The 222,245-nt window shown below is 48.4% G+C and overlaps 10 protein-coding genes and 2 pseudogenes across 54 annotated transcripts; 4 read left to right on the forward strand and 8 right to left on the reverse strand.

Moving 5' to 3' along the window:
- Positions 1-18,282: 18,282 nt before the first annotated feature.
- Positions 18,283-33,685, reverse strand: LOC103888721 (zinc finger protein 417). The gene is made up of 3 exons (XM_009233242.3): positions 32,046-33,685; positions 27,762-27,888; positions 18,283-25,768 (listed from the first exon to the last, which is right to left on the reverse strand). The coding sequence occupies exons 1-3, from the start codon at positions 32,076-32,078 to the stop codon at positions 24,198-24,200; spliced, it is 1,731 nt and encodes a 576-aa protein (XP_009231517.3). The 5' UTR covers positions 32,079-33,685; the 3' UTR covers positions 18,283-24,197.
- ZNF418 (zinc finger protein 418) lies at positions 27,801-63,933 on the reverse strand. Of its 12 annotated transcripts, none has more exons than XM_054541274.2 (7): positions 55,072-60,210; positions 53,712-53,797; positions 52,322-52,534; positions 50,319-50,448; positions 45,527-47,870; positions 38,106-38,270; positions 27,801-27,888 (listed from the first exon to the last, which is right to left on the reverse strand). In XM_054541274.2, the coding sequence occupies exons 3-5, from the start codon at positions 52,385-52,387 to the stop codon at positions 46,057-46,059; spliced, it is 2,010 nt and encodes a 669-aa protein (XP_054397249.2). In that variant the 5' UTR covers positions 52,388-52,534; positions 53,712-53,797; positions 55,072-60,210; the 3' UTR covers positions 27,801-27,888; positions 38,106-38,270; positions 45,527-46,056. The 12 variants fall into 12 exon arrangements, with proteins under 12 accessions (XP_054397249.2, XP_054397244.2, XP_054397245.2 ...); XM_054541269.2 differs by lacking the exons at positions 27,801-27,888; positions 55,072-60,210 and adding exons at positions 62,510-62,577; positions 63,863-63,933 and having other exon boundaries at positions 36,124-38,270; XM_054541270.2 differs by lacking the exons at positions 27,801-27,888; positions 55,072-60,210 and adding exons at positions 54,991-55,046; positions 62,510-62,580 and having other exon boundaries at positions 36,124-38,270.
- On the reverse strand, positions 60,763-67,501 carry ZNF256 (zinc finger protein 256). The gene is made up of 3 exons (XM_009233244.3): positions 67,371-67,501; positions 63,863-63,989; positions 60,763-62,577 (listed from the first exon to the last, which is right to left on the reverse strand). The coding sequence occupies exons 1-3, from the start codon at positions 67,401-67,403 to the stop codon at positions 60,854-60,856; spliced, it is 1,884 nt and encodes a 627-aa protein (XP_009231519.3). The 5' UTR covers positions 67,404-67,501; the 3' UTR covers positions 60,763-60,853.
- A 4,819-nt stretch (positions 67,502-72,320) lies between these two features.
- Positions 72,321-73,901, reverse strand: LOC112130218 (large ribosomal subunit protein eL19-like; annotated as a pseudogene).
- Positions 73,902-78,333: 4,432 nt separating this feature from the next.
- C20H19orf18 (chromosome 20 C19orf18 homolog) lies at positions 78,334-94,866 on the reverse strand. 2 transcript variants are annotated; one of them, XM_054541308.2, is made up of 6 exons: positions 94,199-94,866; positions 93,986-94,090; positions 92,390-92,431; positions 86,572-86,674; positions 81,551-81,651; positions 78,334-78,617 (listed from the first exon to the last, which is right to left on the reverse strand). In XM_054541308.2, exons 1-6 carry the CDS (start codon positions 94,317-94,319, stop codon positions 78,499-78,501), a joined length of 591 nt encoding a protein of 196 aa, XP_054397283.1. In that variant the 5' UTR covers positions 94,320-94,866; the 3' UTR covers positions 78,334-78,498. The 2 variants fall into 2 exon arrangements, with proteins under 2 accessions (XP_054397283.1, XP_002829939.1); XM_002829893.4 differs by having other exon boundaries at positions 81,491-81,651; positions 94,199-94,846.
- Positions 94,867-96,918: 2,052 nt separating this feature from the next.
- Positions 96,919-131,472, reverse strand: ZNF606 (zinc finger protein 606). Of its 3 annotated transcripts, none has more exons than XM_054541280.2 (7): positions 129,618-131,472; positions 121,408-121,489; positions 120,802-120,858; positions 119,918-120,006; positions 108,576-108,702; positions 108,188-108,283; positions 96,919-100,154 (listed from the first exon to the last, which is right to left on the reverse strand). In XM_054541280.2, the coding sequence occupies exons 1-7, from the start codon at positions 129,690-129,692 to the stop codon at positions 98,176-98,178; spliced, it is 2,505 nt and encodes an 834-aa protein (XP_054397255.2). In that variant the 5' UTR covers positions 129,693-131,472; the 3' UTR covers positions 96,919-98,175. The 3 variants fall into 3 exon arrangements, with proteins under 3 accessions (XP_054397255.2, XP_009231522.3, XP_009231524.3); XM_009233247.4 differs by lacking the exon at positions 129,618-131,472 and adding an exon at positions 122,517-122,644; XM_009233249.3 differs by lacking the exon at positions 129,618-131,472 and adding an exon at positions 122,436-122,545.
- LOC112130066 (uncharacterized) lies at positions 122,113-124,371 on the forward strand. Its single transcript, XM_063720356.1, has one exon. It carries the CDS (start codon positions 122,232-122,234, stop codon positions 123,423-123,425), a length of 1,194 nt encoding a protein of 397 aa, XP_063576426.1. The 5' UTR covers positions 122,113-122,231; the 3' UTR covers positions 123,426-124,371.
- A 193-nt stretch (positions 131,473-131,665) lies between the features above and the next one.
- Positions 131,666-148,696, reverse strand: LOC103888735 (vomeronasal type-2 receptor 116). The gene is given in 10 exon segments (XM_054539273.2): positions 131,666-132,808; positions 132,811-133,278; positions 133,281-133,369; positions 133,371-133,587; positions 137,320-137,530; positions 139,690-140,528; positions 143,292-143,371; positions 143,620-143,758; positions 143,846-143,971; positions 148,618-148,696. Coding segments are annotated over 10 exon segments (2,367 nt in total). The 3' UTR covers positions 131,666-132,689.
- A 74-nt stretch (positions 148,697-148,770) lies between these two features.
- Positions 148,771-179,278, forward strand: ZSCAN1 (zinc finger and SCAN domain containing 1). The gene is made up of 6 exons (XM_024238182.3): positions 148,771-149,053; positions 150,806-151,329; positions 152,554-153,032; positions 155,274-155,368; positions 173,030-173,168; positions 173,964-179,278. The coding sequence occupies exons 2-6, from the start codon at positions 151,319-151,321 to the stop codon at positions 174,584-174,586; spliced, it is 1,347 nt and encodes a 448-aa protein (XP_024093950.3). The 5' UTR covers positions 148,771-149,053; positions 150,806-151,318; the 3' UTR covers positions 174,587-179,278.
- Positions 163,253-168,716, forward strand: LOC103888732 (mitochondrial proton/calcium exchanger protein-like; annotated as a pseudogene).
- A 127-nt stretch (positions 179,279-179,405) lies between the features above and the next one.
- Positions 179,406-205,107, forward strand: ZNF135 (zinc finger protein 135). 28 transcript variants are annotated; one of them, XR_008516758.2, is made up of 7 exons: positions 179,887-180,769; positions 181,952-182,078; positions 183,423-183,497; positions 183,817-183,912; positions 199,909-200,053; positions 204,400-204,626; positions 204,812-205,107. XR_008516758.2 is itself a non-coding variant. In XM_054541292.2 (6 exons), the coding sequence occupies exons 4-6, from the start codon at positions 182,045-182,047 to the stop codon at positions 188,842-188,844; spliced, it is 1,851 nt and encodes a 616-aa protein (XP_054397267.1). In that variant the 5' UTR covers positions 179,608-179,683; positions 180,365-180,426; positions 180,535-180,769; positions 181,952-182,044; the 3' UTR covers positions 188,845-189,781. The 28 variants fall into 28 exon arrangements, 26 of the variants coding, with proteins under 26 accessions (XP_054397279.1, XP_024092340.1, XP_024092342.1 ...); XM_054541292.2 differs by lacking the exons at positions 183,423-183,497; positions 199,909-200,053; positions 204,400-204,626; positions 204,812-205,107 and adding exons at positions 179,608-179,683; positions 187,124-189,781 and having other exon boundaries at positions 180,365-180,426; positions 180,535-180,769; XM_054541300.2 differs by lacking the exons at positions 183,423-183,497; positions 199,909-200,053; positions 204,400-204,626; positions 204,812-205,107 and adding exons at positions 179,624-179,683; positions 187,124-189,781 and having other exon boundaries at positions 180,365-180,426; positions 180,663-180,769.
- A 1,404-nt stretch (positions 205,108-206,511) lies between these two features.
- On the reverse strand, positions 206,512-219,230 carry ZSCAN18 (zinc finger and SCAN domain containing 18). 4 transcript variants are annotated; one of them, XM_063720355.1, is made up of 7 exons: positions 219,109-219,230; positions 212,206-212,727; positions 211,360-211,509; positions 209,998-210,086; positions 209,586-209,688; positions 208,852-208,944; positions 206,512-208,054 (listed from the first exon to the last, which is right to left on the reverse strand). In XM_063720355.1, exons 2-7 carry the CDS (start codon positions 212,606-212,608, stop codon positions 207,363-207,365), a joined length of 1,530 nt encoding a protein of 509 aa, XP_063576425.1. In that variant the 5' UTR covers positions 212,609-212,727; positions 219,109-219,230; the 3' UTR covers positions 206,512-207,362. The 4 variants fall into 4 exon arrangements, with proteins under 4 accessions (XP_063576425.1, XP_009231525.2, XP_009231526.2 ...); XM_009233250.3 differs by having other exon boundaries at positions 206,512-208,057; XM_009233251.3 differs by having other exon boundaries at positions 206,512-208,057; positions 219,050-219,189.
- Between the last annotated feature and the right edge of the window lie 3,015 nt (positions 219,231-222,245).

Consider the following 222,245-nt stretch of genomic DNA (forward strand, 5'->3'; position numbering starts at 1 on the left):
CACAGCAAGACTCCATGTTGGAAAAAAAAATAAAAATAAAAATAAATAAATAAATAAAAGATTGCAGATCTTTCTACTAGGCAGAGGATCATCCTGCCTCTCCTTAGAACTCACATTGAGATTCCTTGGGATTATTGGCTGTAACTGATTACCCTAGTGTATGGAAAAATATTATTTCAGAGTTAGTGTAGATGTTCCCAAAGGCTACAGATCCAAATTCACCTATCATTTCAGATGGTCCTTCAGATGCAAAATTCTTCCACTGGAAGCAAAGATTAATGCAAAGATTAATAACCATTATTGTATTGTTAAAATGAATGTGTCAACACCCAGAGGGTTCATTTTTCCCACTGCCCAGATAAAGCCAATTTATCAGGACAGGGGAATTACAAAAGAAAAAGAGCTTTATTCACACAGAGTTGGATGAACAGCACACTGGAGTCTTATTAGCATTACTCAAATCAGTCTCCCTGAAAATTGGGAGACTGGGGTTTTTTGTTGTTGTTATTTGTTTGTTTGTTTGTTTTTTGAGATGGAATTTTGCTCCTGTTGCCCAGGCTGGAGTGCAGTGTCACGATCTCAGCTCACTGCAACCTCTGCCTGAGACCAGGGTTTTTTAAGGATAATTTGGTAGATAGGGGGCCATGAATTGGGGAGTGCTGATTGGTTGGGTTGGAGATGAAATCATAGGGAGTCAAAGTTGTTCTCTTATGCTGAGTGGGTTCTGGGGGAGAGGGAGGCACAAGACCAGTTGAGCCAGTTTATCCATCTGAGTGTGCCATCAGATCCATCAAGTTCAGGGTCTGAAAAATATCTCCAGCACCAATCTTAGCTTTTGCAATAGTGATACCATCCCTAGGAACAACTGGGGATGTTTATAGTCTTGTGGCCCCTAGCTGCATGACTCCTAAATTATAATTTCTAATGTATGGGGCCCTAATAAATCAGTAAGTTAACAGGAATTGGGAAGGAGCCAGCCTGGCAGAACAAGAACCTAACCCCATCTGCAACCTCTTTGTGGGAAGAAACCACAGCTGTCAGAAGTGTTTAACAGAGCAACTCCATCTTGAATAGGGGTTGGATAAAATCAGGCTGAGGTCTACTGGGCTGCATTCCCAGACAGTGAAGGCATTCTAAGTCACAAGATGAGATAGGAGGTCAGCACAAGATACAGGCCATAAAGACATTGCTGATAAAACAGTTTGCAGTAAAGAAGCCAGCTAAAACCCACCAAAACCAAGATGGCCATGACAGTGACCTCTGGTCATCACCACTGCAACACTCCCACGAGTGCCATGACAGTTTACAAATGCCATGGCAACATCAGGAAGTTACCCTATATGGTCTAAAAAACAGAGGCATGAATAATCCACCCTTTGTTTAGTATATAATCAAGAAATAGGGGCCAGGCATGGTGGCTCACGCCTGTAATCCCAGCACTTTGGGAGGCCGAGGTGGGTGGATCACGAGGTCAGGAGATCGAGACCATCCTGGCTAACACGGGGAAATCCTGTCTCTACTAAAAATACAAAAAATTAGCTGGGCGTGGTGGTGGGCACCTGTAGTCCCAGCTACTTGGGAGGCTGAGGCAGGGGAATGGCATGAGCCCAGGAGGTGGAGCTTGCAGTGAGCCGAGATCGCGCCACTGCACTCCAGCCTGGGCGACAGAGCCAGACTCCGCCTCAAAAAAAAAAAAAAATCAAGAAATAGCCATAAAAAATGGGCAACCATGCCAGGCGTGGTGGCTCACCCCTGTAATCCCAGCACTTTGGGAGGCTGAGGTGGGAGGATCACAAGATCAGGAGATGGAGACCATCCTGGCTAACAGGGTGAAACCCAATCTCTACTAAAAATACACAAAAATTAGCCGGGTGGCTCTGTCTATGGAGGACCCACTCTATTATTCCTTTACTTTCTTTTCTTTTTTTGAGCAGAAGTTTTGCTGTCACCCAGGCTGGATTGCAGTGGCATGATCTCGGCTCACTGCAACCTCCACATCCTGGGTTTGAGCAATTCTCCTGCCTCAGCATCCTGAGTACCTGGGACTATAGGTGTGCACCACCATGCCCGGCTAATTTTTGTATTTTTAGTATAAACACGGTTTCACCATGTTGGCCAGGCTGGTTTCAAGCTCTCAACCTTGTGATCTGCCCACCTCGGCCTCCCAAAGTGTTGGGATTACAGGCATCAGCCACTGTACCCGGCCCAAACCAATGTACTTCTTTAATGTATTTGATTGATGTCTCATGCCTCCTTAAAATGTATAAAACCAAGCTGTGCCATGACCACCTTGAGCACATGTTCTCAGGACCTCTTGAGGGCTGTGTCACAGACCATGGTCACTCATATTTGGCACAGAATAAATCTCTTCACATAGTCTACAGAGTTTGACTCTTTTCATTGACACTGAAGAAACCCCCAACCCAGAGGAAAATCATCCATGTGCACCACTTGGCTCACTTTGAGTGAGTGAGGTGCATATACCCAGACAAAGAATGAGATTGATTTAGAGGTCCAACTTAGTGGAGTTAGAGTCTCTCCTGGTTAAAGGCTCCTCTCAATAAAAGGCAAGGACACTTGACCAAACTTTGGTTCGATGCCCAACTTAGGAAGGTTAGATTACTTCCTAAGAGTTAGGGGGTTAGAGGCCCCTCTCAGTAAAGTCCCTTATGGCTAGGAACGGGTTTGGCACAGTGGGCTGTTAACTGCTGTTCTCTTTGGAATAATCTGCCTTGCTGATGGCTATGGGTGACAGGACTAGGAATGTACAGGATCATGGGACATGGGGAGTTTTTCCTCCCCAAAAGGGGAAACTTGTGAGCTGATGGGACTGCTGGAAAAGTTCCCCTTGCTACTGACAAGTGGCCACCTGAACTTTTCAGTGTCACTGCAATGGGAGGGTATTCTCTGGCCTCTCTAAGCTCCTGGCCTTCCCCACCCTGCCACAAGCAATGTTTTTCTCTGTCTCCTTTCCCTTTCTTATCTTTTCTGTTATTCAGGGTGACCATCCTGCCCAGAGACCAAGTTGAAACTCGTGGTCGGAGGTTGGATTAAAGATGATGGGGCCCAACCGGGGCAAGTTTGAGCCTTGCCTGTTAGATATTCCAGGCAGAGCAGAGTGGCTAATGTGTATGTTTTGTCACATGTATTTTGCTCTGGCCAGAATGGAAAAAGATAATTTAGCTTTGTATTGCAGATTGGCCCCCAGGGCTGTGGTGCAGCCAGCTGGGTCACTAGAGGCTCTCAGGGAAAGGGAAACCAGAAGCCTGGAATGCTGGAATGCCAGCAAAAGGGTAAGAATTTCTTTTTTGTTGTTATAGATTTTTTTTTTTTTTGAGACAGAGTCTCGCACTGTCACCCAGGCTGGAGTGCAGTGGTGTGATTTCGGCTCACTGCAACCTCAGCCTCCCAGGTTCAAACAATTCTCTTGCCTCAGCCTCCTGAGTAGCTGGGATTACAGGCATGCACCACCATGCCTAGTTAATTTTTGTATTTTTAGTACAGATGAGGTTTCACCATGTTGGCCAGGCTGGTCTCCAACTCTTGACTTCAGGTGATCTGCCTGCCTGGGCCCCCCAAAGTGCTGGAATTACAGGCATGAGCCACTGCACCCAGCAAGAATTTCTTACCAGTCAGTTGGCTGGGTGTGGTGGCTCATGCCTGTAATCCCAGCACTTTGGGAGGCAGAGGCAGGTGGATCACCTGAGGTCAGGAGTTCGACAACAGCCTGGCCAACCTGGTGAAACAACATCTCTACTAAAAATACAAAAAATTAGTCATGGCCGGGTGCGGGGGCTCATGCCTGTAATCCCAGCACTTTGGGAGGCCGAGGTGGGCAGATCACTTGAGGCCAGGAGTTCGAGACCAGCCTGGCCAACATGGTAAAACCCCGTCTCTACTAAAAATTGAAAAAATAAGCGGGGTGTGGTGGTGATGCATGTAATCCCAGCTACTCGGGAGGCTGAGGCAGGAGAATCACTTAAACCTGGGAGGTGGAGATTGTAGTGAGCTGAGATTTCACCATTGCACTCCAGCGTGGGCAGCAGAGCGAGACCCCATCTCAAAAAAAAAAAAAAAAAAAAATTAGTCATGCATATTGGTGTGTACCTGTAATCCCAGCTTCTCAGAAGGTTGAGGCAGGAAATCACTTGAACCCAGGAGGTGGAGGTTACAGTGAGCTGAGATGGTGCCACTGCACTCCAGCCTGGGTGACAGAGCGAGACTCTGTCTCAAAAAAAAAAAAAAAAAGTCCAGGCTCAGTGGCTCATGCCTGTAACCCCAGCACTTTGGGCTGAGGTGAGGGGATCACGAGGTTAAGATCTCAAGATTATCCTGGCCAGCATGGTGAAACCCCGTCTCTACTAAAAATACAAAAATTAGCTGGACATGGTGGCTGTAGTCCCAGCTGCTCAGGAGGCTGAGGCTGGAGAATTGCTTGAACCCAGGACGTGGGGGTTGCAGGGAGCTGAGACCATGCCACTGCACTCTGGCCTGGCAATAGAGTGAGACTCCATCTCAAAAAAAAGACAAAAACAAAAACAAAAAAAAAACAAAGAAGCCGATTTGCCCAAATCCAAGAAAGAAAAGAAGTGGGTTTTCTTGTTTTGTTTTGTTTTGTTTTTAGTGTGTAAATGAAACAAAACAGCAAGGAGAAAAGTCCCCTGATTTGTATCCTAGTGCTTCTTGATCACACCTAGTTGGCATAGCTGCAAAAAGCATATCCAGCTGGGTGCCGTGGCTCACGCCTGTAATCCCAACACTTTGGGAGGCTGAGACGGGCAGATCACGAGGTCAGGAAATCGAGACCATGCTGGCTAACATGGTGAAACCCTATCTCTACTAAAAATACAAAAAAAAAAAAAAAAATTAGCCAGACGTGGTGGCAGGCGCCTGTAGTCCCAGCTACTTGGGAGGCTGAGGCAGGAGAATGGCATGAACCCAGGAGGCGGAGCTTGCAGTGAGCCGAGATTGCGCCACTGCACTCTAGCCTGGGCAACAGAGTGAGACTCTGTCTCAAAAAAAAAAAAAAAAATCATAGCCACATCTATCTAATCTCATTGCTCATAGCTGTTAAATACCAAACCTGAATCCACAGTTTTAGAAATGGAGCCTTCAATGCTTTTTGTTCCCAATGTTTCACAAGCAAGTGGATGGAAATCAGAAAGCACACAGGGGAAGAGTATAATAAAAGCCCTAAGACGAGTTAAATGAAGTCCCCTGAAAATGACAGTGAAGCAGAGCAACCAAGAGATTGATTCATACAGCAAAGAGGACAAGACAGATTAATACAAAGTTAACATCCTGTGGTGCCAAACCAGTTCTTAGCCAAGAGGGACTTTACTGAGAGGGGCCTCTAACTCTTAGGAAGGACTAAATCTTAGGAAGGACTCTAACCTTCCTAAATTGGGCCTCAAACCCAGGGTCAGTCAAGTCTCCTTGCCTTTTCTTTTCTTTTCTTTCTTTCTTTCTTTTTTTTTTTTTTTTTTTGAGATGAAGTCTCACTCTGTTGCCCAGGCTGGAGTGCAGTGGTGCAATCTTGGCTCACTGCAACCTCTGCCTCCTGGGTTGAAGCAATTCTCTTGCCTCAGCCTCCCTAGTAGCTGGGATTACAGGTGTGTGCCATCACACTTGGCTGATTTGTGTATTTTTAGTAGAGATGGGGTTTCACCATATTGGCCAGGCTGGTCTCGAACTCTTGGTCTCAGGCAGTCCGCCCACCTAGGCCTCCCAAAATGCTGGAATTACAGGTGTGAGTCACCACACCTGGCCACATCCTTGCCTTTTATTGAGAGGAAACTTTAACCCTCTCTGTCTTAGGAGAGACTCTAACTCCCTAAGCTGGGCCTCTAACCCAATCTTTTACCCAGGTACAAATCCTTTACCCAGGCACCCCACCACTTACCCAAAGTTGGCCAATTAGTGCTGCAGCCTATTTCCTTTGGGCCGGGGGGTTTCTTCAGTATCATCCCTTCAAGGTTCACCAGAAAGATGTTACCAGAAAGGGCATCCCAATTCAGACCCCAAGAGAGGGTTATTGGATCTCGCACAAGAAAGAATTCAGGGTGAGTCCACAGTGCAAAGAAAAGTAAATTTGTGAAGAAAGTAAAGTGATGAAAGAACAGTCACTCCATAGACAGAGTAGGCTCTTCCCGAAAGTCAGAGGAGGAATACCTCCACCCTAGGTACTTGTTTATATATAGTGTTAGGAATAACGCTCAAAATTTTAAGGAAATTGAACTCTCGAACAAAGGATTTTTAGCAAAGAAATTTTACTTTTGCACAGAGGGGTGCCTCTTTGGCCAGTCGCCAGGAGAACGCACCTGAACAAAGGGGCATGAGAGCCTTTATTTTTGATGCAAGTCTTGTCTTTGTACTCTTTTTTTTTTTTTTTTTTTTGAAACAGAGTCTTGCTCTGTCCCCCAGGCTGGAGTGCAATGGTGCAATCTTGGCTCACTGCAACCTCTGCCTCCTGGGTTCAAGCAATTCTCTTGCCTCAGCCTCCTGAGTAGCTGAGATTACAGGCAACCGCCACCATGCCTGGTTAATTTTAGTATTTTTAGTAGAGAGGGGGTTTCACCATATTGGTCAGGCTGCTCTCGAACTCCTGACCTCAGCTGATCCACCCACCTCGGCCTCCCAAAGTGCTGGGATTACAGGTATGAGCCACTGCACCCCGCTGTACTTTGTTTTTTATTGGCTGGCGTTGGGTTGTACAATCTAAACTAGTCTCGGTTAGCTAAACATTTGATTTTTTTAGATAAGGTAGGCATGTAAAAGAAAGCAGACAGGAAAGGGGAAGGGGTGTCTGTAATGAGCTAGAAAGTTAGTTTTTTAACAAATAAGAAAAGGAATGTGGGCTGGTATTGATAACACCTGGTATTGTGGTGTACCTGGGTGTTTAACAAAGGCAAAAAGGAAAAAAAGGAGAAAAAGGGAAAAGGGGGGTTCTATGAATTAAAGAATAAAAAATTGATTGAGTTATTTGAAAAGAATCCCCATCATATCCCACAAAAGGATGAAAAAAGATCATGGGGAGATGTGCTAGAAGGATTTGTGATGAAGAATTAATTTTCTTAATTACTATATTTTGCAAGAGTATTATCTTTAAAACAAAATTAGGAATGCTTCTGTTTGCAAGATATCTGGATATCAGGACACTCCTAAGTCTGGGCCTGTTTAGTAACATTTTCTTTTCTTTCTTTCTTTTTTTTTTTTTTCTGAGACAGAGTCTCAATCTGTTGCCCAGGCTGGAGTGCAATGGTGCAATCGCGAGAGGCTCACTGCAACCTCCGCTTCCCAGATTCAAGCAATTATCTGCCTCAGCCTCCTGAGTAGCTGGGATTACAGGTGCCTGCCACTACACCTGTCTAATTTTTGTATTTTTAGTAGAGACAGGGTTTCACGATCTTGGCCAGGCTGGTCTTGAACTCCTGACCTTGAGATCCACCTGCCTCAGCTTCCCAAAGTGTTGGGATTATAGGCGTGAGCCACCATGCCCGGCCAACATTTTCAATCTGTTTCCTTAACCAGAAACATCTAGAGTCTAGGAATACCTAACTTTTTGGGAATGCAGACCAGGAAATCCCAGCTTCATTTTTCCTAACCCTCACTCAAGGTGGAGTTGCTCTGGTTCGAACACCCCTGACATTATCATCTTTGTTTCAAAGTTCAACGATAAACTAAGTTTCTACCAAAGTTAATTCACTCTACTCCCAGGAATGAACAATGATTTTCTCACTGTTATAATTTTTGCAAAGGCAGTTTCAATCACACTGTGAAGGATTAGAGTCGGTTTTCTCAGTCCATGTTTCTCAGGGATGATGGAGAACTACTCAGATAGGGCCATAACAAGGAAGTGTGACAAAGAAATAAAATCTTGGGACCCTCAAACTCACCATGCCAAAGAGAAAGTTAAGCTTGTGAACTGAGCCAGGAGAAAAACAAAACAAAACAAAACAAAAAAACCCAACAACCTGCCTTCCTCTTTGTTTCCACACAAATGGCTGAAATTATAGAAGGCCACATATCGACCAGGTGCGGTGGCTCACCCAGCACTTTGGGAGGCCTAGGCGGGTGGATCACGAGGGCAGGAGATTGAGACCATGCTGGCTAACACGGTGAAACCCCGTCTCTACTAAAAATACAAAAAATTAGCTGGGCATGGTGGCAGGTGCCTGTGGTCCCAGCTACTTGGGAGGCTGAGGCAGGAGAATGGTGTGAACCCGGGAGGTGGAGCTGGCAGTGAGCCAAGATTGTGCCACTGCACTCTAGCCTGGGAAAAAAAAAAAAGAAGGCCATATATCTCCCCAGGTGGCCTCCCTCACAAATTGCTCACAAGGTCCCAAAATATTTCAAGATAGGTAGTCCCCTATAAACTAACTGTAAAGTGGTTCTGTTGAACCTCCCCTGACAATGTAAATTAACAGCTTATCTTCTTCAAATGTACTAGACAAAGACAAGATTAGAAATTATCCTTCAGCCCACCCCAAGGCATATTTAACTTCTTCCTCTATACTACCTTTGCTTTATCTTATGTAAAATGTAGATTTACTGATGCCAAAGGGAAAGCATAATTAACTATTCTTCTACCTCCTCCTTTAACCTGTAAAAGGTGGATTCAGTGAGCACTAATCAAAGACTCACAAGAATGTAACCACTCACCTCATTTTCTATCCTTCCCCCTCCTTTTTTTTCCCCTTTTGCCTGCTTCTCACTGTTTCCTCTTTGAATATTGAAGTCCTCAAAACTGTCTTTGGAAAAAGTACAGGCCACAAATCTTACTGTAACTTGTGTCTCTTTTTCCCCTGTAACATCTTCAACCCTGGCAAAATAACCTCTAAACAGATTGAGACCTGTCTCAGATTCCTTTTGGCTTACAGAAGATAGAGGAGAGATGCTGTGCCCCATAAAGCAGAATTAGAAAACTCCATCTCTCTGGTTCCTACAGAAAACAACTCTCCTGCATGTACCATTGATTCTTGTGCCCAATTCCTTGAGTAACACTTTTATCCACTTGGCATTGGTTACTTCATATTCTAACTTATATTCAGTCCCTTTTAGGAATTATACATCAGCCTCACAAAAAGAACAATTAAATAACTTGGTATTAATAATGGTGGTAGTATTCAAAGGTAGAGCTCTCCCCCTGAAGACACTGGAGTATGTTAAATTCTTTTTTTTTTAAGATGGGATTTCACTAGCCGGGCACAGTCACTCACACCTGTAATCCCAGCACTTTGGGAGGCCGAGGTGCGCGGATCACGAGGTCAGGAGTTTGAGACCGGCCTGGCCAACATGGTGAAACCCCATTTCTAAAAATACAAAAATTAGCCAGGCATGGTGGCATGCACCTCTTAATCCCAGCTACTGAGGAGGCTGAGGTGGGAGAATCGCTTGAATCTGGGAGGCAGAGGTTACAGTGGGCTGAGATGGTGCCACTGCACTCCAGCCTGGGTGACAGAGCAAGGCTCTGTCTCAAGAAAAAAAAAATGCCGAGGGTCTAGCCAGGGCCGTGGAACCGCCGCCAGGTCGCTGTTGGTCCACACCACGCATTGAGCTGCCCGCCCACTCAGCATCCGCCCACCCAGCATCCATGGGAGTGCAGGTGGAAACCATCTCCCCAGGAGAGGAGCGCACCTTCCTGAGGCAGGGCCAGACCTGCATGGTGCACTACACCCGGATGCTTGAATATGGAAAGAAATTTGATTCCTCCCGGGACAGAAACAACCCCTTTAATTTTATGCTAGGAAAGCAGGAGGTGATCCGAGGCTGGGAAGAAAGGGTTGCTTAGATGAGTGTGGGTCAGAGAGCCAAACTGACTATATCTCCAGATTCTGCCTATGGTGCCACTGGGCACCCAGGCATCATCCCACCCCATGCCACTCTCGTCTTCATTGTGGAGCTTCTAAAACTGGAATGAAGGGAATGGCCTCCTCCCTCAGCTCCCTGTTCTTGGATCTGCCATGGAGGGATCTGGTGCCTCCAGACGTGTGTACATGAATCCATATGAAGCTTTTCCTAACCTTCCACTACACTCTGTATAGACATCTGCCCTGACTGAATGTGTTCTGTCACTCAGCTTTGCTTCCGACACCTTCCATTTCCTCTTCCCCCTTCTCCTTGTGTGTGTGTTTACCTAAACTATATGCCATAAACCTCAAGTTACTCATTTTATTTTGTTTTCATTTTGGGGTAAAGATTCAGTTTCAGTCTTTTGGATCTAGGTTTCCAATTAAGTTCATGGTCAAGTATCAACAGCACAAGTGATAGATTCACTTTAGAATAGGAATTGGTATTGGAGGAGTTGCAAGAATGTTTTAATCTTTTGGATGAAATTTTTATCTATTACATATCAAATATTCTTTCTGCTGCGCTGCAAAGCCATAGCAGATTTGAGGTGCTGTTGAGGGATGAATTGTTGTCCAAGTTGAGAGATGTCCTTGGGTTAAATTAAAAGCCCTACCTAAAACCGAGGTGGGGATGGGGAGAGCCTTTATGTTGGCAGAAGAGCTGAGGCAGGGCTCACTTGTCTGACATAATGTAAAAGAGTCTTGGAACATGCCCTAGGTCCAGGGTCTAAAACCCCTTGCTGAGTATGGAACACCAAGCTCTGTGCCAAAGGGTGGGAGGCTGCCCTGCTGCACTACAATCTAAGCCCAGGGCATAAAACCCCTTGTGGCTTGGAGAGAACCCAGGGCTCAGGGCATATAACCCCTTGTAGCCTCTGGAATGTGTCCAGACTCGCTAACCCCTTGCTCCTTGCTCTCCCAAAATCATAAATTGATTGTATCTTGAATTATCAGAACCTGTTCTCCCTTATCTCAAGTAGCAGAGCATATGCTAAACTTTCACAGCTACACTTGATGCACCGCTGCTTTTCTACCCCTAGGTCCTCACCTGTCTACCCCCACATCTGCATGTCCTCACTACCTGCATCTTTGTTTGATTACCAATAAATAGTGTGGGCTCCCAGAGCTCAGGGCCTTCACAGACTCCATACTGGCATTGGCCCCCTGGGCCCACCGTATGTACTCTTAACTTCTTTTGTCTCATTCTTTTGACTTCGCCAGACTTCTTAGCCCCCATGACCTGGTTTTGGGTCTGATCACCCCAACATTTCTGGCATCCCAATGTGGGGCTACAAAGACCCTGGTGAAGGAATGCTAGAGCATGTGGAAGTGGAGGACGCATCACCAGAGGACACCCAAGGATGACTGAAAGAAGCTCGGTGGGTAAGCTGGGTGCTTGGAAAAACCAGGGTAACAATGGGACAGAATAAAAGCAAACATTCTGCTTATTTAAACTTTCTAAGGCATTTATTACAGAGAGGGGGAACAAAAGTTAGTACTCAGAAATTATTAACACTCTTTAGTACAGTAAAGCAGTTTTGCCCATGGTTCCCAGAACTAGGGACTATGGAGTTGGATGAATGGGAAAGAATTGGCAGAGATTTGGCTGGGCATGGTGGCTCATGCCTGTAATCCCAGCACTTTGGGAGGCTAAGGCAGGCGGATCACGAAGTCAGGAGATTGAGACCATCCTGGCTAACACAGTGAAACCCCATCTCTACTATAAATACAAAAAAAAAAAAAATTAGCTGGGCGTGGTGGCAGGCACCTGTAGACCCAGCTACTCGGGAGGCTGAGGCAGGAGAGTAGCGTGAACCTGGGAGGTGGAGCTTGCAGTGAGCCAAGGTCGTGCCACTGCACTTCAGCCTGGGTGGCAGAGCAAGACTCCGTCTCAAAAAAAAAAAAAAAAAAGAATTGGCAGAGATTTTAAAAAGGCATATAAAGAAGTAGCCAAAATTCCAGTTTCTGATTGGTTGGTGTGGGCATTGATAAAGGCAGCTCTTGAGCCATTTCAAACAGATGACGAGACAGATTCAGATGAGGAAGACAAGTGTGTAAAAAACTAACTTCAGATTCTGAATGCGAGGAGCAAAAACCAGAGGAAATTAAGAAAGGGAAACTGAAAAGGGTATGTTTTACTAGCCCGTCAGCTCCACCTACTGAATTAAGTGAATGGCCACCTCCTTCCCCTCCCCATAATGGGCAAGAAGATGAATTAGCTGTAAAACTTACTGCTTCTGTAGTTGCAACATTAAAATCTGGAGCAATTGGTGGTGCTATACAAAATTCTATTCAAAAGGCTAGAGCTGAGGGAGACCTTGAAGCATGGCAATTTCCTGTTACTATCACCCAGCAAGGAAGGCAAAATATAGCTAGTTGGGCCACGTTTTCTTTTAAGCTTTTAATGGAATTTAAGCAAGCCATTAGTCAATATGGGCCAAATTCTCCTTTTGTACAAACTTTACTAAAAAATGTGGCTCATGATAATAGATTGATAAAATATGACTGGGATACTTTAACAAAATCTGTTCTCACTCTATCTCAGTACTTACAGTTTAAAACCTGGTGGGCTGATGAAGCTCAAACTCAGGCAAGGGAAAAAACACAAGCACAGCCACCTGTGCCTGTTTCCTTTCAACAGTTAATGGGAGTCAGTCCTAATTGGGGTCAATTAGAAAATCAAGCAGTAATCAAGAATGTTGCCATTGTTCAGTTATGCACTGTGTGCTTATGGGCGTGTGAGAGAATAAATGTTACAGCAGAAAAATATCCTTTTTTCAGTTCTGTCTGACAAGGACCTAAAGAACCATATACTGATTTTATTGCTCAGCTCCATGAGGCTGTGAATAAGGCCATAACTGACAAAATAGCTCAAGATGTTGTAATACAGCTTCTTGCATATGAAAATGCTAATACAGAGTGTCAAAATGCTATTAGACCTATGAGAGGGAAGGCTCATTTGGCTGAATATATTAAGGCTTGTGATGGCATTGGGGGTAACTTACACAAGTCTACTCTTTTAGCTCAAGCTATGGCTGGACTAAAGGTGGAAAAAAAATGCCCCATCTTTCAGGCTTTTGCTTTAATTGTGGGCAATTTGGACACACAAAAAAGGAATGTAGAAAAGGAAATCAAAAGGCAAAAACTATTATCGTCAATCAACAGAAAAGTCCCGATGTATACCCCCGGTATAAGAAAGGCAATCACTGGACAAAAGAGTGTCATTCTAAATTTAGTAAAGATGGACAACCTCTTTTGGGAAAAGGGAAGAGGGGCCCACCTCAGGTCCCTCAACAAACCAAGGCATATCCACACAGTCAGTGCCCTTACAAACATACAATTGTCCCCCACCACAGCAGGCAGTGCTGCCGTATATCTCTGCAGCACAATTCCCATCTGCCTACTTCCTGGGGAGCCACCAAAGAAAGTCCCCATGGGTGTTAGGGGCCCTTTACCCTCAGAAAAAGTTGGTTTATTGCTTGGAAGGTCTAGCTTAAATGTAAAAGGTGTCACTGTACATAGAGGAATAATTGATTCTGATTATGCCAGAGAGATTCAACTAGTTGTTAGTTCCTCAACACTGTGGTCTGTTTCCCCAGGAGAAAGAATTGCTCAGTTGTTGCTGTTACCTTATACAAAACTGGGAAACAGCACTGTAAAAAGAACAGGAGGCTTTGGTAGTACTAACCCAGCAGGAAAAACTGTATATTGGGTTAATTGAATGTCTGATAACAGACCTATTTATACAGTAACCATCCAAGGAAAGGACTTTGAAGGGTTAGTAGATACTGGAGCTGATGTTTCTATTATTGCTTTAAATCAATGGCCCTGACACTGGCCCAAACAAAAGGCATCCATTGGTATTGTTGGAGTAGGAGCTGCTTCAGAAGTTTTTCAAAGTTCCTTAATTTTGCCATGTCTAGGGCCGGATGGCCAAGAAGGGACAATTCAACCTATTATTACACCTATTCCTGTCAATTTATGGGGAAAGGGCATATTGCAACAATGGGGTGCTGAAATATCTATTCCTATGGATCAGTATAGTAATAACAGTAAACAAATGATGAGAAAAGTGGGATATCTCCCAGGAAAAGGATTAGGAAAGAATGAAAGTGACCAACCAGAATCTTTAGAACTAAAAGGGCAAACAGATCGAGCAGCATTAGGGTATCATTTTTAGGAGTGGCTATTGCTGAGCCTCCAGCTCCCATTCCTCTTGTTTGGTTAACTGCCAAACCAGTTTGGGTGGAGCAATGGCTGCTGAAACAGGAAAAAAACTGGAGGCTTTAAAAGAATTAGTACAGGAACAATTGCAAAAGGGACACGTAGAGCCTACTTTCTCTCCTTGGAATTCTCCTGTTTGTTATTAAGAAAAAAATCAGCCTGATGCGGTGGCTCATGCCTGTAATCCCAGCACTTGGGAGGCTGAGGCGGGTGGATCACAAGGTCAGGAGATTGACCTGTTATCCTGGCTAACACAGTGAAACCCTGTCTCTACTAAAAATACAAACATTAGCCAGGTGTGGCGGCATGTGCCTGTAGTCCCAGCTGCTGGGGAGGCTGAGACAGCAGAATGGCTGACCCAGGGAGGCAGAGCTTACAGTGAGCTGAGATCATGCCACTGCACTCCAGCCTGGGTGACAGAGCGAGACTCTGTCTCAAAAAAAAGAAAATAAAAAAAGAAAAAAAGAAAAAATCAGGTAAATGGAGAATGTTAACAGATTTAAGGGCTGTTAATGCTGTAATTCAACCCATGGGTGCACTGCAACAAGGGCTGCCCTCTCCAACAATGATCCCAAAATACTGGCCTCTAATATTGCTTATTTACCATTCCTTTAGCTACCCAAGATTATGAAAAATTTGCTTTTACTGTTCCTGCTATAAATAACAAAGAACCAGCAGATACCATTGGAAAGTACTCCCACAAGGCATGTTAAGTAGTCCAACTATTTGTCAAACTTATGTTGGAAAAGCTATTAAGCCAGTTAGAGAACAATTTAAAAAATGTTATATTATCCATTGCATGGGTGATATTTTATGTGCAGCTGAAACTAGGGAGGAATTAACACTATGCTACAAACAGAAAAGTCTATAACTGCAGCAGGATTAGTCATAGCCCCCCATAAAATCCAAACTTCTACTCCCTTTCAATATTTAGGAATGAAGGTAGAACAAAGTGCTACTAAGCCTCAAAAGGTTCAAATTTGAAGAGATAATTTAAAAACTTTAAATGACTTTCAAAAATTATTAGGAGACATTAATTGGATTTGTCCAACTTTAGGCATTCCTACCTATGCTATGTCTCACCTTTTTTCTACCTTACAAGGTGATTCTAACTTAAACAGTAAATGCTCCCTGTCCAAAGAGGCATTAGAGGAACTTCAATTACTTGAAGAAAAAATTCAACAAGCACAAGTGAAATGAATTGACCCTATGCAGCCATTACAGTTTTTAGTTTTTCCTACTAAACATTCACCTACAGGAGTTATTGTTCAACAGAATGATCTGGTTGAGTGGCTTTTTCTACCTCACAATACAACCAAAACACTTACTCTGTATTCAAATCAAATTGCTGTACTAATAGGACAAGCAAGGCTGCGCACAATGAAGTTAATGGGATATGATCCAAATCAAATTACAGTTACATTAAACAAACAACAAATTCAGCAAACTTACATTAATTCCCAGGAATGGCAAGTTTATTTGGCAGGTTTTGTTGGCATTCTTGATAATCATTATCTTAAATCTAAGATATTTCCATTTCTAAAATTAACATCCTGGATATTGCCTTCTATTACTCAAAAGCCCCTAATGAAGGGGCCATTACTGTTTTACTGATGGGTCTAGTAATGGAAAAGCCTCATTTGTGGGACCTCAACAACAAGTTTTTCAAACTGACTTTGCTTCTGCTCAAAGGGCTGAACTTATTGCTGTAATTACAGTACTGAAAACTTTTAAATAGCCAGTTAATATTGTTTCTGATTCAGCTTATGTGGTGCAAACCACACAAAATATTAAATGTGCTTTAATTCACAATGTGACTGATGAACAACTTAATCTTTTATTTCATTCTTTACAACAAGCAGTACAACAAAGACATTCCCCTTTCTATATTACTCATATGAGAGCACATACTAACATCCCTAGTCCTTTTAACTTAATCAAAGGGCGGATGCACTGGTTTCTGCAGCTTTTGCCAATGCACAAACATTCCATTCCTTAATGCATCTTAATGCTGCAGGCCTCAGAAAAAGATACGGCTTATCCTGGAAGCAGGTTAAGGAGATTGTAAAACACTTCTCTGCATGTGAAGTCCTGCATCTGCCACATCAGGGAGCAGGAGTTAACCCTAGAGGTCTATCTCCAAATTCCATCTGTCAGATGGACATAACACACATTCCCACTTTTGGAAAACTGTCCTTTGTTCATGTTTCAGTAGATACTTATTCACATTTTATCTGGGCCACATACCAAACAGGGGAAGCTACAGCTCATGTTAAAAAACCTTTACCTTTTTTCTTGCTTTGCAGTTATGGGAATCCCAGAAAAAAACAAAACTGATAATGGCCCAGAGTACTGCAGCAAAGCCATGGCTGCAATTTTTTTTTTTTTTTTTTTTTGAGACAGAGTCTTGCTCTGTCACCCAGGCTGGAGTCTTGCTCTGTCACCCAGGCTGGAGTGCAGTGGCCAACCTCGGTTCACTGCAAGCTCTGCCTCCTGGGTTCATGCCATTCTCCTGCCTCAGCCTCCCAAGTAGCTGGGACTACAGGCACCCGCCGCCGTGCCCGGCTAATTTTTTTTTTGTATTTTTAGTAGAGACGGGGTTTCACAGTGGTCTCGATCTCCTGACCTTGTGATCCACCCACCTCGGCCTCCCAAAGTGCTGGGATTACAGGCATGAGCCACCGCACCCGGCAGCCATGGCTGCATTTTAGCAGCAGTGAAATATTACTCATACTACAGGTATTCCATATAATTCACAAGGACAAGAAATAGTTGAAAGAGCTCATTGGAACTTAAAAACTCAGTTACAAAAACAGAAAGAGGGAGACCAGGTATATAAAACCCTACATATACAATTACACCTCACTTTATTAACACTAAATTTTTTAAATTTACAAAAGGATCAGCCCATGACAGCAGCTGAACAACACTTAACAGGACAAAAGGAAAATAAAAATGCCAGACAAGATATATGGTGGAGGGATGCACATACAAAGAGTTGGGAAAAAGGAAAAATAATTACATGGGGAAGAGAATTTGCTTGTGTCTCTCCAAGTGACAATCAGGTACCTGTGTTGGTGCCCACCAAACATCTGAAGATCTATCATGAGCCACACCAGGAAGAGAGGACTCTGGGAAGAGCCAGAACTCCCTATACGAGTGATGGCATGAATGAACATCTCAGAGACAAAGGAAAAGATCAAGAATACTCACCAAGCAGACCCTCCAACATGGGGACAAATCAAGAAACTGACACAGATAGCAGAGGACAATCTGAGAGCACAGAACAAATCAAAAACAACTAGTAACCTAATGGTGGCTATGATGGTGGTACTTACTGTGGCAGTAAGCCTCCCTACTGTAAGAGCAACTCAAAATTTTACTTATTGGACATATGTCCCATTTCCTCCTTTAATTAGGTCTGTGAGTTGGATGGACCCTATTATTGAGGTGAACAACAATGACAGAACCTCGATGCCTGAGCCCATGGATAACAGAGGGCCAATGCATCCTAATAAGGAAGGGATGAAAATGAATATATCAATAGGATATAAATATCCTCCAATATGCCTAGGACCTGCTGCTGGATGCTTACAAATTGGCACACAAGTATGGTTGGCAGTAATCCCTAGGAAAAATAAATCACAGGCTACTTTACATATGATTTCAGGGCAAAGTTTAAAATATAACCATTCCAGCCCTAAAACTCAGCAGTTCTGTCCAGACAAACTCGAATGTAAACAAAATAGAGTTTGGTTTGAAGGTGTGGATGCTTGGCATTGGGGAAATTGTGTAGCAAGTAAGGCTGGGGTGCTACAAAATAATTCCTATGGAATCATCATTGATTGGTCCCCTAGGGGGATTTTTAAGAAAAATTGCACCGGAGGGCCTTCTTATAAAATAAGCTGATGGAATCATTGGAAAGAGAACCATATGCAGTATATTCAGATGGAAGCTGATGTCCCTATTATATGGAGCCCTGGTGGCATTGTCACCCCTATTCCAAAAATGATATCTCCTGCCATAGGACAGGAACATTCAGAATTATGGAAATTAGCTATGGCTAAAAGTTCAATCAAAATTTGGGAGGGTAAATATAATAAGTATAAAGGGGAGGGAGGTAAAGATAAATATGTTCTCTCTTTTCTTTCTAACAGGACCTTTTGGATTCAAAGTTGTGTCCGACCACCTTTTATGTTAGCAGTAGGAAATATTACTCTTTTTTTTTTTTTTTTTTTTTTTTTTTTGAGACGGAGTCTCGCTCTGTCCCTCAGGCTGGAGTGCAGTGGTGGGATCTAGGCCCACTGCACGCTCCGCCTCCCTGGTTCACTCCTTTCTCCTGCCTCAGCCTCCCGAGTAGCTGGGACTACAGGCGCCCGCCACCATGCCCGGCTAATTTTTTGTGGTTTTTTATTTTTTATTTTTTTTAGTAGAGACGGGTTTTCACCGTGTTAGCCAGGATGGTCTTGATCTTCTGACCTCGTGATCCACCCACCTCGGCCTCCCAAAGTGCTGGGATTACAGGTGTAAGCCACCGCGCCCAGCCAGAAATATTACTCGACATAAATACCCGTTTTATCACCTGCCAGGAATGTCGCTTGTTTACTTGCATTAACACAATCTTGATAAAAATCAAACTATCTTGTTAATTAGGGCCAGAGAGGGATTTTGGATCCCTGTGTCTCTAAATAGACCATGGGAGGCATCACCATCCATTCACATTATAACTGAGATCCTTAAAAAACTCTTATCCCATTCAAAAAGATTTATAGTTGCTCTTATATTTGCTATAATTGGCCTCATTGCGGTTACCACTACTGCTGCAGTAACTAGTGTGGCTTTACACTCATCTGTGCAAACTGTTGAATTTGTTGATAAATGGAAAAAGAATTCTATGAAATTATGGAGCTCTCAAGCCCAAATAGATCAAAATATAGTTAGTCAAATTAATGATCTCCCTCAGACAGTAACTTGGATGGGGGATTGCATCATAAGTTTAGAAACTAGAATTCAAATGCAATGTGACTGGAATACATCTGATTTTTGCATTACTCCTCATAGTTAGAATGAAACAGAACAATGGGAAAGAATTAATGCCATCTAGTGGGCAGAGAGGAAAATCTCACCCTTGATATTGTAAAAGTAAAAGAGCAGGTTTTTGAAGCCTCTCAGGCTCACTTAGCCCTGCTCCCTGGAACTGGTATTTTAAGCAAGGCAGCCAATGGGTTGTCTGCAATCAATCCTCTTAAATGGATTAAGACCACTGGAAACTCTACACTTGTAAATTTTGTTCTAATAATTATGTGCTTGTGCTGTCTCCTTTTAGTCTACAGATGTGGAAACCGCTTCTGGAGAGAAAGCCGCTGCCGAGAACAAGCAATGATAGCTGTGGCGGTTTTGCAGGACAAAAAAGGGAGACATGTTGGCAGAAGGGCTGAGGCAGGGCTCGTTTTTCTGACATAATGTAAAAGAGTCTTGGAACATGTCCTGGGTCCAGGGTCTAAAACCCCTCATGACCTTTGGAACACCAAACTCTGTGCCAAAGGGTGGAAGGCTACCCTGCTGCACTACAATCTAAGCCCAGGGTATAAAACCCCTTGTGGCTTGGAAAGAACCCAGCGCTCAGGGCATAAAACCCCTTGTAGCCTTTGGAATGTGTCCAGACTCACTGGCCCCTTGCACTTTTTTCTCCCAATATCATAAATTGATTGTATCTTGAATTAGAAAAACCTATTCTCCCTTATCTCAAGTAGCAGAGTATATGCTAAGCCATCACAGCTACGCTTGATGCACCGCTACCTTTCCACCCCCACGTCCTCACCTGTCTACCCCCACATCCACACATCCTCTCCGCCTGCTTCTTTGTTTGATTACCAATAAATAGTGTGGGCTCCCAGAGCTCAGGGCCTTCACAGACTCCATACTGGTGTTGGCCCCTGGGACCCACCCTATGTACTCTTGTCTTGTCTCATTCCTTTGATTCTGCCAGACTTCATAGCCCCAGTGACCTGGTGTTGGGTCTGATCACCCCAACACTTTGCCTCCACCAGTCCCACACCACCCTCGCTTTAAGCCCCTGCCTTTGAAAGCAGATCATGTTCACTTTGATGCTGGACACTGCCAGGTATCTGTCCCTGGGCCAGCAGGGACCTCTGAAGCTTCTTTGTGGCCTGGTTTATATTTTTTTCCATCTTGTGGTTTTTCTAATGGACTTTCAGGGATTTTGTAATCTCATAACTTTCCAAGCTCCATCACTTCCTAAATCTTAAGAACTTTAATTGACAGTTTAAATTGAAGGTGCTGTTTGTAGACTTAATACCCAATGAAAGCCCAGGAATCGTTGGGCATGGTGGCCCACGCCTGTAATCCCAGCACTTTGGGAGGTCAAGGCGGGCAGATCGCCTGAGGTCGGGCGTTCCTGACTAGCTTGATCAACATGGAGAAACCTCATCTCTACTAAAAATACAAAATTAGCCGGGTGTGATTGTGCATGCCTATAATCCCAGCTACTCGGGAGGCTGAGGCAGAATTACTTGAACTCGGGAGGCAGAAGTTGTGGTGAGCCAAGATTGTGCCATTGCACTCCAGCCTGGGCAACAAGAGTGAAACTCCATCTCAAAAAAAAAAAAAAAAAAAAGAAGCCCAGCCATCATGAAGAATGCTCGAATGTTCTCTGAAGAAAATGATGCTGGGGGCTGGGTGCAGTGGCTCATGCCTGTAATCCCAGCACTTTGGGAGGCCAAGGCATGTGCGTCACCTGAGGTCAGGAGTTCGAGTCCAGCCTGACCAAAAGGGTGAAATCCTGTCACTACTAAAAATATAAAAAAGTAGCCAGGTGTGGTGGTGGGTGCCTGTAATCCCAGCTACTCTGGAGGCTGAGGCAGGAGAATCGTTGGAACCTGGGAGGTGGAGGTTGCGGTGAGCCAAGATTTCACCATTGCACTCCAGCCTGGGCAATAAGAGTGAAACTGCGTCTCACACTTGATCTTAGCCAAAAGGCTGAGAAGCGCTGAACCAAAGCCACCGCGCCCGGCTGGGAAAATTCTTTACAGATTTATAGTTCTTCTTTATAGATTCTTTCTTGCTAAGTGTTGAAAAGATAACTATAATCATCTAAAGAGGATTAATTCATCACTTAGGCAAAGTAGAGGTTAGCAAGAGGAAGTTACTTCTCTTAGAGTATGTGATTCAAAGGAAAAAACTGCTACATCAAATACACACCGACTGGCTAAACATTTCTAGGTACATATCAATTTCTATGCCACTTTCAGATTCAACACAATGAGGAAGTTACTGGTGTAATAAAAATAACAAACATTAGATTGATGAAGCATGGTAAAATAATTTCAAACAGGAAAGATGTATGAATCTTTTGTACAAAAAAAATTTCAACATATAAGTTGCATACAAGCAGGAAGATTTAACTTCATAAGAGAATTAACAAAAGTTGTATTAATTCAAGACAAGAGCCTGCAGAGACTAAAATTGCTTAGTACTGAAAGTTTTGCCTATATCAACTGTAGTTTATGAAGAAAAAAGTTTTGTTTTTTTTGAGGCAGGGTCTTGCTCTGTTGCCCAGGCTAGAGTGCAGTGATACCATCTCAGCTGATTGCAACCTCCATTTCCGAGGAAGGCTCCTTAATTTCCCAATTATAAAGGTTTTGTGGGAACATAATTGGGTGTAATGAAATAAAAATTTACACCACAAGAGACAGAAACACACTCTTCAGGGTGTATGGTCATAATTTGTTTGAACAAGCCCTTTTAAACTTCTAGATATCATTGAAACTCCTATGTTGATTAAAAATCATCAAAGATCTTTCCAGTGAGAAGGATGAAAAATATTACTGAGAATGAAGTATCACTACTTCATGTATGTGCCTATCTATATGTGCTTATATAACATGCTGTAATACAAGGTGACATTTAGGGGTTGAGACTGTTAACATCTGATTGTACCTTGCTATTTGTAACTTACAATCTTTTATTCACATTTCTCAAGTGCCACGCTTTTAGGTGCCTACACATCATGCTATCATAGGATTTCTAGGTATAAGCCGAGTGCGGTGGCAGATGCCTGTAATCCCAGCACTTTAGGAGGCTGAGGGGGGTAGATCATGAGGTCAGGAGTTTGAGACCACCCTGGCTAACATAGTGAAAGCCCATCTCTACTAAAAATACAAAAATTAGCTGGGCGTGGTGGAGGGAACCTATAGGCCCAGCTACTCGGGAGGCTGAGGCAAGAGAATCACTTGAACCTGGGAGGTGGAGGTTGCAATGAGCCAAAACCATGCCATTGCACTTCAGCCTGGGTGACAGAGTGAGACGGTCTCAAAAAAAAAAAAAATTTTTTTTTAGGGATAATATCTAAGCCCATATAACCTGCTGTTATAAAACTAACATTTAGGGATTGATTTTTTTTTTTTTTTTTTTTTTTTTTTTTTTTTTTTTTTTGAGACGGAGTCTTGCTCTGTCACCAGGCTGGAGTGCAGTGGTGTGATCTCGGCTCACTGCAACCTCCACCTCCCAGGTTTAACGAATTCTCCTGCCTCAGCCTCCCAAGTAGCTGGGACTACAGGCACCCACCACTATGCTTGGGTAATATTTGTATTTTTAGTGGAGACAGGGTTTCACCATATTGGCCAGGGTGGTCTTGAACTCCTGACCTTGTAAGCCACCCACCTCAGCCTCCCAAAGTGCTAGGATTACAGGCCTGAGCCAAAACACCCAGCTGAGATTCTTCATATAGCTGATTATCTTGCCATTTCTAACTTACAAGCTTTATCCACATTTCTTAACCTTTTGTTTCACTAAATGGGACAGGAAGTTTTAACTCTTGTATCCATGAAGCACCTCAGTAAAATAACAGAGATTCCATTTGCAAATTATGCTCCCCAAAAAACAAACACATATCTAAAAAATGTTATAAAGACATTAAGTGTCCACTCAATAACTTTGATTGAAACTGTCTTCATGTTCTTCACTTCACAAAGATAAAGCTCTTACAATGGACTTTGTGAGGTTCCATGTGTTTGGTCAGCCATGAGAGGAAGAATAATTCAGAGTGAGAGGAAACAGAGAGATTCTAGGCAGCCCTCAGGGAAGCTGAGGAGGTGGTACCCTGCCTCCGTGTCCCTCAGAATGTCCCATCTCCCTGTCAGTATCGGTGTCCCAGATAATCTTCTTCTGATTGGGACATTTCCCTGGGAAAAGTGATTACTTGACAAATTCACATTTACTGACAAAACAGTGGCTGCAGTGTCGACATTCATGCAAGTGGGGAAATGGGCATGTGGCCCCTGAGAAAAAATTCTGGATTCCATAATCTCACCTTGCTGGCAAGAAACTACCGTTTCAGCAGAAAGTGCAATGACAGTGTCTGCACAGGGACTGGAGATTATCTCTAGAAAAGAGCTTGGATTGAGGAAATTAGTTAATGTGGATGAATGACGTTACCCATGGAGAATGACATAAGTAGCTAGAAGACAAAAGCCTCAGAACACATAAATCTCAACGGGTATTGAGTAGAGGACTCAGAGCTCTGAGGTAATTGGAGCTCATGGCTAACCTAGAACTTGGATAACATAAAGTTCTTGTTTCTACAAAGTGTGTATCCTTTCCATACGTGAGAACTCTGAGGAAATACAAACTTGGAACAAAAGAAGTAGTAAGGTAACCTTAGAAAGATGTTGAATAGAAAGAAAGCTACGGTGGCATCTTAACTGTTTTACTGCCTGGTAATCTATATGTATTCTCACTTGGGGACACTTATGATTCCACATGAAGTGGACAACCAGCTCATAGCTCTTGTGGTACTGAAAACCAAGTATTTGGCTGGGCATGGTGTTGTATACTCATAATCTCAGCTCCTTGGGAGGCTGAGGTAGGAGAATCACTTGAACCTGGGAGGCCCAAGTTGCAGTGAGCCAAGATTGCACAACTGCACTCCAGCCTGGGTGACAGAATGAGACTCCGTTCCAACGCAAAGTCTTTTAAGACCAAGGAGAGCAGACATTCTGATGTTTCCCACATTGACAGCACTCATAAGGCCTTTCTCCAGTATGAGCTCTCCTGTGTTTAATGAGATGGGATGTTTCAGCAAAAGATTTCCCATATTCACTGCACTCATAAGGCCTTTCTCCTGTGTGAACTCTGATGATGAAGGAGGGTAGAGCTTCGCTGAAATGTTTTTCCACATTTGGTACATTCATAAGGCCTTTCTCCAGTGTGAATTCTCCTGTGTTTAATGAGACTGGAACATTCAGAAAAGGATTTTCCACATTCACTGCACTTATAAGGCTTTTGTCCAGAATGAACTCTTTTATGAACATGAAGTGCAGAGCTGGAAAGAAATGATTTCCCACATTCACTGCATTCATACGGCCTTTCTCCAGTGTGAATCCTCTGATGTATAGTCACGCAGTTCTTATTACCAAATAATTTCCCACATATCTCACATTCATATGGCCTTTCTCCAGTGTGAACTCTCTCATGAACAAGAAGATGATACTTCCTGTTAAATAATTTCCCACATTCCCTGCAACTGTAAGGTCTTTCCCCAGTGTGAAGTCTCTGGTGTTCAGTGAGGTGGGATCTGTACCTAAATGATTTCCCACATTCCTTGCACTCATAAGGCCTTTCTCCAGTGTGACCTCGCTGATGTTGAACGAGGTTGCCCTTTTGACCAAAAGATTTCCCACATTCTCCACACTTGTAAGGCCTTTCTCCAGTGTGAACACGCTGATGGTTAATAAAGCAGAACTTCTGATGAAAAGATTTCCCACATTCCCCACAGTGATAAGCTGTCTCTCCAGTGTGACGTCGCTGATGTTGAATGAGGTTACCCTTTTGACCAAAAGATTTCCCATATTCTCTACACTCATAAGGCCCTTCTCCAGTGTGAACACGCTGATGGCTAATAAGGCTGCCCTTCTGACTAAAAGATTTCCCACATTCCTCACAGGGATAAGCTGTCTTTCCAGTGTGGACTTGTTGATGTTGAATAAGGCTGCTCTTTCGACTATAAGATTTCCCACACTCTCTGCAATCATAAGGTCCTTTTCCAGTGTGATCTCGCTGATGATTACCGAAGCTGACATATCTGCTAAAGGATTTTCCACAATCACTGCACACATAACATCCATCTCTAGTGAAAAGTTTCTGGTGTGGAATAACTGAGTGCTTGGTGCTGAAGGCTTTTGTGCATTTTCCACACCTGTAATTAGTTTTTCCCTCCTGAAAGGGTGGGCCATGCGTAGTTTCACTGTCTGTCTTCTCTACAGGGTAAGCGGCTTCTTCTTGGCACAATCCTGAACTGGGCAGAATGTCCTTCCCAAACTCGTGGAAGACAAATGGCTCCTGTGACACCCTGAGCTTACGTTTCTTTACAAACGACGTTTCTCTGACACTCTTTCTGTAGAATTTCTCTCCAATATGCTGTTTCTGGTGCTGATGAAGGTTTGCAGTGTCATCCAAGTTTTTTCCACATGCTCCACTCCTGTTCAGCTTCTGCTTGTGATGAGTTTCCTGGTGGTCAGCAAAGTGATAAACATCCTCCAAGATGAGGCCACACATTTCACAGGGGTGAGCCTTCTTAGGAGAAATAACTGTCCTAGGAGTCCTGCTCTGAGACTCTCTTTGTAGAGAAATTCTCTGCTTACATGGTGCCTCCTCATCTTTTGATCCACACCAACAACCTGAAAGCAAGAAAATGCTGGTCAAGTGCAAAGTACCTCTAATGGGAAGGCACAGCCCACCCACAAGTATGTCTCACAAATTGAGGAATTATTCTATAGAAATATTTGCAGGAACACAATGTTGGCTTCAAGTTGAAGATGGGGCTGCTGGCAGGGTGCGGTGGCTCACGCCTGTAATCCCAGCACTTTGGGAGGCTGAGGCAGGTGGATCACCTGAGGTCAGAAGTTCAAGACCAGCGTGACCAACATGGTGAAACCCCATCTCTACTAAAAATACAAAAATTAGCTGGATGTGGTGGTGGGCACCTGTAATCCCAGCTACTCAGGAGGCTGAGGCAGGAGAATCATTTGAACCCGGAAGGTGGAGGTTTGCATTGAGCCATGATCACACCACTGCACTGCAGCCTGGATAACAGAGAGACTCCATCTCAAAATAATAATAATAATAATAATAATAAAAAGAAGAATGAGCTGCCTAGCATTACTGGGCTATAAAGGTCACAGAATCCAGGAGGCCTCATAACGTAAAGAGCACAAGCATACATGCAACACAGGGAGTAGAGGCAGGGTCCACAGCTCCTTCCTCTAAACACAAGTTGTGTACGGGACCTTATCTCCTAATGACATGTAAGTGCTATGTAGAAGCATATGGACTGAGCGCAGTGGCTCATGCCTGTAATCCCAGCACTTTGCAAGGCCAAGGCAGGTGGATAACCTGAGTTCAGTAGTTGGAGACGAGCCTGGCTAACACGGTGAAACCCCGTGTCTACTAAAAACACAAAAAATTAGCCAGGTGTGGTGGCACAGGCCTGTAATCCCAGCTACTTGGGAGGCTGAGGCAGGAAAATCACTTCAACCTGGGAAGCAGAGGTTGCAGTGAGCCAAGATTGTGCCATTGCACTCCAGGTTGGGCAACAAGAGTGAAACTCCATCTCAAAAAGTAAAAATAAAAATAAAAATATATATAGAAGCATATGTCAAGACCAAGAAAACATGAGTACAACACAGCAGAGGGTGGTCATGGATGGTTTAACATAGGGCATATACTTCCTAATACGTAATCGATACACCAATATCAGAGATAACTGCAGATGAAAGCACAAGAAAAATGGGTGAGATGTGGAGTCTAGAGATGTGAGTATTAGTGCTGGGGTGGATATCACAGTAGAAGTGAAAAGGTAGAGAACTAACAAGTGTGAAACTCTCAACAATGGGGAGAAAAGGACAAATAGTGTGTGCCTTACTCATATTGCCACAAAAATACTTGGCAAATATAAATGGTTTCTGGTATGATTTGGATAAACCCCTGAAGTCATGCCTTCCCCCAGCATGGCACTCCTGAAGGACAGGTTCCCTTTGAGCCTATCGTGATGAGCCTGAATTGAACCACATCTTGTCAAACACGGAGGACTCTCCATCTCACCCCCGGTACATATGACTGGATGATATAAGTATGAAGGGAGAGACAGCAGAGATGAACAGCCAACACTAGCTCAGGACAACTAAGCACCTGACAGCCCACAGGAGAGTAAGCTAAGTATTACAAGAGAATTCCTAAGCAGGGTCTTGCAAGAAGAGTCTATGGTCTATGTAGGTAGTGACAATGTCAATGAAGGTAATTCTTGGCACAGGGAGGCACGAAGGATTGTCAGATAGAGGAAGGAAGTGTTAATAGAACCTGGGCACACAAGAGCTACCGATTTGGACAGTCACCTGATAGCCAGAGAGCAGGCAAAGTGGATACACTTAGGTGCCTATAAGACTCCTGACACTGACTCCTTCCCTGGGAGCCTGGAGCAGAGGTGTTGGAAGTGCTTAAGGAGAGGAAAAGGCAATACGCACACCTTACTCCTACCAACCACACAACTTACACAGAGAAGTGTAGAAGGAACCTGTGTCCAGGCTCCTTAAGTGAGAAAGACAGTCCTGTCAATGAAAAACAGGGGAAAAGTAACACTAGCTCAGGTCACAAAGGTGAGCATGAGCAACTTACCCAGCGAGGATATGAGAGCCAGGTTCTCTAGCATCACATCACGGTACAAACACCTCTGAGCCTCACTAAGAAGACACCACTCCTCCTGGGAAAAGTTCACAGCCACATCTTCAAAGGTCACAGTGCCCTGCCATGATAGTGACAGATGAAACCACAAACAGCCCCTCTGCTGAGGTACCACAACCCACCTCCCCCACACACCTACCGTTGCCCATCCTCCTCCCAAGGTCCCCAACGCAGAGCTGAAACCATGTCCACTGGTGCCTTTGTCTCTTCATGGGCCCACTGGTCAATTGCCATCAGCAATAAGCAGTAAGTGGACAAATAGGTATCCATGCTGAGGTCCTGACATAAAAAGGTCAATTTCCTTCTGAATAGCGATATCCAAGCTCATGTAAAGCCCAGGGCAGCTGCCTGAGCCCACTGGACAAACTCGCTCTCTAAACATACATCATTCTTTATACTGCACAGACACATGCCCATGGTCACCCCTACCTGAGTTTTCCCCACCATCAGCCTCTCTCTGGCATCCCCACAAATAGAACTTTGTTTTTTGGGGTCTTTTTTGAGGCATAGTCTAGCTCTGTCACCCAGGCTGGAATGCAGTGGCATGATCTTGGCTCTCTGCAGCCTCCGCCTCCTGGGTTCAAGTGATTCTCATGCCTCAGCCTCCCAAGTAGCCGGGATTACAGCCATGCACCACTATAGCCAGCTAATTTTTGTATTTTTTTTTTTAGTAGAGACAGGGTTTCACCATGTTGGCAAGGCTGGTCTTGAACTCCTCGTCTCAAGTGATCCACCCGCCTTGGCCTCCAAAAGTGAGATTACAGGGGTGGGCCACTGTACCCAGCCCCCACAAATAAAATTATTTCACAAGATGAAGAGGGTATAACGGCCCATGATTCCCTTGGGAATATGCAATGGTTTGTTTCCATAACTCTGGTGGTAGGGATGGAATTGAAACCCACCACAAAATATAAAAACCTGGAACCCTGCCTTATCACCTTTATAAAACCTGCTGTTAGGCTAGGATACGTTATTCAAGAGAGCAGAGTGGGAATGAGATTTGTATTCACACCTTTTAAGGTTGTCCCACTATCACAAGATGTCAAAGTGACACATCATATTGGGCCTTCAATTCTGGCCTTATACCAAAATGTGGATAAGCATCCAGACTATGCTTGACAAATACAAACAGGATCCAATATTAACACAGAATTTCCATGGTTTACAATAGCAGTGGTAATCCCAAATCATCCTGTGAATGTCTCCCGGAATGACTCCATAGCCACACAGAACCACATGTGGCTTCAGATATCCATGGCCCTATTTCACTTTTGTGCTGCACCAGCTGAGACCTCAGCTGTAGCAACCCTCCTCTGTCCATCTAATGCTGTTTAAAGCCCAGCCCCTGGATTTGTGAACCAAACCAAATCTACTATCACAGATGAGCATATTTTTCACTGCCCATATGCACCGGGCTGAACGAAACTCCCCAGGCACTCCCAAAGTCATCTCGAAACTTTTATGAGTCCAGACAGTGATAAATAGTTACAACTTGGCACCAACTCAGGCATAAGTGTCATCTTCCTTACTCCTATGCTTGTGCATGCATCTATCTCTTGTCTATTCTCTCCTCAGATGTCTATGTCCCCTTCCAAACTCTACTGTCTGATACACCTGCCATGATGGTCACTCACACCCTCTCAGGTGTTTAGGAAGCTCAATAACATCACTCAGGGACGTAAGTAAGAGATCCACTCCTCAGCCTGTAGTCACACCTTCCTGGCCCCTGAAAAGATTTACCACCAAAATCTGAAGCATGTCTTCCTAAGTGGACCCATAACTAACTTACTGTAGTTCACCTATTAGTTTTCATATATTGGATGTCTCCAGTATCAACACCCTCCCAGATACCCCATCCTGTATGTCTAGTTATCCATTTGATGCCACCATTTATTGGTCACTGACTCTTCATATGCCAAAACAACACTATTGATATCCACAGTCAATATTATGTCAATACCAACTTCATATCAGCTGATGCAGCGTCCATGGTTACAGGTGCTAAGATCAAAAACCTTGGGCTCATGCCTGATTCCTCTTTCATGCCCTTATCATCCACATTAGAAAACCTAGCTGTCTGCCAGGCGTGATGGCTCATGTCTGTAATCCCAGCACTTTGGGAGGCTGAGGCAGGCAAATCACCTGAGGTCAGGAGTTCGAGACCAGTCTGGCCAACATGATGAAACCCCGTCTCTACTAAAAATACAAAAACTAGCTGGGTGTGGTGGCAAGCTACCTTGGAGGCTGAGGCAGGAGAATCGCTTGAACCTGGGAGGCAGAAGTTCCAGTGAGCCGAGATTGCACCATTGCACTCCAGCGTGGGCGACAAGACCGAAATTCCACAAAAAAGAAAGAAAGAAAAAGGAAGGAAGGAAAGAAAACCTAGCTGTCTCTTTACAAAAAGTGAATCCTGAATCCAGACTCATGTGATTTGCCACGTATCTGATCCACTAACCCTCACCTGGATTATGGCAGGAACCTTATCTCTGACCTTTCTTTCTCTTCCCTCAACCCATAGTGTGTGCACCAAGGTCCAACCAGATGAAGCCTGTAGCCAGATAGAACTGTGGTAATATCACCTCCTGACTTTGATCTGTTTTATCTCTAAGCATTTCACAACCTGGTAGCAAATCCTGGGTTAATCTTACAAGAGTGTTTACATTGGTTGACAGAAATGGGCACACTTGCATATAACCTGCCATGGCCTTAGTATCCTGGCTTTAGAGATTCTCCAGGGTCCTTGGATCAAAGGACTGAAAAAATGGCACTTAAGAGTCCCAGGGCACCACAAGCTAGAGAACCTGTGGATGGGGTCAGGACCAATGAGGGGATTGAACACCCTCCACTTTACTGTGTGGGTTCCCTAAGTGCTTCTGTAGCCAGGAGTGCCTGAGGGGAGAGGCAGACATTACAAACATGTCACGGGATTTGATAAGCTCAGGCCTCCCTGAATCCTTTCTTGTCTCCGGAACCAGGTAACCCTACGGCTGGTTGTCTGACCTGCCCGTCTCAGTGCAAAATGTCATCTCTACCACCTATGTGAGCTACAAAAAGGATTCAACCTCCCAAGACCCCAAAGTCTTCATCCTCTCTATGATGTTCTTCCTTTGAATGTCCTTTGGGAAACCTTAAAAGCCTGGATTTGGATCATGTCCCTCCTTTCTTCAAAACTCTCCATGGCTTCTAGCATCCTCACGATGAATGCACAGCCCTCGGTCTGCTTACTCTTCCAGGGAGAGCTCCACCTCACACTTTGTTCCAGACAGATTCCATTCGCCCGGCTCCGTCCATCTCCAGGCCATTGCCTGCGCCCCTCCCTGTGCTTGTTGCTCTCCCCACCACATCCCACGGGTGTCAGAAACAGGTGAAACCGGCTTCATAAAATTATAACTGAGGAAATTATGACAGTGAAAGAAATCAGACCTAACTGACTCCATCTTGCTTCCACCTTTCAGCTGTCCTTGTTCATTCCTGGGTATAGGCTGAATTAACTTAGGGAAGGAATTCAGTTCATGGTTTCACTCTGAAACAAAATTGATAATAGCCCTTTCCTGAAAAAAACCCCTTCTTGCCTGGAGACCAGCCTGCCTTTGCAGGACTAACAAATTAGCTACAAGATTAGAAATTACCATTTAGGGGTCATGCAGCTTCTGGCTCCAAGTTGCTCCTGAAGATAAATCACTATTGTAAAACCTAAGAGCAGTGCTTGAGGTATTTTGCAGATCCTGCACTGGATGGATCAGCTGACAACACACAGACCGGTAATCTGGGTCAATCAGTTCTGCCATCCCACCCAGAACAGAAAACAGCATGAAAAACTCACTTTTAACTCCCTATGAATCCATCTCCAACCTGATGGATCAGCACTCCCCAGTTCCCAACCCTTACCGCCAAATTAATTTTGAAAACTCTGATCCCGGAATGTTAATGGAGACTAATTTGAATAATAATAAAACTCCTGTCTCCAGAATAGCCGGACGGCTCTGCGTCAATTACTATTTCTCCATCGCAATTCCCCAGTCTTCATAAATCGGCTCTGTCTAGGCAGCTTGCAAGGTGAACCCACTGGACAGTTACACAGGGACCCCTCCTGCGAGCGCCTCAGTGTCCCTACGCTGGATACCGTCTACAGACCCGTGAGCAGGAGCCGCTCCCTCGCTGGTTTAGGACCTGGGTGACGATGGGGTGACCTGAGGGCACAGAAGGCGCCACAATTACCTGAGTCGGGTGCCTCCGCGCAGCCGCTGCCATCGGACTACTTGGGGGAGCACGGCCCGGGAGCAGTGGTCGCCGTCACGGGGCTGCAGAGCCGCCTCTGGGCACCGAGGACGATTCCTCTCCACCTTCTAGGTTCAGTCACCGCGGTCCCACCCAGCACTCAGGGGCCACAAACTGGGGAAACACCCACATCACCGATACACAACCGCTACTAGAGACCCAGGAAGTCTCAGCCTCAGACGTTACGTGTACACGTGGAAATGCCTTCTTTCCGAGTGCTCATTGGCTCTGACCGGCTGTCGTTTAACGCAGAGCTTTCTGGGTAATGTAGTTCCCTACTTTCCAGGGCGCTAAAAAGGGTGATACCCAGAGTCCGCCTGCAGGAAAAGCCCGCCATCAGGTCAGCGGCTCTCCTTAAAAAGCGCACCCTTCTGGCCGGGCGCAGTGGCTCAAGCCTGTAATCTCAGCACTTTGGGAGGCGGAGGTGGGCGGATCACAAGGTCAGGAGATGGAGACCATCCTGGCTAACAGGGTGAAACCCCGTGTCTACTAAAAATTCAAAAAAAAAAAACAAAACAGTTAGCTGGGCGTGGTGGTGGGCACCTAGAGTCACAGCTACTCCGGAGGCTGAGGCTGGAGAATGGCGTGAACCTGGGAGGCGGACCTTGCAGTGAGCTGAGATCGCGCCACTGCACTCCAGCCTGGGCGACAGAGCAAGACTCTTTCTCAAACAAAAAAAAAAAACAAAACAAAACAAAAAAAAAGTCGCCTTTCTAGGGCAGAGGACGGGTCTCACCTAGCCTTAGAAGCCGTACTGAGATTCCTGGAGACTAGTGTCTGTAACTAATCACTCAAGAATTTGGAAAAATACTACTTCAGATTTCGGGGAGCTCAAGGTAAATAATAGGGAGCTCAAGCTAAAACTATTATTTAGGATTCTCCCAAAGGCTAAAAATCCAAATTACCACACCGTTTGAAACAGTCGTTCAGTCGCAAAATACCTGCACTGGAAGCAGAGGCTGATAAACGTTATTATGTTATAATGTTTCTGAAGGCCCTCAGAAGCATTAGAGTGCCTAAGGCAAATGAAGGAAGTTAGAGATGTGCTCCCCTAAAGCAGGAGTGCAAAGCTGAATCTCTGTGATTCCTACAGAAAACAATCCTCCTGCTGATAGAATCTGTGAAAGGAAAATCTTGTGGCCTCAAAATTACTAAGCTAAAGGGAAAGTCAATCTGGGAACTGCTCAGGGCAAACTTGCCTCCCATTCTATTCAAAGTCTTCCCTCTCCTCACTGAGATAGACGCCTATTCTGATTGCCTCCTTTGGAAGGACTTATCAGAAATTAAAAGAATGCAACTATTTGTCTCTCTACCTGTCTACCTGTGACCTGGAAATCCCCTCCCTGCTTTGAGTTGTTCCCGCCTTTCTGGTCGGAACCAATGTACTTCTTACATATATTCACTGATGTCTCATGTCTCCCTAAAAAGTATAAAACCAACCTGTACCCCAACCACCATGGGCATATGTCGGCAGGACTTCCTGAGGCTGTGTCACGGGCATGTGTCCTCAACCTTGGCAAAATAAACTTTTTTTTTTTTATGAGACAGAGTCTCGCTCTTTGGTCAGGCTCAAGTGCAGTGGCACGATCTCGGCTCACTGCAACCTCTGCCTCCCGGGTTCAAGTGATTCTCCTGCCTCAGCCTCCCGAGTAGCTGGGAGTACAGGCACGTGGCACCACGCCAATTTTTGTAGTTTTAGTACAGACGGGGGTTTCACTTTGTTTAGGATAGTCTCGATCTCCCTCGTGATCCGCCTGCCTCACCCTCCAATGTGTTGGGGTTACAGGCGTGAGCCACCACGCCTAGCCAGCAAAATAAACTTTTTAAATTAACTGAGACTTGTCTCAAATTTGGGGGGTTCACCAATCATTGTAGCATTCAAATTAATTGAACAACACTTTTTCCCACTTAGTATCCTTTACTTGATATTCTAACTTACATTCAACTGCTTTTAGTAATTTGACATCAGTCTTATAAAGAACAATAAGGCTGGGCATGGCGGCTCACGCCTGTAATCCTCAAACTTTGGGAGGCCAAGGCAGGCGGATCACCAGGTCAGGAGATTGAGACCATCCTGGCTAACATGGTGAAACCCCGTCTCTACTAAAAATACAAAAAAAAATTAGCCGGGTGTGGTGGCACACGCCTGTAGTCCCAGCTACTCGGGAGGCTGAGGCAGGAGAATCGCTTGAACCCAGGAGGCAGAGGTTGCTGTGAGCTGAGATCGCGCCATTGCACTGCAGCCTGGTGACACAGCGAGACTCTCTGTCAAACAAAGAAACAAAAAACAATAAAATAAATGGTATCTTGGTAGTGGTGATGGCTACAGTCTGTAAAAAGTAAAGCACAGGTTCCTCTTCAAAGACTTTCCTCCCATGTAATTAGGAATAAATAATAACTTCTCTTAGAAGCAAAATTTATTCAAAGACCTGTGCTAACATTCTTAAGTATCTGCTAGCCGTAATAAAAGAAATTTATGTACTTTATGTTCTTAGCTCCCACAATTTAGCCTAAATATTTGCCCTGGCATGTTTATACTGGTCCAAGAAAGCATTGTCATAGCCTGTTCATCTTCCTTATTTGAAGGTGTTTTTGCCTTTCTTAGCATTCCACAAGTTAATTCCTCCTTCGTTTTCCTCTTGTTTTTGCCTCTTAAAAAAGTTCTGAGTTGCTAGTCAATCAGGACAAATACAGAATGTGAATTTGTATTTAGCCAGTGGAAACCGGACAAAGGAGTCCCTGTCTCCTTTGTTCAGTGTACTCTCACAGCAAAACTGCTGGCGAGTGTACTGTTTCTGCAGAAAGTAAAAATGGCATTGCTGAGGAAATTAAATTTATGTTCAAGTGCTATTTCTTTTCTTTTTTGTTGAGACAGAGTTTCGCTCTTGTTGCCCAGGCTGGAGTGCAATGGCGTGATCTTGGCTCACCACAACCTCCGTCTCCCTGGTTCAAGTCATTCTCCTGCCTCAGCCTCCTGAGTAGCTGGGATTACAGGCATGCGCCACCATGCCCAGCTAATTTTGTATTTTTAGTACAGATGGGGTTTCTCCATGTTGGTCAGGCTGGTCTCGAACTCCCGACCTCAGGTGATCCTCCCACCTCGGCCTCCCAAAGTGCTGGGATTATAGGCGTGAGCCACCGCACCCAGCCAAGTGCTATTTCTTTATGGCACTAAGGAACAAGCATTTCAAACAGTACTTAAAGTTGGTGCTCTCCATCTCTTCATACTGGGCATTTGTAAAAGCCATGAGTTCATGTCATTGATGGGAAGTGATTATCATTGATTTAAGAGAGGAGGGAGTGCTCTGCATGAAAAATTAATATTACATGAGAGAAACAGTTGTAAATTAGAAGATACAAAAGCCTATTAATACTGACTAGGTAGGCTGGGCGTGGTGGCTCACGCCTGTAATCCCAGCACTTTGGGAGGCCAAGGTGGGCAGATCACGAGGTCAGGAGATCGAGACCATCCTGGCTAAGACAGTGAAACCCCGTCTCTACTAAAAATACAAAAAATTAGCCAGGCGTGGTAGTGGGTGCCTGTAGTCCCGCTACTTGGGAGGCTGAGGCAGGAGAAACACGTGAACCCAGGAGGCAGAGATTGGAGTGAGCAGAGATCACGCCACTGCACTCCAGCCTAGACATCTCAAAAAAAAAAAAAAAATTAGCCAGGCGTGGTGGCACGTGCCTGTAGTCCCAGCTACTTGGGAGGCTGAGACAGAAGAACTGCTTGAACCCAGGAGGCAGAGGTTGTAGTAAGCCTAGATCGTGCAATTGCACTACAGCCTGGGAGACAGAGCGAGACTCCGTCTCCCCCCGCCCCCCAAAAAATATAAAAAGCAAAAAACAAGAAAACACTGACTAGGTAATTATTAAACAGTTTTGACAGAAGTGGGTCTATGGAAACATCAGTAGATGGTGAAAAAGCTTAGGACCTCAGAGAAATGTTAGCACCAATGTCCAAGAGATTAAATTATGCTCAGCACATAATTGGAATGGTCAGTCTGATGGTTTTGGCTTCAAAATGAGATTCTTCTTCTTCTTTTTTTTTTTTTTTTTTGAGACAGAGTCTCACTCTGTCGCCCAGGCTGGAGTGCAGTGGTGCGATCTCAGCTCACTGCAAACTCCGCCTCCCGGGTTCAAGCGATTCTCCTGCTGGGTGTGGTGGCTCATGCCTGTAATTCTAGCACTTTGGGAGGCTGAGGCAGGTGGCTCGCCTGAGGTCAGGAGTTCAAGACCAGCCTGGCCAACATGGTGAAACCCTGTCTCTACTAAAAATACAAAAATTAGCCAGGTATGGTGGCACACGCCTGTAATCCCAGCTACTTGGGAGGTTGAGGCAAGAGAATCACTTGGACCCAGGAGTCAGAGGTTGCAGTGAGCGGAGGTTGCACCACTGCACTCCAGCCTCGGTGACAAGAGTGAGACTATGTCTCAAAAACATAAATAAATACATAAAAAGATGCCTCAGCCTCTAGAGTAGATGGGAATACAGACACCTACCACCATGCCCAGCTAATTTTTGGATTTTTAGAAGAGACGAGGTTTCACCATGTTGGCAAGGCTGGTATCGAACTCCTGACCTCAGGCAATCCACCTGCTTCAGCCTACCAAAATGCTGGGATTACAGGCGTGAGCCACCATGCCTGGTCAATCCCCTTTGAATTAAGTTAGTTCATACAATCCTCCATCCAACCTCATGGGCTGATAGGTAATTTTCTCACAAGGGAATACTTGTTTTCTGAAAGGAGTTTTTTATAGGTTAAGCAAAACCAATTTAAGAGCCTTCAGCAAAGTAATATGAAAAGCTTCTGTTAATTTCACCAGGTGAGAGACAGGGTCTTACTCTGCTGTCTAGGCTAGAGTGCAATGGGGCAATCATGGCCCACTGTAACCTCAAATCCCTGGGCTCAAATGATCCTCCCGCCTCAGTCTCCCACACAGCTAGGACTATAGGCATGTGCCACCATGCCCAGCTGTTTTGGTAGAGACAGGGTCATGCTCTGTTGCCCGGCTGGTCTCCATCATGCTTGATCCCTACCCTATTGACTTCAACAAGGATGGCACCATGTTCGAGAACTGAATGAGAGCCAGAGCTAGAAAATGAGACACAGGGCTAGGCGCGTGGCTCACGCCTGTAATCCCAGCACTTTGGGAGGCCAAGGCAGGCGGATCACCTGAGGTTGGGAGTTCGAGACCACCATGATCAAAATGCAGAAACCCCGTCTCTACTAAAAATACAAAATTAGCCAGGTGTAGTGGCACATGCCTGTAATCCCAGCTACTTGGGAGGCAGAGGCAGGAGAATTGCTTGAACCGGGAGGTGGAGGTTGCAGTGAGCCAAGATCACGCCATTGCACTTCAGCCTGGGCAACAGAAGCAAAACTCCATCTCAAAAAAAAAAAAAAAAGAAAAAAGAAAATGAGACATAGGGTTTATTGAGGACTTAGATACAGGGCAGTCCAGGAGCAGCAGGCTGGACAAGAAAACCACTATCATTTGTAAGAAGCATGCAGTTTATATAGTATTTTCACTTATCACTCTCCACCTAGCTCAAAACAAAGGGCCTCATTCCAAGGAACAGGCCAGGGGTTTAGAAACCTCCAGGTTGGCCACTCCTGGATTTCTTCATTTGGAACGCTGAACCAACACTCTTCTTAGACCACAGGGTCATTCTTAGGGTGCGCTTGAGTTACTGCTGTCAGATATATCTGTTATACAGTGTCGAACTCCTGGCCTCAAGGATGTTCTTGCCTTAGTCTCCCAAAACACTGGAATTAAAGGCATGAGTCCCTGTACATGACAAGATGGGTTTTTATTAATCTCTTTGTTAGTTTCATCAATCCAGAAGACAGCAGAGGGTATGCAAAATAAAAATGTTAGAAAATGGGCCACACTTTACAAATTGAGATTATGTCTCCAGTTAAATGAGTTCCCCTACTGCTGTGTAATTCACAAGAAATTCTCCAAGAGGGAGTTACCAATTCAATACATATTTACCCATGACTTCCACGGTGGCTCTTCTGTAAGGAAATGCTTGAACCCAATGAGAGAACATACAGATCACAATCAGTTCATATTTATAATCTTGGGCTGGAGGCAAATGCATACAGTTTACCAAATATGAAAAGGTGAGGTGGGCAAAGGGAAATGCCCTTGAGATCCCTGAAAAGAAAGAAAATTCAGTTATACATTTGATACTTAAATATATGGGACACCACTTTGTTAAATTTCAAGATAAAAACCAAAAGCATGCCAGGCACATTGGCTCAACCTGTAATCTTAGCATTTTGAGAGGCCAAGGTGGAAAGATCCCTTGAGCTCGGGAGTTTTGAGAGCAGCCTGGCCAACATGGTGAGACCTAATCTCTACAGAAAAATTTTACAAATTAGCTGTGCATGGTGGCACATGCCTGTCCTGGCAACTTGGGAGGCTGAGGTGAGAGGACGACCTGAGTCCAGCAGGTCAAGGCTGCAGTGAATTGTGATTGTGTCACTGTACTCCAGCCTGGGCAACAGAGTGAGACTGTCTCAAAAAAAAAAAAAAAATGAAAAAGAAAAAGGAAAAAAAAAGGGCCAGGCACTATGGCTTATGCCTGAAATCCCAGCACTTTGGGAGGCCGAGGCGGGCAGATCATCACAAGGTCAGTAGTTCGAGACCAGCTTGAACGACATGGTAAAACCCCATCTCTACTAAAAATACAAAAATTAGCCGGGTATGGTGGTGCATGCCTGTAATCCCAGCTACTCGGGAGGCTGAGGCAGGAGAATCACTTGAACCCTGGAGGCGGAGGCTGCAGTGAGCTGAGATCGTGCCACTCCAGCCTGGGCAGATAGACGGAGACTCTGTCTCAAAAAAATAAAAAAAAAATAAAGAATCAAAAGCAACTTTCTAATTCATTGCAGACGGGAGTATTTTTCTATTTAGTGACACACTTACTTAACCCATTTATGCCAAGGGAAGCAAAAAAAAAAAATATATATATATATATATACACACACACACACATACATATGTATACACATACATATGTATACACATACATATATATACACATACATATATACATATATATACACATACATATATATATACACATACATATATATACATATATATACACACATATATATATATTTTTTTGGAACCGAGTCTTGCTCTGTCGCCCAGGCTGGAGTACAGTGGTGCGATCTTGGCTCACGGCAAGCTCCACCTCCCGGGTTCATGCTATTCTCCTGCCTCAGCCTCCTGAGTAGCTGGGATTACAGGCGCCTGCCACCACGCCTGGCTAATTTTTTGTATTTTTTTTAGTAGAGACGGGGTTTCACTGTGTTAGCCAGAATGGTCTCGATCTCCTGACCTCGTGATCCGCCTGCCTGGGCCTCCCAAAGTGCTGGGATTACAGGCGTGAGCCACCGCGCCCGGCAATTTTTTTTTTTTAAGACGGAGTTTTGCTCTTGTCACCCAGCTGGCGTGCAATGGCATGATCTTGGCTTACTGCAACCTCTACCTCCTGGGTTCAAGCGATTCTCCTGCCTCAACCTCTCAAGTAGCTGGGATTACAGGTGCCCACAACCACCTCCTGCTAGTTTTTGTATTTTTAGTAGACAGGGGTTTCAGGTTGGCCAGGCTAGTCTTGAATTCCTGACCTCAGGGGATCCGCCCATCTTGGCCTCCCAAAGTGCTAGGATTACAGGCAAGAGCCACCGCGTCCGACGTAATTTTTTCTTTTTTTCAGACAAGGTCTTGCTCTGTCACCCAGGCTGGAGTACGGTGGTGTGATCATAGCTCACAGCAGCCTTGATCTCCCAGGCTCATGTGATCTTTTGGCCGCAGCCTCTTGAGTAGATAGGACTACAGGCGCACACCAGCACACTCCACCATTTTTTTTTCTTGAGTTTCGCTCTTGTTGCCCAGGCTACAGTGCAATGGCGCAATCTTGGCTCACCACAACCCTGCCTCCCAGGTTCAAGTGAGTCTCCTGCCTCAGTCTCCCCAGTAGCTGGGATTACAGGCATGCGCCACCACACCAGGCTAATTTTGCTTTTTTTTTGAGACAAAGTCCCGCTGTCGCCCAGGTTGGAGTGCAGTGGCGCGATCTCGGCTCACTGCAGGCTCCGCCCTCCGGGGTTCACGCCATTCTCCTGCCTCAGCCTCCCGAGTAGCTGGGACTACATACAGGCGCCCGCCACCTCACCCAGCTAATTTTTTGTATTTTTAGTAGAGATGGGGTTTCACCGTGTTAGCCAGGATGGTCTCGATCTCCTGACCTCATGATCCGCCCGCCTCGGCCTCCCAAAGTGCTGGGATTACAGGCGTGAGCCACCGCGCCCGGCCTAATTTTGTATTTTTAGTAGAGACAGGGTTTCTCCATGTTGGTCAGGCTAGTCTCAAACTCCTGACCTCAGGTGATCTGCCGCCTTGCCCTCCCAAAGTGCTGGGATTACAGGCGTTAAGCCACCATGTCTGGCCTATTTTCTTATTTCTTAATGTAATGGAAAATAAAATTCATTTTTGTTAAATTTTTTCACAAAAGCTCACTTTTGTGAAGCAACAGACATGAATAGACACTTTATCTAAAAAGAAATACCCATGTATTTAAAAAATGATTTTTTTTTTTTTTTTTTTTTGAGACGGAGTCTCACTCCGTCGCCCAGGATCGAGTGCAGTGGTGCGATCTTGGCTCACCGCAAGCTCCGCCTCCCGGGTTCACGCCATTCTCCTGCCTCAGCATCCTGAGTAGCTGGGACTACAGGTGCCAGCCACCACGCCTGGCTATTTTTTTTTTTGTTTTTTGTATTTTTAGTAGAGACGGGGTTTCACCATGTCAGCCACGATGGTCTCGATCTCCTGGCCTCGTGATTTGCCCACCTTGCTCTCCCAAAGTGCTGGAATTACATGCGTGAGCCACCGGGCGCCTGGCCTATTTTCTTATTTCTCAATGTAATGGAAAATAAAATTCATTTTTGTGAATTTTTTTCACAAAAGCTCATTTTTTGTGAAGCAACAGACATGAATAGACACTTTACCTAAAAAGAAATACCCATGTATTTAAAAAATGAATTTTTTTTTTTTTTTTTGAGGTGGAGTCTCGCTCTGTTGCCCAGATCTAGTGCAGTGGTGCGATCTTGGCTCACCCCAAGCTCCGCCTCGCGAGTGGCACACCCCACCACGCCCGGGTAATTTTTTGTATTTTTAGTAGAGATGGGGTTTCACTGTGTTAGCCAGGATGGTCTCAATCTCCTGACCTTGTGACCCGCCCGCCTCAGCCTCCCAAAGTGCTGGGACTACAGGCACCAGCCACCATGCCTAGCTATTTATTTATTTTATTTTATTTTTTGTATTTTTAGTAGACAGGGTTTTACCATGAGGATGGTCTTGATCTCCTGACCTCGTGATTCGCCTGCCTTGGCCTCCCAAAGTGCTGGGATTACAGGCGTGAGCCACTGCACCTGGCCTAAAAAATGAAAATTTAAAAGGCTAACCATACTCTCTCCGTAAGAATTCTCAGACACTGGTGGTAGGAATACAAAAGGAAGGAATCATTTTAATTTAGATCAGTTTGGTTTTTTTTTTTTTTTTTTTTTCAGACAGAGTTTCGCTCTTGTGGCCTGGGCTGGAGCGTAGTGGTGTGATCTCGGCTCCCTGCAACCTCCACCTCCTGGGTTCAATAAATTCTCCTGCCTCAGCCTCCTGAGTACCTGGGACTACAGGTGCATGCCACCATACTCGGCTAATTTTTTATTTTTAGTAGAGATGGGGTTTCACCATGTTGGTCAGGCTGGTCTCGAACTCCTGACCTCAGGTAATCCACCCACCTCGACCTCCCAAAGTGCTGGGATTACAGGTGTGAGCCACTGTGCCCGGCCCAGTTTGGTATTTCTTTTCTTTTTTTTTTTTTTTTGAGACGGAGTTTCACTCTTGTTGCCCAGGCTGGAGTGCAATGGTGCAATCTCGGCCCACTGCCACCTCCGCCTCCCAGTTTCAAGTGATTCTCCTGCCTCAGCCTCCAAAGTAGCTGGGATTACAGGCATACCTCAGTTGATCCGCCCACCTCGGCCTCCCAAAGCGCTGGGATTACAGGACTTAAGCCACCACGCCCAGCCTGGTATTTCTTAAAAAGTTTTACCTACCATGTGACTCAGACACTGCACATGGAGATATTAATATAAGAGAAGTGAAATATATGGATATGAAGAATTATATTCAAATATCTGTATCAGTATTATTTATAACAGACAAAAGTGAGAAGCAACTCAAATATAAAGATGGATTAATATACAAACACCGATGTTTCACAGCATGTCATACTTCTCAGGAATATAAAAGGAATGAACTAGTGATATATTATCACTAATAGCAAAATAAATGACACAGTAGAGAACCCAAAAATGGAAAGAGGAAATACTTTAAGATATCATTCATATAAAATTCCAGAAAATACAAACTAATTTGTTTTAAAGCACACTAATTCAATGGTTGTCTGGAAAGCAGAGAGAAACACCCTGTTAAAAGGCTCAGCCATGCACGATGGCTCACACCTGTAATCCCAGCACTTTGGGAGGGCGAGACAGGCGGATCACTTGAGGGCAGGAGTTCAAGACCAGCCTGACCAACACAGTAATACCATCTCTACAAAAATACAAAAAAAAATTAGCCAGGTGTGGTGGTGCACGCCTGTAATCCTAGCTAATAGGGAGGCTGAGGTGGGAGAATTTCTTGAACCTGGGAGATGGAGGTTGCAGTGAGCCTAGATGGCGACACTACATTCCAGCCTGGGTGAAAAGGCTCTAGGTAGGACAATATAGGGAGGCCTCATCTCTTTAAAAAAAATAGTAATAATGCCAGATGCAGTGGCTCACACCTGTAATCCCAGCACTTTGGGAAGCCAAGACACGCGGATCACTTGAGGTCAGGAGTTCAAGACCAGCCTGGACAACATGTTGAAACTCCGTATCTACTAAAAATACAAACATTATCCGGGTGTGCTGGTGCACGCCTGAAGTCCCAGCTACTCTGGAGGCTGAGGCAGGAGAATCACTTGAACCCAGGAGATGGAGGTTGCAGTGAGCCAAGATCACGCCACTTTACTCCAAGCTGGGTGACAGAGTTAGAGTCTGTCTCAAAAACAAAACAAAACAAAAAAAAAAGCAGGCACGGTGGCTCAAGCCTATGATTCCAGCTACTCAGGAGACTGAGGTGGGAGGATTGCCTGAGCCCAGGAATTTCAGATTACAGTGAGCTATGATGATGTCACTGCACTCCAGTCAGGTAACAGTGAGACCCCGACTGCAAAAAGGAAATAAAAAACAATAGGCTCCAGGTAAATATGAAGGCGACGGATAAGTTATACTTTCAAGGGTTTTTTGTTTGTTTTTTTTTTTGAGATGGAGTCTCACTCTGTCACCCAGGCTGGAGTGCAGTGGCGCGATCTTGGCTCACTGCAAGCTCCGCCTCCTGGGTTCACGTCATTCTCCTGCCTCAGCCTCCCGAGTAGCCGAGACTACAGGTGCCTGCCACCACCATGCCTGGCTAATTTTTTTGTATTTTTAGTAGAGACGGTGTTTCACCGTGTTAGCCAGGATGGTCTCGATCTCCTGACCTTGTGATCTGTGCACCTCAGCCTCCCAAAGTGTGGGGATTACAGGCGTGAGCCACTGTGCCCAGCCACTTTCATGGGTTTCTACGAAAGTCTAAACTTACCACATGGTATAGTTTAAATATGTATAGTTTATAGAATGTCATTTATTCCTTATTATGGCTTTAAAGAATTGGTTCAAAAGAAAAATGTGGGCTGGACATGATGGCTGAGGCCTGTAATCCCAGCACTTTGGGAGGCTGAGGGAAAAGGATTGCTTGAGGAGTCTGAGGCTGCAGTGAACTATGATCTCGCCACTGTACTCCAGCCTGGGTCACAGAGCAACACCTTGTCTTAGAAAAAAAAAAAGGAAAACATGGATTTTCTATTATTTTTGACAAAAATGCCTGATAACTATACAAAATCTCCTCATGCCCTAAGTACGGCAATGAGTCTCTGCGGCAGCAAATACTGATAAGCCAGGAAGCCCATTTTCACCTGATTAAATTGGAACACTGGTTGGTCACAAAGATCACATCACTGGACTAAGAGATCTCCCTTCTCCCTATCCTCTTCCTCCTGCCAATGCAGGAATTGCCTTGAGGTGAACAGCCAAGAAAGGGTACAGGAATCCACAAATCCTTTATATTATTTCCTTTGACAATGGCCTCAGCTACACAAGATTCATAATTATGGAGGTTCTGAGAATTTCTGTACCTGACAGTCCACCACATACATAGTAACTGAATCAACGTGGATGACATGCATTCCAACTCTGTTCTTGCAGTGTCCTCCACTGCCTATAAATGCAGAAATTCTACAAATTATGATTTCCTGTTATAATCTCATAACCTGGGACACCACCCTACGAAACTTTGGATATCAGGGCACATGGCTGCATTGCAGGACCTAGGGAACAGATTTCCCTCAGCAGTACTGAGCAGAATGCAATATCCCTTATAAAAGAGAGAAAATTTTCGTGTTGATCTCAGAAGCATCAGAGGATGTCACAAACACTGTTCCCTTCTCAGGTTGATCTATAAACCCAGAAATTACTGGAGTATCTAGTCAACAAATAAGGACCACAAAGTTCTAGAGTCTTTGGAGGCCTTGGGCAGCCATGAAAACTATGCCACAAGTGAAGAGACAGTATATTCTGTCATCATACTGTCCCCTCTGAGGCACACAAAGTCCAGTGATCCCAACAAAAGCTGTTTGCCCCTTTATGACACCAGAACCCAGTTGTTTCCAAACCACCCCAAAGAGTAAATACAACTCTTAAGATTGAAGGAAGCTTAAACAATAAGGCCTTGTTCATTGCGCGAATCAGAGCAATGGGAAGCAGAATGTTCTTTGGTTGGAACTTAAGAGCCTGAAGAATCACATGAGACCCGCTGGGCGCAGTGGCTCATGCCTGTAATCTCAGCACTTTGGGAGGCTGAGGAGGGTGGATCACAAGGTTAAGAGATCGAGACCACCCTGGCTAACATGGAGAAACCCCGTTTCTACTAAAAATACAAAAGATTAGCCAGGCATGGTGGCGGGCGCCTGTATTCCCAGCTACTCGGGAGGCTGAGGCAGGCGAATGGCATGAACCCAGGAGGCAGAGCTTGCAGTGAGCTGAGATCACGCCACTGTACTCCAGCTTGGGCGACAGACGAGACTCCGTCTCAAAAAAAAAAAAAAAAAAAAAAAAAAATCACATGAGACCCATAAGGTCCCTGAAAAAGGTAGTCCATCTTTTCAAGCTGACAGAAGACCACTCTGGACCAGTACTGAGACAGATCCATGGTCTCGCTCATCAGAAAGAAATGAGAAAGGAATGACAGCTGAGACTACTCACCAATTCCTCTGGCCAACGAAAGACAACCAAGGTTTACTTCCAGAACATCATGGGGTGAATGAATGATGCACGGTGAACACCTGCCTCGTGGTCAACATAAAATGGCTTTTGCCAGATAACTGACAGTCATAAGTCTGGCAAGGGAACCTGGCAGGGTGAAAAATGCCACACAGCTCCAACATAATTGAGTTTATGCAGATGCTGAAGGTATGTCAATTTAGGCAGATGGCTCCCTCATAAGGCATCTCCTCCAGTGTTATGTTTTACAAGAAATAATATTTCCTGTATGTGTACAGTGTTTTCCTTATGAGAACAATCTGTTATCCAACGACAGAAGGCGGAAGGCTTTCTCACATTCATCGCACTCAAGAGGCCCTTCTGCAGTGGGAGCTCTTCTGTATGTAATAAAACAATACTTCTGCATAAAGAATATCCCATGTTTGTCACACTCATAAGGTCCTGATCCAGTAAGAACCCTCTGATCAAGAAGATGCACAGAGGTTTAGCTGAAGAATTTCCCGAATTTCTTTTCACTTGTAAGGACTTCTTTCTGTGTGAACTCTCTGATGTCGAAAGAGAGAAGAGCTTCGATGAAATGATTTTCCACATTCACTGCACTCATAAGGTCTTTCTCCAGTGTGAACTCTCCTGTGTTCAGTAAGACTGAAGGTTTCAGCAAAGGATTTCCCACATTCGCTGCACTCATAAGGCTTTCCTCGAGTATGAAGTCTCTGATGTTTAAAATGTGCAGACCTTCGAGTAAATGTTTTTCCACATTCACTGCATTCATAAGGCCTTTCTCCAGTGTGAACTCTCCTGTGTTCAAGGAGACTGGAGAAGAATTTCCCACATTCTCTGCACTCATAAGGTCTTTCTGCAGTGTGAGTTTTCTGATGTCGAAGGAGGGAAGAGCTCTGATGAAATGACTTTCCACATTCTCCACATTCATAAGGCCTTTCTCCAGTATGAACTCTCTGATGTCGAAGGAGGGAACAGCTTTGAGGAAATGACTTCCCACATTCACTGCACTCAAACGGTTTTTCTCCAGTGTGAACTCTCTGATGAATACGAAACCCAGAGCTGTCTTGAAATGATTTCCCACACTCATTACATTCATATGGCCTTTCTCCAGTGTGAACTCTCTGGTGTTCAATGAGGTGGGACTTGCCCCTAAATAATTTCCTACACTCCCTGCACTCATAAGGCCTTTCTCCAGTGTGGCTTCGCTGATGCTGAATGAGGTTGCCCTTTCGACTAAAAGATTTTCCACATTCTCCACACTCGTAAGGTCTTTCTCCAGTGTGACTTCGCTGATGGTTCCTAAGGTGTCCCTTTCGACTAAAAGATTTCCCACATTCTCCACACTCATAAGGTCTTTCTCTAGTGTGAACTCGATGATGTTCAGTGAGGGTGCCCTTTTGACTAAAACATTTTCCACATTCTTCACACTCATAAGGTCTTTCACTAGTGTGACCTCGTTGATGTTGAATGAGATTGCCCTTCTGAGTAAAACATTTCCCACATTCTTCACACTCATAAGGTCTTTCTCCAGTGTGAACTCGTTGATGTTTAATGAGGGTACCATTTTGACTAAAAGATTTTCCACATTCTCCACACTCATAAGGTCTTTCTCCAGTATGAACTCGCTGATGCTGAACAAGGCTGCCCTTATGACTAAAAGATTTCCCACATTCTCCACATTCATAAGGTCTTTTCCCAGTGTGAACTCTCTGATGATTACTGACGCTATCGTATTTGCTAAAGGATTTCCCACATTCGCAGCAATAACATTCATCTCTAGGGGGAAGTCTCTGCTGTTGAACAAATATGTGTTTGGTGCTAGAATGTTTCATGCATTCTCCACAGCTGTAATGAGTATCTCCCCGCTGAAAGGAAGACTCACACTCAGGTTTGCTGTTTGACTTCTCCCCAGTGTGGGTGGCCTCCTGCTGCAGTAATCCTGAGCTGGGCAAAAAGTCCTTTCCACTCTGAATGAAGACAGATGACTCCTCTGACACATGGAACTTACACCTCTTCACAAACAATGCTTCCTCAACACTGCTTCTATAGGGTTTCTCTCCAAGGTACTGATTCTGGTGCGGATGGTTTGAACTATCATACAATTTATTCCCCCATGCCTCACACCTGTGCAGTTTCTGCTTGTGATGTGTCCCCTGATGATCTGCCAAGTGCAAAATGTCTCCCAAGATTGCGCCACACATTTCACAAGAGTGGGCCTTCTTGGGAGACACACCTGCCCCAGGAGTGCTGACCTGAGACACTCTTTGTATAGAAATGCTCTTCTTAGAAGGTGCCTCCTCATCTTCTGATCCACACCAACAACCTGAAAGCAAGAAAATGCTGATGAATTCAAGTTAACTCTGGTGGGAAGGCACAGCCCACCCACAAGCGTGTCTGACAAACCAATTACTCCACGGAAATATTGCAGGAACAGAAAGTTGGCTTCACGTGGAAGATGAGGCTATCATTACTGGGCTATAAAGGTCACAGAATGTCGGCCTCATGATATGAAGGGCATTAGCATACATGCAACACAGAGAATTGAGCCAGGGTCTACAATTTTTTTTTTTCTTCTTGAGGGACAGGATCTCACTCTGTCACCCAGCACAGAGTGCAGTGGCATAATCTCTGTCTCCTGGGCTCAGGTGATCCTCCCACCTCAGCCTCCACAGTAGCTGGGACCACAGGCACAGGCCAATACGCCCAGCTACTTTTTGTAGAGGTGGGGTTTCACCTTGTTGCCCAGGCTGGTCTCAAACTCCCAGGTTCAAGAAATCTACCCACATCGGCCTCCCAAAGTGCTGGGATTACAGGTGTAAGCCAATGCACCTGGTGTATAACTCTTTCCTTTGCAAACCACTTGTCTGCAGGAAATTACCTGATGACAGGTATATAATGCTATATATAATAATTTATATATATAAATTATTATATTTATATTATAAATATATAATGCTATCTATATTAATGCTATATAGAAGGCTATGTACAGGCCTAAGAAAATGATTTACAAGACAACAGCTCTTGGTCAGAACAGTTTAACAATTTGCACACACTTGGCCGGGTGCGGTGGCTCACGCCTGTAATCCCAGCACTTTGGGAGGCCAAGGCGGGTGGATCACAAGGTCAGGAGATCGAGACCATCCTGGCTAACACAGTGAAACCCCATCTCTACTTAAAATACAAAAAAATTAGTCGGGCATGGTGGCGGGCACCTGTAGTCTCAGCTACTCGGGAGGCTGAGCAGGAGAATGGCATAAACCCAGGAAGCGGAGCTTGCAGTGAGCCGAGATCACGCAACTGCACTCCAGCCTGGGCGACAAAGAGAGACTCAGTCTCAAAAAAAAAAAAAAAAAAAAACACACACAATTTGTACACACTTGCTAATACACAATGTTTATGCCAGTATCAGACAGCACTCTAGAAGTAAACATGAGAAAATAAATGGGTGAGATGTGGAGTCCAGAGACTGGAAGATTCATTGGGGGATGGACATCAGAGTACAAGTGACAAGGTGTACAACTGACAAATTTGATGCTCTCAAGAATGGAGAGGAAAAGACAGAAATAGTGCCTACTGGCCACAAAAATACTAGTCAAATAGAATAGGTTTCTGATACGATTTGAATAAAATCTCGAACTCATGCCCTCCCACCAGGTGCCACTCCTCAGTGACAGGCTCTCTCTGAGCACATCAGGCTGAGCCTGGATTCAATTGCCTCTTCTGCAGCACTGAGGACTCTCCATCCCACCATCACGATGATGAAGTACATGGAACCTGGATGACATAAGTACTAAGGCAAAGATAGGGCAGAACTGGGGCAACTAGCCTCTGTGGCAGCAAACAGTGATGAGCCAGGAAGGCCATTTCCACCTGATTAAATTGAAATGCTGGCTGGTCACAAAGGCCACATCACTGGACTCCCTATCCTCTTCCTCCTGCCAATATGTGCTGGGTAGTTTTCAGCAACAGTGGTTCAAAACATAACACACAGGAAAGGAAACTAATTACTAAAAACAGAATTTCTTTTTTTTTTTTTTTTTTGAGACGGAGTCTTGCTCTGTTGCTCAGGCTGCAGTGCAGTGGTGCGATCTCAGCTCACTGCAAGCTCCGCCTCCCAGGTTCACGCCATTCTCCTACCTCAGCCTCCCTAGTAGCTGGGACTACAGGCGCCCACCACCACGCCCAGCTAATTTTTTTGTATTTTTTAGTGGAGACAGGGTTTCACCTTGTTAGCCAGGATGGTCTCCATCTCCTGATCTCGTGATCCACCCGCCTCAGCCTCCCAAAGTGCTGGGATTACAGGTGTGAGCCACCGCAACTGGCCTAAAAACAGAATTTCTAAGGAGGGTCTTGCCTTTGGGTCTATGTAGGCAGTGACAACATGAGTGATGGCAATTCCTGCCACAGGCAGGCATCAAGTAATGTCAGCTAAAGGAAGGAAGTAGAACCTGGACACACAGGCGTCTCAGATCTGGACAAAGTCAAACAGCAACGCGGGGACATGCAAGGTGAAATGCATTAGATTGACTACGAGACACCTGACTCTGACTCCTTCCCTGAGAGTCTGCAGCAAAGCAGGTATTGGGGCTGCTCAAGGAGAAAAGGCAGTACACAAACCTCAGACCTACCAACCACAAAACCTACCCAGAGAAGTGGGGAAGGAAGCTGTGCTCATGGTCCTGACATGATAAAGACAGTCTTGCCAATGGGAAAAAAGGGGAGGGGCAGAGATCTATTCAGGAAATAGGGTAGGGTGTAAGGAACTTACCCAGGGAGGATATAAGTACCCAGTTCTCCAGCATCACGTCATGGTAAAGGCATCTCTGAACCTCACTAAGGAGACTCCATTCCTCCTGGGAAAAGTTCACAGCCACATCTTCAAATGCCACAGTGCCCTGCTATGATGGTGACAGATGAAACCACAAACAGCTCCTATGCTGAGGTACCACAATCCACCTCTCCCACACCCCCACCCCCTCGCCCATCCTCCTCCCAAGATCCTCAGCACAGAGGAGAAACTAGTCCACTGGTGCCTTTGTCTCTTCGTGGGCCCACTGGTCACTCAGTATAGCCATCAGCAATTAAGAAGCAGGGGAAAAGTAGGGATCTATGCTGTGCTTGTTTTTTTTTTTTTTTTTTTGAGACACAGTCTCGCTCTGTCACCCAGGCTGGAGTGCAGTGGCATGACCTCAGCTCACTGCAACCTCTGCCTTCTGGGTTCAAGCAATTCTCTGCCTCAGCCTTCCGAGTAGCTGGGATTATAGGCACCCACCACCACTTCTGGCTCATTTTTGTATTTTTAGTATAGACAGGGTTTCACCATCTTGGCCAGGCTAGTCTTGAACTCCTGACCTCATGATCCACCCGCCTCAGTCTCCCAAAGTGTTGGGATTATAGGCGTGAGCCACCGTGCCCGGCTATGCTGTGCTCTTAACATAAAAGGGTTCACCCCCTCCTGACAGCTAATGCCTGTGGTATATCCAAGCTCACATAAAGCCCAGTGCAGTTGCCTGGGTCCATTAGACATATTCCGTCTCTAAATACACATCCTTCTTTTTTTTCTGAGATGGAGTCTCACTCTTGTTGCCCAGGCTAGAGTGCAGTTTAGCTCACTGCAACCTCCACCTCCCAGGTTCAAGCAATTTTCCTGCCTCAGCCTCCCAAGTAACTGGGATTACAGGCACCCACCAACACACCTGGCTAATTTTTGTATTTTTAGTAGAAATGGGGCTTCACCATGTTGGCTAGGGTGAACTCAAACTCCTGATCTCAGGTGATCCACCCACCTCGGCCTCCCATAGTGCTGGGATTATAGGCATAAGCCATCACGCCCGGCCTTACACATCATTCTTTAGACAGCATAGGCACATGTCATGGCCACCCCAACGTGACATCCCCCAACCATCAGCTTCTTTTGAGCCTTAACACAAATTACAGTTTTGGTTTCTTTTAGTCAGGTTCTCCTTTGGTCGCCCAAGCTGGAGGGGAGTAGTGTGATCATGGCTCATGGAAACTTCAAACCCTTTACCCCCAAGGCCTCAGCCTTCTATGGAGATGGGATCTTACCCATGTGCAACATCAACCACTTTCTTTTAAGAGATGGGGTGTTGCTAAGTTGCCCAGGCTGATCTCAAACTCCTGGCCTCAAGTAATCCTCCCACCTCAGCCTCCCAAAGTGCTGGGATTACAGCATGAGCCTTCAAGCCTGGCCAACAACTTAAAGTATTTTAATCCCCTTCTTTTCCTTCTACTGCTCTGAGTGAGATTCTCCCCTTAGGGTTATAGTGTTGGGGAAACAATTGACACCTGAGACTGTACAGATGCCATCCACAGCAATTTCAAAATCAAATAACTCACAGCCTGGCAGAGAGGACCACATGGGGGTTGCACTGTGGACAACAAAGGGAAACCAGGGACAGTGTTATGCACACTTTGTAGGATGAAGAGGGTGTGATAGCCCCTGATTTCTCAGGAGGGTGCCACTGACTTCCTTAAATAATCCTGAGTAGAAATGGAATTGAAACCCAGTACAAAGTATAATAACCAGAAACTGTGCCTGATCCCTTAATGAAAAGGGTTGTTAGGCCAGGATACATTATCCAATAGAACAGAGTGGGAAGGGGATTTGTGCTCAGGCCATTTGAGGTCATACAGTATCACCACACACCAAGGTTGCACATCACATTGGGCTTTCATTTTCGGCCTTATGCCACAGTGTGGCTGACAGAATGCAGAGTATGCTTGGCAAATTCAAACAGGATCCAATATTACCACAGAATTCTCATGGCTCCCAATAGCAATGCAGTCCCAAGTCATTCTATGAAGTCCTTCTTGCATGGCTCCACACTCCCACAGAACCAGGTGGGGCTTTAGATATCCATGGCCTTATTCCACTTGTGTTGCACTTGGTGACCCCTCTACAATGACGACTTTCCTCTGTCCACCTAGTCATTTAAATCCCACTCCCTTGTTATGGAGAATGATCTAAGAAAAGTGGAAAACAAAAGAAAAAAATAAATAAAATCCCAGCCCATCAGCTGTCCACGTCAGGCCTAATGTCTGTCACAGATAACCAAATTTACCCTGAGCATATATCCACCAGGCCGAATGAAAACCCCCAAGCACCAACAAAGTTTTCTCAAAATCTTGGTGAGTCCACAGAGTGGTGAATAAGTACCAGCCTTGGCGCAAGTGTCATCTTCCTTCAATTATTTCTGTGCTTCTGCTTACATCTCTTATCTATTCTACCCTTGGAAGTCTATGCCCCCTGACAAACCATGTTGTCTGACATACCCTATCTTCATGAGCCCTTGCCTCCTTCTCCTGTGGCAATGTCAGCCAGGGCCCCAAGCAAGAAATTCAGCCCTCAGCCTGCAACCACCCCTTCCTGGCCCCCACAAAAGATTTACCATGAAAATTTGAAGTGTGTCAATGTCATAATGGAGGCTAAACTACCTCAGACTCTTAACATGGTCAAAACAACACTCTTCATATCCCCAATGAATATTATACCTACTAACTATGTGCTCATCTCAGTCAATGCAGCTTCCATCACTGCAGATGATAAGACCAAAAACCTTGTGGTCATACCTGATTCCCCTTTCATGCCCTCACAGTCCATTAGAAAATCTAGTTGCCGGCCGGGCTTGGTGGCTCACGCCTGTAATCCCAGCACTTTGGTAGGCCGAGACGGGTAGATAATGAGGTCAGGAGATCGAGACCATCTGGCTAACACGGTGAAACCCCATCTCTACCAAAAATATTAAAAATTAGCCGGGCATGGCCGGGCGCGGTGGCTCACACCTGTAATCCCAGCACTTTGGGAGGCTGAGGCGGGTGGATCACGAGGTCAGGAGATTGAGACTATCCTGGCTAACACGGTGAAACCCCGTCTCTACTAAGAAAACACAAAAATTTAGCTGGGCATGGTGGCGGGCGCCTTTAGTCCCAGCTACTCGGGAGGTTGAGGCAGGAGAATGGCATAAACCCGGGAGGCAGAGCTTGCAATGAGCCAAGATCGCGCCACTGCACTCCAGCCTGGGCGATAGAGCAAGACTCCCGCTCAAAATAAAAAAGGAAAATCTAGTTGCCACTTTACAAACTGTGAATCTTGAATCCAGCCACAGCTCCTTACTCATTAATATGGTCCAGTAACCCTCACCTGCATTATGGCAGGAGCTTAAACTCCGATCCTCCTTCCTCCTCCCTCAAACACAGTGTGTTCTCTTCTTTGCAGCCAGATGATGCCTGCAGACAAATGGGACTGTGGTAACATCATCTCCTCGCCGCCCTCTTGCCTCCCCACCGAATTTTTACCTCTAAGCATTTCATGACCTGGTACCAACTCTGTAGTTAACCTTCAAAGTATGTTTACATGGGTTGACAGAAATGGGAATACCTCCATACATCCTGTGTCATGGACTTAGGATTCTGGGTTTAGGGTTTCTCCAGTGTTCTCAGATCAAAGGACTGAAAAAATGGCATGTAAGAGTCCCAGGACATCACAAGCTAGAGAACATGTGAATGGGGAATAAGGCCAGTGAGGGAATGGAACACCCTCCAATTCCCTCTGTGGGTTCTTTTTTTTTTTTTTTTTTGAGCCAGAGTTTCGCTCTTGTTGCCCAGGCTGGAGTGCAATGGCTCACCGCAACCTCTGCCTCCCAAGTTCAAGCAATTCTCCTGCCTTAGCCTCTGAGTAGCTGGGATTACAGGCATGCGGCGCCACCACGCCTGGCTAATTTTGTATTTTTGTTAGAGACGGGGTTTCTCCATGTTGGTCAGGCTGGTCTCGAACTCCCGACCTCAGGTGATCCGCCCGCCTCGGCCTCCCAAAGTGCTGGGATTACAGGTGGGAGCCACCTTGCCCGGTCCCCTCAGTGGGTTCTTTACATGCTTTTGTAGCCAGGAGTGTCTGAGGGGAAAGCAGACGTTACAAAGCGGATCTGATAAGCTCAGGTCTCCTTGAACCTTTTCTTATCGCTGGAGCTAGGTGACCTCGGACTGGTTGTCCGACCTGCGTGTCTCAGTGCAAAATGTCATCTCTACCACCTATGTGATCTATCAATAAAGGAGTCAACCTCCCAGAACCCCAAGGTCCTCATCCCCTCTACTATGTTCTTCCTTTGGCCTTTGGGAAACCTTAAAAGCCTGGACTTGGATCGCATCCCTCCTTTCTTCGAAACTCTCCATGGCTTCTAGCGTCTTCACAGTGAATACACAGCCCCCAGCCTGCTCTTCCAGGAGAAGCTTCGCCTCACACGTTGTTCCCTACAGGCGCCTGTGGAACCCAGTTCCATCCTCCCGGGTCTGTCCTTCTCCAGGCCATAGCCCGCGCCGGTCCCTGTGCCTGTCGCTCTCCCCCCAGCATCCCACAGGTGTCAGAAACAGGGACCTCTCCCGCGAACGCCTCAGTGTCCCGACGCCGGGTCCGGGCTGCAGACCTGTGAACAGCCGCCGCTCTCTCGCTGCTTCAGGATTCGGGTTAGGATGAGGTGACCTGAGGGCAGGGAAGGCACAATTACCTGAGCCGGGAGCCTCAGCGCGGCGCCCGCCGCCATCCAAGTAAGCAGGGAAAGCACGGCCGGGAGCGACGGGCGCCGTTACGGGGCCTAAGATCTGCCTCTGTGCAGCAAGGACTCTTCACCTTCTGGGTTCACACACCGCGGTTCGGACCCATAGCTCCAGCGCCTTTCACCTCACAAACCGCAGAAATACACCCAACATTAATCAAAATGGTCGCTATCAGAGAACGCTGAGAATCCCGCCACTAGGTTATGTGGGCACACAGAAACGCCTTTATTCTGAGCCCTTACTGGTTCTGCCGCGCTGTCATTCAATGTAGAGCTTTCTGGGTAATGTAGTTCCCCCGGTTCCAAGGTAGTAAAGCTGCCGCTTCCCAAAGGCGCTTCTGCAGGGAAGTCCCAGCTCCACCTCAGGGGGTTCATTAAAGCTCGCATCCTTTTAGGGCAGAGGATGGTCTGGCCCCTCCTTAGAGGCCATATTGAGATTCCTGGGGAATCCCTGTTTGTAACTGACCACCCAAGTGTTTGCAAAAATATTAATTCACATTTTTGTAAATTCAAGCTCCCAGGCGCTAAAAATATTGTGAATGCCCCCAAAGGCTACAAATCCAAATTCGTGTATCACTTTATACAATCGTTTAGACACAAAATGCCTGCACTGGAAGCAGAGGCTGATAAACATTACTGTGTTATAATTCACATGAATGCATTCTTGTTACCGGATAGAATGTCTTGACTGTGAGTTGTCCAGTTGTTGACGCATTGAACAAAGAAGTGAACAAAACACACAAAAAAAGCAACGAAAGAACGGACCAATGAAAGCGCAGATTTATTGAAGTGAAAGTACACTCCACAGAAGTGGAATGTAGGTGTGGGAGCAGGCGACCAAGCGGCTCAAGAACCCCAATTACAATGTTTTTTAGGGTTTTATTAGGTTGGTGCAAAAGTAATTGCCGGTTTTGCCATTAATAAGCTAGAATTTTATAATACCCCAAGAGCTCTTTAAAGGCCTCCCATCCTATGAAGGGTTGGTGCACAACCAATCAGGGGCTGAAGTGGAGACTTCTGTCTTGTTACCACAGGAGTGAGGATGTGGCCTGTGTGCTGCCTCATCCTGCCTAGAACTAGCTGCACCTGCTGTTCTTTTGCTTCTGCCTTCATCCTTGGTTACCCTAATTCCCTATTCTCCTGCCTCACTCTGAGGCATTAGAGTTGGTTTTTCAGTCTGCCAGGGACAAGAGCACTAATCCAGATAGGACCATGTCAAGGAAGATAGAGGAGAGGCTAAAGCAAGAGTACAAAGGTGAATCAGTCATTCCCACGGAAAAACAACTCTCCTGCTTATATAGTCAATTATTGTGTCCAGTTCATTGAGCAAAACATTTATTCATGTAATATCCCTTACTTGGTATTCTAACTTATATTTTCAACTCATTTTAGGAACTTGAAGTCAGTCTCAGGTAAAGAATGATGAGAGAAATCTCAGCTGGGTATTGGTAATGGTGGTGATAATCTCCACCCGGAGACACTGGGCGTATGTTAAATAATCAAGCTTGTATCTTTCCTGGGAAGTGATTATCATTCATTTCTCTTGTGACAGCGGGGAGTGTTCTGCATGAGGAACTAATATGACACCAGAAAAAGAGGTGAAATGCCAGTTACAGAAACTTATTACCAACGACTATCTAATAAATGCGATGACAGAAATAGCTCTATTGAAACATGAGTGGATGGTGAAAAAAATTTACACTTCACAGAAGTTTTCTCTTTCTTTTTTTTTTTTTTTTTTTTGAGACAAAGTCTCGTTCTGTCCCAGAGTGGAGTGCAGTGGCGCCATCTCGGCTCACTGCAACCTCCACCTCCCGGGTTCAAGCGATTCTCCTGCCTTAGTCTCCCAAGTAGCTGGGATAGCAGATGCCTGCCACCACGCCCAGCTGTTTGTATTTTTAGTAGAGACAAGGTTTCACCATGTTGGCCAGACTGGTCTCGAACTCTTGACCTCTGATCTGCCTGCCTCGTTCTCCCAAAATGCTGACATTATAGGCATAAGTCACTGCTCCCAGCTGACTTTACAGGGTTTTTTTTTTTGTTTTTTGTTTTGAGAAGGAGTTTCACTCTTGTTGCCCAGGCTGGAGTACAATGGCGCAGTTTCAGCTCACTGCAACCTCCTCCTCCTGGGTCAAGCAATTCATTCTCCTGCCTCAGCCTCTCAAGTAGCTGGGATTACAGGTGCCCGCCACCACACTCAGCTAATTTTTGTATTTTTAATAGAGACAAGGTTTCACCATTTTGGCCAGGCTGGCCGCAAACTCCTCACCTCAGGTGATCCACCCGAGGTGGCCTCTCGAAGTGCTGGGACTACAGGCGTGAGCCACCTCGCCCGGCCCAGAAGTTTTAACAGTGATGTCTAAGAAGAGATGGAATTAAGGTCAGCATGTGATTATAAACGGCCCCCTTGTTGGTTTTGTCGTTAAAATGAGATTTTTTTTTCTTTATTAAAAACATTGAACAATACCAAGGTGGAGAAAAGTTGTGCCTGTTCACCTACCTACTTGGGAGGCTTAGAGGGAGGATCACTTCAGCAAAGGAGTTTGAGGCCAGCCTGGGCAGCAGAGCAAGACTCTGTCTCTAAATAAATAATTTAATGAATAAGTAAAAACAGAAGGTGAAACTTGCAGTATAGTATTATCCTTATAGAATTGTGTCTCCCTTTGCTCATTATTCTGTGTGTCAATTATGTTACAAGTTTTTCATCTTATAGGAAAAAAAAGTCATAGATTCTATACAGATCTGTACTTTTTCTCACTTAGCAATATGGTTTGAACAATGAAAAGCTTCTTTTTCACCTCCCATTTGAAATCTGCTTATTTCCACATTCTATTTTTTTCCCCTTTTTGAGACAGCGTCTCAGTCTGTTGCCAAGGCTGAAGTGCAGTGGCATGATCAAGGCTCACTGCAGTCTCAACCTCTCAGGTTCAAGTGATCCTCCCATCTCAGCCTTCAAGAGTAATTGGGACTATAGGCATGCACCACCACAACCGGCTAATTTTTGTATTTTTTGTAGAGATGTGGTTTTGCTATGTTGCCCAGGCTGGTATCAAACTCCTCAGTTCAAGCAATCCTCCCGCCTCGGCCTCCCTAAGTGCTGGCATTATAGGATTCGGCCACTACACCTGGTCTATTCTTCTTTTTCTGATGTAGAACCCACTCAGTGACAGTGTAAGGAAAATGTCAAGAATCAGAAAGAGGCCAGATGCAGTGGCCATGCCTGTAATCCCAGCACTTTGGGAGCCTAAGGTGGGCAGATCACTTGAGGTCAGGAGTTTGAGACCAGCCTAGCCAACATGGCAAAAACCCGTCTCTACTAAAAATACAAAAATTAGCTGGGTGTGGTGGCACACATCTGTAATCCCAGCTACTCGGGATGCTGAGGCAGGAGAATTGCTTGAAGCCGGGAGGCAGAGGTTGCAGTGAGCTGAAATCGTGCTACTGCACCCCAGTGTGGACAACAGAGCAACTCCGTTTCAAAAAAAAATAAAGCCAGAATACAATACACAAGCAACTGAAGTATTTCAACAGCAAAGAAACCCTCAAACAATCCAATTTAAAAATGTCAAACGACCTGAATAGGCATTTTTCAAAAGACAACATACAAACGGTCAAAAAATATATTAAAACACACTCATCACTATCTGGGAAATGCAAATCAAAATCGCAATGAGGTATCACTCTCCCCGTTTAGGATAATTATTATCAAAAAGACAAAAACAGATGCTGGCAAGGATGGAGAGAAAAGGGAACTCACGGCCAGGCGTGGTGGCTCACACCTGTAATCCCAGCACTTTGGGATGCCGAGCTGGGTGGATCACGAGCTCAGGAGTTCGAGACTGCCTGACCAACGTGGTGAAACCCTGTCTCTCCTAAAAATGCAAAAATTAGCCAGGCATGGCGGTGCGTGCCTATAATCCCAGCTACTCAGGAGACTGAGGGAGAAGAGCTTGAACCTGGGAGACGGAGGTTGCAGTGAGCCAAGATCACGCCACTGTACTCCAGCCTGGGCGACAGAGAAAGACTCCATCTCAAAAAAAAAAAAAAACCCCCAACAAAATACAAGAAAAGGGAACTCAGACACTGGTGGTGCAAATGCAAACTAGTATAGCCATTATGGAGAACAGTATTGAGGTCCCTCTAAAAACTACAAATATGCCGGGCGCGATGGCTCAGGCCTGTAATCCCAGCACTTTGGGAGGCTGAGGCAGGCGGATCACGAGGTCAGGAGTTCAAGAACAGCCTGACCAACATGGTGAAACCCCGTCTCTTCTAAAAATACAAAAATTAGCCGGGGTGGTAGCACGCACCTGTAATCCCAGCTACTCAGGAGGCTGAGGCAGGAGAATCGCTTGAACCCAGGAGGCGGAGGTTGCAGTGAGCCGAGATCACAGCACTGCACTCCAGCCTGGACAACAGAATGAGACTCTGTCTCAAAAAACAAAACAAAACAAAAAAAACTACAAACACAACTACCATATCATCCAGCAATCCCCCTACTGGGAATTTATCCAAAGGAAAGAAAATCAGCACATTGGAGACTCATCTACACCCCCGTTTACTGCAGCACTATTCACAATAGCCAAAATATGGAATCAACCTAGATGTCCAACAACAGATAAATGGATAAAGAAAATGTGGTTTATACACACAAAGGAATACTATTCAAAGAACAGAATGAAATCCTGTCACCTGAGGCAACATGGATGGAAATGGAGGACATTATTTAAGTGAAATAAGCCAGGAACATAAACATGCACATTCCCACTCATATGCGGAAGCTTTAAAAAAAAAAAAAAAAAAAGCCGGGTGCGGTGGCTCACGCCTGTAATCCCAGCACTTCGGGAGGCCAAGGCGGGTGGATCACCTGAGGTCGGGAGTTCAAGACTAGCCTGACCAACATGGAGAAACCCTGTCTCTACTAAAAATACAAAATTAGCCGGGGTGGTGGTGCATGCCTGTAATCCCAGCTACTCAGGAGGCTGAGGCAGGAGAATCTCTTGAACCCGGGAGGCAGAGGCTGCGGTGGGCCAAGATCATGCCATTGCACTCCAGCCTGGGCAAAAAGAGTGAAACTCCATCTCAAAAAAAAAAAAAAAAAAAAAAAAAGCCTGGGAGACAAAGCAAGACTGTCCCCCACCCCCACACCCCCACACACAAAAAAAGTTGATCTCTTAGAAGTAAAAAGTAGAACAGAGGATACTAGAGGCTGGGAAGGGTAGTGGGTAGGCAGGAATAGACAAAGATTGGTTAAAAGCTACAAAATTACAACTAGACAGGAGGAATAAGTTCTCGTGTTCTATACCACTACAGGAGAACTAAAGTTAATAATATATAATTTCAAGTTGTTAGGAGGAGAATGGCAATTGAGACTGACTGTTCCCAATATAAAGGAATGATGAATGTTTGAGGTGATGGATGTGCTAATTACTCTGATCACTCTAAATTATAGGTATGAAAACATCACTATGTACTCCAGGAACATGTACAATTATAATTTGTCCATTTAAAAACAAATAACTTTTTTAAAAAAGAAACCATTTGGTTTTATGTGTGGATATGAGAGACAAAGTAGTATGTACACATATAAACTTATTTGTATAAAACAAAATTCAGAGAACATATACTAAATATAAAGCATGGTTATTGAAAATACATATTTATTTATTTATGTCTATGAATTTTGCAGGGACATTTCTCAGTCCATAACAGCCCTATGTGTGTTACCTAACCTTTATCCCTTGTGAACATTCTGATGTTTTAGGAGGTTGGAGTTGAAGGTAAAAAATTTTCCACAGTCACTACACTCATAAGGCCTTTCCCCACTGTGAATTCGCTGGTGATTAGTGAGGTTAGAGCTCTGGCTAAAGGATTTTCCACATTCACTGCATTCATAAGGCCTTTCTCCGGTATGAACTCTTCGGTGTTTAACAAGGCTAGAGTGGTTACTAAAGGATTTCCAACACTCACTGCACTCATAAGGCCTTTCTCCAGTGTGACTTCTCCTATGTCTAATGAGGCTGGAACTCTGGCTAAAAAACTTCCCACATTCACTGCACTCATAAGGCCTTTCTCCAGTGTGAACTCTCTGGTGTTGAAGGAGTGTAGAGCTATGGGTAAATGATTTCCCACATTCCCCACATTCATAAGGCCTTGCTCCAGTATGAACTTTCCAGTGTGAGATGAGGTAGGATTTACAGGTAAAGGATTTTCCACATTCACTGCACTCATACGGCCTTTCTCCTGTGTGAACTCTCTCATGTACAATGAGGTCAAATTTCCTGCTAAATAATTTTCCACATTCATGACATTCATGAGATCTTACTCCAGTATGAACTCTCTGGTGTTGGAAGAAACGAGATCTATAAGTAAACAATTTCCCACATTCACTACACTCATAAGGCCCTTCTCCAATGTGAAGTCTCCGGTGTTTAACGAGGTGACAGCTCTGGCTAAAGGATTTCCCACATTCACTGCACATATAAGGCCTTGTACCAGTGTGAACTCTCTGGTGTGTAATAAGGCTAGAACTATGGATAAAAGATTTCCCACATTCATTGCACTCATAAGGCCTCATTCCAGTATGAATTCTCTGGTGTGTAATGAGGCTAGAGCTATGGCTAAAGGATTTCCCACATTCACTGCACTTGTAAGGCCTTTCTCCAGTATGAACTCTCTGATGTATAAGAAGGTCATACTTCCTGTTAAATAATTTTCCACATTCATCACATTGATGAGGTCTTACTCCAGTGTGAATTCTTCGGTGCGTAATAAGGCTAGAGCTTTGCCTATAGGATTTCCCACATTCCCCACATGTATAAGGTTTTTCTGAAGTGTGAACTCTCAAATGATCACTGAGGCTACAGCTTGTGCTAAAAGATTTCCCACATTCACTGCACATGTAAGATCTTTCCCTAATGAGGTCTCCCTGGTGCTGAACTCGTACATGTTTGTAGCTGAAAGCTTTCACACATTCTCCCCAGTTGTAATGATTTTTTACACTGTGAAAGGCCACTGCACTCTTGGTTCTGTTTGACTTCTTTCTGGTGTGGGCAGCCTGTTGCTGAAGAAATCTTGATCTCACCAGGAAATCCTTCCCAACCTCCTTACAAGTGAAGGGCTTCCCAGATACTTCAAATGTGCAGCTGCTCAAAAACATGTCTCTGCCCCCATTGCTTCTGAAGTGTTTCTGTCCAACATGCTGCTTCTGGTGCTGATGAAGGTATGCAGTAAATTGTAATTGTTTCCTACATGCCCCGTCTGTATACAGTTTCTGACCATGGTGTGTTCCCTGGTGTTCAACCAAGTGCAAAATCTCTCTCAAGACTGGGCCACATATCTCACACGGGCTGGTCTTCTGGGGAGAAGGAAGGGCCTTAGGAATCCTAACCTGTGACATCCGCTGTGGAGAAGTGCTCTGCTGATAACATGCCTCCTCATCCCCTGCTCCAGAACCACCTGAAAGAAAGAAAATGCTGGTGAGGAGCATGCTGACTTTAGTGGAGTGGAGGTAGCCCATAGACAAATGTGCATCCAATGAACCCAGGAACTGAGTCCATGGGGTTGTTTTCAGGACAAAGGTGTTGGGTTCAAGTTGAAGATAGGGCTGCCTAGCAGAACTGGGCCTCTAAAGATCACAGAACTGGGAAGGGCTCATGAGTTAAAAAACACAGCCATGGGATGAGAAACATGGAGAAGAGGCAGGATATACAACTCATTCCTCTAGAACAATTTTCAGTGAGATCTGCTCTCCTGCTAACACATGCATTGTGTACAGGCATGTGTCCAGGCCCAAGAAAATGTGACAACAAAATAGCAGCTGACATACGTGGACACCTCATAACATATTATGTAGAGGCCAACACTGGAGAGCACTGCAGATAAGGCAGTGAGAAAAATGGGTGAGACATGGAGTCCAGAGATGTGGGGATTAACCCCAGGCTGGAAGTAAGAGACGTAGTAACCAGGTGGAGAGCTGACAAGCAGGCTAAGTATCAAGAATGGGAAAGAAAAGACAGTAATGAGGTTTGGCCCCAAATGTCATTAGCACCAAAATATTAGTCAAACAGGATATGTTTCTGGTATGATGTGAACATAACCCTGATAGAATGTCCTCCTTTAGGTGTTAGTCCCTAGGGCCAGGCTCCCTCTGAGTCTATCTTGCTGTGGGGAATCACAGCCATCCTCAGAACCACAGGGCCTGTCCATCTGACCCCTATGATCAAGAACATGGAACTTGGAATATGCAAGCACCCAAGACCAGCCCAGAATGACTCTGCACATGATAGCCTACAGGAAAAAAAAATAATACAAGGAGAAATTCAGAGGAGGATTTTGTAAGAGCCACTCGTAGTCCACATAAGTGGTGACAATGTCAGTGATAATAATTGCTGGCAGAGGCAGGCATGAGGAAGTGTCCCCTAGAGGAAGGAAGTAGAACCTGGGTCTTGAGGAGCCTCAGATCTGGACAATGTCACCTGGCCAGGGAGAGGCAAACAAGGTGAGATCCATGAGGCCGACTATAAGAAGCCTGACTCTGAATCTTTCCACATGAAAGGGAAGCAGGTGTTGCTTGCTCAAGGAGAAAAGCAGGCAACATACAACCTTAGCCCTACCAACCGCAGCACCTACCCAGGAACAGGAAGCTGTGTCAATAGTCCTCTTGTGAAGACACATCTGACCCTGGGGAAAGGGTAAGAGCAAAGACTAGCTCGGGGCATAGAGGTGGGTGTGAGGACCTTACCCAGGGAGGTTGTAAGTGTCAAGTTCTCCAGCATCACATCGTGGTATAGGCATTTCTGAGCCTCATCAAGAAGACCCCATTCCTTCCAGGAGAAGTACACAGCCACGTCCTCAAAGGTCACAATGCCCTGCCAGGATGGGGACAGATGAAACCACAAATGGTTTCTCCTCTCAGGATCCATAATCCTTCCCCTCACACATTTACCCCATGCTCATCCTCTTTCCAAGCTCCCCAACTCAGAGGAGAAAGCAGTCAACTGATGCTGTTGTCTCCTAATGGGGCTCTTGGTCACCGGTTGCAGCCATCAGTAACAAGAGGCAGGTGACCAAATACATGTATCTAAGCTGTGGGTGTGGCATAAGGGCAACCACTCCTTCCTGACAAGCATTCCTCTCATATGACCAAGGTCATGTAAGTCTCAACCAGGACACTGGGGCCATCAGGCACACTCCCTCTCCAAGTGCATATCTTTCATTACACTGCACATACCTCAGGTCTCCAGATCCCACTGCCACATGACCATGACGACCACTACGTCCTATACCACAGGCAAATCCTGGCCTCCCCACATGCTACCTGTGTGAAAGAGTGGATAACCTGGGCCGGGCGCAGTGGCTCATGCCTGCAATCCCAGCACTTTGGGAGGCCAAGGTGGGCGGATCACAAGGTCAGGAGATCGAGACCATCCTGGCTAACAGGGTGAAATCCCATCTCTACTAAAAATACAAAAGATTAGCCAGGCGTGGTGGCACGCGGCTATAGTACCAGCTACTCGGGAGGCTGAGGCAGGAGAATCACTAGAACCCAGGAGGTGGAGAGGTGGAGAGGTGGAGGCTGCAATGAGCCGAGATCACGCCACTGCACTCCAGCGTGGGTGACACAGCAAGACTGCGTCTCAAAGGAAAAAAAAAAAAAAAAAAAAAAGAATGGATAACCAACAGCCAAATACAAGACACGTGACATTGGACAAATGAGATCAACAGTTTATTAATTTTTTTTTTTTTGAGACGGAGTCTTGCTTTGTTGCCCAGGCTGGAGTGCAGTGGGGCAAGCTCTACCTCCCGGGTTCATGCTATTCTCCTGCCTTAGCCTCCCAAGTAGCTGGGACTACAGGCACCCACCATCACACCTGGCTAATTTTTTATATTTTTAGTAGAGAAGGGGTTTCACCATGTTAGCCAGGATGGTCTTGATCTCCTGACCTTGTGAGCTGCCCGCCTCGGCCTCCCAAAGTGCTGGGATTACACGCATGAGCCACCACGCCTGGCTGAACAGTTTATTAATTAAAGACAAATACTCATAGCCTGTGAAAGAATACCACACTCCACACAGGGCCATACGGAGGTAGTACTCCAGAAAAGAGTAACAACCAGGTGCTGTAGAATGTAAGTTTTGTAGCATCAAGATGGAGAAGCTCCACTGGTCCCCAGAGGAGGGGACTGGCTTGTTTGAATAACTCAAAAAATTGATAGGGAACTGGAACCCACTACAAAGTAATAAGCAGGAACTGTTCTGGTTCCCTGGATAAGAAGGGTTCATTTGGCTAAGACAGCTTATTCATGGGAGCAAAGTGGGAAGGGGAATTTGTTCTCAGGCCATCTAAGGCTGTATTGTTTTCATCAGATGTCAAGGCGACATATCATACTGGGCCTTAATTTCTGGCCTTATACCACAACTTGGCAGGCAGCATCCAGAGTGTGGATATAAACAGGATCCAAAATCCCAGACTTCCCATGGCTTACACTAGTGGAAGCAGCCTCAAAAATTTCTTTGAAGACCTCCCTGCCAGGCTGTATTCCTTGCCTCAAACGTAGCCACACAGAACCACAGGTGAATCACAGATAACCATGGCCCTATTCCACTTCTGTGCTGCACTTACCATCCCCTTGGCAGTCATATATCCACCTAAAGCTCATTTAAATCCCAGCCTCACTGGTCGCTCATCTCACACACAATGACTCTCACAAATGACCACATGACACTAACTTAATCTTCCAGCCTGAATGAAACACCCAGGCCCCATCAAGTTATCACAAAATCCTGGATACCTACAAAGTGGTGAATAAGCACGAGTTTTGGCCTGAGTGTCCTATGCGTTTGCATCCATCTCATGTCCATTCTTCTCTTGGGAGCCCTGGCCACTGCCAAACTACACTGTCTTGTACATACCTTGCCTTCATGACCACTTACTCTATCATCCTCCTCCCCGTCTTGGCCCACTAACAGCTTTACAACCAAAACCTGGAGCTTGCCCCACCTGACTGTGACCCACAGCTCACTCACTTGGTGCACACAACAGCCACATCTTGAATATCTGCACCCTGAACCACTCCCTAGATTTCAAGACCTGCACGTTCATCTGCCCACTTAACGCCTCCATTTAGTAGGCTCTGAAAGATCTGACTCTTAGCATGGCATAAACAAACCTGATATCCCTAGTAAATATTACTCCTATTGCCAATATGTTCATCTTAGTTGATGAAACTTCTTTCCCTACAGCTGCTAATACCAAAAACCCTGGGGTCTTCTCTGAACCCTCTGTTTCACTCCCTCACCACCTACATTATGTAATTTAGTTGTCCCTTTTGAAACCACACATCCGGAATCTAACCACGTCTCCTAAACCACGATCCTGGGCCAGTAACCCTCACTTGGACTAGTCTACCCTGATTTTCCTTCCTCCTCCCTCAACCCCCCAGTTTGTGCCCCACTGTGCACACAGATGAAGCCTGTGAAGACCTTGGCAAATTACCTCTTTTTTTCTGATTCAAACTTGCTATTACCTCCTGAAAACACACTCAACTTCTCAGGCAGCCACTGCATCCCTGACGCCTATCCTCCTGTTCTTTGTTTCCCACCAGAAAGCAAGGAGACTTGTGGCTTCATAAATGCTCCCAGCTCCGTACTGCACCTAAGCATTTGCACATCTTGTACCTTTCTGGAAAAACTTTCCACACCTGTTCACATTGGCTGCCAGAAATTGGAACAACTCTATATACCGGCTAACATGGACATAGGACCCTGGGCTTGGGGTTCACCCAAGGTCTTCAGAACTAAGGGCTGGGGGAACGGCACTCCACAACCCAGAGAACCTGTGGGTGGGAGTTAGGGCTAGTGAGGAGACTGGGAAACCCTCCCCTTCCTGGCGTAGGTTTCATAACCCTTTACAGCCAAGGGAAACGTGGAAAGAGCCAGGCCTCAGAGAAGAGCATCTATGGCGGTATTAGATGGGCTCAAGCCACCCTGTAGCCCCATGCCTGGCCTTGGAGCCGGGTGCCATCGCACTGGCTGTGTCACCTCTGTGCCCCAGGGCTCGGTGGCGCCTCTCATCAGGGGCTCCTTGCCAGTCGCGCCCTCCCTTCCCTAGCACACCAGGTGTTGGAAACGGGAGCCCCTCCGGCGAGCCCCCATGTCCTGTCCTGGGCTGCAGGGCCGCGAGCAGGCGCCCTCGGGGGTGCTAGGACTCCCGTGGGGAGGGCGGGGAAGGCCCAGAGGACGCGGCACATACCTGGGCCGGAGCCGTCAGCTCGGCCGCCGCCATCTGACTCTGTGGGCGGAGCGGGGCCAGAGAGGATGTCCTTATTCCGGGCTGGGCCGGGCCGGGCCGGAGTACCCTGGGCGCCGCCGAGCCTCAGCCACGCCTCTGTGCAGCGGGGAAGACTCCTCTCGCAACTTCTCAGTCAGTCACGGATGATGCTGACCCAGCGCTCCGGGGCTTTCTACCAAGTAAACAGTCCAGACAAATGCCAAAACGACCGCCACAAGGAGGACAACGGAAGTCCCGCCGCGACCGCGCGTGCGCTTACGGAAACACCACCTTTCGGAGGCCTCATTGGCTGAAGGTCGCCGTCGCCCAACGCAGGCCATTCTGGGTAATGTTGTAGTTCCCACAGGCGCACGGCGGGAGAGTGAGGGTCGCCTCCACCGCCTTCCGGAAGTAAAGGCCAAATCCCTGTAGGGGGCGCTGGGAAATGGACACTCCAGGTTGGGGCGGAGGCGGGTCTTCGCTCTTTCTTAGAGGAGACGTACCCAGGTTTCTACCGATTGCTGTCTGCGAGTGTTTATTTGTTTGGAGACGTGTCATTTCATGTGTTCCCAGGGGCACATATCCAGATGCACATATTATTACATACAGTCAATCAGTCACAAAATATATCCACTGGTTGAGAAAGCAAATAAAAATGACTATGTTGCGGCCGGGCGCGGTGGCTCACGCCTGTAATCCCAGCACTTTGGGAGGCCGAGGCGGGCGGATCACGAGGTCAGGAGATCGAGACCATCCTGGCTAACTCAGCGAAACCCCGTCTCTAAAGTACAAAAAATACCAAAAAAAAAAAAAAAAAAATTAGCTGGGTGTGGTGGCGGGCGCCTGTAGTCCCCAGCTACTCCGGAGGCTGAGGCAGGAGAATGGCTTGAACCTGGGAGGCGGAGCTTGCAGTGAGCCGAGATCGCGCCACTGCACTCCAGCCTGGGGGACAGAGCGAGCCACCGTCTCAAAAAAAAAAAAAAGATTATGTTGCAATTCAAACGCATACACTCAAGCACTGGAGTCAGTTTTCTCAGTCTCTGTATGTTTGATTAGGGACAAGAAAAAAAACACACAGGTTCATGACAAAGAGGATGAAGGTGGGATGCGGAGGCACCCTGTAGCAGCAGGACATAAGTAGATCCCTGTCTCTGGGTCCCTCTCGTGCCTGTATAGTCAAACATTGTGTCCAATTCACTAAGCAACACTTGTATGTGTCTAATCTCACTTTCTCCATGCCTTTATATTCACTTCCTTTTAATAATTTGACATCAAGAGAACAACAAAAGGAATGGTATTTTGAAAAGGCACGATGGCTAGCTAGAGCATTAACAGGTGGAACAAAGGGTGTTCTGAATCCCAAATGTAGGGAGTATCTTAAATTCAAGATCTCTTCTCATCCCTGAAATGATTATCTTTGCCCCCAGGAGTGCAATGGTGCGATCTCGGCTCACCACAACCTCCGTCTCCCGTGTTCAAGCGATTCTCCTGCCTCAGCTTCCCAAGTAGCTGGAATTACAGGCGCCCGCCACCATGCACGGCTAATTTTTTTTTTTTTTTTTTTTTTTTGTATTTGTATTTCTAGTAGAGATAGAGTTTCGCCATATTGGCCAGGCTGGTCTCGAACTCCTGACCTCAGGTGATCCACCCGCCTCGGCCTCCCAAAGTGCTGGGATTACAGGCGTGAATCACTGTGCCCGGCCCTTTGCCCTATTATTATAGGGCTGTTCTGCATAAAAAATTGATACGATATCAGAAAAAGAATTGTAAAATACAAATTACAGAAAGCTACTAATAATGGGTGTCGCTTCGCCAGCCAGAAACCTCTGTGGTCGCGCCTCTGCTTGAGTTTTGCTCACACCCGCTGGGCTTGTTCCACCCACTCGGCCCAGCAGGCTGCACCTGGATCCCACACCTACCAAGGGCGAGCCAGGCGCAGAGCCGAAAGGGGTGTGTGAGCGAGCAAGTGAAGGGTCCGGCCGGTGCACACAGCCAGGCACGCTGGCTGCTGCGGCGGGGCAGGCAGCTCCAGGCGCTGGCACAGGCGCCAGCTCCTTGCAAGGCTGCGACTGGACCAGACATACTGCAGGCGGCTTCTGCTGCAGGCACCAGCATCTAGACGAGGGAAAAGTGGTGGCGCCGGAAAGCTCGGAGACACCAAGAACAGCAGAGCCCCAAAGAGGATGCTGCAGCGTGTCACAGCCCTGGCTCCGGAGTCTCGAGGTCTGGGCTCCCGGAAGAGCCACAGCTCTTCTCTCCTTCCCGTTGCTTGCAGCCTGGCAAGCAGGGAGGTGTGTTTTGGGTGGGGTGTGTTTTCAGCTTGTTTGTGATATAGCTCTTTGAGTCCCGCTGCTCTGCTCTGACCCGCTGCTGCTTCCCATCGTGGGGGGCGGCCACCCAGTGCTGGCTGAGGGCAGGAGGGCTATAGTGTTACAGCTCTGGCTCGGGGAATCCCAAAGTCTGGGCCTCCAGAAGAGTAGCCATTTTTCACGCATGCAGCCCAGGAGCATGGCTACTCAGCCAGGAATGTGTTACAGCCCCTTTCTCTCCTGCTGTTCGTTAGGTCCCAAGTTCTTGTCCCCCAAGTTCTTATCCCACGTCCAGGAAGAATGAGGTTATGCAGACAACTGGAGGGTGAGCAAGGCAGAGAAGGGTTTTATTGGACAACCCAACAGCCCTCAGTGGAGAGGAAACCTGAAGCGAGTAGCTCACACCTGCATACAGATAGTCTCCAGTGTCTGAGTCTGGCTGAGTCTACAGATTTTTTATGGGCTCAGAATGGAGAAAATGTGTGCTCATTGGTCCATGGGTGGGAGGAAGTGCATGCTGATTGGCCCATGGGCAGTCATGGGCGGGCCTGGGAAAAACACCATACCATTGGCCGAAAGGCATCAAGGAATTTCTCTCTCTGTGTCACAGACTCCACCTGGAACTGGCAGCGTGGCTTCCAGGCTTCAGGCCATCCGTGGCTTGAAGGTGGGGTTTCACAGAAAACCCACCCCTTCCCACCCAGGAACCTGTCTGCCTCTCATGGCCATCAACATGCTGTCCATGACGCCCAGGCTGTCCATGCTGAAGGTTGCCCGCAGGCCTGCCCCGAGCCACCCTCAGCCGCCCCCCTCCCTCCACCCGGCCTCCTTCCCATGCTTCTTGGTGCCCAAAGTTTCAGTCTCAGAAGCAGTTTCTGGAGGAGGTCAAGATGGTGGGGGGCTGGCATGTCATCACTGCCCCGAGTGCACACACATTTGGCTGGGTTGTGATAGCTCCCAGGTTTGGCTATCTTGACACGTCCACAACTTTGCTCTGCCGTGGAGCAGGTGCTGAGAGTGGGGAGAGGCCAGGAAGTGGGAGCAGGCACTTCTGGGCCTGTGGGAAAAGGGTGCTTCCCAGGTCCCCAAGAGTGCAGAGATGCCCTGTCTGGAGCCACGACTAGGTGGCTGCAGCTGCGCCTGGGAGCACAGGGCTCCCGTCCTGACAACTCGGTATGGCTCGAGGCTCCCACTGGGATCACCTGTTCCCAGCCCCCATGGGCTCCACGGAGCATGCAGCCCTGGCCTTGCCTCCCCATTTGCAGCCGGCATCATCACAGCGGCCCCTCCAGATCAGCCACTGCTGCCATTATAATGACTATGTAGTCATTCAAAAATGGTGGCAGAATCGTGTTTGGGAAATATCGGATGGTAAAAAAAGTGCAGGTCTCACAGAACTCCTTTGTTTTGGTTTTTGTCTGTTTTTTGAGACGGAGTTTCGCTCAAAACGGAGCTTTTGAGTCCAAGGATGTGAACTTGGACTGGGAGGTGCGCAGGAGGGGTGCTGAGTACTAGGTCTGCGTGTCTTGTTCTGGTGGCTGTCTCAAGCCATGGTCCACCTGGAGTGTGGGCTAGCTGCATCTCAATAACGGCTTGGTGGTTGACTAACTGCCTTGAAGTAATCTCTGGAATTTTGCAGATAGGTCCCTATGCCTACCAAGTCTGTTTCAAGATTATCCCCAGGAACTTCTAAGTAAGCACATAATTAGATACTAGCATACAATTAGGCAAATGTGCATGGTCTAAGGGAGTGTATGGTGAGAAGCGGTGGACATGGTGTTTCAAAGAAAGTAACTTTCATGGCTGTATTTTAAGACTAACGAGAAGAAAAGATTCTGCAGTAAGGTTCAAGGTTATATCACAAGACTAGGGAAAAATGAGAAAAAGCAAAAAAACTTTTAAAGTGCATTTTCAGGCTAGGCTGTTCAGTTACAAAACTAGTTTTAGAGTTGCAGTGTGTCCTTTCAGCAGCCATTAAATAAAACTTGTTTCAAGTTACAGCAGAGAGTTTCAGCAGCCAGGCTTCCAGAGAATTACATTTTTGGATCAGTGTTATATGCCCTGAGTGCTTTTTTTTCCACAGCTCTTTCAACTCTGTTTTAGGTGGGTATGACAAGAATGACCCAATTCATATGATTAACTTTCACACAATTAATAGGGATCCCTTCTGAATCTGCTAAATCTGCAGGATTTTTGAGTTTCGACTGGGGGAAAAAACCCACCAAATCTCAAATCAATACATGTTTATTTTCCTAATACAAAACAAAATGTTGTTTTCCATTATTTATGTACTATCATAAAGTAGGATGTGAAAAATCTTTGTCAGAGACATGGAGGAAATTTCAATGTGTATTAATAAGCAAAGAAGCCATTCTGAAAAGGCTACATAGTGTGATTCCAGCTCTATGACTTTCTTTGCTTTTCTTTTTTTTTTTTTTTTTTTTTTTTGAGACAGGGTCTCACTCTGTCACTCAGGCTGGAGTGCAGTGGTGCAGTCAAAGCTCAGTACAACCTCAACCACCCGAGCTCAAGCGATCCTTCCATCTCAGCCTCCAGAGTAGCTGGGACTACAGGTGCACACTATGCCTGGCTAAGTTTTGTATTTTTTTTGTAGAGATGGGGGTCTATGTTGCCCAGGCTGGTCTCAAACTCCTGAGTTCAAGTGATCTGCCCACCTCAGCCTCCCAAAGTGCTGGGATTACAGGTGTGAGCCACTGTGCCTGACCAAGCAGGTGTATTAGTTTTCTACTCTTGTGTAATAAGTTACCACAAAGCTATTGGTTTAAAACAATACCCACTTATTATCTCACAATTGCCTAAAGATAGCTTAGCCAAGTCTCTTGGTCTTCTGAGAGCCTGACTCTCACAAGGCTGTAATCAAGGTGTTGACCAAGCCTGCAATTTCTTCCAAGGCTCGGAGCCTTCTTTCAAACTCACATAGTTGTTGGCAAAATTCAGTGTCTTGTTGCAAGAATGAGGTTCCTGCTTTTTTTTTTTTTTTTTTTTTTGAGATGGAGTTTTGCTCTTGTTGCCCAGGCTGGAGTGCAATGGCGCGATCTCGGCTCACCGCAACCTCCGCCTCCTGGGTTCAAGACATTCTCCTGTCTCAGCCACCTGAGTAGCTGGGATTACAGGCATGCACCACCAAGCCTGGCTAATTTTTGTGTTTTTAATAGAGATGGGGTTCCTCAGTGTTGGTCAGGCTGGTCTCAAACTCCTGACCTCGTGATCCGCCCGCCTCGGCTTTCCAAAGTGCTGGGATCATAGGCATAAGACACTGTGCCCGGCCGTCTTGTTTTATTTTAATGGCTGATCTATGTAATCACGGAGGCCAGTATGTACAGACAAGAAAGGGGGAGCTTTTATTGCTTCTCTCTTCCTCCTTGGACAAAGTCTTGATATCACCTCCTTCTTGGCCTGGGTGTGCTCTTCAGCCACTTGTGTGCTTGCTTGTTCTCAGACCTGTGGGCCTCAGCCTGGGCAGCCAGGAGCTTCTTTTGGGCCTTTTCTGCCTTCAGCTCGTGGATGTGCTCCATGAGAATCTGTTTTGAACACATTTCCTTTCACCTTCAGGTACAAGCTAGGATACATTTGGTGGTCAATCTTCTTAACTTCATGGGATCTTCCGAGCAGCCCGTGCAGAATCCTCATTCTCCTCATCCAGGTTACCTTCTCTGGCATTCAGGCATTGGCCATACCCTTTAGCTTACCTATGTCCATGTACTCACCCTTCCAGCAGGCCAAGGCGTTTTTCCAGCAACAAGCCCAGGAATGGACAGTCACAGGCTTGTGGATGTTCAGCTTATCTTTGATCAGCTTCTGGATCTGCTGATGGGAGTTGGCATTGGTGATTTCATTGGTCTCCTTGGGGTGCAATTAGACCTTCTCCTTGCTACAGCAAAGGACATGAGAGGTGAGCCTCTTCTGAAGCCTGAGCATACTCATGGCTTCTGCCGCAGTGGCAGCTAAAGGAAAGAGCTCTGAGGTTCCCAGTTTCTTGTCGGCTGTTGCTGGGGGCCATCTCAGCTGCTAGGGGCCCGTGGCGTGGCCCTCTCACAGCAGGAGGATCTCCCTCCCGTGTGCTGAGGCAGTCTTATAGAACAGTGAAGTGGGGGAGTATCTTATCGCCTTTGCCTAATCACAAGAGTGACGTCTGTCAGATTCACAGCCCCCACTCAATGGAAGGAAATTAGGCAACTGAGTGCACCGAGGGGTGAGAATCTTGGGGCCATTTTATAATTCTGCCTCCCATTGCAGTTTTTGCTAATAGACATCTGCCCACAAAGATCCATGTTCTTCCCTTCCTTGTTCACTTGATACTTGCTACAAAGCAGCCCAGTCTGTTCACGCTGGAGGCTAGGTATAGCATGGCATGTTCCCAGCAGAACTAGAACTGGAGCATGAACCATGCTGGCTACCATCGCCTAGAGGACCACACACAGTCTATAGTCCCTGGTGGATTCCAGAAGCACCAAGGCATGCAGGAGCCTCCTCCCTGTTTTCCCTCTCTCTGGGCTGCTCATCCAGAACTCCTGACCTCAGGTGATCCACCCGCCTCTGCCTCCCAAAGTGCTGGGATTACAGGCATGAGCCACCGCGCCCGGCTTGGGCACCTCATCTGATTTAGGACCCTGGAATAGAATTGCTCTGAGAATTATCAATGAAGGAATAGATTTTACCCCTGCCTCTGCTGGTTCCATTGCCCCTCACCCAGCTCCCAGGAAAGCTTTGAATTGTGGGCAAAACCAGGTGGCACTGGCAGAGATATTCTTGGGGTTGGTGTCTCCCCTAAAGCACACTGTGCCTTCTAGAGAGGTTCCCTAGAAGTCGCGATCATCGCTGAGAAATATCCACACATGCTTTACCACATTGTCAATCATAGGAACATGCTGCCCAACAAATATTTGTGGCATAGTAAAATGTTTTTAAAAGCAGTTGCTATGGATTGAATGTATGTCCCCAACTCCCCGCCGTCAATTCATGTATCCAAGCTCCAACTCCTGATGTGATGGTATTTAGAAACAGGCCTTCTGGAGGTGATTAGGTCATGAGGATAGAGCCCTCATGCATGGGATTAGTGTCCTAACAAGAAGAGACAGGAAAGAGCTTCCTCTCTCTCTCCTCTCTCTCAGGAATAATGGTGCTCAGGAGAACCCAGCCATACTGGCACCCTGATCCTAGACTTCCAACTTCCAGAACTGTGGGAAATACATGTTTGTTGTTTAGGCCACACAATCTGTGGCAGACCAGCTGACTAAAACTGTAGTCTTGCAGATTAGTGTCTCCCTAGTTAGGATTTGATCTCAGGGCCTCAGGGACTGGGCATGGCTCTTGCCTCAAGGATTGAGGTTGCAGGGAGGGACATGGAGGCCTGTCCAGGCCCTGGGAGTGGTGCCTTGGTACAGCACCCTGGCCGCTCTGTCCTGTGCCCCCGAGGCTGCCCATCCCATGTGTGATTCCTCCTGGCTGCACTGTGCAGGCAGGACCAAGCTGTCAGCTTGAGAAATGCTTTGCACTGTCCCAATTTCTAATATAGACACCCACTTTTCCCTTCTCACATTGTCTGTTTTAATTTTTAAAATTTAATTTAGGAAAGATGGAAACTGAAAGGAAGGGTTAGAAGACCTGAGTCTGAGTTCAGTTCATCCTCAAGATAGACTAATTTTTTTCTTTTTTTTTTTTTTTTTGAGACGGAGTCTCACTCTGTCACCAGGCTGGAGTGCAGTGGCTCAATCTCGGCTCACTGTAACCTCTGACTCCCGGGTTCAAGCGATTCTCCTGCCTCAGCCTCCCGAGTAGCTGGGACTACAGGTGCCCGCCACCACGCCCAGCTAATTTTTTGTATTTTTAGTAGAGAGGGGGTTTCACCATGTTGGCCAGGATGGTCTCGATCTCCTGACCCCGTGATCCACCCTCCTGAGCCTCCCAAAGTGCTGGGATTACAAGTGTGAGTTACCACGCCTGGCCCAGACTATTTTTTTTTTTAACAGCTTGACTGAGATTTATTTCATATAGTGCAAAGTTCACTCTTTTAAAGTATGCAATTCAGGCCAGGAGTGGTGGCTCACATCTGTAATCCCAGCACTTTGGGAGGCTGAGGCGGGCGGATCACTTGAGGTCAGGAGTTCAAGACCAGACTGGCCAATGTGGTGAAACCCTGTCTCCACTAAAAATATAAAAATTAGCTGGGCATGGTGGCGGATGCCTGTAATCCCAGCTACTTGGGAGGCTGAGGCAGGAGAATTGCTTGAACCTGGAAGGCAGAGGGCCAGGCGTGGTGGCTCACGCCTGTAATCCCAGCACTTTAGGAGGCCAAGGTGGGAGGATCATGAGGTCAGGAGATCGAGACCATCCTGGCTAACAAGGTGAAACCCCGTCTCTATTAAAAATACAAAAGAATTAGCCAGGCATGGTGGCAGGTGCCAGTAGTCCCAGCTACTCAGGAGGCTGAAGTGGGAGAATGGTGTGAACCCAGGAGGCGGAGCTTGCAGTGAGCCAAGATCGCGCCACTGCACTCCAGCCTGGGCAACAGAGCGAGACTCCGTCACAAAAAAAAACAAAAAAACAGAATCTGGAAGGCAGAGGTTGCAGTGAGTCGAGATCGTGCCACTGCACTCCAGCCTGGGTGACAGAGTGAGGGAGACTCTGTCTCAAAAAAAATTAAAAAAAAAATATGCAATTTAGTGGTTTTTAGTATATTCACAAAGTTTACAACCATCACCACTATCAAATTTTCTAACATTTTATTTTTTCTCTTCTTTTTTTTTTTTTTTTTTTTTTTTTAAGACCGAGTCTGGCTCTGTTGCCCAGGCTGGAGGGCAGTGGCACAATCCTGGCTCACTGCAACCTCCACCTCCTGGGCTCAAGTCATCCTCTCTCACCTCAGCCTCCCAAGTAGCTGAGACTACAGGCTCATGCCACCATGCCCCACTAATTTTTGTACTTTTTGTGAGACGGGGTTTTGCCATGTTGCCCAGGCTGTTCTCAAATTCCTGAGTTCAAGTGATTCACCTGCCTCAGCCTCCTAAAGTGCTGGGATTACAGGCATGAGCCACTGTGCCTGGCCTCTAACATTTTCATTCCCCATAAAGAAACCTCGTACCCACAAGCAGTCTTCCCCCTCCCACTGCCCCAGCTCCTGGAACCACCAATCTACTTTCTCCATCTATACAGTTCCTATTCTGGCCATTTTTTAAGAACATAATCATACAATATGTGTCTGGCTTCTTGCTCTTAGCATGTTTTGCAGTTTGTTTATATTGTAGTGTGCGTAGGAACTTCACTCTTTTTTCTTTTTCTTTTCTTTTTCTTTCTTTTTTTTTTTTTTTTGAGACAGCCTCGGTCTGTAGCCCAGGCTGGAGTGCAGTGGCACGATCTCAGCTCACTGCAAACTCCGCCTCCGGGGTTCACACCATTCTCCTGCCTCAGTCTCATGAGTAGCCGGGATCACAGGCATCCGCCACCATGCCCAGCTAAATTTTTGTATTTTTAGTAGAGACGGGGTTTCACCATGTTGGCCAGGATGGCCTCGATCCCTTGACCTCATGATCCGCCCCCTTGGCCTCCCAGAGTGACTTCATTCTTTTTTGTTGCTGAAAAATATTTAATTGTACAGATAGACCACATTTTGTTCATCCATTTATTGGTTAGTGGACATTTGGGTTGTTTCCACCTTCTGGCTCTTATGAATGGTGCTGCTAAGAACATTAGTGTGCAGGTTTTTGTGTGTACATGTGTTTTCAGTTCTCTTGCATGTATACCTAGGAGTGGAATTGCTGGGTCATACAGTAACTCTATGTTTAACTTTCTGAGGAACCGTCAGATTGTTTTCCAAAGCAGCTGCACCATTTCACTCACTCTTTCCTCTTTGCATTCCCACAGCCCTTGGTGTCCACTTGCTACCTCTGGCCGTGTTTCTTAGCTCCTTGCCTGTGGGCCTGTTTTCCTTGAGAGAGCTGGAACCTGACAGCGATGAGTGTGTATTTCTTTTTTGTGTGGAGACGGGGTCTCACTATGTTGTCCAGGCTGCTCTTGAACTCCTGGACTCAAGCAATCTGCCTGCCTCATGCTCCCAAAGTGTTGGAATTACAGGCATGAGCCATCATGACTGGCCCTGGATGAGTGTGTTTTACTTATTTTATTTAATTATTTTATTTATTTATTTTATTTAATTAATTAATTTATTTATTTTTGAGACAGGATCTTGCTCTGTCAACCAGGCTGGAGTGCAGTGGTGCGATCTCGGCTCACTGCAACCTCCGCCTCCCGGGTTCAAGTGATTCTCCTGCCTCAGCCTCCTGAGTAGCTGGGATTACAGGCGCTTGTCACCATGCCTGACTAATGATGAGTGTGTTTTAATCCGGGGTCATATTAACATCCTCAGTTTCCTCATGTGTACAAAGGAAACAAGGTATGGAACCGACAGGTAATCTCACCAGGAAAGTTTTGCTTCATGAAAGCTATTCCCTGGCTAGTCTGGGAGATAGCCCCCCAAAACTGCTTGTGCAGTATTTCTGGTAAGGAGCAAGAAAAGAAAATCCTGACAAGTTCTCTTAACCCTTAACAAAGTTGGATTCTTTTCTATTTTCCAATTAAGTTATAATTATTCATGAGCTATGAGAGCCAATAAGCAAGAGTTGCTATATCATGTGGCTTTATTTTCTGGGATACAGGTCTGGCTTTTCTTTCTTTGCTGTCCTCTTCCATAAGGTTCTCTGGGAGCAAGCCACGCCCACAGGCTCAGTCTCCCAGCACCCCCATAGTTTCTCCTCTGCCTCAGCCGGCACCTCTGTCGTCTGCGTTCACAAGTCTTCCATTTTTCCATTATGTGACGCATTCTTTGTTTTGTTTTCTGTTACTGAGTTTTGCTCTTCCCTCAGTTTCTTCTTCTTAATATTTTTGCTTCTTTTTGATCTAATAACTAAAATGTAGAAACGATGTTATTGAGATAGTAATAAGTGAGGAATAAAAATGGAGACAAAAGGGGTGAGGGAAAAAGCCTGGAAAAATAGAGGTACCAACAGTGGAATTTTCAGAGGATTCATAATGAATGTTATTTGTCTGACAAGGATGGTGAAAATTAAATTTTAAAATTATTTTCCCATATTTTGTATTCAAGTTGTAGAAATGCCCAGTAAAAGAAGAAGAAGAATGTAGAAAATTTATAATCCAATGTGGTAAAGAGACATTGGGAAAATGTTTTCTACAGGTTATGACAAAGCCCTCTGCCTCAGTGAGCATCAGTGATCTCTCCTGCTCTGGCTATTCTGCCTCTTTCTGGCTATGTCTGGAGTGTTTAGAGAGTAAGTCCATGTGAGGATGGTTAGTATGGCTGAATCACATACTGCACTCTCTATAGGTTTCTCTCTAGAAATTTTTAAACAGGTACCCACGAATCTCAGAACTTCTAGGCTGGGCTCAGTGGCTCACGACTATAATCCCAGCACTTTGGGAGGCCAAGACGGGAAGATCTCTTGAGCCCAGGAGTTTGTGACCAACCTGGGCAACACGGCGAAAACCATCTCTACTAAAAATACAAAAACTAGCCCAGCGCAGTGGCTCATGCCTGTAATCCCAGGACTTTGGGGAGGCTGAGCAGGGCGGATCACTTGAAGTCAAGAGTTCGAGACCAGCCTGGCCAACATGGTGAGACCCCCATCTCTACTAAAAATACAAAAATGAGCCAGGCATGGTGGCGTGCACCTGTAATCCCAGCTACTCGGGAGGCTGAGGCATGAGAATCACTTGAACCCAGGAGGCGGAGGTTGCAGTGAACCAAGATCACACCACTGCACTCCAGCCTGGGCAACACAGCGAGACTCCATCTCAAAAAGAAACCACAAACAAAAATGAGCCGGGCATAGTGACATGCACCTGTAGTCCCAGCAACTCAGGAGGCTGAGGTGGGAGGATTAACTGAGCCCAGGAGGTTGAGGCTGCAGTGAGCTGATATCACACCACTGCACTCCAGCCTGGGTGACACAGTGAAACTCTGTCTCAAAAAAAAAAGAAAAAGAAAAAAGAAAAAAAAGGCCGGGAGTGGTGACTCATGCCTGTACTCGTAGCACTTTGGGAGGCCGAGGCGGGTGGATCACTTGAGGTCAGGAGTTCGAGACCAGCCTGGCTAACTGGTGAAACTCCGTCTCTACTAAAAATACAAAAATTAGCCAGGGGTCATGGTGCACGCCTGTAATCCCAGCTACTCGGGAGGCTGAGGCAGGAGAATTGCTTGAACCCAGGAGGCAAAGGTTGCAGTAAGCCAAGATTTCGCCACTGCACTGCAGCCTGGGTGACATAGGGAGACTCTATCTCAAAAAAAAAAAAGATAAATAAATAAATTCTACAGGCAGGGTGCATTGGCTCACGCCTGTAATCCCAGCACTTTGGGAGGCTGAGGTGGGTGGATCACGAGGTCAGGAGATTGAGACCATCCTGGCTAACACGGTGAAACCCCGTCTCTACTAAAAATACAAAAAGTTAGCTGGGCGTGGTGGCGGGTGCCTATAGTCCCAGCTACTCGGGAGGCTGAGGCAGGAGAATGGCATGAACCCAGGAGGCAGAGCTTGCAGTGAGCTGAGATCGTGCCACTGCACTCCAGCCTGGGCAACAGAGCAAGACTCCGCCTCAAAAAAAAAAAAAAAAAGAACTTCTACAAAATCAGTTTTAAATAATCAATTTCACCCTCTTCTCACAAGGACAGCAGAACATGTCTGTGGTGGGCATGGCATGCTGGGAAATTTTACCCTGGGGTAGTGACCTCTATTTTGTGGGTCTGGATCCCATTTTCACATCAGATGGAGACAGATGGTGCAGGTGAAACATCTGCACGTATGTGTTCTGAATACAGGATAACGTCACGGTAATGAGTATGTTTAATGGAAACATGTTTTGTGCTGGGAAAAGTTTGTTTCCTGACCTCTGTTAGATCTGTGGAATTGCCCTGCAAAAGGAACTCAGCAACCCCACAGCTGTTCACCCCTCTGTAAGATTTGATGAGAAAGGTTCATTTCCGTAAGTGTGGCTGTGAATATTTGTCTCTCTTACTTCAAACTCCCTTAAATCCCACTTATCTTTGCCTTTGAAAACCAAGCCACAGGCCAGGCACAGTGGCTCACGCCTGTAATCCCAGCACTTTGAGAGGCTGAGCCAGGCAGATCACGAGGTAAGGAGATCGAGACGAGACCATCCTGGCTAACACGGTGAAATCCTGTCTTTACTAAAAATACAAAAAAAAAAAAAAAAATTAGCTAGGCATGGTGGCCCACGCCTGTAGTCCCAGTTACTTGGGAGACTGAGGCAGGAGGATCACTTGAACCCAGGTGGTGGAGGTTGCAGTGAGCCGAGATCGGGCCACTGCACTGCAGCCTGGGCGACAGAGGGAGACTCTGTCTCAAAAAAAAAAAAAAAAAAAAAAAAGGCCAGGCGCGGTGGCTCACGCCTGTAATCCCAGCACTTTGGGAGGCCGAGGTGGGCAGATCACGAGGTCAGGAGATTGAGACCATCCTGGCTAACACGGTGAAACCCCGTCTCTACTAAAAATACAAAAAATTAGCCGGACGTAGTGGCGGGCGCCTATAGTCCCAGCTACTCGGGAGGCTGAGGCAGGAGAATGGCGTGAATCTGGGAGGCGGAGCTTGCAGTGAGTAGAGATCGCGCCACTGCACTCCAGCTTGGGCTACAGAGCAAGAGTCCGTCTCAAAAAAAAAAAAAAGAAAGAAAGAAACAAAGAAAAGAAACCCAAGCCGCCGCTGCCAGCTTGGCTTTCCTGCGAATAGCTCTGACAGGTCACACTACCTGAGTGGATGAACTTTTCCAGCTCCTTTTCGTTCTCTGGAAGTGGGTGCGTGGACTCACCCTCATCCTCTGAGCCCTCTTCTTCGTCTCCTAATAACGGTATCCTGAGGTTCTTATAAAGTGACTCAAGCTGTTGTCTTTCCTCAGCCTGTGCCTGTCGACTGGAGAATGATATAAATGAATTTAGAAGCACAGTTTTCATGGTGAATAATTCATTTCTCAACCATGCCACTTTTTGACTGGAAAGGAGTCACTTGTGGAGTGGGTGCAGAAATAAGACTTTGAAACCAGACTAAGCATGGTCAGATCTCAGTTGTCTACATGGTCAGGCCATTTCCTGGAGTTAGGAGTAACTCTGATCATCCCAAAGCATGGATCAAAGCCAGGACTAGATGTGAACAAGGCACTCACATTGGGTTCCAAACTTAAGGTGTTGACAAAAAATCCATAATCAAACAAATCATCTTTCTTTCTTTCCCTTTCTTTTTTTCTCTTTTTCCTTTCTTCTTTCCTCTTTCCTTCCTCCCTCCCTTCCTTTTTTCTTTCCTTTTTCTTTCCCTTTCTCTTTCTCTCCCTTTCTCTTTCCCTTTCTCTCTCTCTCTCTCTCCCTTTCTCTCTTTCTTTGGAACAGGGTCTCATTCTGTCACCCACGCTAGAAGTGAACTGATGCAAACATGGTTCACTGCAGCCGCAAACTCCTGGGTTCAGACAGTCTTCTCTGCTCAGCCTCCTAAGTAGCTGGGACCACAGGCTCGTGGCACCATGCCCAGCTAATTATTTTTGTATTTTTTTTGTAGAAATTGGGTCTTGCTGTGTTGCCCAGGATGGTCTCAAACTCCTAGGCTCAAGCCATCTTTCCTCCTTGGCCTCCCAAAACACTGGAATTACAGGTGTGAGCCACTGTGCCCGGCCATAATCACATTTCAGTGTAATATTTTACAAAACAAAAATTAATGTCAAGAAATCCGTGATGAACAAAATAGGACAGAATGGGTGTTACTGATTTTTCTACCTCACTGTAGGTCCAATCCTGGAAGTGGATCATTGAACAGCTATTTCTGTTTGATGTGGAAATGGATGACAGTGTTTTCCTAACATACTTACCTTCCCAGTACTGTGTGAATTATGTATTAAAAAAATACTTTTAGGGGCCAGGCACGGTGGCTCACGCCAGTAATCCCAGCACTTTGGTAGGCCGAGGCGGGCAGATTACCTGAGGTCAGGAGTTGGAGGCCAGCCTGACCAACATGGAGAAACCCCGTCTGTACTAAAAAAAATACAAAATTAGCAGGGCGTGGTGGCGCATGCTTGTAATCCCACCTACTTGGGAGGCTGAGGCAGGAGAATCACTTGAACCCGGGAGGCAGAGGTTGCAATGAGCTGAAATGATGCCATTGCACTCCAGCCTGGCCAACAAGAGTGAAACTCCGTCTCAAAAAAAAAAAAAAACAACTTTTAGGGTTAGCTTATTTTTTGTTTTTCTTGCTCAAAAGGCTGGGACAGGAGCAAGATTTGAGTGACAAAAGGGAGGTGCTCACCTCAGTGCGAAATGTAAGTAGGTACCCCAAACACTGAAAAATGAAGATGAGTATTTTAACTCAATTTTTTTTTTGGAGATGGAGTTTCGCTCTTTTTGCCCAGGCTGGAGTGCAATGGAGCAATCTTGGCTCACCACAACCTCCGCCTCCCAGGTTCAAGCGATTCTCCTGCCTCAGCCTCCCGAGTAGCTGGGATTAGAGGCATGTGCCACCATGCCTGGCTAATTTTTTTGTATTTTTAGTACAGATGGAGTTTCTCCATGTTGGTCAGGCTGGTCTTGAACTCCCGACCTCAGGTGACCCGCCCACCTCAGCCTCCCAAAGTGCTGGGATTACAGGCGTGAGCCACCGCGCCCGGCCCTTAACTCAATATTTTTAAAAATTGAAATGAAGCAAAAAAAAAAAATCCAGGATATACCAAATATCAAAATTGTAAACAGAGATAGGATCCAACAGTGCTGTGCTAAACCACAGGGGAGCCTGAGTCAAAAGGAAAGGTGCGAGTCCCTATACACATGTTTTAATGTATTTTTAAATGCTTATTCTTTTCCAAAACACTTAAGAAGTTCAGAATATATTTAATAATTGAAAACTGGTGTATGAAAAGTCACAACATTAAGTTTAAATATTTTATCTAGGCCAAGCGCAGTGGTTCACGCCTGTAATCCCAGCACTTTGGGAGTCCGAGGCAGGCAGATCACGAGGTCAGGAGATCGAGACCATCCTGGGTAACATGGTGAAACCCCGTCTCTACTAAAAATACAAAAAAAAATTAGCCGGGCATGGTGGCGGGTGCCTGTAGTCCCAGCTACTTGGGAGGCTGAGGCAGGAGAATGGCGTGAACCTGGGAGGCGGGGCTTGCAGTGAGCTGAGATGACGCCACTGCACTCCAGCCTGGGCAACAGAGCAAGACTCCGTCTCCAAAAAATAAAAAATAAAAATAAATATTTTATCTATACCCCAAACAAAATTAATTGTAATTTTACTTTCCTGGTTTAAATAAAAGCAAACTTACCAATAGTATTTTCAAAATCTACTTCTAGAAAAAATGAACCACTAAAAATTACATAAAACTTGTACTTTTGAACAGGTGGTTTTGTTTTTTTGTTTGTTTGTTTTCGTTTTGGTTTTGGTTTTGGCCCCAGGCTCCACTATAGCTTAGTGCTAATACAAATGTGAAAACAATAAGAATTGACTAGCTCAGCAACTCAATTCAACACTGAGTGTCCAGGAGATATGTTTTACTGAGGTGCATTACAAAACTTTATATTTATTAATAGTTTTGTTATAATGAAATATACAGAAGCTACAGTTACATAATTTTTTTTTTTTTTTTGAGACAGGGTCTCACTCTGTCACCCAGGAGGAAGTGCGATCTCTGCTCACTGCAACCTCCACCTCCAGGGCTCAAGCCATCCTCCCACCTCAGCCTCTTGAGTAGCTGGGACTACAGGTACGTGCCACCACACCTGGCTAATTTTTGTATTTTTTGTATAGATGCGGTTTCACCATGTTACCCAGGCTGGTCTCAAACACCTGAGCTTAAGGGATCCACCCGCCTCGGCCTCCCAAAGTGTTGGGCTCACAGGCGTGAGCCAATGCCCCCTGCCTATACAGTTACATAAATTAAGCGGATGTAGTGGAGATAACCCACAACCAAGCAAGCAGGTTACGCTCTCATTAGCAAAATTTTTCCCCTTTTACTTTTAATGTCACTTTGCCTTCATGTGACCTACTCCAAGGTGGTCTTAACATAGCTGCCTCAAAAAATATCCTACACGTGGCAATATATCTTGTTTTCATACTTAATTCTAATGAAGCAAGTAATTTTGTACTTCTCAAGCTGTTTCTGGTGGGATACAATGGAATCCCAGCATAGAATCGTACAGTAGGAGTCAGAGTCTGTTGGTTTGGTCAGAACTGCGTGAGATCACAGTGTGTCTCACCTTTTTCTACCGTGAATTTCAAAATGATTACATCGCTCAAAAGAGCTTGACCCCAAGCTTTATTTGTGAAGACGGTGACGTATCTTCCCCCAAAGCTGCTATCACCCCAGACTGCACTGACACATTTCTAGTGAAAGGGAGAGTGGTCGCTCTTTTCTGCTGTGCACTATTGAGATTCCTTCCCAAGTAGCAAGTTCTTTTTATTTTTATTTATTTATTTATTATTTGAGACAGAGTTTTGCTCTTGTCGCCCAGGCCAGAGTGCAATGGCGTGATCTCTGCCCACTGCAACTTCTGCCTCCCAGGTTCAAACAATTTTCCTGCCCCAGCCTCCCAAGTAGCTGGGATTACAGGCGCCCACCACCACGCCCAGCTAATTTTTGTATTTTTAGTAGAGACAGGGTTTCACTATATTGGCCAGGCTAGTCTTGAACTCCTGACCTCAGGTGACGTACCTGCCTCAGCCTCCCAGAGTGCTGGGATTACAGGCATTAGCCACCACACCCGGCCTCAAGTTTATTTTAAAATACCAAATTCTGGGGTCTGGGAATGGTGGCTCACACCTTTAATCCCAGCACTGGGAGGCCAAGGCGGGCGGATCACCTGAGGTCCGGAGTTCGAGACCAGCCTGACCAACATGGAGAAACCCCATCTCTACTAAAAATACAAAATTAGCCTGGCATGGTGGCATATGCCTGCAGTAATCCCAGCTACTTGGGAGGCTGAGGCAGGAGAATTGCTTGAACCCAGGAGGCAGAGGTTGCAGTGAACCGAGATCCGTACCATTACACTCTAGCCTGGGCAACAAGAGTGAAACTCCGTCCCCTCCCCTCCAAAAAAAGTAGAAAAAATAAAATAAAATAAAATACTGAATTGTGGGAGGATGCCAGCATCTCAAACTGTGTCTTTCATTTTTGATCATGACTCCCCATAAGAAATATATTTTTATTTCACAACCATGTGTCTCTGTGTGTGTGCATGTCTCACATGTGTCCGAAAAGTTTAAAAATCAGCCTTTTACATGAATACTTTAAGTAATATTTTCTTTTTTTTTTTTTTTTTTGAGACAGAGTCTCACTCTGTCACCCAGGCTGGAGTGCAGTGGCACGATCTCAGCTCACTGCAACCTCCGCCTCCCGGGTTCACACCATTCTCCTGCCTCAGCCTCCCGAGGAGCCAGGACTACAGGCACCTGCCACGATGCCTGGCTAATTTTTTGTATTTTTAGTAGAGACGGGGTTTTATCGTGTTAGCCAGAATGGTCTCGATCTCCTGACCTCGTGATCCACCCGCCTCGGCCTCCCAAAGTGCTGGGATTACAGGCGTGAGCCACTGCGCCCGGCGTAATATTTTCTAATATTTTCTATTCTGCTGAATTGTATTATGTCCTGTGTCTGTCTTTCTTTTTTTTTCATGTGTATCATGCCTCAACATGAGTACAATCCACATGTTGAAAAACACTAATCTGGAAATTTATAATGACCAATAATTTAGCAATTATAAGATGTATCATCATCATCCTTTGACACTAAATAATAATCAGTTGACTTGTTATGTCTCAATTAAGGACAGCAGATGTTACTTAGCAGATACTTACTATATCATATAGGAGATTGCCATCCCACATATCAGGGCAATGCTGAAGGCTACGCTCGAAATTAAAATTACTTTAACAAGAGCAGGTCTATGCCAAATTATTGCTAAAAAGAAAGAAAATAAAAGAAGTGCTCAAAAATGTTCATTTTAGCTATGTCTTTCAGTTAATATACTTGTCCTTACAGAGGGGAATAGAAGTCAAAACCAGAAACACTTTAAAAAATAGCTTTTTTTTTTTTTGGACACCGAGTCTCGCTCTATCACCCAGGCTGGAGTGCAGTGCATGATCACAGCTCACTGCAACTTCTGCCTCCTGGGTCCGAGCAATTCTCCTGCCTCAGCCTCCCAAGTAGCTGGCACCATAGGCATGTGCCACCACACCTGCCTAATTTTTTTGTGTTTTTGTAGAGATGGGATTTTGCCACGTAGCTCAGGCTAGCATTCTTAATTTTAGAAAATACTGAAGTTAGATTTTCAGTGAGCCAAGATCATGCCACTGCACTCCAGCCTGGGCAACAACAGTGTGAGACTCCGTCTCAAAAAATAAAAATAAAGAAAACTGAAAACGGACCATTAGATCGGGCATCCAAGAGGTCACTAGAGACCTAGGCAGAGGCCATATTAGCTGTGTGGTGGGGACACAATTGAAGCAGGTTCAGGAGGGAGTGAGAAGAAAGTAACTGGAGACCATGAATTTTGAAAATTATTTTGGGGAACTTTGTATAAAAGAAAGAAGAGAAATGGGCATAGCTCCTGGAGGAGTCTAAGGGATCGAGAGATGGATTTTGTTTTTTAAGATGTGAACACTGGCAGCATGTTCGTGAATGGGAATGAAAGAGTGAATCGTGATACTACGGTGCCAGTTCATTCTGGCTGCTGTAACAAAACACCACAGGCTTGGTGGCTTAGAAACAACAGACACAGCCAGGTGTGGTGGCCCACTCTTGTAATCCCAGCACTTTGGGAGGCCGAGGTGGGCAGATCACGTGAGCTCAGGAGTTCAAGACCAGCCTGGGCAACATGGTGAAACCCCGACTCTACAAAAAATACAAAAATTCGTTGGGTGTGGTGGCAGGTGCCTGTAATCCCAGCTACTCAGGAGGCTGAGGCAGGAGAATTGCTTGAGCCAGGGAGTGGGAGGTTGTAGGGAGGTGAGATTGCGCCATTACACTCCAGCCTGGGTGACAGGAATGAAACCCTGTCTTTAAAAAAAAAAAAAAAACTTTGGGAGGCCAAGGCAGGCGGATCAGGATGTCAGGAGTTCGAGACCAGCCTAACCAACATGGCGAAACCCCATCTCTAATAAAAATACAAAATAAAATTAGCTGGGCATGGTGGTGCACGCCTGTAATCCCAGCTACTCAGGGGGCTGAAGCAGGAGAATCGCTTGAACCCGGGAGGCGGAGGTTGCAGTGAGCCGAGATCGTGCCACTGCACTCCAGCCTGGGCAACACAGCGAGACTCTGTCTCAAAAAAAGAAAAAGAGAAAGAAAAAGAAAAAGAAACAAGGAAACAACAGACATTGGTTTCTCATAATTCTGGAGGCTGGGAAGTCCCAGATCAAGGCATCAGCAGCTTTGGTGGCTGGCGAGGGTTCACTTTCTGGTTCAACAGAGGGTGCCTTCTTTGTTGTGTCCTCACAGGGTGGAAGGAGTGAGATAGCTCTCTGTGACTTCTACTCTAAGGGTGCTATTCCCAATCGTGGGGGTTCCACCCTCAAGACCTCGTCACCTCCTAAAGGCCCCAACTCCTAATATCCTCACCTTTGGGGTTAGGATTTCAATACATGAATATGGGGTTGGGGGACACCAGCATTCAGACCAGAGCATGCAGGAAAGGGAGAGGGAATTGTCAGGAAAGTCCTTGAGTTGGCCTAAGAGGATGGAAGCTGGGACACAGGCCAGCCTTGGCATGGACAGTTCAATTTCCAGCAGAAGACACAGAAAGGGGGTGTGATTGCTGGTAGACAGGAGGGTGTGGATACTGTCTTTTAACTGCTTGTATTTTGTTTGTGAAGGAGGCAAACAAGGTCATTCTGGGAGAGCAAGGCTGGGGTAGAATACATTGAGATATTTACAGAGCTAGAGAAATATATGAGAAAGTCACCAAGCAGGATGGGAGAAGTAGACTAGGAAAATGAATAGCATATTTTTAATAAAATTTACTAGAAATGGAATTGCTGGGTGTATTTATTATATTTTCTTATTTTCTGTATTCCTGATGCTCTGGCATTTGGGGCCTTAATCCTGGAGACCTCCCTTCCCAGGGCTAGCTATTTCCTAGAGACAGCAGATGACTCCCCTACAAGCACACCTTTGAAATACAAACCAACCAATCCACAGCCCACACCCCAACCACCTCCTTTTCAAACTCACACAACAAGCCAATCTCTCCATGCCTGCCCTAAATCACCCCAGGCCAAATACTGGACAACTAGAAACCATCCCTATGATTTACCAAAACTATTCAAATCTATATTTGCTCAGAGTACCTGCCATGCCTCACCCATTTCTTCCCTCAGAAACCCCAGTAGAGGCGGGGGCCTCACTCACCCTCACTCCCTGTGCTTCCTGAGGTTACTGGTGTGCCCCTGTGTGGTGGGCCATGTCTCCTGTTTCCAGGAATCTATAAGTATAAACTTTTTCCTTCATGAAGATCATTTGCATGTCTGGGAGTCTTGCCATAACTGATTAAAATAAATCCCCCAGGTATATTTCAACACTCTAAGTTAAAAAGTAATCGCCAGCTGGGTGTGGTGGCTCATGCCTGTAGTCCCAGCACTTTGGGAGGCCGAGGTGCGCGGATCACAAGGTCAGGAGTTCAAGACCAGCCTGGCCAACATGGTGAAACCCCAACTCCACTAAAAATGCAAAAATTAGCCGGGTGTGGTGGTGCACACCTGTAATCCCAGCTGCTTGGGAGGCTGAGGCAGGAGAATCACTTGAGCCCAGGAGGTGGAGGTTGCAGTGAGCTGCGATGGCGCCATTGCACTCCAGCCTGGGTGACGGAGTAAGACTCTGTCTCAAAAAAAAAAAAACCAAAAAACCAAAACAACAAAACAAAAAAACCAAGAAAAAAAAACAAAGTAAGCACCTTGGCCAGACATGGTGGCTCATGTCTGTAATCCCAGCACTTTGGGAGGCCAAGCCGGGTGGATCATCTGAGGTCAGGAGTTTGAGACCAGCCTGGCCAACATGGTGAAACCCCATCTCTGCTAAAAACACAAAATTAGCTGGGCATGGTAATGGGTGCCTGTAATCCCAGCTACTCAGGAGGCTGAGGCAGGAGATCTGAGATCGCATCATTGCACTCCAGGCCGGGCGACAAAATACAAGATTGAAACTCCATCTCAAAAAAAAAAAAAAAAAAAAAGTAATGGCATTGTTTTTATGAGAACTGTCAATTGCCCTCTCTAGAAGTTGTGCTCACTGCTAGCCTACAAACAAGACATGAGATTATATTTCCCAGCTCCTTTGCCAATACAGTTATGAGCCATTTTGCCCACTTTCAACAGGATAGCTGAAAACTGGAATTACAGTGTAGTTTTATGGAAGACCAAGAGGTGCCAGCTGTGAGAGCCCCCTCAGATGGTTGCCCCTCCTCACAGAGCAATAATCTTCCTTGGAATGTTGCCGTCTATAACCAATCAAATAGCTGTAACTTATGCACACGTCTCATATGGAAAATGTTACAATCCTGCTATAATGTCAGTCTCTGCACATATAAGTGAAACCGTAACTTCTCCTCTTTGGAAATGCTGTCCCCATTAGTTTGGAGTCAGTGTCTCCTGGGTGGACATCCTCAAGCTTTGTGCTCAAATAAACTCTGTACTTAATCACATTTGTCGAACTTCATTATTTAAGCTTGGCAGTTTCAATGCACAATTCTTACTATGAGTAAGGTAGACATCTTTCCATATAATTTTTTTTTTTTTTTTTGATACAGAGTCTCACGCTCTGTTGCTAGGCTGGAGTGCAGTGGCCCGATCTCTGCTCGCTTCAACCTCCGCCTCCCAGGTTCTCCTGCCTCAGCCTCCCGAGTAGCTGGGATTACAGGTGTCCTCCACCATGCCCAGCTAATTTTTGTATTTTTAGTAGAGACCGGGTTTCACCATGTTGTCCAGGCTGGTCTCAAACTCCTGACCTCAGGTGATCTACCCACCTCAGCCCCCCAAAGTGCGGGGATTACAGGCATGAGCTTGTACCGCACCCGGACCATCAACTTTATTAGATAAACAATTTTGTCACATCTCTATCCTACCTACAACTGGCACCTGAAGCTCAGGGGTGGCAGAGGTCTCAGTGACCTTCTAGCGCCAGCACACAAAACAAGCTAGTGTCAAAAGAAGGACCAGTGTGCAGGCCTTTGATACCCCAGCCGGGACTCAAGCTCTGTGCTTTGGTGATGGTGCTGTCAATGGGCAGGTGAAACAGTCATAGCTGAGCTTTAGGAAGATTGATAATGTGTTTGGCGTGGACGGATGTATTCGTCAAGTTTTTTATTTTCTGTATTTCTGATACTTTGACATCTTGGGGCCTTAACTGACCCTTGAAGAGACTGCCCTCCCAGGTCCGGCCAATTCCTAAAGAGAGTAAACCCTGGCCTGCAAGTGCACCTTTCATGTGCAAGCCAATGCACCCAAAGCCTACACCCCAACAATCTCTATGGAGCCCTCATGCTCCAGGCCACCATCCCGCCTCCAACCACCCCAGGGCCAGGTCCCAGACGACCAGGAACAGACCCCATGCCCCATAGCCACCAAATCATTCAAGCTGATCCCAAGCCTGCCTTCCCTACCTGCCTTCCTGTAAAAACCAGAATAAAGTTTTTTTTTGTTCGTTTCTTTTTTGAAGACAGCCTCGCCCTATTGCCCAGGCTGGAGTGCAGTGACACGATCTCAGCTCACTGCAACCTCCACCTCCCAGGTTCATGCGATTCTCCTGCCTCAGCCTCCCGAATAGCTGGGATTACAGGCTCCCACCACCACTCCTGGCTAATTTTTGTATTTTTAGTAGAGATGGGGTTTCACCATGTTAGCCAAGCTGGTCTCGAACTCTTGACCTCAAGTGATTCGTCCACCTCGGCCTTCCTAAGTGCTGGGATTACAGGCATGAGCCACCGCGCCCGGCCCAGAATAAAGGCTTTTGCTCACACTTTCCTGGCTCCCTTTGTCTCCTGACCGACCCTGGTGCTTCCTCGTGTGGCCTCCTGCTTCTAGGGACCCGTGAGTATCAGGCTTCTTCCTTCATGACAGTCATTTCTGTGTCTGCATGTCTCACTCAGCATACATGATTAAAACAAATGCTGGCTACGTGTGAAAGCAGTGGGGATGGGTAGGTGGTGGGGGAGTTGACTCAGTAGCCGCCCTGTTGCAGGCACTTAGCAAATGTGCAGAGAAGGAAGGATGCTCTGGGGTGGGAGCAGCAGCAGGACACAAGGTGTCTTCTGCTTTGGAGGACTCTGAAGCGAGAGGTGTTGAGGAGGTTCCAGGACAAGCCACGGTGGGGAGAGTTGCTAGAAAGGCTGCTGACAGGGCCGCTGTGTGTGCCCATGCATTTTGTGTGTTGCACAAAGAGATCTCAGACACAGCCTGTGCTCTACTCACTACAACATCAGCCCGTGGAGTTGAGCCACCTTCTCATCTGCCCCAAGCGGTGTCACTGCGCATCCCCCTCCAGAGGGGGCACCTTGTCTAACGCACATGAAGGCACCACGTGTGCGGGCTCCTTGGTGTCCAGCCGGCACCCTCTGGAGCCACACATCACGACAGCTTCAGGAATGTTGCGGGTCCACCCGCCCTCCCAGATCCCTTGACTTACCTTTATTCCTCAGGAATTTCATGGGGTTCGTAGGTGATGCAGCTAAAAGGCCATCAAAGGGGATCAAAAAGAAGAGACTTTAAGATGGTTTAAGATGAACTTGGGAAAACAAGGAAATAACTTGGCATTAGAGAAGGACACCGAACACACAGCTTCCAAATATCTAAGATGGCATGTGTTAATACATTCCTCCCAATGCCTGGCAGCAATGTGTGGGTTAATTTGCAGAAGCCTGGTGAGCCTGCTGTTCCTTTTGCACCTGGTGCTTCCTGTCATGAAGAATGACCTTTAGGAACAGGATACTTTTGGTTTCTGGTCTCCTTTTGCAGTCATACAAGTTGGGAAATCTCTGCCCAAATTAAGGACCTGGAGAGACATCGAGTTGAAGGGGCTATGACCTCATTAGAAGGTCAGCAAGGGTTGGGCACAGTGGCTCTCGCCTGTAATCCCAGCGAGGCAGGCAGATCACGAGGTCAGGAGTTCGACACCAGCCTGACCAACATGGTGAAACCCCGTCTCTACTGAAAATACAAAAATTAGCTGGGCATGGTGGCACGCACCTGTAGTCCCAGCTACTCAGGAGGCTGAGGCAGGAGAATTGCTTGAACCCGGAGGTGGAGGCTGTGGTGAGCCGAGATCGCGCCACTGCACTCCAGCTGGGCAACAGAGCGAGACTCCGTCTCAAAAAAAAAAAGGGATCAGAGAGCCAGGCAGAGAGGCCAGGGAACCAACAGTAGTGTCCTTTCCTTGGATACAAATTACATGCAAATGTATCACACAGACAGCATTTCCCTTGCATGGAATGGAGATAACTTATAAGCATCATATATCTCCACAAAGGGTTGCTGAGCTTCAAAGATTGTCGGGGTTGGTTTTGCTGTTATAAGATAAACAAACATCCTCTAGTACCCAAATTAGAAGGGAACCATAGAAAATGCTTACAAGGAATTCTCGGCTGGGCGCGGTGGCTCATGCCTGTAATCCCAGCACTTTGAGAGGCCAAGGCGGGCGGATCACGAGGTCAGGAGATCAAGACCATCCTGGCTAACACAGTGAAACCCTGTCTCTACTAAAAATACAAAAAAGTAGCTGGGCGTGGTGGCGGGTGCCTGTAGTCCCAGCTACTTGGGAAGCTGAGGCAGGAGAATGGTGTGAACCCAGGAGGTGGAGCTTGCAGTGAGCAGAGATTGCGCCACTGTACTCCAGCCTGGTCTGTCTCAAAAAAAAAAAAAAAAGAAAAAAATTCTGTACACTCACAAACCTTCTGTGTCTAGACTTGCATGCTCTACTGCCAAAATGTGCACCAAATTCAAGTCAGACAGACACACCTGTGTAATCTGGATGGGATCAAGGTTTTTGTGTGTGCTTATTAAAGTGAAATGAAAAAGAAAGAGAAGAAAGTGGCAATCCCTAAAGAGAAAGCAGTTAACAGAGAGTGAAGAGCATAAGATCTAATTTCCAAGCAAATGTTTATCTAATTATACTCTATTTTATGGACCCTTCTACCAGCAAGCATACAGTACACATTCACATGGCAGATAAGAGGACTCCAGGCTACGATTCTCACTTCACTGAATGAGGAATTCAATGACTCACCCGTGGATCTCGAGGCAGCCCCTCGAATCCCAGGCAACTGGGTTTTATGAAAGAACACTTTGGGCTCTTTGGTGATGTTTCTGGGTGGTTGTGACCGTTTATTGCCTTGAAAAGAAAACTTTTTGTGGTGAAATGTAATTACCTTCTTTTTATCTCCCCTGAAACAGCTTTTCAATTCTCCCTGAGTCACGTAAAACCAGTGGTTGAAGCTACCTGGTAAGCCTGTTATGTTTCCAGTGGGATGGAGTCCATCTGCATACGGCAAGCATAAATGAAGTTGGCATTCCATTAAAAACAAAAACAAAACAAGGAAACGACTCTGAACCTTGTCCATCACTCTCAATTTTTCAGTATTTTATCCCGTAGATGAAAGGAAATACTTAGCTACAGTCCAGCATCTGCCCTCTATTTATCTGAGGAATCAAGAAGTTCTACTCCCTTCAGAATGTTTGGGCAGTGACTTGGAGCCACCAGTGTGAGGTCAGTCCTTGCTGTGATAATGGAGTTCCTTCACGGAACCAAGCTGACCAATGGGGAGACTACAGTGTAAGAGGGCAGTGCTTGGAGGTGCAGGCATGATGAGACCAGGTCCCTCCCTGCAGTGTGCAGATTAGTGAGGAGGCAGAAAGAAATCAATTACAGTCAGCCCTCTGCATGCATAGTTCCCCATCCGTGATTTCCAACAACCTCACTTGGCAAATGTTCAGGAAAAAAGGAATGGGCACGGTGGCTCACGCCTATGATCCCAACATTTTAGGAGGTCAAGGTGGGCAGATCGCTTGAGGCCAGGAGTTCAAGACCAGCCTGGCCAACATAGCGAAAGCCCATCTCTACTAAAAATACAAAAATTTGCTGGGCGTGGTGGTGCACACCTGTAGTTCCAGCTACTTGGGAGGCTGAGGCATGAGAATCACTTGAACCCAGGAGGTGGAGGTTGCAGTGAGCTGAGATCATGCCACTGCACTCCAGCCTGGGTGACAGAGCAAGACTCTGTCTCAAAAAAATAAAACAACAAATGCAAAAACAAAAACTAGCCAGGCATGGTGGCGTGTACCTATAGTCCCAGATACTCGGGAGGCTGAGGCAGGAAGATCACTTGAGCCCAGGAGGCAGAGGTAGCAGTGAGCCAAAATCATGCCACTGCACAAAGAAAGAAAGAAAAGAAAGTGGAAGGAAAGCAGTCACCCTTAGAAGTGAAGCAATGTGCACAGGGGAGACCCACAGCAGGAAGGTGAAGGGGAACTCCTGCTGACTGAAAGTGGGCCCTAGGCTTCAGAGATGGGAGGAATGAAAGATGGGCTCAAAAAAGGCAATGAACTATGTTATGTATGAGGGAGACAGAGGGGACCTGGGAGTCCTGGATGTTAGGGAACACTGAAATCAATAGCGTCCAGGCTGTCCATGATAGGTGAGAGGAAGGAAATACTTCCAGGAAGAAGCAGAAGTCTGAGATTTTCTTTTGACTCGTGATGTGACCTGAGCCACAGGAGGCCCTTTTTTTTTTTGAGATGGAGTCTTGCCCTGTCACCCACACTGGAGTGCAGTGGCACAATCTCGGCTCACTGCAACCTCCACCTGGGTTCAAATGATTCTCCTGCCTCAGCCTCTGGAGCCGCTGGGATTACAGGCGTCTGCCACCACACCCAGCTAATTTTTTTATTTTTAGTAGAGATGGGGTTTCACCATGTTGGCCAGGCCAGTCTTGAACTCCTGATCTCATGATTCACCCACCTTAGCCTCCCAAAGTGCTGGGACGACAGGAGTGAGCCACTGTGCCCTGCCAGCAGGCCCTTTAAGATGTTAAAAAAAACTCTATTTAAACAGAGATGGGATCTTGCTATGTTGCAAGGCTGGCCTTGAACTCCTCAGCTTAAGCAATCCTCCTGTCCCTCCCAAAATGCTGGCATGAGCCTCGGTGCCCGGCCTGGAAATTTTTTCAAGATAATAATCTTAGTAATAAGGTTATAAGTTACCAGGATGCTTGTGGTATATTGCATATGACTTATGAAATCCTTTGGAATCTCTAAATCAGATAATTTGGATTCACTCTGGCTATTAGAATACAATATCCACATCCTACTGGTAGTATGATTCTGGATACATTATGCTGCTTTCTCTAAGCTGAGATAATACTGCTAACTTCATTCTCTCCAAGAGCCTTTACACAAATCATGTAAAAAAAAAAAAATCCATCAATAACTAACTTGCCCCTGCCACATTTATCAGGTGACCACTAATATGTCAGACCTTGAAAGGACTGCAATCAAATGTTACACACCTAAGTGAGCCCAAGCTAGAAGAGTCAGAAGGTGAAAACAGCAGCCTCCCCATGACATCACTAGGCCATTATTTCTCAACCACTGGGAAGCCATGGGACCTTTAAAAATAAGATGAGCTTTATGAGCCCAAGTTCCACTCAATACCCTCGAAGCCTATCCAGGAAGGATCCTTGGACCCGTTTTATAAATACTTATGAACTGGAGAGAAGCCACCCAAGTGTTCTGATCCATCTTTCCCCTTTTCCCCTGTGAACACTGAGACTTCATTACTCTAGGTGGACTGGCTAGCTCTCTTCCCTTCTGAATCCTGCTCCTTCAAGTAAGCCTTTCATCTGCAGAAGATTTCAAAAAAATAAAACACTGAATTCAAGGTAAATCTTGGGAAATGGTGCTCTGAAGTGCAGTGGTGTCTGGTTATGGAAAGGAACAAACACCCTTGCCCTCTGCTCTGTAAGTGGCATTCTAAACCCACCAAGGGACTTGCCCAGTCTTCCAGCAAGTCCTCCAGGCCCTGCTGCCCTGTTATCCTTGGGGTTGCAGCCAGCAAAGTTCTAGGGAACTCAGGTCCCAGAAAATGCAGTGATTCTGAATGTCCAACACAGACTTCATATTCCAAAGGGATATTAGTTCTCATGTTACTATAAATCCTTCAAGACAGAGAAACCAAGTAACTTTATTTCTCATTGTTTAGGATTTTCTTTTTATTATCAAATCTCTGCTATAGAAACACTGAAGAAAATGGGAAAAAAAATCACTGGAGAGGCAGCATAAAATGGTGGCTGAAAACAAGAACTCTGGAGCCAAACAATCTCAGCTCTACTCCCTTACTAGTTGTGCCCCTTAGGTAGGATCCTTCAACATCTCTGCTTCAGCTTAGCCATTTGTAAAACTGGGGTAACAGTACCTATCTCAGAGTTAAGGGGACTAAACAAGTTAACACTTGGAAAGCATTTAAAATAAAGCCCAGCACGTAAATGTTATGTGTATTTGTAAAACTTTTTAAAAATCTCAAATTAACTGGGTTAACTTTTCCATGGATCTTTCAGGTCCTTATCCATATACATTTTTTTAGATCTGTTACAGTAAGTATGTATATACAATTCTGTATCCTTTTTATTCCTTCATGTTATGTATACTGATGCAGTGTCCATAATTATAATTTATAGTGATTGCCTAAAACAAATTACAAACTAATTGCCCAACAATGCAGTGATGAGTAACAATGGATGCTGACACACTGGGCTAAGGATCACTTTCTGTCCAGCAACATCAGTCTCACACTCCTAGGCAATAACTTTTCTACCGTTAGTCATCTCATTCATTAATTTTCTCTAAGGAGGTTAATCAACAGTAAATACCCCATTCAATACTATTATTTTTCTTACATTCAGATTTAGCACTTCATATTCTACTCCTGGGCACCCAGACCCTCCCCTTATAACAACAAAATCTGTATTTCTACAATTATGCACAAAATGTTATTGTAGAGTTTTCCATCCAATACTCCAGCTTGATGCAAAACAGTGTATTTCCAGTCAGAAACTTTTCTCTGCATAAGGTTTTTCCCTTAGCAATTCACACCAATCTACAAGTAGGTGAGAGCTCTTGCTAAAAGATGCCTCAGTCCCCACAGTCATGGTCCTCAAGTATGAATTACTGGTAGACCATAAGGGGAGTTTAGAGTTTTCTTCATTGTTAATTATCTGATTTTGAGTAAGGGCTACATAACTGCTGAAAGCTTTTCCCTATTCTTTTCCTTCACGGGGTTTCTTCTAAGATGATATTTTCTAGTAAATAATGTGGGAGAAGTCTTACTGAACTCTTATTGAAAAATGTCTCCTCTTGATTATGTTCATAGGGTTTTCCTCAATGTGTTGTCAAATGTACAAGAAACGAAAAACTCGCATAAATTCAATTCAGTTTCTCTTCACTGTGATTTCTCTGGTGTTGAAGTAGGGCTGAGTGACCACTAAAGGCTTTTCCACATTCACTGCATATAAAGCGTTTCTCTCCACTATGCATTCTCTGATGAATAATAAGGGAAGAATTCTTACAAAATGCTTTCTCACAATGATTACATTTGTAGGGCTTTTCTCCAGTATGGTTTCTTAGGTGTACAATAAGGGATGAACTCTCATTAAATGCTTTCCCACATTCATTACACCTGTATGGTTTCTCTCCAGTATGAGTTCTCCGGTGTGCAATGAGGTGAGAACTACAGTTAAAGGATCTTTCACACTGATTACATTTATAGGGTTTCTCACCAGTGTGAATTCTCCGATGAGCAACAAGGTGACAGCTCTGACTGAAGGATTTTCCACATTTATTGCATTCATAGGGTTTTTCTCCAGTATGAGTCCTTTGATGTCTAACAAGGTGAGCCATCTGGCTACAGGATTTTCCACATTTATTACATTCATAGGGCTTAATTCCAGAATGAATTATCTCATGTTTAGTGAGGGCTGAGCGTTCTCTGAATGCTTTGCCACATTCCTGACAGTTATACGGTTTCTCTCCCGTGTGAGTTCTCTGATGGGCAATAAGATGGGAGCTCCAGCTGAAGGATTTTCCACATTCAGTACATTTATATGGTTTTGCTCCAGAATGAGTTCTTTCATGTTTACTAAGGGCTGAGTAGTCCCTAAAAGCTTTTTCACATTCATCACATTTAAAGGGTTTCTCTCCAGTATGCATTCTCATATGGGCAATAAGATGGGAGCTCCAGCTGAATGATTTCCCACATTCAGTACATTCAAAAGGTTTCTCTCCTGTATGAGTCCTCTGATGTCCAATAAGATGAGAATTCCAGTTGAAAGATTTCCCACACTCATTACAAACATAAGGTTTCTCTCCTGTATGAATTCTCTTATGTACAATAAGATGAGAATTCCAGCTGAAGGCTTTTCCACATTTATTACATTCATAGGGTTTTATTCCAGTGTGAGTCCGTTCATGTTTCGTAAGGGCTGAGCGATTCCTAAAAACTTTTCCACATTTATCGCACTCATACGGTTTTTCTCCAGTATGAGTTTTCTTATGTTGAATAAGGTAAGAGCTCCAGATGAAAGACGTCCCACATTCATTGTAGTCATAGGGTTTCTCTGCAGTGTAAGTGCTTGTATGTTGAGTAAGGAATGAGTCATACCCAAAGACTTTCTCCCATTCATTGTATTTATACGCTTTCTCTACAGTACCAATTTTTTGATGTTCCATAAAGGATGAGAAATAAAAGATATTCTCATATTCTTTGTAATTATACTGGTTTTCTCCAACATGAAGCCTTGGGTGTTCATTAAATGATGGGCTCTGGTTAAAGATTTGATGGCATTCCTTATATTCATAGAGTTTTTCTCCTGTGTGAATTCCTTTATGATCACCAAAATGTATTATATGATTGAAAGATTTAACAGCATCAGTACATTTGAAAAGATTATCTCCAGTTTGTATTCTTGCAGGGTAAATAGGTTGAATGGACTGATAAACAGTTTTGTCATAATCATTATTTTCACAGGTAACCTTATCTGCATACATTATGGCTGAGTCACATCTCCAACTTTCAGCATGTGTATCAGGCTTATAGAAATGTTCTATCTGAGAAACTCTCTGAGATGGAACAAAGTTTAAGTTCTGGCTAAACTCTGCCCCAAGTTCACAGAATTCAGAGCTTCTCTGGGATAGTACTTGCTTTTGCATGAAGACCATCTGCCTCATAGCTGTACTCTGGTTCATGTGATACATTTCTAATTGGTCTTTACACCCCAAAACTTCTAACCTGGAGAACCAAGGATCATCCCATATATATCTTTCCAACTTCATGCCATGGGATTGTTCTTCCTCAAAAATGCTCTGTGCTGGGATCAATGCTTTGCTTTCAAGATTTCTCACCCATTCTGAAACAGACAGAAAAAAAGCTATGAGAGCATAGAGAAAGACATTAGAATAAAGTGAGAATGGTGAGATTTACTGTCCATATTATCAAAAAGACTAGTATAAATTTGTTTTCAAGTCCAGGCTTAGAACTCAGAGAAAGATCATAATAGGGAAAAGAATAGTGAAAAGTAAACAACAGTTAACCAGAATACAAAGTGTGTACTGAAAACTAATGAAACCATTTAAAAGTACTTTCCATGAAAAGGAAGACCAGGATAAGAATGTGCAAGAAAGAGGCCAGACAAGGTGGTTCACACCTGTAATCCTAGCACTTTGGGAGGCCGAGGCGGGCGGATGATGAGGTCAGGAGATCAAGACCATTCTGGCTAACACAGTGAAACCCTGTCTCTACTAAAAATACAAAAAATTAGCCAGGCGTGGTGGCGGGTGCCTGTAGTCCCAGCTGCTCAGGAGGCTGAGGCAGGAGAATGGCGTGAACCCGGGAGGTGGAGCTTGCAGTGAGCCAAGATCGCGCCACTGCACTTTAGCCTGAGCGACAGAGCGATACTCCGTCTCAAAAAAAAAAAAAAAGAATGTGCAAGAAAGAGTTAACTCTGCAGGCCTGACATGCTCAAACCTTGCAAAGGTAGCCTGTTTCCTAACTGGCCCTTAGCCAACTCCTAGGAATTAAGATCTTGGAATGTTCTAACTAGTAAGAGTGTTTTGCATGCTCAAGGTATTGAAGCACATTTACCAACTTATTTAGATATGTGTGCAAACAATGTCATTCATAGTGATCACCTGCTTTCCCTCAGGGTGGTCTGGAGTTTCAGCGATGGCAGTGAGTCACGCAGGCACTGTGTGCCTGGATGAGCAACCTCTCAATAAACACACTGGACTCCTAGACTCAGGCAAGTTTCCTAGTAGAAATTTCGCACGTGTTGTCACAACTCCTTGCTTGAGGAATTAAGTGTGCCCCATGTACGCTACTGGAAGCTTGTACCTGGTCTAACCTCATGAACCTTTTTCCTTTGCTGATGTTGCTTTGTATCCTTTCACTGTAATACACCATAATCCTGAGTATAATGACTTTTGAGTCCTATAAGTCCTCATAGTGAATCAGTGAACCTGGGGGTGGTCTTGAAGACCCCTGACAAAAGGACCCAGTGAATGTTATTAAGGTTAAAAAAGAAAAAAAGAGAATAAAGCCTTTCATCTTAACAAAAGGTAGGTAGATGAGCACACAAGGCCTTTAGCAAGTAATGTTTACATCATGAGTGCTCTAACTCACTTCTGTGTTATAATGTCCTTCTACTCCCATATGTTGACAAATGCAGAAAAAAGGAGGAGAGGTGTGTTTAGAGAGTATCACCAAGCAAGGATTCAAGCCAGGATGTTATTTATGACAAAATGCTTTGTTTCCTATGTCATAGAATGCAGTCAATCACACAAGATCCACCAACCCAAAGGGCAAACATCACCAGAGTTTATGGATACCCCTAAAGTTACATTTCTATCCACCACAGAATATTTTTAGAGCAATGATAGATGGACTAGGAAGACAGCATAGTGTGAAAAAACAGACACAGGAGTTACAGTCTGCTAATCTGTATTTGAACAATGGCCCTGCTGCTATCCTTAGAGAGCTTTTCTGATGACTAATGAGACTCAGAATCCAGCCAAACTCCTGGCAAGTTTAATACACAGGAGCTGCCTATTATCACTGCTGAAGTATCAATCCTCTAACAACCAAAGGAGGCTATATTAGTTTCCTTCTGCTATTGTAACAAATTACCACACATTTAGTGACTTAAGGTAATACAAATTTATGATCTTACAGTTCTGGAAGTCAGAAGTCCAAAACGGCTTTCACTGGGCTAAAATGGAATTATTGGCCGGGTTGTGCTCCCTCCAGAAGCTCTAAGGAATCCACCATATCCTTGCCCTTTCCATCTTCTAGAAGCTGCCCCAATTCCTTGGCTCACAGCTCCTTCCTCCATCTGCAGAGCTCATCACTCCAACCTCTGCTTCTGTCATCACATCCTCTCCCGTGTCTCTGACCCTCCCACCACAATCTTATAAAAGGACCCTTGTGAGTACATTTAGAATCCACTCAGACAATCCAGGATAATCTCCCCACAGCAAGATCCTTAATTTACTCTCATCTGGAGGTCCCATTTGCCATACAAGGTGCCCCATTCACAAATTCTGAAGATTAGGATGCAGATATCTTTGTGGGGGAAGTCATTATCCAGATTGCCACAGGGTGTAAAGCCCCAGGCAGGTCCCAACAAGAACTAGATCCTGCCCTCTCTCTCTGCTTCTTTTTTTCTCTTTACTGTATGTAATTTCCCCCCTTTTACCACCCAAGTCCATTATTTTTTGTTTAATTCTTTTGAGACAGGGTCTCACTCAGGCAGGAGTGCAGTGGTACCATCATAGCTCACTGTAATCTCAAATTACTGGGCTCAGGCAATCCTCCCACCTCAGCCTTCTGAGTAATAGGACTACAGGCATGAATCCTGTACACACAACCATGCCTGGCTAAATGTTTTTAAATTTTTTGTAGTGACAGGGTCCCGCCATGTTGCCCAGGATGGTCTCAAATTCCTAGGCTCAAATAATCCTACCACCTTGGCCTCCCAGAGCACTGGGATTACAAATGTGAGCCCCCATCCCTGGCCCCCACGACCATTATAACAGAGGATCTACTCTGCACAACAACTGGCATTTATTATCAATTTCAAGTTCAGCTCTTAAAAGTTACTGAATTATCTTCATACAGATTTTTAAATCCTTCCAGTAAAAGCTTTTACAAATGGAAGTTGACCAATTCCCTGACCAAATGAAAGACCAACTGAAAGACCAAATGAAAAGTTCTTGTCCAACTTTATACTCACTCAGTACTTGTAGTCTACTGAGTTTCCAGCACCAGAGACAAGGCAAGAAAGTACGGTCTCCTTGGAAGTCAGAATCTATGTGAAGAGAGATTCTACCAAACAGTGATGAATATACATGAAATATCACTCTAAGGCCAGGCGCGGTAGCTCACACCTGTAATCCCAGCACTTTGGGAAGCTGAGGCGGTGGATTACCTGAGGTCAGGAGTTCAGGACCAGCCTGGCCAGCACGGTGAAACCCCGTCTCTACTAAAAAAAACACAAAATTAGCCGGGCATAGTGGCAGGCGCTTGTAATCCCAGCTACTTGGGAGGCTGAGACAAGAGAATTGCTTGAACCCGGGAGGTGGAGGTTGCAGTGAGCCAAGATCACACCATTGCACTCCAGCCTAGGCAACAAGGGCGAAACTCCGTCTCAAAAAAAAAAAAAAAGAAAAGAAAAAGAAATATCACTCTGAGATGGTGGGGTTATAGAACAGATGCTAAGTGGGTGGGAGATCAAAAAAGGACATCAGCACTAACTGAAGTGATCGAGGATGGTTCACACAAGAGAAACAACATGAGCTCAGCCTTGAAGCACGACCTGGGTACAGACTGACTAGTCACTCAGCATAAGCAGAGGCATGCACGGCGTGACCAGTGTGTGAGGAGGAAGATAAGGATACCTGCTGAATAAACTCCAGGAGCTATTCAGGAAATGAGAGAAACAATAGAAAAAATAGAAGGTTTTGAAATCCAGTTGTTTTGTTACAAGGCAATTTGAATCACTGTAGGTTTACTGACAGGGATCTCATAATGAAAGATTTCAGGGATACAAATCTAGAAATAATACCTGAGGTGGCTAATAACAAGTGAGAATTTCTTCATCAACTTGGGCTGGAATTTTATGAGAAAGGGGCCTGACTAAGAGTGATGATGGAAGCTGAATGACATAACTAACATTTCAGAGGAAGAAAATCTTGGGAGTTAGAAGAGAGATTACTTCTTGGAGAGGAAAGAGCTCGAAGTCAAGATGACTTCTCAATCTCCAGCTTAGGGGACATGCAGAAATACACTTCAGGAAGATGGGAGAACATCTAGAAAGTAGAGACAAGATTACTGGTTCTATCAGCTGTGATCAAGGAGACAGCTGAGATGCTTTGTAAAATGGGAGAAGTGTAAGGACAGAGGTGCTGGAATTGCAGGGCTCTGGATGGTAACTAAGAATGGGCAGCACTGAAGGTAGAAGAATTAAAGCTCCTGGAATTCATGAGCTCTTAGGGGAAAGTTTCCAATCTGAATAGAAAACAACTGGCAAGATTCTCCACAAAAGTCCCCTCCATTAGAGTGGGTGGAAGATAATCCAACTTCAGGACTCAAGAAGAGGCTGTGGCACATTGCCAAAAATAATAAGATAAAGACAATGTGTATAATATCCTACTGTTGAAAACATGAAAAATAACTACAAATTCCTACATGCTTGTAGTTGCATAAAGAAACTCTGTTATGCATGTAACAGAAATTACTAAAAGTGATTACCTGAGGCAGAATATCAGCGAAAATGGCCAAGTAAAGACATGTAAAATTTCACCACTCTGTAAAACCAACTAAAAAACTGGCAAAACTGTCAGAAGGTAATTTTTCAAAATTCTGTAAATTAACCAAAGCCTAGGCCAGGCGCAGTGGCTCATGCCTGTAATCCCAGCACTTCGGGAGGCTGAGGCGGGCGGATCACGAGGTCAGGAGATCCAGACCATCCTGGCTAACATGGTGAAACCCCAACTCTACTAAAACTACAAAAAAATTAGCCAGGCGTGGTGTCGGGCACCTGTAGTCCCAGCTACTAGAGGGGGCTGAGGCAGCAGAATGGCGTGACCCTGGGAGGCGGAGCTTACAGTGAGCTGAGATCACGCCACTGCACTTGAGCCTGGGCGACAGAGCGAGACTCCATCTCAAAACAAAAACAACAACAACAAAAACACAAAAAAACAAAATCAACCAAAGCCTTGCAGCAACCAGGAAAACATTTATTCTAGAAAAGTAAATTTTAATAAGAACAGTAAGCTATATGGTGTTCTAACTTACCCCGGTCCCATCTGTGGCTCAGTAACAGCCTTGGAAAAATGACAGCCCCCACTTCTGGTACTTCAGTGAGCAGAACAAAGCTGGAGCTTTTTCAAAGCCTCATTTGCAAAGAACACTCATTACTAGACCTGCCTAGTGGCTCCCTGGAAGACTCCACTGGAAAAGCTGGTCTATATTTTGCCTGACAGAGAACTTTCACAGTGTTACAAAGCCTCTAGGGAGGAGGTACTTTTCTAACATTTACAGGCAATGTTTTAAAGTCACCATTGCCTGAGGTGATGGCAAACAGGTGGGGCCCAAAACACACGAGTCAAAAAGATAGAATGAAAGAGCTGAGGAATGAGAAGTCTATAGGGACTCTGAGAAGCTCCAACCTAGAAGGCTACATGCATACCCATAATAATTAAACTAGGGCCAGGGGTGGTGGTTCACGCCTGTAATCCCAGCACTTTGGGAGGGCGAGGTGGGTGGATCACAAGGTCAAGAGATTGAGACCATCCTGGCTAACACGGTGAAACCTGCCTCTACTAAAAATACAAAAAAAAAAAAAAAAAGTTAGCTGGGCGTGGTGGCGGGCCCCTGTAATCCCAGCTACACGGAAGGCTGAGGCAGGAGAATCGCTTGAACCCGGGAGGCAGAGGCTGCAGTGAGCCAAGATCGCGCCACTGCACTCCAGCCTGGGCGACAGAGCAAGACTCTGTCTCAATAAATAAATAAATTAAATTAAATAAAAGCCAAAGAGAGAATCCTGAAAGCAGAAAGAGAGAAGAAACTCATCACGTACAAGGGATCTTCAGTAAGATTAACAGCTTGTTTCTCAGAAACGATTCAGGCCAGAAAGAAAGACAAAAAAACATGACAATCAAGAATTCTATATCCAGTAAAATTATCCTTCAAAAATGAAGGAGAAATCAAGAGATTTCCAGATAAACAAAACGCCACAGTTCGCTGTTAGCAAACCTGTCCAACAGGAAATGCTGGCTGGGGATAGTGACTCATGCCTGTAATCTCAGCACTTTGAGAGGGTGAGGTGGGGGCATCACTTGAGCTCAGGAGTTCAAGACCAGCCTAGGCAACATAGTGAGGTGTGGTTGTGTGCACCTATAGTCCCAGCTACTCAGGAGGCTGAGATGGGAGGATCACTTGAGCCTAGAAGGTTGAGACTACAGTGAGCCAAGATCATGCCACTGCATTCCAGCCTGGGCAACAGAGTGTCTTTTCTATCTCAAAAAACAAAATGGAAATGCTAACATGAGTCCCTCAGGCTGAAATGAAAGAACATTCAACAGTAACTCAAAATAAAAAACAGCAATAAAGATAGCTACATAAGTATAAAAAGACAATATAAGTAAAATTCTTGTTTCTAGCTCCTTTTTTTCAGTCTGTTAAAAGACAACTGCATAAAGCAATAATTATAAATCTATATTCATGAACACACAATGTATAAAGATGTAATTTGTGACAAAAGAGCATAAAAGGAGGAGGGCAGAGCTATACACAAAGTTTTGGTATACTATTAATATTAAACTAGTATTAATCTAAACTACATCGTCATAAATTAAGATGTTAATTGTAGGGCCAGGCGTGGTGGCTCACACCTATAATCTCAGCACTTTGGGAGGCCAAGGCAGGAGGATTGCTTGTGCACAGGAGTTCAAGACTAGCCTGGGCAATATAGTGAGACCTTGTCTCTACAAAAAAAAAATTTTTTTAATTAACTGAGCATGATGGCACATGGCTGTAGTCCCAGCTATCTAGGAGGCTGAGGTGGGAGGACTGCCTAAGCTTGCAATGCAGAGGTTGCAGTAAGTCAAGATTGTGCTACTGCACTGCAGCCTGGGCAGAAGAGCAAGACCTTGTCTCAAAAGATGTTAATTGTAATCCCAGGGCAACTAACAAGAAAATAACTCAAGATTTTATAGTAAAAGAAAAGTAGTTACCTGTGTGTATGCCTCTGTGTATCTGTGTTTTGGGGGAATAACGGTAATGTGAGTAACAGCAGGGAGTATAAATGAGTTATTTTTGGTGTTGTTTTTCAGATAGGGTCTTGCTCTGTCATTCGGGCTGGAGTGCAGTGGTGAAATCACAGATCACTACCGCCTCAACATCCCAGGCTTAAGCAATCCTCACCTCAGCCCCCTGAGTAGCTAGGACCACAGACATGCACCATAAAGCCCAGCTAATTTTTTTAATAAAGGAGATTTTTTTTTTTTAGCCTATACATTTTAAGTAGCTTTCAGATATTTGAACACTACCTATATTTTAAAAATCTATTTTGTTTGGTATCCAAGAAGATCTAAGTAAGATCTTAGAATGGTGACTCATGCCTGTAATCCCAGCACTTTGGGAGCCAAGGTGGGCAGACCACTTGAGGTCAGGAGTTCGAGAACAGCCCAGCCAATATGGTGAAATCCCGTCTCTACTAAAAATACAAAAACTAGCCAGGCATGGTGGTGGGTGCCTGTAATCCCAGCTACTCAGGAGGCTGAGGTGGGACAATCGCTTGAACTAGGGAGGCAGAGGTTGCAGTGAGCCGAGATCGCACCACTGCACTCTAGCCTGGGCGACAGAGCGAGACTCTATCTCAAAACAAACAAACCAAAAAGCCCAAAAAACCTATTTTTTTGAAATAAGCATCTATAGCTATAGGTTACAAGTTTGGCAATAGAGGAAATAAGGAAAACATTTGAAGTAGCTACATGGGTAAGAGGTAACCTTAGAGGAAGGGACCGCAGAAAACAGGAGCCATCAAGAGAGCCGACAGTGAGGGAAACTGTCTACCTTATTAGGATGGTGATGCTTCTTTGCTCTAAATCAAAAGCAGCAAGAGAAGAAAGCTCCTTAGAGGGAATTCTAAATGTATCGGAGGAAGGTAACTCTTTATGGCCTTATCCCATTTCTCAACAAAGAGGGGGGACCAGTGCAGCAACAGGCTATGAGCACTAGGGGGGAAGTTCCTTGGGGGGAAGTTCCTTGGGGGGAACTCTTTATGGCCTTATCCCATTTCTCAACAAAGAGGGGGACCAGTGCAGCAACAGGCTATGAGCACTTGGGGGGAAGTTCCTTGTTCAGCCTGGGGTCTGCCCTCACCTGAACACGTGCGTTGAGGACATGCCTGCTCCACCGACCACGGCTCTTCTCCTTGCTCCAACAGGGAGATGACCTCAGGCTTGGCAATCTGATTTCCTATGCATGGAGGAAAAGCATGGAAATCATGTCATGAGGCTTCAGGACAGCCAAAGAAAACTTCTCTTGCCTATTCCTCCCTGTGACTTCTCAGCCTGGGCAGAATACGCAAGGTCCTTCCCACTCCATGCTCTGTAAGCATTAGGAGTTTCGTCCCTGAACCTCAGGGCCCAAGAGCATCTCAGCTCTTCTGAGACACCACCCTCGCCCCTGCAATGAGCTTCTAAACATGCAGCAGCTGAAGGCATTACCATGGGAACAGCTTAGTTTACTTGGGCAGCACCTGCCTTACCCACAGAGAGCAGGTGACCATAGGTCTCCAGCATCACATCACGGTACAGGGTCCTCTGAACAAGGTCCAGCTGCCCCCACTCTTCTTGGGTGAAGTCCACGGCCACGTCCTTGAAGGTCACTGGTTCCTAAAAGAACACAAATATTCCTTCTCAGCCTGTGACCACCCCCTCCAATATTTCCAGGGATGGAGTGAGGCTGACAGCCCTGGGAAGAGAAGACAGGATGTAGAGAAACTCTCCTGGTTATTGAAGAGTCTGAGTAATGTGAGTGAGGTCTCATTGAGAACCACCCAAGACCCCATATTTGGTATATACTCTTAGGGAATTAGATACGTGGGTCCACAATAACCACAGCAAAGCTGAGCAGGTCTCTTCGAAGACTCTTGCCAAATTCCAGCACACTGACTATGTCCCCCACCTTGGCAACGCCCCTCTTCTGGAAAGGCAGTCATGTAATATGGCCTGGACCAGTGCAGCAACAGGCTATGAGCACTGGCTGCAAGCCAGAGACCCTGAGGATGGAGTCTTTGCTCCAAAACCCAGATCAAGGACCTGAAAGGGTGATCTGTACATTCACAAGTTGTCTTTCTGGACATGATGGGGAGGTTTCCATTCTCAGTTCATCTCTGTCCCAAGGACTGAAGCTAAGGGTGAGCAGGATGCCCCAGAGCAGCCCAGGCCAAGGAGAATCAGTTACAGCTGCCATCAAAAGCGCTTTAGTTACAAGCAATCTAAACTGATTTTTTTTTTTTTTTTAATGAAAGCAAGAAAACTAACTGGAAAATGAGAAGGAAAAAGGAAAGGTAATCTGATTTTTCCAATGAATACATCCCTCAAGTCCTTTTATTATTATTTTTTAATTATTTTATCGAGACAGAGTCTCACTCTGTCGCCCAGGCCGGAATGCCATGGTGTGATCTCAGCTCACTACAACCTCTGCCTCCCAGGTTCAAGTGATCCTCCTGCCTCAGCCTCCCAAGTAGCTGGGACAATAGGCGTGCACCACCACGCCTGGCTAATTTTTGTATTTTTAGTAGAGACAGGGTTTTGCCATGTTGGCCAGGCTGGTCTCGAACTCCTGATCTCAAGTGATCCGCCCACCTTGGCCTCCCAAAGTGCTGGGATTATAGGCATGAGCCACTGCACCCAGCCTCGAGACCTTTTAAGAAATCAACTCACTGCGCACAGTGACTCACACCTGTTATCCCAGCACTTTGAGAGTCCTAGGCGGGTGGATCACGAGCTCAGGAGATGAGACCATCCTGGCCAACATGGTGAAACCCCGTCTCTACTAAAAATACAAAAATTAGCTGGGCATGGTGGCACACGCCTGTAATCCCAGCTACTTGGGAGGCTGAGGCAGGAGAATCGCTTGAACCAGGGAGGCGGAGCTTGCAGTGAGCCGAGATCGTGCCACTGCACTCCAGCCTGGACAACAGAGCAAGACTCTGTCTCAAAAAAAAAAAAAAAGAAAAAAAAAAAGAGCCGGGCACAGTGGCTCACGCCGGTAATCCCAGCACTTTGGGAGGCCAAGGCAGGTGGATCACAAGGTCAGGAGATCGAGACCATCCTGGCTAACACAGGGTGAAACCTCATCTCTACTAAAAATACAAAAAAATTAGCCAGGCGTGGTGGCAGGCACCTGTTGTCCCAGCTACTCGGGAGGCTGAGGCAGGAGAATGGCATGAAGCCAGGAGGCGGAGCTGGCAGTGAGCCGAGATCACACCACTGCAATCCAGCCTGGGCGACAGAGCGAGACTCCGTCTCAAAAAAAAAAAAAGAAATCAACTCAGGCCAAGTGTGGTGGTGCACACCTATAGTCCCAGCTACTTGGAAAGCTGAAGAAGTGGGAGAATAGCTTGGGCCCAGGAGGTGGAGGCTGCAGGGAGCTGAGATCGTAGTACTGCACTCCAACCTGGGCAGTAGAGCAAAACCCAGTCTCAAAAAAAAAAAAAAAAAAAAAATCAACCACAAGACACCCGCTGAACAGACACGTGTGCAGTATACTGCTCCCATTCCAAGGGTCCTCTGGACCTGTGCCCCTCCTCTTCACAGCCACATCATATCACTTCTACCCAAATACAGCGTTTCCTGTGGCGCTCTTAGTCACAGCTTATGAACTGAGTTTGCTGTCTCTGATCTGGGCCAGCCCTCCCTGCTGAATTTTCAGTGTATCCATTTTTACTCTGTCTCAATTGCTTCCCCTTTACCTTCACATGATGGGCTTAAAACAAAGAACTGCTTCTGCTCCAATAAATACCATACCCTGAAAAGTCAACTCCTGCTCAAGACCCCCCAGGCTCAGCCTTACTGTGCCCCATGACAAGGACTGTCCATCTTTTCCACGGCTGAATCTCATCTCTGTGTCCCACATCCTCGAGGGCACAGAATCATCCCTCCTGCGGCCTCACACCCCATGTAGAGACGCCTCCTGCTCCCTTGTCCCACTTCTGTCTCATGTCCTCAGAGGCACAGAATCATCCCTCCTGCAGCCTCACACCCCCTGTAGAGACGTCTCCTGCACCCTCGTCTCACTGCTTCCGGCAGTCAACCTCCTCCTGCAAGGTACAGTACACCCTCGCCTTCTCTCCTTCCTTGTCTTCCAGCCTTACCCCAGTGCAGTTCCTTCTCTGCCTTTATTATCCATTTTCCTGTTCCTTGGCATTGGAAATTTTTTCTTTATATTCATCATTTTTACTGATCTATATTGAAGGATTTTGGAGCAACAATTACATGATTCTTATTTCTACCAAGCTCTCACCAAGATCTCCCCAATGTCTTGTGATTGCCAAGTCCAAAGTTTGATTTCTGCCTTTACCTTCTTGGCCTATGCAGCATTTGGAAATGCTGGCCACAACCTCCTTCCATGAAACCCTCCCCAACCCCCACAGTCAATGACAACTTCTTGGTTTTCCTCTTACAGACTGCCCAGACCTCAGTATGCTTGATGACTACTGTTTCTACATTTTATGGTAATGTAAGGTTTTTTTATTTAAATGTAACATGGAGTTGGGAGTGGTGGCTCATGCCTGTAATCCCAACACTTTGGGAGGCCAAGGCGGGTGGATCATTTGAGGTCAGGAGTTCGATACCGGCCTGGCCAAGATGATGAAAACCCGTCTCTACTAAAAGTACAAAAATTAGCTGGGCATGGTGGTGCACACCTGTAATCCCAGCTACTCAGGAGGCTGAGGAACGAGAATCTCTTGAACCCGGGAGGCAAAGGTTGCAGTGAGCCAAGATCGCACTACTGCACTCCAGCCTGGGCGACAGAGTGAAACTCTGTCTCAAAAAATAATAATAATAATAAAATAAATAAATAAATAAATGTAATATGGACAGAGAAGTGCACAAAACCTATGCTTGATGCATTTTCACAGAGCAATGGCACCTGGGGAACCAGCTAGGTGCTGTGCTGATGGCCCAGGGTGCCTCTGACCCTGTGCTTGTCTTACACATCCTAACCTCCCTGGGGTGGCACCTTCTTAGATGGCTTCAATGTTCACCTACACTTAACAAGGTGCAAACCCACACCCTAATGGCTGACCAGCTGGTAGACTATAAGCCACAAATTCACTTCCCACCCCTCCCAAGACCCCAATGGAATCATTATATGTTTAAAAATAGAGGAATTACATCTAATAAACACAAGAGGAATGAAATCATTAGAGCAGTTCTGCAGTCCCTAATAAAACAGTGGAGAGTGGCAATGACCATCAATGACTGCTCAGCCGCAGGTAAAAGGCAGACAGGGAGCTTTATAATGGAGGGGTCAGTCTGACAATAACTCACCCACTAACCCATCATACCTGAAGATGGGACAACCAGACACCATGTGCCCACTGATGCAATGCAGTATGAAGAACCCAGCACCACCTATGAAGTATTCTTATCAAAAATACCAAATGAATCTACTCAGGCCTCTAGTCCAAATACTAGCTAACAGGAGACGAGGGGATGGAGGAACTTATTCAATGACATCATGAAGGCAAAAATCAGGCAAACCAACAAGACCAGTGACCTAGTTTCTTCAGCATACGAAGCATGTGCAGTGTGTGCACCTTGTTTGGATCGTGATTTGAACAAACCAACAACTATAAAAAGATATTTTAGAGACACGTAAAGAAAACAATATGAACTGGATATCAGGTGACATTGAGGAATTATTGGTAATTTGCTGAGTATGATAAAGGTATTGTGGTTTCTTCCTTAAAGGTACGTATCTCTTAGATACACAGAAACACTCACAGGTGAAATGATACCATTCTGAGATTTGCTTTCAAATCCTCCAGTTTAAAAAAGGTTGTGTTGGAATAGATGAAAAGAAATGCAGAAAGTGGAAAGCTGACAGCTGCTGAAGCTGGTCAACGTGGGTGCTTGCAGCAGGCTGAGTAACACCCCCCAAAAGATGCCCATGTCCCAATCCTAGAACCTGTGACTGTTATCTTAATGATAAAAGGAACTTTACAGATACAATTAAGAATCTTTAGAGGGATTACCCTGGATTATCCAGGTGGCCCAATGTAATCACCAAAGTCCTTATCAGTGAGAGAGGGAGGCAGGAGTCAGAGTCACAGGAGATATGACGAAAGCAAGGGTCAGAGTGATGTACTTTGCAGATGGAGGACAGGGCATGAGCCAGGAAGCAGTCTCCCCTTGAGCCTCCAGAAGAAACACAGCCCTGCAGACCCATTTTAGACTTCTGAGCTGCAGAACAGTAGAATAAATTCATGTTGTTCTAAGCCATAAAGTCTGTGGTCATCTATTACAATACCAACATAAAACTAAGACATACAACTAAACTAATACAGGGTTCATCTTCTACTTTGGGGTCCAAAAATCTCCTAAATAAAAAGTTGTGTTTTTTTTTTTTTTTAAAGAAAGTTAAAGAAATAACCCAGCCAGTGAAAAAAAATGGGGGCATCAGCACCTTGAATTCCACTCATTCCTCCAAGAAGGAGAAAAGATAGATGAAGGTGAGGCTGACCGACTAGACTAGAGGCAATTCCAGCACCACACTAGGAGGCAACACAGTGAAGCAGGTGCTTCCTGCAAGAGGACTCTAGGAGAGGCAGGAGTGAGTCAGGCTGAAAACAGAGCAGGTGAAAGTCTGCACTCGAACAGCTTTGCAAGTGCCCCACCTCGTGGGTGGTGCTGCCAGCAGCCATGTACTTATATGCGGGCAAAAGTCCCAGGAGCCTCCTCGGACTTGAGACTGCGGCTAGGTTCTCAGGCTGCCCAGGTGAGTGGAGACCTCTTCAGTCCCACCAGGTGGGGAAGAGAAGGGAGTCTGTGGCCTCACAGCTCTATATCTATGAAACTGGAAGCAGAACTGACCAGCTGACCCTGGCCCATGCAGGCCCACGAAACCCAGGGCATGCCTCACCAGGAGCACAGAGGGGAGTGGAAGGCACCAATCAGGAATCAGATCTACGCAGCTGCAGTAGAACAGGACTTCCAGCCTCACAGCCCTGCCCTGAGAAACACAGACAGACCAGACGACTCCTGGACATGAGAAACACCTGATGCACAGACAAAGCGACTGAACTAAGTAGCCACAAGGCCAGAGAATCCAGACAACAGCCACTTTCAACTTTCAAAGACCTGTTAATTCCTATTCTCAGATTCTCAGACCAGAGTGATTTCAGTATAAAGTGGGACAGGATGCTACAAGAGAGGCTGAGAGAATAGGAAAGCCTTCACAGACTAACAAAAGAACAGAAGACACAGCAACTAGTTCAGGAGGCCCTAGAGAGTTCTGCTGTGGCGAGAACATGATCATCAGGCCCCCAACCCCCACCAAGAAAAGGACATGGAATATAAAGAGATCAGAGACACGGCAATTTGTTCAGGAGGTCCAGCACCTAACAGAAGAGCCCAGAAAGAACATAAAGGAAAAGGACAAGAGGGAATTATTACTTTTTAAATAACACAAGACTTCTTAAAACAAGACACACAAAAACACTAGCCATAAACAAAGACAGACACATTTGACAAAAACGTACCAACATTCAAATATCTGACTGATAAGACACCACCAGTTAAAGACAAGCTACAGACTGGGAGGAGTTAGTTGATATGTGATAAAGAATTAGGATTCAGAATGCGTGTGAAATACCTACACTAAAGTCAGTCCCTAGAAATCTAGGGATGGAGGAAGAGAAACAAAGAGAGAAGGAAATACAGATGGCCAATAAAGACATCAAAAGGTACTTAAGCTCACTAGCAATCAAGAAGATGCACATTAAAGGAATGCAATATACCTTTCTGGTCCTGAGGTAAGCAAATATTTAAAAGACCTGATAATGTCAAGTGTCAACAAACATGCAGGAAAATGGGTATTTTCTCCCAGAGTGGGGAGACTGACAAGTAGCTTTGCCCCCTTGTAGAGACATGTGGCAGCACTAGTAACATTGAAAGTATATAACTAGCTGGGCATGGTGGCTCATGCCTGTAATCTCAGCACTTTGGGAGGCCAAGGCAGGTGAATCACGAGGTCAAGAGATGGAGACCATCGAGACCATCCTGGCCAACATGGCGAAACCCCGCCTCTACTAAAAATAAAAATATTAGCTGGGTGTGGTGGCATGCACCTGTACTCCCAGCTACTCGGGAGGCTGAGGCAGGAGAATTGCTTGAACCAGGGAAGCGAAGCTGCAGTGAGTAGAGATAGCACCACTGCACTGCAGCCTGGGCAACAGAGCGAGACTCAGACTCAAAAAAAAAAAAAAAAAAAAAGTACATACCTAAAACCAGGTACAATTCTGCTTCTAGGGGTATGCCTAGATAAAAACTACATAAACACATGCACAAAGTGAAGTTACAGGAATGTTCACACAGCTTTCACTGGAGCAGCAAAAACAATGGGGGAAAGAGGAACTTATAAACCTGTCCATAAAAGAAACTATGAACACAGAGGTGCACTTCTCTAATGGATACACTTGGCAGCGCAAAAGGAACAAGCCTGACTTCTCTGTATCCATCAACATGGATGGACCTCAAAGTTGAAAAAAGAAAACTATAGGAAAACTACATATAGAAAAAAATCATTGGGAAAAAAAAAATAGACTGTTGGGCCGGGTGCAGTGGCTCATACCTATAATCCCAGCACTTTGAGGCAGGCAGACCCCTGAGGCCAGGAGTTTGAGACCAGCCTGCCCAATATGACAAAACCCCACCTCTACTAAAAATACAAAAATTAGCCAGATATGGTGGCACACGCCTGCAATCCTAGCTACTTGGGAGGCTGAAGCACAAGAATCCTTTGAACCCGGGAGGCGGAGACTGCAGTGAGCTGAGATCATGCCACTGCACTCCAGTATGGGCAATGCATTGTGACTGTCTCAAAAAAAGACAGTCTATGTCTTTATAGTTTATCATCTACGTATGCATATGAAAATGAATTAGCTTTGTACAAACTGAATCCATGAGTGGTTGCCTGAGAAATGGTGGAAAGACAAAGAGTACTATGTAAAAGAAGAAAAACATAACAAATACAACAAAACAGTAATAATTGTTCACTGATGGTGATGCCATTTGCTTCCTTTTTATACTTCTCTGTAATTATGAAATTTGTCAAAATTAAAACTAAAATAAATTTTTAAAAATTTAGAAATGAAAAAGGGGACATTTTCAAACTGTAAGCCCCATGGGCTAAAAAGCAGGAAGAAAAAAAGAGCTGCTCCCAGCTGAATATGTAACCATGTCTGGGCCCACAAATCATGGAGGCCTCACCTCAAGGATGGTAAGGGGACTGGGCACAATGGCTCACACCTGTAATCCCAGCATTTTGAGAGGGCAAGGCAGGCAAATCACCTGAGGTCAGAAGTTTGAGGCCAGCCTGACCAACATGGTGAAACTCTGTCTTGATTAAAAATACAAAAATTAGCCATTGTGGTGGCACACACCTGTAATCTCAGCTACTCGGGAGGGTGAGGCATGAGAATCCCTTGAACCCGGGAGGGGAGGCTGCATCAAGCCAAGATCATGCCACTGCACTCCAGTATGAACAACGCAATGAGACCCTGCCTCAAAAATAAAAATAAATAAATGAATGGTAAGGGGACACAGTAAACACCTTCAGCCTAGAATTGCAAAGGAAAATGCAAAACCAAAAGGCCAGAAGGAAGAGATGGTGGAAGACAGGAACCTAGTCTCACAGGCTGTGGAGATGAGAGGGACCCTTCAAGGGTAGGAGAGGAAATGCAGGTTTCACTGTTGCCTGATGCTGAGGGGAAAGGGTGCTAAAGAGAGAAGAGTCCTGCTATAGAGAGGAGCAAACCCTTCTGGTCCACAGATCACCTTCATGAGCTGCATTTGCATTTTCCAATCACATCCTAGGATGACTTGCAAAAGTGTTTCACCCAAATTCTCATAAACATTCTTGCACACATCACTTTGTACACACATATAAGCATTTATCTAGGCATCCTAAGCACTTTATGGAATCTCCTAACCAGCCACACATTTAAACCCTTTGAGAGTCTGAAGGAGAGAAGACCAAAGGTGCTGAGCTGGGTCTCAGATGTTTGCTGACAGATCTTGCCCAACTGCTCCCCCTTCGAGGAACCTGGGGCAATTCAGATGGCTCCTATGGTAGATTTCATTGCAGAGAAGGAAAACATAAATAGATTGTGCACATCCTCAAGTCTGACCAAAGATGGGTGCAGATTATTATTGATGTTTTATGTACATAATATTTGTTACGCAGATATCCTAGGTGGACTGTTACAGAGGGGTTTGAATGCTTCCATATTTGGAGAGGCTGGTTGGGGTTTTTTAGATGGAATGAGATATTATCATATTTTCCTCTATTCCTAGAAATAACGGGATCTGGGCTTCTGTAGTTAAAACCTCACTATTCAACATACTTCCATGAATGGACTATTCAGATAATGAGGGATGACAGCATTTGATGTTTTCACCAGATAAATGCTTTATTTAAATAAATACTTAACTTGGAGGGAACAATAAAGGGACACAGGGTTCTTTTGCATTCCTGAAGATCTCACTTAGTTAAAAACACACAGCAGTCAAATCCGAGTTTCCCACAGGAAAAAATCCAAAGTGAGTGTGGGGAGGGGGGCCAGCCAGGAGCATGTTATCAGAAATCACAACTCTTCAGACATTGGAGGGTGTTGTTATTTTTAATTCTGTTTTATTTTCTCAGCATTAACTTAGATAATTCTCAGAAAGCCTAGCATAAATTAACAGCAGAGTGTAGCATGGTGGTTGACAGGGCTTCTTCGCAGTGTTTTATTACAGCTAACTTCTACTCCTCAGAGTCTGATTCAGGGGCCATCTTTCAGGCTAGCCTAGCTTCACTACTGATTATTCTGTCTTAGGATTTAATAACGACTGTACATTGTAACAGCAGCAAACCTCATAGTTGCCCAAGTTCTGATGCCAGGCAACAATCACCTTGCATCATATGGTTCAGGCCCTTCTGCTTCCCATCTCACCTGGACCAGGGATAGCAACGCTGCCAAGTGGGGACAGCATACTTATGATGCACTTCACCCACCAGATTTGAAACTGTGGGCAGTTTCAATAATATTTTTTAATTTGAGGGGGAGGAACAAAGTAGAGACATCATTTTTAAATCTTGTTTTATATCCAAGTATCTCACATCTGCTTGATTCATTATCTTAACTTAAAAATAAAAGACCTAAAAAAAAGTAATGAAACTCCTTTTCTTCATCTTTCATAGCAGGGAGTTAACAGAGTAAATGTAACTTTGATGAATTAGGAAAAGCCAATTTAAAAAATCTCCTATTTAGAAATACAGAGACAACTCTAAAAAACTGAAAACAGGAAGTTAAAAATGGCTGCCTCCGTCATTTGTACAATGTAATTACACTGTAATTACATTTATTACATTTACATTGTAATTACATTACATTAAAAGAAATATTGACACAATGCTACAATATGAGTAACTCTTGAAAATGCAAACATTATGCTAAGTGAAAAAAGCCAGACAAAAAAGGCTGTGCCATATTATGATTCCATTTTATGAAATGTCCAGACCAGGCAAATTCATAGAGACAGAAAGTACACTAGTGGTTGGGAGGGAGTAGGGGAAAAAGGGAGTGACTACTAACGGGTACAGGATTTCTTTTTAGGGTGATGAAAATGTTCTAGAATTAGATACTGGTGATTGTTGCACAATTCTGTGACTATACTAAAAACCACTGAATTACACACTTTGAAAGCATAAACTTTATAGTATGTCAGTACCATCTCAATAAAACTATTAAAAAATTTTTTTAAGTGGCTGCATCTGGTGAGGAGGCTGGGCAGGAGAAGGGTAGAGAGATGACACATTTTCTAAGTGACTCCATTGTCCTATTTCTCTCAGGAGCCACCCTGTCTCCATAATCACAAAGGCTCTTGCTTTGATTTCCTTATACATCTCCTACATAGCTCCAAGGCCCTGGTCAGACTGAAGCCTGAAACACCAGCCTGCTTCCCACAGCCCTCTTCTTTCCACACCCATCACCACATTTCGGACCCTGGTGCCACCTGATCCCAAGACTTCTGAGGTTCTGCAGCAAGCATTCAGGGCCTGGCTGGGTTCATCCTGGCCTCTCCAGCCTAAAACCTAACTGGAGTCAGTCTCACTCAAACACTGGTCACAGAGTGTGCTGCCTGCCACCCCTGACCCCTGCGGTGCTGCAGGAGGCCAGACCTCCACTCACCAGGCTGTGCCCAGCTGGCTGATGCATTCTTTTCACCTCTTGGCCCAGGTCTCCCAAGCAGCCTTCCCCTCCACAGTAAAAGCTGACCTCCACACAGACTCTGTCCCATCTCCTGACTCATCAGGTGACTGTGCTCCTGCAGGCCTACCCTACCCGTCTCAGGTTTCTCATGTCCCACACTGCATGTGTGGCTCCAGGTAGGCCGTGAGATGTCCTTAGCTGAGTGAATAACCCTGGAAAAGGGTCTGGGAGCTCCTCAGGGTGAAGGCTCACACCTGTCCTTGTTCCCTTCACAGCAGGCACAGCAGGCACTGCACAGCATCAGCCTAAATCGGGTGCTAAAGACATGAGTGAAGGTGGCAAGAGAGAAGTGGGGCTGCCAGCCAAACGGGCTGCCCCTCATGCCCCACAACAAGCCAGGGACAGTCGGAGCTCAGTACTGTGGACAGACTGGTTGACAGTAAGGCTCCGAGTCACTAAAAATGGACTGATTCTCCCTACCTGCTCTCAGGAAGGATTAACTTCAGTTGCTTCCTTCCCTACCCAAACTCCAACTGTTGTAAACTGGAGAGCCGCATCAACTGGGATGACCACAGATAACCTGGACATCATCCTTTGGGAACAGGGCAGCCCCATCTCACCTGAACCTGGGCTGCTGGGAGCCCAGTGGCCCTCCTCCCCTCCTCGAGGCTCCCCTCCACGTGCCAGGCAGGATCCTGAGGACACAGAGCTAGGAAACGAGAAAAAAGTCATGAAGGCAGCTCTCGCTGCCAGAAGCTCACCTTTCTTTCTGGGGGGCTGAGAACCAGCCCCTGCACCCCCTTGAATGAGGGAAGAGACCCACTTCCTCATTCTATAGATGAAGGAATTAGGGCTCAGAGAAGATTAGGAAAGTACCTGAACACATGAATCTTTCATTGGCCCCCTGTGCTATTGGGTACCATCTCTGAGAAGCAGTGTCTGGTCACAACCTTCCTGGGCCTGAACCCTAAATGGCCACACATGAATTCTCATGCACCTTGAGATGTCACCATCACCTTACTGCTCACTAGTTTTCTTTTTTTTTTTTTTTTTTTGAGACGGAGTCTCACTCTGTCGCCCAGGCTGGAGTGCAGTCGCACGATCTTGGCTCACTGCAAGCTCCGCCTCCCGGCTTCACGCCATTCTCCTGCCTCAGCCTCCCAAGTAGCTGGGACTACAGGCGCCCACCACCACGCCTGGCTAATTTTTTGTATTTTGTTTTAGTAGAGACGGGGTTTCACCGTGTTAGCCAGGATGGTCTCGATCTCCTGACCTCGTGATCCGCTCGCCTTGGCCTCCCAAAGTGCTGGGATTACAGGCGTGAGCCACCGCGCCCGGCCACTAGTTTTCTGATTCCTCCTTGTTCCAACTCTGCACAGAGACAGATGTGGACCACCTGCCCTAAAGCCCCACCTGGTCCCCATTCTAATCCCCAGCTGTGGCAGAGCACTACAGCCAGAGGCCACAATATGGCAGCCCACAGCTGACGGCGCTCTTGACTCACCCCAGGAGGCCCATGGGTCAACAGCTGTCATCCCCCAAGACTGGTCCGTAAGGGCACCTGCACAGAAGGATCAGGTTAGGACTGCGACGCCAAACCGAGTGATTCAAGGCGACAAAATACAAGAGGAGATTGACTCGCTAATGGGCACTACAAAATTCCATAAACAGAGCCCAAGGGCGTGTAAAAAAAATCCAACATAAGCTGGATTCACACAGGCAATGCACAGGTGAGTCACTATTAATTAACACTGTTTTAAAGTTACCAAGCAATGCTATATAAGTAAAAACAATAAAGGTAAAAATATATATGGGAGCAGTAGAGACAATATTTTATTATATATATCACTGTTGTTCAGGAAACCCCACAAACCACCAGAAAAATCTCTTAAAACTAATGACACCTCTCAGGAGATGACTATAAAACATAAAAGTTAGTGTCTTTTATGCCAACAATTTTCCTCCTTTACCACCAATCAGTTCTAATTTTGTACCAAGAGAGACAGACCCCCTTCCATCCTCAAAAGTCCTCAGCCCATCACCAGCTCTGACCCATGACTGCAGCAGCTAATGATAGGGGAGGCCCAGAAGAAACACAACTTGGACTCACCCCAGGAGGCCCACGGGTTGATGGCTGCCATCCCGAGGACTGATTGACCAGGAACCTGCCCAGCAACACTGCAAATCCCAACCTAGTGACAAAAGTGAAAAAAGACAAAACTAGTCCTTTCTCACAGAAGACCAAGTGGGAACAAAGAAGGGAATCCATCCACCGAAGCAACAAAAAAACTTGTAAGGAGCATCGTAAGAAAAGAGAATTTACATGTCAAAAAAGTAACACAATTCCTGGAGAGAAATGAAGGGTAATTTGCATAAGCTGGAAAAAAGAGCATGATCCTGAATGAGAGGGTACAAATTTGTCAGCTATTCCCAAGAGACAGCCAGTCACAACACAGATGGAACTTTTGGGTTAATCTGACAATTATTGTAAAATCAACTTGCAATCCTCATATATTAGTGGTTGCCTAGAGCTGGGGGAAAAATGAAATGGGGAGTGACTGCTTAACGGGAACAAGGGTTTCTTTGTGGGGTGATGAAATGTTCTAAAATTAGATAACGGGGATGGTTGCACAACTTTATTAATACACAATAAAACCAGTGAATTGCACACTTTTAAGTGGTTAAAGTGAACATTATGTTATGCAAATTTAATCCCACCTCCAAACAAAATTCACCTCAAAGATTTACTAAGCCTAAGCTTGTGTGTGTGTGTGGAGGACTTAGAGATGGGCCTGGCGCCCAGACCCCTAACTCCTCAGGTTCCAGATCTTTGTACAAGTCAGCAACCTCTCGAATGGATTCCTGGGTATGTGTATAAAGCACTAGAACACACAGTGGGCCTCAGGAGCACCGGAATCAGCGCGAAAATGCAGAATGCAAACCGTATTTTGCACCGTTATTTGCAACTTGACAGTGACCGCCGCCGTCACCGCATGTTTAAGAGAGCCCGGAGCTGTTTCCAACCCAGGTCTGACGTCCTTCACAGTGCTTTGTGTGAACCGGCAGGGGGAGAAACGACGGCTGGGGAATGAACGGGGTTATTCGTCCCATCAATGGCCTCAGAAGCATCCTTATCACCTGCTTCCAGAGCTCCCGACCCAAATTTCCTCCGCAAGACCGACGCGGCCGCGACGCTGCAGAAGCTCGTCCCGGCCTCACCTGGCTCGCGGCCGGCGGTCCCCCTTGAAGGCGGCGCAGCAGGCTCGGGGTCTGCCCGCCTGGGGCGTTTGGCTTTTGTCCCGCGCCGAGGTCCGGCCCAGGAGTGCGCTTGGGAGCTCCAGGCGCGGCCTCGGGGACAAAGGCGCGCGGAGCCAACGTGCAGCAGAGTTCACCCAGGCCCGTCCGGCCAGAAAAGGAAGAACGCCCGGAGGCGGGAGGCCGGAGGCAGGCTGCTGGCTAGAGAGCCGAGGGCAACGAGGGCGCAAAGCCTGCGCGGAAAGGGCAGGCGCAGGGCCCACCCTGGCGCCGCCTCTCACCGCCGGCTCTCCTGACCCCCAAGCCCCGCAGCTACGGCGGCCCCACAGCCCGAGCAAAGGCCTCACATCAGCCGCGGACAATGGCGGCTGCTTACCCGGCGTCGACCGGGGCGCGCCGCGGGGTCTGCTGGGAGCTGTAGTTCCAGGCGGGCACTTCCGGCGTCGGACAGCGGCGCCGCCAAGACAGGTGCCTGGGCCGCGCCGCCCCGCCCCGCCCTACCTGGGCGGGGTTGGGACCTTTCTGGCACCTGCATCGAAGCCGGCGGCAGGGTGGACTTCGTTGTCCCGGTCCCAGACTACCCTCCTCCACCGCCGCCTCCCACTGCAAAAGGGCCTAGGTAAGTCGCGGCCCCGCGAGCCTCAGTTTGCCCATCCGCAAAATGGCGCCTCGTGCTCCCGGGTTTCCCGGAAGGAGCTCGGCGAGTTGTCAGCGCTGTCGAGGGATCCTTCCATTTGGCGTTCGCAAGATTGTGAGAAAGTGGCTGCTGTTATTCTCTTTAAGATAAGGAACCTAATTCGAGCTATCCTTCTCTGTGAAGTCCGACGGCTGAGAACGTCAGGGCTCGTTCCCAGGTCTCTTTCCAGAGGCTAAGCTTTATGCGAGCATGGGTTACCAGCGATGCATCCTGTGAGTTTTCCTGTATCAATATGTATGGAGCGGTTCGGGAGCGGTGGCTCATTCCTGTAATCCCAGCACTTTGGGAAGCTGTGGCGGGAGGATCGATTGAGTTCAGGAGTTCGACACCACCCTGGGCAACATAGCGAGACCACATCTCTACAAAAAAATACAAAAATTAGCCCGGTGTGATGGCGCGCGCCTGTAGTCCCGGCTACTCAGGAGGCTGTGGTGGAAGGATTGCTTGAGCCCGGGAGGTCAAGGTTGCAGTGAGCTATGATCGCACCACTGCACTTCAGCCTGGGCAACAGAGCAAGACCTGGCATTAAAACAAACAAAAAACGGGCCGGGCGCGGTGGCTCACAGCTGTAATCCCAGCACTTTGGGAGGCCAAGGCAGGTGGATCGCCTGAGGTCAGGAGTTCGAGACCAGTCTGGGCAACATGATGAAACCTCGTCTCTACTAAAAATACCAAAAATTAGCCGGGCGTGGTGGCGGGCACCTGTACCCAGCTACTTGGGAGGCTGAGGCAGGAGAATCGCTTGAACCCGGGAAGCGGAGGCTACAGTAAGCCGAGATCAAGCCATTGCACTCCAGCACTCCAGCCTGGGCAGCAGAGCGAGACTCTGTCTCAAAAAAAGGAAAAAAAAAAAAAGAAGGGACTGAGGGACTGTAAGTGGTGATACCAAAGGCAGCATGGCCATTTAGGAAGCTAGACTTGAGTGAGCAGTGGGCAAGAGAGATTTTGAAGATATTTCCACTAGTAATGGAGGATCATTTTAAAAAGCTGGGCTGTGGGTTGGGCTTTTGTTGTTGGGTGGTGTTGGCACTCACTGTGGTTGGGCAAAGGGGAGTAGCCCTTTCAGAGGGAGAGGAAAAGTTCAAGTAGGACAGGCTGAATTCAAGGGAGAGGACCAAGAGCGAGGTAAGGTGGAAGGGGCAAGGTGTTGGGACAGGCCCCAGCTGGCAGGAAGGTGAACCCGGGCAGAGTGGGCACTGAGAGGAAAGCAATCTATGGATGGTACAGCCACAATTTCCATCTCAGGATCAAGCAAAGAAAGAGAGGCTGGAGAAGGAAGAGTGACAGAAGTAAGAGGAGAGTGTCTGTCCACTTCCACTCCAGCCCCCTACAGCTCATCCTCCAGCAGGCAGCCAAGGGCACTTATAGGATCTCACATCAGGTCGTTGCCTCACATTCTGCACTGGCTTCCCAAGTAATTAAAGTAAAATCCAAATTCCAGCTCGCAGCTTAGAAAACTCAGCAGGACTGGCCTCTGTCCTATCCCACCACCTCAGTCCCTCAGGCTCATCTCCTGTCACTCCTGCCCATTTCTGGACCCCAGCCATTCCTCAAACAGGGTAAGCCCATTCCTGCTTCAGGGCCTTTGTACATATTGTTTCCTCTTCCTGGAATCTTCTTTCTTGTACAGCCCCAGGGTTTTCTTTTTTTCATCCAGATCACAGCACAGATGTCACATCCTGATAACAGCCAGCTGTGACTCATCTCCCTAATTCTCAATCGCATTACCCTCTTTTTATTTTCTTCATATCGTAACTGATAGTCTCATACAGTACAGAAGCTAAGTTTTAAGATATGCAATCACAAAATACCTGCTACACAAACCTCAATGTTAATATAAAATAAGACTAGAATTTATATTCTAAAGAGAGATGAGGTAGCTCTGTTCACTTTTGAGAGGGAACTCAAATGAGAGAGACACCTTTGACCTAAAGGTGTCAGGAAACCAGATGAAGAAAAACACCCCTGCTATGATTTGAATGTTTTTATCCTCTCCAAAATTCATGTTGAAACTTACTCCCCAGTGCAGTAGTGTTGGAAGGCAGGGTCTAATGGGATTTATGGAGGTCATTAGGCTCTGCCGTCATGAATGGATTAATGTTGTAAGCCAAAAAATAAAATTCCAAGCCCCCCCTCCCCCCCCCCACCATATGAATAGACCCCTCCTCTCAGCCAAGGGCATTCCAAAGTTAATTTGAAAAATGAGTTCGGGCCATGATGGGAAGCAGAAGCTGGACTTGCCTCATTATACCCTCCTCCCTTCTGGAATTAGTGATAGAACAGACTCTTTAAGTCTGATAAGAAACATTTACAGTCTGTTATCTCTGGAGGTTTCATCTGCATGGTAAAACCTTGAGTTCCACAACCCCAGACATTCTTTTCTATTGACAATAACTCTTTAAATCAATTGGCAATCAGAAATCTGGAAACTTTCTGTATCAGTGTACATCTTATATGTATTGATTGATGTCTCATGTCTCCCTAAAATGTATAAAACCAAGCTGAACCCTAACCACCCTGGGCATGTCCTCAGGATCTCCTGAGAGCTGTGTCAGGGGCCACTGGTCACCATATTTGGCTCAGAGTAAATCTCTTCAAATATTTTACAGAGTTTGACTCTTCGTCAACAATGCCATTGTAAAAGGTTCATGGAGAGATTCTGCATGTGCTCGCATGCTCTTTCTCTCTCTCTCTTTCTTTCTCTCCCCCCACCCCCACCCTCCACCACCCTGCCCTTTACCTTCTGTCATGTGAGGTTGCAGTCCCTGCCCTTTACCTTCTGTCAGGTGAGGATGCAGTATCCAAGGCACCATCTTGAACTCATTATCGCCAAATATGTCAGCACCTTGATGTTGGACTTCCCAACCTCCAGACCGTAAGGCAGTACATTTCTTTGTAAATTACGCAGTCTCAGCTATTCTGTTACAGCAGCACAAATGGACTAAGACAACCCCTGAGATAGGAAGGGGTAAGGTAAATGCAATGAGAGTTGGGGTTTTCGATCTTAGTCCAGTAAAGGAGCTGGAACTGTTCTGTATAATCAAAAGGCAAGGTAATTGCTACATAGATTATTTTCTTATTATTGCTGATTCTTATCCTAAAATAAAGGACGTTGCCACTACACATCCTCTAGAATGACCAAAAATAAAAATACTGACAGCATCAAATGGGATGACATGGTGCCAGCTGGAATTCTCATACCTTGCTGATGGGAGTATAATGTGGTACAGTCACTTTGGAAAAAAGTTTGACAATTTCTTATAAAATTATACATAAACCTGTACTATGACCTAGAGATTCTACTCCTGTTTGTTCAAAAGAAAGGCAAACATCTGTCCACTAAAAGATATGTACAAGAATGCTCACAGTGGCATTATTTATGACAGTCCAAACCAGGAGATAATCCAAATGTCTGTAACCAAGAGAATGGATAAAGAAATTTGGATACGTCAATTTAATGGATTACTACTTAGCAATAAAAATAATTAGCCACACTGGGCGTGGTGGCTTATGCCTGTAATCCCAGCACTTTGGGAGGCTGAGGCAGGTGGATCACCTGAGGTCGGGAGTTCAAGACCAGCCTGACCAACATGGAGAAACCCGTCTCTACTAAAATACAAAATTAGCCGGGGTGGTGGTGCATGCCTGTAATCCCAGCTACTCGGGAGGCTGAGGCAGGAGAATCGCTTGAACCCGGGAGGTGGAGGTTGCATTGAGCCGAGATTGCGCCATTGCACTCCAGCCTGGGCAAAAAGAGCAAAACTCTGTCTCAAAAAAATAAATAAATAATAATAATAATTAGCCACATATCCACACAACAATATTGCATTATCACAGGTATAGTGATAAATTAAATACTGTATGATTCCATTTATATGAAGTTCAAGAACAGGCAAGTAATCCATGATGAAAGAAGTACTTTCTGCCACTCTGGGGGTGGCAGCATTGACTAAAGAGGTACAAGGGAGTCTTCTGGGGCCTGGAAATATTCTGTATCTTGATCTGGGTGGTGGTTACACAGCTATATGCGTGTTAAGAAATCATCAAGTTGTATACTTAATATTAGTGTACTGTAATGGCATTACACTGTCTTTCAATTAAAATGTGAAAGAAAAAATGGGGGTGTCTTTTGCTTCCACATTTGTAGCCCCAGCTTCTGTATCTCCTGCGTGATAATGGTTGGATGAATTAAAAGGTAGGAGGAATAGAAGAGGAGAAAAGCAATAGGAAGAGGAAGGTTGGAAGAAAAGCCCAGCTCCACTGTCTCACATGGGTGTCATTGGGTACTGGGGAACTTGGCAGCACTAGGGAACAGAGAGGAAGGTGCTCCCTTAGGCTTCCACTTCTCAGCCCAGAAGTGAGAGGCTATGAAGCTGTTGCCCCCTGGTGGGGGACAAGTGAGACCAGTGAGAGAGGGTTTTTGCCTTAGAATTGCCCCTTCCCTGGAGACAGCAGCAAGATGAAGGCCTCTCAAGAAGTGCTTCATCCTCTGGAAACCAACGGAGGAAATGACTTTCCCAAGAGAAGGATCATACATCACTCAATCATCAGCAAACATTTATGAAGCACCTGCTCTGTGCCAGGCCCTAAAGTGAAAAAAACAAACACTGCAACGGAAGCAAGAGATAAACAATAAACATAAGTAAATTAAAGAGTAGTTAGAAGGCAACAACTTTGGAAGAAAGAAAAAAAACAGAGTAGGTGATGTAGTGCCCAGATGGGAAGGGCAAGTTGCCGTATAAAATTGGGTGCTAAGAGTGAGTCAGAGTCACCTCATTGAGGTGACATCTGAGCAAGGACTGGAAAGAAGGGATGCACATGGCTGGGCGCAGTGGCTCACGCCTGTAATCCCAGCACTTTGGGAGGCCAAGGTGGGCAGATTACAAGGTCAGGAGATCAAGACCATCTTGGCTAACATGGTGAAACCCCATCTCTACTAAAAATACAAAAAATTAGCCAGGCATGGTGGCGGGCGCCTGTAGTCCCAGCTACTTGGGAGGCTGAGGCAGGAGAATGGCGTGAACCTGGGAGACGGAGCTTGCAGTGAGCCAAGATCGCACCACTGCACTCCACCCTAGGCAACAGAGCAAGACTCCGTCTAAATAAATAAATAAAAATAAGACATGCAGACATCGGAGGGAAGAGCTAGAACAAAAGCCCTGGTGTGAGGGCCTGCCTAGTCAGCTTCGGGAACAACAGTGGTCATAGAGGCAATAAGGGGGCCAGATGGTAAAGAAAGTTGAAGGCATCATGAGGGCTCTGGCAGGGTTTTGAGTAGAGCATTGATGGGCTCTAGCCTCTGTATGGAGAGTAAACTAACCAAGGAAAGCAGTGGAGTGATGTGTGAAACCAATGTAGTAATTAGGTGGAAGATGATAGCCGCTTGGATCAGATTGGTGATCAGTGGCTGGATTGTGGACATGCTGATACTTTAAAGGTAGAGCCAACAGACCGTAGGTTCAAGGTTTTGCATCATAAGGGGCAATATAGCCTGTAATGTTCAGAACGAGTCAGGAAATAAAGGAGGCCTCTCAATACAGAGCTATTCACCAAGGGCCTTGATGGGGAGGAAGTAAGTTGCAAGTGTGTGGAGATACTGCTCCCCTCTGGCCCAAGCTCCTTCCCACTCCAGTTACCCAGTGTTGTGGGCAGCACCCTGTTCTCCTCTGGGAGGTAGCAGAGGCAGGGCCACACCATCATTTTGGATGCACCTATTATAGGAGGCTGGAGTGCAATGGTGCCATCTTGGCTCACTACAACCTCCGCCTCCCAGGTTCAAGCGATTCTGCCTCAGCCTCCTGAGTAACTGGGATTATAGGCGCGCAATACCACGCCCGGCTAATTTTTCTATTTTTAGTAGAGATGGGGTTTCGCCATGTTGGCCACGCTGGTCTTAAACGCCTGACCTCAAGTGATCTGCCCGACCTCAAGTGATCTGCCCACCTTGGTCTCCCAAAGTGCTGGGATTACAGGTGTGAGCCACCGTGCCCAGCCTGGACTTGCCTTTTACCTCATCTGTGGTGTCTTTTGAAGAAAAAGATTCTTTAGAAACGTTTTTTCTTTCATAGCTTGTGTTTTATGTATTACTTTCAAGATCCCAACTAGATCTAGGTCCTAAAAATAGTATCCTACCTATTCTGTTTTTTTTTAATCAACTTAATTGTGGTATAAGTGCACATTGCAGATAAACTGCACATGTTTGAAGTGAGTAATGTAAGTTTTTTTGTCTTGGAGCCCTGAGGTAAACTTTTATTTCTTAGCTGACAGGACTTCCACACCCATGCTCCTCTCGGCACCTTTCACCCAGCCCAAGCAGCGGCGGCCCAGTGGTGGAAAAGGCGCCATGGCCAAACGGATTGGAGACTCACCCCACATTCTAGGCCAGAGAAGCGGGCGGGCTTGGGATGCCGGCAGGAGGCAATGACTCTCCCCAGGCGCTGCATCCTGGCTCCGGGGCACAGGCGCCTCTCCGCCCTGACGCTGATGCTCGTCTGGCTGCCCGTTCTTTGGTATCAAAATACCAGACGATGGTGGCGCACCCTGTGGCCTGGGCTGCCTCACATCGTTCGGTCCCGCCCAGAAAGACCAGAGGACCAGAAAACCAGAAGACTGTCAGAGCGACTAGAAGCTGGCTCCTGCCAACAGCCGCGCGCCTCAGCCTCCACGAGGGTTACCTGGGTAACGCGCCGCTTGGGCTCGGCGCCCAGCCGATGACGTAGCCCGCGCTTGCATAGTGGCGCCGCCCGGATGTGTGGGCTCCAGGCCGCCACCCCCAAACACCAGCCCAGCGGGTTTTGGACCCCTAGGCTGTGTGGCTACAGTGGAGTCCAGACTTGGCCGAATCCAGGACGACCCGGCCAGACCCACCGGCAGTACCTTGCCCGCCCGCTTTAGTCACTTGCTGTAGGTGGATCTAAACCTCTAAGCCTGGGCGCGGTGGCTCACGCTTGTAATCCCGGTACTTTAGGAGGCCAAGTCGGCAGAATCGCTTGAGCCCCGGGCAGCATGGGGAGGTGGCAGAGGCAGGGTCATACCATCATCTTGGATGCACCTATTATGGGAGGCTGGAGTGCAATGGTGCCATCTTGGCTCACTGCAACCTCCGCCTCCCAGGTTCAAGCGATTCTGCCTCAGTAACTGGGATTATAGGCGCGGGCTACCACGCCCGGCTAATTTTTCTATTTTTAGTAGAGATGGGGTTTCGCCAACCCCGGCAGCATGGGGAGACACGGCCCTCCCGCCTGATGTCCTAAAAAAACTTCAAATAATTCGCCGGGCGTGTTGGCGCCCACCTGTTGTCCCAGCTACTCCGGAGGCTGCGGTGGAAGGATCACCTGAGTCCAGGAGGTCAAGACTGCAGCGAGCTATGATCCTGCCACTGCACTCCAGCCTGGGCGACAGAGTGAGATCCTGTCTCCAAAATAAATAAAGTTATGTACATATGTATATATATTTAATTACATATATTTTGTATAATTTGTATATAGTTATGTGTACACATACATATATAAATATATGCGTAAGTATATGTATGCGTATATATGTGTAATAAAATATTAAGAACCTGCCCAGCCGAAGCCACGGGCTCAGCGCTTGCCCGGCGCTTTGGGCCCTGGGTTGGCCTCAGCCACTTCAGTCGCGGCCCCGGGGATGTTGGGGGAACCCTGCCAGGCGGCAAGCGCCTCCTCCAGCCCCGGGGGCCTCCGGCTGTGCACCCGCCCTCCCTTCCTCCCTCCCACGGCGCTCGCCTGCATGCGTTTTGGCAAATATCTAAACTCGCAAAACCATCACTAGCTCTGGTTTCCCAGGATCCTTGAAGCCCCTCCGTTCAGCATTCCACGCCCCTCTCTGCCCTGCTTTCAAACCACCGCCAATCTGCTTTCTGTTATATACACAGATTAGTTTGGATTTTCTAACAGTTGTATATAAATGCAGTGACACATTTGAGTGTACTCTTGTGATCTGGTTTATTTTACTCAGCATAATTATTTTGAGATTATCCATTTTATTGCATATTTAAGTAGCTCATTCCTTCTATTGCTGAGTGGTGTTCCATCTCATGGATGCACCACAATTGTTTATCACGCATCTGTCCATGGACATGTAAACTGTTTCTATTTGGGGCTGTTAAAAATAAACTTCTGTGAACATTCGTGTACAAGTCTTCCTAAGGACACGCATTTCCTTTCCTGTTGGATAAATGCCTAGGCGTAGAATGGCTGGATCATATAGGAAATGAAAGTTCAACTTTTTTTTTTTTGAGATGGAGTCTCGCTCTGTCGCCCAGACTGGAGTGCAGTGGCGCGATCTCGGCTCACTGCAACCTCCGCCTCCCGGGTTCACACCATTCTCCTGCCTCAGCCTCCCGAGTAGCTGGGACTACAGGCGTCCGCCACCACACCCAGCTAATTTTTTCGTTTTAGTAGAGATAGGGTTTCACCGTGTTAGCCAGGATGGTCTCAATCTCCTGACCTCGTGATCCGTCTGCCTCGGCCTCCCAAAGTGCTGGGATTACAGGCGTGAGCCACCATGTCCCCCAAAAGTTCAACATTTTAAGAAACCGTCCATTTGTTTTCCAAAGTGTTTGTACCATTTCACATTCCCACCAGCAATGCACAGATGCTCCTGAACTACGATAGGGTTAGGTCCAAATAAGCCCATGGTAAATTGAAAATATCATGAATCAAATGATTTACAATACCCAAATAAATCCATCAAGTTGAGGAGAGTACTGAATTTGTATAGCTTGTGTACCATCATAATTTTGAAAAATCATAAGTTGAACCATTCTAAGTCATGTAGGTCAATGACTGTATAAGAGTTGTAATTCCTCCATATCCTTGGCAACACGGTATGGTTTATTTTTTGCAATTCTAATAGGTGTGTATTGGTAATGCACTGTAGTTTTATTTTGATTTCCCTAATTACTAACGTTAAACATCTTTTCATATGCTTCCTTGCCATTTGCATATCTTTTTTGGTGAACTGTGTTCAAATGTTTTGCTTGGCTTTAAAAAAAAGTGGTTGAAATTGGTTGTTTTCTTATTGTTGAATTTTATTTATTCTTTTTTTTTGAGACGGAGTCTTGCTCTGTCACCCAGGCTGGAGTGCAATGGCATGATCTTGGCTCACTGCAACCTCTGCCACCCAGGTTCAAGTGATTCTCCTGCCTCAGCCTCCCAAGTAGCTGGGATTACAGGTGCACACCACCACACCTGGCTAATTTTTGTATTTTGAGTAGAGACAGGGTTTCACCATGTTGGCCAGGCTGGTCTTGAACTCCTGACCTCAAGTGATCTACCCATCTCGGCCTCCCGAAGTGGTAGGATTACAGTCGTGAGCCACCATGCCCATCCTTTAATTCTCTTTTAATCCACACAGAAGCCCAGAGCTCAAATCAGGGGCCCTGATATCTTCAACAAGGCCTGGCTCACGTGGGTTTATGGCGCAGGTCTGAGGAGCTCCTGGCTCCACCTTTCCCACCGATCCCGGTGTCCTTGCCTCACCCAGTCTGGGGCATTCCGCTCGGGCTTTAGCAGGATGATGTAGCACTTGGGACGAAGATGCTACCCAGCAGCCCTGCCATGGAAGCCAGGATGGAAAAGATCTCCACGGCCACAGTGGACTTGCCCTGTGTGCCGTGGTACAGGGGCAGGAAGGTTGTCCAGAAGCTGCAGAAAAGCAGCATGCTGAAGGTGAGGAACTTGGACTCGTTGAAGGCGTCTGGCAGACCCCTGGCCAGGAAGGCCACAAAGAAGGTGGCCCCAGCCAGGAGGCCCAGGTAGCCCAGCACACAGGACAAAGCGACAGCAGAGCCCTCTCAGCACTGGATGACAATGTGGCTGGGCTCTGAGGCCATGTCCCCGTCTGGGAGTGGTGGGGAAGTGCCCAGCCAGATGCCACAGAGAACAACCTGCAACAAGGAAGCAGCAAGGACCACTGAGGTGGAAGCGCCAGGTCCCAGGCACACCCAGACCCTGTCCCCTGGCTTGGTGACCCTGAAGGCCAAGACCACAGTGAGGGTCTTGCTATGGTGGACACAACAGCAATTGTGGTCTGGTAGAGGAGGCAGGTGGCAGCTGTGGGACAACCAAGGAAGGGCAAGGGACAGAGGGCACAGGGAGATGAGCAGCATGTAGCTGAGAGCTCTGTTGTTGGCCCTGACCACAGGTGTGTCTCGGTGCTTCAGGAACAGTCTGAGGACTAGCACTGCCAGGCTGGCCAGCGTGAGTCCCAGGGGGTCGTCAAAGGCCAGGAAGGTCTCTATCCTGGGCAGGCAGCCATCTCTGGTGCAGCTCGAGTGCTGCTTCTCTGGGCACAGAAGACATCTCTTCGTACCTGTGGGAGACACACATCCCTGTGTCTGCCACAGGATCATAATGACACCAGCCATGTGAAGGAAGGCTCCCTATGCACTAAACCAGCCTTACCAGCGTTTCACATCTATTCATTACTGATTGAAGGGGGCCTGCCCCTCCACACCTGTGGGTATTTCTCGCAAGGTGGAGACAAGAGACTGAGAAAAGAAATAAGACACAGAGACAAAGTATAGAGGAAGAAAAGTGGGCTCAGGGGACCGGCACTCAGCATACAGAGGTCCCACACAGGCACTGGTCTCTGAGTTCCCTCAGTATTTATTGATCACTGTCTCTACTATCTTGGCAAGGGGGATGTGGCAGGACTACAGGGTAATGGTGGGGAGAGGGTCAGCAGGAAAACGTGAGCAAAGGACTCTGTGTCATAAATAAGTTTAAGGAAAGGTGCTGTGCCTGTGATGTAACCAAGCGAGTTATAGAGAAACGCCACACTTTGAGACTAATTCAGGAGTCCTTTATCAGCTGGTGACCGAGATGGCTAGTGCTCAAAATTCTCTCAGCCCCGAAGAAGGGGCTAGATTTTCTTTTATACTTTGGTTTAGAGGAGGGGGAACCTAGCTGTAGCAACCTTACAGAAGTAAAACAGGCAAAAAAAGTTAAAAAGACAAATGGTTACAGGAAAACAAACAGTTCCAGGTACAGGGGCTTTAAATTCATCACAAGGTGATAGGTGCGGGGGCTCTGGGTGCTATCTGCCGGACACAAATGCGGGGGCTTTAGGGTACTATCACCCGAGCGAATTCCTGGGAAGTGCAGACATAGCCTGCCACAGTACCTTATCAGTTAATTGCACTCTTTGATACGCTGAGAGTCAGCTTGCACAAGTTAAGTCCTTGAGGAAGGGAATGGGTAACGAGCCCTTGATGTCTTCCAAATGAAGGAGCCAAATGGAGTCCATCCAGTTTTCTCAGCTAAGGGAGAGTATTCATATTAAAACAAGGTACGGTATCACACCTGGATGTGCACATAGGCCAGATTTATGTTTGACTTTACACAAACATCTCAGTGCAGTAAAGAGCAGTACTGCTGCCAGCATGTCTCACCTCCAGCAATAAGACGGTTTTCTCCTATCCCAGTAAATAGAATGTACGATCAGGTTTTATACCGAGACATTCCATTCCCAGGGATGAGGAGCAGGAGACAGATGCTTTCCTCTTATCTCAAGTGCAAAGAGGCCTTCCTCTTTCACTAATCCTCCTCAGCACAGACCCTTTACAGGTGTTGGGCTGGGGGATGGTAAGGTCTTTCCCTTCCCACGAGGCCACATCTCAGGCTGTCTCAGGCAGGCAAACCTTGGACAATACCCAGGCTTTCTTGGGCAGAGGTCCCTGCGGCCTTCCACAGTGCATTGTGTCTCTGGGTACTCAAGACTGCAGAATGGCGATGACTTTTAACAAGCATATTGCCTGCGAACACATTTTTCACAAAGCACATCCTGCACAGCCCTACTCCATTAAACCTTGAGTCAATACAGCACATGTTTCTGTGAGCACAGGGTTGGGGCTAGGGTTACAGATTAACAGCATCTCAAGGCAGAAGAATTTTTCTTAGTACAGATCAAAATGGAGTTTCTTATGTCTTCCTTTTTCTACATAGTCACAGTAACAGTCTAATCTCTTTCTTTCCCCCACACTGATTTATAATTTTGAGATACCAGTGATGGGATGGGCCACGTTAGATCCTGAGGCACAAGGAAAAATACACAGCCCGTATACATGTTTGCATGTTTTTTTTAAATGGTTAATTTTTTCCAAGTAGTAACAACAACTGCTCTTTTTGTTTTGTTGTTTGAGACAGGGTCTCACTCTTGACACCCAGGCTGGAATGCAGTGGCTTGATCACAGCTCACTGCAACCTCCACCTCCCAGGTAAAGCCATCTTCCCATCTTCCCCCTCAGCCTCCCGAGTAGCCGGGACTACAGGCATGCACCACCACACCCAGCTAATTTTTTTTATTATTGTTTTTGTAAAGACAGGGGCCTCACCCTGTTGCCCAGGCTGGTCTTGAACTCCTGGGCTCAAGCGATCCTCCCACCTTGGCCTCTCAAAGTGCTGGGATTACAGGTCTGAGCCACCACACTCGGCTGCACTCGGACTTTTGAACCATAAAAACTGTGAGATAAGAAATGTGCTTTGTTTCATACCCTTGTGGTAATTTGTTACAGCAGCTATAGAAACTAATGCAGGGAGCAACTGGGCATTGCCTATGCTCACAGTGGGAGTGTGAACTGGAACCACCACCAGTGTCTGTTAAAGCCACAGCTATGGCCTGGCATGGTGCCTCAGGCCTATAATCCCTGCACTTTGGGAAGCTGAGGCAGGAGGATTGCTTGAGCTCAAGGGTTCAAGAACAGCCTGGGCAACATAATGAGTCCCTGTCTCTACAAAAATAATTTTTTTAAAAATTAGCCAAGCATGGTGGGGTGGCATGCATGTGTAGTCCCAGCTACTCGGGAGGCTGAGGTGGGAGGATCTCTTGAGCCCAGGTGATCAAGGCTGCAGTGAACCATGTTCACACCACTGCACTCCAGCCTGGGCGACAGAGTGAGACCTCTTCTCAAAAAAAGAAAAAAAGAAAAGCTGCAGGTATGTCTACCTGTGGCCCAGCAATGCCACACCCAACAGAAATTCACCTGTATGTCCCCAAAAGACACAACAATGAGACACTGCTCATTGCAGCCGCTGATCAGCAGGCTTCTCAAATCCCCCATCCCTGCTGGAGTGGATGAAGAAGCCGTGGTGCGTCCACACAATGGGATCCCACCAGTCATTAGAACAAGAAAGCCACAACCACACAAAACCACCACTAGGATGAATCTCACAAACAACTGGGAGGAAAAAGCAAGACACAAAAGAACATTCACTGTGTGATTCCACTTATAGGACATTTAAAAATCAAGCAAAACCCATTGACACCAATAGAAGTCAGGGCGGTGGATGGGTCGCAGGGAGAAGACAATGGCTGGGAGGGGTATGAAAGCTTCTGGGGGGGCCAGGTTGTGCTCTGTTTCTTGATGAGAGGACCAGGGACACGGAATGTTTGCCAGGTGAGAATTCATTGGGCTGCACGCTTACGATCTATACATTTGTCTATATATTTCAATAAAACATTTACCTAATAATAATGACCTTTATTCATTCTTTCTCTTTCAGCCACTGTTAATAATAAGTGCTGAGACCAGCTCAGTCGGGGAGACCCTAACCCAGCGGTGCTAGAGGAATTAAAGACACACACACAGAAATATAGAGGTGTGGAGTGGGAAATCAGGGATCTCACAGCCTTCAAAGCTGAGAGCCTCGAACAGAGATTTACCCACATATTTACTGACAGCAAGCCAGTGATAAGCATTGTTTCTATGTGTTTGGCAAAGTGTATTCCCAGGTAAACTATTGACCTTCACTGGGCAGATCCTGGAATACTGACACACTGAAAAATACTACAGAAAAAACTCCTGATGTAGACTCTAATTCAGCTTGTGTGACTCTAATACTTTCATTTTGGGTGGTGAGTAAATGCCTTTCCTCACTCAGAGAAGGACTCAGTATCCCTAAACAGCATAGCTGAGTTATGACTGGTCTAATTTAGAGCTGCACCAACTTCATGTACCAAATAGGGACACCGCTGGCCTCTGTACTTCCCTCTGACTCGAATACACCAGAACTGGGATCATTTCTGCACCCTGGAAACTCACCTAGAGGTCCTCCTTCGTCAAATGCACTGTGATTCTGTCTCCCAGAGGGGCTCGCGGGTTGATTATGCCTATGTAGACAAAGTGGAATTGGCCCTCAGTGGTCTTCTGTCCATGGACAACGTCAAATTCTGTAATCAAATCTCCGCTGGCATCAAACATGATCTCTGTCCCATCGGGGGTCTTGAAATGCACGTTCCTGAGAGGATGAAGCAGCTGGGGAAGGATGGATGACACTGTAGATGGACAGGGCCAGTCCCAGGGCCTGTGCAAAATGCATCAGGCCCTCAGCCACTGTGGTGAGCAGGGGCTGCCTCAGACAGGGCCAATGTATCCATGAGGCACGGGAGACCCAGGGCTGTGATATTTGCAGGGGCCCATGAAAATGTTCTAATGTTAACTGCTTGTAAAAGCAAAGAAAAAAATTAAAAAGTAATTAATGGGCCATGCACAGTGGCTCAAGCCTGTGGTCCCAGCACTTTGGGAGGCCGAGGCAGGCGGATCACGAGGTCAGGAGCTCAAGACCAGTCTGACCAATATGGTGAAACGCCGTCCCTACTAAAAATACAAAAATTAGCCAGGCGTGGTGGCTCACGCCTGTAATCCCAGCCACTCAGGAAGCTGAGGCAGAAGAGTCACTTGAACCCGGGAGGTGGAGGTTGCAGTGAGCCAAGATCATGCCACTACACTCCAGCCTGGGCGACAGAGCAAGACTCTGTCTCAAAAAAAAAGTAATAATGAACATATAGTAATGAGTCCAGCCCAGGATATATTCATCTTTATACCAAGGCAATGGTAAAATTGAATTAAGAATTTTTTTTCCATGGAGGAAGGAACGCACAAAAGCCACAGTGTGGCCCTTGCTCCAGGGATTCCATCTGAGCAAACACTTCCTCCTTGGCCTTCCCATCACACTCCAAGTGGAGTAAAATCCTGGCAGGACCTACACAAGTCGGTCCCTGAACACCTAGACATCCTGATCCCTCAGTCACAAAGCTAGTATGGACTTAAGACTCCTCATCCTGGCCAGGCATGGTAGCTCATGCCTGTGATCCCAGCACTAATCCCAAAGTGGGCAGATCGCTTGAGCCCAGAAGTTTGAGACCAGCCTGAGCATCATGGCGAAAATACAAAAATTAGCTGGGCGTGGTGGTGCATGCTTGTAGTCCCAGCTACTCAGGAGGCTGAAGGATCGCTTGAGCCCAGGAGGTTGAGACTGCAGTGAGCTGTGAACGCATCACTGTACTCCAGCTTGAACAACAGAGCAAAACGCTGTCTTAACACAAAACGAAACGAAAAATTCCTCAGCCCAGCACGGTGGCTCATGCCTGTAATCCTAGCACTTTGGGAGGCCAAGGTGGGCAAATCATCTGAGGTCAGGAATTCAAGACTAGCCTGACCAACATGGTGAAACCCCATCTCTACTAAAAATACAAAATTAGCCAGGCGTGATGGCACATGCCTGTAATCCCAGCTACTTGGGAGGCTGAGGCAGAAGAATTGCTTGAACCCAGGAGGCAAAGGTTGCAGTTAGCTGAGATCACACCATTGCACTCCAGCCTGGACAGAGCAAACCTCCGTCTCAGAAAAAAAAAAAAAAAATTCTTCGTCCAGTGCTCCTGCTAAGATGTGGCTCAGGGCTGTGAACACAAGATATCCTCACTGAGGAGCACTGCCCCTGTCCTCCCCCGATAGGAGACCAAGTGAGTTTCCTGCTGTCTGCCCTTCCCTGAATCATCTACTCCACACTTTGTTTTTGAGACAAGGTCTTGCTCTGTTGCCCTGGCTGGAGTGCAGTGGCACCATCGTGGCTTGCTGTAGCCTTGACCTCCTGGGCTCAAGCGATCCTCACACCTGAGCCTTCCAAGGAGTTGTGACTACAGGCGTGCACCATCACGCCTGTTTTTTGTTTTTTTTTTTAAAGACAGAGTCTCGCTCTGTCGCCCAGGCTGGAGTGCAGTGGTGTAATCTCGGCTCACTGCAAGCTCTGCCTCCCAGGTTGAAGGAATTCTCCTACCTCAGCCTCCTGAGTAGCTGGGACTACAGGCGCCCACCACCACGCCTGGCTAATTTTTTGTATTTTTAGTAGAGATGGGGTTTCACTGTGTTAGCCAGGATGGTCTCAAAATCTCCTGACCTCGTAATCCACCTGCCTCTGCCTCCCAAAGTGTGGGGGTTACAGGCGTGAGCCACCGTGCCCGGCCCACGCTTGGCTGATTTAAAAAATTTTTTATAGATTCAATGTCTTACTGTGTTTCCCTGGCTGATCTTGAACTCCTGGGCTCGAGTGATCCTCCTACATTGGTCTCCCAAAGTATTGGGACTACAGGCGTGAGCCACCATGCTCAGCCCCACTCCACACGTTCGCCTCTCACCAGCCAGGGATGGAAGTCCCAGGCATCAGCACACCCCTGGTCCCCATGCTTGCAGCCTGCCAGAGCCTGCAGGGCCTGGGCAATGGTGTAGAACGCTGTGTAGGTGATGTGTACTTTACTCTCCTTCTGGAAAGGGTAGTGGTCGACCCTCAGACTCTCATTTCCTGAGCAGAACTGGACTCCCACAGCTGCTGTGCTTTTCCCTGCTGGCCCCCAGCTCCTATGGGGCCATGTGCACTTGAAGGTGACCTCCCAGAATCTCCATATGAACATTTCTGGGGTCCTGGCAGGGCGTAGGGAAGTCGGGGGGCTGGCTGTTGCAAAGCAGGAGACTGAATGAGCCCTGCAGGACCCAGAAGGCACTGGCACGGTCAGGGCCAGCGCCATGTGCAGAGTGTCCCAGCTGACACAGACCTGGCCCAGGATGCGTCAGCCTGCCAGGCACTGCAGGATGAGTCGGAAGTGCTAGCTGTTAAGGAAGACCAGGATGATGGTGGCCGTACAGCTCTCCATCTGCCGGATGATGTTTTTCATCTTCAGGGACGCCCGGGTGGGGATGTGGAGTTGGAACTCGATACAGACCCCAGCCTGGCCCAGCTCCTGGACGACCAGAGAGCTGTTCTGCAGCTCAAAGTCATCCCCCTGCGCCAGGACGCCCACCCAAGACCATCGGAAGTGAAGCACCAGCTGCACCACTGCGTGGGTGGTCGTGAGGTGATTGAGCAGGGTCCAAAGGAAGGATGGGAACTGGGTCTTGTCGCTGAGGCTGGCCAGTGTGGAGGAGGGACTGACCTGTGCGGGAAGAGGCCAGGGCAATGGGGAGGGGTGAGGAGCAGGAGCTCAGGCACCTGCTGACCACCAGGTTCAAAGAAAGCCAGGTTGACCCATACGTCCCTGGTGGCCCTGGGTGGGTCCCCCAATTTTGTCACTGAAAGCTCACACCTATAATCACAGCACTGAGAGGCCGAGGCGGGCAGATCACTTGAGGTCAGGAGTTCAAGACCAGCCTGGCCAACAAAGTGAAACCCCATCTCTACTAAAAATACAAAAATTATCCAGGCATGATGGTGGGTGCCTGTAATCCCAGCTACTTGGTAGGCTGTGGCAGGAGAATCACTTGAACCGGGAGGCAGAGGTTGCAGTGAGCTGAAATCGCGCCACTGCACCTTAGCCTGGGTGACAGAATGAGACTCCGTCTCAAAAAAAAAAGTCCCACATAAGGCTGGGCATGGTGGCTCACGTATATCGCAGTGCTTTGGGAGGCCAAGTTGGGAGGACTGCTAGAGCCCAGGAGGTCGAGACCAGCCTGGGCAACACAGTAAGACCCCTGTTCTAAAAAGACATGGAGAGAGAGAGACACACACACAGAGAAAGAGACACAGAGAGAGAGACACACACACAGAGAAAGAGATACAGAGAGAGAGAGACAGAGACACAGAGAGACACACACAGAGAGAGACACAGAGAGACAGAGAGAGAGAAAGAGAGACAGAGACAGAGAGAGACAGAGTCAGACAGAGAGACAGACAGACAGAGAGACAGAGAAAGGAGGGAAGGCAGGCAGTAAGGGAAGGAGGGAGGGATGGAGGAGGGAGGGAGGGGAGAGAGAGCAAGCCAAGCAGGCACAGAAAGAAAAAAAAAGGAGAAAAGGAAAGGAAGAAAGAAGAAGGCCAGATGTGGTGGCTCATACCTGTAATCCCAGCACCTTGGGAGGTAGAAGTGAGCAGATCACTTGAGGCCAGGCTGGTCTTGAACTCCTGACCTCAGGTGATCAGCCTGCCACAGCCTCCCAGAGTGCTGGGATTACAGTTGTGAGCCGCAGCACCCAGCCCCAAGGAATAATTGAACTTAATGTTCATTCCTCTCGTTTTGCCCACTTCAAACTTATGTTTCTGCTTCTTTGTCAAGCTGGGTTTTTGTTGTTTTTTTTGAGACAGGGTTTCACTGTCACCCAAGCTAGAGTGCAGTGGCAGGAGCACAGCTTACTACATCCTCCACCTACTGGGCTCAAGAGATCTTCCTGCCTCAGGGGACCACAGATGTGCACTGCCCGCCACCCCTAGTTAAAAAAAATTATTTTGTAGAGATGGGGTCTCACTATGTTTCCCAGCCTGGTCTTAAACTCCTGGGATCAAGTGATCCTCCTGCCTCAGCAGGCCTGGGGATCCGATTCTAGTTCCGGTTTGCACAGCGCCGACAACTCTGGGACTACAGGCTGGAGCCACGGTGCGCGGCCTGGGATTCGGACTCTAGTTCCGGTTTCCACAGCGCCGACAACTCCGGGGTTACAGGCTGGAGCCACCATGCCGGGCCTGGGGTTCGGATTCTAGTTCCAGTTCGCCCAGCGTGGATGGACGATTCTTCACTGGCAGCGGCAATGACTCGGAACCTATTTGTGTTGTTAGGCCACGCTATGATCTTTGTCAGTTTTTGCCTGCTTGTCGATTTGCCAATGAAGAGACTACTCTTCGTGCCCCGGAAGATAAAGTTCTATGAAATCGGGGTCAACGAGGTTTTGTGTCTGTGTTTGCTTCTGACCTGTGGCTGAGGCACAGGATGAAACTGCTCAGTCTGTGGGGTCTGTTGGATCAGAGTCTTTAACACACTCCTTGTGTGGGTGTAAAACATTCTCCTACCGCCAGAGAGTAGTAAGGAAATAGGCTATGCCAAGGTTATGGGGTCTGAACGGAAAGGTGCTCTGGTCGGATTGGTTTACACAGACCCATAAGGCTGACGCAACAGGTAGAGCTGCCAGATTCGAACTGTAGTTACCAATAATTAATGTATATTTCAAAACTGCAAAAAGATCATATCTTAAATGTTCACATTGCAAAAAATGATAAGGATGTGAGGAGATGGATATGTTAATTAGCCCAATTTAATCATTCCATAATGTATACATATATCGAGACATCATATTGTACCCCATAATATATACAATTATTATTCCTCAATTAGAAAAAATAACCTGGCAATATCAAGTGATGGCAAGTGGAGTGACTGGAAGTCTTATGCATGTCTGGTGAGAATGCAAAATGAAATGGTTGCTTTGGAAAACATTGTGGCAATGTTTAAATAAAGGTAAACAGGCCAGCCATGGTGGCTCTGGCCCGTAGTCCCAGCACTTTGGGAGGCTGAGGTGGGAGGATTGTTTGAACCCAGGAGTTAGAAACCAGCCTAGGTCACAACGTGAGACTTTGTCTCTACAGAAAATGAAAACTAAATTAAAAATTAAAAAATTAGCCGAGTCTGGTCTCATGCATCTGTGGTGCCAGCTACTCAGAAGCTGAGGTGGGAGGATCACTTGAGCTAGGAGGTCAAGGCTGTAGTGAGCTATGATCGAGTCACTGCACTCCAGCCTGGGCAACAGAGCCAGACCCTGTCTCCAAAAATAAAATAAAGTGGTAAACATATTCATTTTCTAAAAAAGAAAAAAATCACCGGAGGGACTATGTGAAGAACTGTCTGCAGAGACAGTTTGGGAAACTGGGACAGAAATGGGTGATGGCACACATAGGTAAAGAGAAATTCCCTGGGCTGATCAACTCATGAAGAGATTTGTTCATTCCACAAACACTTGTTCATTCAACAAACACACTTACCTGTGCCTGGCACTGCTCTAAGCGCCAAGGGTTGGCGGTGGACAAGACAGGGGAGAATCTCTGCCTCACCTGTGCAGTTGCTGCAGCACAATGAGGAGGCAAGCAACCCATGCTTCAGACAGAGACAGAAAGCAAGAAGGAAAAATGGAGTGAGGTGCTAAGGCAGGGCCGGTGAGACGGGCTGACCAGGATCCAGACAGACAGGACGAGTCCCAGCCATCCAGGTGGGATTCTGAGAATCAGCCGCTGCCTGAGGCTTTAGAGGGACACTCCTGAAGGTTCCCCAGCCTTCAGGGGCTCTCCACCAAACACCCTGGTAGCTGCTTACCTTGAAGACTCCAAGCCAGCTGGTGGAGCAGTGAAATCAAACAGGGTGACATTGTACAGGTGGACGATGGAGAAGCTGGCCCTGACCACCACGTCCCCTGGACAGTCAAAGCAGGGGCTCTTCCCTGGCAACCGCCAGCCTGTTGGGCCAGAAACAGCAGCCCCAGAGAGAGATCCCACAAGGGTGGGAAGCAGAGAGCACAGCAACATGTCTGTGGTGCGCTGACAGCCAGCAACGGCAGCCCCCGTGTGGGCTGCTTCCACCAGTGATGGGGGGCTTTCATCTGGGAGCTCACCCCTCAATCCAGGACCTGGGGGCTGGGGACACAGCTGGAGCCCCAGACATCCAGGCCCTGGGAGAACAGTGGCCACTCAGACCCGGGGCCATTAAAACTTGTACTTCCTCCTCCTGTGGTTTCTTTGCCTCTGCCCAGGCCAGGGGTAACAGCCCCCAGGCCTCATCTGTAGACTTCAGAGAGGGAGGTTGATGAGTCCTGACTGTGTCCTCAGGGACTCTGCAAACCCAGCAGCAGCTGCACTCAGGGTCCCCAGGTCACTGGTTTTGGAGAGGCCCCAGGAGGGTACAAGAGGCAAAGAATCGCCTGAGCCCTCCTGCCTCAGTTGGCAGTGTTTGGAGATGGGGACATCCCCAGAGCTTCAGTGGCCCTGGGTTAACACCTCCTGCCTGGGGGCTCCCAGAGGGTCCCAGGCAAGGGTAAAGCATGTTCAGCCCCCAGAGGGCTGGCCCAGGCTAAGCTGCTGCGTTTCTGTGGTCAGGAAGGCCAGTTCCAGGCGGAGGGTGGAGGATAGGCTGCAAAGTGACTCCCTAACATAGTGCTCACAACCCCAGGAGATGCGGCTGTGAGGCAGGAAAATAGAGGGAATTGGAGGTTAAATAAAGGGCAAACTGAGTAAAAGCAGAAGCAAGGTGAAGGGACGGGTAAGCAAAAAGCAAAATATGGGCAGGTGCAGTGACTCATGCCATAATCCCAGCACACTGGGAGGCGGGGGCAGGCAGATCACCTGAGGTCAGGAGTTCAAGACCAGCCTGGCCAACATGGTGAAACCTCATCTCTACTAAAAATACAAAAATTAGCCAGGCATAGTAGCACACGCCTGTAGTCCCAGCTACTCAGGAGGCTGAGGCAGGAAAATGACTTGAAGCTGGGAGGCGGAGGTTGCTGTAAGCCAAGATCGTGCTACTGCACTCTAGCCTGGGCAACAGAGCGAGACACCATCTCAAGGAAAAAAAAAAAAAAAAAAAAAAAAAGAATTAACTTAGTGGTATGTGAATTATTCCAGACCTTATCACTTTAGAGAAAATACCACACTAAAAAGTGAACTGAGGAGGCTGGGCGTGGTGGCTAACGCCTGTAATCCCAGCGCTCTGAGAGTCCGAGGCGGGTGGATCACGAGGTCAAGAGATTGAGACCATCCTGGCCAACATGGTGAAATCCCATCTCTACTAAAAATACAAAAATTAGCTGGGCGTGGTGGCACGTGCCTGTAGTCTGAGCTACTTGAGAGGTTGAGGCAGGAGAATCGCTTGAACCTGGGAGGCAGAGGTTGCAGTGAGCCAAGGTCGTGCCACTGTACTCTAGCCTGGGTGACAGAGCAAGACTTTGTCTCCAAAACAAACAAACAAACAAAACAACAACAACAACAAAAAACCTCACCATGTTCTTGATTTGTGTGTCCCTGATCACTAGTCAGATCGGACTTTTCTTCACGTTGGTTAGCCCCATGTATGTAAGAGGGTCGTAGCTTTCTAAGCTGGGGGCAGGCTTGGTGAGCTTTTTTTTTCTTTTCTTTTTTTTTTCTTTTCAGAGATGAGGTCTCACCCTGTCGCCCAGGATGGCAAACTCCTGGGCTCAAGCAATCCTCCCACCTCAGCCTCCCAAGTAGCTGGGACTACAGGCATGTGCCACCATGCCAGGCTAACGTTTAAATGTTTTGTAGAGATGGAGCCCAGTTCCATCTGGAATTGATTTTTGAGTGTAAGGGTGCCACATGCGGTCTTCCTTAGAAAGGTTCAAAGAGGGGTCCTTTAAACTGGGATTCTAGGTCTTCTCCCATAGCTTCAACTCAAACAGTTCTGCATTTTTTTTTTTAGACATGAGGTCTCACTCTGTCACCCAGGCTGGAGTGCAGTGGCAATGCATCATAGCTCACTGCAGCCTTGAACTCCTGGGCTCAAGTCATCCTCCTGACTCAGCCTCCTGAGGAGCTGAGACTACAGAAAGAGCCACCATGCCTGGCTGATTTTTCTATTTTTTTGTAGAGACGGGGTTTTGCCATGTTGCATAGGCTGGTCTCAAACTCCCGGGCTTAAGGGATTCTCCCACCTCGGCCCCACAAAGTGCTGGGATTACAGGTGTGAGCCATTGCACCTGGCCGAAATAACATTTTTATCGAGATATAATTCACACAGCATAAAATTCACCCTTCTTTTTTTTTTTTTTTTGAAATGGAGTCTCACTCTGTCGCCCAGTCTGGAGTGCAATGGCACAATCTCCACCCACTGCAACCTCTGCGTCCCAGGTTCAAGCAATTTGCCTGCCTCAGCCTCCAGAGTAGCTGGGATTACAGGTACCCACCACCACGCTCAGCTAATTTTTAAAATTTTTTAGTAAAGACGGGGTTTCACCATGTTGGCCAGGCTGGTCTTGAACTCCTGACCTCAAGTGATCTGCCCATCTCAGCCTCCCAAAGTGCTTGGATTACAGGTGTGAGTGACTGTGCCCAGCCAAACCTTTTACAGTTCAGTAGTTTTTGGTACATTCTCCGGATTATGCAATCATCACCAGCATCTAATTTCAGCATCTTTTCATCACCCCCAAAAGAATTCCCCTTGCCCCTTCTTCTAGCCCCTGGCACCCATAACAGTTCTGCTTTTAGCTGATTTATACTTTTTTTTTAATTGGGGTTTTGAGTAAGATTTAATTTGGTACAAAGATTTCTACTGCTTAAAAAAAATTTGGGCCAGGCACGGTGGCTCACGCCTGTAATCCCAGCACTTTAGGAGGCCGAGGCGGGTGGATCACCTGAGGTCAGGAGTTCGAGACCAGCCTGGCCAGCATGGTAAAACCCCATCTCTACTGAAAATACAAAAAATTAGCTGAGTGTGGTGGTGGGCACCTGTAATCCCAGCTACTCTGGAGGCTTACGCAGGAGAATCACTTGAACCCGAGAGGCGGAGGTTGCAGTAAGCCAAGATCACGCCTTTGCACTCCAGCCTGGGCAACAAGAGCAAGACTCTTTTTCAAAAAAACAAAACAAAACAAAACAAAACAAAAAAAACTGAAACCTCTGCTAGATACCAGGCTGCCTCCCAATGGATCTAGAGTTACCAGGTGGGCCTATGATGGTGTCTAGATCCGGACTCTAGAGACAGACTAAGTCAGTGTTCTCTCAAGGGAGATTTCCCAAATGGGTGGCAGTTATAAATGCACACATGAGCCTTCACTGCCCCAAAGGGCCACGCCAATTTCAGCTACCAAGAAAATGAACCATGTCATTACAAGTGCCTAATTTTCAAGAAGGAGGATAATAAGCCCTTAGCACCCTAATTTGGTTTTCCCATAGTGGTTTCTGCACAAAGTGGCATTCACACACAACATTCCAGGGACCAGCCACCAGCAACAGAAGATGCAGAGGCACAGCTCTGATTATCCAGCTGAGGCACCCCCTCCCCTCCCTGCCACTCCTGGGACTCTTAATCTCCAGGCCCCGTTTTATTTTCTTCTAGGTATTTATATTTCCATGAAGCATCTGCTTTGTTTACTGGTGTTTGCCCCATGAACATGGGCTTCCAAGGGGCTAAAACCCTATCAGTCCCTCTCACTGATATGCTCCCACCCCAGTGTCCAGAACAGTGCCTGGTACACATAGGCCCTCAATAAACAGCTGTTCAGCAGATGCATGGTGGTCAGGCCCAGGCCCCTGGAGGTGGGTCCTCCTCTCCTTCCTTAGCTCACACTCTCCTGCTTCTTCTTCAGCAATGAGCAGCTTCAGCTACCCTGAGCTCAGTCCCAGAGCTGAGGACCCTCCTTGCATCATGATCTCACCCCCACCTGATTTTCAGATACAAAACGAGTATGTGTGGAATCCTACTATTCTGGCACATGGTTACATTGTAGACATATTAATATTAAAACTTATTTATATGAAATGTACTTATGTAACGTTTCGTTAAAGTATATGAAATATAGGACACATTGATATTAATTCCATGTTTTTCTTTTTCTTTCTTTTTTTTTTTTTTTGAGACAGAGTCTCTGTTGCCCAGGCAAGGCTGGAGTGCGTTGGCAGGTCTCGGCTCACTGCAACCTCAGCTTCCCCAGTTCAAGCGATTCTCCTACCTCAGCCTCCCGAGTAGCTGGGATTACAGGCATGAGCCACCATGCCTGGCTAACTTTTGTATTTTTAGTAGAGACAGGGTTTCACCATGTTGGCCAGGCTGGTCTGAAACACCCGACCTCAGGTGATCCGCCTGCCTCGGCCTCCCGAGTTCTGGGATTACACGCGTGACCCACCGCGCCCGGCCTCCTTGTTTTTCTTGAGTTTACATATAACTGAGCTTTCTTTTTTCTTTCTTTTTTTTGTGGGGGGGGGGGGGGACGGAGTCTCGCTCTGTCACCCAGGCTGGAAAACTGGAGTGCAATGGAGCGATCTCGGCTCACTGCAACCTCTGCCTTCCGGGTTCAAGTGATTCTCCTGCCTCAGCCTCCTGAGTAGCTGGGATTACAGGCATGCGCTACCACGCCCAGGTAATTTTTGTATTTTTAGTAGAGACGGGGTTTCACCATATTGGTCAGGCTGGTCTCGAACTCCTGACCTCGTGATCCGCCTGCCTCGGCCTCCCAAAGTGCTGGGATTACAGGCGTGAGTCACCGCGCCCGGCCGACGTCCTGTATTTTTATTTGCTAAGTGTGGCGATCCTAGTCTGGGCCATACTTGTACTAAACATATTTATATTAAAAACAATGTTTTAACATACTACTCTTGGACACTGTATAAAACGGTTGCGTGTCTGGAACGCCCTCGTTTTGCCCCGCGGCCGCACCGTACATGCGCATCTCCGCAGCCGCCACCTTCTCCACTTCCCTCAGCAGCGAACCTTACGCTGCGCGACCCGTTGCCAAGGCGACTGGAACCGCGGCCCGAGGTTACTGGAGGGCACGGCGGGGGCGGGGCGCTCATCCCAGGCGGCTTCTGATTGGTCCCGGCCGCCTCGTGCGTCACAGCCCCGCCCCTGCCCGGGAGTCCCGCGGCTGTGACTTGTCACCGACGCCCGGCGTGATCCAGCGGACCAATGGCGGCCGCCCGCGGCGCGCAGGGTGCCGGGATGGGGTCCGCCCGCGGCGTTGGGCGCGCTCGCCAGCCCAGGGGTCGCCATGAACGAGCGGCCCAGGCCCGAGCGAAGCCCGCGCGCGGTGAGTCCGCCGCGGCCCGTCCATCCCTCCGCCCGCCAAAGCGTCCATCGGGACGCCCACCCGGGAGGGGCTCGGCGCCGCGTCGGCGGGAGCTGGCCCGGGATCGCGGTCCAGGGGCGCGCGTTGGGGGAGGCGGGCCCGGGCCCGGGCCCGGGCGGGGGCGGGCCGGGACGGGGTTCCAGAGCCCATCGGGAGTCCTGAGGTCGCCGTGGGGGAGGGAAGGGGAAGGCTAGAGGCCACGCGGCGCGGGGACTTGGGGGGCTGGGGCCGCCCCTTCCGCAGGGACCCCGACCCCTGTTGGCATCGGCCTGTCAGTTTGAGGCCGAAGCCCCTCTACGTACCCCCATTGCCCGCCCAGACACCGCTCGGCCGCGTCCAGGTTCTCCCTTCCACACCTGATCAGCATCCCGGGACCTATATCCCTCCTGAACAGCAGCCCCCGACCCGTCTCCCTCCCTACAAGCTCCCCCTCCCCGCCCCAGGCCCATCTCCGTCCTGAGCAGCCGCCCCCGACCCATCCCCCACTCAATCACCCCACCATCCTCCACCCAAGCAGCCGTCCCCAGCCGTCGTCACTGCCCCTCCCCCGTATTCCCAGTGCGCTGCCCTTGCACACTTCCCCAGCCCATTTATTATGGAGCTCCTCCGTGTGGCATCCTAAGCTCCCAACGCCCTCCCCACTGTAAGCCCCCTTCTCAAAGCCAGAACCATTCACTGGCGCAGCGAACACGTCTTCTATGTCACTAAGCATCTGGCATCAGCGGCAAAGCCCTTCTGCCCATTCCCACAATAGAATTTGGGGCTCAGGCTGCAGATCTCAGTGCCCATGCCGGGTGAACCTGGCCCTTCCACAGGCACTGAGCCCTCCAAGTGACACTCTCTCACACACACACATCCCCAACATTAATCCCAGACCCCTACCAAAGTAGACTTCTAGGACCCCAGGGCCACCACAGCATTGCCCATGGGGGGGCCCAGATCCTCCTCACCAGCCATGTAGACCTCAGTCCCCTCCACATCATCCCAGGCCCTCTTCATCTTCCAGAAACAGCCCCCCCATCAGTCCAGGACTCTCATCAGCTCAGGTACCCCCACGTTGGCCCAGGTGTTCCACATCAGCCCCCATATAGACCCCAGACACACCCATGGACCTCTGGTGCCTTCTGCTAAGACCTCCTCTTTACCCTCATCCCCGATAAACTTAGCCTCTCCTCCCACAGACCTCAGCTCAGGACCCTGGAGAATGCTAAAGGGCTACAGCCCCCCTCCCTAGAGTCTCCAGGGTGAGCTGGCCATGAGCACCTGAGAGAGTATAAGGTCTGAGGACCCAGGGCAAAGGGACTTCTTGAACCTGTGGAGCTTCAAAATGGGCCCTTTTTTCTTATTCAAAACTACATATATAAAAGTGTGAATACAACATAAGAGAGCATTTTTGCCTGTGGCATCGGCAGGGAAGACCAAGCTGGTAGTTTCCCAATCAGGGTGCAGGTGGCTGGGTACGCTGACTCGAAGATGGCTGGCTGGGCACAGTCCCCATGAGTTGCCTTTTCTGCCACCCTGCACCTCTCCTTTCTCCTGGATTGTAAAACCAGATGCACAAGAACTGCAGAGTGTATGAAAAATGCAGCAGAGGATGAAGAGGGAAAAATCCCATGGAATCCCTCCTTTTCACTTGTCATAAGCATTTCCCATATGGTTAAAAATCCTTCCTAAAGATGTCTTGTTTTGTTTTGTTTTTCCATGTTGATGAAGGTCACATGGGATCCCGACACCATTTGGAGGAGATTCAGAGAAGTATGAACAGCACAAAGCACTTGGCCGCCCCCCACGGGCGTCTTCCCAGGACTCCCTTTCTATGACACTCATGCATCATCCTGCATCCCACGTTCCCTGTGCCTCGTGTCATCTGTACATCATGTGTCTACTCCCCGTGGTCATGTCATGGTGTTGTGTACTGGGCACGGTTGAATATTCCCATCACATGATGGGGGAGGTAGTTGATCCCACCACGTTCAACTGTTGGGCACTTTTGTAGTGAATCTTGGTGCCCAAATCTCGCATCTTGCACGCAGTCTACCAAGTGTTCTTGATATATAAATGGCCACAGTGCTTTCCAGAAAGGTCATGCCAATTTATACTCTCACCAGCGGATCAGTCCAGAGTACAATTGTTAAAGACAAACAACCGAAACCTCCCTGCTTATTTTTATTTTTACAACTTTTAATGTTTTCTTCAGTTATATGTTCACCATAGTCGGCTTGGAAAATGTACAAAAGGTAACTTCTTTTTATTTTCTTTTTTTTTTTTTGAGACAGTCTTACTCTGTCGCTCAGGCTGGAGTGCAGTGGCTCAGTCTCAGCTCACTGCAGTCTCCACCTCCTGGGTTCAAGCGGTTCTCCTGTCTCAGCCTCCCGAGTAGCTGGGATTACAGGTGCACGCCACCACGCCCAACTCATTTTTGGTTATTTATTTTTTTTGAGATGGAATCTCATGCTGTCACCCAGGCTGGAGTACAGTGGTGTGATCTTGGCTTACTACAACCTCTGTTTCCTGGGTTGGAGCAATTCTCCTGCCTCAGCCTCCCAGGTAGCTGGGATTAGAGGTGTGCACCACCACGCTGGCTAATTTTTGTATTTTTAGTAGACGGGGTTTCACCATGTTGGTCAGGCTGGTCTCGAACTGCTGACCTCAGGTGATCCACCCACCCTGGCCTCCCAAAGTGCTGGGATTACAGGTGTGAGCTACGCCACCCGGCCACAAAAGGTTATTTTTAAATTACTCTTCCCACTTCCCCTCTCTTTTCGGAGTCTCCAGTCTCCCTTGCCCTCTTCCTGGCCTGCACCCCAAGCTTGGACTTGGTAGGAAAGGCAGGAAGACAGCAAAGATAACACCGTGGGCAGACCTGCTGCTGGTGGTGTTGTCATCCATTATTATGTAGCCCACCTGGCTGCTTCCATTTAAATGGAATTTAAATTTAAAATTCAGTTCCTATTTCAGGTGCTCCCAGCCACATGTAGGTGGCTGCACGGGTAGAGAATGTTTACATCCCTGTAGGAACTTCATTGGGCAGTGCTGGCCACACCACGGGGCAGGCATTCTTGTTCCCGCAGCTCGTCAGTCAATGTGTGTTGAATGACTAAATGAGAGGGAGATAGACACTAAGTAAGGGAAAAAGTTGTGTTCAGAAAGTGATGGAGGTTATGAAGACAGCGCCATGAGGATGATGGCCAGGACATCTGCGAGGGGAGGAGCTGGGGTGGGAGGGGGAGGGGCTGGGGTGGGATGGCAGGCGCAAAGGTCCTGGGGCAGCCAGTGGCTTGAACTCAGTGCAGAGTAGCCTGTGAGAGGCATGTGGAAGATTAGGTCAGAAGGTGGGAAGAGGTCAGGTTAGTTCCTTGGGGTGCTGGAGGTCAGAACAAGGAAGTAAGGAGCCGAGGGGCATCCTGAGTACGGAGGGCCACCATCTGATGTGGCCCCTCTGTCCCTGCCCCTCTCTGCAGGCCCCTGACTGCTGATTCTGCCCGCCTGCCACACCGGCTCTGTCCGGAGCCACTGGGACTCGGGATCCAGTCCACACACACCCCTCAGAGGGGCCCCGTGGCCAGAGAAATGCTTCCACGGCCCAAAGCCCCTGCCTCCCCCAGACGCCCCCAGACCCCAACCCCGAGTGAGCAGGACGCAGACCCTGGGCCAGCAAGCCCCAGGGACACCGAAGCCCAGCGTCTGCGCTTTCGGCAGTTCCAGTACCACGTGGCGGGCGGGCCGCACCTCGCGCTGGGCCAGCTCTGGACGCTGTGCCGCCAGTGGCTGAGGCCCGAGGCGCGCTCCAAGGAGCAGATGCTGGAGCTGCTGGTGCTGGAGCAGTTCCTGGGCGCCCTGCCCAGCAAGATGCGGACCTGGGTGCAGTCACAGGGCCCCCGAAGCTGCAGGGAGGCCGCCAGCCTGGTGGAGGACCTCACACAGATGTGCCAGCAGGAAGGTGAGAGGCGCAGGCTTCGTGCCCCGGGCCGGGCCAGGGGGCCTGACGTCTCCGAGGACCGAACTGCCCTCCTTCCCGCCCACATCGCTCCCACCCCTGCCCGGCCCCTCCCAACCAGCAAACCTCTCCTGCCCCGCGGCTGTGTTTTTAATTATTTTTACATATAAATGTGCTGCACGCCTCATCTGCCTCGAATTTCTCACTCAGTCGGTGATTAAAGATCCCTCCATTTCCCATGCGTCCATCTGTCCTGTGGCTTTGTGTCCGCTGCTCCTCACGGATGCTTTCTGGGAAGGACGCTGCCTCGCCACTTCCTCCCAGCCACCTGCAGCGCCTCCTGCAACACTCAGGAATCCTAGAGATCCTTAAGCCTTCACCGGGCGCAGGCCCCATCGCTGGCTGATGGTGGGGAGAGACGTTTAGGTCTGCATCCCGACTCTGGGAGCTGGGAAATTTGGGGTTGAAACTGGGCTCCCTCCCTGTCTTCTCTCTCAGCTCCCCTCTCCCCGAGAGGGCTTTGTCCTCCTGCATCTTTGCCCCTGTGACCCCACGTCGAGATTCCATCCACCCAGGGCCCAGTCCCATGAGTGGGGCTCTTTCTTTCCTAGTGACAGAAGTGCAGGGATTGGACACTGGGAGGCCAAAAGAAGCAGCCACGGATGGTGAGAGCAGTCGTGGCACTGTGGCCTCGGGAGGGCTTCCCCAGCAGGGCCCCAGCAAGGAGGGTGCCAGGCAGCCCCGCTGCAGGAGCAAAGGCTGGGAGTGAGAAGGGTTGCATCAGAGCTCAGAGAAAAGAGGGTTGGAGCAAGGGAGAGGAACAGGCCCTCCCTTTGCACCCTCCCACTACAGCATTTCCATAGGCTAACAGTGATAAGCAGTTTGCAGAACACAGGGTCCAGGGTCCCCTTACTGCCCCAGGGCAGCCGGTGCCACACTTAGGAAAGCTGTGACAGCTGAGCTTTCCAGAGGCTCAAGGGTAGCCCTGTAAGCTGCAAGGCAGAAGCCAGATGAATTGGCCCTTTGAACTCTCTGCTCCTGGGGTAGAGGGCCCAAGAGCACTGGCTTCTGGCGCTCTGTGGACCTCACAACCATCCCAGCCCAGAGCCACCCTTGCTAGTTTTAATGTTCCATGGTCACTCTCGAAATTCATCGTTTTTGAGCAAAGGGCTCTATTTGTCTTCCATAGCGGTGGTCTGCTTTCTACATTCCATATTTTGAGCCTACGAAACAGTAGAGCAAGTATAAGGAACAGCCCTGCACCGGCCACCCAGCCCTATCAAAGCCCAACCTAGGAAAGGCTTTGTAATCTCAGCACTTTGGGAGGCCAAGGCAGGCAGATCACAAGGCAGGAGTTCGAGACTAGCCTGGCTGACATGGTGAAACTCCATCTCTACTAAAAATACAAAAATTAGCTGGGCGTGGTGGCGCATGCCTACATTATATCCCAGCTACTCAGGAAGCTGAGGCAGGAGAATCGCTTGAACCCAGGAGGCGGAGCTTGCAGTGAGCCGAGATCATGCCACTGCACTGCACTGCAGCCTGGGTGACAGAGCCAGACTCCGTCTCAAAAAAAAAAAAAAAAAAAAAAAAAGGAACAACCAGTGGAATCAGCTGAACCCCCGTGCACGTCTCCTAGTCCTGTTGTCCCCCACTCTGCCTGACACCCTAGAGGTGACTGCGGTCTTGAATTTTTCTTTTTTTAATTAAAAAATAAATAGTGGGGGGGGGGTCTTGCTGTGTTGCCCAGGCTGCTCTCAAACTCTTGGGCTCAAGCAGTCCTCCTGCCTCAGCCTCCCAAAGTGCTGGGATTACTGGTGTGAGCCACCGCGCCTGGCCTGGTTCCCACGTCTTGACCCTTCTGTCAGTGGTGTCCTGAACCCTGCTTCAGCAGTCGTCCTCTGTGCACTCAGCCCCGGGGGGCTTGGGGAGCAGAGGACTCAGTGTCCGGGCCTCCCTAGATAGTCAGTGCTGCAGTGTGTGTCCTCGTGGGCTTCTGGAGGCGCACAGGGGTGTGGAGTATGAGTGAAGAGGGTACTTGTCCTCAGCGGCCCTCGGTGTCACCACAGGTTCCTGCCCAGCAGCCATGTGGAGGGACAGAATGACAGCCCTGCAGCCACTCTTGCCTGCGCCTCAGGGGTGCTGCAGGGATGTTCGGGGAAAGTCTGCCCTCCCCAGAAGGCCTGGAGAATTGGGGGCTCTGGGAAGAACAGGCCCCTCTCACGGTCCCTTTCTCCCGCACAGTTCTGGTATCTCTGGACTCGGTCGAACACCAGGACTGGAGTTTCGGTGAGGAGGAAGATGGGAAGAGTCCAAGGTCCCAGAGAGAACCATCGCAGGTGAGCCCGGGGCCCCCAGCTCCGTGCTCCTGCACCCCAGGGCATACGTGCCGCTCCTGGGACGGCCTCAAGGATGCCCCATCCAAGGACTGTGTGAGGTTGTCCCCAGCGTTCCCAGGAAGCCCGGCCTCCAAACTCTCCGCCTGCCCCACAGATTCCCCAAGCTTCCTGGGGCTCAGTGCTGGGCGAGGGCAGTCAGTGCAGGTGTGTGTTTGCCGTGTGCCTCTGGGCCTCACCCCAGCCCCTCCTGTCCTTTCCCAGCCTCGCAGTTAGGACCCATCCTCCTGTGTCACCCACACCAGATTTATGTTGAGAAAGTCCTGCTGCCCCATCATCTTCCCTCAGTGAACCCAGGATTCTGGGCGGGTCCAGAAGGAAACGCTGAGGGCTCCCCTGCAGCTAGACCTGCTGTTGCCAAGGCCTCAAGGCGACGGGAGGGGCCTGGCTCGGTTGGGAGCCAAGCAGATCTCCATGTGGCTGGAGAGATTAAAATCAGGGGTGGGGCCACGCAGACGCGTGAGAGAAATCCAGGAGTAATGGGTAAATCACAAAAGAACAAAAGTAAGAACCGCTAAGTGAGTAGCATGTGTTCGTATGATCAGAGCTACTGTGAGTTTGACCACTTCTGCCCCTGGATCTTGGTATCGGAGTCGCCACGGGAAATACAGCACGGTCGAACAATGAATGGAGCAAGGTTTTGCTCACAGAGCAGAGACAGGGCCAGAGCACCGTATGCCCATGTGGCTGTCAGGCCAGGGCCAGCAGGTCCCTCCTAGAGGGGGCCTGACCTAACAGTGGGGCTGTCTAGGTGCCACGTGAAGCACACGCCTGAGCAGAACAAAGGGGCACACATTGGGAAACAGAGACCCCCACACGAGGCACTGCACCCAGCACAAACTGGGGGGAACCCCTTATCTCTTGGTAAGGAGGTGTTCTAGGCCCAGGACCCACTCTCAGGCAGCCAGCCGAGTAACAGGCTGAGAGACTGCACATGTGTCTCTCCCACTGGCTTAGTCCATTCTGGGTGCTATAACAAAATACGGCTGGGTGTGGTGGCTCATCCCTGTAATCCCAACACCTTGAGTGAGGCCTCACAGGAGGCTGAGGTGGGTGGACCACTTGGTCCCAGGAGTTCAAGAGCAGCCTGGGCAACATAGCAAGACCCCATGTCTAAAAAAAAAAATTAGCCAGGTGTAGGGGCATGCACCTGTAGTCTTAGCAACTCTGGAGGCTGAGGTAGGAGGATCACTTGAGCCCAGAAGTTCAAGGCTGTAGTAAGATATGATCAAGTCTCTACACTCCAGCCTGGATGACAGAGTGAGACCCTAACTCAAAAAACAAAAACAGCCAGGCGCAGTGGCCCACGCTTGTAACCCAGCACTTTGGGAGGCTGAGGCAGGCGGATCACGAGGTCAGGAGTTCAAGACGAGCCTGGCCAACGCAGTGAAACCCTGTCTCTATTAAAAATACAAAAAAATTAGCCAGGCATGGTGGCGGACACCTGTAATCCCAGCTACTCACGAGGCTGAGGCAGGAGAATCGCTTGAACCCAGGAGGCGGAGGTTGTAGTGAGCCAAGATCGCGCCACTGCACCCCAGCCTGAGTGACAGAGCTAGACTCAGTCTCAAAAAAAAAAAAAAAACATAGCCTGGATGGTTTATAAACCACAGAAGTGCTGGGCATGGTGGCTCATGCCTGTAATCCCAGCACTGTGGGAGGCCAAGGCAGGCGGATCATGGAGTCAGGAGTTTGAGACCAGCCTGGCCAACATGGTGAAACCCCGTCTCTACTAAAAATACAAAAATTAGTCAGGCGTCATGGCGCACACCTGTAATCCCAGCTACTCAGGAGGCTGAGGCAGGAGAATTGCTTGAACTGGGGAGGTGGAGGTTGCAGTGAGCCGAGATTGTGCCACTGCACTCCAGCCTGGGCAACAGAGCAAGACTCCATCTGGGGAAAACAAAACAAAACAAGACCAAAAAACCACAGAAGCTTATTTCTCACAGTTCTGGAGACTGGAAAGTCCCAGGTCAAGCTGCCAGCAGATCCAATGTCTGCTGAGGGTCGGCTGCCTCATTCACAGATGGTGCCTTCTCCCTGTAACCTCAAAGGGTGGAAAGGGCAAGAGAACTCTCTGGGGCTCTGTTAAAAGGGCACTAATCCCAATTTTGAGGGCTTCAACCTCATGACCTGATCCTCTCTCAAAGGCCCTACCTCCTAATCCCCTCTCCTTGGGGGTTAGAGCCTCAACATAGGAACTTTATAGAGACACAAACATTCAGACCAGAGCAGCAACAAAATCGAATCGCTTCCCCTTCCCTCTGACACTGAACAGACAGGGCCATGTCCTCATTCTTCTTCAGACCACAGGCCCCTCTCTCTCCTTCTCTGAATTATAACCTTGTCTCTCTTCTTTGCCCTCTTGAACAATAACCTCCAATCCCTGGCTGTGTCGGGACCTCAATCCCTCCAGCACACCGTTGACAGCTTGGGCGGCCCCAGGACACTCTCACCTCTCTCTCAGGGCAACCCAGCTTCCCTCATCCTTAACTGAGGTTGCTGGCCTCCCCTCCAGGGCCCCCTTGCCCTCCGCACCTTCCACTCACAGCCTTGCAGGATCTTTGCTTTCCTCCATATTTTATGTTTTTTGGGGAGGGGACATCTCACTGTTGCCCAGGCTGGAGTGCAGTGGTGCAATCGAGGCTCACAGATCACAGTGGTCTCGAACTCCCAGACTAAGGTGATCCTTTCACCTCAGCCTCCTGAGTAGCTGGGACTACAGGTGCATGCCCCACCACACCCAGATAATTTTTATATTTTTAGTAGAGACAGGGTTTTGCCATGTTTCCCAGGCTGATCTCAAACTCCTGGACTGAAGTGATCCACCCGCCTCAGCCTCCCAAAGTTCTGGGATTACAGGCGTGAGCCACCGCGCCCGACTTTAGTTAGCTTTTATAGATAATGAGTTTTACCTCCTGAAGGCCCTGTTTTAACTTACATTCGGCCATGTTGTTTGAAATGCTTGTTCCCCGGTACCATAAAGAAATAGCACTTTAACATAAATTTAATTTCCTCGGCAAGACCATCTTTACTTTCTGCAGAAAGGGTACACTCGCCAGCAGTTTTGCTACGAGAATACACTGAACAAAGGAGACATGGTCATTTATAACCTGACACGTCCACCTTACTGCTATGTCCGGTTTCCATTGGCTGGAACCGGACCTCACATTCTGTATTTGTCCCGATTGGCTAGCAACTTACAACTTCTTAAAAGAGGCAACCAGGTGCGGTGGCTCGTGCCTGTAATCCCAGCATTTTGGGAGGTTGAGGCAGGCAGATCACAAGATCAGGAGATCGAGACCATCCTGGCTAACACGATGAAACCCCGTCTCTACTAAAAATACAAAAAATTAGCCTGCTGTGGTGGCAGGCGCCTGTAGTCCCAGCTACTCAAGAGGCTGAGGCAGGAGAACTGCTTGCTTGAACCTGGGAGACAGAGGTTGCAGTGAGCTGAGATCACTCACTGCACTCAGCCTGGGCGACAGAGCAAGACTCCATCTCAAAAAAAAAAAAAAAAAAAAAAAAAAAAAAGAACTTTTTAAAAGAGGCAAAGGTAGAGGAGAACAAAGGAAGAAGAAAGTAACTTGTGGAATGCTGAGAAAGGTAAAAACACCTTCAAATAAGGAAGAGGAACAGGCTATGACCTAATGCTTGCTTGGACCAGTATAAGCACACCAGGGCAAATATTTAGGCTAAATTGTGGGAGCTAAGAACATAAAGTACATTGATTTTTTTTTATTATGGCTAGCAGATATTTAAGAATGTTAGCATAGGTCTTTGACTAAATTTTGCTTCTAAGAGAAGTTACTATTTATTCCTAATTAGACGGGGAGGAAAGTCTTTGAAGAGGAACTTCTACTTTACTTTTTTTTTTTTTTTTTGAGATGGAGTCTTGCTCTGTAGCCCAGGCTGGAGTGCAGTGGCACGATCTCAGCTCACTGCAACTCTGCCTCCCAGGTGCCGGTTCAAGCAATTCTCCTGCCTCAGCCTCCTGAGTAGCTGGGATTACAGGCACACGCCACCATGCCTGGCTAATTTTTTGTATATTTAGTAGAGACGGGGTTTCACCATGTTGGCCAGGCTGGTCTTGAACTCCTGACCTTGCGATCCACCCGCCTCAGCCTCCCAAAGTGCTGGGATTACAGGTGTGAGCCACTGCACCCGGCCTTACTTTACTTTTTACAATATGAACTACTTTACCAGGGAGTTCATGAAGTCCCATCATATCTGGCCAATATTTAAGTGACAAAAACTTACTTTAGTTTTTATTTATCATCATTATTATTTTGAGACAAGTTCTGGCTGTGTCACTCAGGCTGCAGTGCAGTGGCCCAATCATGGCTCACTGTAGCCTCGACCTCCCAGGCTCAAGCGATCCTCCCACCTCAGCTTCCCAAGTAGCTGGGACTACAGGCACATGCCACCATGCCTGGCTAAATTTTTTACATTTTGTAGAGATGAGGTCTGTGTTGCCCAGACTGGTCTCAAACTCCTGAGCTTAAGTGATCTGCCCACCTCAGCTTCCCAAAGTATTGAGATTACAGGTATCAGCCACCGTGCCTGGCCAAATTTTAATTTATTATTTATTGTGTCAGAATATCTATGCCCGACCGGGCACAGTGGCTCACACCTGTGTTCCCAGCACTTTGGGAGGCCGAGGCAGGCGGACCACCTGAGGTCAGGAGTTTGAGACCAGCCTGGCCAACATGCCCAAACCCCATCTCTAGTAAAAATACAAAAATTAGCCAGGCGTGGTGGCTCACACCTGTAATCCCAGCTACCTGGGAGGCTGAGGCAGGATTATCACTGGAACCCGGGAGGCGGAGGCTGCAGTGAGCCAAGATCGCACCATTGCACTCCAGCCTGGGCGACACAGCGAGACCCTGTCTCAAAAAAAAAAAAATATGCCCAATACAGCAATGGAGATGATGACTATGGGAAATATAGGCCAAGCTACAGTGAATGTGAGGCATACCCATTTTTCAGACGCTATATGGTCACCTTCTCAAGAGTATACAGCAGAGAAGGACTCATTTAGGGGGACAGGGATGGTGTCAGAGGTTCCAGAGGGCACCCAAGGGAGGCCGAGACTGTACTGTCCATGCCACCTGGGGGAAGCCAGGGCCAGAGGTGAGCACTGCCGCTGGGGCTGCCTACTGTGTTCCCGTGTCTGAAGCCAGCCTGAGTCCCTAAGTACGAAGATGTGTTGGCATCAGGCAGTTGGGAGGAGCCCTGCGTGCCCAGTGTTGGTAACCTCAGTGTCCTTAGACTGGTCACTCTAGTGTTGTTCCTGGCAGATCTCCGCAACCCCGGAGAGCCTCCCTGCTGTGGGGTAGCTGCACGAGCCACCCAACACTTGCCAGTGTGACCCGCTGCTGGGACACAGGCTCTTCAGGGCGGCTCTGGCCTCAGTGGTCACCTCCCGTGGGACGTGTTTAAGGAAAAACTTATGCTGTGTCTGGGTTGCTTCATGCATGTGACCTCAGAGGAATCTAGGGCACCCATTCCACCTGTGGGCAGTTATCCAGGTTGGCACAGAGATCCAGTCTTTTTTTTTTTTTTTTTTTTTTTGAGATGGAGTCTCGCTCTGTCGCCCAGTCTGGAGTGCAGTGGCACGATCTCGGCTGACTGCAAGCTCTGCCCTTCCGGGTTCACACCATTCTCCTACCTCAGCCTCCCGAGTAGCTGGGACTACAGGCGCCCGCCACAACACCCAGTTAATTTTTTCTATTTTTCACTAGGGACATGGTTTCACTGTGTTAGCCAGGATGGTCTCGATCTCCTGACCTCGTGATCCGCCCGCCTTGGCCTCCCAAAGTGCTCGGATTACAGGTGTGAGCCACTGCGCCTGGGCAAGAGATCCAGTCTTTACCCTGGAGTGGCTCAGCCCAGCGAGGGGTCCTTCTTTGCCTACTGGGGCATGAGACCACACCCCAGCAGTGAGCTGGGCCTTGCATGGGTGCTGTGCGACGGGCCCAGCCAGGAAAGCATTCTCTGAGGGTGTCCAGGTGCTAGTGGGTAGGATACAGGAGCAGAGGGGAAGGCAGTTGAAGGCCATGGCATGCAAACATATACCAGGAACACTGGTAAATGGGGCCTGCTGCCCATCTGTATGAGAGAAACCCCCTTCTGTGATCTCAGATGCCTTGGGAACCTTCCCAGGAGGGCTATTCTGGGCTTTCTCTCCCAGTGTGGGAGCAGTTGTGGACTCCAGACTGACGGGGCTGGGTGAAATCCACTGTCCAGTGCCCTCAGTGCCCGTGGGTGTGGGCACCACCTGCACATGGCCAACATGCCTCCCCAGGCTGCTCATGGAAAAGAAAGCAGTGGAGTGAGTTTCAGGGTGGCGGTGGCCGCCTCCTTGGAAAGAAAGGCACCAATCTGGCCAAGGGGTGCTTTCCACCCTAGATCCTTGTCAGGATTCCCAGCCGAGGCCCAGGCGTTACAGGACAAGGGGCGGGCAAATCGGGGTGTTCCTGATGACAAGGAACTGTTTTCCAACAGGGCACAGCGTTGCTTGGCACCCCTGAGCAGTTGTGATCAGAAGCCAGTGGACATTTATTAGTGACCACGCCCTTTGTCAGACGGCCCAGCCCATTCCTTCCTAAGCCCCAGAAGTGGGTAATCTGGGCAGTCTCCCAGGTGACCATCTGCAGGGCCTGTGCTTGCATTGCTGAGGCCTTTGCCTGAGTAAACGTTGCTTCTTCTTTAGTGCCCCAGCCCATGGTGTGCCCCCCTCCTTATCAGGCGGTGCAGTGGCCAAGTGGGGGTGAAGGTTCTCCACTGTCCTGGCCAACCTACAAAGGTTTGTAATTCATTAACTCTTTGGGGCCGTGTGGATACCCACACTTGCTGTTGGCAAATCCCCCTTACTTGGGGGGCTGAGGCTTGAGGATCGCTCGAGCCTGGGAGGTCAAGGCTGCCATGAGCCAAAGTCACGCCACTGCATTCCAGCACTCCAGCCTGGCAGACAAAGTGAGACCCCGTCTCAAGAAAAAAAATTTCTTAATTGTATATTTTATGACCACACTGGTATAAAGGTCAATATATTCTAGGCCGGAGTAGTCTTTATGTTCGTTTTTTCCATTTAACTTTAAAATGAACTTTTTTTTTTTGAGACGGAGTCTTGCTCTGTTGCCCAGGCTGGACTGCAGTGGTGTGATCTCGGCTCACTGCCAAGTTCCGCCTCCCGGGTTCACGCCATTCTCCTGCCTCAGCCTCCCGAGTAGCTGGGACTACAGGCGCCCACCACCATGCCCGGCTAATTTTTTATATTTTTAGTAGAGATGGGGTTTCACTGTGTTAGACAGGCTGGTCTCAATCTCCTGACCTCGTGATCCACACGCTTCGGCCTCCCAAAGTGCGTGAGCCACCGCGCCCGGCCCTAAAATAAATTTAAAGATCATCACGAGAGCCCCTCTCTTGCACCAAAACAAAGTTTCGTGGGCCGTGGTTTCTGTTTCTGCATCTAACGAAGGCATCTAACCTGGGTAGACCATAGTTGTTGGCCACAGGCTTCCTCAGCCTCTGCTGGCAGATGTGCTGATCTGACTCCCTCTCCCATCCCAGACTCCACGTGGAAACCACAGCCGCGCTCAGAAGCCATCCCCTCACCACAGGGCAACTCAAAGGACTCTCTTTTTGGGGGTCGGAGGTGAAGAAGGCTGCTGAGGTCCTCCCACCCCTCTCCCACCAGGGCCGCTGTGGCTGAGAGGATCCTTGTTGGCGCTGGTTTTGGCTGTGGGGCTCAGCCACAGCAGGGTGCCCCAAGGTCCCTGAGCCAGCCGCACTTGTGGAGGGAGGGGCCTTAGGCCTGGCGCCCGCATGGAGCAACAGCAGCTCTGCGATCGGGGCACTGATGGTGCTGGTGAGTGCGGGCCCAGGCATTCCCGCTGCCAGGGTGCTAACACTGCATGAGGCACCTCTGCTTTTGAAGTCGCCGGGGATTACAGAGCGGGAGCATAGGTGAGGGACAGGTGGAGCTGCTCTGCGCGGGGCAGCCCGGCTCGCCAGGAGGCGCTGTGGAGTGGGCACAACTGGCGATCGCCGAGCGCATACAACCGCCTACCATCGGACGCCTTTTGAGAAATGCTTCCTTAGGCGGTTTCATCACCGTGCATACATCGCAGAGGGCACTCACACACCTACACGCACAGCCCATGGCTCCTAGACAACAGACCTGCACAGCACGGGGCTGCACTGAATACTGTGGGCAACGGTAACACAATGTTGTTTGTGGATTTAAACATAGAAAAGGTACAGTAAAAATACAAAATAGAAGATAAAAAATAGTACACTTGTATAAAGCACTTGCCAGGAAGGGAGCTTGTGAGACTGGAAGTTGCTCTGGGTGAGTCTGAGTGGTGAGTGAATGTGAAGGCCTGGGAGGTTATTGTGCTGTGGAATTCATAAACATGGTGCACTTAGGCTAAATTGGCAAATATATTTCCTTCTTCAATATAATTTATCTTACTGTAAGTTTTTGCTTTACATTTTTTGTTTCTTTCTGAGACAGAATCTCACTCTGTCACCCAGGCTGGAGCATGATCACGGCTCACCACAACCTCAACCTTCTGGGCTTATGCGATCTTCCCGCCTGAGTCTTCTGAGTAGCTGGGAACACAAGCACACATTACCACACCGGCTAATTTTTATATGTTTTAAAATTTTTTTAGTTTTTGTGTAGATGGGGTTTCACAATGTTGCCCAGGCTGGTCTCAAACTCCAGGGCTCAAGCGATCCTCCCTCCTCAGCCACCCAAAGTGCTGGAATTACAGGTGTGAGCCACTGTCCCTGGCCTAAAAAAATTTCTGACTCTTGGCGCTGGGCGCGGTGGCTCACGCCTGTAATCCCAGCACTTTGGGAGGCTGAGGCGGGCGGATCACGAGGTCAGGAGATCAAGACCATCCTGGCTAACACGGTGAAACCCCGTCTCTACTGAAAAAAATACAAAACATTAGACGGGCGAGGTGGCGGGCGCCTGTAGTCCCAGCTACTCGGGAGGCTGAAGCAGGAGAATGGCGTGAACCCGGGAGGTGGAGCTTGCAGTGAGCCGAGATCGCGCCACTGCACTCCAGCCTGGGCGACAGAGCAAGACTCCGTTACAAAACAAACAAACAAAACAAAACAAAAAAACTTTTTCTTTTATAACAACATATTAAAACATGAACAAGCCAGGCACGGTGGCTCATGCATGTAATCCCATTTCTTTGGGAGGCTGCGGCGGGCGGATAACTAGAGGTCAGGCATTCGAGACAAGCCTGGCCAACATGGTGAAACCTCGTCTCTACTAAAAATACAAAAAAATAGCTGGGCGTCGTGGTGCGCACCTGTAATTCCAGCTACTCGGTAAGCTGAGGCAGGAGAATCGCTTGAATCCAGGAGGCGGAGGTTGCAGTGAGCCGAGATCACGCCATTGCACTCCAGCCTGAGCAACAGGAGCGAAACTCCGTCTCAAAACAAAACAAAAAACAAACAAAAAACCTGTGTCATTTTAAAAGAAATAAATGATACATCATTATCCCACAGAAAGGTTATGCTCTGGGGGCAGCAGAAACAAAAGCTTTGTTTGAAAGCAGCGGAAGGAGGATTAAACCTTTTTAAAAAACAAAAACATTGGAGCTGGGTGCCTCCTGTCCGAGGCCCAGAGGGGGAAGAGCTGCGGCCACCGCGGAGGAGGAGGAGGAGGAGCCAGCGCAGGAGGCCAGAGCCGCGGCCGCGCCCGGGCACGTGGCGTCCATCTTACTGAGGAGCTGCCGCGGCCGGGTGCCGGCAAGCCTCCCGCCGCCGCCTGGGTCACTGCCCCGCGGGGTAGTCCGGGGGATCCTGCTCATCTCAGCTTGCCCACACCCAGGGGCTGAGAAGCTGCCTGAAAGTTTCATTTGGCTGCTGCACTCCCATCCACCCTGCCTACCCGTCCTTCAGAGGCGATCACCTCAGCTGTTGGACCGTGTTGAGAGCGCCATGGACCTCCACCTCTGTGGGTTTTGTGGTCCTGGGGCCTCGGTGCCTTCCTGCCCGCAGCTGGCACTCTTCGCGCCCTGTTGGTGATGACTCGGTAGTAGAGAAGTCCCTCAAGTCCTTGAAGGACAAGAACTAGAAGATGGAGGAAGGCGGCCGCTGTACAGCGCCCCCGCAGAGATGGTGGTGAAGTCCCGGGGGCAAAGGGTGCTGGGCGAGCTGAGGCACTACTACCATGGCTTCCGCCTGTTACGGATCCACACCAAGATCACAGCACGCATGCTCTGACGCATCCTCAACTGCCACACCCTGACCCGCCAGGCACCGCAGGCAGTTCCTCCGGATCTGCGCCGACCTCTTCCGCCTGGTGCCATTCCTCGTGTTCGTGGTGGTGCCGTTCGTGGAGTTCCTGCTGCCTGTTGCTGTGAAACTCTTCCCCAACATGTTGCCATCCACATCCGAGACTCAGTCCATCAAGGAGGAGAGTCTGAAGAAACAGCTTCAGGTCAAGCTGGAGCTAGCCAAGTTCCTCCAGGACACCATCAAGGACATGGCCTTGAAGAACAAGGCAGCCAAGGGCAGCGCCACCAAAGACTTCTCTATGTTTTCCCAGAAGATCCGGGAGACAGGGGAGAGGCCCAGCAATGAGGAAATCATGCGTTTTCCCAAATTATTTGAGGATAAGCTGACCCTGGACAACCTGACACAGCTGAAGCTGGTGGCCCTGTGCAAGCTGCTGGAGCTACAGCTTCCTGTGCTTCCAGCTCACGATGCGGCTGCGCTCCATAAAGGCAGAAGACAAGCTGTTTGCTGAGGAAGGGATGGACAGCCTGAACCTCAAGGAGCTGCAGGTGGCATGTCGGGCACGAGGCATGCAGGCCCTGGGCGTCAGGGAAAACCTCCTGAGGGGCCAGCTGAAGCAGTGGCTGGACCTGCACCTGCATCAGGAGATCCCCACATCACTGCTCATCCTGTCCCGGACCATGTACCTCCCGGACACCCTCTCACCAGCCGACCAGCTTAAGTCCACACTGCAGACTCTCCCAGAGATTGTGGCAAAGGAAGCACAGGTGAAAGTGGCCAAGGTGGAGGGCAAGCAGGTGGACAAGGCCAAGCTAGAGGCCACACTGCAGGAGGAGGCGACCATGCAGCAGGAACACCGCGAGAAGGAGCTGCAGAAGCGTTCGGAGGTGGCGAAGGATGTTGATCCCGAATGTGTGGAAGCCGCTCCCCAAAGGCCAGGGGCCCAGCCGCAGCCAGAAGTGCCTGACACAGTCCTGCAGTCAGAGACCCTGAAGGACACTGCCCCCGTGCTGGAGGGCTTGAAGGAGGAAGAGATTACTAAGGAGGAAATCAACATCTTCAGCGATGCTTGCTCTAAGCTGCAGGAACAGAAGTCACTCACCAGGAAGGAGGAGGAGCTGGAGCTGCTGAAGGAGGACATGCAGGACTACAGCGAGGACTTGCAGGAGATCAAGAAGGAACTTTCAAAGACTGGTGAAGAAAAATACGTGGAAGAATCTAAAGCCAGCAAGAGATTGACAAAAAGGGTGCAGCAGATGATCGGGCAGATCGACAGCTTGATCTCAAAGCTGGAGATGGACCAGTGGGCCAGCAAGCTGGCCCCAGCCAAGGGCGTGCCCATGGGGGAGAACGTCGTCAGTGTCACCGAGCTCATCAACGCCATGAAGCAAGTCAAGCACATTCCCAAAAGCAACCTCACCAGCCTGGCCGCAGCACTGAATGAAAATAAGGATGGCAAGGTCAACATCGACCACCTCATGAAGGTGATTGAGCTGGTGGACAAAGAAGATGTTCATGTCTCCACCAGTCGGTGGCCGAGATTGTAGCAACACTGGAAAAAGAGGAGAAGGGTTGGAGAAGGAGAAGGTGGAAAAGGAGGTCGCAGAGGTGAAGAGCTAGAGCCACTGGCCTGGGCACCTGTCCTCCTGCTGCGCTGCCACCCTGATGAAGGCCGTGAGAGCGATTTGTGGTAATTCTTAGTGGCTCATCTAATACTTTGGCTGGAATAAATCAGAGACTTCCATAATCAAGTAAATTGTAATTTTCATCATTCCACGGAGCTTCAATCTGTCTGGAATCCCAGAATCCCTCCACAGAATCGTGTCTGGATCCACACTGTGGTGTGGCTGCCACAGCCTCCTGGCTCCAAAGGCAGCCGGGCCAAGGCAGGAAGGTGCCCCCCTGCGTGTGGCCTCACGTCTCAGCATCTGACTGTGCTGCCCTGTGCCCAGGGAGGAGAATGAGGACCACATGGACTCTGCCCACATGGAGCTGGCTGCTGTGCCCAACCTCAGAGGCATCAGGAGACACAGCCTGGCCTCCTCAGGGCTGAAGATGCCTCCATTCACCTGTGGACCTTGATTTCTAGATTTCAGCATCAATAGACCTGTCTTCCTGCACACTTTCAGTTGGATCTGGGTCACTGTGGAGACAGAGGTATCTGCCATCTCTGTGGCCTCTGGAGAGTGACGTCTCCCTGCTGGCAGGGCCGGTTCTCACCTGTGGTTTTCCTTGGGTATCAGAGCTCTTTCTTAACTATTTTCCCCCAATTCTTTAAGCAGTCGATGGGCACAGTTTTCCCACGCTGGTCAGCCTGCCCCAAGAGCCATCTCTGACCCAAGCCACGCGACTCTGACGTAGCCCTGGCCATGGGACTCCCTTGAGTGGTACTTGGGCTGCACGCCACGGGGGCTGCGGTGGATTTGCTGTGTCAGGGATGAGCCTGGCTCAGGGGTTGGTGGGGCTCTGAAGCACATTTGGGGTTCTTTGTAGCTTCTAATGTGAGGTTTGAGTCCAATGCACCCACAGCAGCATGCCCTTCTCACCCCTTGCGGTGTTGCAGGCTCAGGCCCCTGGGCTCCTTTAACAAGGAGGCTGGTCACCGAGGCACAAAGACGAGGCACAGGGCATCCCCTGGGGCTTCAAGGGCAACACCTGCAGTGCTTAGGGTTTGCCCTGTGCCCTCTGGGTGGGGTGGCCTCCCCACACTCGGCACTCGGCAGCATACGGGCTGGCCAGGGCATGGGCAGGCGGCGTCCTGTGGCCACCTCCACCCTCCTGCCCAGCCGGCTGTGTCACACTCATCTTTTTAAGGTCAGGTTGGTTCCTGGCAAAAATGTCCCTCCGGGGGCCTCCAAACATAGGATTTGGAAGACATAGGAATGGCACAGGCAGCCAGGAAAGCAGCTGCGCTCAGACGATGCCTTCTCCATTACTTGAAGCTTCTTTTTGTTCAGCCATTAAAGAAACTTGACAAAATAGGAACAGGAGATATTTCTCAATTGTAAACCTTTGTGCAGGGACAGTTGGCTTCCAAAGGCTTTCAGATTTCAATTATTTGAGAAAGAAGTTTGTTTTAGATCCTTAATATTTATGAATTTTCAAAAAAAATTGATGAATAGACATTTTATAGCTTTAACCCTGCAAGTGTTTCAAGCTGTGTTTCTTAATTAGTATACTAACTGCTCTGGGGCATGTAGGTAAGTGTAAATGATGTGGTTTGAGCCGAGTTTTCATCTGTAATCCCAGTGCTTGAGGTGGCCAAGGCCGGAGAATAACCCAAGCTCTGGAGTTGGAGACCAGGCTGGATGATGGAGCGAGACTATGTTACTTTCCTTCTTTTTCTTTTTTCTGAGATGGAGTCTTGCTCTGTTGCCCAGGCTGGAGTGCGGTGGCATGATCTCAGCTCACTGCAACCTCCACCTCCCAGGTTCAAATGATTCTCCTGCCCCACAGACGAATGCCACCACGCCCGGCTAATTTTTGTACTTTTAGTAGAGATGGGGTTTTCACTATGTTGGCCAGGCTGGTCTCGAATTCCTGACCTCAAGTGATCCACCTGCCTTGGCCTCCCAAAGTGCCAGGATTAGGGCGTGAGCCACCGAGGCCGGCCCTTTTTTCCTTTTTTTGAGATGGGGTCTCACTCTGTCACCCAGACTGGAGTGCAGTGGTGCAGTTATAGCTCACTGCAGCCTTGACCACCCAGGCTCAAGTGATCCTCCCATCTCTGCTAGAATTACAGGCTTGAGCCACAGTGGCGGTAAACTTCTAATTTTGTAGAGATGGGACTTAGCTATGTTGCCTACACTGGTCTTGAACTCCTGTTCTCAAGCAATTCTCCAGCCACAGACTTGGCCTCCCAAAGTGGTGGGATTCTAGGTGTGAGCCACTGTGCCTGGCCTTTAAAATTTTCAATCTCCCCAAAGCCTCCAAAATATTATTTAGTTAGTTCTTCAGAAGTAGCTGGGCTCAATTCACCCACAATTTTGGGGGGTTCTTTCCCTTTTCAAGCTTTGGCTCTTTGCAGCAGGGGTGGGGGGGTGATCCTATCAATTTGCCATCCAGCTCCTGTTCTTTCCATTCCAAGGCCTTAAGAGCACTAGCAGTGTTTTCCAAAAGCACAGATACAAATCCCCTTGATCTTCCAGTAACTGTTTAACTGTGCAATCTGCAACTTCCCTACGTCAAGACACATCGTCAGATCTTTTTGCTTATAACACTGTACCATCATCCTGCAGATCTTGGATCCCTCTGCGATTTCCTCTGTATTGCTTGTGGTACTCATTCAGGTCTTTGCTGGTGGAGGAGTTGTAGGCAGGTGGGTGCTGGTGCACATTCAGGGTCAGGCAGCAGCGTATGCTACGGAGTTGGATTTCAAATGGTGGTGGAAGAGAGTCATTATAATTTTACAGGATCACTGTGGTGTGTGTGGTCCGTTGTTGACTGAAATGCTGTTACCCCATGGGGAGGGGCTGCCTGAAGCCTGTAAGGGTAGCTGCCCGAAGCCCTTTGAGGGTAGCACTCTAAGGTCCCTGAGATCCCATGGGCGTATCTCCCTGAGGCCCTGGCGGGAATGACTGTTGGAACCTCCGTGGTAAGTGATGCCAGTGTCCTCTGTGGAGCACATTGCTGGGGTCCCTGGTGGTTCCCACTGCGTAGCTGATACTTGTGGCCCCTGCTTTTCTTCTTTGTTCATAGCGACCTCCTGGCATCTCAGGTATGCATTATCTCACCAGTGAGCTTTTTCATGTGGGCATTCTCGGGTTTTTTCGTTTTACTCCACTGTGTTGCTGCAGATCTTCAATGGGTCCTTGAGCATTCTGGCTTGTGAATATCTGTCTGTAGTTGATTCGTGTGTGGGTAGTGGGAGGGGGAAATGAAGGTTGGTATCTTCTCCTCCACCATCTTGGTGATGTCGCTCCACTCTTTCCTTTTTTTTTTTTTCCAAAATAACCCAGCACCATTGCCCCAACTAAAGCCATTAAGATAATTCCTGGCCAGACACAGTGGTTCATGCCTGTAATCCCAGCACTTTGGGAGGCCGAGGTGGGTGGATCACTAGAGGTCAGGAGTTCAAGACCAGGCTGGCCAGCATGGTGAAGCCTCGTCTCTACCAAAAAATACAAAAATTAGCTGGGTGTGGTGGCACGTGCCTATAGTCCCAGCTACTCGGGAGGCTGAGGCACAAGAATCACTTGAACCCAGGGGGTGGAGGTTGCAGTGAGCCGAGATCACGCCACTGCACTCCAGCCTGGGCGACAGAGCGAGACCCTGTCTCTAAATAAGTAAATAAAATAGAGCCATTAAGATAATTCCTCAACAACAGTAAGTTGCCAGGCATTCATATTTCCTCCTTTATTCTTGTTTTCGTTTTGTTTTGTTTGAGATGGCGTCTCGCTCTGTCGCCAGGCTGGAGTGCAGTGGTGCAATCTCAGCTCACTGCAACCTCCACCTCCTGGGTTCAAGCAATTCTCCTGCCTCAGCCTCCCGAGTAGCTGGGACTACAGGCACATGCTACCACGCTCAGCTAATTTTTGTGTTTTTAGTAGAGATGGGGTTTCACCATGTTGGCCAAGATGGTCTCGATATCCTGATCTCTTCATCCGCCTGCTTCTGCCTCCCAAAGTGCTGGGATTACAGGTGTGAGCCACCATGCCTGGCCCCTTATTCTTGTTTTCTTTTTCTTGGTTGCTTGGTTTACATCAGGACTCTCCCAGGGTGTGACTGCTCTCACGTGCATCTCCCTTCCCCCTCCAATCTCCCCACCTGTCATCCCTGAAACAATAAACCTGGGTCCATCTCTGGAAGGATAAGAGCCCAGATCTGTGCCCAGTGGCTCACCGGGGCTATGGGGATGTGTTTGCATTTGAAGGTACAGATAGGGCCCTGGGAATGTCTTGGTTTCTGTGCCCAACCCAAGTGTGTCAATAGCTCCTCAGATGCCCCCCAAGAGTCAGGGGAACTAAGCATGCTGCTCTCTCCACACACACATGCCACCCACTCTTCTCTCCATGCAGCCCCTCTGCTGCCCTTGATTAGTCACAGACGCCATGGTGGGTGAAGTAGGGAGGAGCCTGACTGTCCACAGCAGCCCCCAGTAGCCAGGTACCAGGAAGAGGCGTAAAACGGAGTCCCGCCTTTACTCCTGCAGATGGTGGCTCCTCTGGTTACGATTTCAGAATTAAACATGTTTTACAATCAAAACTAGCATTTGATAAGAAATAAAAATCAATAACCCAGCCAAACACACCATCCACATACTCCCAACGTGAGAGCAGGAATAATCTTGTGCCTTAACTCCCTTCCTGCCACCAGCTCCCTCCCTCCCTCCCTCCTCCGTCTCTAGCCCAGCAATCCCTCTACTCCGGTTTTGCCCAGCTATTGGGAATCTTAGACAGCTTCCTTAGGCTCCTGTGCATCCAGGTAGGGTTGGGGCAGCAGAAAGCGAAGACCAACTCAAGACAGACCTTGTCAGTGTGTGCTTGACTCCTGGTCTTTTCTGATGCTTTGTTTGACGCAACATACCTCCTCCAACAACCTGATTTGCATTGATAAGTGTCACTGTGTTTTCCTTTGACACGACCCCGTTGCAGTTTGCCGAGCCCTTGATGGTACCAGGCTCTGGGCACGTAGCACCCACATCCTCATTGGAAACCCAGAGAGCTAAAGCTCCTCATCTAGGGCCACACAGCAAGCAGGGCTGGAGCCTAGACACCAAGCCAAGCCCCTCTGTTTTGAATTCTTGCTCTTCAACCACAGCTCAGTCTCCTCCCAGGAAGTGGTGATCCCTGCTTTGGGCGGGACAGGGTTAGGTGCATCAGAGGTCATAGGTCGCAGGTGGGATGTGAAGTCTGTGAAGTCCCCCACTTTCTCTGGGCTTGTGGGCAAGGGCAGTGCAGCCTTGGGGGATGGGAGCTAGGAGCCCCAGCGGGTAACAGTGACCCGAGCTGTGGCACAGGTCCCCTGGCTCCATCTAATGCTCTGTTGTCACTGTCCTGAAATGATCAACGATCTTTGAACAAGGGGATTTGCATTTCCATTTTGTACAGGGGCCCCTCGAATTCTGTATCAGGTCCTGGTAAGAGGTCCTTGGGAGTGGTTATTTATTTTTTGTATAAGCAGAGTCTTGCTGTGTTGCCCAGGCTGGTCCCAAACTCCTGGCCTCAAGCAATCCTCCGGCATCAGCATCCCAAAGCACAGGAACAATAGGTGCGACACCGCGCACTGCCCTGGGAGAGAGCCTCTGGGGATGACGCCCGTTCCTTTGTTGTTCGGTGGTGGTGGGGAGGATGGCTCCTGACGGGCAGCTGCCGAACAGTCCTGTGCTTGCCATTCTAGGCATCTGAGCTGATTCTGGATGCAGCGGCAGCAGCCCCAGCACTCCCTGAGGAAAGTGAGTGGCTGGAGACTACCCAGCTCTCGCAGAGTCTGCACACCAGGGCGGAGGCCGAGGCGCCCCGCGCCCCTGGCTTGCTGGGTGAGTCTGGCTCCTGTGTGGATTAAGGGTTGGAAATGGAGTTTGGGACCTCAACCCAAAGCCACAGACTTTGTTAATGGGTTGAGTTGGGGGCTTCGGTGGTGAACTCCACACTTCCCCCAGAAACCATGTGCACCTCCTGTGAGGACTGAGATCTGGGGCCCCTAGAACTGCCACGTACATCGTTCACCCCACAAGAAGGGCCTCAGCCTCCCCACCTGAACGGCAGCCAAGGCAGACAGTCTGAGAGTGTTGGAGCACGGGGTTACCCAGAGGGCCAGCCAGGTAGGAACAAGGGCCAGTGCTATGGGATCTGCTCCCAAAACATGTGCCCTTTTTTTTTTTTGAGACAGCCTTGCTCTGTTGCCCAGGCTGGAGTGCAGTGGCGCGATCTCGGCTCACTGCAACCACCGCCTCCTGGGTTCAAGCGATTCTCCTGCCTCAGCCTCCTGAGTAGCTGGGATTACAGGCGCACACCACCACGCCCGGCTAATTTTTGTATTTTAGTAGAGACAGGGTTTCACCATGTTGGTCAGGCTGGTCTCGAACTCCTCACCTCATGATCCACCCTCCTCAGCCTCCCAAAGTGCTGGGATTACAGGCATGAGCCACTGTGCCAGCCACATGTGCCCTTGTATCTTAAAGGACAGAACAGAGGGCACAGGGGCCGTATTGAGCAGAGGAAGGGCCTGGACTTGGCTCAGTCACTGGGGTTCTCCGTGCCCCTGGGGGGCACAGGGAGATGCCAAGGCCATCCACTCACTACAGGTGACCCATCTCCCTCGCCCTCCACAGGGTCCCGGGCCCGCCTGCCTCTGAAGCCGAGTATCTGGGACGAGCCTGAGGACCTTCTCGCAGGGCCCTCCTCAGACCTGCGGGCAGAAGGGACTGTGATCTCGGGCCCCAAGAGTCCGAGTGCTCAGAGAATCAGTCCCCGAAGGAGAAACAAGAACACTGAACAGAGCGGCCGCCACCAGCCATCCCTCAAGCACACCAAAGGTGGTACCCAAGAGGCTGTTTCAGGCATCTCGGCAGCGCCGCGTGGGCCCCGAGGTGGGCGGCCCTTCCAGTGTGCTGACTGCGGGATGGTCTTCACCTGGGTCACCCACTTCATTGAGCACCAGAAGACCCATCGCGAGGAAGGGCCCTTTCCGTGCCCCGAGTGTGGCAAGGTCTTCCTGCACAGCTCTGTCCTCACTGAGCATGGCAAGATCCACCTGCTGGAGCCACCCAGGAAGAAAGCCCCCCGGAGCAAGGGCCCCCGGGAGTCCGTCCCACCCAGGGATGGAGCCCAGGGCCCAGTGGCCCCTCGCAGCCCCAAGAGACCCTTCCAGTGTAGCGTCTGTGGGAAGGCCTTCCCCTGGATGGTCCACCTCATTGACCACCAGAAGCTCCACACGGCCCACGGCCACATGTGAATGGCCAGCCTCGGGCCTCGGCCACTCGGCCACCCGGCCCTGAGTCCCTGGGGGGAGCTGATGGGCCCCAGAAGATGGGGGACATCCCCCAGCCCCATCAACCCCTGGCCACCTTGGGACTCCTCTTGAAGGACACAGGCTGTTTCTTGGAAGATCCTGGACACCTGCTCCGAAGCCGAGCACGGGATGGGGCTTCCCAGGGTCTCAGCTGAGAAGCAGCAGTTCCACAGCATAGCCTGGTCAGTCCTGCACACTGTTGTTTTGCAAGTGGCTTGAAGAGGAGTTTCATTCGCATCTCATCTTTCAGAAGCCTTGTCCAGGTCTCCCTGTGAGCACCTGACTCAGCGGCAGGTTCTGCCGCTGGGTTTTCATTTCACTGTGGATATCCCTGAGGCCATGAGGGCAGGAGCCAGCCTCGGCAGCTCCAACTCCAGAGAAGGGTACAGCTGACCCCGGCTGCCCTCCTGCCAGCTCAGCCCCCTTGGAACCTAACAGATAAACAGGGTTTTGTTTTTTTCCTTTTTTGGGTAAAGTACATGCAACATAAAATTTACCATTTCAGTCATTAAAAATGAACAGTTCAGTGGCATTAAGCACATTCACAACACTGTGCAACTACCAGCACTCTCTAGCTCCAAAGACGTTTTCGTCTCGCCCAGAAAGAGAGCCCACAGTCCTCAGCACGCCTTCGCCGTTCCTGCCCACCCTGACAACCAGAATCTGCTTCCTGTCTCTGAGGATTTCAGGCGCAGTCTTTAGGCCTGACCAAAACTGACCTGCCTATATTTTGTTTGACTTACAGAAGGATTTTTTTTTTTTAGATAGATGCCAACATTTGTTTAAACCATAAAAATCTGGCTTTCTGGTCTGCCAGGAAGAACCAGATGGTCTCCAAAGAGTGGGCCCGCCTCTCCTGCTAGGCTGGAGCAGAGTGCGGGCAGGCGGTGACGTCACAGCGGGGAGCCAGCCTCGGACTCGGCTTCTCACCCGTCCCCAACTCATTGTTGTCGGACACTTGTCCCCTTTCAAGCAAAAGCCTTAAAACTTTTTGCCTTTTTATTTTCTCCTCCCAACTTCACTTGGAAACGCAGTGTTGGGCTGACTGTGAATCCGCACAGGCAGAGACATTTTTCCAAGTCGCCTTCTAAATCAAAAGCCTTTGGACTTACCCACGTCACATCCGCCTGCTGCTGCTTCTCAACCAAGCTGCCCCCACTCTCGGCCTCTGTCCCCGATGGCCCTCTCCGGCTGTGCAGGTCCCACGGACCCGCCGCTGCCTTCACTTCATCCTCGCTGCCGCTCTTGCCTTCTCACGCTTGCCTTCTCGGAGCGCCCCCTAACCGGGCCTCCGGAACTTGCTTCCCGGCTCCCTCCGGCATCCCCAGCTTTTCCCTGCAGTCCCCACTAGGGGCTCCTGGCTCTATCCTATGCCTTAATTGCTGGTGGGCTCCAGCTCCCCTCCTGGCACCTTCTCTCTCATCCTGCAAAGGAGGAGCTTCTTCTACCGAGCTCAGGACGAAGGGTGGGGTCTTGGCCCCGCAGTCAGCCCATTACTCTCGGAAGCCCGCCTGAGCCTTCTCTCAGGTGCAGATTGATCGTCTTGGACAACAGGATGTGTAGAGATAGCTCTCCCGAGTGCTCCCACTTGTTGGGAGCCAGGGGCTCATTCCATGCTGTTTCCATCTTGGTCTCCACCTGCTGGAGGCACAATAACAGCTCAGTTTGTTGGTGCCAGAGTTGCACAAGAAAGTGGGTGCCATTGAACACAAGGCATCAGTCAGGCTCCAGCCTACCTGGGCTGGCCCCAGCGACATCCATCTGGTGTCCCTCAGTTCTCCAATTGAGTTTGTCCAAATAACTCATCTTCCCTTGTGCAAAAACAAAAAACAAAACAAAAAAAACACACAAACTGCCTCCCCTCTGGGGTTCCCACTCCCCTCAGAGGGACCACCACCTTCCAAGGCCCCATAAGGATTTTTGATTGCTCTGGGAACCCAGCTCCCAACCCCTCTCAGTTCTCTTTTCTCCTCTGCACCATCAGCCCCAGGCTCTCTCCCCATTTCTTGAATGCCTGCAGCTGCTTCTAAGCAAACTCTGCCTCCAGCCTGTTCCCTCTGCCCCATCCCCATCCTGCAGCCAACAGGGTCCCTCTAAAATGCAGACACTGAAAAGACAAAGCCCAGCAGAGCAGCTCCATCGTGTCCTTTGTGGCCCTGGTGCCTCCACAGCCCCCAGCACTGGGATAGTAGAGGCTGGTGTCCTTAACTCACTGTGTCTCCGCCTAACGCCACACTGCCTCTCACCCTGGCCTCCTCCTGTGCCTAGAACAGTCTCCACTGCCATACTTGACCACACCCAGCATATAACAGGTCCTACAGAGTGAAGGGATGAGTGACTCAATGAGTGAGGGGAAGTCCCTGTGGAGACACCGAGACACCATTGTGGGCTGCAGTTTCCAGCCGGGGAAGTCTGCCTCAACCTCTGACGGGAGGTGGGCCACCCCTTGAGGACCACTCTCAACGTGCTCCACCTTGGCTGACAGAAGCAAGGACGTGGCCCAGGATCCTGGAGGGCCACTCTTGCGTGCTCCACCTTGGCTGACAGAAGCAAGGACTTGGCCCAGGGTGCTGGACCAGTTGTGGCAGCTGCTGCAACTCACGAAAGCCACCACGTGGTGTTCTTCACCTAACTTGCCCAGTCCCAAGACCCTGCCCGAGCTGCAGTGAGACAGAGCACTAGCCCCTCTCCTCTTTAGGTTCACCCCAGCTGTGGAAGCCCCAGCACCTCAGCACGCCTCTCTTGCCCTGTGCCTTCCTCTGCCAGCACCCCCCAAAGACCCCAACACCCCCATCACGATGTGCCCCAGTCTCCTGTCCTCCAGCCCTTGTCACAGGAGCTGTGAGCCCAGCCCTGGGCACTTAATGCTCTGGAAGAGCAGAGTCTCACATGCCACCTTTCTCCCTGGCAGCCAGGGTCTCTTGGGTCAGAGGAGGGCTGGACACTGCTAGGTTTTGAAGCTCTCAAAAAGATTTTTTTTTAAAGGGAGAAATATGTCCAGGGAGCTGTAACTGTTACAGTATATTTTAAATGTATGTGTTGAACAGATTAAGTTTTTAAACATTAACATACAGCATGACACAGTTCTGCTGTCCATGCTGTGATTGCGGGATTGCTTGGAAGCTGCACTGATGTGCAGCCCACCTGCTCGTGGTGGGGGGTCCTGTCCCAGGCCACAGAGAAGCAACTAGCAATGCTCTTCTTGGAGATTCGTACAGGAAGCCAAGAAGGAGCTGAGAGGGGCCCAGCCAGTGGTTACAAGAGACAGCAGGAGGTTCAGACCACAGAAAGGGCGGCACCAGAGTAGCCTCCAGCTCATCTTATTTGACTGGTAGAGTGTTATTAAAGCCTTTGAAATCCCTACCAGCTTTTAAAAATCAAGAGATTTCACACAGAAATCCTGATCTCTGGGTTCTTTAGAGAAATCCAGACCTGGGACGCTGGGCTTACTAGTCTGCACGACCCCACTTGGCTGGAGCCAAGCAGCACCTGCCCCTGTAGAAAGAGCCCGCCCCTGTAGAAAGAGCCTGCCCCTGCAAAAGCACGTACGGTTTAGAGACCTGGCTGAGAAAAACCGAGGATCAGAAGGTCTGAGGAAAGAAACAGAGGGGCAAGTTTGAGGAAGCTGGGCAGGGCCGCCTGGCCACCATCAGGGCTGAGCAGACTCAGTGTAGCACCACTGACAGCTTCTCACCAGGACTATCAGACCGCTTGGGAAAGACTTCACCGTGAGTTGTGTGTTCATGCCTTTTGGATCCAGTAAAAGGAAACGGTTGGGGGAGGGGGGGGTAGGGGGGACAAAAGAGTATACATTTCGTGAAAGAAAAAAATACACAAAAAAATGTTTTGTGGCATTTGGGTTTGTGAGTGAGAGAACTGAAAAATGGCATTTTATGTATAATGGAAAGCCTCTTTACTGCAGTAGAGTGAAAAGCAGGCTGGCTTTCAGTGCGACGGTCACAAATGTGGGGCTTTACAGTACTTGGAATGTACAGGACACCCTTAAAAGCCAAGAAGCTAGCCTTTGCTTTGTTTACATCAGTGCATTATGATTTTGAGCCATTATATTTCTTCATAATTGCCACTGTTTTAGGGCTTATGAAATTTAAAGTCTTAATTATGTGTTAACCAGCCAAATCTTTTCAAGTGTCTGTGTGTGGTATGAGAATTCATATTGTGTTCTCTGTTTTCAGAGTTGTTTCAGTCAAAGAAAAAAAAATGCCCGTCTTAAAACTTTTCCTCTGCTTCAAATACAGCTCCCAAGCCCAGGCTGATTGGAATTAATCTGTCCTCCCTTAAAAGGGCAAAGGCACAAGGCTCAGCCCTGGCTTTCCCAGCTCCTCTGGTCTCGCTGCTCCACGGACATGTGACGTACGCTGGTGAAAGGAAGCCCGCTTCAATGAGGGCTTCACTATTGTGTGTTGCTGAACCTGGGCCTAGCGCCTGGCAGGCTTTGGTGAATGTTCAGAAAATGACAATTCATTTCGTGTCAGCGAGGGCACACCAGCTTTGAATATTATGCTGCTGTTCAAATGCACAGTTTTGACAATTACCTAGCAATGTCCAAAGTCGTCATAATTGTTAGTGTCTTGCACGTGATGTTCCTTATAACCATGTAATAAATATAGTGTGAAGTCTCCATGGCTGCCTCAGTGTGGAAAATGCAAAGACTCCCGTGAGTGCGATCTTGGTGAATGTTTTGGTTGAAAGTATGTGTTTTGAAAAATCATTGCTTTGTTTGCAGCAGTAAAGCTGACGTAGAGTTTCCAACACGAAAGCCCGTGTGGTCGCGCCAGGAGCTCAAGGCCTTCCAAGCGGCCCTTATCCCGCGTTGATGCCCAGGCACCCCGCGCGCCCTGTTTCACCAGGCCCAGTCACTCCAGCTCCAGCAGCACTGAGAACCTACGAACGCCGAGGGCGAGAGTGAGGTGGGGGAGGGCGGCCGGAAATGCGCGCGCGGCTCTCTGGGAAATGGAGTTAGGCGCGCGCCGGGGCAGTGTCGGCTGCCGATGCCGCGGCCTTTGTCTCGCAGTCAGGAGGGTGAGCTAGGCCGGCGAGGAGGGGGAGGGGAGGGGAGGCCAGGCCGGGGAGGGGAGGCCAGGCCGGGCCGGGCCGAGTGCGGGGGGTCCGGGGATCTTCCTGGGGCCCTGGCGGGGCGAGTTTCCAGCAGCGCGCGTCTCTGTGGAGTCCGTTTTGCTGCCCGGGGCCTGAGGAAGGCCGTTTCGGGGCTGGCGGGGGTAGGCTTTGCGGGGCATCCCTAGTCTGAGAGGAGGGCGGGGCCCAACGCCCAGATGGACTGGAGCTGCTCCGACGGCCCCCGAGGGAACGCGCGCCCCGCCCCTGGCCCCACCTCTGCCCCACACCGGGTACTGGGCCGCCACCTTTGTTGATGGAAGAGAGAAACTGAGGCACAGTGCCCAGGGCCAGGGGACCGCAACCACCCGGCCCTTGTCACTGTAGCGTTAAGGCCCAGAGTCTGCGCAGCAGACATGTGTCGGCACCCGCCAGGCCCTCAGCTTCCCTCAGACAGGCGGGAAAACCCTAGGCTGCCCTTCCCCGAGCGGAGGGCCGCCCCACACACAGCAGGCGCTTAAACGGGTACGCGGGGCCCTGGACGGCTCTCCGCGGAGCTCCCCAGGCTCTGGCGGAGTTCCCCGGCTTGGGGACCTGAGCACCGCCTCTGCCTGCCCAGCTGCTCACCCCCCCCTTCCCCCAGAGCAGGGCTAGCCGTTCCTGCCAGAAGCCAGGGCATGACCCCTGGGCTGCGCGTCTCCACAGACCCGGTGAGAATCTCGGCCTCCTTGCCCGTGCCCTCCACCTCGTGCCCGGCCTCCTCGCGCGCGGCCTTCTCACGCCCGGCCTCTTTGCACCCCGTCCCTACTCGCGCGCAGCCTCCTCCTTGTGCCCGGCCCCTACTTGCGTGCCCGGCCCCTACTCGTGCCCGGCCTCTACTCGCACAACTGGCCTCTACTCGCGCACCCGGCCTCTACTGGTGCCCGGCCTCTACTTGCACACCTAGCCTCTACTCGTGTCCGGCCTCTACCTGAACGCCCGGCCTCCTGAAGTCCGCGCCAAGCTCCCCAACCACAGCCTGCCTCTGAAAGGACCGCCCACGCTGCGCTGGAGGTCAGCGGGCACGGGTCCCTGTCTGAGTGGGCTTTATGTTTGTGCGGCTGTCATTGCATACCTGAGGCTGGGTGATGTCAGACAATTGTAGGTGCCCCGGCTCTGCAGTCTGAAGTTGAAGGCCTTAGCATGCTCTGCGCTCCAAGATGGCGCATGGAGTGCCGCTTCCTCAGACGTCATGGAAGCCAAGGGGGCGGAACTCGCCTTTTTATGATGACATTAACCCCACCCATAAGCCACCAGAAGAAACCAGCCTCTTGTAGGAATGTCGGAAAACCCGTACAAAGGGACTGGTGCGGTGGCTTGTAGCTGTAAATCCCAGCTACGGGGGAGGATTGCTTGAGCCCAGGAGTTGGAGGCTGCAGTGAGCCATAATGTGCCACTGCACTCCAGCCTGAATGACAGTGGGAACCTGTCTCTAAAAAATTAAAAAACAAACCCAGATTTGGCCGGGCGCGGTGGCTCACGCGTGTAATCCCAGCACTTTGGGAGGCCAAGGTGGGCGGATCACGAGGTCAGGAGATGGAGACCATCCTGGCGAACACGGTGAAACCCCGTCTCTACTAAAAATACAAAAAAAAATTAGCAGGGCGGGGTGGCGGGTGCCTGTAGTCCCAGCTACTCGGGAGGCTGAGGCAGGAGAATGGCGTGAACCCGGGAGGCGGAGCTTGCAGTGAGCCAAGATCATGCCACTGCACTCTAGCCTGGGCGACAGAGCGAGACTCTGTCTCGGGGGGGAAAAAAAAACACCCAGATTCAGTCGTTAGACTTCTACTACTAGCTTTATAACTTTGTTTATTCCCTAGGCTGAAGTGCAGTGATGCAATCATGGCTCACTGTGCTTCAAACTTATGTGCTGAAGTGATCCTCCCACCTCAGCCTGCTGAGCAGCTGGGACCACGGGCATGCGACACCATGCTGGGCTGGTCCACTCCTTTATTGTTGGCTCCCTCCATTTCTTATTTCAAGAGACAAATTATTGGAAACGGGCATGATGCCTTAGATTCTAAGATCCTCCACCTCATCAGCAGGGCCCCCATCCAGGCCCCACAGAAAAACCTGACCCAAAACCCCAGACCAAAGAGAACTCCATCCGACCCAGCCTGGCTGGCATTTACCAGCTACCCCACCAGCAGCCAGTGCCAGGGTTGGCTTGGCTAGGACACTCGTGTGATGTTTCAGGAGCAAGTGACGTTTGAGGACGTGGTAGTGGACTTCAGCCAGGAGGAGTGGGGGCAGCTGAAGCCTGCCCAGAGGACCCTGTACCGTGATGTAATGCTGGACACCTTCAGGCTTCTGGTCTCTGTGGGTAAGGCCACACCCATGTCCTATGTGATGATCTGTCCCTGACATGGATTCTGATTCTACTAGGTTAAATATTTATAGGACTGAGCTTTAAAAGCAAATGCCTGGGGCTGTATGTCTTGGGCTTTAAGAACCTGACTGTTTTAATGTAGGAAATATCAATTAAGACCAATATTAGCAAGTCTCAGACTCAACCTGAAATCAACAGAAGCAGAGAAACATCAGGTGAGGGAAACATACTGGGTCTGAAGACTACAGAATCCCAGGGTAGACCAGGGTCTTCTGTAGAGCTGTCAGGAGCCCCTCCTTCTTCAACACCTCCCTCTGCACTTCTGTCTTAGTCTGTTAGGGCTGCTAAAATACCTTAGACTGAGTAATTTTAAACAATAGATATTTGTTGCTCACGGTTCTGGAGGCTGGGAAGCCTAAGATCAAGGTGTCAGCAAATTCAGTGTTGGGTGAGGGCTTGCTCCTCACTGATGGCACTTTCTTCCTGTGTCCTGATATGCCATGAGGGGCAAGGGAGCCCTCTCAAGCTTCTTTTATAAGGGCACTGATCCCATTCATGAGTGGAGCCCTCATGAATTAATCACTTCCCCAAGGCCCCACCTCAACACTATCACATTAGGTATTACGTTCTAATATTTGAACCTTTTTTGTTTATTTATTTATTTGTTTTTAAATTTTTTATTTTTGAGACAGAGTCTCGCTGTGTCACCCGGGCTGGAGTGCAGTGGTACGATCTCGGCTCACTGCAAGCTCTGCCTCCCGGATTCACACCATTCTCCTGCCTCAGCCTCCTGAGTAGCTGGGACTATAGGCACCCACCACCATGCCTGGCTAATTTTTTTTTTTTTTTTTGTATATTTAGTAGAGACGGGGTTTCACTGTGTTAGCCAGGATGGTCTCGATCTCCTGACCTCGTGATCCACCCGCCTCAGCCTCCCAAAGTGCTGGGATTACAGGCGTGAGCCACTGCGTCCAGCCTGAACCTTTTTTATTTTTAAGAAACAGGGTCTTGTTCTCTTGCCCAGGGTGGAGTGCTGTGGCACAGTCATACTTACTGCACACTCAACCTCCTGGCTCAAGTAAACCTTCCATTTCAGTCTCCCAAGTAGCTGGGACTACAGGTGCATACCACCACACCTAGCTAATTTTTAAAATTTTTGTAGAGACGGGGCCTTGCTGTGTTGCCCAGGCTGCCCTCAAGCTTCTAGGCTAAAGTGATCCTCCCACTTCAGCCTCCCAAAATGCTGGAATTACAGGCATAAGCCACTATGCATAGCCTGAATTTTAGGGGGACACTGACATTCAGACCATAGCAATCTCTTTCTGGCTTCATTTCCAGAGAGGCTCCTCTGGAAGTGACAAGACAACTGCCTGGGGTGCCTTTCCTGCGACCAAGACCAGCAGAAAAGACAGGGTCTGTGTCCCAGGGTTGTCCTGGTTTGGCTGCCAGGTCTTCTTCACAGTGATCATTGATGCCAACGGGCAGGGGAGGAACCAGGGTTCTGATTGTCCAGGCTTGGGTCACACGTCCACCCCAGAACTAGGGGTAGGGTCAGGGACTGAGAGTAGGGGAATGAGTCCCTGAGGAACATCCAGGGCTGTGGGTATGACAGCTGAAGTCACTCAGGGGTCCCCACCCATCTGGGACCTGGAAGACCAAAGGTGGAATGGGCTGAGGCTCAGGAAGGGTCCTGGGATACAAATGCTCACTCTATGGGTCTCTCCTTGAGCAGGACATTGGTTACCAAAGCCGAATGTCATCTCCCTGCTGGAGCAAGAGGCAGAGCTGTGGGCGGTGGACTCTGGACTTCCCCAAGGCGTGTACCCAGGTGAGATGGGAGCCCTTCGAGGCAGAGAGAAGCCTGTCCATGCTTGCTTCCTGGTTTCTCCCTCTGCATCTGCTCTCTAATTCTTCACAGCAAATTTACTACTCAGTCTTAGTGAAGATTTACCAAGAACCCATTTTGCTGTGAGTGACGACACCAAGTCCTCATCTCCACTGAATTTATATTCTTGGTGAGGGAGTGGGGTAAACAAACAATAAATTGGTAAAATAATAATAATAAAACGAGTTGGATGATTACAGATTGTGATGAATGCTGAGAAAATGAAAATGACCCATGAGGTAGACTAGGATGGATGTGAGGAGACTTTAGCAGAGAGATGAGGGATAGCCTCTCCAAGGAGGTGACATGTGACTTGAAGCCTGAGCCATGAGGCAGTCTGAGCGAACAGTAGTATTTCAGGCAGAGGAAACAGCAGGTGCAAAGGCCTGAAGTCATGCATCAGTCAGCTCTTGCGGAGGAAAAGCACTCTGACCTCAGTGGCTTAAACCAAATAATTGTTTATAACTCATGTGTCTGTGGATCAGTGGATCCAGGCTGGGCCCTGCCATGTGCCTGTAGGGTGACTGGTAGGGAGCAGAGGTATCCCAGCCCACTAACAGGCAATTTCCCATTGGATCAGGTGGGAAGAGTGGCCTGTCACCAGAGTCCAGGAGGGATGGCCATTGTGGGAAAGGGTCACAGTAGGGTCCCTCCACATCAATAACAGTCAGCCCTTACCCAATATATTAGCTTCTTATTGCTCCTCCTGCAACAAGTTACAATTGACCTGTGAATAACATGAGTTTGAACTGTGTGGGTCCATTTATACATGGATTTTCTTCTGCCTGAGCCACCACTGAGAGAGCAAGACCAACCCCCCCTCCTACTCCTCAGCCTACTCACTGTGAAGACAACAAGGATGAAGATCTTTATGGTGGTCCACTTCCATTTAATACATAGTAAATATATTTTCTGTTCCTTAGGATTTTTTTAAATAGCATTTTCTTTAGCTTACTTTAAGAACACATTATATAATACATATACAAAATATGTGTTAATTAAGGGCTGGGAGCAGTGGCTCACACCTATAATTCCAGCACTTTGAGAGGCCAAGGCAGGTGGCATTTGAGGTCGGGAGTTCAAGACCAGCCTGGCCAACATGGTGAAACCCCGTCTCTACAAAAAAAAATACAAAAAAAAAAAAAATTAGCTGGCCATGGTGGCACGCTCCTGTAGTCCCAGCTACTCAGGAGGCTGAGGCAGGAGAACTGCTTGAACTAGGAGGCAGAGGTTGCAGTGAGCCAGGATTATGCCACTGTGCTCCAGCCGGGGTGACAGAGCAAGACCACGTCTCAAAAAAAACAAAGTGTTACCTATTTATTTTATCAGTATGGTCAACAGTAAGCTATTAGTAGTTAAGTTTTTGGGGAGTCAAAAGCTATACACAGATTTTCGATTGTACTGGGGTCAGTGCCCCTACCCCCCTCATTGTTCAAGGGTCAACAATACTACACTTTGTAGTATAAAGCAAAGCAAGTTATCTTAAAGTTCAGGAGATCAGAAATCCAAAATGGGTCTAGCTGGGATATAATAAAGATGTCAGCAGGGCATCATTCCTTCTGGAGGCTCTAGGGAAAGGAAGAATCCATTTCTTTCTCTCCTTTTTGTTTTTTTAAGAGATGGGGTCTTGCTATCTTGCCTAGGATGGAGTCCAGTGGTATGATCATGGCTCACAGTAACCTTGACCTTCTGGGCTCAGGTGATCCTCCTGCCTCAGCCTCCTGAGTAGCTGAGACTACAGGTGTGTGTCACCATGCCCAGCTAATTTTTTTTTGTTTTGTTTTGTTTTGTAGAAACAAGGTCTCATCATTTTGCCCAGGCATGTCTTGAACTCTTGGGCTCAAGGAGTCCTCCCGTCTCAGCTGCCCAAAGTGTTGAGATTACAGGCATGAGGCCCTGTGCCTGGCTGAGAATCCATTTCTTTGCATTTTTCAGCTTCTAGAGGCATCCACGTTCCTTGGCTATGGCCTTGTCCATCTGCACAGTCAGCAAGGCCTGGTCAAGTCACACATCATATTCACTCTGACTCTGACCCTTCTGCCTTTTTTCCCCATTTAAGGACCCTTGTGATTACACAGGTCCATCCAGATAATCCAATGTAATTTCTCTATCTTAATGTTAGTTGCTTAGCAACCTTAATTCCTCCTTCCCATGTAATTGGAAATATACAGGTTCTAGGGTTAGGATGCAGGCATCTTGGGAAGCCACTATTCTGCCATTCACTCCTGGCTTAACTTTTTTTGTTGTTTAATTGAACTTTTCACTGAAACATAACAATATGGGGAAGGTGCCCACATCACACCTCTAGGCCACTGTGGGGTCAGGGTAGGGGCAGCACGCACCCAGGTCATGGCTGTGCAGAGAGGGCTGGGTACCAGGGCAAAAAGAGAGTCCTGTCACAAAGGAGGAGGAGGGAATGCATTTGTTCATTCATTAAGCATGTATATTGAGCTCTTGCTGTGGGCTATAGATACAGTGGTAAGCAAGGTGGACAGAAACCCCTACCCTCAAGGGGTTCCCAGTTAGTGAAACGGACAAAATAAGGCAGACCAAAGTACTCTAATACGCCTTGGGTCATTTTTCTTCCTCTTAGTGATGCACATTGCAGCTATTCCTGTTTGTGGGGAGCAGATAGGTTCCTTTACATCTAGAGTGAGGTGGCACAACAGCATATGCTGCCAGGAAGAAGCTGGGTGTCAGCCAACTTTCCCCATGCAGCACATTTTTCTCTGTTGCCACCTGGCGTTGTGGAAGCCACAGTAGCTGGGGCCTGGGTGCCACACTGCTCCTTCCAAGTTCAGTGCCTCTGTGCATCTGAGTGCTCTCTCCTGGGCATCCCCTCTGCATCCTCTGTGCTCCCCTCACAGACTCCATTCATACTCCTTGTGCCAACTGTTTTTTCCTCCCTCTCCTCTCCTTTCCTTATTCTGTTCTTTCCTCTTCCTTTCCTTATTCCTTATTTTCCTCTTCCTTATTCTGTGTTTCCCTCTCTTCCTTTCCTGGTTTGCAAAACTATATTTTTAAATGGTCAAAGCCACTTGAACCTTGAATGTTTCAAAATCATTAGTTTTATCCTTCCTCTTCCCATCTCACCACAAACTCTTTTGCTGTGGAACAGAGATTAAGGGACATTTCCAGTTTTTGCTTCTTTCAGACTTGGAAACTAGACCCAAAGTCAAACTGTCAGTTCTAAAGCAAGGCATCTCTGAAGAAATATCCAACAATGTCATCTTGGTAGAAAGATTCCTGTGGGATGGTCTGTGGTACTGCAGGGGTGAGGACACTGAGGGCCACTGGGAATGCAGTTGTGAGAGCCTAGAGAGCCTGGCAGTGCCGGTGGCCTTTACGCCTGTGAAGACGCCTGTTCAGGAGCAGTGGCAGAGGAATGGGTTTGGGGAAAACGTAAGTCTGAACCCTGATCTCTCACATCAACCAATGACTCCTGAAAGACAAGGCCCCCACACATGGGGAACATGTGGAAAAAGGGAGAAGCCAGACCTGAATATTTTACAGAAAACCTGTGTAAAAGAGAAACCCTACAAATGTCAGGAATGCGGAAAGGCCTTTAGTCACAGCTCAGCACTTATCGAACACCACCGGACGCACACAGGAGAGAGACCTTACGAATGTCACGAATGCGGAAAAGGCTTCCGGAACAGCTCGGCACTTACCAAACACCAGAGAATTCATACTGGGGAGAAACCCTATAAATGCACTCAGTGTGGGAGGACCTTCAACCAAATTGCCCCACTGATCCAGCACCAGAGAACTCACACAGGCGAGAAGCCCTATGAGTGCAGCGAATGTGGGAAATCCTTCAGTTTTAGGTCCTCCTTCAGCCAGCACGAGCGAACTCACACAGGCGAGAAGCCCTACGAGTGCAGTGAGTGCGGGAAAGCCTTCCGGCAAAGCATCCACCTCACCCAGCATCTGCGAATCCACACTGGGGAGAAACCCTATCAGTGTGGTGAGTGTGGCAAGGCCTTCAGCCACAGCTCGTCCTTGACCAAACACCAACGAATCCACACAGGGGAGAAGCCCTATGAGTGCCATGAGTGTGGAAAAGCCTTCACCCAGATCACACCACTGATTCAGCACCAGAGGACCCACACAGGAGAAAAGCCCTATGAGTGCAGTGAGTGTGGGAAAGCTTTCAGTCAGAGCACACTCCTGACCGAGCATCGGAGGATTCACACGGGAGAGAAGCCCTACGGATGCAACGAGTGTGGGAAAACCTTCAGCCACAGCTCCTCGCTCAGCCAGCATGAGCGGACACACACAGGAGAGAAGCCCTATGAGTGCAGTCAGTGTGGGAAGGCCTTCCGGCAGAGCACACACCTCACCCAACACCAGCGAATCCACACAGGGGAGAAGCCCTATGAATGCAATGACTGCGGCAAGGCATTCAGCCACAGCTCATCTCTCACCAAACATCAGCGAATCCACACTGGGGAGAAGCCCTACGAATGCAACCAGTGTGGCAGAGCCTTCAGCCAGCTTGCTCCCCTCATTCAGCATCAGAGGATCCACACAGGAGAGAAACCCTATGAATGTAACCAGTGTGGCAGAGCCTTCAGCCAGAGCTCCCTTCTCATTGAACACCAGAGGATTCACACCAAGGAAAAGCCCTATGGGTGCAATGAATGTGGGAAATCCTTCAGCCACAGCTCCTCGCTCAGCCAGCATGAAAGGACGCACACTGGGGAAAAGCCCTATGAGTGTCACGATTGCGGAAAGTCCTTTAGGCAGAGCACCCACCTCACTCAGCACCGGAGGATCCACACAGGAGAGAAGCCATATGCATGCAGGGACTGTGGAAAGGCCTTTACACACAGCTCCTCCCTTACCAAGCACCAGAGAACTCACACTGGATAAACCCACTCCACATGTGCTGGGGACATAGGAAGACCATAAGCCATAGCTCATCCCTTTCTAGATTTGACCCAATCATACACATGAGAAATGTATATTCATACACAAGCCTTTTCACACAGCACTTCCCTCAGACACCCTCAGAGAGTTCAGACTGATGGGAAATGACCATGGGACCACCAAGCTCTAGGTCATCCATCCCTGCATCCAAATAGTAGGGAAATGTGGAGATAATCAACACTCAGGACCTTCAGCCTTGAACACCCATTAGTGCTACGTTATAGAACCTACAAAAAAGAAATGGAACAAGTGTAATGGATCCAGGGAAAGCTTTTGTCCAAGGATTCACCGTATTCCAAACCAGAGATGTTCAAATTGGTGAGAAACCCAACAAATGCCTTTCATATATACAAGAACCAAATGAAGTCAGAATTTGCCATTATTGCACATCACATTTTTGGGGGGGAAAGTGCTTATGAATGGTGCAGGTTGACTCTGATATTCATTCCCAAATGACAATATGGCAGAGCGTTCCAGAAATGAGAGTGGCATCTTTATGGAATCACTATGGATACTGACTGTCTCAGTAAAAACCTGTCTGGTTTGTGTGTATATTGTTTGATCAGGGTACGTGGCAGCCAGTCACCGATTGGAATTCCATGTGATAAAGTATCAGTGTACTATAAACAGGTTTTTAGTTATCCCTGCATTATTTTTGCAATTAATCTTTATATGCAATGAGATTGAAAAGCTTTGTATGGGAAGACTCAAATGTAAAGCTGCTTCCATAGAGTCTCACTGATTCTGAGATGGCTTTTGCTGCTCTGTTCTCCCTCTACATTTCTCTGCAGAACTCGTGTTAGAAACACAGATATTTGTTTTACAAAAAGGGAGATTTTTCCTTTGTTAAACCATCATCTTATAAGCAATAGCAAATTCATGTTAGAAACTTCTGTTTTGCAAGATTCATCTTTTTTGGGAAATGTTCAAGTTAATCCTCTCAAACTGCTTTTTCATTGTTTTCATACAATTTAACATTTTGTTAAACCCTAAGTCCACAAATAGCAGTCTTTCTGACAACTATAACCTTTAAATGGTGACTTGCTGCCCTCATTAGAAATTTCATTGGCTGGCCAGGCGCAGTGGCTCATGCCTGTAATCCCAGCACTTTGGGAGGCCAAGGTGGGAGGATCACCTGAGGTCGGGAGTTTGAGACCAGCCTGACCAACATGGAGAAACTCCATCTCTACTAAAAGTACAAAATTAGCCGGGCGTGGTGGCGCATGGCTGTAATCCTAGCTATTCGGGAGGCTGAGGCAAGAGAATCACTTGAACCCGGGAGATGGAGGTTGCGGTGAGCTGAGATTGTACCATTGCACTCCAGCCTGGGCAACAAGAGTGAAACTCTGTCTCAGAAAAAAAAAGAAAGAAATTGCATTGGCTGTTTTTGGTTATCAGCTGTTAGTTGTGGTTACATCCATCAGTTTGATTTTTCTAATCCCAATGCTGGGATATAAATTTCCAGTTACTTGAAATTTCTCTCTTGGGGAAACCATGTTGCAGATAGTCTTCCAATATTGCTTCTCAGTATGATTGTGGAGTGCCTCTTGGGATAAATGCCTTTGTCATTTACAAGCCACTGGAGAGCCAGGCATGGCTGCACCTGCCTCTAGTCCCAGCTGCTTGGGAGGTTGAGGCAGGAGGATCACTTGAACCCAGGAGTTCTGGGCTGTAGTGTGCTCTGCTGAGTGGGTGTCCACACTAAGTTCAGCGTCAATATGATGACCTCCTGGGAGCAGATGACCACCAGCTTGCCTATGTAGGGGTGAACCAGAGCAGGTCAAAACTCCCACGCTGGTAGGGCTCACATCTGTAATCCCAGCACTTTGGGAGGCCAAGGCAGGCAGATCACCTGAGGTCAGGAGTTCAGACCAACCTGGCCAACATGGTGACACCCTGTCTCTACTGAAAATACAAAATTAGCTGGACACGGTGGTGTGTGCTTGTAATCTCAGCAATTTTGGAGGCTGAGGCAGGAGAATCACTTGAGCCTGGGAGGCGGAGGTTACAGTGAGCCTAGATTTTGCTAGTGTACTCCAGCCTGTGTGACAAGAGTGAAACTCAACCTCAAAAAAAAAAAAAAAAAAAAACTCCCATGCTGCTCATTAGTGGGATCGTGCCTATGAATAGCCACTGTGCTCCCGCCTGGGCAACACAGCGAGACACCATCTCTAAAAAATAAAAGCCACTGGAGAAAGCCAGGGTACACAGTGCATAGCAGCACTGTCTCATTGAAACAATGCAGGTCATATAAATAACTTTAAATATTCTGGTAGCCCCATTTAAAAAACAAGAAGAGGGCCAGGCACAGTGGCTCATGCCTGTAATCCCAGCACTTTGGGAGGCTGAGGTGGGCAGATCAGTTGAGGCCAGCCTGCCCAACATGGCAAAACCATGTCTCTGCTAAAAATACAAAAATTAGCCGGGTACAGTGGCATGCACCTGTAATCCCAGCTACTCGGGAGGCTGAGGCACGAGAATTGCTTGAGCCTGCGAGGCGGCAGTGAGCCAAGATTGCACCACTGCACTGTAGCCTGGGTGACAGAGCAAGACTGTCTCAAAAAGAAAGAAAACGCAAGAAGAAACAGGTGAAACTAACGTTTACCCCTATATATCTCAAATGTTAGCAGTTTAACATGTCAATATAAAATTACTGAGATATTTGCATTCTTTCTGTTACGTAACATCTTCAGAATCTAGTGTGCATCTTTTTTTTTTTTTTTTTTTTGAGATGGAGCCTCGCTCTGTCACCCAGGCTGGAGTGCAATGGCACAATCTTGGCTCACTGCAACCTCCGCTTCCCGGGTTCAAGTGATTCTCCTACCTCAGCCTCCCGAGTACCTGGGACTACAGGCATGTGCCACCACGCCTGGCTAATTTTGTAGTTTTAGTAGAGATGGCGTTTCTCCTTGTTGGTCAGGCTGGTCTCGAACTCCTGACCTCATGTGATCCGCCCGCCTTGGCCTCCCAAAGTGCTGGGATTACAGGCGTGAGCCACCACTCCCAGCCTAGTGTGCATCTTATACTTGCATCACATCTCAGAGTTCACCATAGCGACATTTCAAGTGCCCATTTGACACGTGTAGCCAGCTGGTGTCTGTACTGGTGCAGCTCAACAGCTTGGTCTTTGGTCAGCTGTTTTGTCCTCCTTCCCTTTACTACCTGTGTCCTTCTGCCTTTCCATGTGTTCCTATCCTTGTGTAGCATCTTGTGCTCAAGGAAACCAAATGTGCTAGGAAGATCTGCTGCTTTAGGTAATTGGAATGATAGGTGCCTACTCATTTCAGGCTCCCTAGGATATTATTATTATCACAGAACATTACATTCAGGAAAGAGATTATGGCCAGTGTATTCCAGTTCAGTTCAGTAAAAATGGAATCTAGCACATGCACTTTTGCAGTCCTTTGAAAGTGCTAGATTGGCATAATCACCAAGAAACAGTAATGTGAGTTCCTTCCTCTCCACTCAGCCCCTCTTCATCAGACCTCCTTCAGCGACACAGGGGAAATACAGCAAGGATTGGGTACTACAGAGAGGTGCCCACAGTATCACTTCTCTCCTAAGCCAGGGAAAGAGATGAGATTCCTCTCCCTGATGGTGCCAAGCCAGTGGAAGGGCACTGTGGGGGTTACACCCTCCTGAGTCTAGAGGACCTTGCTTACTACGCCTCAGTTATTGGCACACAAGTAGAAGATCAAGTGGGAAAACAGGTGAATGCAGGTGAAATAAGAATGAGGGAGAGTTCTGAGGCTAGGTCAGAAAAGGCCATACAGCGTCTGTCTTTTTTTGCTGGAACACTTGTGCTTGGAGCCCTGAGACACCACTTGAGAAACCACTGGCCCAAGGCCACCATGCTGTGAGGATGAAGCCACACAGGCTCTGCTCAGGGTGTCAGTTCACTCCTAGTGTGAATCTCCCCAGCCTCATCAGGCCTGTGACAGAACAGTCTTCAGATGATTCCAGCCTCCCAGCTTTCAAGGTACCTCAGCCTTCAAGTTCCCAGCTGAGGCCCCAAACATGGTGGAGCCGACCAAAGTCATAAAGTCATCTCTGAATGTGCCTGAATGTGCCTTTTTTTTTTTTTTTTTTTTGAGACAGAGTCTAGCTCTGTTGCCCAGGCTGGAGTGCAATGGCATGATCCAGGCTCACTGCAGCCTCCACCTCCTGGGCTCAAGCAATTCTCCTGCCTCAGCCTCCCAAGTAGCTGGGATTACAGGTGTGTGCCACCATGCCTGGCTAAGTTTTGTATTTTTAGTAGAGACAAGGTTTCACCATGTTGGCCAGGCTGGTCTCAAACTCCTGACCTCAGGTGATCCACCCGCCTCGGTCTCCCAGAGTGCTGGGATTACAGGAGCAAGTCACTGCACCCGGCCTGAGGTCTGTTTTTTTAACTGTGCAGGCACCCCCTCTACTCCACACTGCCTCTTGCTCCTCCTCTGGCCATGTGATACGTCTGCTCCTACTTCCCCTTCCACCATGAGTAAAAGCTTCCTGAGGCCTCCCCAGAAGCTGAGCAGACGCCAGTGCCCTGCTTCCTGTACAGCCTGCAGAACTATGAGCCAGTTAAACCTCTCTTCTTTATTACTCAATCTTAGGCGTTTCTTTTTTTTTTTTTTTTTATTAAGTATTTATTGATCGTTCTTGGGTGTTTCTCAGAGAGGGGGATGTGGCAGGGTCATAGGATAATAGTGGAGAGAAGGTCAGCAGATAAACACATGAACAAAGGTCTCTGGTTTTCCTAGGCAGAGGTCCCTGCGGCCTTCTGCAGTGTTTGTGTCCCTGGGTACTTGGATTAGAGAGTGGTGATGACTCTTAAAGAGCATGCTGCCTTCAAGCATCTGTTTAACAAAGCACATCTTGCACCACCCCTTAATCCATTTAACCCTGATTTGACACAGCACATGTTTCAGAGAGCACGGGGCTGGGGGAAAGGCCATAGATCAACAGCATCCCAAGACAGAAGAATTTCTCCTAGTCAGAACAAAATGGAGTCTCCTATGCCCACCTCTTTCTACACAGACACAGCAACAGTCTGATCTCTCCTTCCTTTCCCCACACTTCCCCCCCTTCTTTTCAACAAAACCGCCATCGTCCTCATGGCCCGCTCCCGATGGTCGCTGTCTCTTCGGAGCTGTTGGGTACACCTCCCAGACGGGGCGGCCGGGCAGAGGCGCTCCTCACTTCCCAGACGGGGCGGCCGGGCAGAGGCGCTCCTCACATCCCAGACGATGGGTGGCCAGGTAGAGGCGCTCCTCACCTCCCAGATGGGGCGGCCAGGCAGAGGTGCTCCTCACTTCCCAGACGGGGTGGCCAGGCAGAGGCGCTCCTCACTTCCTCCCAGAATGGGTGGCAGCCAGGCAGAGGTGCTCCTCACCTCCCAGACAGGGCGGCCGGGCAGAGGCGCTCCTCACTCCTCAGATGGGGCGGCTGGGCAGAGGCGCTCCTCACTTCCTCCCAGATGGGGTGGCAGCCAGGCAGAGGCGCTCCTCACTTCCCAGACGGGGCGGCCGGGCAGAGGCGCTCCTCACTTCCTCCCAGACGGGGTGGCAGCCAGGCAGAGGCGCTCCTCACCTCCCAGACGGGGCGGCCGGGCAGAGGTCCTCCTCACTTCCCAGACGGGGCGGCCGGGCAGAGGCGCTCCTTACCTCCCAGATGATGGGCGGCCGGGCAGAGGCGCTCCTCACTTCCTCCCAGACGGGGCGGCCGGGCAGAGGCACTCCTCACTTCCCAGAGGGGGCGGCCGGGCAGAGGCGCTCCTCACCTCCCAGACGGGGCGGCCGGGCAGAGGCGCTCCTCACTTCCTCCCAGACGGGGTGGCGGCCGGGCAGAGGCGCTCCTCACTTCCCAGACGGGGCGGCCGGGCAGAGGTGCTCCTCACCTCCCAGACGGGGTGGTGGCCAGTCAGAGGCGCTCCTCACCTCCCAGACGGGGTGGCCGGGCAGAGGTGCTCCTCATCTCCCAGATGGGGCGGCCGGGCAGAGGTGCTCCTCACATCCCAGACAGGGCGGCCTGGCAGAGGTGCTCCTCATCTCCCAGACGGGGCGGTCGGGCAGAGGTGCTTCTCACTTACTCCCAGATGGGGTGGCGGCCAGGCAGAGGCACTCCTCACCTCCCAGACGGGGCGGCCGGGCAGAGGGGCTCCTCACATCCCAGACAATGGGCAGCCAGGCAGAGACGCTCCTCACTTCCTAGACGGGGTGGCGGCGGGGCAGAGGCTGTAATCTTAGCACTTTAGGAGGCCAAGGCAGGCGGCTGGGAGGTGGAGGTTATAGCGAGCCGAGATCATGCCACTACACTCCAGCCTGAGCAACATTGAGCACTGAGTGAGCGGGACTCCGTCTGCAATCCCAGCACCTCGGGAGGCCGAGGCGGGCAGATCACTGGAGGCCAGGAGCTGGAGACCAGCCTGGTCAACACGGTGAAACCCCGTCTCCACCAAAAATACAAAAACCAGTCAGGCGTGGCGGTGCGTGCCTGCAATCCCAGGCACTCAGCAGGCCGAGGCAGGAGAATCACAGGAGCCCGAGGCAGGGAGGTTGCAGCGAGCTGAGATCACGGCAGTACAGTCCAGCTTTGGCAACAGAGGGAGACCGAAAAAAGAAGGAGAGGGAGACCGAAGAGAGGGAGAGGGAGACCGAAGAGGGGAGAGGGAGAGGGAGACCAAATAGGAGGGGGAGGGGGAGGGGGAGAGGGAGAGGGAGAGGGAGAGGGAGACAGGCGTTTCTTTATAGCAACACAAGAAGGGCCTAACACAGTGACTGCAGTTTCTGGGTGTGCAGCCATGAGACTGAGAGGAAGGTCTGGTTCTTTGGCAAGGAAAGGTTCTGTCTCTTTCTGGATGTAAAGGGAGAAGTATGCTGCCTACCACCGCAAGCACAGAGAGGACCATCCTAGACAGAGTCAACTCAGAGAAGACAGCAAAGCCCAAGCTCATCTACAATTCAAGCAGGGGCCCCACCCTGGACCTTGCATCCTGGTCTTTCGCAGCAAATAAATAATAACCTCAGCTGGGCGTAGTGGCTCATGCCTGTAATCCCAGCACTTTGGGAGGCTTGCTCGAACCCAGGAGTTCAAGACCAGCCTGGGCAACATAGTGAGACCCTATCTCTACAACAGATAAAAAATTAGCCAGGCATGGTAGCGTGTGCCTGTAGTCCCAGCTACCCAGTAGGCTAAGGCAGGACTATCACTTGAACCCAGGTATTTGAGGCTGCAGTGAGCTATGGTTTCACCACTGCACTCCAGACCATGTTTCTCAAAAAATAAGTAAATAATATCCTAAAGCGTATACAATTTTGAGTTGGATTTCTGGTGACTGGCAGCCAAAAATGCATCTTGGGTAGAAGAATCGTAGAAAGTAGAGAATTAAGTATCCTTTGGCTTCCCATTGTGTTTCTGAAAAAAAGTCAGGCAAGCTGGTGCGATGGTTTGGATATTTGTCCCCTCCAAATCTCATGTTGAAATATGATCCCCAGTGTTGGAGGTGGGGCCTAGTGTGAGGTATGTGGGCTATGGGGTGGATCCCACATGAATGGCTTGGTGCTGTCCTCATGGTAATGAGTGAGTTCTCCCTTTATGAGTTCACCCAAGAGATGGTTATTTAAAGGAGCCTGGCACCTCCTCCCCTCTCTCTTGTTTTCTCTCTCACTATGTGATGCGCCAGCTCCCCTTTGCCTTCCACCATGATTGGAAGCTTCCTGAGGCCTCCCCATAGTGCAGATGCCAGCACTATGCTTCCTATACAGCCTGCAGAACTGTGAGCCAAATAAACCTCTTTTCTTTGTAAATTACCCATCCTCAGGTATTCTTTTATAGTAGTGTAAACAGACTAACACAGCCAGGGCCCTTGGAAGTTTTGTGGAAGCACTGGGTAGGACTGACGTGTGGTAGTCACTGTCCCTCCTGAGCCTCTGCTTATACTGTATGTGAGAGGGAGATTCTTTCAGGCAGCAAGTATTTTCCAAGCACCAACTATAGCTCAGGCACAATTCCAGACTCTGGCAACCGAACTGATGAAACTCGTGGTCTCAGGAGCTTATATTTTGGTGGGGAAATGGAAAATAGAGAAATTAGGATGTTATGGGCACATTACACAGTAAGTGTTATATAGAAACAAAATGGTCCAAGAAGGGAAACCCCAGGCTGGGCGCAGTGGCTCAAGCCTGTAATGCTAGCACTTTGTGAGGCCAAGGCAGGCAGATTGCCTGAGGTCGGGAGTTCAAGACCAGCCTGGCCAACATGGAGAAACCCCGTCTCTCCTAAAAACACAAAATTAGCCAGGCGTGGTGGCACATGCCTGTAATCCCAGCTACTAGGGAGGCTGAGGCAGGAGAATCTCTTGAACCCAGAAGGCAGAGGTTGCAGTGAGCCAAGTTCGCACAATTGCACTCCAGCCTGGGCAACAAGACCGAAACTCCACCTCAAAAAAAAAAAAAAAAAAAAAAAAGAAGGGAAACCCCAAGTCCTCTGGACTTTTTTTTTTTTTTCTTTTTTTTTTTTTTTGAGGTAGGGTTTTGCTTTGTCACGAAGGCTGTAGCTTCAACCTCCTGGGCTCAAATGATCTGTCCCACCTCAGCCTCCTGAGTAGGTGGGACTACAGGCATGTGCCACCATGCCTGGTTAATTTTTAAATTTTTTTAGAGATGAGGTCTTGCTATGTTGCCCAGGCTGGTCTCAAACTCCTGGGCCCAAGTGATCCTCTTGTCTCAGCCTCCCAAATGCTGGGATTACAGGCATGAGCCACTGCGCCCAGCCTCTCTGGACTTCTCAGTTACCTGAGCCGATCCTTTTTGGCTTAGCCCCATGGCAGGTAACACAAATTCAATCCAATTAAAGAAACACAACGGTAAGCTGGGTGTGGTGGCTCATGCCTGTAATCCCAGCACTTTGGGAAGCCAAGATGGATGGATCATTTGAGGTCAGCAGTTTGAGACCAGCCTGGTTAACATGGTGAAATCCTGTCTCTACTGAAAATACAAAAAAAAAAAAAAAAAAATTAGCCATGTGTGGTGGTGCATGCCTTTACTGCCAGCTACTTGGGAGGCTGAGGCAGGAGAGTTGCTTGAACCTGGGAGGCAGAGGTTGCAGTAAACCAGGATTGTGCCACTACACTCTAGCCTGGGTGACAGAGAAAGGCTCTGTCTCAAAAAAAAAAAAAAAAAAGAGAAAAGAAAAACACATACACACACACAACTGGTAAATTACCTGCCCCTCAAAGTGCAGTGATGATTAAATGAGCTCCTGGAATCCCAAAGCGTGTGGCAAAGTATAAAGTGAATGTAAAACATCCATTCATTTGTGTCACTTGTAAAACTGTCATGCCCATTAAATGCCCCAAAAAAGAGGCTGTTTCTGAAGACAGTCTCTTTGTTATAGTACACACATACTTTATATAGCAGCACACAGACGTATATATTTAGATACCGTATACATTCTTATAGAGAGGAGGAGGTTAAAGCTTTAGCTGTCCTTAGGAGAAGCCAAGAGTGACACCATGAAACCACACTTCGCTGGCTCTAGCCCACATCTGAACTCAGTGATTTAGATTTCTGCTGGGAGGCTTTCCTGCCTTCAAAGACCGCTCCATGCCACCCATTTCTTTTTCTTTCTTTCTTTCTTTCTTTTTTTTTTTTTTTTAATCCTTAGGGTCTTATTCTGTCACCCAGGCTGGAGGGCAGTGGTGTGATCATAGTTCTCTGTAGCCTGGAACTCCTGGGCTTAAGCAATCCTGCCTTAGCCTCCTTAGTAGCTGAGACTACAGGCGTGCACCAACATGCCCAGCTAATTTTTTATTTTTTATTAAGACAGGGGCCCACTATGTTGTCCAGGCTGGGCTCGAACTCCCAGACTCAAGCAATCCTCCCACCTTGGCCTCCCAAAGCACTTGGATTATAGTCATGAGCCACCACTCCACCATGGTCCACGCATTTCTGTCACACACTCACCCCCAAGTTCTGTTTCTTTTAGGAGAGTGAGGGCTTTAAAGGAAGGCCTCAGGGTTTACTGTCAAAGGAATTGATTCGTTTATTCTTCTCTTTGAACCCAGAGTAAACAAGTATAAACCACACAGAAAATGCCCCTGGCCCTATGTGGGTTGCAAGTTAGTGGGCGAGATAGGCAAAGCAGGTCATCAGAAGAAAAGCAAGGTGAGTCATAGCGGAGAAAACACAATAAGACAGGCCAGACGCAGTGGCTCACACCTGTAATTTCAACACTTTGTGAGGCTGAGGCAGGTGGATCACCTGAGGTCAGGAGTTTGAGACCAGCCTGGACAACATGGTGAAACCCCGTCTTTACTAAAAAATACAAAAATTACCCAGGCATGGTGGCAGGTGCCTGTAATCCCAGCTACTTGGGAGGCTGAGGCAGAAGAATTGCTTGAACACGGGAGGCAGAGGTTGCAGTGAGCCGAGATTGTGCCACTGCACTCCAGCCTGGGTGACAAGAGCAAGAGTTTGTCTCAAAAAAAAAAAAAAATAAGTAATAAGATGAATACCAGCCAGAGATGACAACAACTTGGGGATTATTGTGTTTGGTGAATGGGGTGAGGGACGTCACATTAAAACCATGGCATCAGGGCAAACCTCTGTGAAAAGACAGGCAGAGCTACAGCTGGAGAGACCTCCCCAGTCCTGGGGCCTTGGTGAGGAGCTGGGGAGCTTAGATTTACCATGTTCCAGAAGCCACCCTCTCACTGAGCAGATTTCCCTGGCAGTTGCCCCCATCGCATGTGGCTGGTCCCTCAGGAGCCCATCTCTCAAGAGCTACCTGGTCAGCCAGAGGCTGGACTTTGGAAAGCTGTTCATTTCATTGAGACATCTGGGAACCTTTCTACAAATTCAGGTTCTCTCGGATTGAGGGAAGGCTGGGCTGCACTATGTTTTGAGGCTCTGGCTTCGTAGACTTGCCATGAAAGTAAGCTGAAACTCTAGGTCCCTCACTTTTAGGGATCCCTTCAAGACCAAGCACCTAATTTTATCTTTGTAATTTTGAATTATTCTTCTGAAGAGGGACCCCTCAGAGGTGTGAGCCTTAGGCCCAACAAATCCAGATTGACCTCTGGTTCCAGCAACCCTCATCTTGGAGACTTCTGCATGGACACTGGGAAGACAGAACCCAGCACTGCCAAGGGTTATGGATCTCCCATTTTGATGTGAGTGAAAACCACCTGAAGGTGGAGGGTGTTAAACCTGGGACCTTGGTTTGGTTGGTCTGAGGGGGTTTGGTAATCTGCACACCAAGGCATTGGGTGATTCTGAAACAGACCTGGAAGCCTCAAGTGAGAACTGTGCCCAAACTTCCTGAAGCGGTTCCTCTGTGAAGCCCATAGTTCCCAAGTGTGGCCCCATCCCAGGAGCCTCTCAGGTTGAAGGAACAGCTACTAATAAATCACTGACTTTTCATTGGACTCAGGGTAGGCAGAATGGAGTATCTGACTTTCTTTGCATCAAAAGCACATCACCCTATCCTGTTCTGTATCTGCCTGAAGGAAGTCCACAGGGTATTCCCGAGACCCATCAGACACCTCACTCATTTTTTCATGATACCCAAGAGACACACTTATAATAAGAATGTGTGCAGACTACATATATACCAAACACATTATACTCACATCTCATACCCTGAAAAATGACTGGGAGACATAAATACACTGAGATGTCAAAAGGAATAGTCTGTTGCCCAGGCTGGAGTGCAGTGGCATGATCTCGGCTCACTGCAACCTCTGCCTCCGGGTTCAAGTGATTCTCATGCCTCAGCCTCTTGAGTAGCTGGGACTACAGGCACGCACCACCATGCCCAGGTAATTTTTTTGTATTTGTACTAGAGTCAAGGTTTCACCATGTTGGCCAAGCTGGTCTTGAACACCTGACTTCAGGTGATCCTCCCACCTGGGCCTGTCAAAGTGCTGGGATTACAGGCGTGAGCCACAGTGCCCGGCCGAATCTGTGTGTTTTTAACTTTTACATAATTGGGAGAATTCTTTTTAAAATGGTGAAAAATGAACTTTATTATAAAAGCCCATGGCCAGGCGCGGTGGCTCACACCTGTAATCCTAGCACTTTGGGAGGTCGAGGTGGGCAGATCACTTGAGGCCAGGGGTTTGAGACCAGTCTGGCCAACATGGTGAAACCCCGTCTCTACTAAAGATACAAAAATTAGCTGGGCATGGTGGCAGGGGCCTGAAATCCCAGCTATTCAGTACACCACGGCGAGAGAATCGCTGGATCCTGGGAGGCAGAGGTTCCAGTGAGCTGAAATTGTGCCACTGCACTCCAGCCCGGGTGACAGAACGGGGCTCTGTCTCAAAAAAAAAAAAAAAAAAAAACTTTCAAAGGAATTTAAAAAACTGAAATAAATGTCCTCATAATTTCATGACCCTAACACAACTACTCTTTGCATTTCTATACTTTCTGTGCTAGGATTTGACAACGAATGCCCACTGTTTACACAGTTGCAACAGAATCGACAGTTACATTCTACTTCTTGAACTACACTTAGAAATTACTCTTCCAGCGCCGGGTGCAGTGGCTCACACTTGTAATCCCCAGCACTTTGGGAGGCCGAGGCGGATGGATCATGAGGCCATGAGTTTGAGACCAGCCTGACAAATATGATGAAACCCCGTCTCTACTAAAAATACAAAAATTAGCCGGGTGTGGTGGTGCGCACCTGTAATCCCAGCTACTCAGGAGGCTGAGGCAGGAGAATTGCTTGGAGCCAGGAGACGGAGGTTGCAGTGAGCTGAGATCACGCCATTGCACTCCAGCCTGGGCAACAGAGCAAGAGCGAGACTCTGTCTAAAAAAAAAATAAAAAAAAAAAAAATTCTTCCTTTTTGCTAGTCTTAATTATCATTTATGCCTTTTTACTATTGCTTTGAATGGCTCTACCATTCATATTTAAGTCATAGTATTTAACTTCATGCAAACCAGCATCCTCATGTATATATATTTTTTGGTCCTTTTTTTTCCTTTTTGTGGAGAATGGGGTCTCACTATGTTGCCCAGGCAGGTCTTGAACTCCTGGGCTCAAGGGATCCTCCCACCTTGGCCTCCCAAAGTGTTGGGATTATAGGTGTGAACCACTGTGCCTGGCCCCATATTGTTAGTGAATACAGTTGGACTGTTAGCTTTCCAAAATGATTGCACTAGTTGACACTGATTCATAAAACTCTCCTCAACTCAAATAGCGATGGCAGACATGTATTTGTCTGCTTGGGCTGTGATCACAAAATACCACAGGCTGGGAGGCTGAATCAACAGGAATTTATTAATATTTTCTCCCTGTTCTGGAGGCTGGAAATCAGAGTGGGTTCCACATGAAGCCTCTCTTCCAAGCTTGTAGACGGTTGCCATCCTGCTGTGTCTGCACCTGCCTATGGCCTTTCCTCTGTGTGTGCAAAGAGAGGGAGCAATCTCTGGCGTCTCTTGCTATCTCTTTTTTTTGAGACGGAGTCTCGCTGTGTCGCCCAGGCTGGAGTGTGGTGGTGTGATCTCAGTTCACCGCAAACTTCACCTCCCAGGTTCAAGTTATTCTCTTGCCTCAGCCTCCCAAGTAGCTGGGATTACAGATGCCTGCCACCATGCCTGGCTAATTTTTCGTAGAGACAGGGTTTTACCATATTGGCCAGACTGGTCTCGAACCCCTGACCTCAGGTAATCCACCTGCCTCGGCCTCCCGAAGTGCTGGTACAGGCGTGAGCCACTGTGCATGGTCCTCCCTCTCTTTTTTTGAGACAGCGTCTTGCTCTGTCACCCAGGTTGGAGTGCATGGTGTATCATAGCTCACTGCAGCTTTGACCTCCAGGGCTCATGTCATCCTACCACCTCGGCCCCCCACGCAGCTGGGACTACAGGCACATGCCACCACACCTAGCTAATTTTTAAGTTTTTTGTAGAGACGAGGTCTAGCTGTGTTGCCCAGGCTGGCTCCTGGGCTCAAGGGATCCCCCTGCCTCAGCCTCCTAAAATGCTGGGGTTACAAGTGTGAGTCACCTTGCCCAGCCTCTTGCTTTTCTTATAAGGACACTAGTCCTATTGGATGCAGGCGCCACTTCAACGACCTCATTTAGCCTATTTACCTCCCTAAAGGCCTTGTCTCCACATATCATCAGATTGTGGGTTAAGGCTTCAACATATGACATTTAATTCAGCTCGTACCAGAGGGTGTTTAAGCATTTTCCCATTGAAATGTATTCCCACCTTTCCAGGTGTCCATCTCTCATTTGCTTTTCCTACTTACTTAGAACACAGCTACCTTCCGACACCCTGTATAAACCCACACTGAACTCTACCGCTCTTCACAGCCAGCCTGCCTGGGGCTTTCCCTTGCCCCCCAGAGAGTCTGTGTCCTTTTGCACACATCCCATCCCTGCCAACTCCACTAGACAGACCTGAGCCACCCTCTCCTGCCTCACCCCACCCATCTTTCTTGCTGGTCCACGTTGCTGCACTGTTGTATGGGAGCTGAGACCCACTGCCTCAAATGCCTGAACCAGCCCAGCTGCCCCTGAGGTTAACAAGTGGGAATATCTAGCTTAATAAAACATCCATTTCTGCTCCTTACATCCTGGGCAGGGTGGTAGGGGTAGAACAGCAAACAAATCCTGAAATCTCAATCAGTTCACTTTTGGTAGTGGTTTGGGAAAGGATATTCTGAAACTATATTAGAGTTATTTTAAGATTCATCAAATTAGTAAAATGCTGAATTTTGGGGTGTCAGGGTTCTCAGTATTAAATAAGACACATACAAATATGGACTGGAGGGAGTCATGAATTGAGTTGGAGGTCTTACTGGATATGTATGTGTATGTGCACAGACACACCTTTGTGTGTAACCTGTGTGCAATCATATGCACATATATTTCATAGCTCAGCAGAAGACACCTCAACTGGCACCCTATCTTGGTCTCTAATGCCATTACCCACTAAAAGGAACCAGTTCTTCAAAGACATGGCCAATTTCAGGGCTGAGGAAGGGTAGAAAGGAGATGGGCTTGGAACATCCTACTACACCAAAAAGCAAATACGTGCTAAAAAAAAAAAAAAAAAAGGAGGCATGTCACAAGGATGCAGGAGTCAACTGAAGGGGGTCTCACTGGCCTCATCTAGGACAACTTGAGCACCAAAATAAGATCAGCAGCTAGTTATAAACCACTGAATAAACAGAAATCCTGAGTCCATTCCAACAATAAAGACAAACTCTTGGGGAGAAGGAAGAGTGCTGGCTGGCAGTAGGATGCTGAGGGCCTGCTGGTCAGCATGGAGGGAGGGCTGGTGTTAGAAAATCACCACCCTGGTAATGATGGATTCAGGCAAGAATCATAAATGAAAGCCAAATTTAGGGGGAAGTTTTGATGAGGAGCAGGATATTTGCATTATCTTTAATCTTTTTGTGACAACTGAAGATCATTGATATTTGCATGATCTTAAAGTATCTTCCCACCGATTCTTATTTGTTAAAAGGAGAAAAAGTTAACTATATTCTTTTTTTGAGACAGGGTCTTGCTCTGTCACCCAGGCTGGAGTGCAGTGGCTCGAGCTCGGCTCACTGCAACCTTGACCTCCCAGGTCCAAGCCATCCTCCCACCTCAGCCTCCCAAGTAGCTGGGACTGCGGGTGTGCACCACCACGCCCAGCTTCAGCCTCACAAGTGCTGAGATTACAGGTGTAAGCCTCTGCATCTGGCCCAGTTAGCCATACAGTGGAAAAACTGCACTCTAACCAGGTGAGCAAAGAGAACATCACTGACAGGAGGAATGTGGACACTGTGTACCCTGGATGGGGTGGGGGAAGGCGCACACATGCAGGCCATAGGTAAGCAGGGTCGAATGTTAATAAGTGGGTCTGGGTGAGGGTTTGTGGATGATCTGTACACTATTGTATTTTATTTATTGATTTTTTTTGACACAGTCTTGCTCTGTCACCCAGGCTGGAGTGCAGTGGCGCAATCTCAGCTTGCTGCAAGCTCCGCCTCCCGGGTTCACGCCATTCTCCTGCCTCAGCCTCCTTAGTATCTGGGACTACAAGCGCCCGCCACCACGCCCGGCTAGTTTTTCTTGTATTTTTTTTAGTAGAGAAGGGGTTTCACCATGTTAGCCAGGATGGTCTCGATCTCCTGACCTCATGATACGCCCACCTCGGCCTCCCAAAGTGCTGGGATTACAGGCGTGAGCCACCGCGCCCGGCCAATCTGTGCACTATTTTAATTCTTGTGCCTTTTTAAAATATGTTTGTAATTATTTCCAAATAAAAAACTTAAAAAGGCATAGACATCTGGCTGTGCACTAAATGAGACAGGAGATGGGAAACTGAAGATGGTGAGGCCCTATAACAAATGACGATCACCCACAGCCTGAGAGCTGAGTGGGACACATCACAGGGGATGTTCCCTGTGGCAGTGCAAGAAGGTACGCTCACAGGTTCGGCTGAGAAATGGGAGAGTACATTTTAGCCTTTATCTTTTCTTTTCTTTTTTTAATGAGATGGAGTCTCGCTCTGTCCCCCAGGCAGGAGTGCAGTGGTGCGATCTTGGCTCACTGCAACCTCCGCTTCCCCGGTTCAAGCGATTCCCCTGCCTCAGCCTCCTGAGTAGCTGGGATTACAGGTGCCTGCCACCACACCTGGCTCATTTTTTGTATTTTCACCATGTTGGCCAGGCTGCTTTTGAACTCCTGACCTCAGGTGATCCACCTGCCTCTGCCTCTCGAAGTGCTGGGGTTACAGGCGTGAGCCACCATGCCCAGCCCATTTTAGCCTTTTTCTTACCAGAACCACACTCAGCTTGGGGGTTAGGGTGGATAGGCTTAGAGGGGAACTAAGCTTGTAACTGTTGCAGAGACAGGCACTCCAGGTGACAGTTCCCAGGCCCTTTCAATTGACTGGGGCCATGGGATCATTTCTCTCCAAGGATTTGTGAGTAGAAGTGATGTGTGTCATCTCCCAGGTGAACAGGTTCGGCCTTCCCTACATGCTCCAAGGGTACAGTGAAGAGCAGAGCTACAACAGGGATGAGGCCTGGATCCCTGAATCACTGTATGGAGCAGAGTGCAAACCAATATATAAGCAACAGCAACACCAACACAAGATAATCGACTGTTAGTAAATAGTTTTTTTTCTTTTTTTCTTTTTTTTCTGAGATGGAGTCTTGCACTGTCACCTAGGCTGGAGTGCAGTGGCACAATCTCGGCTTACTGCAACCTCCGCCTCCCAGGTTCAAGCGATTCTCCTGCCTCAGCCTCCTGAGTAGCTGGGATTACAGGCACGCATCACCACACCTGGCTAATTTTTTGTATTTTTAGTAGAGACAGGGTTTCACCATGTTGGCCAGGCTGGTCTCAAACTCCATGATCTGCCTGCCTCAGCCTCGCAAAGTGTTGGGATTACAGGTGTGAGCCACCACGCCCGGCCCATGAATAATTATTTATTAAGTCTCTGTGATTTGGGGGTCATTACAACAGACTGCCTGCTCAAACACAGTGACAGAAAAAGAGGCACCAGTTTCTGTATCTACAGGGAGCAGTTAAGTTTATGCACAGGGAGCAATTAAGTTTATGCGCAGGCAATGGGAATGATACTGTAATCTTGAGAATAAATGCAATCAATGAAAATAATCACCTTATGTAGCCCAAGGAGTTTAGTCTCCTTTGCTCAGACAGACAGATCTTTATTAGTGTTTTCAACTTATTTTGATCACAACTTCCCAGCAAGAAATACGTCTTACATTGCAACCAGTTCTCACATTTAGATGTATGGGTGAAAAGTTTCACAAAACAGTATTTGCCTTTACTACATGATGCATTCTGGCCTACTTTATTCTGCTTCATTGCTGTGTAATGCTGCTGGCCACTTGCTAATTGATTTCCCATTTTACTAATGGGCTGGGACCCACGGTCTGAAAACCCTGCTTTAGGCTGCAAGCATTTCTGTGATCTCTGCGAGCTACTCCATACAGGTAAAGACACGTGAGGTAAACTAGGAAACAGCTTCTGCTTTTGCAGATTAGAAGTGAAGTTGACATCACGCAAGTACGAAAAGGCTAAACAGCTGACAAAATTTCCACTTGAGCAACCCTGGGGAGCGCAAACAGGAGGAATCGGGGCAAGGGTGACTTGAAGAAAGCACTGGCAGATCACGCACTTTAAGGCAACTCTACACTGCACAATGTCAAATAACCTAGCATGGGGCGGCACTAAATGGCTGCAAGAAAGCAGAGTCTTCTTCCACATTCAGCGGCTCCCCTCGGATGCGACCGCTGGCCCAGGGTGTGTTTACAGAGGTGAGGGCTTCCCGTGGACCCTTCTCGTTGGGAGCGCTTAGCCTCAGGAGCGGATTCAGGGCACAGGCAGAGGACGTCCACAAACACCACAGGAAGCCGCCACCCAGGGGCGTGGAAAGGCCCAATGCCTCGTCTGGGATTCATGGCCTGCAGGAAGGCCCCTCCGGGACGGGACAGCACAGCCGCTCACCTCTGCGCCTCTGGGGGTGCGGGGAGAGCCTCGCCCTCCACGCTCTCTGGGGGCCCGCCCGCCCTAGCCCCCGCCTGGGCTTCGCGGGTGGACGGCTGGGGGCCCCGGGCGCCCCCCAGCGCGTAGCCTTTCTCCTTCTCGTGGGTCTTCTGGTGCTCGGCTAGGGCCAGGCTGAAGTGGAAGGTCTTCCAGCAGCCCTGACAGGCGTAGCGCTTCCGGCCGCCATGGCTGCTGTGGTGCTCCATGAGATGCGAGAGCCACGCGAAGGCCTCCCCGCACTCGCCGCAGGCATAGGGCTTCCCGCGGGACAAGCCCGGCTCGTCAGCCCCGGGGCCCTGCCCGGCCTCCAGCCCTGCGCTGTCGCCGGCGCTGGAGACGCCCTCGAGGCTCTGCCCGTCCCCATCCTCGGGGTGCGGCCTCTTGGTTCCCAGCCTCGCCGGGCTCCTGTCCGGGGCAGGCTGCTGGATGACGGACTGCCTCTGCGATCCGGTGGCAGAGTCGGACTCCGCGTCTTGGGGGTCCTGCGGGTCCGGGGCCTTCCCAGGCTGCTCTTCCTCCTCCTCAGTGGTGCCCGACGGGGGATCGGCAAGGGCGTCCCCAGGGGGCGCCTCCGTAGGCAGCTCAGGCAGCACCCCCGCGGGGGCGGCCTCCTCGCAGGCGCACCCAGCGCTCTCCTGCTGCCTCCCGCCTTCTGGAACAAGGTCAGAGCCCTAGCATGAGCGCCCCGCCCAGGGCCAGGGAGAGGAGGACCCAGCTGAGCCTCAGCTGCCGGAACAGCGCACAGGGCTCCGGACTCTGGATCCCCGCGGGGCTCACGGCTGTTTGGAAGCAGCGCTGTCCCTCCCAGGCAGCCCTGCAGCGCACGCCCCACGCCTGCTGCTGCAGATGTGGGACCTGGAGGCCTCCAACAACGGAGGCCACCGACAGGACAGGAAGGACAGCCCCACTGAGCCCGGGCTCTGGAAACCGCGCCTTTGGAGGTCTCCACCCGGCCACTAGCTTGGCCACGAGACGCACGATGCAAGGAGAGCCTGCTCAGAGCGCACCCTCCTGGAGGGAGGGGCCCGGCTGCCAGCGAAGAGAGTGGGGTCAATAGCTAAGGCCAAACCCCCCAGCGACAAGCCCCCTGGCTACAGGCACCCAGGGCCCTCCAGCCCAAGTCTGCCTCTAGGTGTTCTTGTTGGTGTGATGGCACAGAGCCTCCAATGGGGCAGAACGGCCACCCCCGGGAACAGTCATACACAGATCCTGGCAACTAACACCACTGCCATTTCCACTGACCAAGTCTTGGGGTGGTCTGTCATGCAGCAAGAGACTATGGACGTAACTGGATTCCTGCCTCACTCAGACACGGTGGTGGGAGAATGGTGAAGCAGTCGATGCTGAGGTCTTTGCTGGGGCTGATGGCGCTGGGAGGGGCCCCCTCAGCCTCTGAAGAAAAAGCAAACCCCACCTGGCCCTAACACCAATTCAACCCAACCTCACCTGGGAGGCCGCTTCCTTGTGGATCTCTTTCCACCAAGCGGAGTTCCTCAGTGTCCAGCCTGGAGGCAGCGTCAGGCTGGGAAAGCTGATACCCTGAGTGGGGTTAAAAACCAAAGAAATAAAAGAGGCATCAACACAGAGTAGCTGATGGGTGTTGTGTGTCGTGGGCCAGCCAGGGCAGGCTGCAGCCCACCTCCTCTTCTCTGTACTGGGACCCCCACCAAGGCCACCTTCCTGTTAGGCCCCTGGACAGTGGAGCAAAGAAGGTGAGGGTGGAAGGGCGACGGGGCAGGCAGAGGCAGGACTCAGGGAAAGCAAAGCTAAAGAAAGACATTAAGACAAAAATTGCTCAGGAGTCTGAGTGGGGGGGCCTCCGTAAAAGGAGGGTTTCTGGGGCAAGAACGTCTACAAAAGAGGAGACCCTTGATCAGGCCATGCAGGTGAGGCCCTGTCTCTGGCAAGGAGGGTGGCAATGTGGGCGCCTTGGGGCCAGGAGGCCTTTCCAAATTCCAAGGCTTCAGTCCTACAGGCAGGGCCTGGGCAGAACTCAGATGTTTAGATCAGAAAGGGTGGGGGCTTCAGCGAATAAATTCAAGCTCCAACACGTGCAAGTTCAAATCCATGTAAGACATCACAGTGTCCCAGCCAAAGTCCCTGGGGTCACAGTCTCCTGCACCAACCCCTGCAGAAGGGGATGGGGAGTGGGGCGTGAGCCCGAGGCAGGCAAGTCTCACCCCACAGGAGCAGCTTCCGGTAGCTCTTCAGGTTCTCCTCGGCAGGGTCCAGGTGGCCCCACTCCCCCAGGTGCTGAGGGTCCTCTGGAAAGGACTTCAGCTTCTGAAATAGTGCAGCCGTGGCTGAGACCTTCCACCTGCCCTAGAGAAGGGAGGACCCGCCGCAGCCCCACAGCCACAGGAGCAGGCTAGGAGCCAGCCCTGGCCAGGGACTCTAACCCAGATGCACTGCAGGAGGCAGCCCCCTTCACACCACAAAGAATCCACCCTCACGTTCCCACCCGGGTGGGTTCTGGGCCTCAGCGCTGTGGACATTTGGGGCCACAGTCCTCTGCTGAGCACTGGTGATGGGGAGGGGGATGCCTCTAAGCTGAGGCCAAGGCCCCTCACCCTGGGACTCGTGCCCACCCACCTGCTCAGTGTTGGCAGGGCTGGCCTCGTCGGTCTTTGCTTCTCTGACCCTCCTCTGTTCCAGAAACAGGGGGTCCGGAGAAAGCCAGGCTGGGGAGAAGGGGAGGCAGAGCTGAGGCAACGAGCTCCCTGTGTCCAGGTGCCCCCAAGGGTCAAGGAGCCCCCGCTGCCTCCCAGACTCCAGTGTGCTTCTGTGACAGCAGCACCCAAGGCTCAATGGACACTACACCTGTCCCTGATTTACAAAGCAGCGCGGTGGCCCCAGGGCTTGGGTGGCCCCAGAGATGCCCATTCAAGTCCACTGGATTCATGGAAATCTTTTTTTTTTGGTTTGTTTTTTAAAGACAGGGTCTTGCTCTGTCACCCAGGCTGGAGTGCAGTGGCACGATCTTGGCTCACTGCAACCTCCACCCCCTGGACTCAAGCAATCCTCCCACCTTAGCCTCCCAAGTAGCTGGGACTAAAAGTGCGCACCCGGCTAATTTTTGTATTTTTTGTAGAGATGGGGTCTCCCTATGTTGCCCAGGCTGGTCTCAAATGCCTGGGCTCAAGTGATCTGCCCGCCTTGGCTTCCCAAAGTGCTGCAATTACAGGCATGAGGCACTGTGCCTGGCCTTCGTGGAAATCCTAAAAAGCAACACCACATAGTGCTGGGCTGTATCCGGGCCAGTGGGCACCTTCCACGCTGGTAATGAACAGCCACAAAACTTCTGGAAAACCACATGGAAGTTTCTATTTTATGTGAAATGTCGAACTCACACGCCATTTACCCAGCAGTCCTGAGGAGCCCACCCACAGTGCCCAGAGCCTCACATATGGGCACACAAGTCAGGAGGTGTCGCGGCATCTTCACTCCAAGGGGCAGAGAGCCCACCTCTAGGATGGGGATGGGCTGAGCATGCGATGCTGGGCAACTAAAGAACCAGACCCAACCACAGCCTGGGGGATCCACCCCTCGAACAGCAAGCACTCAGACACAGCACAACACACACACAGAGCCCGACCCCAGGCCCTGATTGTGCATGTGTGATGTGCAGGGAGACATGAGGGGACATGCATCACGACACTCGAGACCCTTTATTTTCAGAGGGTGCATGATGAGGGGTTGGGAGATTCTTTTCTTTATGTATTGACGTGTTTTCACTATTTGTGGTAAGTATGGATGATCTGCATAATCTCTGAAGACCAATTTAATAAACAATGTCTAACATTCAGAGGAACTACAAGAGGAAGTCCCAATGATAGTATGGACCATGGGGCCCCTGACTCCCTGGCTGCCCTCCTGCCCTCTCCCAACCACAGGCCTCTGCCCACCACCCCACCTAAGGCCCAGCAGAGACTGCCAGGCTGGCTGGGCACTCACGTGTCTCAGAAGGTGCCGGGATCTCCCCAGCTCCAGGGGCCTGGCTGGGGCTCGCGAGCTCGCCTGGTAGCAGCAGAGGGTCCATGTGCCTCTCGTACACTCCATCACTAAGAATTGAGGATGAGCCCGCAGGGGAGCCCAGCAGCATCCCTGTCAACAGTGGAGGGACCTGTGACCCCAAGAGGTCAGGACACGTGCCAACAACAATCACACAGTTAAACCACAGGGACCTGTAGGCTCCAGGGCCACATCACTACCCATCCTGCACCTCATCCTTGGACCAGAAGACCTCCAGCCTGCAAAGTACCCAGAATATTTACTGTTAAGAGGCTGGGCTGGGTGTGGTGGCTCACAACTGTAATCCCAGCACTTTGGGAGGCCAAGGCGGGCAGATCACGAGGTCAGGAGATTGATACCATCCAGGCCAACATGGTGAAACCCCGTCTTTACTAAAAATACAAACATTAGCTGGGCATCGTGGCAGGTGCCTGTAATCCCAGCTACTTGGGAGGCTGAAGCAGGAGAATTGCTTGAACCCAGGAGGTGGAGGTTGCAGTGAGCTGAGATTGCGTCACTGCACTCCAGCCTGGCGACAGAGTGAGACTCCGTCTCAAAAAAAAAAAAATAAATAAATAAAAGAGGCTGTTCCCTTTCCCTCATTCTTCTGCCTTCCTTACATCTAGAAGGCAGGAGCCCAAGCATCTGTCCTGGCCCCTGAGGACCAAGGAGCTGCCTCAGCAGCATGGAGAACTTAACTATCTCAGGGAAGCCATGCCTGGCACTGGGGCCTTCCAGGACCCCCTCCCCATCTCCTCTGAGCCATGCTTCTCCTCTGCGACAGCCCACCTGGCTCTTCCAGGACATCAGCGAGGCCCTCCACCAGGGAGGCTGCCTTCTTGCAGCTCTCAGGGTACTGTGCCACCACCCAGGGCCGGACCTTATCAGGCAGGATGCCCAGGAACTGCTCCAGCACCAGCAGCTCCAGCATCTGCTCCTTGGAGCGCGCCTCAGGCATCAGCCACTGGCGGCACAGCTCATGCAGCCGGGCCAGGGTCTGGTGGGGCCCGGCAGCCTCCTGGTAGACAAATTCCCGGAAACGCAGGCGGGAGAACTCCAGGTCAGCAGGGGTCCTCTCAGGGATGGTCTCGGGTTCTTCCTGCTGGACTCCGGCTGCTGAACCTGGCGTGGGCAGATCCGGGGGTGCTGGGGAGCTCCTGGGGGAGGAAAACGCCTTCTCCAAAGGCAACATCTTTGCAAAACGGCACTGGAAAATGTGACTGTCTAGCCGGGGACAAGGTGGCTCCAAAGGAGAGGTGCCAGGGATGACCAGATGCCCAGTGGGCTCAGGTGGTGCCAGAACCCACAGACCTGCAGAGGACACGGACAAGACAATGGCCTTCCATAAGGCCAGGGCGCAGGCACCCCGGCTGTCAGAGAACAAAGACACCACACCCAGAGTTCACGCAGATTTCCAAGAAACCCGCTTGTTAGGCATCAGCAGAATTTCAGCGTTGCACTCGTGTAGATAAAAAGTAGCATCTAAGTGGAGGGTAACTCATTCTGTGCATTACCAGAATTTTTTTTTTCTTTGAGACCGAGTCTCCCCCTGTCACCCAAGCTGGAGTGCAGTGGCGCAATCTCGGCTCAATGCAACCTCTACCTCCCGGGTTCAAGCGATTCTCCTGCCTCAGTCTTCCCAGTAGCTGGAATTACAAGCATGCACCACCACACCCAGCTACTTTTTGTGTTTTTAGTAGAGATGGGGTTTCACCATGTTGGCCAGGCTGGTCTCAAACTCCTGACCTCAAATGGTCCACCTGCCTCAGCCTCCCAAAGTGCTGGGATTACAGGTGTGAGCCACTGCACCCAGCATCATTACCAGAATTTTTAAAAATCAGTCATGAATACGATGAAAATGAAAAATTACTTGACAATCTCTATGTAAACCTAGATGTAAAAACCTTGAAATAGGCCAGGCGCGGTGGCTCACGCCCATAATCCCAGCACTTTGGAAGGCTGAGACGGGTGGATAACCTGAGGTCAGGAGTTTGAGACCAGCCTGACCAACACGGAAAAACCCCATCTCTACTAAAAATACAAAATTAGCTGGGTGTGGTGGAGCATGCCTCTAATCCCAGGTACTTGGGAGGCTGAGGCAGAATTGCTTTGAATCCGGGAGGCCGAGGTTGCAGTGAGCCGAGATCGTGCCATTCCACTCCAGCCTGGGCAACAAGAGCAAAACTCCGTCTCAAAAAACAAAAACAAAACAAAAAAACCTTAAAAAATTAGTAAACCAATCCTAACCATGCATGATTTATGCATCATTCTAGATTTGTGTTTATACCAGAAATGCAAGATCTGTTTACATTTAAAAGATATATTATGAGGGCCAGGTGCAGTGGCTCATGCCTGTAATCCCAGCACTTTGGGAGGCCAAGGCGGGCGGATCACTTGAGGTCAGGAGTTTGAGACCAGCCTGACCAACCTGGTGAAACCCCGTCTCTACTAAAAATACAAAAATTAGCTGGGTGTGGTGGTGGGTGCCTGTATTCCCAGCTACTTGGGAGGCTGAGGCAGGAGGACTGCTTGAACCCTGAGGCAGAGGTTGCAGTGAGCCGAGATTGCATCACTGCACTCCAGCCTGGGCAACGGTGAGACTCTGTCTCAAAAAAAAAAAAAAAAAAAGACAGATTATAGGGATGTCAATTCCTAATAACATGAAGGAGCTAGGTGTCAAGACTGTTCCTCCAGTTAAAACCACCACAAATCTGAAATAAAATTATTTAGAAAAAAGCGTAGGGAGTGGGGGGCTCCCTATGGAGGCCACTGAACAACCCCCTCCTTTCTGGAAATGGTGCAAGATGTAGGCCTCGACCAAAGCATCCACAGAACCAGGCGGGAGGGGCAGGAAGTACCCAGGAGCAGGGACAACAGGGGGCGGGGGGTGGGGGGTGAGGGAGACCACAATGACTGAGAGAGTTCAGGTCCTGCCAACCCGTGCCCCACCCTCAGCTGAATCCCCACATACAGGGCAGCCCTATCATTAAGTGGAGCCAGTATTCAGGATGAACTCTCTTGATTCTAACTGTGCACCAACAATGAGCTCACTAAACAGAACCCAGCGGGTCACAGCTGTCCAGGCCTCCAGTCGGCCTCGGACTCTCATGTCACTGGCTACGGACACACAAGGGTGTGAACTGCAGCTGTCCACCTTCTCCCAGGAACCGCCTGGGTCTGAAGGTCCACAGAGACAGCTGGAAGGGGATTTCCCACAGCTGCAGCAAGCCCAGTTTTATAGGGAAAACCATAGAGTAAACCACACCAGGCCAGGTGCTGTGAGCCCTTCTCAGGTCGTCAGGTTCTGCTATGACAGTACTCCACCAGAATATGGGGCGCAAAGACCTCACCGCTGTGGGGTGGGGTGGGTGATTCCACAGAAATGAAACATCTAGAACAGGCAAATCTAGAGAGACAAAATGTATATCAGCTGTTGCCAGGGGCTGGGGTTTGGGGGAATGAGGAGGGACTGCTAATGGGTACAGGATTTCTTCTTTGGGTGGTGAAAATGCTCAACGGTGAGTACTGCATATTAAAAACCAATGAACTGTCCACTTTAAATAGGTAAACCTCATAGTATATAAATTACACTCAATAAGCTGTTTAAAAAACAAAACAAAAAAACAGGGCTGGGCACAGTGGCTGACGCCTGTAATTCTGGCACTTTGGGAGGCCGAGGCAGGCAGATCACCTGAGGTCAGGAGTTCGAGACCAGCCTGGTCAACATGGTGAAACTCCCTCTCTACTAAAAATACAAAAATTAGCTGGGTGTGGTGGTGGGTATCTGTAATTCCAGCTACTCAGGAGGCTGAGGCAGGAGGATCGCTTGAACTTGGGAGGTGGAGGCTGTAGTGAGCTGAGATCATGCCACTACACTCCAGCCTGGGTGACAGAGCGAGACTCTGTCTCAAAAAAAAAAAAAAAAAAAGAACCAGAAGTTTGCAGAGAATCAACTATCAACCTCTCTCTCTGTGGCTATCAGAGTTTAAAGGGAACTGTGGAACTCTTAAGTGCTGTTGGAAGACATTCTACACGGGCTTCCACTTACCTCAAGCAAAACAGACCCATGCCGTGCTATCATCACCACCACCACGATACCTCTACCTTTTTTTTTTTTTTTTTAAACACACGGTCTTACTCTGTCACCCAGGCTGGAGTGCAGTAACATGATCATAGCTTACTGCAGCCTCAACCTCCTGAGCTCAAGTGATCCTCCCACCCCAGCCTCCCAAGTAGCTAGGACTAAAGGTGCACATCACCCACACCTGGCTAATTTTTAATTTTTTTTTTTGTAGAGACAGGGATCTTACTATGTTGCCCAGGCTGGTCTGTAACTTCTGGACTCAAGGGATACGCCTGCCTGGGCCTCCCAAAGTGCTGGGATTACAGGCGTGAGCCACTGCACCCACCCCCACCCTTTTGTTACCTCATAGGTCTGAGCTCTCAACTGGCCCCTCCGGGAGACCTTTCCTCTGCACTCCTTGCACGCCCCCACCTGATACCCACTGACTGCCCCTGCCTTTTACCTCCCTACTGACCGCCTCCGCCACTGGAATGAATATCCAGGAGAGTAAGGGTTCTTCACAGGCAGGTCCCTTGGCCTGGGCAGAGCTGGCTCAGTGTGTGTGGACTGCACAGTGCAGTTCTGCTGAGGGGTATGCTGGCTGTGCCTCATTTGTTTTTGGCCATTGTGGACCCTCATGTCCATCTCTGGGGTCCTTTCTGATCTATTTAAAGGACATATGGAGAAGCAGGATAGCTAGGGCACAGGGGACAACCTCACGACCATCACCTACTTATGGCAGCTCCCACCGGGGTGCCCTCTCTCCTCACACACTCCACCTGCTGCCAGAGGACCCTCAGACCCGAGCATCTGCCTGCTCTGTGACTGAGCGCTTTCTCATGATTTAATCTCTGAGGGCGGGTAAACTGCCCACTTTCCCGTGACTTTTTCTTTACAGCTCTTTCTGTGAACTAGTTAACGAGTTCCCTGTCTGGCTCCATCTTGCTACTGTCCCCATCTGTGGCTTGTCTTCTCACTCCACGCTGTCTTTTGGTCACAGGTAATGTTCTAATGTTTCTTACTATGTAATGCAATCTCTTTTTTTGGAGACGGAGTCTCGCCCTGTCACCCACGCTGGACTGCTGTGGCACAATGTCAGCTCACCACAACCTCCACCTCCTGGGTTCAAGCAGTTCTCCTCCCTCAGCCTCCCGAGTCACTGGGGTTAGAGGCACTCGCCCGCATGCCCAGCTAATTTTTGTATTTTTAGTACAGACGGGGTTTCACCATGTTGGCCAGGCTGGTCTCGAACTGCTGACCTCAAGTGATCCACCTGCCTCGGCCTCCCAAAGTGCCAGGATTACAAGAGTGAGCCACTGCAGCCAGCCTTCAAACATTTTTTAAATTGGACTTCTGAGTTCAGAAACCCACTTAAAAAGGGTTTCTTTCCCTTGGGATTAGAAATACATCCTCTCCTTTGGGAGGCCAAGGCAGGCAGATCACGAGGTCAGGAGATCGAGACCATCCTGGCTAATACCATCCTGCCTAATACCTGGCCACACTGTCAGGAGGACTCTCCTCTTAGAGATCTCACCGGGGGAGGTGCAGCAGCATACATCTATAATCTCAGAGCCTGGGGAGTCTTAGGCAGGAGGACTGCTTGATCCCAGGAGTTGGAGGCTGTAGTGAGCTATGATTGGCCACTGCACTCCAGCCTGGGCAACAGAATGAGCCCGTGTCTCAAAAACAAACAAAAAAGAGATAACACTGGGACCCTTTCCTGCCACAGCCTGCTTGAATGAGGCCACACCTTGTTGGAGTCTGGCTTGGTCACTGGGCAAACCTCTGTCCCCCTAATCTTGGGACTGTCCAGGATTTGCCTCAGATGGGATTTTCCTGGAGCCCAGCCCCCCAGCCTCAGCAAATGAAGCAGTCTGCACAAGTCTTGAGCCAGTCCTGTAGGCTTTGCCGCACCCAGAGGCCTGGAATACAGAAGCTGAGGTACAGAGAGCCACGGTGAGTGAGGGGTGGCTGAGCTGAGGGGTCCCAAGCCTGGTGGGTCTCCAGAGTCCTGCAGCAAATCCCCTTCATCCTGGGCTGAGCAGAGCTCAGCCTGGTCTGGCCCTCCGTGGGCCCAGCCCTGGCCACATGAGGAATATTCATCGCAGCTCTCCATCCCACCACACTCATCGGCAGGGTCTAACAAACCACCCCACAGCCACGGGCCTGAGGATCAGCCAGCGAAGCTCAATGCATGGGGCATGGTTGTTGATGGGTCGCCGGATATTCCCAGGGTCTGCCCTGGCTTCATCCACACAGATCACTTACTCATTATAAAAGGGGGCAAAAGTGCTTTTAAAAGAATGAAAAAACATGGAGTGAGGGTCATCGTTCACATCTCAGCTGCCTTTTGTGGTCCCTGATCCACTCACCAGGACAGACAGAACCAGAGAGATGTCCTGCGCAACTGGCCTAGGCTCCCCGAAAACCCAAGGCCAGAAATACCCAGGAAGTCACAGATTCAAGCATCATGCACAGAAAACAGCAACTGGATGCGACCCGTGGCCCCGCTCTGACTCCAGGGCAGGAAACTATCCGCAGGACACGATGGGATGGGGGAGGTGATATGGAACTGAGGAGGTGACATGGAACCAAGTGACTGTGCCACTCAGCCTCGCCCAGGAGTCAGCAAGGACACAGGCGAATATATGGGAAAGTGGAAGGAGAGCAGACAAAAATGAGGGAAGCGGGGAGGGAAGGAAGCAGGGAGAGGGGAGACAGGAGAGAAAGGAGCAGGAGCAGGGAAAGCCAGATAGTATGGACGGGGGTAGGGGGAGATTGGGAAAAGGAAGGAGCCCGGGAGGGTGAGAGAAAGGAGATGGGGAAGGAGTGATGGGAGGGTGAGTCAGGCCCCCACCCCAACCCCCCGGGTCAGGCCCGAAGCCAATACACCCACTCTTGCCTCTTCCACGAGAGAGGTCTCCGGGGTGGGCGCAGGCACTTAACTAAAACAGAACCCACCCCCAGGTGACTGGGGAGACGCGAGATATCCCAAGGGTGGGGGCAGCAGAGACAATGCCCATCCTAGGCACCCCTTTGGTCCCCGCACCCTCTACCCCTTCCCTGCTCCAGCCCCTGGGGCCACAGCCTGCCCAGCTTCCCCCGACCAGGGACACCCTCACACCCTCAGCCCCCACTTCCTCCCCTCCTCTTCCCTTCAGGAGCCTCCCCCTCCCTCCTCTTCCCCACTCAGGAGCCTCCCCCTCCCCCTTTTCTCCCCCCTCAGGAGTGTCCCCCTCCCCACTTTCTTCCCCCTCAGGAGCCTCCCCCTCCCCCCTTTCTCCCCCATCAGGAGCCGCCCCTTCCTGGTCTCCCACCCACAGGGTGCCCTAAGCGCCTCCCCTCCACGAGCCTACACGGGGTGGGGGTTGCACTAGTTCCCTACCTGCCTGCAGGGCCCCTCACCGATCCGGATCTCAGACACCCCCGGGGGGACCCGGCCCCTGCCCCGCACTCCACGCGAATGGATGCCAGACCCTCGGCCTCCTGGACGCACAGCGGGGACTCGCACCCCAACCCCGGGAACACCCTGGCCCCTTCCCCTAACGCTGCCCACTGAGGCGTCCTCACCGTCTGCCCTGTCGGGGTCGCTCCCTGACCCTCGCGCTGCGGCCCCGGGACAGACCCACCTGCTGCGCAGCTACCGCAGGCCGGTCCCAGCCGCCCGGAGCCCCAGTGCGCGATGGCGGCCGGCAAACTGCGCCTGCGCACTGGTCCTCACCGCGGACTACGATTCCCACAATGCCGCGAGGCTGTGCCACACAAGGGGGAGAGCAAGAGAGCCGTGACAGGTGACAGGGCGCATGGCCAATCAGACGCGAGCGTGGCCTCCCGGCGTCCCTCCCACTCCGGCGCCGGCGTCATTTTGGGCACCATGGCAACGAAGTAAACAAGCGGGTAAATAATAGACCCCTGACAGCCAGAGACCCGGAGAAACAAAGACGGTGAGAAACAGAGAAACAAAGACAAAAGGACGCGCAGTCCGGGAGGGAGAGAAGCATGAAGGCCCACAGACGCTCGGGGGCACACCAAGACGCCCTGGGGTCCCCAAAACAGAGATGTAGAGAGTCGGACACGGAAAGGGAGAGACCAGCTCACGCTTAAGAGAGGGAGACCAGCCCAGGATCAAGAAAGGGAAAGACCAGCATGGGCTCAAGAAAAGAAAGAGAGCAGCTCAGGCTCAGGAAAAGAGAGAGACCCAGAGAAAAGGAGCACTCGAGGCTGAGACAGATCTGGACAGAGATACAGAGACAGGGACCAGCAGACCCAGTACTGGGAAGACAAGAGGTGGAGACCCAGAGACACTGATGCGCTAAAATGGGTTCTACAGTTTCAAGGAGTGGATAGAACTCAAAGATTACCCACCCCAGGGATTCAGGAGCTGCTGAAATGAGGGAAACGTGAGTGGCAGCCGGGGTGAGGGCTTTGGCAAAGCCCCGTATAAATGTAGCCCCCCTGGAAGGCAAGACACGGCCAGGAGCTGCTTCCCATTTCAGTTTTCCAGATAGAGGCGCTTAAGAGGATGCCATTTTGGTCGTTTTCCTGTCAACTGACTTTTTAAATGTATATCTGAACAGTTTATATATTTTATTTTAAATTTACATACACCACACATTTTGGTATTCAGTTTTATGAATTTTAACTTATATCCACCAACAAACTCGGGACAAAGAATAGCTCTACTGCCCAAAAATCCTCCTGCTGCCTCTTGGTAGTCACTCCCTCCCCACCCATAACCCCAGGGAACAGCTAATCTAAGTAGTCCACTGCTGTAATTTTGCCTTCAGTGTTATATAAGTGGGATCATACAGTATGTGGCTTCAGATTGGCTTTTTCACTGAACATAATTCCTTTGAGATGCATTGAAGTAGTATATATCAACAGTTCATTCCATTTTCTTGATAAGTCATATTCTATGGTATACAGCAGTTTAAACATTCTCCCACTGAGAGATATTAGGATCGTTTTAAGTATTTTGCTATTAAAAATAAAGCTGCTATGAACATTTGTGTACAGATTTTTCTGTGAAGGTAAGTTTTCACTTTTCTGGGATAAAAGCCCAAGAGTGCAGTTGCTAGGTCACACAATGAACACGTGCTTATTAGTGTTGTAAGAAGCTGCCATACTCTTGTCCAGAGTAGCTGGACCATTTTACATTCCCACCACCAATGAATGTGTGAATCCACTTCACATTTTAATCAGCATTTGTGTTTTGCTATTTTTTATTTTGGCCATTCTGATAGGTATGTACTGATGTATCATTATGGTTTCAATTTGCATTTCCCTTAATTGCTAACAAGGTTGAGCACACTTTCATGATTTTTTTGGCATTTGTATACCCTCTTCATTAAAGCATCTGTTCATATCTTTTGCCCGTTTTCTAATTTTTAAAAAAATTGTTCAGTTTTGAAAGCTATGTTTTTTTTGAGACAAGGTCTCACTCTGTCACTGAGGCTAGAGTGCAGTGGTGCCATCATGAATCACTGCAGCCTTGACCTTCCAGGCTCAAGTGATCCTCACCTCAGCCTCCCAAGTAGCTGGAACTACAGGTGCGCCCTACCATGCCCAGCTAATTTTTTTTTTTTTTTTAAGAGATGGGGTCTCACTATATTGCTAAGGCTGGTCTCAGACTCCTGGGCTCAAGCAATCCTCCCACCGTGGCCTCCCAAAGTGCTGGGATTACAGGCATGAGCCACCATGCCCAGTCTTACCAGTTTATTTTAATGGATATAACTCACGAACTGCCAAATGGAAGAGATGCACAGCTAAGTTCTGGTCAGGGGCACTGAAGGTGCAGTGCGTCCATGTGCCCTCTGGGTGAGCCATCCTCCCAGCACTCAGATGTGTTCACCAACCCAGCTCTCTCAATCGTGGGGCAGAGGGTCCATACCTTCTTTAAGGTGACTATCCTCATCCTGAAGATATCTATGGGTCCCACTGGAGTCACCTCATTAGCATAAACTCAGGTGTGGTCGAAAGGGGCTCCTTATGAATTGCAAACCCTATTCCTATTATTCACAAAATTTCAAGGCTTTTAGCTCTGTGCCAGGAACCAGGGATAAAGATCAAATGTAAGGGCCAGGCACGGTGGCTCACACCTGTCATCCCAACACTCTGGGAGGCCAGCAGGCGGATCACGAGGTCAGGAGTTCAAGACCAGCCTGGCCAACATGGTGAAACCCTGTCTCTACTAAAAATACAAAAATTAGCCAGGCATGGTGGCAGGCGCCTGTAATTGCAGCTACTCGAGAGGCTGAGGCAGCTTGAAACTGGAAGGCTGGGGTTGCAGTGACCTGAGATCACACCACTGCACTCCAGCCTGGGCAAAAGAACAAAACTCCATCTAAAAAAAAAAGAAAAAAGAAGAAAAGATCAAATGTAGGTTTTATTATACCACAGATGGCCAATTGCTCTTGCACCATCTGGAAAAGGCTATCTTTCCTGCATTTTGCTCCTTAAAAAAATCAGTCAGGAATATCTTTGCGGGTTTATTTCTGGGTTCTCGATTCTGTTCCACTCATCTATGTGTCTGCCAATACCACATTGGGTTACCACGGCTACAGAGTAACAACATCAGGTGCAGTTATTCCTCCCACTTTTTTTTTCTCTTTTTTTTTTGAGACACAGTCTTGCTCAGTTGCCCAGGCTGGAGTACAGTGGTGCAATCTCGGCTCACCACAAGCTCCGCCTCCCGGGTTCACGCCATTCTCCTGCCTCAGCCTCCCGAATAGCTGGGACTACAGGCGCCCGCCACCACGCCCAGCTA

Source organism: Pongo abelii, chromosome 20, assembly GCF_028885655.2.
Source record: "Pongo abelii isolate AG06213 chromosome 20, NHGRI_mPonAbe1-v2.0_pri, whole genome shotgun sequence".
Classification (NCBI taxonomy): Eukaryota; Metazoa; Chordata; class Mammalia; order Primates; family Hominidae; genus Pongo; species Pongo abelii.

Coding starts and splice junctions, on each gene's coding strand:
- LOC103888721 (XM_009233242.3), bottom strand. CDS start 32,078: ATGGCAGCGGCTGCGCGGAGGCACCCGACTCAG. Junction 27,889..32,045: donor CGCGGAGGCACCCGACTCAG/GTAATTGTGGCG, acceptor CTATCATGGCAG/GGCACTGTGACCTTTGAAGA. Junction 25,769..27,761: donor GGCTCTCATATCCTCGCTGG/GTAAGTTGCTCA, acceptor TCTTGCTTTCAG/GTTGTTGGTGTGGATCAAAA.
- ZNF418 (XM_054541274.2), bottom strand. CDS start 52,387: ATGCAAGAAGGACTTCATAGAATGACTTGGGACTGCATTGCTATTGGG. Junction 50,449..52,321: donor GGAGCCATGAGAATTCTGTG/GTAATATTGGAT, acceptor TCACCATCATAG/CAGGGCACTGTGGCATTTGA. Junction 47,871..50,318: donor GGTACTTATATCCTCCCTGG/GTAAGTTCCTTA, acceptor TCTTGCTTTCAG/GTTGTTGGTGTGGATCAGAA.
- ZNF256 (XM_009233244.3), bottom strand. CDS start 67,403: ATGGCGGCGGCCGAGCTGACGGCTCCGGCCCAG. Junction 63,990..67,370: donor AGCTGACGGCTCCGGCCCAG/GTATGTGCCGCG, acceptor CCATCCTGGCAG/GGCATTGTGACCTTTGAGGA. Junction 62,578..63,862: donor GACACTTACAACCTCCCTGG/GTAAGGTCCTCA, acceptor TCTTTCTTTCAG/GTGGTTCTGGAGCAGGGGAT.
- C20H19orf18 (XM_002829893.4), bottom strand. CDS start 94,319: ATGGACAAGGTTCAGAGTCGTTTCCTTGTTTTGTTTTTGTTTTTAATG. Junction 86,675..92,389: donor GAAATTCCTGAGGAATAAAG/GTAAGTCAAGGG, acceptor CTTTCTTTTTAG/CAATAATTTGGCATAGACCT. Junction 81,652..86,571: donor GCAATCTCCTATATGATATA/GTAAGTATCTGC, acceptor ATCATTCTCCAG/TCGACAGGCACAGGCTGAGG.
- LOC112130066 (XM_063720356.1), top strand. CDS start 122,232: ATGCAAACCGTATTTTGCACCGTTATTTGCAACTTGACAGTGACCGCC.
- ZNF606 (XM_054541280.2), bottom strand. CDS start 129,692: ATGCAGCGCCTGGGGAGAGTCATTGCCTCCTGCCGGCATCCCAAGCCC. Junction 121,490..129,617: donor TCTCTGGCCTAGAATGTGGG/GTGAGTCTCCAA, acceptor TTTTGTCACTAG/GTTGGGATTTGCAGTGTTGC. Junction 100,155..108,187: donor TCCTCAACGCACGTGTTCAG/GTGAGGGCAGAC, acceptor TGTCTGTTTCAG/AATGGGTGAGAAATCTTGAA.
- ZSCAN1 (XM_024238182.3), top strand. Junction 153,033..155,273: donor ACAGATGTGCCAGCAGGAAG/GTGAGAGGCGCA, acceptor TCTCCCGCACAG/TTCTGGTATCTCTGGACTCG. Junction 173,169..173,963: donor CCGCGCCCCTGGCTTGCTGG/GTGAGTCTGGCT, acceptor CGCCCTCCACAG/GGTCCCGGGCCCGCCTGCCT.
- ZNF135 (XM_024236570.3), top strand. CDS start 179,653: ATGCCGCGGCCTTTGTCTCGCAGTCAGGAGG. Junction 180,427..181,951: donor TGCGCGTCTCCACAGACCCG/GTGAGAATCTCG, acceptor GTGATGTTTCAG/GAGCAAGTGACGTTTGAGGA. Junction 182,079..183,816: donor CAGGCTTCTGGTCTCTGTGG/GTAAGGCCACAC, acceptor CTCCTTGAGCAG/GACATTGGTTACCAAAGCCG.
- ZSCAN18 (XM_009233250.3), bottom strand. CDS start 212,608: ATGTTGCCTTTGGAGAAGGCGTTTTCCTCCCCCAGGAGCTCCCCAGCA. Junction 208,945..209,585: donor CCGGAAGCTGCTCCTGTGGG/GTGAGACTTGCC, acceptor AACCCCACTCAG/GGTATCAGCTTTCCCAGCCT. Junction 208,058..208,851: donor ACAAGGAAGCGGCCTCCCAG/GTGAGGTTGGGT, acceptor ACCTTGTTCCAG/AAGGCGGGAGGCAGCAGGAG.